Source organism: Trichosurus vulpecula, chromosome 1 (genome assembly GCF_011100635.1).
Source record: "Trichosurus vulpecula isolate mTriVul1 chromosome 1, mTriVul1.pri, whole genome shotgun sequence".
Taxonomy (NCBI): domain Eukaryota; kingdom Metazoa; phylum Chordata; class Mammalia; order Diprotodontia; family Phalangeridae; genus Trichosurus; species Trichosurus vulpecula.
The window spans coordinates 92,725,348-93,013,705 of NC_050573.1; the positions used below are offsets into that span (position 1 = coordinate 92,725,348).

Sequence of the window (288,358 nt, forward strand, 5' to 3'; positions counted from 1 at the left end):
CAGCTAAATGAAGCTCCCCAGCACCTAGCCTACTTGGCCCTGAAGAACTGCCAGTGGCCCTTCCAACCGATGACGGGATACAGGGAAAGGGAGGCCCCGTCCACTCATGTTTATAGCATGTTGGAATTGGAAGGATCCTTGGAGATCATGTAGTCTATTCTGCTCCTTCCTCTCCTGTTTCCTACCCTATTTATAGAGGAGACTGAAGTCTGAGCAAGGGAAAAGACTTCCCCAAGGTCGCTCAGCAAGTCAGTAGCAGGGGCTGGAAATAAAACCTAGGTGAAGGAGCAGCTTAGTGATGTGGAAGGGCACTCTACTTGGGTTGGAATCCTAGCTCTGATATTTACTACCTGTATGACTGCGGACAAGTAGCTACATCTCTCTGAGTCTCAGTTTCTTTATTTATAAAATGGAACTGTTGGCTGGATTAGATGCTGTCTGAAGTCCATTGCAGTTATAAATCTTGTGATCTCACAGTTCAGAGATTTCTTCGGAATCACCGTGGGTAGCCTGGGTTGGCTTCATTCTGCTCAAGGCGGTTGGAGAGGACAGCTCTCCTGGTTGACAAAGCAGGACTCTTCTGTCTTTATCCGGAGGCAGTCTTCCACACCCTCCAGCCCCCTGTATTTCCACTGCCTTTTCCTCGGGAATTCTCATTGTGTAATGTGAGTGTATGTTGGGGTGGGACGGGTAGGGCGCAACCCTATCTCTGCCAGTCCCTAACTCTTTGGGTACCCTGCGGCAATTAGGGAAGGAGAGAGACTTCGGCCTGGCCTTTTTTAGTGCCTCATTTTACCCCGGGCAGCCCACGTGGCGTCTGTGGCCCCAGTAGGTTGCTTTATCTAGAAGGGGGTGGGGCTAGCAGCCGTGGGGGAGGGGTTGGGGTGGAAGACTGAGATAGCAGTAGACACCGACAAGGGAGGAAGAGGAAGAATAGGACACCGAGGAGGCAGATCCCGAGGGGACCCCTCTGGGAAGAATCAGGGGTTAGGGCACGAGACCAATACCTAGGGACTGAGCCCTTTTCACAGTCTCCCTATCCCTACCTAGGCGAAGAAGGTGGGCGAGGCAAAGAAAGACATCTTTGTCCTGTCTTGCCAAGGATGGGAATCCTTAGATAAATCCGGGGCGGGAACCCTGCCGGGGGCGGGAGGGGAGGCTGTCTGTCTGAGCCCTGGGCTGGGCAGCTAGAGTCACCGTATCAGCTGCACTCCCCGAACCTCTGAAGAGAGAGAGAGAGGATAGAGGGGACCGGGGCTAGGGGATGTCTACCCAGGAAGAGCACGCCAGGATGATGAGGAACATCCTAGGAGAAGAACGCTTTCTTTGAATGGGGTGTGTGTATGTGTTGTGGTGGGGGAGGTGAGAGGAAAGAAAATGCGCCGCTTTCCTTTTGTATCAGTCTCCCCGACCTATGTTTCCTGTCTCAAATCGCTTCGTCTTCTTTCCTCCCTGGGGCACCCCTGTGCCCACGCCAGAGGGGGCTCCCTGCCCTGTCCCGACCTGGCAGCGAAAAAGGCCGGCGGCGTGAGCAATTCGCAGCGGATCAGCTCACGCTTCCTGTCTGGGTGGCTGCAGCCAGTTCCGCGTCCCGGCCAGCGCTCAGAGGTGGAGGAGAAAGCGCTCTGCGGCTCTGACTGGCGCCAGGTGGATAGAGCCCAGGGGGACCCTTCCGAGAACCCTTTCCCTCCCCATGCCCAGCTTCTTCCAAAGCTCCAGTGTTCACTTCTCTTTTCATCCTTGGCCCTCTCACACCCCCAGTCTCTTCTTTCCAGCCTAATCTTTCACACCATCAATCTTCCCCCAACCCCCAGCCCACCTGCCTAAACCCATCTTCTAGTCTTCCCTGTGATACGCCCTTTGGTAGAGGTTCTCTCCCGAGCTCCAGTTCTCAACCCCAAGCTTCGGACTCAGAATTCCCCAACCGCTCGGGTCCCAAGGAGCTCTCCAAAGCCCCTAGCTGTCTTCAGCTGGGATGGTTCTCCAAAACACTGACTGAGGAGCCTTTATTTATGCCACCCCTCTCCTCCCCCATCTCTATGGTTTTCAGTCGAAAAAACAAAAAACCTCCAAGTGCTCCGTAGCTCCTCCCCCTCCTCCTTTCACACACCCAGATTTTATTATTCATAGCGTTCCGGCCCGTTATCTCCTTCCCCTCCCCCCCCTTTCCATCATCTCCTCCCCGCCCTTTGAGTCTCCTACTGGCGAGCCGCGTGCGTCTCTGCGCCCTGGTCGTGTCTGCGGCGAGAGCCGCCACAGATTTGGAGCCAGCTGGCCCTGGACTTTGGGGAGGCGGCTCACCGGGGGAAGATATGAGGAGGGCCTTGGTGTAAATCGACCCTTCCCCTAGTCGGCCCCATCTCCCCCTGCGACCACGGTCCCGAAGATTAGCCCTAGAGGCGCGCACACACACACACACACACACACACTACACACTCATGCGCGCACATGCACGGACACACACATACACGCACGCACGCACAGACCCAGGCCGATTGAGTGCAGCGCCGAAGCTGCTGGCAGAGCTTTACTGCTTGGGGAGAATTGGGGGACACCTCTCTCCCCATCAGCGCCCGCTGTCCCTCCCCCATCCAGCTCCCAGTCGCCACCTGCAGCCCCGGGACTCCCCCGCCCTTCGCTTAGCTGCTTGGACGCGGGTAGGGAATCCGGCTAGGCTCATGAGCCCGCTCCAGCCCCGGAACTCCCCGAGGCTCGTGGGACTCCCGCTTGGCCCCCGGAGCGCTCCGCGCGGACCTGCTCTGGCACGGATTGAAGGGAGGGAAGTGAGCTGCACTTAGACTCGGTCTCTGGCCGCGCCCTCCTCTTCTGCCCTCTCCAGGCTCTGTCTCTGGTCTGGGGCCGGAGGGCAGCTAGAAGAAAACTTGCCAGACTGCCTGGGGCCTTAAGCAAAAATCAGGCTAGAGGAGGCTCCGGCAAGGAGGAAAAGAAAACATCCCCTTCTCTCCTTTTCCCCCTTTTGGAGTTTTGGACCCTCATTTCCCCCCCCCCCCCACCCCGCCCCCTGCACTTGCTTGTTTCATTCCATATCCCTGCCTTGCCTCTTTCCCCCGCTCCCTCCTCGCCTGGTAACTAGAGGGGACCCCTGAAGACCTATCACTTCGTAAACTTTTTCCCCCTTGGTGAGGTGGGGGGGGGGGGAACAGAAGGCAAAGGGGGCTGGAAACTCCATTCGGGCTCTGCTCTCTATGGACCTGCAGGCGCTGCCTCCAGTTTCTTAAAGCCCGAGGAGGCCAGGAGGAGGAGGAAGAGAAAGCTGGAGGCGGGGAGGACGAGAGGGAAGGAGGGAGAAGAGGGATAGCTTGCTGCTCTTGGATCAAGAAGAGGCAGTGGCGACAGTAGACAAGAGGACTTGGGTGTTGGGGGTTTTTTGGGGGGGGAGTTTTTTTCCCTCCCCAGTGGTCACTAGCAGGGTTTGCCATTGATGGCACTGCGCAGTGGGACAGGTTGGTTTGGCCAGGTCTTGCGCAGAGTGTCCGGGCTCCCCGGCACCTGGTCCCGGCGCTCCAGCAGCCTCCTGTGCCTCTCTTCCTCCCAGGAGTCTGAGGCTCGGCCGCGCCAGCAGCAGCAGCAGCAACAACAGCAGCAGCAGCAGCAACAGCCGCCGCAGCAGCAGCCGCCACCGCGGCGGCGGCGGCATCAGCAGTTACCGCAGCTCCAGCTCCAGCCCTATCCCCTCCACCTCCACCACCCGCGCCGTAGCAGCGGTGGCAGCAGCAGCAGCAGTAGCAGCGTCGGCGGAGGCTACCTCCCCTACCCCCCGCCCCTTGGGCAGCCGCCCCACTGCTGCTTACAACTTCCCAGTGGAGGAGGAGGAGGTGGAGGAGGAGGAGGTGGTGGGGGAGGACGGGGAGGAGGAGGAGGCGGCGGCAGGAGAGCAGGAGGCGGTGGCTGCTGCGCGCTGCAGTCGGACCGCCGGGCGGCCGGGGGACATGCACCCCGTGCCGGCCCCTTGCTGGCGGCCATGAAGCGGCAGAACGTGCGGACCCTGTCCCTCATCATCTGCACCTTCACTTACCTCCTTGTGGGCGCCGCTGTCTTCGACGCCCTGGAGTCCGACCACGAGATGCGCGAAGAGGAGAAACTCAAAGCCGAGGAAATCCGGATTAAGGGAAAGTACAACATCACTAGCGAGGACTACCTCCAGCTGGAGCTGGTCATCATGCAGTCCGAGCCCCACCGCGCTGGGGTCCAGTGGAAATTCGCCGGATCCTTCTACTTCGCGATCACGGTGATCACCACGATAGGTAAGAGCCGGACTGGGCTGGGCTGGACAGAGCTGGGCAGAGCTGACTTTAGCCTACGAACTAGCTTCCACCACTTTGACCCTCATTCCAGGGACAAGGATCCGAAGAGTTCAAGGAAGGGAGAAGGGTGGTGGAAGAATGCAGAGAGCTACGAAGGTGATGCCTTCCGAGTGCAAAGGGTTAAGATGATATTAAGGCACCTCTCACCCTTGTACCTTCACCCTTCCCACCTAAAGCCCGAGTGGTCCGCTACTGGATCTATCTCTGTATACTCTTTGAGAGCTCTTCTACTTCTTACCACTGCCCCTTCCTCACCTTTTTTTTTGGGGGGGGTGGGGTGGGGTAGGATGAGGGTCAGGGGTGGACCTGAGGGTCTCTGTGTAGCTGTGCTTTGAACTCCTGGAACGGAGAGTTGCTGCGGGGATGAGGAGCCGAAGCTCACTTTTGCGAGAGTCAGAAGCTAAGAATAAACCTGTTTTAGATGTTCCCTCCCTTCCTGCTTCCCCCACCCCCACCCCACCCCCAGCAGTGGGGTTAGGATGTCGGGATGTAGTCTATTCCATCGTGTTACCTACTACTGATGACTGGGTGCTTCTGGGTGAGAGTTTCAGGATCTTCCTTGGCTTCTTTCCTGCTGGCGACAAGAAACTGGTGTCAAGGTGCCTTTTGGGTAGTGGGGAAGCGCTGGGACCTATCCGAGCTCTTAACAGGTGCCTGTGTGTCTCTCCCCCCACCCCTTGCCTTCCCTTTATTAATCCCTATCCTTGTCCCTCTTCTGTTTTACTCTGGTCCCCCCCGCCCCCCGCCCCGGAGTTTCGGTAGCTGGAAGCAATAGGGAGCTGGGGAGAGGTTAGAATGTTCAGGGTCTTAAGTGTGTGTTCTTTGCCTGAAAAACAGAGTGAGGGACCCAAAGTCAGGCACAAGTTTTCCTGCGTTTGTCTGAAAAGGACTCAATGAATGGCTGTTGTATTATGGTGGCCAAGTGCTGGGGTGACACTCCCTCCCCCTCCCCCAGTCTATGTAATTCTGGTTGGCAGAGTTGAGGATGAGAACAATTTCTTAGGGGGGAAAAAGAATGGCCAGCATGCTTCTAACTGTAAAAGTAGTAGGTCATTCCATAAACCGTCTGGGAGACAACGGGGGCGTTTGTCTCTGTGCCATGCAGAAGCCTTGGAGGTCCGGGCTGCCTATACATCCTCTCTGTGTAAATGTAGCTGCGTGACAAAAGTCAACGACAGTGATTCTGGTACTTCTTTGTAATCTTACTGTAAACGGATGCTCTCATGGAGAAGGCTAGTGTTTCTTTCTGAGAGCACTCTCTGCCACCGCAAGCTCGAGGATCCGCGGAGATGTGAGAAGGTCATTTTTATCCCAGTAGACAGTGGAGAGTGCATCGTATTGGAAAGGACAGGAGACTGGTTCCCTGTTGTTAATAGAGACAGACAATATCTTTCTACCATTCAGAACTTGTTACCACACATCCACACTTACCACCTGAAGATATTGCTGATTTGCAACCCAATGTGGAACATCTTTTGACCTGTGGGGGAAAAAAAAGAAAGGTGTTTTCTCAAACGCAAAGTTCTAAGCTGTGCTGGGGGCCACTAGAGTCTTTTTTACTCCCTCTAATTTCTGAGGAAAAGAACTCTTGCTTCTTATGCTTCCCCTTCCATCTCCTTCCTTCCCACTGTCATTCGTTCTTTCTCCCCTTTCGTTCCTCCTCAAATTCTTCCTCTCCTCTTTCCTTCCTTACTTCACCCTTTTCTTTTTTTCTCCTTCTCTCTCACGGTACTACTTCTGCTTCTTCTTTCTCTACAGCCTGATTATTGTTTTCATTTTTCTCCTTGGGATTTTTCCTTGTCTGGAGAGATCTGCATGAATAAAACCAGAATTTCTCAATGTGCCATCTGGGATGGGAAGCACACAATGACTTTTATTTCCCATGAGGTTGAAAAAGAGTTGAAGAGAATTCACTTTGTAAGAACTTTTAAAATTCAGTGGTTCAGTTTTGACTGTTTTAAAAGAGAAATTCTAAGTTGTAGCATATAAATTACCTTCAATCTAGTCTACTGTGCTTTTTTTTGCCACAGACTAAATAATTAGAGTGATGTCCAAACTGTATTTTTAGTTACAAAGAACAGCCAGTCATCACTGAATTTGCTACCTTCAAACTTCATCAGACCTGCCCCAGAGCAAGCAACCTGGAGTGAACATATATATTTATTTACATTTGGGGAGTGCCTCTAAAATTGAATTGTGTAGGGGTTAGAGGTGGTGTAGGAAGAGATTCTATGAGAAAGCTTTTGTTTTAGACAACTGGAAATACTATAAGTTTGTTGGTAAAAAATGAAGGATTTGAATGATAATGGGTTTGTACAAGACTGAGAAAAGGGATTCCCACCCTCCCTCCCCCCACCTGGAAAATGAAATTGTCTGTCCTTTAATGTCTCAATATTGTTGATGTAAAAGTTTTTATTGCTACATATTTCTTTTCAAGGTAGAGATGAGCTGCTATGCATCAGCAGGACTCAGGCCTCTTAAGGGTTAACATTCCTTAGGATGGAAATATGATTGAAACTATAGTAATAGAGTAGATAGAAGCAGAAGAAGCTTTAAGGAGCCCACCCTGAGGACTTACATCTGAGCCCAGGAATCCCCTCTTCATGCCCTTCTCTTCCTTCCTCCCTAACAAGTCTGTAAGCCATAATAGGAGTGGTCTTTCTGATCTCCTAGGTTCATGTGGATTCCTATAGCTCTCCTGACCCCCCTCCCTTCAGGTGAGAAACGAGAGTCTTGGTTCTTAGAGACAGAATTATTCTTTATTTTTATCCTTTCTGACTCTAAATTTTCCACCTCTTTCTGCCTGATACTAGTTTCCCCTTCAAAGACCTGGCAAAGTCTTGTGGTATTAAAGGGAGAAGAGATCATTTACAGATACTGGGCATAACAAGGTCTAACCCCCCTCAATTTATTTCATGAAGTTATTCTTGAAGATCAGATGCATGCATTGTTTTACAAAAGAATATGGATGTGGGTTTTTTATGCACATACTATTTCTTCTCAAGTATAGCTTCCCTCCAGAAAATTTTAAATTTTCATTTAAAAGGGGGTACTTTAGTTTTAGTAGATCTGGAGTGGAAGACCTGGGTTCAAGTCCCATTTCTGACTTGGCTATTTACTACCTGTGTGGCCTTGCTCAAAGCACATCACCTCTCTTAGTCTCACTTTTCTCATCTGTAAAATCAGGGGTTGGGCTATGTGGCAAAAGTCCCTCCAAGGTTTAAATTATATGAAATTTATTTCTTTTTTGGGAAAGAAGGAAATACAAGAAAATTAGGATAGAAAGGGTAAGTAGAAGTTGGCATGTTTTTTTTTTCTATGAGGATTTAGCATAAGTGGTCAAATTTACAGGAAACAAAACATTGTCCTATTTTAGTTCTGTTTGTTTTCTTCTTTTTTAATATAAATGCTAATTAAGGTAGTCCCAGGCCTTGAACAAAACCACCCCAAAGCTGTGTCCTCTAAGGGATTGTTTTGTATTGGGCAATGATATTAACCAGCCAGGTTAATCTTTCCCTGTGTTCTCGTTTTTAATCTAACCTCCAGACATTTCCCATGCTTGCTACATTTTCCCTCCAAAGTCTCAGAAGGAGGATTCCAAAAGCATATTGCTTTTTCCATCTGTTAATGAAGAGGTCCTTCCCCAATGCAATTATTAGATAGCTTTGTAATGTGACTTTAAAAAATATTACTGCCATTTCATCTTGGATTATGGGCTGTATTTCCATAAAACAGGTTGTTGTTGCTTCTGGAATATCACATCAATCCTGACCTAGATTTCAGAGGAGTTCTACTAATGAGAGGTAGTCCCAGGCCTTGAACAAAACCACCCCAAAGCTGTGTCCTCTACAACGTAGTAGAAAAATTGATAGATAGGGAGTCAGGGGCAGAATCAAGAAAGAAACAAGATCTCTAAGCTAGTTTTATGACTGCAAGAAACTTTACCCAGCTTTGGACTAGGTGGTTTCTGAGGTCCTAGAGTTCCTTCTATCCTTAATATCCTACCTTCCAACACTCTATGTTCCAAGATTCCTTTAACATTGTATGTTCTAACATTTTATATTCTAAGGTCATTTCCAGCTCTGACATTCTGTGATCTAGGTTTTAACACTCTTTATTCTAAGGTTCCCTCGAAGAGTCTGTATTCTAACATTTTATCTTTTAAGGTTCCTCCCAGGTAGATCTTTGCATGTTCTATGTTCTAGGATTCAATATTCTCTGGCCCCTTACAGTTTTAACACCCCATGAATATAGTTATGATTACAATGATAATAACAAAAGACCAAACTCACAACCCAAAGTACCCATTAAGGTTTTATATTATAGCCATTTCTGTGAGAAGAAAACATTTTAGTTTTAAACTTTTAAGACTTCAGAAATCTTGGGTGTTTCTATTTTAAGTTATGCAATCTTTAATATACAGCTGTTGTGTTTTCTTAGCTAGAACTATAGTATGGCATTACTTAGGAACAAACAAACAAGCAAAGATACTCACCCATTCTTATACAAGTTAGGTTCATTGCTTTGGGGTCTTATTTTAAAATTTAAACTGTGTGTTTGTGAGTGTCTGACTTTTGGAGCAAGCCCTCGTTTTGTGGTGCTGTAAGGGACAGCTCCCCGTAGCAAACTCCCGCAGTATATGCCTTGGGCCAAATTTTTATTCCACAGTGGGAGGCATGGTAGATTCTCACTGTGTTTACAATTAGAGAACAACAGATTTTTCTTAAACCAGTGTTTGTATGATTTATTATTCTTAGAACTTAAGTTCTAGGGAGTTGTTGGGATTACTAACAATCCTAGTATTTTTGAGATGAGATGATTTCCTCCATCCCTCCACCTTTTTGTTTGGGACTCAGAAATGAGTGACTGATTTCCTCCTCTTCCTCCCTTCCCTTCCAACTTGCCTCGTTCTATGTCAGTGAATTACAGCATTTGAAGAAATCAGATTGCTGTAAAGGGAATGGAAGACATAGATTTTTAAAACTCTCTACCAAAAAGAATGGAGACTTTCCTATATAGAGAAGACCATAGAATACTATCTGGAAAAGGTCTTAAAGACTATATAATCTAGTCACCTCCCTGAAATCACACTCACATCTGGACGGGGTCTCAGAAAGTATCTAGTTGAAAGCATATTTAGATAGAAATCTCTGTCACAACTTCTGACAAGTCATCTGGCCATAAGATGTGGTCTCCACTGCTGAGGCCACTCACAGTATTTGGGAGTAGCTTTAATTTTGAGGAAGATTTTACTTGTGAGGGTACAAATTTTCCTCTCTACAACTTATACTCATTGCTCCTACTTCTGCCCTTGAGACCAAGTAGAAGAAGTCTAATTCCTTTTCCTTGTGAAAACTCTTCAGACACTTGAAGACATCTATCATGTCTCCTTTACATATTCCTTTCTCTAGGCTTAGCATCCCCCTTTCTTTTAGCCAATGTCTATATGACATGGTCTCTAGTCTTCTCACTATCCTGGTCATGCTCTTCTGGTCTCACTCTATTTTGTCATTTGGCAGGCGAGGCTCAGAGAGCCAAAGCTATGAGCATAAGTGATTTAGTGGCAAAACCTAAATTTGAACTATGGTCCATGACTTCTCAGTACTTTTTCCATTTTGCCATGATTCCTTCCATATACCCTTCATTCTACTGTTTAACACTTGATTTCCATAGCATCCAGTACCTCTGTTTGACATGGCTAATCCTGGAATGAAGGGGAAAGATCCCTGCTTTTAGAAACATATTAAGGCTCCCCCATAAAGCAGTGGCATCTACCTTTTCAAAGAAACATTGCTTTCCAAACACATATATCCCTTTCTCTTTTTTTCCTCCCCTATTGGAGACTTGAGGAGGAATTTTTAATAAGGGTTACTAGATTTAGAGAACTGGGCTTCAAATGACCAGATCTGCTATTTGCTATCACTGTGACTTTGTGCAAATCACTTTCCTTCTTTGGGATTCAGTTGCCTTGTAAAATGAAGGAGTTGAATTGGATGACCTCTAAATCCCTTTCCCTTTAAGAACTTTGAATCCACAACTTTTGGCCTTTCTGGTTGCTTCCAATGGAATAATCTCTGATGGAGTTTAATTCATAAATCTCTATTAGGTTTAAGACATTGTTTGTAGAAGTTCCATCCTCTGATGCTGAAGGAGGAGATGAATTGAGGCAAAGGGTTTGAAACAATATAGAGACAGGTAGGCAGAGAAACACTTAACACTAGTAACCCATTCTCTGCATCTTTACCTATTGCTCTCATTGCTCAGGTGGGTGACTCTTTCCAGAGCCACCAATGACTTTGTGGAATCTTCCATCTTTTTTTATTCGCTTTGTTGGCTTTTTGAAATCATTACTTAGACTCGATAAGTCTAAAGTGATAATACTTGTAAAGTGCTTAGCACACAGCCTGGCACATAGTAGGTGCTTAATAAATGCTTATTTCCTTCATTCCTTCATTTCTTCATTCCTTCATTCCTTTGTTCCTTCATTCCTTCTTTCTTTCCTTCCTTCTTTCCTCCTTTCCTTCCTTTCTTTCAGAAGGAATGGTGAACTGGAAGGCTGCAGACCTGGTTCTATTCCTGTACTGCCACTAACTCAATATGTGACTTTAAGCAATAATGATGATGATGATGATGGTAGAACAACTGATTCACATTGAAGTGGAGGCTTACACTTCATAATATCCCTGAAAGGCTGGTTAGTAATAATAATAGTTAGCATCTATATAGCACCTTAAAGTTTGTAAAACACTTTACATATCTACTCATTTGATCCTTACAATAATCCTGGTAGATACTGTCATTAACCACCGCCACCCCCCTCCCTCCATTTTTTTTTGGGAGGGGGGAAGGCAGGGCAATTGGGGTTAAGTGTGTCAGGTGTCTGAGGTCAGATTTGAACTCAGGTCCTCCTGACTCTGGGGCAGTGTTCTCACTGCACCACCTAGCTCCCCTCTCCCTCCCCACCCCACCCCCATTTTTACAGATGAGGAGGCTGAGGGACTTGTCTACAGGTAATATAAATAGCAGATTCTCTAACTCCAAATTCCACCCTCTTTCTACCATGCCCTGGTAATAGTAAGTGTCCAAGTCAGAGCTCAATCAGAGGTCTTCTGACCTAAAGTCCTGGGTTCAATCCATTTTCATTTCCTCCTCTGCAAAATGAGTGGGTTTGATGAGATGATATCAAAGGCCATTTCAGCTCTAAAATCTTACAATCTGATCCAATCTACCTTGTAAACTGTGATGCTCTCAACCTTCACCTTCAATGTTAGACAAATTAACCTAGTGTTCCTAGCAACTTAGAAGTATATCTTCATGGAATGAGCCAGGTTGGGTGCAGGAAATAACTCTTAATTTTATTTATTTATTTTCTTCGAAGTAGCCATTGACACTGTAAAAACGTACTCTCAGCATGGGTATTATCTTCAGTGGTTTCCATCTCTTTGTGACTCTGGGGTTTTCTTGGTAAAGATACTGGAGTGGTTTGCAATTTCCTGGAGGTGGAAACAGTGTTAAGTGACTTGCTCAGGGTCACACAGCTAGTTAGTGTCTAAGGCTGAATTCCAACTCAGTTCTATCCTGACTCCAGGCCTGGTAGTTTATCCACTGTGACACCTGTCTGCCACTTACTAAGGGTACCTCTCCTCATCCTTTGGTCTTTTATGGCTGATAGTAAGACTTAATTTAACATCCTAGTATTCTAGTAAACACTGAATATTTATGGAGCCTCATGTAGGACTGAGGTGCATTTATTATTTCTGATTGTAAGCAACAGAAGCAAGGGGAATGCATTTATTTACAACAAAAGGAGATCCCGAAGGGGTGGGTTTTGAGGCATGTTCTGAAATCAGATGGAACCCAGGAGTCAGAAACATGACCCCACCCTTGGCCACAGCCTCTGAGATTCCAGAGTCAAATGAAGGATTACAGATTTAGATCTGGAGGGGACCTGAGAGCTCATGTAACATAACCTCTCATTTTATAGATAATAGCTAGCATTTCTAATTGTTTCAAGGTTTACAAAGTGCTTTCCATATATCACCTCTTTTGTGCCTCACAACAATTTTGTGATGGAGGTGCTATTATTATTATCCCTGTTTTACAGATGGGGAAACTGAGGCTGAGAGAATTTAAGTGACCAGCATCACACAACTAGTAAGTCTGTTGAACTCAGCTCTCCCTGACTCCAGACCCAGGGCTGTATCCACTGTGACACTTAGTTGCAAGTGTCCACTGTATCACAAGTAACAGACACATAGAATGTTGCAGCTGGAAGGGACCTTAAAACAAAGGAGTATAGAGCCAGAAAGGGTCTTAGTTTGCTGCCTTTTTAAAATGATTGGGCTGGACCAGCTGCTATTTTGTGCTCAGAATGGGGAAATGACTTGCCTATGATCATATGAGTAGTAAGCCCCAGAGCTGGGCTTCAAATCCAGGTCATCTGCTTATAGAGCCAGTTCTCTTTTCCTCTTGAGAATACTCCTATAGAATGTTGAAATTGAAAGTAACCTTAGAGATCATCCAGGCTAAGAGAAGTGGGCCAACTCACATAAAGTCCTGCAGTTGGAAAATGGTGCAAGCAGAAGACCTGAGTTCATGTCTCGCTCCATGTCCCAAATTATTAATGTGTGATTTCTACCAATGATGTCCACATGAGCTAAGGATAAGGATGTCTTGTAGATAGAAAGGGGCAGAATGAATGGAGCTTACCACCTGCCTCTGTGATGATTTAATGAGAGCTCATGTCAATATAGTCTGTTGCAGTTTGCTAAGCAATTTCCTCCTCATATCTCTATGGCTCAGGCAGTGGAAGTAGGATTGACCACGGTTTATTTGAGGAACTTGAGGCACATTGAAGCAAACTTTTCACCATATTCAGGCAGACTCCCTAAATTGTTTTGTCCTGAGAGGTGATGGAATGTTTGCTGGGAAATTTTATTGTAAATGAAAAGCAGCAGGTTTGGAAATCTTCCCTTCATCCTCATACCCCACTCTGGGTTGTCGAGTCAGTTATGGATGATATTTACTGATAGATGCTAATTTTTTAGCCCTGACTTGAAATGAAACACGATAAATTAGTGTCATGTCTCCTAAAAGGCTTTCAGGGTTAAGTACAAAATGGTCATATACAATGGGGCAGGTAGGAGGCACAGTGGATAGAGTGCCAAGTGGGGAATCAGGAAGACTCATCTTCCCGAGTTCAAATCTGACCTCATTAGCTTGCTAGCTGTGTGGTCCTGGGCAAGTCACTTAACCCCGTTTGCCTTAGTTTTCTCATTTCAGAAATAAACTGGAGAAGGAAATGGCAAACCGCTCCAGTATCTTTGCCAAGAAAGCCCTAAATGGTGTCAGGAAGAGTCAGACATGACTGAAATGAGTAAACAACCATGGATATATTTAGTATATTGGGGAAAGCCCTGGGATGGGAACCAGGAGGCCTGAGCTTGAGTCTTTGTTCTGCTACTCACTAGCTATGTGACCTTGGATAAGTCTAGTCTCCTCTATAAAATGGGGAAAACAATGCTTACATTTCCTCCCTCATAAGGTTATAGGGAAATCACCCCCAAATTTGTAAAGTATTGCCTTCCATGTCTTCCTAATGGGTCTGAATATTGGCCACTCTGGGTAGCAGATTTGGGAAAACAGTGTGGCAATTGTTTTTTTTTTCTTCCTGTTTATCTCTGTGTATATTTTTTCTTTAAAAATGATCTTTTCTTGGAAAAGTGTAGCCTTTATCCAGGGGAAATTAGTATAGTAAATATAAGTACTTTTTAATTTTTTAAGCAACAATAAAATATGATCTGATTTCAGCTACTTAAGATATTCACAGAGAGCCAGCTTGAGACTTTTGCATTTCAAAGAAATCCAGATTTTAATAGGGGGCTCTTGAAGACATTAATGGCCTCAAGACCAGCACCAATGGTGGAGCTACAGGCATGTGAGTGGAAGTTAAAATTCTGAATGAATTTTAACTGGTCCCTAGCAAACCCAGCTTCACGTGGGAGAAATGATCTCAGAATCTCAGCCTCCAAATGACCTTGCAGATAACTGGTTCTGTGACTTTTCCTTGTCTATGCCTATTCTATTGTGGCCTAGAGTTAGCTTAGCAGCTTTAGAATCCTAGTATTTCATGGCTTCGTGGGACTTAGAGGAAGCTGTTGTGTGGTGGAAAGATGATTGGATCCCAAGGCAGTAGGTATGACGCTTAGAATAGTCAGCTGGCCTCCTTTACTCTTGGGTCTCTCCCCACTCTGGTCTACGCACCACTCAGCTGTGAAACTGATCATCTTAAAGAACGACACCCCTCCCACACACCCATACCCAATATACTCTAAGATCAAGTGATACTGGTCTCCTTTTTGTTGTTGTGGGGACAGCTAGATGAAGCAGTGGATGGAGTGCAGGACCTGGAATCAGGAAGAACTGAGTTCCAATCCAGCTTCAGATACTAGCTGTGTGACCCTGGGCAAGTCACATAATCCCCTTTGCCTTTGTTTCCTCATCTGTCAAATGAGCTGGAGAAAGAAATGGCAAACCACTCCAGTATCTTTGCCAAGAAAACCCCAAATAGTGTCACAGAGAGTTGGATATGACTGAACAGCAACAATTTTTTGACTTTTAATGCTATTTACCACCTAGACCCTTCCTATCTTTTCACTCTTCTTACTTCTGACCCTTGCAGATTCCCAATATATTCTGAGGTCAAGTGATACTGGTTTCCTTGCTGCTCCTTGGATAGGATACTCTATCTTTCAGCTCCAGGCATTTTCACTCATTGTCTCCCAAGCCTGGAACTCTCTCTCTCACCTCATCTTTGCTTCTAGGGTTTCTTTCATTTCTCCGTTAAAGTGCCACTTTCTGCAAGAAGTCTTCCCTGGTCCTTCTTTATCTTAGAGCCTTCTCTCTGAGATTACTCATAACTTATCCTGTATGTATCTTGTTTGTCCATAGTCAGTTCTGAAGTCCTTGAGAGCTGAACTAGGATTGTTGGTTTTGTTTTTACATTTCTTTGTATATCTGGTGCTTCGCACAGTGCCTGGCAAGCAGTAGGTGCTTTTATAAGTGTTAGTTGATGTACTGGTTTTTGGTCCTGCTTCTGTTGATTACTACCTATATAACCTTGGACAAAGTCTATCTTTTTTTTTTTTAGAGGCAATCAGGGTTAAGTGATTTGCCAAGGGTCATACATCTTGTAAGTGTCTGAGGCTGGATTTGAACTGAGGTCCTCATAACTCTAGGGTCTGTGCTCTCTCCACTGTGTCACTGTGTTAGCTGCCCCAAAGTCTATCTTATATGAAATGAATTCTGATAGTAAGATAGGTTATAAACTTATCTTATCATGAGAGAGAAAGAGAGAGAGAGAGAGAGAGAGAGAGAGAGAGAGAGAGAGAGAGAGAGAGAGAGAGATTTAACTTCTCCTTGAACAGTTCCACTGATGGGGAATTCTTTGCCTTAGAAGGTAGATGATAAGCTGAAATCCCCTTCTCTATGACTTGTCCTCATTGGTTCAAGTTCTACTCTCTGGAGCCACAAATTCTGTGTAAAGCACAAATTCTTTACAACCAAGGGACCTCATATATCATATATCTCCATTATGTCTAGAAATCAGGGGTGGGAAACCTTCGGCCTTGAGGCTACATGTGGCCCTCTAGGTCCTCAAGGGTAGCCCTTTGACTGAATCCAAATTTGACAAAGCAAACCCCCTCAATAAAAGGATTTGTTCTGTAAAACTTGAACTCAGTCAAAAGGCTGTGCCCGAGGACCTAGAAGACCACATGTGGCCTCAAGGCCACAGGTTCCCCACCCCTGGTATATCTTTCCCTTCTCAAATTTCCCAGACCACTTTGCCTGGATTTATGTCATGTACCTATCTCACTTCACCTGGAATCATACTTAGTATCTGAGAATTAGAGCTGGAAGGAATCTTACAGGTTCTTCTATTCCAACCCTTTCATTTTGAAAACTAGGAAACTTAGGACCAGGGAGGTTATGCAACTTGTTAAAGGCCATACAGGAAGTAATTGTCAGAGGTGAGATTTTAACCCAGATCCCCTGTCTCCAGAACCACTGTTCTTTCCATTATATACCACTTGAAGTGACTTGACCAGAGTTTACACAATTAGTAAATAGCTAAATTGGGATTTGAACTCAGATCCTTTCTGGCTTTAAATCCAGTACTCTTTCTAATATATTTTTTATTTCCCCTATTTGCAAGCACTTCTTTCCCTTGTTAGAGAGTAAGCTTCTTGGAAGCAGGGCTTTAGAAATATTTATATTTACATTCCCATTGCCTAGCAATGCTGTCTGTTTGGTAGGTGATTAAAAAAAAATTGAGATTGTTTCTTGAAATAGTAGGGACTTACACACACATTATCTATCTATCTATCTATCTATCTATCTATCTATCTATCTATCCATCTATACATCCATCCATCCATCCATCTATCTATTTATTACCTATCTAAATGAGTTAAATTATATCCTTTTAAATATATGAAGACAGTAATCATGCCCCCCACCAAATTTTCTTTAACAACTCTCCAGTCTTTTCCATGAGGAAAGGGAATAAGCATTTATATAGCACCTGGTACATGTCAGGCACTGCCCTAAGAGTTTTACAAATATTATCTCAAATGACCCTCACAATAAGTGTACAAGTTCAATGCTGTTATTTTTCCCATTTAACAGTCAAAGAAACTGAGGCAAATGGAAGTTAAGTGACTTACTCAGGGTCATAAGCTAGTAAGTATCTCAGGCTAGATTTGAACTCAGGTCTTCCTGACTCCAGGCATGGTGCTCTATCCACTGTATCATCTAGCTGCCTCTGAGTTGGGGAGGTAAGAGTTTAAAACTGACCTTCACCACTCACTAAGAGGGTGACCCTAGCCAAGTTACTTCAACTCTCCAGTCCTTAGTTTATTCATTTATAGAATGAAGGAGCTGGACTCCATGATCTGCATAGCTTTTCATATCTGGGCATCTACAAAAATTAGCATGTTATGATGTCTACCTGCGTATCTATAGCACTATAACAATAACATGACTAGGAGCTACTGTGGCTGTATAAGACCAACAACAGCCAGCACACAGAAGGACTGCTAATGCAGGCTCTTTGATCTGCTTTTCAAAGGAAAGCAACTTTGAGGGAGGGGTTAACAATCTCAGTTTAATCAGACATACATATATCATTCACTTAGTTCAGGGGGAAAAGATCAGCCCCCTGAACTTCAAGGCAAATCCAAACAGAAACTACAAACATCAACAGACAGACCTTGTCTGATTCAAATCACAATTCATAGTTACCAGAGAAGTACCAACATCTGTGTGGGTTATCAAAGCTGGTGGGGAGGGGCGATATTTCAACAGCTTGCCCAGAGTCTCATCACCCATACTCTTTCAATGAGTGTACTCCGAAAAACAAACCACCAAACTTAGATCTTATATACCTGTCTCAGGGCCCTGGGGCACTTGATTACCTCAATGCCAAGAAGCACACAAACAAAGAACAGTGAAAAGTCCCATTTAGGGTGTGGGAAAGTTAGTTAATCCCTAGTACCACCATACTAATCAATGACTGCCAATTCTCAGTGCTGAGAATCACTCCAAGGCAAAAGATCCCACTTTACCTGCCCCATTCAAACAAAGGCCAGAATCATTAAGGGCACTTAAGAGAAGAATAGCAAAAAGCCCTAGCCTGATTACCACAAGAAGTGGTGGTGGTTATTCAAGGTTGACACTTGTCATTTGGTCAGGTGTGACATATTTTTGCTGGATCTTCCTTGAACCAACTAGGGATGATAATCCAGGATCTTTAAAATTATAATTAATTTTCCTTTTTATTATTCTGAACTTGAGAAACATCAGTAAACAAAAACATTTCCACATACAAAGAATATAGAAAAAGAGGATTATATGTGAAACTGTGAATCTCTATTTCACTTATCTTTTCCCCATCACAGGGGTTAGGAGCATGGCACCCCCCCCCATCTGGAAAATTTGCATAAAAGATTTTGCCTCTCCCTTCATACCAGAGGAGAACTCTAAATTTTTCTTTTTCTTTTGTGGGGTATTTACAATATATCATTGTAAAATTTGGGTTAAGTATTTGGTCATAGCTTCTGTGTTATCTGCTGGCCTTCACCGGTCATCTGCAGCTTTTGCAAAATATCCCCCCCTCCTCCTCAGCCAATTCCCATTTAATTTCTTATGCTGACTCATGATATATCAAAACCTATATGGGGAGCATCAAGTTGTGGAAGGGATAGTAACTGTACATACAACTTGCTTTATGCTAAATTTAATACAATAGTTTACACACTACCCTGTTGGTCTATACCCCTTCTGAACTTTCTTTAGCTCCCTTTTGTGTACTTTGAAATGTTTTGAGGTCACTTCTTTCTTTACTTCTTTATTTTCTGCCAACCATCACTCTTACTAACGCTCTCTCTCCCTACCCACCAAAAATAAAGCCCTCCTTTGTAATAAATCTAGTCAAGCAAAGCACATCCACACACTGGTCATGCCTAACAGTGTCTGCCTCATTTGGCACCTCCAGTCCTTTACCAAGAAGCAGCCCAGAGACTTTTAAGGTGATGAATGCTGGCTTAACATTACCTCTAAACAAAAATTCTTAAAGGAAGATGAGTTAGTCACCAGTCTGGGGAAATGGAGATTTCTCACTACCAAGGCTCACAGGTGTGATTTTAATACCCAAGGCTACTTATCTTTTTTGTCAGACCAGGTAGATGTTTCTGTCTCATGCTACAATGAGACACTCTATGATAATGTGGCTATTGGACCTTTATCATCTCTACAGAGGTGCTTAGTTAAAACATACCCATACACCCACACCCAAGCACCCACACCCACACCCACACCTGGAAGCTGAGTACAGTAGAGGGAACCTTGGGACTTCAGAGCTGGAGGAAAAATGGGAAGAGAGGACAAATAATTTTATTTAATTTTATTTAATTTTTTGAAAAAAAAATTCACTTTTATTCTGAACTTAAGACACCAAATAAAATGGGCATTTCCATTCCATGGGCAGCTAAGGTGGTGCAGTGGATAGAATACTGGTCTGGAATCAGGAAGACTTGAATTCAAATCTGGCCCTTGACATTTCCTAGCTATGTGACCCTGGGAAAGTCCCTTAATCTCTCGTTGCTTTAATTGCCTCATCTGCAAAATGGGAATAATAATAACATCCCCTTTCAAGAGTTGTGGGGATCAAATGAGATAATATTCATGAAGTGCTTAGCATGGTGCCCGGCACAGAGTAGGAGCTCAATAAACACATTTCCTTCCTTCCATGTGCAGAGAAAAGAGGATTGTACACAAAACTGTGTGTCTCTAATTAACATATAGCTTCCTTTTCTTTTAAGATACATAATAAATTTAACTCAAGCTTTCAAAGCTGTCCTATTTGTCTGTTATTCTTTCTGTCCTTCTGTTCTTTTCTCTGCTTAAAAGAAAGGATGCCTCAATGACCTGTTCTCTCTTTTTTCTACTCTAGCCCTAAGCCCCTCCCCTTATTTTCCGCATATTAGGAAAAAAAGAAAAAGAAAAACAAGGTTCTTTTAACAAATATACATAGTTAAGCAAGATGAATTCTCACGTTAGCCAAGTCTCCAAATGCTGGTCTCATTCTGTATCTCAAGTCCATTGCTTCCCTGTTAAGTGATGGATGACATGCTTTGTCATCGCTCCTTTGGGCTCATACTTGATGATGGCACTGATCAGAGTTCTCAAATCTTTTAAAATATTTTTTCTTTATAAAATTATCATTATTGTAGGAATTATTGTGGTGGGTCTGCTCACTCTCTCTTGTATCAGTTCATCCAAGTCTTGCCAGAGACCAAAGATTTTAGAGCTGGAGGAGACCTTAGATATTGTCTAGTCCAAACTCCTCAATTTACAGGTTAGGAAATCAAGGCTCTTTGTGGCAGCATGATATGTCCAAGTTCGCACAGTGGATTAGTGGCTCTCTACTGCCCTTAGGATAAAATAGAGAGCCCTTAGCTTCTGATGACTGCCACAATCTGGCTCCAGCCTACTTTCCCAGATTTATTGCACATTACTTCCCTTCCCACACTCTTTATTTCAGGCAGACTAGCCAATTTGCTATTTCCCAAATCCATAATTTCATTTCTGTCCTCTATGCTTTATGTAGGCTGTGTTCCCTGCCAGAGATACCTTCCCTAAATCTTGTATCACATCTAGTACCTGGTACAGTTCTCTTTACACAGTGAGTACTTAATACATATTGGTCAATGAATGACAATGGCCTCATATACAACCACAGGAGAACAAACTTCACCTCTATTCTTTGTAGGGTGATATATCTAATGCTGTGTGCACTGGCGGGCATCTATGTAGCTCGGTACTGAAAATGAGATCCCTATCACTAAAACAGAATCTCAGAAACTCCAAGGAATATGATATGAGACATTGCAACAGATATATGTTAAGAAAAAGAAATAAGTCCAAGGGATTCCACAAGGGACTTGTGAACAAAAGTTCACAATAGTCATAATGAGTCTGGTTCAAAGCCATAATGAGCATGCATTCAAGGTGCTGATAAATAAGGATCTGTCTGTGCCTTCAGAGGGATTGTGGTCTAGTGGGGCTAGGGTGGGTAAGGCATGTATGCAGGGCTCAAGAATGCAAGATATAATATGATAGGTTAATTTAATGGAGTTCATTTAATGGAATGCATGCCCCTCCCCCCTTTCTCAAATCTTCCTTGATTTTCTTAGTTGATTTTCCTTCCCTTCATCTCTTAACGCTTTAAACCCATTTTACTCACTTAGCATCTTCTAATTTTTTTATTGCATTTTTTACCCATGAAGCACTAGGTTATAATATCCTTGAGTGTGGGGAACATTACAGAAATATTTTGTTTTTATATCACCTTCATTTCCCAATGTTCCTTCCTTGCCTCACCCGGAGGGCTGCCCCTTATAACAAAGAATAAAACATATAAAAATGAAAGAGGGGTGAAAATGAGTTCAGCAAAACTAACCAAATCATTAGTCAAGTTCAATGTAATATGTGGTGTCTTATACATCTTAGCTCCTCCCCCCCATCCCTCCTGCTAAGAAGGGAAGGAGGTTCATGTACAGCTTCTTCAAAGCCAAGTTGGGTCATTACATTTATACAGTACTTCACTTTGCATCAGTTTGTAGAAGTCTTTTCCTGTTTCTCTGTAGTCTTCATATTCATCATTTCTCATAGCACAGTATTATTCTATTACATTCATGTATCGTATATGAACAATTTGTTTAGTTATTATCTAGTGAATGGTCATCTACTTTTGTTTCCGGTTTTTTGGTACTTAAAAATACTACTGTGTAGTACTAGAAAAATCAGGAGACCCCTGAGAAACCCCGGTTTGCATGATAAGGAATGGACCTAGACTTTCTGGCATTTAGCAGATATCCCTGAGGCTCCGTGACTCCACCAAGGAATGTCAATAAGATTATCCCACTTAACGATAACCTGTCAGAATCTTTTGATCAGTCAGGACCTTTGCTCCTGTTCCCCCCACCTGGTGACCTGGCCTGTAGGTTCCAGGAGATAATTAACCACTGTACCCCCGTATGTCCTATATAAGCCATACCTTCGCCCCAACACAGGGCCATTTGATCTGGGTAGCATACCCCTAATGGCCGCCGGCTAATAAATTCTCCATTTAAAACTTATACTCTGTGGCGTGTCTCACTCGCTTCTCATACAACTGTATACATTTTTTTTTGTTTATGGGACACTTACAACATATACACGTGCAAACACACACACAGACACATACATAAAACTTGGATGTCCTTGATGCATATGTCCAGTAGTGGGATCTCTGGGTCAAAGGTTATGGCCATTTTGGTTACTCTTTAATTATAATTACAGTAATTAAGTTTAGTTCAGAGCAGAGCAGACATGCAAGGGGAGAGGGCAAAAAAGTATGATTACTGTTTTTTTTTAGGCACTAGAGGTTAAGTGACTTGCCCAGGGTCAAACAGCTAATAAGTGTCTAAGGTCACATTTGAACTCAGGTCTTCCTGACTTCAGGGCTGGTGCTCTATCCACTGATACCATCTAGCTGCCCCTATGATTAATGTTTTAAAGGATTTGAAGTGCTGAGGGATCTGGTGTACTCTGCTTAGTCCCAAAGAGCAGAATTAGGATTAATAAATTGTTGAGAAATTTTTAGGTTGATTTTAGGAGAAACTTTCAAATAATGACAGCTACCCCAAAGTGGAATGGGCTCGTTTAAGAGATCATAGCTCATCTTTCCAGTGGCCATAATGTAGTTGAGGGTTTGGGTGTTCACTTGGCAGATTAAATGAGATAAAGCATTTATTAAGTTCTTATTATATTTCAGACATGGTGCTAACCCTGGGAATATAAATACAAGAAAAAAGAAAGACAGTCCCTGGCATCATGGAGATTGCATGCTAATGGGGGAAGGCAATGCATAAAAGGGAGTTGGAAAGCAGGGGGTGGGGAATGTATCCAAGCACAGGGCAGGCAGAGAAAATAGTTCAGGGAGCCAGAATCTGAGCCAGGTTGGAAGTGAGCATGGGCCAGCGAGTATTCCTCAGATGGAGGTTCCCAAACAAACTCATCAGTCAGAGGAGGAGGGTGCAGCGTATGGAGAAAGGTCTAACATCTAAGCTAACACCCTTGGAAGTGCCCTTCCTAAGGGCATCTGTAGCATTTGTTTGGGGAATCGGATTCATTGATTCAAATTGTTGAATCCTAAGATGGAAAGTGCAGCCAACCTTCCTTCCTTCTTTCCTTCCTTCCTTCTCTTTCCTTCCTTCCTTCCTTCCTTCCTTCCTTCCTTCCTTCCTTCCTTCCTTCCTTCCTTCCTTCCTTCCTTCCTTCTTTCCTTCTTTCCTTCCTTCTTTCCTTCTGTACCTCCAGTGGTGAGAGCTTTCAAAAGGGAGCCTTTTCTGTTATGGGACAGCTTTAATGGCAAGAAAGTTCTTGCTTATGTAAAACTCAAGTTGGTTCTCTTATACCCTCCTACCTATTTTACACTTAGAGAGTAGATTTCTTCTGTACTACTCCAATTTGACGGCCCCCCAGATATTTATAGTTGCAATGGATTTTGAGCTGGCAGGGGCCATACAGCACATAACTGGTGTGATGTTGAGAAAATAGATTCACTGTTAAGCTATCATACTCTACATAGCAGATCCGGGATTTTAATCCACCTTGCCTTACTTCCCTCTTTAGTAACTGATCCTTAGAGCTAGAAAGCAGCCTTGAGATAATTTTGTCCAATCTCCTCCTTATTTGACAGTTATGGAAACTGAGGCTGGAGAGGTGACTATGTCCTGGGATCGTCCAGTAAGTGAGCATTAGAGATGGGATGAGGAAGGAACAACCTGGGCCTCTTGACTTCTAGACTAGAGCTCTATCCATTTCTCTATTCCACACAGAATTTTCCCCAACAAAAAGACTTTATTTCTTGGTCTTGGACAACATATGGTAAATTCTCTGCTGTTCGGCACAATTGGGAATAGAGGTGTTCAGGTTAATAAAATATTCTGGCCAGTAGGGAGATGGCATCTATATGAATATGACTTGCCAATTTTCAAAGAAATAGAATACAGCGGAACACATATCACACGAAAACCATATGGAATATAACTTGACCTCTTTCTGGGGAGATGGTGTATTGTAATATAGAAGAGGAAAGAACTGATCTGCAGAGAGCTGAGGCTGAAGTTAAACTACACAACCTCTGACATCCCTTCTAAATGAAAGATGACAGGAACACCAGACTTGGAGTCAGAAGTCTTGCATTCAAATCCTGGCTCTCTCACTTCTTACCTACTATGTGTCAGGCATTGCGCTAAGTGCTTTACAATTATTATCTTATTTGATCCTCACAGCAGCTCTGGGTGGGAGATCCTATTATTATGATATTCATTTTACAGATGAGAAAACTGAGGCAAATCCAGGTTAAATGACGAGCTCAGGATCACACAGCTAGTAAGCGTCTGATGCTGGATTTGAACTCAGGTCTTCCTGACTCTGGGTCCAAGATTCTATCTATTGTGCCATCTAGCTGCCTCTAAGTTATAGAGGTGGGACTTTAAATCCGGCCTCAGATATTTACTACTTGGCCAAGTCACTTCAACTCTCTCATTCTCAACTTGTTGTTGCTGTTCAGTTGTGTTCAACTCTGTGACCCCGTGGACTATATTGTCCGTGGGGTTTTCTTGGCAAAGATACTGGAGTGGTTTGCCATTTCCTTCTCCAGTGGATTAAAACAAACAGAGGTTAAGTGACTTGCCCAGGGTTGCACATCTAGGAAGTATCTAAAGCTGGATTTGAACTCAGGTCTTCCTGATTTCAGGCCTGGTGCTTTATCCACAGAACCACCAGGTCTCTGTTTATCTATTTATAAAATAAAGGAGCTGAACTTCATGATCTGCCAGGCCTTTTATAGGTGGGAGTCTGCAAAAACTTGGATCCCATGATTCTAATTGAGTTCTAGTTCTAGCCCCATGCCTAGCTGTGGGAAAATCACTTTTGCCTCCATGGGCCTCAGTTTCCTCATTTGTTAAAAAGAAGCTATTAGACTGGATGATCTTCAAGGTCCCCTCCAGGTCTAATATTCTATAGCCTAGGTCTTGTGTGTGTGTGTGTGTGTGTGTGTGTGTGTGTGTATCCTGGACTACTTTGACAGTTTGGTGAAGCCCATAGACTCCTCAGAATAATGCCTTTAAATGCATAAAATAAAATATGTAGTATCACAAAGGAAACCAATCATATTGAAATACAGTTATTGAAATACTAACAACAGTAACACAAGTTCACAGATCTCTGATTAAGAACCCCTGGTCTACCGGGTGGGAGAGGAGTTAGCATGTGGTCACTTGGACTGAGGAAAACTTTACTTTAAATCCTGTCTTGCCAACTTACTAACTGTGTGATGCTGGTTAATCACTTAACATTTATCAGCCTTGGTTTCCTTATCTGTGAAATGGGGATAATCGTAGCATCTACCTCCCAGAGTTGTTTTGAGGATAAAGTGAGATATTTGTAAAGTGTTATAATCAGTGCCATACAAATGCTAGCTATTATTATTAACAAAATGGTGAGGATAACAGCGCTTACCTCACAGTTGTTGAGATAATGAAGTAATGTGTGTAAAGGACTTTGAATGGCTGTGTTAAATGCTTACTATGTGCCAGGGACTGTGCCAAATGCCAGTGGTGCAGAAACCAAAGAAGACAGTTCTTGCCCTCAAGGAGTTTACTTTCCAATGGGGGAAGATCATGTCTAAGGAGAAGCTCAAAAGGAAAGGTTGGGGTTACACTTGGGCATCAGGGTGCCATATAGATGTCAGAGCTGGTCAGGCAGGCACTAAACATTCATTAAGCACCTACTAAGTTGCCCGCACTATGCTAAGTGCTGAGGACACCAAAAAAAAAATAAAAAGCAAAAGATAGTCCCTGCTCTTGTTCAGTTGTGTCCAACGCTTCGTGACCCCATTTGGGGTTTTCTCCAGCTCATTTTGCAGGGGAGGAAACTGAGGCAAACAGGGTGAAGTGACTTGCCCAGGGTCATACAGCTAGTAAGTGTCTGAGGACAGATTTGAACTCAAGAAGGTGGGTCTTTCTGACTCCAGAACTCAGTACTCTAGCCACTGTGCCACTTAGCTGCCCAAAAACAAATGGTCAGTCAGTTACTAAACATTTATTAAGTATCTATTATGTTACAGGCACTGTGCTAAGTGCTGGGGACACCAAGAAAAGGCAATGGACAATGTTCTGGAGGAGCTCACAATCTAGTGGGGAGGGCCCTCAGACATAAAGCATAGAGAACTAACATTCCTGGTTCTATTGGGAATCAGAAGTCACTGCAGGGTCTCAGGGTTCCTCAGGGTCATCATCACTAATATCAGTTAGATTATATCATGGATAAACTAGGAAGATTAGTTCTGTATTGCAAGAAAGGTGTTTTATAAACCTTAAACTGCTAGTGAAGTTATTATGATAGAGTACAACATGCAGCCTCGGTGATATAAGGGATCACCCTGATGCTCTGACTTTTAGGAGCATATGTACATATTTATATATTTTATTGCTATGTTTCATTTTTACATTGCCTAGATTTCCCCAATATTCCTCCTCGCTCCTTCCCTCCCTCCCTGGGAGCCATCCCTTATGACAATATTTGTTTTTTGTTTTAATGAGGAAGAAAAGAAAAAAATTGCACCAAAACTGATTAGCATCATGCATATAACACCAGATTTTCCCATTCCACACCCTTTGACCCACATGTCTGTAAAGGAGCAGGGGGAGGTGCTTGAGGTGAATTCTTATAGCTCTTCCTTGGGGGCTAAGCTTGCTCTTTATAGTTCCACAATCTTCAGATTCAATTATGTTATGGCGATTGTTTGTTCCATTTACATTTTTGCTATCATTGTATATGTAATTTTCCCAGGTCTGCTTAATTCACTTTGCATCAGTTCATAGAAATCTTTCCATGCTTCTCTGTATTCATCATGCATGTCCTTATAGCACAGTAATGTTCCATTATAATCATGAATTTGTTTAGCCATTCTCCAATTGGTGGGCTCCCATTTTCTTTCCAGTTCTTTAGAGTTTTTATTCTTAAGGAGATTGGGTAAGGGGAGAGGGGGAAGCCATGTATAGAAATGAGTGCAATACAAAATACAGTGTGATAGAAGCAAATAGAGGATGGGGCAGAGTTCCATTGAACAGAAGACTTGATAAACTGCTTTCCCATATATTTGTTTCCACCAGGTGGCAAAACATTATCAGTGAGAGTTCTATTGCATTGTTAAATCCTGTCGAAGAGCAGAATATATTTTCTGTTGGACAGAGCTTATGAGTTTGCTACTTAGACCATGAATCCCTTTCATAATTTCCCCAATAAATGGTCATCCAGACTCTGCTGGAATGTCTCTAGTCATGGAGAACTCACTATTTTACGGCACTCCTTTCCAGTTTGAGATAGCTCTTATTATTAGGAAGTTCTATGTACGAGGTAGATAAAGCATTTATCAGGTGCTTACTATGGTGCCAGACACTGCATTGAACCCTGGGAATATTAAATAGAAATCCACCCAGAACCAGTCTGCCCCCTCTTAAACATAAAAGCTCTTCAGATATTTGATGTCAAAGATTGTGTCTCTGCTTTACCAGGGCTGAAAATCAGAGGGTGGCAATTTTCTGCTTATCACAAATCAGTAGTGCCAGAAAAAATCAGAATGATAGGCCACCTGACATATAAATACAGGAAGTTAAAAACCTCTAGGGTTTCCCTGGAGATATGGGTGATAGAAAGAAGACCACTGCACTTGAAACCTTGTAGTCTAACTCATAGTCCTAGTTCTGCTGCTTACTTGCTGAGTGAACTGGGGCAAGCCACTTTGCTTCTCTGATTCTCAGTTTTCTCAGCTCTAAAATGGGGATAATTACACTTCTGTCTACTCAAAGGAGAGTAATTATAAACAGTTAAAATGAATAGAACCATGAGATGCTTTTATTGTAGAATCAGAGAATGTCAAAGCCCAAAGGAACCTTAGAGACTATCTTGTCCAACCCTTCTATTGGACAAATGAGGAAATTTATATCAAAAGAAATTATGTGACTTGCCCAGGATCCTATATTAAGGGTTTTCTTTTCTTTTCTTTTTTTTTAAATTTTTTTTATAAAATTTATTTTTTTATTTTTAGTTTACGATATTCAGTTCCACAGGTTTTTGGGTTCCAAATTTTCTATCCTTCCCTCTCCTCCTCCCTCTTCACCAAGATGGCATGTAATACAATGTAGGTTCTACATTTACCTTCACATTGAACTTATTTACATAATAGTTCAGTTGTAAAGAAGAATTATAACTAATTGAATGAATCATGAGACAGGAGAAATGAAACCAGAAAAGGAAAAAAAAAAGAGAGCAAATAGTTTGCCTCAATCTGCATTTAGACTCCATAATTCTTTCTCTGGATGTGCATAGCTTTTTCCATCATGAGTCTTTTGGAGCTGTCTTTGAACCTTGTATTGATGAGAGGAGTCAAGTCTATCAAAGTTAGTGCTTACAGATACTGTGTGTCTGTAATCTTGTATAATGGTCTCCTGGTTCTGCTCCCCTCACTCAGCATCAGTTCATATAAGTCTTTCCAGGCTATAATGAAGTCCATCTGTTCCTCATTTCTTATTGCACAATAGTATTCCATTACATTCATATACCACAATTTGTTTAGCCACCAATTGATGGGCATCCCCTTGATTTCCAATTCTTTGCCACCACAAAGAGAGCTGCTGTAAATATTTTTGTACATACGGATTTTCTTTTCTTTTTTACAAAGCTATTTTTAGTGCTTTGGGTTAAGCCTCATAGGAATAAAAAACACTGGGAGAAAGTAGTCCCCTTATCCTCAGGAGTGCCCTGGAGGAAAGCAAGGCTGCCTGGGTGGAAGAATGCATAGCAGGAACCCACTGAAGACACAGGGGGAAGGGAATGCCATCAGTTCTGAGACCTACAGTGAACACTACAGAGGACAAGCAAGCATGATGGGACTGGTTCCAGGCACATGGTCAATGGGCAAGAGAGAAGGGCATGAGCCATGCAGTTACATGAGCTCTTCCTTCTCCTTGGCCTTTTTCCTTTTTCTCCTTTTCTTATGTGATCTGTGAGTCCCTCTGTGTTCAGGCAGTGGCTAACAGCCTATCATCCTGGTGTTTTCCATTGCCTGAGTAGCTTTGCTTTTTCATGTCTTGGTGAGCATGCTCATGCTGATTTCTGTGAGTCATGGCGGTGGCAGCAACTACCCATACATTGAGTTTTTATAATTTTTTTTTGGTAAGTAGACAGGGAAGAAATAATCAACTGAAACCTGATCCCTAGGAAACTGGACCATTCTTTCCCATAGGGTACCGCCACACAATCTTGGCAGAATCAGATGGAGAGTTGAGGAAGGAAAGAACGAAAGGAACTGAACTTTCTGGTGGTGGGGTGGTAGTGTTGTGTGCTGGGTAGAACTAGGAACAATCAGTAGATGTCAAGACAGAGGCTGATTTAGGTTTTATAGGAGAAAAAAGATGCAGCATGGTAAAGTAGAAAGATGATTGGCTTCAGAGTCAGAGGACTTGGGTTGGAATCCTGCCTCTTACACTTAGTACCGGTATGAGTGTGAGCAAGACATTTAACATCTCTGAGACTCAACAATATAATATAAAATGACAAGTTGGACTAGATGTCTTTTGATGTCCTTTCTAGCTCTCAATCTATGATACTATAAACTTCTTAAACAATTAGAATTACCCCAAAGTGATGTGGACAGCCTTGGGAGATAGCAAATTCCCATTTGTTGGAGGCAGGAATCTTAATAAAAATAGCTTGCATTTATAGGTAGTGCTTTAGGGTTTAGAAAACACTTCATACCTGTTATCTCATTTGACCTTCCCAACAACCCTGTGAGATAGGGGCTTTTATTATCTCCACTTTAACAGATGAAAAGAATGAGGAAGAGAGAGGTTAAGTGACATGCCTAGGGAAACACAGCTAATGGGTGTCGGAGGTACAAGTTGAACATTTAGGTCTTTCTGACCCTAAGTCTAACACTCTATTCCCTAGGCTGCTAAGCTATCTTAAAGATCTTCCAGGGACAGAGGGTGACCACTTGTCATAGATGCCGGTCATATACAGGTTGCCGAGAGGACCTCTGTGTGCCTTTCTAAGTTCGAGGTTCTGTGATTTTGATTCTGTAGAAAAGGGAAGGATCTGAGATTAGCCATCAGGACTCTGTATGTAGGAGAAAACAGGAAGCCCTTCCATAGCCATAAATTATAATTGTAATTTCATCTTGGAACTCTGTTGACATTAACCAAATGTTCTAGCTTTGATCCGGTTATAACACTGAGTGCCCATCATGAGATGATATCCACATTATGGCACTGGGCAATGGTTATGGCCTGTGGGTCTCACACCCTGCCAGCTTTTCAGAATTGAGTTCTGGTGACTCAAGACGCATAGTAGAAGGAAATAAAGAGCCACCTTTGAAATTCAGTAAGGCTAAAAAATGGTGACAAAAATAAATTCACTATGACATGCAATCTAAAAATACTTCTAGTATTAGACACCCTCTTCTGCTTTGTACTATCAATCAATCAACAAGCATTTGTTAAGTACCTACTATATTTTGGCACTGTGCTAGGTACTGGGATCATAGGATAATAGATCAAAAACGATAAGGGCCCTCCAAAGGCCATGTGGTACAACCCTCTTATTTTGCAGATGAGGAAACTAGTGCCCAGGAAAATCACATAGGTAGAAAAGCATCATAGGAGACATTCGAACTCAGATTCTCTAAACTAGAACCAGTGCTTTTTCCACTGAGGCATGCTGGGGATACAAAAACAAAATAAGAATCTTTACCTTCAAAGAGTGTATAGTCTATAGTTTTATTTATGTGCAAGTCTTAATTTCCCTTTTGGATTTCATACTCTATGTACAGGATACATACATACGTACATATACACATATACACAGAGGATATATATATGTACATACACATATATATATATACATATACCCAGAGAAGATATGTGTATATATATGTATGTGTATATGTATGTAGGCATACATATGTGTGTATATACAAATGTGTGTGTATGTTATATGTATGTGTGTATATACATAAGTTCAAAAATATAAATTTGTCTTGGAAACATTTATGAAGTATCTACTGCATGCAAGATATAGAAAATTAGGGCTGGAAGGGACCGGAGTGGTTGGATTAGGTAAACCTTAATTTTACATTGAAGAAAATGGAGGATGGCGGGTGAGGTGGAGATGAGGAATGAGGTGGCTGCCAGTTTTTCTCACAGGGTAACGGATGGCAAAGAAAGAGGAAAGAGGTAGCTGGAAGCTGGATTTTTACATAAGACTTTCTCGTAGACTATAGCTTTTCGTAACTACTGTTTACATTAGGGCTTTGGCAGGAATCGGCTAATTCTGGAACAAAAGCTGCTGAACAAGCAAGGAAGTAGAATTACATTGTGAGAAAAAGCAGGGAAAGCCTCAGAAAGGAGTAGGAAAGCCTAGTTTAGGAGTCTACAACCAAGAGGTGCCCAGGTGCATGACCAGACCTGGCAAATAGGCACAGGAAGCAGCCATTTCAATGTGACGGCTAACCATGAGGAGCAGAAGAAAGACGGTGAGAAAATCAAAGAGCTCCAATGTGGCCAGTATGGAAGATGAGAGGAATTTTCCAGGTTGCTGCAGAGTGTGTGCTGCCTATGTTTCTGCCAGTGGCAAAAAACAGCTACATTAATACAATGCAGGTTGGCTTCCTTATGAGAATAGGTGAAAGGGCTACCAGAATGTCTCTTTACTCTTCAAATCATCAGGAAGAACGAAATGTTCCATGAACCACTTGAAGTATTTCTTAACATTCTTTCAGAGAGAAAACAAAGAAAAAAGAACCTGAAAAGGTGGATGAAAAATGCCATTGTCACCATTATTTAGCCCTACTGAATTTCAAAGGTGGTTCCTTCCTTCCTTTTATCATGTGTCTTGAGTCACCGGACTCAACTCTGTGGCAAGAGGTTAGAAGGTGGAAGAATATGACTTCATGCTTCATAGAATTATGAATAGGATTCGAGAGTCAATCAGGAGGAACACCATTTAGTGCTGGACAGAGGAAGAAGACATGAGTCCTGGTGATCGGTGACTCCTTGCTGAGGGTTACCAAGGTGTTCTATAATAAAGATGAATGCTGTCTTTTTTGGTGTGTGTCTTAGGAATGATTGAGAACCACTCAAGACTTGACTGAATGCTGGGCACATAGGAACCACTTAAGGCTACCCATCTCTTGACAGAGAAATGCGGGACTTAAGATGGAAAATAATACATATGTTTTCTGATGCAGTCACCATGAGGATTTATTTCACTTAACTGTACATGCATGTTACAAGAGCTTTTCTCTTTTGCCAATTGTGGTGGAGGTGGGGAAGAGGTTGAGGGGGAGATTGGGATGGGTTAGCAACAACAAAAAGAGAAGGGAAAGCAAAAAGTGGAGAGAAGAGAACAAAAGGAAGGCTGGAAAAACATAAACAGGATGACTTTAAAAGCTATGGATTGCATTTATTATATATGATTATATATGTACTCTAAAAAGCAAGCTCTACATAATAGAGATCTACAGTTTCATGGATAATCTTCCTTTCTTTTTCTCCCATGTATAAGGAAATGGCCATTTTATGTGGTGTTTGTTAAGTTCAACATTTTTTTTTAAATAGTAAGTGCTTAATAAATGTATGTTTCTTTTAAAGACAGTCTTTGCCCTCAAGGAAGTTACATTCATTTCTTTTCATAGTGCTAATACCTTTTATTTCATTTTTCCCCTCTCAGACTTAGTCTTTATTTTCTCCCTCATTTCACTGTATATTCACTTTAAAAAAAGTATATGATAATATTTTACAAGTTACTTTCAAAACTGTTCTGCTTATCTGTGCTTCCTTCTGAACTTCTTTACTGTACATTTAAAAAAGTGTTACAATAGCATTCTCTTTTGGAATCACTTACTAACTCCATTACTGCCTTGAAACTTTTTCAACCTAATTAACTGAAAAGAAAACAAAACCCTCAAATCAAATACACATAGTCAAGTAAAATGAATCCACACAGTGTGCATATACAGAATTGTGAGTCTGTATCCTGTGTCTGTCACCTCTATATCAGGAGACGGGTAACATGCTTCATCATAGATCCTCTAGTGACATATACGGTTGTTCATTGTTTTGATCAGTTCTAAAAGTCCTTCAGAGTTGTTTTTCTTACAAGTTTGTTGTCTCTGTATAAATAGTTGTCTTGATTTTACTCACTTCACTCTTCACTAATTCATACTATCCAGGATTCTCTGAACTTGTCTTTTTCATCATTTGTTATGGCACAATAATAATGCATCACTTTCATATACCACACTTTGTTCAGCCATTCCCCCATTGTCTGAGAGGAAGTCTAAGGTACCATCTTATCCAGGTTATTTACTTTACATTTCCTTTCCCTCCTTTAATCCCCTCTTCAGGACCAGAAAGATTGTTTTGTTTGTGACTATTCTTTGACTAGTATTATCATTCTTTTTAACTGCTCCCCCCATCATTTCTTGCCACCCTGTTTTATATATATATATACACACACACCAAACCATGTGTTCAACCCTTCTGTGTCCATTTAAGATAAGATTGAATTTCATCTTACGCTCGGCCCTAGCCCTTAGTCAATGTTCACATACTCATCTTCTCATCCCAATTATGAGAAATGGAAAGTTGTACCTTCTTTTCCCCCCATCTACATTGGCGTATTCTTTTTGCCTTTCTTTCATTCCCACCCCTCCACTGAAATCCTTAAAATAGACTCAATCCACCCCCAGGACCTCTGTTTTCCTTATTTACTTTCCTCAATTACAAAACATTAAGGTCCTAAAAGGATGCCATTGTTTTCCCCTCCCTCAGAATGTTAGCATGATATCATCATGAAGCTCCTTCTAGTCCCTCAAATCGATTGTCTTATTACATGTATCTGGACTTATATATTTGTATTTCAAAGTTCATATTTAGCTCTACTGTCTTTTCATCAAGAACACTTAAAAATCCTCTATTCCTTTAAAATTTCATTTTTCCTCCTCTAGGATTATGTTCAGCCTTGTAGAATATCTTATTCTTGGTTGTAAGCCCAACTCTCTTTATCTTTTGGAATACTGTATTCCAAGACCTCCTCTGGTTTTAATTAGAAGCTACTAGGTCTTGTGTGATCCTGACTCTAGTTCCTTAGTACTTGAACTACTTCTTTCTCTGATTTGATGGGGGAGCTCTGGATTTTGGCTATGACACTCCTGGGACTTTTCCTTTTGAGAATCCCTTTCTGTAGTTGATTGAGGGTTCATTCTATTTCTACCTAGCCCTTTGTTTTTAACACACACACACACACACACACACACACAGACACACACACGGACACACACACAGACACACATGAGAGAGAGAGAATCTCACAAACTAGATACAATATATAAGTATGTATTATATATACATATATACACACATAATATGTATATACACACATATATGCAGTTTTAATTTGTAATTTCTTGAAATATTGTATTCAGGTTTTTTCAAAATAATATGGTTCAGGGATTCCAATGATTCTTACATTATATCTCCTTGACCTATTTTCCATGTCAGTTAAAAAAGATTTTTCCCATTTTTTCTATTTTTTGTTTTTGTTTTAATATTTCTTAGCGTCTTATAGAGTCACAAATTTCTCTTTGATCTATTTTAGTTTTCAGGGATTCCATTTCTTGGGTATGGTTCATCACTTTGTCTCCTAAGCCAGTTATTCTCCTTCCAGTTCTTTCCATAAGACTTCATTTCTTCTAGGTATTCAAGCAGTCCTTGGGGAAAATCTATTTTTTTCTCTTTGATTTCTCTGCTTGCAGTTGTTATAGAGCTAGATTTGTAATAATTTTTATACCGGTTAAAATTTTCTTTAATTTACTCATCTCCTCCTAGTTCTTAAATTGGGGCTTTGTGCATGGGCCACATTTTTGGGTGGAGTGGTCAGCTTTGCTTAGTTTTGCCCTGGGTCCCCTGGGTTCTTGCACTGACTTCTACCTCCCGGAGTTCAACTGCCTTGTATCTTTGAGATTTAGAGTGTTGAATCTTGGGGCCCTTTCTGGAGTCTCAGAACAGAATGTTAGGGACTTCCAAGCCCCTAGGCCTAGACTGTTCTGTCCTGGGTGCTGTAGCATCATGATCTCAGTCACCCTGGGACTTCCGGTACTCTACCCTGAGGCTTTCTCAGGTAAGCTTTCCACTTTTGTGGCCTCCCAACACAGAATGTTACAGGTTTCAGGTGTCCCTGGATATCACTCTGGTTTTGTAAGACTACACTCTGACTTTGGTGGGGAGGCTGGGGGTGTGCTTTTCTATTGCCTGAGGATTTCCTGCTGACTGTTTATGAAGTTTATGTATGAAAGGCTGCAGTTTCTCATTATATATCTTGATTATTATTCAGTCTGGTGCAAATGTCAAGGTTTTGCTGGAGCAAGAATGTGGGAGCTGGGCATCAGGCATCCTTGTCACACAACCATCTTGGCAGGAAATCTAAGGAGCTTACATCCTACTAGTGAAGATAACATGAGAAAGGGACTGGTAACTAGGAAGGGGCTCTTTGTTCCAAAAGTTACAACGATGGTGTGTAGGGTCAAAGGAGAATAGGAAGACTAGCAGAGTTGGTTTGATTATGCATGTTTTCTGGTTTCAGAATGGAAGGTAAAGTGAAAACAGAGAGAGGAAAGAACAAACATCCATTTGTCCATTTATCTGTATCTATCTATCTATCTATCTATCTATCTATCTATCTATCTATCTATCTATCTATCTATCTATCTATCCATCTCATCTAGGTGGCACAGTGCATAGAGTGCCAGGCTGGGGTACCGGAGGACCTGAGTTAAAATCTGCTTCAGACACTTATTAACTGTGTATCCCTAGACAAGTCACTTAACCCTGTTTGCCTCAATTTCCTCATCTGTAAAATGAGCTGGAGAAGGAAAGGACAAACCAGTCTAGTATCTTTGTCAAGAAAACCCCAAATTGGGTCATGAAGAGTCTGAAATGACTCAACAATAACATTTTATTATTATCTCCCTATTAGAATGTGAGTTTCTTGAGGGTAAGGACTGTTTTTGCTTATCCTTGTAATCCCTGGACTTAGTCCTGTGCCTGGCACATAGTAAGGGCTTGATAAATGCTTACTGATTGACTGAAATACACACACACACACACACACACACACACATATAAAACAATAATAGCTAGCATTTATATCGTGCTTTAAGGCTTGCACAATGCTTTACAAATATGATGTCATTTTATACGCACACAAGCTCTGGGTGGTGGGTACTGTTATTATCCCCATTTTTGTGTATAAAAATAGATACAACATGATTTTGAGAAGACAGGAGCAGCTAGGGGCATTAGGAAAAGCGGAAGGTCATGCTTGAGCTCAGCCTTGTAGGAACCTAGAGCTTCTAGGAGATGGAGGTGAGAAGGCAGTGTGTTCCAGGCATGGGGAACAGCTAGGGCAAGAGATGGAGTGATGTATATGAGGAACAGCAAGATTCTCAGTCACTGTGGATTCCAGTGTGTGTGAGAGAAAGAAATAAAAAAAATCATTGCTAGGGATTAGGAAGTCCCAGACAAGAAGCTAAAGATATTAGGACTACAGGTGGTGTGTGTTTTTAAATCGTTGTCAACCATTAAAGGTTTGGATTTAGAAGGGAAAGGCAGACTTAGCAAATTAATTACTGGTTAAGGAGATGGTTTTTGAGAGCAGGATTTTGATTTCTAGAAGATGCTTAGAAGTAGGAATGATGACCTTTTGGCCAAGAATGGAATAAGCCTTAAAGAGGACGACCAGTGAAATATATATTTGCATGGAGATTTGTGAATGTGATCAGCAGGGCATACAACCTGAAAATGCAGGTGAGATGGGAAGAGAGGGAAGAAGGAGGCAAAAACTGCCCACATATATCTGCTAAGGAGGATACCACCAAGAGCAGCAGGTATGGTTCAGTTCAATTCAATGAACATTTATTATCTACTGTGTACCAGTCACTGTGCTAAGCACTGGGGTTACAACTAGGAAAAAGAAAGACAAGCTCTCAAGGACCTTAGAATCAAATGGGGGAGCTAATGGGGGAACACAAAAGGAATTTGTAAAGGTGGGGTTGTGGGATGATGTGCCATGGAGTGGAAACCAAGCAGAGTCACTGATGGAAAATGGAAAGTTACCTGGAAAGTTCTGAGCTCTCTGTAAAGGAGTGTTGAAAGGAGTCTATTGCTCCTCCCTCCAGCCTAGTCAGAGGGGAGAGACAACTGACCGAGTTGAGAGGTTGACTATCAAAATCTGAGTCACTCTGCAAATTGATGAGATTTCAGGTGATCAGCTTATCCTAGGGGATGCATGATATTCTGTGGAGCTGATGCTAGCAGAGTCACTGATGAATAATGGAGAATATGATATAGGAAATTATATAGGAAAAATAGTTGCCAACATTTATATAGCACCTACTACGTGCCAAATGCTGCACTTTATAATTATTGTATTTGATCCTCAGAACAACCCTGGGAGATTGGTGCTAGTATTATTCCCATTTTTATAGATGTGGAAACTGAGGCAAACAGAGGTTAAGTGACTTGCCCAGGGTCACACAGCTAGTATGTATGTGAGGTGTATTTAAACTCAGGAAAATAAGTCTTCCTAACTCTAGGTCCAGTGCTCTATACACCATGCCATCTAGCTGTGAATGAAGAAAATTAGTAATTCACAAAAAGAGATGAAGTAAAAAACAGTATATTTGTATATAAACTTATGAGGCTATCAGAGTTATATTTGCCTGAAGAAGGTGATTACTATATACTGGGAAGGAGGTCAGGCCCCTCTAGTGGCCTTCTTGGCATGAGATGCTTAGAGGGACTAGTGTGGGATCCATAGAAGAGGAAATAGAGAGCATTTGTTCAGGGCTGACTTGAGGCTTACAGCAGACAGGTCAAAGGAAAAATGCTTTACCTTTTAGGCTATACAACTGAGGTCTATAGATAGGAAAGATGGCAGGAATTAGGGCATTCACTCTAAGTAGCAGTGAAGCCAATGTATGTGGTTCAACCTGTGGGTGATGCAGTACTTAGGAAGCTCCAGTTATTTCCTCCACTCATCTGCCTCCCAAATCTCTATCTCCATTCCCAAATCCTTCCCTGAATTCTCTTCTTATATTTCTAGGTGGTAGTGGTGGACATTCCAGCTGGATATTCCTGAGCACTGAAAACTCAAATAGTCTCAAACTGAGCTCATTATCTTTCCTCATGGAACATCCTACCTCTCAACTTCCTACTTCTATAGATGACACTGCCATCCTCCCTGTCACCCAAAGTGGAGACCATGGAGTCATCTTTAACTATTAGCTCTCTGTCACCCATCCCTCCAATAAGCTGTCAAGTCTATCTCCACAATATCTCTCAAATATGCCCCTTCTATGCCAGGAATTCTTAAACTTTTCTTTCTTTCTCCCTTCCTTCCTTCCTTCCTTCCTTCCTTCCTTCCTTCCTTCCTTCCTTCCTTTCTTTCTTTCTTTCTTTCTTTCTTTCTTTCTTTCTTTCTTTCTTTCTTTCTTTCTTCCTTCCTTCCTTCCTTCCTTCCTTTCTCCCTCCTTCTTTCCCTCCTTCCTTCCCTCTTTTCTGCCTTCCTTCCTTCCTTCCTTCCTTCCTTCTTTCCTTCCTTCCTTCCTTCCTTCCTCCTTTCCCTCCTTCTCTCCCCCTTTCTTTATTTCTTTTTTGTCATGGTCCCACTTGGCAGTATGGCAAAAAACTTCTCAGAATAATTTTTTAAAATAGGATTAGTAATGAAGCAAATGAAACCAATTAAATTAAAATACAGCCATCAAAATACTTTTAAAAATCAAACAAATTCATAGATCCCAAGTTAAGAACCCCTGTCCTAGGAGTTATTACTTGAACAGAACCTTGAAAAAGGAAATTATCCTAAGTAGAAGCGAGGGAAGAAGACATTTGAGGCATGGGGAGCAGCTGGGTTCACAAGCAAGAATGTGAGAGGTTCATTGTCAAATCTGGGGAACAGAAAGAAGGCCAGTTTGGCTGGCGGAATTTGTGGTGGCTTTTCTCTAACTCGGAGATTTTTTACCTTTTTGTATCATAGTCCTGTTTGGCAATCTGGTAAACACTATGGATCTTTTCTCAGAACAATTCTACATTTACAAAATAAAGCAAAGAAAATCAATTATGTTGAAAGTTATCAAAATATTTTCGAAAAAGGCAAATTTATAGACCCCAGGTTATAAACCGCTGCTCTACATTCATGTATCTATCACCATAGCTCAAGAGCTCACCCCTGTTCATCTTGTTTTAGGATATTTTAGGAATGCCATAAGCATCCTAGACTTTCTTTCCCTTCCAATCCACCACTGATACTTCAGATTGAGTCATTTTTCTAGTGTACCCATTTGATCATCATTTCTACTGCCTCACCAGTGTCTTTTTCTCCCTAGTTTTCTGGCATTCAATTTTGCTGCATACTTTTCTGTAACACCAATACAACCAACTGTTAACTCTCTATATGTGTGACCCTTGGCACAAATTAAGAAATCTTGTAAGATCCTTCTTGTTTAAGATTCTATGAACATACTCATGAAAACTACCTTTGAGATCATTTAGTTCAATCCTTTATTTGACGAATGAGGAACCTGCTGCTAAGAGAGGTTTGTTTATTTTAGAAGAATTTATTAAGCCCCTCCTGTCTACACAGCACTATGTTAGGTGCTGAGAGAGAGAGAGAGAGAGAGAGAGAGAGAGAGAGAGAGAGAGAGATTGAGAGAGAGAATGAGAGAGAGAGGGGAAAAATGAGATAAGAAAAAGGCAGTTCTGTCCTGTAGTTTAAATCACTCGCCCAAGGTTCTTTCCAGCTGTTCCTTTGATGTATTATTTGATGGGTCGGTGATTTTTGCTCTAAAAAAACATTTTAAGATAAAAATAGAGCCTTCCAGTTATTTTCTTGGAGAATTTGGAAGCAGAATCATGATAAAAAAATTCCAAAGAAAAAACTAACACAGGGTGAGTGATCTCAGGGAATTCTCTCTGGGTGAAATCAACAAGGGGATTTAAAAATCTCAGTACAATACTGTGAATAATGGCCCCTCAACCAGAGACATGTCAGCAATTTATTGATCTGCTCTCCTGGCTTCTTATTTTCTGAGTGCAGTTTCTAGATAGACACTTTTTTTCCCCGCTCTGTAAGAAATTCAACCCACCCACAGCCTGACTTTTGTCATCAGGAGAGTTTCTACCTGGGATTAGCACTGACCTCTTTCAGGGAGCAGGGATTACACCCTCTTATCTTTCTTATTTCTTTTTTAATGGACAAATCTAGTAGAATAGCTGGAACAGCTTTTTCTCTGTTTTGTTGAGCTAAAGATGTTTCTTCTTTTCCTTCCTTCCCCTCCTCCTCTTCCCCCGCTTCTCTCTCTCTGACAGTTCTTATCCTACTACGGGACCTTGCCATTTGAAATGCTCTATTTTTCTTCCTGTTTTATTTTTCAGCTCAACCTGCATCCTTCCCCCTTTATGGCTCATGCAAAAGCCCTCTGTATTTCTTGGCTTTCTTTTGGAAATGACATAAGCATCTTAAAAAAAAAAACAGTGTCTGGCAGCATTCCATTGGAGTATTATGCAACATTAGAATCATAAAATGTCAAGGCTAGAAGGGACCTTAGAAGATAGAACATAGACTTTCAGAGCTTTAGGACATAGACCATAGATTGTTAGAGTTAGAAGGAATATTAGAACATAGAATTTTAAAACTTGTAAAGGACTCTAAAACATTGGGTGATAGAAAATGGGATGGACTAGGTTGTCGCTAAGATTACTTTCAGCTTTTAAAAAATTCTCTCACTTTACAAAGCAGGAAACAGAGACTCCATGAAATGACTAGCCCATGCTCACATAACTTTGGACTCTGGATTCTGGAATAGGACCCAGAACTCAGGTTTCCCAATGTCCTACCCGATGTTCTTTCATTGCTGCTGCACAATTACTTCTGAAATTGATGAGAAGTTAATCTGTGGAATCTGAATTCTTACATTTGTGAAGTGATTAGAATAATCACAGTGGAAGGCTAATCTGAATTTAGAAGTATGTACTTTCTTAGAATCATAGAAATTTAGGATTCGAAGGGACCTTGGTGATGGAAGTGAAATTCCCTGACCTGTAGGGAGATACCATTCCAGCCCCATGCCTGACAAGTAGTTGACTTAAATCACAAGTCCATCAAGTGGAGTTCACCGCTTTTCAAGATAACTCATTCCATGGTTATGTCCTATTAATTGTTAAGAAGTACTTCCTGGTATAACCAAAGAGTGGTGCTATCAGGTAAGGTTGGTATATAAAGTGACAAACTCTTTCTGGGATAGTCCTTACCCTTGGAAAAATAAAACAGCTACTCTTTCCCAATTTCTCCTAAACAAACTAGCTCTGTGTGTGTGTGTGTGTGTGTGTGTGTGTGTGTGTGTGTGTAACATTCCCTTGGTTTATGACTCTACTCTGTCTCTTACTTCAGTAAGTCCAAAGGTTTACATCTGCTTCTGAGAGAGGTCAAGGGGTAGGGAAGGGAGGAGATAAAATTGTCCAAAGTTACTTGCTTCTAAGAAAAAAAGGAAGTCTGTTTGCCAAGTCTCCTTTACTACTTAAACTTGCTTGTTCATAGGGTTAATGCTTGGTCCAGAATCATGTGGTTTAATCTTCTGTTACTATTGAAGAGTCTAAAATAGTTATTAATAAACAAATACCATAAAGTTTTCTATCGTATGCCTGAAGCCCTCAGCCAAGAGAAATCCTGACACCGTTTAGAGCAGAACTTGAACCTTGATCCTTTGGGTATCTCTGTGTAACAACACCAAACATTGTTCCTTTGGTGCTTCAGCCACCCTGATTGCTTTTTGAGTTGTATGTTTCCTTATTTTCAATCAAGATCACTCCTTAATATCAAATAGGCCAGCTTTGCTGCTAATTAAAATAGTGTATTCATGATTATTTCCCTTCAAGTGTCTGGGATTACATCTCCCAGAAACCCAACTCTAAAAATCAGCTAGATTCCTCCCCAGGGTTTGTAATTTTGCAGTCCCTTGCAAAATCAGTGGCAGTACACTTGACATCTGGAATTTTACAAAACAACATCAGCATAAATATTAGCACTTAGAACAAAGATGATTATCCTAAGCCTCTGACACCTCGAGGTGCCATTCATAGCAAATGTACATCAGCAATGCAATAGATATATGTAGAACAGTGTAAAGCATTGCTTGACAGGATGATTCAGTGACTTGAAGTCTAAATTACGTTTAGCATACAATATGTGCTCATGTTATAGCAGCAGTTAGCTACATGCAGTCTATGCATATCCATAGAACACACTCAGATTTGCATAATAGCAAGCAGAAGTAGAGCATTAATAACATCAGTAAGCTTACAAAATAATAGCATATGCAAAACCAGCCACACTTGTGCAAAGTAACAACACCACACATTTTCTCACTTTTCCCTTGTGCTCCTCTTTATTTCTTCCTCTTTGAGAGGAAAAACTACATTGTCTAAGACTTCATCTCCCAGAAACCCTCTTAAGCTAGGAACTTATTTCCAAGGTCTGTTAAATTGGGGCAGCTAGGTGGCGCAGTCAGTAGAGCACCGGCCCTGGAGTCAGGAAGACCTGAGTTCAAATCCGGGCCTCAGACACTTGACACATGTACTAGCTGTGTGACCTTGGGCAAGTCACTTAATCCCAATTGCCCTGCCAAAAAACAAACAAACAAACAAAAAAAACCCACCAAAGTCTGTTAAATGGGTATTGAACTGTCTACTGGGCCCTTTGAAGTGGTTAACCCTAATTAATCAACCACCCAGGAAGCATTTTTAAGTGCCTTCTCTGTGCTAGGTACTGTGCTAAGCCTCGGAATGTCAAATAAAACAGTCCCTTCCCTCAAGGTCCCTAGAATAAGTAGGGGGAGTTTGTTTTCTGTGTAGCTCTCTTTTCTCCTGCCTATAGTTTCCAGATGAGCAGAGTTTTCATACTACCCATCATTCCATCCCTCTACTTAGCACCAGTCTTTCAGCAAAGTTCTGATATTATCATGTTACTTAACCCTTTCCCCTCTTGAGTCACTGGTCAATGCTCTCCAGACCTTTTTCCCCCAACATCTTCCAGGTGTCAACTCTTTACATTTGTCAGCATAGTCTTTCATATGTGTGTTGATGTGTATATGTATATATGTGTATGTATATATTTATATATGTGTATATATGGAGAGAGAAGGAGAGAGAGAGAGAGAGAGAGAGAGAGAGAGAGAGAGAGAGAGAGAGAGAGAGAGAGAATTCCTTCACTCAACTGATTGGTATTACAGCAGAGATGATCCAGGCCCTGGTGGGATCTATTTTAAATGTGCTAAGGAATTTCATGTTTTCTTCAGTTAAATTCACTTTGATTAGGCTCCTCCTATTTGCAGAGCAGTTCGAGATGTGGAAAGGTCTGGTAGGTTGTGTAGAAGGAGGATACAACATTTACGTTAGATGTAATCTTTATCATCAGGGCATTTACAATCTATGATGTGACTTGTATGCAGAATAAACACAACACAAAGCAGGGTGTGGACAAACATAAAAGTGGTAAAGGATGCTATGAGATCATAGCTGCAGAGGCAACATGGAAGGCTTTGTGTAGGAGGTGGTACTGAGCGGGACCTTGAATCATGGCTAGAATTTCAGTTGGCAGAATTGGGGAGCAAGTGTATTACAGACTTAGAGAATGCCTTGAGTGAGTCATAGAGAATGTGCCAGCTCTTTGCTAGGCACATTTTGGGAATAATAATAAAAAAAGACTCAGGGTTTGCCTCTATGGAGCTTATGATATGGTTGGGGAGAAAAGATATTCACACATGAAGTCAAGCATGAGACACCAGTGTAAGGGATATTACAAGGTATTAAGTTTCAAAGAGGGAGAGACTGCTTTGGATTGTGGTGGTTCAGGGAAGGCATTGTGGAAGAGATATACCTTGAGCTGGGCTGTGAAGGATGGTCTGTGTCATCATGTAGAATCTTTATTCTCACTCCCTTTTATATAAGCCCCTCATTTCCACTCTTAATTCTTCTCTCTTCAGTCTCTCCCCATTTCAATACATTCTTCATGCAGCTGCCAAAATAATCTTCCTAATGCACAGGTCTCGTCACGTCATTCCCCTATTCAAAAACCGAATTGCCTATCAGATCAAAAGATGGGAGAATGATGCACTCTAGGCTCTCTTAGTTTGGTAGTATTCTGCTCTAGTCAGACCACACCTGGAATCTTGAAGACTGTGCTCAAGTCTGGGTACCATATTTTAGGAAACTATAGCCTGTGCAAAGGAGAGTGTCAGAGATGGGAGGGGGACTGATGGCCATTTTCTATAATGATCGTTGGAAGGAACTGAGATATACAGCTTGGAAAAGAGAAAACTATCATGTGGCAGAGGGGTGTCCTTGGCCCCAGGAGAAAGAGCTAGGGGCTTTGGGTGGAAGATGCAGGCTGTAAGGAAAACCTTTCTAATAATTAGAGCTTCCTATTGATTAGGCTACTTTGGGAGGGAAAGAGGGAATTTTCTTTTCACTGGAGATCTTCGAGGAGAAGGTGGATGACTACTTATCATGTACATTGTAGAAAGGATTCTCATTCAGATAGGAGTCTGAAGGTGATCTGGTCCAGTTCCAAGATTCTACAATGACAAAACAGAGACTTTTCAAAACCTGGCATCCTGGGCACTCCTTAATCTGGCTCCAATTTATTTCATCTTCCAGATTAATTTTATACTGTCTTCTATCACAGTAGTCTGTGCTCTGCCTATCCAGACTCTCAAACTTGTCCTTCCCCGTCCTATCATCAGACTTTTGTAACTTTCAATCTCCATGCCTGGGACTCGCTTCCCTCTTATCTCTACTTATTGCCATCTTCTTCAAGTATAATCCCTTCCTTGAAGCCTTCTGATCATTCATAAAAGTGGTCCACCCTTACTCAGCCAATTAGAATTTATTTATTAAGTGCCTTCTACACCGCTAAGGCAAACAACTATCCTTGTTCTCAAATATCTCAGAATTTAACGGGGGAGACAACACGCAAACACTATACACAAACAAGATCTCTGTCCATGTCTCTGTCTCTCCTATCTATGTGTGTTGGGGGTAATCTCAGAGGGAAGGCTCTAAGATTAAGGAGGGCTAGGAGAAGTTCTTATAGAAGGTAGGATTTTAGTTGAGACTTGGAGGAACGCAGGGAAGCCAGGAAGCAAGAGATGAGGAGAATGTTCCAGGAATTGGGAGACAGGCAGTGGAAATGCTCGGAGTATGGAGATGGCGTGTCATGTGAAAGGAAAGGGAAAGGTAAAACAGCCAGTGTCACTTAATCACAGAGTATGTATATGGTGTGCGTGCGTGCGTGCGTGCGTGCGTGCGTGCGTGCGTGTGTGTGTGTGTGTGTGTGGTGGGGGGAGGGAATAAAGTGTAAGAAGACTGGATAGGTAGGAAGGGGTTGAATTATGAAGGACTGTGAAAGCCAAACAAAAGATTTTATATTTGATCCTGGAGGAAATAGGGAGCCATGGGAGTTAATTGAATAGGGGGTTGATGTGGTCAGATGAGTAGGAAGGAAACCGGGAGAGCAGCATCACAAAAACCTTGAGAGAAGAGAGCATCAAGGAGAAGCAGGTGTGTGCTTAATAAGGTTCTTTCTTCTATTACAGTTATCTATACCCATGCCCCATGCCTTATCTCTCCAATGGAGTATAAGTTCCTTGAGAGCAAGTTAATATCATTTTTCATCTTTGTATCTCCCCTAGTATTAAGTACTAGGCACAGTTAGTAGAACATATCTAATCAATGTTTGTTAATCACATTGTTTTTGAAGGTGGAATGGTAGTAGAAATGGGGAAGAATTGTAGAAAAATATAACCTCTGCCTAAGCCATAGAAAACAGGAGCCATGGGAATGTACAACCCGTTGTACTATTTCTAATCATTCCCAGACACTGTGATACCTTTCAGCCTATTTGAGAAGATGTCAAGCTCACATTCTATTGGCTGGATGGACTTGGGAAGATCCTCATTGCCAGTGCTATTAAATTCAAATAGAAAAAGGAACCAATAATTGTACGTAAGGATTCTTGCAGGCTACACATTGACTTCAAAAATCGCATATTAAACTTATCTTTATTTTATTTTATCTGTGTATATTTTGTTAAGTATTTCCTATATTTTAATCTAAGTTCAAGCTGTGCTCAGGAGTGTTGCCGGCCACAGAATGATTGACACCTCTCTTCATAGCTATGCTTGGCCATTGTGGTATAGAAGTCAGAGCATATGGAATATTTGGAATCTGGAGATCTAGACTGTGGGTTCTAGCCCTGTCTCTAACACTAATTTTCTGTGCTCCCTTGGATTCACCACTACCTTTATCTAGGACTCAGTCTTAGCACCTGTAAAACGAGCACACATTAGACTAGATGATCTTTAAGGGCCCGTTCAGCTCTAACAGACTACATTCTGCCTGGTAACATTTTATACTCTAAGGCATCCTCCAGTTTTGATATTCTGTGAATCCATGATTTCTTGATTCCAAGAGCCATGAAAAAACCTTCTTGGTCTAGATCAGTACTCATGAATGACCCAGGTATATGAAGGTAGGTAGGTATACGAAGGTCGTTGTATATAAAGTAACTGTTTTATCCTCCACAAATTGGATTTGAAAACCTGAGTCTATTTCTATAGTCTACAGCCTAATGATAAGCCCCTACACTCATGAAGTGCTTGGAGCACTTTTGTACCCATGATCCTATTTTATCCCTTCCAACAGCCTTTTGTGGTTGAGGCAGAGCTTAGTGCTATCTTTTTTTGTGGGGGAGGGCACTGGATGGACTTGGGAAGATTCTCATCCCCAATAGTGTTAAACTCAGACAGAAAATGGAACCACTAAACTGTACATAAGAATTCCTGCAGACTACACATTGACTTAAAAAAATCACATAACCAGAAACCATCACACGCTCTTGTTTCTGTGGTTTTCGTAGTCTTCATCTGCCAACAGAGGCTGTTGGGGTAGATGCCCTCTGCGGTCTTTTCTAGTAACTACATCCTGTGATCTGTGTTTCACTATCCTGTGTTATAAGGTATGTTCCAGTTCTCTTTTCTATTTTGACATTTTATATTCTGAAGCCTCTTCCAACTATAATATTTTATGTTCTACTTCAGTATTCTATGCTCTAAGGTGTCTTCCTATGCTAACATTCCATTTCTAAGGTTCCTTTCAGCTTTCAACATTTTCTGATCTAAGGGCCATTTTAGTGCTGACATTCTATGGTCTTTTAAAAATTTGGGTTTTTGTTAGTTTGGCATAACCAGTTTGCTGAATCTTAGACCAAGGACATAAACTGGGAGGAACATGCATGAATGACTGGCACTTTTGCCAATGGGGGAAAATTGGTGTCATTAAGAGTTAGTTCATGGATAGACACCTAGGGGCTCATTTTGATGTTTGGGAAATAATAGGTATTATTCAGAACAGCTTCATTTTTTCATTGTTGAAAAAAGTCGTTGCAATTTGGATTTTCGCTATTGCTAAGGTTCTATTTTTTAATTTATTTTGGCTGAGCCCCTGGAACCTTGCAGAGGTAATTTTCTTCTTAGAAAATACACCCACATACTCTCACTTAGTGCAAAAGTTTTTTTTTCTTTCTGTTGAACAGCTCTGTTAATGTAACGGCTTCATTGGAATGGGAATTGCAATTTGTTCATTGTAGTGCATGGGAGCATTTTGAAGACTTGGGTTGTAATTTGCCAGAAATGGAGTTCCACCACATTGGCATTTTCTGTGTATGCTGGATTTAGGTCAAGAAGAAATGTGGTGTTTTGTGTATATTCAAGGTACCAATTAGAGCATTAGAGAATATTAGAATTTTAAGTGAGGTCAGACCTTAGAACATTAGATCTGGAAGTAACATTAGAACATAGAATGTTAGAATTAGAAGGGTCTTCCCCAGAATTACAGGGCACTAGAACCAAATTCTGTTCTTTGTGAGCAGGGGCTTTTTCCTTAGTTTTACCTCTTTGCTCTATCCTACTCCTGATCCCCATTAAAACTTGGGTCATTTCCCCTCTCTTTTTGAGGATGAAAGATACTGATTTGAGATACTAATTAATACTAAACTCCATGATATATCTTTGCATTTCTCCCAGTGGTTTGCATGTGAACACGATATTTATTGATTGTCCAAAATTTAGAGATCACTTATATTGCTTTTTCTAAGGTAATTTATTTGTTCAAAGGCAATCTGACCTCAATTTACCTAGAAGTTATTGATGTCACTTATATCTGCATATAGTATATTAACTCACTGCTGATGATGACAATTTGTTGATAGTGATTGGTGCTGGAATTCGCCAGAAAGGGAATTCCACTGCATCATTTGCTATTTGTGTGACTTTTAACTTGTTATTTTGGGTACAAAGTAACCATAGTAAGATCAAAGATTTTTAGAGCTGGAAGGTACCTTGAAGAACAATGGTATATAAAATAGATTTATAAATTTATATATTTTTATGAATATATAAAATAAAAAAATTCTGTGAAAAAGACCATGACCTAAGGATGATGAAAGATGTTGACCTTCCCTGAAATCAAGAAGACAGCATGGCATAGTAGAAAAAGCACTGGCCCTTTTGTCAGAGCATCTGTGTTTAAGTGCCACTCTTATGATTACTTGCCTATGTGACCATGGGCAAATCAAATGACATCTCTGGGCCTTGGTCTGCTCAATTGCAAAATGAGGGATTTGTACTAGATAGCCTCTGAGATCCCTTCCAGTCTAAAGCTAGGATTGTATGATCACCTACTATGCACAGGCACATGTAGAGAAGCAGAGAAGCACTTATGTAATTTATCGTGAGCTCTTTGAAAATAGGCTCTGAGATACATTCACATGAAAGGATATGTAGCAGTATAAAACAACAAGTGCCGTGTGAATTGTACAGGTTATGAAGAGCGAGTGAATGCCTAAAAGGAAGAATGCCATACGCAGGGAGGAGGGTAGTGACCGTGAAAGCAAAGATCTGATATGGAGGATTTATTCATAGGCCATGGAAGCTCCCTCTCTGGCTGTGATATTGAGCATGTGAATGGGGAGATGAGACTCAAAAGAGAGGTTAGAGCTAGATTGGGTTGGGTCTAGAGAATGTCAAGCTGAGGGATTTGATGCTCTTTCCTAGGCTGAGGGGTGTCATGGAACATTTTTGAGTAGCAGAGTTGAGTATACGGAACTGAACACAATACTCTTGATGTGGTCTGAATAATGTAGAGGACAGCAGAATGATCACCTATAGGAACTGGAATGTCTATCCTCTTCCTGAACAGTGAGACTTAGCAACAGAGACACCTGTTACTGAGCACTAGTTACTAGCCAATCAGAAACATATGGACCCCAAACAGGGAAGATGATGGATTTATTCAAGAACAAAATTGAATTGAGGTAAACATTTTGGGCATTTTCCCAACTACTGTTCTGGTCTGATGTTTGCCTTTCCCTTCCTCTTTTTCCTAAACAAAAAAGTGTAGAACCATAGAATGAGGATGCTGCAAGGAATTTTTGAATATACATTGTTAGAGCAGGAAAGAGCTGAGAGGCAGTTATGTTATAATGGAGAGAGTATTGAATTTGGAGCCAGAATATTAGCTAAGTGGACTTGAGAAAGTCACTTTCCTCCCTGGGCCTCAGTTTCCTCATCTATAAAATCTGTCGGTTGTATTATCTCTAAGGATCCTTTCAGTTTTATATACCCTAACCTTAGAAGGTAAAATATTGGAACTAGAAGAGAACTCAGACCTCAAATAATAGTAGTGGTAGTAGTAGTAGTAGAAGTAGTAGTAGTAGTAGTAGTAGTAGAAGTAGTAGTAATGGTAGTAGTAGTAGTAGTAGTGGTAGTTGTTGTGTTTGTCCTTCATTCTCGAAGAAGACCGTGACATCAGGGAAATGATGACATAACTCGCAGTTGACTTGGATTTGAATGAGGGAGGGCTGTGCAAGGTCACCAGCCTTACTTTCTCCTCCAGACCCATCTGGGTCCAGTGACCAGATATTCATCAGGATGACTGGAGATGACCCAGGATGCACTGGGAGACCCTGGCCCTTTTAAGCTAAGGCCTTTTCACGTACTCACTTAGAGTAATGCCCATTCAGTGAATAGGCCTCTTTAAGAACCGAGTCAAGAGATGGCCCTGGTAATTAGAAAAAAAATCAAGCTGGGAGGGGAAGATCCTCAGGGTTGCTGTTCCAAAGAGAAATAGTTATTATTGACATTCACGCTAAGCCAGGAGGGCCCAAAATACAGAGTTAAGTGGAGCTTGGTCAGGGACCTATTGTGGTCCAATCTATGAGCTTCAGAGTGGTAGTGGTAGTGGTAGTAGTAGTAGTAGTATCTAATGATTAATAGTATTTAAGTAGTGCTTTAAGGCTTGCAAAGCGCTTTACAAGTATTAGCTCATTTTATCCTCACAAAATCTGTGGGAGGTAGACACTATTATCGTCTCCATTGCACAGATGAAGAAACTGACTTGTCTAGGGTCATAGCTAGTAAGTGTCAGATTTGAACTCAGGAGTTCCTCATGGCAGGCCCAGCATTCCATCCACTGAACTCCCTAGCTGCCCTCTTTTTATAGAGGTGGACATTGAGACTTGGCAAAGTGACATATCTTGTCTGAGATTGCATAATAAATTAGCGGTAGAATTTTTTTTTAGCAGACCCAGGATTCTTGATCCCAGGTCTAAGCCTTTCCTACTACTCTCATCTGCTATCTAGCTGGAATTTACTGTAAAAGCCCTTCCTTCCCCCTTTTTTTTGTTTTTAGAGCTCCTCTGATCCAAGACCCATTCACATCTGAAACCACACAGATTCAGAGAAAGTTACACTGAGGGAGCCTCAGGCATTCTCTGATTTTTTGGTTTCCCATAGCTCTGCTACTTCAAATCATATTAGCCTGAGACAGTGAGGTCTTGTTCTCCCCCTTGACTCATGCACAAAGAGTCCTGGTGTTGGTGTCCAGCTGTGTTAGGGATAAAAAGGGACCATCAGGATCTTTGGTTTAACCCCTCTGCCTGGGGGTGATGCTGGACACATACCAGCCTGCCCTCAATCTACTTGGCTTGCCCACTGTCTTATCTCCAATAGGCACTACTTCCTAGATTTTCATAGAAAGAGTGAGGGAGTGGAAATGGTGGCAGCAGAAGGCACTGAAGAACTTGCGTGGCTATGTTGATGGCTCCCTTCTTTAAGAAACTCATTTTATATGGAAATATGTTTTGCATGATTGTACATGTATAACCTATGTCAAATCGCTTATTGTCTCAGGGAGGGGGGAGGAGAGAGAGGAAGGGAGAGAATTTGGAATTCAAATTTAAAAAAAGAATGTTAAAAATTGTTTTTACATGCAATTGGGGGAAAAATAAAATATTATTAAAAACATTTTATGAAAATTTTGTGAAAGCTTACATTTCCATTTGAGCTAACTGTATCATAGATTCCTAGCATGTTAGAACTGCAAGGGACAGAATCCCAGAATCTCAGAGTGAGAAGGAGCTTTAGAAATCATTGAGTTCTATGCCTAACTGAGTAGGAATCCAATTTACACACCTCAGAAAGTTGTCATTTGTTATTGTTGTTTGTTTTTTGTTCTGAAAGAGGACCAGTGACATTAGGAGGGTGATGTCTTGACTTGTAAATGAATTCGATTTAAGTGAGCCAGAGCCGTGTAAAAGCATCAGCCTCACTCTCTCCTCCAGTGTCATCAGGGTCCACTGGTGAGATATAGATCAGGACAACTGGAGATGGCACCAGATGCAGTGGGAGACCTTGGCCTTTTTAAGCTAAGGTCTTTTCCATGCCCAAGTTTGTCTGAGGCAACACCCATTCAGTAGTTAAAGGCTAGGTAAGAATTGAGGCCAAAGATGGCCTAGTTTGCCTTCACAAATGAGTGTGTGTGGGGGAAGACCCTCAGAGTTTCTGGCCCAAGTTGTCATTCAATCTTTCCTAGAAGACCCCCAGTGTTGGTGAACTTCTTATCTCCCAAGGCTGACCACTTCTCTTTTGGGAAAGCTCTGAGGAAGCTTTTCCTTACATTGATCTGAAATCTGCACCTCTGTCACTTCCATCCATTGGTCATTGCTCTGCCCTTTTGGGCCAAGCAGAGCTAGGTCTGATCCCTCTTCCATGTGACAGGGAGCTTGTGACTGTTGCTGTCTACAGGCACTGGAGGGATTGTGTCTTTTCTTCTTTTGGATCAGTGTGCTAGTTCTGACTGTTCTTCATTTGACAAGGCCTCCAGCTTTCTTGCCATTCTAGTTGCCTTGCTCTGGATGTGGTCCAGTTTGTCGAAGTCTTTCCTAAAATGTAAGTCTCAGAGATAAGCACAACATCTTAGAGACCATCTAATCCAAACCCCTTGTTGTTGTTTTCCTTTTACAGGGGAGTCTATGGCCTAGGGATCTTTAGAGTCTTGTGTGAGGTCAAACAGGTACTTCATGCCAGGAACTGGAAGTGGAAATAGTCAGGCTTGACTTTTTCCAAGGCGGTCTTGACATTCATTAAACTGAGCTTATCACAGTTCCCTCAAAACCTGTCTTTTCTCTCAACTTTCCTTTTTCTGCTGATGGCATCACCATCCTAGTCACCTAGGCTGGAAGCCTCAGAGTCATTTTTGACTAATTGGATATGAGAGATGAGGGGGAGGGAAGAGTTTCCTGTCTACATTATCACATTCAAGTTCTACCAGGATTCTGGAAGGTAGATCTAGGCATGGTGGGTAGATCATTTGAGGAGCCTGATGCTACCTCAATTCAAGAAAAAATTTTAGAAAACCAACAAAAAATCTAGAGTTGTTCTACAGAGGAACAGCCTGCTTTGCAAGGTAAATAATTAGTTCCTTCTCACTGGAGATATTGAAGCAAAAGCTGGCTAACTACTTCTCAGTAATCCTATAGAGATAGTTTATTCATCTGAAAGGAGTTTGGACTGTATCAGAGGTTTCAAACACTCAGGGGCATATGCCGATAGCACTCTTGAATATAGCCCGTACCAAATTAAAATGTAATTGGAAAATATTTAACAAAATAAAATAAAAATACAGTAAGACATTTTGTGTCTGACTCTTTGTGACCCTGTTTGGGGCTTTCTTGGCAAAGATACTGGAGTGGTTTGTCATTTCCTCCTCCAGCTCATTTACAGATGAGGAAACTGAGGCAAACAGGATGAAGTGACTTGCCCAGGGTCACATAGCTAGTAAATGTCTGAGACTGGATTTGAACTCAGGTCACAGATAATATCATATTTTAAAACCCAAAACATTATGTGACCCACAGGGATGGTTACATACACAGTAGTGGTCCCCATTTCTTATTTGAATTTGATGACACAGGACTAGAAGACTCCTTAAGCCACTTCCAGGCTTAGAATTCTATTGTTATAAATTTCATTTAATTGTGTGCTCCATCACATATAAAAGATTTTATTTACCTGTTGCAAAAGAGGAAAGTCTGCTGGGATGGGAAGAACATTAGACTCTCTGGTGATTCCCTTTATCTTTCTCATGTTCATTTTCTTTATCTCTATGTAACATAGACTATCTTGACCCTCACTGCCCAGAAGGCCATGTATGTCATATTTCACTCTATCATCAGGACTCTTCAGTACTTTTGGTGTCGAGGATTTCTGCCAGTGGCTCCAGCACCCACTGATGATGCTCTCCTGAAGCGTAGGTCTGTCTCCTACACCCCAGTTCAATAAGTCATGAACAATCAGGTTAGCTTTTAGACAGAAATATTTACTTTGGAAGGTATAATCATAGATAAATTATTCCCCCAGCATATAGGAGTTATAATCCTCTTCTTCTCATGCATTTCCTCAGTCTCTGGAGAAGGGAAGAGGATGAGGTTCATAGCTTAGGTTAGTTCCTACTCTATTCCAAATCTGAAATCCCTCTTGGGCTCACATCCTGGCACCCTGTCTTCTCAGGGCTTCCATGCCAGGAAGGCTGGCTGCACAATCCCACCTATAATCTTGTCTCCAAGGTCACCTTAGCTCCAGATCCTGGTCTGTTGGGACCACCTCTGATGCTTAAAACTGAGGAGGACAAACAGCACAATGCAGAATCAAACACCCCCAGGCCCATTTGTTGGTGTTGGGTAAATGGACAGAGGTAATAAAAGTCGGAATGCCGCAGAAAAAGAGTAAATGACTCGGTCTCACCAATTTTAAAGACATAGCCTGCCATTTAAAGTAGGCTATCCTCGTGGTAGGGGGTGCAGGAGGATCCATGTTAGCCACACTGTGCAGGCTCAAAAGGTCTCTCAAGAGTGTTTCCATGTTAGGAGAACTGGGCATGTCTAGTGTTACATATAAAATGGAGATAATAAAGATCACCTACCGTATAGGATCAAAACATTAACACTTTTTTATTAAAACTCAGAATTTCATTGATATATGGAGATCTTAGTGAAGAAACAAATTGCTTCAAAGAAGCCTTCTAAAACTATAAGCTCTAAATAGTTGCTATCTGCATTGCTGAGGGGAATTTGATTTGCCCAGTTTGTTGCAGCCAGTTTATGTCCAGTCTGGACCTGAATTCAGGTCTTGCTGATTTTGAGGCTGGTCTTCTGGTCATTATGCCTCTCAAAAGGATTACTATGAGGATAAAATGAAATAATAATAAAAAACTGACATTTAAATAGAGATTTGTGATTAACAAACCCCTTTACACAAAGTCACTTATGTGATAACTTACTTGATGAGAAATTCTTAGAACTGAAGCTCTGTAGTTCTGGAAGTGACCTTAGATCCCAGAATATTTGAGATTGAAGGGAGCCTCAATTATCTAATTCAGCCTTCTTTTTGAATAGATGGGGAAGCTGAGGCTCAAAAGAGGTTCTTAAGTGACTTGTCTAGGGTCACACATGGTGATTTAATAGCAGAATTGGGACTAGAACCCAAGTGCCCAGACTCCCAGTCCAGGGCTTTTTAGAAACAAAGGTCTAACTGCCAATCAAACTTCAATTAGAAATGGATGGAGGGTAACCTGGAATGAGATTGTCAAGTCAGTGGGAAAATCAAATTCTCTTTGGAAGTGGTCTTTGAGACAAAGCTGTGACACACAGAGGCAGCTGGGCAGTGCCCCTCAGTTCTGGGTGCTGAGCTAAAAGCACAAACTTCCTGCTAACTCCCCAGGCCACTTCCACGGTAAAGACTTCATAGCCCTGAATTCCTTTGCTTGCATAACTAGCATCCTATTAGTCCACGTAAAATGATACATTAAAGCTAATAGTCATTATGTAAAAACGGAAGCATTGTAGATCTCCAACATTTCTGAATCCAAATTCCCTGCTCCCCTGTGTGGCTCACGATTCTCTCCTGTGTATGTGGTAGCTTTTCCTTCTGTGCTTTGATTTCATGGAGTTATAAGATCATTGAATCTCAATGTCAGAAGGGACCATTCAGACAATTTAGTCCTGCAGAATGCCTCCTTCTTCTCCCTTGGAAGAATTCTGAACTCTGTATCCTTCTCATAAGACCTACAACTACAAGTCTTGCTTCCTAGGGAGGATTTCTGAGCCCTCTACCTTTCTCAAAGGCCCTGAAACTCTTAAGTCTTAATTTCTAGGAAGGATCCTCAATCCCATACCTATTCAGGAAGAGTCCTTGGCTTCCTGTTACCAGGGCTGTAGACATCATTTTCTCTTCATGCATGATTGTAAAGAAAACTACAATTTGAAAGTCCTTTTCACTTCAGCTTTCTCATTGACAGGTCGTAGAAAGGGATTCACTGGAGAAGAATGGGGTTGGGTCTATGGCCTGATGTAATAAAAAAGAGCACAGGCTTAGGAGACTGATGTTCTAGTCCCAGGTTTGCCATAATCATTATGTGATCTTGCTTAAATGACTCCCACTTTCTGGACCAGTTTTATTTAGCCATAAAAGTGAAGATGTTGAACTTGTGATTTCTAAGTCCCTTCTAACTCCAATACTGCTAGCCTTGGAGTTACAGAACCACAGAATTCGGTCGAAAGAGATCTCATCTAGTCCAACCCTACTGGAGCAAGAATCCGTCCTAAAATGTACTGGACACATGGTCAATCAACTTCAGCTTAAAAATCTCCAAATTACTAAAGCTTTAATCACCTCCTAGAGCAGTCTGTTCCTTACTTTTGGGCCTCTATATCAGTGTTCACTCCTATTGAATTTTCAGTTCAATAAAATCCCCAGATCTTTTGTCGGATTGACAGCTCTCTAGTCATGCCTGCCCTACCCCACCATCTTACACTTATAAAATTGATTTTTTGAACCCAAGAGTAACATTTTCATTTATCTTTATTATATTTCATCTTATTAGATTCAGTGTTCCAGCCTGTCAGGTTTTGGGGGGTTTTGGGGTTTTTTTTTGACCCTGACTCTGTCCTTTAGTGTGTTAACTATGCCTTTGAACTTTGTGTCATTGAGAAATATGACAGGTGTATCATTTATACCTTTATCTAAGGCACTGATAAAAAATGTGAAACATCATAAAACAATAGGCAGATCCTTTGTACATGCCCCTAGAAATGCCTTTCAACATTGACATTGAACCATCGATGACTATCCTTTGAATTTAACTTTTCAACCAATTCTGAATCTACCTAATTGTACTACTGTCTGAATATCTTTCCATTTTATTCACCAGCATAACATAAGAGACATTGTCAAATGATTTTCTAAGATTTAGGTAAACTATATCTATAATATTATTCTGATTTACCAGTTTGGTGATCTTTTAAAAAAAATCAAGTTAGTCTGGCCTACCCTGTTCTTAATGAAGCTGCTCTGGTTCTTTAAGATCACTGCTTCCTTTCTTTAAAAAGTATATTGCTAGCTTTTGTTTTCAAAGCACCTTAGTTTTCTCTTCCCACCCCCCATTAAATAGTTGTTTATTGGAAGAAATAGGCTGAGGAGGGACCACTAGACACCACAGAGCAACAGCACTGCACAATTTCAGAGTGATGGGAGAGGTCAGAATAAAGCTTTGGATCTCAGTCTCTTCCTAGACTGTGAAGGATGGCCTGAAGTGGAAGGCCTTGACTTAGTAGGAGTGCTTAGAGACAAAAAGTGACTAGCTGGCTCTAGCTCCTGACTTTCCACTAGGGGTATATATACTTGACTTGAACAGTTTACCTGGAGAAGCTACAGTCCACTTAACATACTCCTCCTGGAAAGCCTTGACATTTTCTATCTTTCTGCTCCAGGTCCTGAGGGCAGATGCCTATAGAGCTTGAAGTTAGACCCATGGCTTGTGAAAGGGGCATTGAGGGCATTGAGGTTGATCCTCTTCACTGTGACCCCCAGAAGTTTCAGGAAGGTGATACCAGTGACTGCAGGGGGCACAGTCTGGCAAAGGGAAATTATAGTTGCCATTGTGATATTCTCATGTGAATACTTCTTGGTATGGGCATGGCTAGCAGTAACCATTTTAGGCTTCAGCAAGGTCCCTTCCAGATAGATGTGATAGTCACTCAGGGCTTTGTAGATAACAGCTAGGACTATTTTGGTGACATACCAATGATCCTTCAGATCATGCTGTCCATCCAGGGAGGATCTTCAGTAGCACAAATGGGGGCAGTGTAATTCTGCTGGCAAATTCTGGAATATCAGGCCAGCACACAGCTATTCTCTGGTATGGTGAGTGGGGAAGGCATATTATTTGCAATTTGCAGTACCCAATGCCACTTGGCAAAATCAGTCCCATCCTTGTTCCACTGGGCACAGTGTTCAGCTAGCCCATCCAGACCTTGGGTGGTTGTGTCGCCATTGGATCCCTGTCAGGGCTCCTGTGCCTTTGTCTACCTTGATGCCCTGGGAGAATGGATGATCATTCTGGAAGAGTATCTCATGGAAAAGGATAACACCTCTATTACAGGTGTCTACTAAGTCATATGCTGTGACATCTGCTTCCTCTATAGAGGCACCCATTTTCTTCTCTGTTCTCAGTTCCAGTGGATTATGAAATGCTTCAGAATGCTGCTGGTGGATTTGTCTGCTGCCAGGATTCCTTTGCCTGGAGCAACAATTGGTGAGAAATATCCAATAGCATTGTCTTTTGCTCTGGTGTCAATACTGAGTATTGGTGAGGCATCTTTTCTTTGGCTGTGATTGTAGTAGCAGAAAGAGAGGCACAGCAGGGGCAGAGGTGGACTGTGGGACTTAGTGGGGTGGACAAGATGGAACCAATCTTCTTGTAATCAGGACCTGAACTTCTGTCCTTTATTTTGCAATATACTCTTTCTCACCCACAGAACCATCCCTTAAAACAAGGAATAACAAAAGAAATAATGGGGGAAAAGGACTTGACCAACTGTCTATTATTCTGATATTTTAAGCTGTGGTCCAGAAATCCAATTCCTGTTCATAGATTTCATCTTCTCAAATAACTGTTTACTTCCCAAGTCTACCTTTCCTTTCTAAAGCTGTTTCCTTTGTTGGTGTAGTGACAAACAGGGCACTTGTGCCCATAGATTCTCAAGTTTCCTGCCCACAACTTCATAATACTTAGTAATACTCTGTATATTCCTTCAGACAGAGAAGGGAGCTAATATTTATTAAATGGCTATTATGTGCCAGGCCCTGGGTGGAACACTTTGTAAGTATTGTCTCAGAACTGATCAGAATCCTTTATGTTAATGAGAATCACCTATAAATAGTGCCAGCAAGTCTTGATAAGCTCTTGTCACCTTTTAATTACATTCTTGCTTTTGGAAGTTATCTCAGAGATTATCTTATCCAACCGGTCCCATGTGGAGAATCTCCTGAAAAATGTTTCTGACTGATGGTTGTATTTTGAGGTCCTGAATCTTTCATCCAGTATGCTCCCTTTCCCTCCTAACTTTGTGTCACCTGAAATTTGATACAGTATTTGAATGGTGCGACATATGGAAGAGGAATTGCATTGGTTCTGCTTGGTCCAAGAGGTCGGAACTGGGGATTCCACTTCTAACCTCATTGGGAGAAAGTTATGTGGGTGAAGGAGCAGGATGTGAACTACAGAAGAAGGAAAAGAAATTGTGAAGGGTTCCACAATTGTGAAGGAGGCTAGAGGTTGAATTTGGAAAAAAAGGAAATTTGGAAGGGCTTGAGAAGTTGAAGAAAGAGAAGGAAAAGGAGATCTAGGCCAGAAAGGGAAGAAGGATTCAAGAAGGACTTGAGCAAGACTGCAGGAAACAGGAGAACTAAGAACACTGGGTGGAAGATGAAGAGAGGCAGATGTGGCCTTAAAAGTGTTCTAATAAACTAGAGCTCCCCAGAGTGGAATGGATTGTCTTGGAAGGTTGTTGTTGTTTTAGTCATTTTTCAGTCATGTCTGCCTATTTCTGATCCCATCTGGGGTTTCCTTGGCAAGGATACTGGAGTGGTTTGCTGCTTCCTTCTCTAGCTCATTTGACAGTTGAGGAAACTGAGGCAAACAGGGTTAAGTGACTTGCCCAAGATTGCACAGTTATTAAGTGTCTGAGGTCATATTTGAACTCAGAAGGAGTCTTCTTGACTCCGGGTCTGGCACTCTATTCACTGTGCAACCTTGCTGCCCTGTCTTGGGAGGCAGGACCCTTCAAATGAAGGCTGGATTACCACTTCACTGTAGAGGGGATTCCTGTTTAACTAGGAATTCAAGTAGGCAGTCCTTTCCAAACCTGAGATTTGACAGTTCTTTAGCAAGTATTCCATCTATGCATTTATCTAAGTCATTGATAAAATATGGAAGGAATTAAATAAGGCCAAGGATAAATTCATTCCACTAGGGAACTCCAGGTTTATACTGATTCATTAATAATTACTAAAGAACGGATGATCAATTTGGGTTCTACAGGACAGATAATCGTAGAATCGTAAGACTGGGTAAGACTTTCAAGGCTATCCAGTACAACTCCCTAATTTTACAGATGACTAAACTAAGGTCCAGAGAAGTCAAATGATTGTCTAAAATCGTGGGTCAGAGGTGGGATATAAAGCCTGGTTCTTTAGTCTCAGAGCTGGTGCTTTTCTGCTGAAAGTCCCAGAACAAGTGGAGGGGAACTCTGTAAATATAGTTGGCCTGAATTTTTGTCAAGAATTTAACAAATCTCTCAACTTATTATGATGGTCAGTATATGCTTGATCATATATTGATGGGCTTTGAGACTTAAGTCTTCTGATTCCAGAGTTCATACTTTTTCTATTGTTCCATTTTGAGTGTGGTGGTTCTAGCAGTTTGGAAACTTCCTGTGTATTCATCCTGTATAGGTCTCTCCATATTATCCACAAAGGCTAGCATAATTTCCTTGTCAAATATCTTGGTGAAATTTCACACATACTATATCAAGGGCATTCTACTGATCTATGTATCCCATGGAATGTTTCCCATTTGTCTTTCGAGAAATGCTTGTTGATTGCTTATTCCAGTAACCTAAAAGAAATGAGGTTTGTTTGACATGATCTGTTCATGATGACATCATGTTGGTTCTTAGTGATTACTACTTCCTTGAGTTCTGAAGCTCTATCATCTGGAAGAAGAATTAGACTTCTTATATATGACTCCAAGGGATAATATTAGAACCTGTTGTGGGAAGAAACATTACTCAGTGTAAGGAAGAACTTTTTTCCCCCTTGACTTCTTTTTTAAAGTATTTTATTTCCCCCCAATTATATGTAAAGACAATTTTTAACATTCACTCAAAATTTTTTCGAGGTCCAAATTTTCTTCCTCCCTCCCCTCCCCTCAATCCTAAGACTGTAAGCAATTTGATATGTCATATATGTGCATTCATATAGGTCATGTATATGGTCATTTAAAATGTATTTCCATATTAGTCATGTTTTGAAAGAAAAAAAACAGACCAAGAGAAAATAAATGAAAAAATAAAATGAAAAACAGTATGCTTTGATCTGCATTCAGACTCCATCAGGTCTTCCTCTGGATGTGCATAACATTTTTCATCATGAGTCCTTTGGAATTGTCTTAGATCATTGTATTGCTGAGACTAGCTAAGTCATTCGCAGTTGATCATTGTGCAATATTGCTGTTACTATGTACAATGTTCTCCTGGTTCTGTTTACTTCACTTTGCATTGGTTCATGTAAGTCTTCTAGGTTTTTTAAAAGTCATCCTGCTCATCATATCTTATAGGAAAGTAGAAATTCATCACAATCATACTCCACAACTTGTTCATCAACTCTCTAGCTGATGGGCATCCCCTCAATTTCCAATTCTTTACCACAACAAAAAAAGCTGCTGTAAATATTTTTGTACAAATAGGTCCCTTTTCCCTTTTGTTTTTAAAATCTCTTTGGGATACAGATCTAATACTATTGCTGGATCAAAGGGTAGGCACATAAGAAAGAACTTTCTACTAGTCGGTAACTTCAAAACAAAATGGGCTGCCTAGTTAGGGTGTTTCTCATCACTGATGTGTTCAAGGAAAGCTTGGGTGGCTTGTTTCTCAGAGCTATCCTGCACAAAGTAGCATATTGGACTAGATACTCTCTGAGGTCCTTTTCATCTCTGGAGATTAATGATTGTATGATCTGATCATTTCCTTTCTTATTTGACATTGGCAAATGCTTAAAAGGGCATAATTAGGGCACCTGAAACAAGGGTCCTTTCTGGGTGTTTCTTTCGTGCCTGAGCTGCCCAGTCCCTGAAGCATATCTTCACACTTCATTTCTCCTTTGGCAGGCTGTAGGCAACAGGGTTGTTGCCATAGGAGTTGTGTGTTTTGAGATTATTTTGAGAAGCAGTTTGTATTATCAAGTTTGTTTGTTTTGTTTTTCCCTAAAATTCATCCATTTGATCCTTTTTCTTGCATAGGATATATATTGACTGGAGTAACAGTAACAGAATCTTATTTCCTACCCCTGGGGGTAGGGGGGTGACTATATGAAATAATAATAATGAAATTGTCTTTAAGATGCTTTCCATAAGTCTATAGAAGATGAGTTCACATTGCAATACCTTGATACAGTTGCAAAAATCAGTCATTTCCTACCACTTTTGCAAAAGTCTATAAAATATTAAATTATAAATGAATAATAGCAGGATAGTGACTTGTCCTTGGACCATTTCTTTCTGAATGCCATTAAATAAGACAAGAAAAATGAAATCACAACAAGAAAACAATACTAACAAATATTTTATTCATAACAACCTAAGGAGATCAAGAGTACAAATTATCCCCATTTTACAAATAAGAAAATTAAGGAAGGTTAAGAGATGTTAACTGTCTTTACCACAGCTGGTTATGGGAGGAGACCAGTTGGTAAAGTAGCATCCTTTATGGGGGAATCAACTGCTTCTCATCAAGGTTGGATGCTTTCTTTTCATCTCCACTGGCATGAGTCAGGGTGCCCTGTAAAGAACCCCGGCCTGGGGTCTTGTATTCTAGTCTCAGCTCTGTATTCCCTGGCTATGTGACTCCTCTTGATTATGATTTCCTCACCTGTGGAAGTGAAATAATAATAATTAAGCTAGGAGCAGTGGAAATGAAAAGAGTAGGTATGAGAAATTTTTCAAAGGAAGATTTTGTGACTGAATAGATATGGGAAATGAATAAGAGAGAGCAGTCAAGATTATGCTAACATGTCAAACCTGAGTAACGGGGAAAATGGCAAGGTCATTGAAGGAAGCAGGAAGGGAAAGGAAGATATGGTAGGCGATTAGTAAAATGCATTAATGAATTGGATCTCTAGAGGAGGTGATTTGACAAGAAATGTGACAAGGTCACTTCTGGACATGAGTTAGAGGTACTTGTTGGAAAGGTTGTATGGGATCCATGGAAAGAGGCAAATCCAGTGACAATTTGGGCCTCCATTTCCTCATCTCTTGACTGCTCACATGGCTTGGATGAGATAGAAGTGAAGCACTTCTTTTCTTTCAATCAAGACTACCCCCTTACTAACTGCCTTACCTCTATGTCCTCCAACCTCCTTTCCCCACCCCCCATCTACCCTACTGATGTAACCTAAGTATCCATAGATTTTGGAGTCCATTTTGTCTTGGAACGCTTAGGACTTCTTGGCTTTCCCATCCTTGCAGTTGAAATGTGTTCTCTTCCCCAGCTAGAGTATGAGGTCTATAAGAGCAGGAACTGTCTTTCTTTTTCTACTTGTTTCCTCAGTGCTTAGTACAATGCTGGGCATATCACAAATATTTATTGTATTTTTCATTCATTTTAACAGTTTATGTTATTCTAATATTTTATTTTAGAAGGTACCTTCTCCAGCTTCTATCTATCTTATCCTATCTAACAACAATCCCCACTTTTATCATTTCTGACATGGGCGATTACAACAGCCTTCTTACTGGGCTCCCTGCCTCTCCTCTCTCTTCTTTCTAATTAAGTTGTCAATCCATGTAATCTCTGTCTCTGTCTCTAATCTTCAGTGGTACACTGAATAAGTGTATACTCATGATCATAATATTAAAAGACCTTAATACCTTGATTCTTACTTTTCTGGTCTTCTCAGATATGATTCTCATTCATTTTCTCTATGTTTTAACCAAATGGGACTATAATTTGGCTTCATCCTCTTATCTTGCCTTCTGTTCCTTTGCTCAAGTAATTTCTAATACCTGGAATGGACACATCCCCCATTTTTATCAGTTCCTCTCTTTCTTTAAAGCTCAGCTTAGGTGTCACTTTCTACATGAAGTCTTCCCTAAACATCCTACCCTCTGAAGTGAAAGTCATCTGTCCCTCTTTAAATTTCCTATAGGGCTGTGTCTGGACTTCCTCTATGCATGTATGTATACAGATGAGTATGATGTAAAGCAGAATGTGATGTTTTCCTCTGTATTACATTGTATGCTCCCTGAAAGGAAGACTTACATCATATAGATTTTTGCACTCCCAGCCCTGCCTACATGGTCTTACACATAGTAAGTACTTAATAAATGTGAGATGAATTGAACTGAGTGGGACAGAATTGATTTCAAGGAGTTTCCTGGGTATGCAGATCAGGGATATATTGTAAAAACTGCAAAGGAGGTAAAAGTTGTTTTCAGGACCATGGCCTTTATCACAGCTGTCTAGTCCCACGGACACCAGCTTAATTATTATTATGCCTGTAAGAGAGGGTGCCCTAATGAGATTCAGCAAAAGTGAAAAGTCTGGAGGAGGTAAAGGACAGAGACTTTGAAATATAAATGGAAGGCCACTAGAGCAAGAGTAGGAAGTTTGAATAGCTTAATTGCTTATGAAGAGGCCAGCCAGACAACGGACTTTCCTTCAGGGCACAGACTGCATTCATACCTTTGTTCTTAGCCTTCATCTACATAAAATCCCCAAAGGAGTGTTGGAGGTAGAACTGATTGAATTGGAACTGATGACCCCAAGGTAGGGGTTCATAATCTTTTTTTATATTATGGTCCTCTTCTGCAGTCTGGTGAAGCTTATGGACCCTTTTTCAGAATATTTTTAAATTCATAAATGATGGAAATGCTAAATTTCATTTAAACATTAGTAAAAATAAAGATTTTTTTCCTCTCCCACATGTATGACTGTAAATTTTATCCATAGGGGTGAGTGGACCTGAGGTTAAGAACATCTGTTCTAAGGCAAGGTAGAGGGTCTTACTGAAGGATCGGGGCTTTGAGCTCCAGGCAAGATTGTTTAATATGAAAAGCTGGACTTTCAATCGTCTGCCACCTGAGAATGACAAATAACCTCAGTGCCTTGGTTCTGAGAAAGTCAAAGGCTGCTGCTGATCCTAAGCAAGGGGTTGTTGCTATAGCTGAAAGAGCATCGTAGCACTCCAGATGAAAAGATCACTATAACACTACAGCTAAGCCATTAGGTGAAGGTGGAAAAGATTGAAGCTGCTCATTGAGTACTGAGCCTAGGAAGTACAGTGGATTGGCTCTCTAGCAGAGACACTAGACTATGAGAAGAGCCCAATGGCAGCACAACATGCCTGGCCCAGCCTAGAAGTAGCTACCTGTCAGCAGAGTGGCTTGTCCAACCTAATCCATCCAACAGCTGCTTAGGCCAGTTAAGAGCCCAAACAGCCACCAAGGCATCTGCTTGACAACCTAGAATTGTATTAACCTATTCTTCCAAGATGCCATGCCTCTGAATGACTCAGGCCAACAAAGCTGTGTAAAAACTCATCCATTGACCCTCTGGAGGGAGAATAGACATAGATGCCTTGCAGCTTTGGCCACGTGTTTCCTACATGTGTGCCTCATTATCATTGTGCTCTAAGTTCACATCCATTCTTCCTCCTACCCCAATGAACTTTGTGTATATTTGTGGGAGAGTGCTGGGGAGAAATGCTTTTTAACTATTATTTGTTGTTTTTCTGTCATTTTTCAGTAATATCTGATCCTTTGTGACTCCATTTGGAGTTTTCTTGGCAAGGATAGTGGAGTAGTTTGCCATTTCCTTCTTCACCTCAAGATGAGGAAACTGAGGCAAACAGAGTTAAGTGACTTGCCCAGGTTTGAACTCAGGGAGATGACTTTTCCTGACTCTAGGCCTGGTGCTCTATTCACTGTGCCACCTAGCTTACAATCTATCAGTAGACTGAATTCTTCAGTAAACAAATTCATCCCAATAAGATAGATTTAATTATTATCACTGCTATTTTACTTGAGTGAATTCCTTTGTTAAAGAATTGAGTCTACTGGTGAATTGTTAAAGGGAAACACAATGGTGGGGGCTCTGACATAGTGTTGGGAAGCTAGCCACCCACAGTTTTATCCATAGAACTCTGAAAGTAATAACAATCACCCGTCTGGGGATCCATATTGTTATTGATAATGTGAGTTGGGTGAATGAACCCGAAGAGCAGAGTGGTGTTACGTATCCATTCTGTAGATGTGGAAATTGGGGCACAGAGGGTTTTATATAACAAACCCAAAGTTTGTCTCCCATGTGCTACCTGCTGCCCTCACACTAACCCCTGACTTCTCAAGATCTTCCTTGGTGAGACCTCAAACTCTTCCAGGACTCAGCCATTATGCTTTCTTCTAGAATAACATGAAACTTTAGCCTGAAAATGCAGGTCTTCTTGAGTGGCAATTTGGTGCAGAGGAAGGAGTGAGTCCTCAACCGGCTTGGTTGAGGTTCTAGTTCTAGTATTGCTTTGCTACTATTAAGTCCTGGTCCCCAGTAGTCTCATCTATAAAATGAAAGGATTGGGCTAGTTGATCTCTCAGGTCTCTTCTAGTTTCAAGGACCTGTGACTCCATGATAAAAATTTCAGGGAGCAGAGGTCCTCCCCCATCAACTAAGAAGAAACTTTCCACAAAATCTTTGGTAGTTACTCCCTGTTCTCTACCCCCACTGACATTCTAGTTTCCCCATTGCTAGTGTCAAACTAAGGCTGAACTGCAGAGGGGATGTGTGGTCTGGGGCTGAGCAGGGTGATGTGGCTGATATTTTTTTGTCAAGTGGTAGCTTTCAATGAACTTTGTGTCAGATTATTTAGGCTGGTCATCCTCAGTTCATATTTGCTCAATGAATGAATGAATGAGAGAGAATGGGGAGGTTACTGAAAATATAATTCTTTTTTTTTTGAGGTTGAAGGTATGGCTTTAACCTTATTTTTTACAAACTTACTTGAAACACACTTGACTCTGGGAGGTCATCTCCCTTATCTGGTGTAGTAGCAATTTAGATTTGAAGATCTTTCCCACCCATTAATAGGCCATGTGACCTGCTTACATCACCAGGAAGCCTAAGTCACATGTGGTGGGAGGAGCTTCCTGACAGGAAAAGGAAGTTGTATCACAGGAAATACAGAGAAAGAGAGAGGGGGAGAGAGAGACAGAGAGAGAGAGACAGAGAGAGAGCAGTTATGGCTGCTAACGGCCGCCGTTGTGAGAGTTAGAACTGAATAGGCTGACTTAGCTGTACTGGAAGCTTGTTTGTGGGGAGGCCCGAGCAGGGAGTCAAAGAGGTTTTGGGATGGTGAGGCTCCATGCTGTGATATTGTGTATTGAATGCTTTACTGCTCTGATAGACCGGATAAATGGTTTGTTGGATATGGTTCTCTAGTATCTGAATAAATGCTTTACTTCTACTTTCTATGTGGAGAGTCTCGTATACTTTGTGATACAGAACTACATAGGCATTTTGACAATTATCATCTACATTGTTATTATTGCATTACTGATATACCTGGGAGGGAGTAAGAGAAGAAATATCAGGAAATTGTATCAGTAAGGCAAGATTCATGACCTCGAGGATGACCATGAACATGCCTATATGGTTTGGAATCGTAAAGTATGAAAAACTAGGTAGAAGGCAGAGGAAGTATAACATTTATTTAGACACCAGAGGATCCAGTCCAAAGACCAGTTACTCCCAATTCGATGTAGCAGTAATTACATTCCAAAACCAGTAAGCCCACCTCAAGATAGCAACAAGGAAAGATGCTGGCTCTCTCAATGTCTTCACTTCAGCGCCCTCTTGATGTCTGCTGCCTCAGTGTCTTCTTGATGTCTGCTTCTCAATTCTGCTTCCCTTCAGTTCTGCTTCTCTTCAGTTCTGTACTTCTTCAATTCTGGTTCTCTCACACTCTGCACTCTCCTTATATACAGTCCTAGCCGGTGTCTGACTGGCTAGAACTCAGGTCTCTGATTGGCTGAATTCATGATTGACTAGAACTCAGTGCACATACCATTGACTCTGGTCTTAGCAACTCCCCATAGGGCCCTGAGGGCTTCATGCCCAAATGGGCTTAGTTCCTTGTAAGTAGAGGCTTTAGGCCTACTTACAAAGATATAATCAAGCTTTCCCACCTAGCCCCATCTGAGGCCTGTTGAATGGGTGGGGAAGATCTTTGATCACATTAATACTACAGAAATATAAGTGACGATAACAAAGAATATCAATAAAATTTATTAGAAAAATAAAATTACTTTAAACAAAGTGATGGTATTGTTTTTCTTGTTAATAATAATAATGATCAGAACCAATTTGTATGGTGCTTTTCAAAGTGTTTTCTAATAGAATCCTAGAATGTCAGCTGGAAGGGATCTTGGGACATTGAACGAACATAGTGCCTAGCACCTGAAAGGTGATTCATAAATAAATGTTGATTTGTGAAGATAATTTTTTTAAAAAGTGTTTGTTATGTACCTATAAACACTGTGCTTTCTATTGGGTAAGTTTAGATAGCATATGTCCTTGCCATTATGGACCCTTAGGTTTGTATTCTCCTTGGGGGATGTGATGACAAATATACAGATAGCTAAAGTATACAACATTATAAAACAAGTGTAGAGGCAGCTGGTAAGCATAGTGGATAGAGTGCTGGGCCTAGAGTCAGGAAGATTCATCTTCTTAAGTTCAAATCTGTCTTCAAACACTTACTAGCTGTGTGACTTTGGGCAAGTCACTTCATCCTGTTTGCCTCAGTGTCCTCATCTGTAAAAATGAGCTGAAGAAAGAAATGGCAAACCACTCCAGTATCTCTGCCAAGAAAACCCAAAATGGGGTCACAAAGAGTCAGACACAGCTGAAATGACTGAACAACAACAATATAAGATAACATGTTAGAGAATCATAAAACAAAATGCTGTATAAGGTCTAGGGCAGTGAGAGGGCTGGCATCATAGAATCATAGATCCTGAGCCTGAGGTGATCTTAGAGGCTGTTAGTCCAACCCCCTTCTTTTTACGAGTGAAGCCCAGGGACTGTCCAAAGTCACACAGGAAGTACACATCAGAGGTGGGGATCTGAACCCAGGTCCTCCGACTCTGAAGCCACTTTTTTCTCCACCCCCAATCTGTGTGTGTGTGTGTGTGTGTGCGCGCGCGCGCGTGCACGTTTATATGTGTATGTATGTGTATATGTGTGTGTATGTGTGTATGTGTGTGTGTGTGTGTGTGTGTGTGTTGGGATGAGGTTGGAAATCAGTGAAGGCTTCATGGAAGGACATTTAAGTTGCACTTTCAAGGATAGATAAGAAATTCAGTGGATAAAGAGAGGAAGGGAAGGGGACTCTAGGCATAGGAAACAACATGAACGGAAGTGTGGAGGTAGGAGAATAAGGGGCTCTGTGGGGGGGGGCAGGGTGGATGGCATTGTCCTGTTTGACTGGAGCATAGAACATGTGGAGTGAAAAGACAGAAGAACAGAAAGGTAAGATGGCGAGAGCCTGTAGAGGGCTTTGACCATTAGATGATTTTGACTTCTACCAGGGAGAAAATAAAGGATTCATGGAAGAATTTTGAATTAATAAATGACATGAGCAGATCTTTGCATGTAATTGATTCACTGTTTCTCCTCCTTTGCCTCTCATATCTAAATATAACAACAAATTTAAAAACACAGGAGACTAGGTGAATGGTGTTGCCACAGATAAAAATAATAAAGTCAGGAGGAGAAATAGGTTGGTTGTTCAGTCGTGTCTGACTCTCTGTGGCCCCATTTGGGGTTTTCTTGGCAGGAATGCTGGAGTGCTTTACCATTTCCTTCTCTAGCTCATTTTACAGTTAAGGAAACTGAGGCAAACAGAATTAAGTGACTTGCCCAGGGTCATACAGCTAGAAAGTGTCTGTATCTGGATTTGAACTCAGGAAGATGAGTCTTCTTCACTCCAGGCCCAGCACTCTATCCAGTGTGCCACCTAGAAACAGGTTTAGTGGGAATGATAACAAACTTGGTTTTGAACAGGTGAGTTTTGAGGAGCCTGTGGGACACCTGGGTGGAGATGTTCTATACACAGTTGAAGAGTCAAGTGCAAGTCTTAGAAGAGAGGTTAGGGCTGGATAAGTAGTCTTCATAGAGGTGGTACACAGTGGAAACTGTGAAAATTTATGCTTCTGCCTAAGGATTGAGTATAAAGAGATAAAGGAAGAGGCAGCACAGCATTTGGAAAAGGAACTAGCGTCAGTAGGGAGCTGTGTTTGAATCCTACCTCTTGAACTTATAGCTGTGTGATCTTGGGTAGGGCACAACATCACTTCAGTTCTATGCAAAGTAGGGATAAAGATCCTTGGACTATCTGTCTCCTAGGGCTATTATGAAGATTGAATATGATCGTGTATATAAAGTGCTGTGCAAATATCAGTCATCATTATTATTCATTGGACTATAAGTTCCTTGAGGTCAGGGACTGTGTCATTTTTATCTGTGTATTTCTACTCCCAAGCACAGCGTCATCTACACAGTGAATGCTTAGTAATGTTTGTGTTTATGACCTCAACCCTCTTCAATTAAACCAAATTCAACAGAGAAACGAAGAGCTAGGACATAAAATGTCAGACTAGAGAATGTTTAAGCCTCAATTTTCTTATGTCTAAAAGGAGGGGTTGGACTGGATGAGCCATGTAGCTATTTCTGGTTCCAAAACTGGAAACGATTCACCCAAAGCACAACATTGAATTTTTGGCTGATTTGTCTTAAAGATAAAGTAGTAGCAGCAGCAGCGGCCATCATGATGGTGGTTGTGGTGGTGGTGATGGTAGTGGTAGTGGTAGTAATAGTGGCTAACAGTTATGTAGTTCCTACCACGAGCCAGACACCATGCTAAGCACTTTATAAATATGATCTCATTGGATCCTCACAAAAATCCTGGGAGGCGGGGGTGGTGATGGTGGTGGGCGAAGCGGATAGAGCATCAGGCTTGAAGTCAGGAAGACTCATCTTTCTGAGTTCAAATCTGACATCAGATACTTACTATCTGTGTGACTCTGAGCAAGTCACTTCACCCTGTTCGCCTCCATTTTCTCATCTATATAATGAGTTGGAGAAGGAAATCATAAACCACTCCAATATCTTTGCCAGGAAAACTCCAAATGGGGTCATGAAGAATCAGACACTCTGTGAAATGGGCTTTGGAAACACCACATTAAAAAAATCATCTAAGATATGTGTGTGTATTAGTAGTAAATAAAATAAAACTCCAAATGGGGTCATGAAGAATCAGACACTCTGTGAAATGGGCTTTGGAAACACCACATTAAAAAAATCATCTAAGATATGTGTGTGTATTAGTAGTAAATAATATTAATGCATATAGCTAGATGTATATAGCATTGGCTTGTGAGGTTAGGAACTGGTCAACCAAATCACGTGATAGTATGTAATATCTTCCAGTATTATGTGGAAACTAAAGATTTTCTGCCAGAATGTTGAACTCTACATGGTTTGTGCCTTCCTCAGAATGCTAAGAATATCACATCTCATATCCTTAAAAAACTAACAAACCCCAAACTAAAAACAGTAGTAGTAGCAGTAGTAGCAGCAGCAGCAGCAGCAGTAGTGGTGGTAGTAGTAGTAGTAGCAGCAGCAGCAGCAGTAGTAGTAGTAAACATTTATATAGTACTTTAAGGTTTGCAAAGTGCTTTATATATATTATCTCATTTAATCCTCAGAACCCTGGGAGGCAGGTATTATTACTATTATCCTCATTTTATAAATAAGGAAACTGAGGCAGACAAGAAGTTATGCAACCCAGCTATTCAGTGTCTGAGGCTAAATTTGAACTCAGGTCTTTCTGACTTTAAGTCCAATACTAGCTGCCTCCAAGATGGATTTAAATCTTACTTCCATTTTATGGATAAAGAAACAGGACTCTGTAGAAGTAAAGAAATACAGTAATTGGCTTGCCCCTTATATCTTGTGGGAAAGGGCAATTTGTCTGAGGTTAAATGAAGAAAACATAAAACTTGTATTGTTGGCAATGGACACAGATCTCAGAATATGGAATGAAGATTTTGAGAAAAGCCGTTCTCTTGTTTTTCCCATCCGATCAGTACCATTCTGCTTGGGCAGCACCTTGTGAGAGTTTGGATAACATACCTTGCAATGGTGAAAGAGGTTGCCAACTTTGGCAAAAAGGCCTAGTGGATAAAGTTTTTCTAGGGGAGCCCTTCTGAGTCTGTGATGAGTTTGGTTTTATGACTCAAGTAGTTAATCATTCACAATTTCAGAATTGTAGGTTTTTCCTTCCTTTGATGCAATTAACATTGAGCTCAGTCCAGTTCATTTTTCACGTCAGGAAGACAATGGCCCTGAAGAAGAAAAAGGGAGGGGTTGCCAGGAGAGAGGAAAGAAGGCCGAGCTGATGCACCCGAAGCAATATGCCCTGGAGAAATAGTGATGTTTCTTGCACAATCACTGCCTGATAGTGTGTGGTCAAGCAGGAGGTCATCTCTAACTGTTAGTGATGGACCTGAAGCATCTTTTGTGTCAGGGAGGTACCACCTCTGCATCTGACATGCCTCCTGATGTGTATTTAACTTGCAGAGCACCAAATATGGAGATGGGAAAGAGCTTTGTGACCCACAGAAGGAAGTGACTTCCCCAAGGTCATGCAGTTAGTAACTGGCAAATCTGTGATTTGATTTCTGGCTTTCTATATCCATTCCCTCATCTGTAAAAAAAATGAGGAAGGTGCATGGTAAGGTAGTGGATAGGGAGCTGGCCTTGGAGTTAAGAAGGCCTGAGTTCAACCCTTGCCACTGTGTGCTCCAGGAAAGTGTCTTAAGACTGTTAGGAATAAATTGGGGATTTGTGTGCTACTGGAAGGAGTTATCCACACTGGGAATTCTCCATAATGATTTAATCACAGATCATATATATATATATATATATATATATATATATATATATATATATACACACACATATACACACACACATATACACACACACACATATATGTATATATACATATATATATATATATTAAGGATCAAATGAGATAACATTTAAAAACCTCAAATGTATATATACATACACACACATACATATATACATACACACATATATATCTGTATATATGTATGTATATGTAAACATATATATATGCACACACATATATACATGCATATGTATATACAGACACTCAGTGATTTGTTGTAATTATCAAAAAAGATAATGGGTATAAGGAGTTTTGTGGCATTCCATGCTCTCCAAGATCTGGTACTAACCTCATTTTCCATATTTATATCACACTTCTCTCCCTCACAGAACCTGCTCTCCAGGTAAAGTGAACAAACTCACAATTCCTTGAGCACACTCTGTGCTTTTCCACATTTGTCTTTGTTTACCTGATTCCCCACGGCTGGGATGCCCTCCCCAAGACTCTGTTTGTTGAGATTCTATCCATCTTTTAAATCCCAGATTCAATGTCACCTCTTTCTTAAGGTTTTACCTGATTTTTCCTAGCCAGAGGTGATCTTTCTTTCCTCCTAATCTTGATGGCACCTTCTTCTGAACTTAGTTTTTGTGAGTTTAATGTGTACTAGTTACGTGACTATATATAAATCCCTTCATATTATCTGGGGCTCAGTTTCTGCATTTATAAAATGGAGATAATCATACTTGCAACCATTCATCCCCTTCACAGCATTGTGATGAGGGTAGTACCTCGTAAACCTAAAAGTGCTATAGAAATATGTTTGGTATCATGGTTGGCCCTTCAGCATAGGTTCTTTGATTTCCCAAGACCAGTATTCATTACACTATGCCAGGCCAAGTGCGGAGACGTACATCACCATAAAATAGCCTGATGAGTTTTTTTACGCATAGTAACAGATGGGAAAAAGTATAATAGAGACAGCTAGATGGCACCGAGGATAGAGTACTGGATGCTAAAGCAGGAAGAACCGAATTTAATTCCTACTTCAGACATTTACTAGCTGTATGACCCTGGGTAAGTCATTTAAACTCTCTCAGCCTCAGTTTCCTCATCTGTAAAATGGGGATAATAACACCTACTCCCCAGGCTGTTGTAAGGATCAAATGAGATGACATTTACAAACCTCAAAGCATTTTACAATTATTATTGCTATTATTTTACTGAGGTCATAGGATCATAAGAGTTAGGGCCAGAAGGCACCTTAGATGGCAAGGCACGGAGGAGTTACAGCCCAGTAGAATCATAGCTCCTTGAAGGCAGGACTGGTTTCATTTTTGTCTTGGCATCCAGGCACTTATTAGATATTGTTTATTGATTGATTGGTTGGTTGATTGATTGGAGGGAGAGCCCACACTGATGAAATCACAGATCCCTGAAGCATTGAAGTGTGTTGTCATTAACATTAATAACTGGAGCAAACAGAAGGAGTCCTGGAGGGAGACACGCTTCTACACCAGGAGGCTGGTGCTATCACCAGCCTAATTATAGACAGTTGGGGAAACTCAATTAACAGTTCTATCAGTGATGCCAGTCAATGTGGGTGCAGTAACATGGGGAGATGCTGGGAGAGAACATCTGGGATCCACAGTAAGCTTAGGGTTAAATATTGGGAAAAAGCGTGTTCCCGATTGCTGCAGGTGTTCACACATCCGATTATATTTACATGAAAAATTGTGTAGGATGTTCAGCTGATGGTGCATCATGCATAAAGTCATCGGGTTTGCATAAGGATTAGCTTTAAACACATGTTTTCCAGCCAGATTTGTGTCTAGTGTTAATCACATATTTTGAGTCTGCAACGAAAAGACAAAAAAGGGCCACAGCACCCTTGGAACAGCCTCATCACTCCTATTCACTTTAAGCTGAATCTCACTGAAGGAGATTATGAGAAGAGTCTCACATGTCTGTCTATGGAGGATTTTGGTCTCAGAGCCACTGGGCCTGGGAGGTAAGCAGAGGAAAAATATTGGCACTCCCAATGTAGAGATGAGCAAAGTGAGGCGCAGAAAAATGAAGTTTATTGACTGACTGACTCATCATTTAGACCAGTGCACTGCTCATAGCAGGCCCTTAAAAATGGGAAAGTTAAATTGAAGAGACAGTGCTGAGATTTTAGACTACTTGTCCTTGTTTCATGTTGGCAGCTGTTTTTCCTACACCCGATTGCCTCTCCAGGACTGCTTTATGTAAGTACTGTAGTCAAAATTTCCCTTTCACTGGGCATACAATGTGATGGTCTCAGGAGGTGGCTTGGCCAAAAGTGAACACTTTAAAGAGTAATGTAGTTTATTATTTCTGTCATTCAAGGACATATTGTTACTGCTACTGCTGCCACTACTGCTACTACTACTACTACTACTACTCCTCAAACTATGACTATTAGTACCTACTAGTATTGTAGTACTACCACTACCATCACCGCCACTACCACTACCATCCCTACTACTACTACTACCACCACCATCACAACCATCACCATTATTACTACTACCACCTACTACTATTCCTACTACAACTACTACTATTACCACCATCACTACTACTACTATCACTACCACTAGCATTACCACCACTATCACCACCACCACCACCACACTACTACCTTTACTACTATGACTACCACCATGACTACTACTACTACCACTATTATCACTACCACTACTATCCCTACTAATACCACCACTATTACTACCACTACTACTACTGCCACTACTACCAATACCACCACCACCACCACCACCACCACCACCACCACCACCACCACTACTACTATTTAGTTGTTTCAATCATGTCTGACTCTTCATGATCCATTTGGAGTTTTCTGTTTTTAATTTAATGTTTTCCCCAATTACACATAAAAACAATTTTTAACATTTGTTTTTTGTTTTCTTTCAATTTTTGATTTCCAAATTCTCTCCCTTCCTCCCCACCCCCACTCATTGAGAAGGCAAGGAATTTGATATAGGTTACACATGTGTAGTCATCCAAAACATATTACCATGTTAGTCATGTTATGAAATAAATAAAAGAAATCCCAAGAAAAATAAAGAAAGTAAAGAAAAAGTATTGTTTCAATCTGCATTCAGACTCTATCAGTTCTTTCTTTGGGGATGGATAGCATTTTCCATCAGTCTTTCAGAATTTTCTTGGATCATTGTATTGCTGAGAAAAGCTAAGTCATTCACAGTTGATCACCTTATAATATTGCTGTTACTATATACAATGTTCTCCTTGTTCTGCTCATTTCACTTTGTATCAGTTCAGGTAAGTCGTTCCAGGTTTTTCTGAGAACATCCCACTCATCATTTCTTACAGCACAATAGTATTCCATCACAATTGTATAACAACTTATTCAACCATTCCCCAGTTGGTGGATATCTCCTCCATTTCTAATTCCTTGCCACGACTAAAAGGATTGTTATATATTTGTACATATGGGTCCTTTTACTTTTTTAAAAAAATATCTTTTGTATGTAGACCTGGGAGTGGTATTGCTTGGTCAAAAGGTTGCATGGTTTTATAACCCTTTGGGCATAGTTCCAAATTTTTCTACAGGATGGTTGAATCAGTATACAACTTCACTAAGTACATTAGTGTCTCAATTTCCCCACATCCCCTCCAGTTGTCATTTTCCTTTTTTGTCATATTAGCCAGTCTGATAAGTGTAGGGTGGTAGCTCACAGCTGTTTTAATTTGCATTCATCTAATCAACAATGATTTAGAGCATTTTTTCATATGACCATAGATAGCTTTGATTACTTCATCTGAGAAGTGCCTGTTCATATCCTTTGACCATTTATCAATTGAGGAATGGCTCATATCTCTATAAATTTGACTCAGTTCTCTGTATAGTTGAGAAATGAGGTCTTTGTCAGAGAAACTTACTGTAAATTTTTTTCACAGTTATGATTACTATGTATTTCCTTCCATTCTATTTTCCCCCAGTTATCTGTCTCTGTCTCTCTCCTTTTACCTTGTCCATTCTCAAAAGTGTTTTGCTTCTGACTTTTATCTCCTCAGCCCACCTTCCCTTCTATCAGTCCACCCTTTCTTCTTATCCCTTTTCCTTCTTACTTTCCCATAGGCTAAGATAGATTTCTCTCCCCAACTCAGTGTGTATGTTATTCCCTTTTTGAGTCATTTTACCTCCCCTGTCTTCCCATTCATTGTAAAAGTTCTTTTATGCTTCTTTTATGTCAGATAATTTCCCCTTCTCCCCGTGCATTCTTCTTTCTTGCCCCTTAATTTTTTTTTTAGATAATCATTGCACCATATTCAACTCACACCCTTGCCCTCTGCCTATGTATACTCCTTCTAACTGCCCTAATGATAAGAAAATTTTTAGAAGTTAAAAGTTTCATTTTTCCATGGAAGTATCTAAACAGTTTAACCTTATTGAAACTCTTATGATTTCTCTTTCTGGTTTACCTTTTTATATTTTCTTGAGTCTTGTATTTGAAAGTCAAATTTTCTATTTACTTCTGATCATTTCATTAGGAATGCTTGAAAGAATTCTATTTTGTTAAATATCCATTCTCCCCCTGGAGGATTATGCTCAGTTTTTCTGGGTAGGTGATTATTGGTTGTAATACTAGCTCTTTTGCACTCTAGAATATCATTCCAAGTTCTCTGATCTCTTAATGTAGAAACTGGTAGATCTTGTGTTATCCTGACTAGCTCCACAATGTTTAAATTGTTTCTTTTTAGCTACTTGCAATATTTTCTCCTTGACCTAGGAGCTCTGGAATTTGACTATAATATTCCTGGGAGTTTTCATTTTGGGGTCTCTTTCAGGAGGTGATTCATGGATTCTTGCAATTTCTATTTCACCCTCTGGTTCTAGACTATCAGGGCAATTTTCCTTGATAATTTCTTGAAAGATGATGTTTAGACTTTTTTTTGATCATGGCTTTCAATAATTCTTAAATTATCTCTTCTGGATCTATTTTCCATTTCAGCATTTTTCCAACGAGCTGTTTTCACATTTTCTTGTATTTTTAAAATTATTTTGATTTTGTTTTATTGTTTCTTGTTGTCTCATGGAGTCATTAGCTTCTACTTGCCCAATTCTAACTTAAAGAATTACTTTCTTCAATGAGCTTTTCTACTTTCTTTTCCATTTGGCTAATTCTACTTTTTTAGTTCTTTTTTTCCGTGAAATTTTGTAACTCATTTTCCATTTGGTCAATTCTGCTTTTCAAGGCATTCTTCTCTTCATTCAATTTTTATGTCTCTTTTTTCTTTTAGTCTATTCTGTTTTTCAAAGTGTTATTTTCTTCAGTATATTTTTGTGCCTCCTTTACCAAGTTGTTGACTCTTTTTTCATCATTTTCTTGCACCACTCTCATTTCTCTTCCCATTTTTTCCCTCTACCTCTCTTACTTGATTTTCAAAATCCTCTTTGAGTTCTTCTATGGCCTGAGAATAATTCATATTTTTCTTTGAGGCTTTGGATGTAACAGTTTTGATTTTGTTCTCTTTGTCTGAGTTTGTGTTTTCATCTTCTCTGTCACCATATTAATTTTCTATAGTCATGATCTTTTTCTGCTGTTTGCTCATTTTCCAGCCTACTTCTTGACTTTTAACTCTTTGCTAAAATGGGGCTCTGCTTCATTAGTGAAGAGAGTGCTCACAAGCTTCAGGTTTTTTTGTGTAGTTGTTTTCAGAGATAATTCTTGGGAACTGTGAGTTTTCAGTTCTTCCAAGGTGGTATGATCTAAGGAGAGGTGTGTTTATTACTCTCCTGTCCTGTGCTCTGGTGTGTGAGTGAGGATAACCACTCTTTTTCACCCTGGAATTATGACCAGTGTCCCAACTCCCCTGTGGCTGCAAGTTCTGGGGTGCTAGTATTTCTCCTTGCCCTGAGAATGAGACCCAGGACTTCTACCTAGATCCAAATATAGCTAATGCAACAGAATCATGCTCCCTAGTTCTAGCAAAGGGACCCCTATAATTTCCTTTTGACCAGTTGCCTGGTCCCCTTATCATCTGTGGGCTGAGAGGTCTGGAAACTGCCATTGCCATCACTGATTCAGTCATCCTAAGGTCTACTGCTAGTTTGCTGGGGGTTGGCCTGTGCTGGACTGTACTGCATTCTCACCTTGGTGCAACAGACTTTTCCTGCTGACACACAGCTGGTAAGTGTCTAAGGTTGGATTCAAACTCAGTTCTTCTTGTCTCCCAGCCTGGTGCTTTATTCAATGTGCCACCTAGCTACTCCAATATTACCACCACCGCCACCACTACAACTGCTACTATGACTGCTGCCATGACTACTACTACCATTACCACTACTACCACCACCACCACCACTACTACTACAAGTACTATTATAATTATCACTATGCTGCTACTACCATTACCACTACTACTACTGCTACCACCACCACCACTATTACTACCACTACCACTACCATCACCACTACCATCTCTATCATTGCTATCACCACCATCACTACCATTGCTATACCACCTCCTCTTCCTCTTCCTCCTCCTCTTCCTATCACCACCACTGCCACCCCCATTGTTACAACTAACTCCCATATATATATATGTGTATATATATATATATGTGTATATATATATGTGTATATATATATGTGTATATATATATATATGTGTATATATATATGTGTATATATATATATGTGTATATATATATATATGTGCCCACATATATATATTGCCTCAAGGTTTCCAAAGTGCTTTTATATGTATCATCTCATTTATTCTTCACAGCAACCCTGGGAGTTGGGTGCTATTTTTATCTACATTTAACAGATGAAGAAACTGAGACTAGAGAAGTTGAGTCACCTAGAGTGACATAGGTAATAAGCATCAGTATTTGATCAAAGATCACAGGATTTGGAACCCAAGAACCTGAGTTTGAATTCTACCTTTGTCACTTCCTATGTGACCTTGGGCAAATCATTCATCCTCTCTGGAACCAAGTTTTCTCATCAGTCGAATGAGGGAGTTGGATTAAATGGCCTCTGAGGTCTATTCCAGCTCTAAATCTATGAATTTATGAACCAAGGTCTCCCTGGCTCCAAGCCTAGCACTTTATTCTCCATACTGTGCTGAAAATGGAAGATGGATTTCCACACACAAAAACTTACTGGAAAAACAAATAGCAACTGGTCACTTGAACAAATAGACATTGTAAAAGATTATAGATTTTATATTAGGCCCCAGGATAAACCACTTCTCTATACATATTTCACAAAGTAGCAATATGATGATGTTTGTTGAATTGAATTAAACCTGTATTAAATACTTACTATAAGTAAGGCCCTGAACTGTGGATAAAAAGGTAAAAAGTGGTGAGTGCTGAGTCTACCATCTCTTAGAAGTGTGACATTGAGCATACTTTCCTTCATCTTCTTCATTTGTAAAGTAAACATAAAAATACCTGTCCTGGGGGATGGGGAGCCAAGATGGTGGCAGGAAAGCAGGGACTTGCTTAAGCTCCCCCCCAAATCCCTCCAAACACCTGTAAAAATGGCTCTGAACAAATTCTAGAGCTGCAGAACCCACAAAACAGCAGAGAGAAACAGATCTCCAGCCCAGGAGAGCCTGGATGGTCACCAGGAAGGGTCTATTGCACGGTGCTGAGAGTGGAGGGCAGCCTAGCTTGGGCCGCACCAGGACAGACCAGACCCGGAACCAGCCAGCCAGAACAGGCCTTGGGGCCATGAAACGGTGAGCTGTGGCAGCTACCAGACTTCTCAACCCACAAACGCCAAATAGCAGGTTGGGGGAAACTACAGGAGCAAGTTCAGAGCAGTCTGGCTACCAGCTCTGGGGGTGGAGGAGGTCATGTAGCAGTGGTGGTAGCAGGAAGCTCCTGAGGCTGCCTCCAGAGCACCAGCATCAGCAGCTTTCCCAGTCCCTGGCTCACAAGGTGGGATGAATCTAGCAGCAGCAGATCAGAGCGGGAATGCAAGGAGCGCTTTGTGGGCACAAAGGCAGATTCTCTTGCTGTGCCCTGCTCTGAGCTGTATTGCGGTCCTGGTTAGTGGTTCTTGGGGGAGGAGGAATGCTGCTGTGACAGAGCCTGGGGTGATGTTGAAGTAGAAGTAGCTCTGAAAACAGCAGTGCTTGGACACTAAAGCTTGGGACAAAGTACTCTCTACTCTACAAGCAGTCATATGCTGACAAAAAGCTCAAGAGTCAAGTAGTTGGCTGGGAACATGGCCAGGCAGCAAAAGCAGACTCAGATTCAAACTCAGAATCAAACTTAAACTCTAGATTTCTTTTTCTGGTGACAAAGTAGATCTAAACATACAGCCAGAAGAAGTCAACAAAGTCAAAGAGCCTACATCAAAAGCCTCCAAGAAAGATATGAATTGGGCTCAGGCCATGCAAGAGCTCAAAAAAACATTTGGAAAAGTAAGTAAGAGAAGTAGAGGAAAAATTGGGAAGAGAAATGAGAGTGATGCAAGAAAACCGTGAAAAACAAGTCAACAACTTGCTAAAGGAGATCCAAAAAATACTGAAGAAAATAACACCTTAAAGAATAGACTAACCCAGATGGCAAAAGAGCTCCAAAAAGCCAATGAGAAAAAGAAATTCTTGAAAGGCAGAATTAGCCAAATGGAAAAGGAGGTCCAAAAGACCACTGAAGAAAATACCACCTTAAAAATCAGATTAGAGCAAGTGGAAGCTATTGACTTTATGAGAAACCAAGATATTATAAAACAGAACCAAAGGAATGAAATAATGGAAGACAATATGAAATATCTCATTGGAAAAACCACTGACCTGGAAAATAGATCCAGGAGAGATAATTTAAAAATTATTGGACTACCTGAAAGCCATGATCAAAAAAAGAGCCTAGACACCATCTTTCAAGAAATTATAAAGGAAAACTGCCCTGATATTCTAGAACCAGAGGGCAAAATAGAAATTGAGAGAATCCACCAATTGCCTCCTGTAAAAGATCCCAAAAAGAAAACTCCTAGGAATATTGTCACCAAATTCCAGAGTTTCCAGATCAAGGAGAAAATGCTTCAAGCAGCCAGAAAGAAATAATTTGAATATTGTGGAAAAACAATCAGGATAACACAAGATCTAGCAGCTTCCACATTAAGGGACTGAAGGGCTTGGAATATGATATTCTGGAAGTCAAAGGAGCTAGGATTAAAACCAAGAATCACCTACCCAGCAAAACTGAGCAAAATGCTCCAAGGCAAAATATGGATTTTCAATAAAATAGAGGACTTTCAAGCTTTCTCAATGAAAAGACCAGAGCTGAATAGGAAATTTGACTTTCAAATCCAAGAATCAAGAGAAGCATGAAAGGGTAAACAAGAAAGAGAATTCTTACGGGACTTACTAAAGTTGAACTGTTATGTTTACATTCCTACTTGGAAAGATGATGTGTGTAATTCAGGAGACCTTTCTCAGTATTAGGAGAGTTGAAGGGAATATAGACAGAGGGCACAGGATGAGTTGAATATGAAGGGATGATATCTAAAAAATGAAATAAATTTAAGGGGTGAGAGTGGAATATATTGAGAGAGGGAGAAAGGGAGAGATAGAATGGGGTAAATTTTCTCACATAAAAGTGGCAAGAAAAAGCAGTTGTTTTGGAAGGGAAGAGAGGGCAGGTGAGGGAGAATGAGCAAATCCTACTCTCATCAGATTAAACTTGAGGAGGGAATAACATACACACTCAGTTGGGTATCTTACTCCACAGGAAAGTAAGGGGAAGGGGATAAAAAAGGGGGGGGGATGATAGAAGGGAGGGCAGATAGGGGGAGGAGGTAATCAAAAGCAAACATATTTGAAAAGGGACAGGGTCAAAGGAGAAAATTGAATAAAGGGGGACAGGATAGGATGGAAGGAAATATAGTTAGCCTTTTACAACATGAGCATTGTGGAAGTGTTTTGCATAATGATACATGTGTGATCTATGTTGAATTGCTTGCTTTCCTAGGGAGGGTGGGTGGGAAGGGAAGAGGGGAGAGAATTTGGAACTCAAAATTTTAACAGCAGATGCTTAAAGAAATTAATTTTTTTTATTTGCATGCAGCTGGGAAACAAGATATATAGGGAATGGGGTATAGAATCTATCCTCCTCTACAAGAAAGTAAGGGGAAAGGGGATGGTGGGGGGAATGGGGTCAAAGAGGGGAGGGCTGACAGGGGAATAAGGCAATCAGAATATATGCCATCTTGGAATGGGGGAAGGGTAGAAATGGGGAGAAAATTTGTAACTCAAAATCTTGTAGAAATCAATGTTGAAAACTAAAATATTAAATAAAATACATGCAGAAAAAAATACCTGTCCTACCAAACTTACTGGGGTGTCATGAGGATCAAGTAAGATGATCAATATGGACTGCTTTGTTTTCCTTCTTTTCCTGCTTTCTTTGTTTTTTTAAATCCTGAACTTAAGAAATAAAACAAGCATTTCCATAACAAAGTAGAGTAGAAAAAAAAGAGGATTGCACATCTATTATAGAAACTTGCCTTTGCTTTTAAATCTATAATAAAGTTATCATATAACTCTTCCCCACCACGTTCCCTGTCCTAGAGATGGTTACAGAAACAAGTATGTATATAAGTGTATACACATACATATAATATATGTATGTATATGTGTGTATACATGTATAAATGTGTATATACACACCCACTTCTACTTATTAGTCCTTTCTCTGGATGCAGATAGCATCTTCTTTCATAGCACCTTGGTAGTTAATTTGGGTATTTATAATAGTCAAAATGACTTGGTCACTCAAAGTTGTCCTTAAAACAATATTGCTGTTACTGTGTGTAATGTTCTCTTGGTTCTGCTCATTTCACTTTTAATTATTTCATGCAAGTCTTTCCATTTTCCTAAAATTACCAAGGTTATCATTTCTTATAGCACAGTAGTGTGCCATCATGATCGTATACCATAACGTGTTTAGCCATTCTCCAATTGATGGGTAACGCTGCAATTCTCAGTTCTTTGCCACCCCAAAAAAGGTGCTACGAATATTTTAGAACATGTAGGTTCTTTTCCATTTTTCCTAATAATCTTAGGAAATAGACCTAATGGTGGTATTTCTGGGTCAAAGGTTATAGACAGTTTTATACCTCTTTGGGCATAATTCCAAATATGACTGAACCAGTTCACACTTCCACCAACAGTGAACTAGTGTCCCGATTTTTCCACATTCTCTCTAACATTTGTTGCTTTCCCCTTCTGTCATTTTGGCCAATCTGATAGGTGCAAAATGATATCTCAAGGTTGTTTTAATTTTCATTTCTCTAATCAATAATGATTTAGAGCATTTTTTCATATGATTCTAAATTGTTTTGATTTCTTCATCAGAAAACTGCCTGTTCACATCCTTTGACCATTTATCAGTTAGAGAATGACTTTGTATTCTTATAGATTTGACAAAGTTCTTTATATATTTGAGATACGAGCCTTTATCTGAGAAACTGTCTATAAACATTCACCCCCCCCATTTCCTGCTTTCCTTCTGATCTTGTCTCCATTGATTTTAGTTGTACAAAACCTTTTTAATTTAATGTAATCAAAATTATCCATTTTAGACTTCATAATGTTCTCTGTCTCATTATTTACCTATCCATAAGTCTGATAAGTAATATGTTCCATATTCTTCAAATTTTCTTGTAATATCTCCCTTTATATCTAGGTCATGTATCCATTTTGACTGTATCTTTGTAATGGTGTAAGATGTAGTTCTGTGCCCAATTTTTGCCAGATTGCTTTCCAGCTTTCCCAACAATTTTTTTTAACCAAATAATGAATTCTTATTCCAAAAACTTAAGTCTTTACATGTGAAAGCACAAGGTTACTATAGTCATTTGCTGCTGAAGATTGCATGTCTACTATATTCCACTGATCTACCTTTTCATTTCTTAGCCAGTGCCAGATGGTTTTGATAATTACTGCCTTATAATATAATTTAAGATCTGGTACTGCTAAACCTCCTTCCTTTACATTTTTTTAAGTTCCTTTGATATTCTCGACTTTTGTTGTTCCAAATGAATTTTGTTATTATATTTTCTAACTCAGTAAAGTATTTTTTGGTAATCTAATTGGGATGACATTGAATATATAAATTAATTTAGGTAAAACTGTCATTTTTATTATATTGGCCCTGCCTATCCATGCACATTAATATTTCTCAGATTATTTAAATCAATTTTATTTATATAAGCTTTTTATAATTTTGTTCATACACTTCCTGTGTTTGTTTTGGTAAGAATACTACTATGTATTTTATACTGTCTAGAATTATTTTAAATGATATATCTCTTACTGTCTCTTCTCACAGGGCTTTTTTTCCTTTTTTAAAATGATTTTTCACTTATGAAGAATTAATTTTCTTCTCCCTCCTTTCTTTCCCATCCCCCTGGGGAAAAATGAAGAAAGGAAAAGAAAGAAAGAAATATGGAACACATATCATGTGAACTTTGTCAAGCAAAACAAATTCCCACTTTGGCCATGTCCAAAAATTCATTTTTCATTGCACATATATTAGTCCATCATCTTTCTGTCATGGGGTTGGCAGCATTCTTTATCATTCCTCTGGAATTATAGTTGAGCATTTCCTTGATTAGAGTTACCATTTTTTCAGAATTTTTCACAGTTGTTTGTTTTTATAATGTTAAAATTATACTGTAAATTTTTGTTCTGGTTCGGTCCACTTTAATCTGCATCACTTCACATAAGTATTTCCGTTTCTCTGAGAAATTGCCTCTTTCTTCACTTCTTATAGCACAATAGTCTTCCTTTATATTCATATACCATAATTTGTTCAGCTGCCCCTCAGTTTATGGGCAACCCCTTAGTTTTGAGTTCATTGACACAAAAATAACTGTTATGACTATTTTTCATTCATATGGGGATTTTTCCTTTCTTTGAGGTGGGATGTGGGGGGAGTATAGGTCTAGTCGTGATATCCTTGAGTCAAAGAGCATAGACAGTTTGGTAAGTCTTGCCGCATAATTCCAAGTTCCAATGACTAGACCATTTCACAGCTCCAAAAAGAATTCACTGCTGTACCTATTTTCCCACAGTGCCACTTGCATTTGAACTGTTACTATTGTAGTGGGGATTTAGGGTCTGCTACCCTTACATGATCTAGCAGATTCTATACAGTTACACTATTATTAACATACAATAGTGTCTTGAAAGACTAGCATTTTAATTGTCCTGTTAACTCTGATACATGAAGACATAATAGGAGAAAAGGACTAAGTGAACTTACTCCTTGAGAGAACTGGGTTTTACCTTTGTCTTGACAAAGAATATAAAGAAAACTCTTAAGAAAAGACTTTAATTGGTATCTAGAAAGAACTGAGTTGTAGAACTGTGTTTCCAGAATTAGAAGGAGATCACCATTTGTTGTGATGGTAACTTTAGCTGCAATCTTTCTCAGAATTGATATATTATAAATACTTATTTATATCTTTGTTTTATTGCCTGTCATTCTGTTAATAACCATTCTGTTTAGTAACCTTATCTTTGCTTAAACCTAGGAGATTGCATGTGTGTGTGAGATTCTCTTTCCCTCTCTCTCTCTCTCTCTCCCAGATGAGCAAAAGCTTATGGAAGAAGAGTTTGTCTTAGTTCATTAAATAAAACACCAGAAGACCTCTGTTGTTTCCAGTTATTATGTAGTCAGTTCGTACTATTTATTACAAGACCTGAGAATAACTTCATTTTTAAAAAATCTATTTAATTTTGTTGGAAGCCAAGTGCTAGGTGCTGAGGATACAGGAAAATAGCTCAGAACCAACAAGAACATTACAAGCTGTCAAGAAATCCTGAAGATATTTTGGAAGGTGCATACACTTTAATTTCATGGACAAATGCAAAAAACCTTACCATGTAAATTGATGTTATACTAGAAAGATCTCTTCTTGGAGTAAGCATACAACTTAAGGAAGAAAAATGACTGGAGAAGTCGTAAGAGATAGGAAAAGAAAAATTTGAATTGAATGTCCTTGAGAGTATAATGGTTCTAGGTGGCCAACACAAATTAACACACACACACACACACACACACACAACTATTACTGCAAATTTGAGTAGCTTCATCTATCCATCCTTTTATGCAACCATCCATCCATCTGTACATCCCTTCCTTCCTTCCTTCTTTCCTTCCTCCCTCCCTTCCTTCCTTCCTTCCTTCCTTCCTTCCTTCCTTCCTTCCTTCCTTCCTTCCTTCCCTTGGTCACTCATTCATTCAGTCAAATATTTATTGAGTCCCATATGAGATTTTTTAAGCCCTGGTAGAAGGGGTATAAAAATGAATAATACAATTCCTACCTTGAAGGAGCTTATAATCTATTTGGTGGTCATGTTAAAAAAATAGTCAAAAAAATCCAAAGATCAAATTCAAACTCCTCAACCTACCATTTGTAGCTTTTTATAAAGTGGGACAGGTAGGTGGTACAGTGGACTGAGTGTTGGGCCTGGAGTCGGGAAGACTCATCTTCCTGAGTTCAAATCTGTGTGACCCTGGGCAAGTTACTTGACCCTGTTTGCCCCAGTTTCCTCATCTATAAAATGAGGGGGACAAGGAAATAGCAAACCACTCCAGTATCTTCACCAAGAAAATGCCAAATAAGGTCATGAAGTGTCAGACGCAGCAATACAAAGTGGCTTCGTCCTATTTTTCCATTCTTCATCTTTGGGTTCTTCTTGTTACTGCAAAAATACATAATTCAGTGAGTTAGCCTCCAAAACATTTATTTTCCTGTTTCATTATCTTGTTTCACCCTTTTCTCTGTGCTTGGAATGCCACCCCCCACCTCTCCATTTCTTCTTATTTGAATTACACTCATGCTTGAAGAGCTAGCTCAGATATTCCTTCTTCTCATCTATCTATCAAATGATCTCATCTTGTCTAGATCTCTCAAATTTTTTTTTAAAAAAATATTCTACTTTGTAATGAAGTTATTTGCATAAATAGCTTATTAACTCTGCTAAATTGTAAACTCTTTGAAGGCAACAGTCAGTTAACAAGCTTTTATTAAGTACTTACTGTGTTTAGCCCAGGGGGATGCAAAGAAAGGATGAAACCAGTTTCTGCCCTCAAGGTAATTATACTCTAATAAGGGAGTTGACACATTAATTAACTAGGTATTTATGAGATATTTAGTAGATGGAACAGTAATCCCAGGAGGGAGGCATGAAGGGCTTGGGCCTGGGAAAGGCCTCAAATTACAGTATGATTTGAACTGAGACTGGAGGCAAGCTAGGGAAATAAGAGGCAGCCACATTTTATTTTTCTTCATAACCCTGCTAGAGCTTGGCAATGGTATTTGCAGAGAACAGGTGCTTAGTAAATATTTCTCAAAACAACTGAATGAATGAAAGAGTGAACAAATGAATGAAAACATGGAGCACTATATATTTGTGTTATGTAGGGGAATGGTAGCCAGGGAAGGGTACTTTGGTTTGGAAAGTTATAGGGATGGTAAATAAATCTATAGCAGAGTAAACACACACATCCTTTTCAATAGCTATGGTGGTATCAATTTGAGGATGGCTTTAGACTGCAGGGTGGATCCAGGGGAGAAGGTAGCTAGCATCACCTACATATAGTGGGCCTTATGAGGATCTCCCCCATCAGGAGAGCAGTGCAAGGGAGGGGCAGGAGTTTTGGAGCTGAAAGAGTTAAGTCTTCTAGACTTAGAGTTGTGTCTAACTCAAGTAGAAATATATCTCTTCAGTTACATATTGACTTAGAAAGCCATAAATTAACATTACCTATGTTGTACTGTGTTTTTAAATTTAATTTTGCCAAACATTTTCCAATTACATTTAAATACATTCCAAATACATTCTAATTACATTCAGGCATCAGTCAGGAGTTATGCAGGCCACTTGAGGCTAGTGGTCCTCTGCCTCTGCTCTAGAATGTGGTCTCTGGTCTAAGGCTACCTGTAAGGCTGTTCTTGAGATGACCAGGGCATGCTCAGGGGCACCACCATGCCATAGTGAGGCATTAATTATTATTTATAGTAATAGCAACACTTCAGCATCTGTAGCCTACAAGGGATTATATAATCTCCTTCCTACAAGTTGAAAAGAAGTCTTTTTGCTTAAGATCTTATTATTGAAAATGACAAAGAGGGAACTCTGGACCCCATAGTTCGGGGTTCTCATTCCACGGCTGGTACCGATTTGACTTTGAACCAGGCAAAGTGAATCTGGCCCTAACTTTCCTTACTAGTAAATTGGGAATAATAACTGCCTACTTGGAGAGGGAGAATGTTGATAAGAAAATAAGGGACCAGATGTGAATGTACTGTGGACAAGTTAAATGGGAAGGTATTATCGAATTCTTATTCTAGACATGTTTAGTTTTAAAAAAACGTAGATGTTTGTGGGTTCAGCGGAGCCTGCAGATCTCAGATGGATTTCCCTTGAAACTGTTATGTTACAAAGTAAACACATAGTTTTCACAAAAACCTCTGCAGAAGAAACATCTTAGAATATCTTATTAGGATCAAAGGATGTCAGTAAAAGGGTATCTTAGAACATGGAGCTGGAAGGGACCTTAGAGCATCAGTTCTCAAAGGGTTTTCTGAGTACCCTTGGGCATCCTTGAGACCCTTTCAGGGAGTCCTTGAGGCCAAATTTATTTCCACAATTATGCTAAGATGTTATTTCACTATTAAGATACTTCTTTTTCCAGCCACAAACCTATGTGAGGCTAGATTTTCTTTATATACTTCAATTGAAACAATATATCACAATAGACTGAATGAAGAAACACATATGAGAATCCATGTCTTCCAAGAAGCCATTAAAAGATTTACAAAAGTATACATAAAACAATGCTGCTTTTCTTACTGTTTTTTGGGAAAATACAATTTTTTTTTAAAAATGTTGATAACATGTAATGGATTTATTATTTTTAAATGAATAAATATTTTAAAATTTATCAATTTTAATTTTGAATATGGTAAATATCTGATTCATGGGATCTCTCATACCTCTATGGTACTATCTCTCTTTTTAAATTTTAGGTGTTTTATTGGCCCTCTTCAAAAAAAATACATGTTACTTCCCAATAACACACTCCTCTCTCTCCCCCAACAGAACCCTCCCTTCTAACAAATAAGTCAAACTATACAGTCTAGCAAAACAAATCAATACATTGGGTTATAAATTTAGGGCTGGGAAGGATCTCAGAGAACAACTAGTTCAACCTTCTCATTTTACGGATGAGGAAACCAATGCCCAGGGGTATCAAGTGACCTGTTCAAAGCCACGTAGGTAGAAGTCATCAGAGATAAAGTTTGAACCCAGGATCTCTGACCCCAGAGTCACCACTCTTTCCACTGCACCACAGCCCATGCCTCATTCTGCATCTATAGAATGCTTTGCCTCTTTAGTTCCAGATAGCTTTTTTGCCTTGCCAATCTAAATCCGAATTCGAGGTAGTCATCTCTATTTATGCACAGTTTACTGTAAGTTTCTTAGATGAGCAGAATATCAGATCCAGAAAGCATTTCCATATTTCCTTTCCTTTTAGTTATATAATGCTGCTTTAGAACTTCTGCTGGGAGGTTGGAGGCATACTTCATCATCAGTGCTCTAAAGTCACAGTTGGATGCTGAAATACTTCCAAATTGTAGTCAATGTAATGATGTTTTTCTTCACACTGCCATGGTCATCACGTAACTTGTTTTTCTCTTTCTATACACCTTGTTCCTATCAGTTCATACAAGTCTTCCCAAACTTCTCTGAATTTTAAAAACTTCACCATTTCTTACAGTGCAAAAATATTCCATTTCATTCATATACCAAATTTTGTTTAGCCATGTCCCAATAGATGGGCACCTGCTTTCCTTCCAGTCTTCTCTTCTATGACTTGGTGTCAGTGAACTTGGCTCTCCTAACTCAGGGGAGATGGTGTCATGGTCTTCACTGAATCATTCAGAAAGACAACCAGAAGGACTTTCCTTGGCTCTATCCTAATTCTCTTTTAACTTTAGATTCTGTGATCATAAAAGATATTTAGTCTAAATTCCTCATTTTGTACTTGAGGAGACTGAGGCCCAAATAAGTGAAGTCATCATATTGTGAGGGAAGACCCAACATTTAAATCCGGGTCCTCTGACTCCTTCTGTCCATTCTACTGCCCCCATGGTTTTATTCTCCGCTCCCATTTGGAATGTCCTTGTAGCAAAGACCTGCATTTGGGAGGAGGAGAGGAAGTATCATATTTGGATCAGGTACCAGATGGAGAATTGGAAGAACAGGCACAGCCAGGTACAGGCAGGCTATTTGTGGAGTTTCAAAGGGTATTTTTTCCTTCTCTTATTCTCCCAGATGACCCCACCCTCCTGTTCTTGCCTGTTTTCAAGAAACAGGCTAGAAAGTTCATTTGATCCTAGGAAAGGACCTGGGTATCATCTAATTCAACCAGCTCATTATATAGAGAAAGAAAGTAAGGTCACAGAATCACAGAATTTGAGTGTTGGAAGGGACCTTAGTGGCCATCTAGTCCAGGGGTGGGGAACCTGCAGATTCAGTCAAAGGGTTGCACTTTGCGGACCTAGAGGGCTACATGTGGCTTCGAGGTCGCAGGTTCCCCATTCCTGCTAGTCCAGCCTATTTTAATGAACCCAGCTTCTTGAAGACCCAAAATGAGGTGGAACCCATCAACTCCTGATTCTGTTCCAGGGCGCCATTTGTTAGGAAGCTTCCCCCATTCCCCCTTCAAGTCTAAATTGATCTCTTTGTAGCTTTCATTCTTTGTTTCTGGTTTTACCATCTGGGGTCTAATCCATTTTCGATATGACAGAAAGCCTTTCAAATACCTAAAGACAGCTATTGTGTCTTGTTTGGGTCTTCCCTTCTCCAGGCTAAGAGGTCCAAGTGAAATGACTTGCTCAGGGATACATAACCAGTAAGTGTCTGAGTTGGGATTCTAATGCATTTCTTCCTGATTCCAGGTTCAGCACTCTCTCCACTATGCCAGACCTTGAAGGGACCATGAGGGTCATTTATTCTCAATCTCTCATTTTGCAGATTAGGAAAATGTTACAGATGGAAGGAATTTTTAGAACCATCTAGTGTAATTACTTTATTATTCAGAAGTGTATAATTTTTGGTGGAAAGAAATCTGGATTGGAAATAAGTCCTGTATTTGGATTTCTGTTCTGCTAATTATTTGCTCCCAGTGTTACCCTGGGTAAGTCACTTACCATCTCTGGGCCTCAGTTTGCTTATCTGTAAAAATGAAGGAGTTGGACTTAAAGATCTTGTAAGTTCTCTTTCAAGTCTAAGTTGATGATTCTATGATCCTTTATTACTCTAGTATTATATATTCTAAGGTTCCTTTCTCTTCTAAAATTCACTGTTTGGTGCTTTAATATGTTTTGTTCAGAGCTAACATTCTACGATTCTTTCTTTGTCAATCCTTGAGTACTACATATGTGTTTGGATGTGTGAGTGGCAGAATGACATGTTGTTCTTGGACTCAAAAGACATAAATGACCAAGAAGTTAAGTAATTATACATGATTGTAGATTCTTTAAAATGATAATGGAAGAGATTCATTCACAAAGTGATTACAAGATTGTTAAATGAGAGATAGAAAGAGTTTTTTGTTGAACAGTAGTTCTAGTTTTTACCTGGAGTAAAATCTTATGCCATCTTAGAGTGCCATAGATACTTAGAAGTACTGAATAAATAAAATTATTGGATGATAGGTCTAGAGCTGTAAAGCATTTTAGAGGCCATCTAGTATAACCCTCTCAATTTATAGGTGTGTAAACTGAGGCACAGAGCAGTTAAATGATCTGCCAAAGGTCACACAGGAAGTAAATGTTAGTGGCAGGATTCAAGCCCAAGTTTTCTTATTCTAGAGCCAAGGCTTTTCCTAAGAGCTAGTCCAGGGGAACACTGAAAATACAGTTTGTATGGATTGTAGCAGAGGGCTAGACAAATCCCTCATGTTATTATTATGGACAAGTTGGTATGATGTGGTTTAGATCAGAGGTGTCAAACTTTGAAAAACTCCCCAGCTGACTAAACCAGATTAAAATGTAATTTAACAAAATAAAAATAAAAGTACAATACAACACAATGTTAATTTGGTTTTTTAAGTCAATATATGGACCACAGGGATATGTTTCTATTTGAGTTTGACACCCCTGGTTTAGATGGCCATCTGTTTGAATAGATTTAGAACTGACTGAATGACTATACCCAAGAATAGCCATTCATTAATGGTTTGTTGTCCACCTGGAAGGAGGTTTCTAATGGAATACCTCTAAGAATATGGCATTGACTGTATATTGTTTAAGATTTTTATCCATGACTCTGGTAACAAAGATGTCACAATCATCACATTTTTAGGTGACACAGAGCTAGGAGAGATAGTCAAACTAGTTAATACATTAGATGACAGAACCAGACCCAAAACTATATCATTCAGCTTTATCTTTTTCAGCATCTATGGAGTCAAATCTAATAAAAAAATTGAATAGGGATTAAAAAATAAAGTCTTATGTTTGGGTTAAAAAAATTAGCATCACGTAGTTTGGCTAGGCAGGAATCCATCTGAAAATGATCAGGGAGTTTTAGTGGACTATAAGCTGAATATCAGCAATATTATGTGGTAAACTCTCTTCCCAAAAGACAATGGGTTCTTCTGCTGTATTAAGAGAAAGTTAGTGTCCAGGACTAGAGGGAGAGGTAATCCTACCTTGTTCTGCTCTGGTCGGAACATACCTGGGATTCTGCATTAATTTCTGCACATTGCCTTTTAGGAAAGACTTTGATTAGTTGGAGAATAGCTAGAGAAGGGCAACCACGATGAAGCAGGGCATTGAGTTCATGAAACAGGAGGCTGAATGGAAAGAACTGGGCTATTTAGCTTGGAAAACAGAAGACTTGGCTAAGGATGGGTGGGAATGATAGCTGTCTTCAGCTATTTTTAGGACTCTATTATAGAAGAAGGCTTGGACTTGCGTAGCTAGGCCAAGGATTAGAACGTGAACAATTAGAACTTCATGAAGTAGAAGTTGAAAAGAGTAAGATTTAAGTTTGAAGTAAGGAAAAGCTTCCTCACAATTGGAGCTGCCCAACAAAGGAACAGAGGCAGCTAGGTGTCCTAGTGGATAGAGTGCCAGGCCTGGGATTAGGAAGATTCAGGGAGTATTTTCCTGAGTTCAAATTCATCTTCAAACACTTACTAGCTGTGTGGCCCTGGACAACTTACTTAACTCTGTCTTAGCTTCCTCATCTGTAAAATGAGCTGGAGAAGGAAATGGCAAACTGCTTCAGTGTATGAAAACCCCAAATGGGGTCATGAGGAGTCAGACTCAACTGAAAAAATTATTGGATAACAACAGAGGAATGGGCTGCCTCAGGAGGCATTGACTTCCCTCTCACTAGGGTCCTCCAGCAAATGATGATGATCACATGGGTATGTTGCAGAGCTGTGCTGTCAAACTCAAATAGAAATGAATCCCCATGGGCCCACAAATTGACTTAGAAAACCACAAGTTAGTGTCATCTGTTTTGTACTAAATTTTTCTTTATTTTGTTAAGTACTTCCCAATTGCTTTTTAATCTGGTTTGGCAGCCCTCGGTAGCCTCAATTTGACTCCTCTGCTGTAGAGGACAATCTTGTTCAGAACTAAGTGGGTGCTAGATTGGGAGCTTGTAATCTTTGTCAGACCTTAACTGAATCTTGAATGAGAAGTACAAGTTGAGTTTTCTGAATTTATGCCCCTTTATAGTGGTAAGCAAATTGAGACTTTTTGTTGTTTTCTCTTTTGGAGTGCTTCTCAGCACTAAGGCAATCAAGTGCCTTTGATTGAGTCTTTGATTGAATCAAGAGTCTTTGATGACCTGCTTAAGTCACAAGAAAGCCTGAGTCACATGAGTTTGAGTCACATGGTTGTGACACTCTCTGTGGGCTGACCCTAAAGAAGTGTGTATATATTCTGAGGTTACATTTTGCTTGGGGGCTCCCTCATTGGAAGATTGTTAGTGTGATTTGGCCAGATGAGATTCTGGGTTAGCTGTTAAGGAGCCCCCGGCTTTGAAAACCCAGATATTGGTGCTTCTCTCTCTCTGGTAACTATGTATGTATTGCTATGGTCAGACAGTTAGAAGCCTATCTGTTGATGTGCATTATTTTCTCTGTAATTTCTGTTTGTATTTGCTCTGAAATTCAGGGTGCTGACTTTTCCCCCTGAACTAAGTGAATGATATATGTATGTTTAATTAAAGTAAGGTTGTAAACCCCTTAAAGTTGTTTTCTTTAGAAAAAAAGATCAAAGAACAGGTGCCAGCAGCCCTCCTGTGTGCTGGTGGTGTTGTCCTTACACCTCCACAGCAGCTGCTAGCAGCATTGTTTTTACACCCTTCTTTCTGTCTTCCTCAGTATAGAATCATAGCTTTTGAGAAGGAAGGGATTTAAGAGATCTAGTCAAAGCCCTTGTTTTACAAATTTTACAAACCAAGCTGCAGAGAAATTAAGTGACTTGCTCCTGGTCATACAGGCAGAACAAAGTTAACTCCTCCATGAACTACCTCTCCTCTCTTCTCTCTGGTGTCACTTTTCTGACATGTCACATCTTGCCTTGTCTTAGTTATTCATATAATGGTTGGATGACAGGGATTGTACTTTTTCACCCCTATTTTCTACAGATTAGAACCTGGGCCTTGTGCCTAGCAATGAACATTTATTGAACTGATTTGTTTTGTTGATATGAATTGTTAGTATATAATGAATAAATAATAGTAGCTCATATTTAAGGTTAACAAATACTTTCCTCACAACAAACATAAGAGCTAAGTGGTATAGGTCACATTTACATCTAGGAGAGGAGAAACTGAGGCTCAGATCTTTGAAGTCAATGAATGTCACATGGTGAGTTCATAGCTAAGTCATGAACTCAGACCAGAGGACTGCTTCCCAGTACAAGTATCATGAAAGGTACCCTCAAGTCAACTCTTTGAGATAAATTCATTTGGGCATGGGAGAGAGACTGGACGTTGGATAATAGAACACATGATCTGGTGAGGTACAAAACCTCAATACTCTTCCCCATGGAGGAGGTGGGAAGAGACAGAGTCTCCAGGGCACCTCAAGGCAGCAGTTTGGGGAGGAAGCAGGGTTAGTAGCTCGCTTGGGATGTAGCATGTTATTTGGTAGCTTCCTGTTGTAACTAATTATTCTTGCTAACCAGGTGCTGAATTCAATTTTTTTCTACCTGCTGAAGGGGCACAGGTGTTATGAAAGCCATCCCAATTTTTGCACCCTGGGACAAAATGATGCCCCCTCTTCCGGTATTCCCTTCCCTAGTAACTTATAGCTCTGCCCAGAGGCATGCAGAAAAATTCTGCCATATAATACAAAGAACACTGGAATTGGAGTTAAAAGACCTTGGTTTGAGACCTGGCTCCTGAATTTCCTATCTGGATGACCTTGGGCAAGTTAACTGTCCTTCCTGATCCTTGGTTTCCTGATCTCATATGAGATGATGTATAGAAGTCACTCTGTAACAACAACATGTTCTATAAATGGAAGTTGCTGTTGTGCATGTGGGGTAGGGCCTCAAAGGCCCAGGCCAGTCTGGATTTTCCATAGTTGTCAAGAGAGAGCCTAGGCAGGGAACTGAGCATTGGGGGGAAAATCTGCCAGCGCTGCAGGAGAGGGAAAGGATGTTGGCAGGAGGACTGAGGCCACTTGGCTTCCAGCCAGGGGAGAGGGAACAGGGGCCAGAAAACAGAAGGCTGGACAGTTGGAGAGCTCATATATCTCCTCCTAGGGCATAGCCTGCTAGCAAGGGAATAGATTTTCTGTTCTGGCTACATATATAAATTAAAAGGGAAAGCAAGGAGGGAAAAGACTTGCCCAAAGACTGGCTTGCTCATCCCCTACCCTTGCTCAAACACCTGCCTAGCTCCCCATTCCCCGGAGGATCACATTTACTTCTATAAGTCTTCACGGAATTTCTGCACAGTGAAAAGCCTTTGTGAGAGGTGTAAGGTAGGAGATATCTTACTCTTTCTGTTAGTGGTGACTTTCGAAGGCTTACATTTACCCAACACTTTCCTCTCTGTGAAGCTGGTAGGGCACATGTTATTATCTCATTTTATGGATAAGAAAAGTAGGAGTTAAAGTAATTTGCCCAAGGTCATACAATTTGATTGTCTTGATTTCACCTACCAGTTACCAGTAGGGAATAGTTAAATAACAATATAAATACAGAGCCATACACTTTCCCACCTCCTTGCCTTCATTCCACAAACAAGACCCACCCATCTCTTGGAGTCAGATATTTTCCTCATACGTGGAATATATGAATGAATACTCCCTCTTCTGCTCTGACTACTGACCTCCTTGGTTTCTTTAAATCCTAGCTAAAATTCCACCTTCTATTCAAAGCCTCCCCTAATCACTCTTAATTCCAGTGCTTTCCCTTTTTAAATTATTTCCGATTTATCCTGTTTCTAGCTTGCTTTTTATGTATCTGTTTGCATACTGTCTTTCCCATTAGATTGTAAGCTCCTCTTTTTGTATCCCCAGTGCTTAGCACAGTGCCTGGCACATAGTAGGTGCTTCATAAATGTTTATTGATTGATATTTCTAACCCCACTACCTAGGTCCCATCTTACTATTTGACATCTATTTACTATTTGTACAATAGTATATAGTAGTATACTGTTTACTATGTGTCCATCCACTATTCAAGGACCATAGGTTTAGAGATGGAAGAGACCTTGAGGTCATTGAATAGATGAGGAAACTGAGGCACAGAGAGGTTAAATAACTTGCCCATGTCCACATTGCTAGTAAGTGTATGAGGCAGGATTTGAATTTAGTTCTTCCTGAATCTAAGCCCAGCATTAACATCATTACTATGCCACCTAGCTAGCACAACTTTAAAAGACATTAACTCTGCCGTCTGGTCATACCAGCCTATCTTCCCAGCTTCTTTTTCCAAGAACTCCCCTGTTTCACAAGATCACAGATTTAGATCATGCAGGCCAACCCATTCATTTTATAAATAAGGAAACTGAAGTCCAGAGAGGTGAACTGACCTGTCCCAGGCATTCAGGAAGAAAGTGACAAAACCAGCATTTGAATTCAGGTCATCTGATTCTAAACCTACACCCTTTCTTCTTCTCCCATCTATCCTCACAAGACTATTTCTGCAGGTGGCTCCCTTGCTTTCCTGCTTTTGAATTTTTTCATACCCAATTATCCATGTAGGAAATGCCCTCTAATTAAATGTTTCCCCTTTCCCTCCTTGAAATAATATTTTTCTTGGTGAAGTCCTATCCAATTTTCTTTTTTCGGGCTCAGTTTAGACGCCACCTCCTACATGAAGTCCTCCTTATTGCCCCCGTCCTTCCATCCAGAAGTACTCTCTTCTTCCTTTGAACAGCCCTTAACACTTGACTTGTCCTTTTTTCTTTTGCTTGTTCACAGTCTGCTTTGGGTTCCAGCTATTTATGGACATGTCTTATCTCTCTTCCTAGACCAAAAGTTCTTCTAGGACAGGCCATGAACCTATGTTTTCTTTATCAATTCAAGTTAATAAACATGTATTGAAGCTGCATGTGCAGGGCCCATTTCTGAACACTGTGAGAGATAAAGTACCAAAATAATATGCATAAAACACTTTGTAAACCATAGTGTGCTTTTATAAAAATGGCTCTCATTTGATCCTCTCAATACACCTTTTGAAGCAAATACTGTGAATATAATTATTTCTGTGTTGCAGAAGGGTAAACTGAAGCCCCAAGGGAATGGATTGCCCAAGATCACATGTCTAGGGATAGAATGCAGACTTTAACCCAGTCCTTCTGATTTTGACACAGAAAATCATCACTATTGCAGAGGTTCCCAAATTTTCTTGCTACACAGCACTGTTAGTATCTCAGTAATTTTTTTCACAGTGCCTGTAGGTCAAAAGAAATAGCAAACAGTTCTGTTTACTAAGTAGTAAGGTTGGAAATTTAAAATAGCTGGTGGCTTCCCTTGTGAGATCGCTGTGGCACACAGTTTGGGAACTGAGGCAATATAAGGTTTTCACTTAGGTGATGCAGTAGAAAGGACTTAAGATAGAGAAAGGAGAGGTGATTGTGGGCTCTGTTGGCTGTGGAAGACTTCATGGAGGGTGTGAGATAGATGCTGAAGCCATAAGAATTCAGATTTGAGCAACATCTAAGATCACGCCATCATCTTCTGGTAATGCTCCTTGGCTTTGAATTATATCTGTGAATTACAAGGGGAGTGGGGGGGGGGCAACAGAGAGAGAGAGAGAGAGAGAGAGAGAGAGAGAGAGAGAGAGGGAGAGAGAGAGAGAGAGAAAGTGGAAGAGAGACAGAGAGACTGAGACAGGGAGACAGAGAGGCAGACAGATACACAGAGAGACAGAGAGAAAGAAAGACAGAAACAGAGGGTGAGAGAGACAGAGACAGGGAGAAAGACAGACAGAAAGACAAAGACAGAGAGACAGAGACATACACACACAGACATAGAGACTCACAGAGACAGAAAGATAGAAACAAAGGGGAAGAGAGACAGAGAGAGAGACAGAGACAGAGAGAGACAGAGAGAGAGACAGAGAGAGACAGAGACAGAGAGAAAGAGAGAGAGAGAGAGAGAGAGAGAGACAGAGAGAGACAGAGAGAGACAGAGAGACAGAGAGAGACAGAGACAGAGACAGAAAGACAGACAGAAGCAAAGGGGGAGAGAGACAGAGATGGGGAGAGAGACAGAGACAGAGACAAAGACAGAGAGACAGAGACATACAAAGCACACAGAAAGATAGAAACAAAAGGGAAGAGAGAGAGAGACAGAGATAGGAGAGAGAGAGAGACAGAGAGAGAGAGAGACAGAGAGAGAGAGACAGAGAGAGAGACAGAGACAGAGAGACAGAGACAGGAGAGAGAGAGAGACAGAGAGGGAGAGACAGAGAGAGAGAGACAGAGACAGACAGAGACAGATGCAGAGAGAGATAGAGATGGAAAGATGGAGACAGACAGAGACAGACAGACAGAGAGACATAGACAGAGAGAGGGAGTCAGACTTGGTAGGAATAAGTTGGCTGCAGTACATTACCAATATTAACTTGAGGATGAGAAAGATGTTATCCAAGAAATGTATGATGGGAAAAGGTGATGGACTGGTGGGGCAGCAAGAGCCAAGAACAACAGATGGTCAGCCTGAGTATTTCAGTGGTCCCCATGAGTGTTAAAGCAGGTTTGAGAAAGGCCTCTAACAGTTGGGTAGACCCTTTTGTGGAAGATTTGTGGGATGACATGGAATGGCACAGATGATCGGGCAAGGATGGGTTCTGATCTGCGGTACAGGAGGGAATGTAAGTATGTTATTAATGAAGAAACCAAGGTTCGGAGAGTTTAAGCCATTTTCACACAGGAGTAGCGAGCATTGGAGCTAAGTCAGAAGTGGAATAACTGCCCGAAATCCAGCACTCTTTCTTCTGCACCACATTGCCTTTCAGCAGGCAGACGTGAGTGATAGAATAGTCTTTTTAATAACAGATCTCTCTCAGGATTTTTGAGGTAGATCAAGGACTCAGACCCAGGTCTTCTGAGCCTAGACTGATGTCTTTCCACAATACTTCATGTCTGCTTAAGTTAAGCTTCTGATCCCTTAAGCCCATGACTATGTGGATGCATTTACACCAGAGACCTTGGGCTCATCAAGCACACTCTATATAGTCTCATCTCATGGCTTCGGAGACAAAGGAGAAAAAAATGTGCTGTCACCCACCCCTTGTCTTCTCTCTGTCTCTTTCTCTGTCTCTGCGTCTCTGTCTCTGCCTCTGTCTCTCTCTCGTTCCAGTTTCAGCCTCCTTTTCTGTCTCCTGGTTTGGTCAGGATACCTGGAGAGTAGGTTGCCATGGAAATAGACAGATGTAGAGAACAGTATGTAATGGCTGGAAGGTGCTGGTTTGCAGCACACCTGTTCTGAGCAGAATGTATTTGGTCTAAGGCTCTTTTTGACAGATGCCCATTACCCTCTTATTGCAGAGGACAAGGCTGGTGTAATGAAAGTTGTCTTTTAATGGTAAGTCTCAAGACCTGGGTTCTAGTCTTGGTTCTGCCACTGACTTGCTGCATGTCAATGATCAAGTCATGTCACCAGGGACTTAGTTTTCTCATCTATGAAATGGGGCAGCTTAAGTAGATGGTTCTTTCAAATGTGACATTCCATGTTCTTACATTCTATTTTTCAAGGTCCTTTTTGCATTTCTTTGATACCCTGAGGCTATTTTTCTCTCTCCCTCCTTCCCCTCAAGGCACTGAGAAGGTGGGCAACTTTTACTGGGGTCCATGGTTGGGGGGAGGAGGAACCCAAGATCCTGGCATCCAGGGACCGTTTGGAAATATTAAGTCAAAGACAATGGGATTACTTGCTTCATTTCAATTGAAGAAGCATTTATGATACAACTGTTATGTATCAGCACTCTATGCTTGACCCTTGGAGATGCAAAAATAGATCTTCTTAAAGTGTTTATTTGCTGCCCTAGTAGAGAGCAGGACACACCATAGCAATGAATTAATTACTTTCATTCAATTTGAGAAACGTTTATTAAACAACTATTGCATTCAAGGACCTGGGGCTGTGCCCTTGGGCATGCAGAAAGATAGTACTTGTCCTGGAGCAACTTGTTGTAGAGGGGAAGATATACGCAAGTAACAGGATATAAGGAAAAACAAGATACATGCTTGGGAGGGAGCAGAGAGGTATGACTTAACTACCAGTGGGATCTTGGTTAAGTCGCTTACCCTCAGTCTCCACATCCATAAAATGAGATATTGGCATCTGGTCATTCTGTATCCTGTGATTCATTTTCAGCTGGCATTCTGTATACTAGGAACCATGTTCTAAAGTGCCTTCAAGCTTTAATATTTTATGTTCTGCGGACCCTTTCAACTTTAACATTGTGTTCTAAAGTTCCTTTCAGTTCTCGCCTTTGAAAACCTTATAATTCTAAGATGCCTAAGATTCTCTGAAAATATTTCCATTGGGAGAAAGTTCTCAGTGCCTTTGCAATTTCTAGCAGAGGAGGGGAGGGGAGAAGAAACATGATATTAAACTTTCCATGAGCCTCCTTATCTGTACAATTGCAACAGCTATCAACAGTCAGCCAAGGCAATCATTTTAATAAATCAATCCGCCCTGGATTTCCAAGAATGCCAGCAAGCTGCTTTGACAGGGAGGACGGGGTGCAGCAGAACTAGGAGTGGAGGGCACGAAACCTCTGGTGTGGTCCTGCCTCTTCTGCGCAAAGCCTCTTTATGCCTTGGGACCGCGCCTGTCGAGCCCCGCCTAGAGGCCGCTAGAAAGGCGAGAAGGGAGCCCAAGCTCCCTGGGCGCGGGGTTGAAGAATGGAAAAACAAAGATACTCCCTTATCACTAGCCTTTGTGTACTTTAGCTTTCGATGGGGAACATCGGATGTGAGGCGCTGCCAGGAGACGTACAAGCTGCGCTCTAAAAACCTTCTCTTCTTCCCAAAGCCCTCTCTTCTTTCTTTGGGAGGGGCTTTGCTTTGGATCTGCCAGGCAGAGGGGCTGGGAGGCATAGAATCTCAGACATAGAATGAGAGGGGCTTTAGAACACAACATTTTAGAGCGGAGAATAGTGAATTTTTGAGCTGGAAGGGAACTTAGAACACAAAAGGTAAGCATAGGACAGAACAGTCAATCAGTGAACATTTATTAAGCGGCCACCGTGTGCTAGGACTATGTTAATCACTGGGGGCGGGAGGGGAGGCGGTTGACAAAGAAAGACAAAAGAGTACCTGTTCTCAAGGAACTAATGGGGAGACAACCTGCAAATTCCAAAGAGTTGTCAAATTGGGGGAGACATCGGATAAGCAACGGTGCGCAAAGAAGATATATACAGGATAGATTGGGGGGGTGATTACAGAAGGAAGGCACTAACATTAGTTAGGGGGATCAGGAAAGGTTGTTTTTTTTTTTTTTTGGTAGAAGGTGGGATTTTAGCTGGGACTGGAAGGAAGCCAGGGAAGCCAGGAGGCAGAGATTGAGAAGGGAGAGAATTCTAGGCATGGGAGACTGCCAGAGTAAAGTTCCATAGTCTAGAGATGCAGAGCCTTGTGCAAGGAACAGCAGGGACAGAGCTCTAAGAGACTTTAGAGATCAGCTAATGCCATACTCTCATTTTACAGAGGAGGAAACTGAGGCCAGTGTGGGTAAAGTGATGCATACAACATTGCACACAGAACCTTATGTATCCGCTTTCTCCTTTCCTTTCCTTTATGAGCTTCTGTAATCAGAATTTATCTCCCAAATCAGAAATTCCCTGTTGAAATGTCATTTTTGTATAATAACTCCTATTTAGATAGTTTACAAATCAGTCTCCTCCCAATCACATTGTGCAGGATTACTAAAAACATCCAACAAATAGGGAAACTGAGGCTAAGAGAGCTCAGTGGCTTGATAGAAGTCTTACATCTAAGAAGTAGCAGGACTGAGATTCCAACCCATGTTTTCTAATTCAAAACCCAGTGCTCTTTCCACTGCCACAACTGAATTGCTGATCCTGTCCCAGGCATAGTCAGAAGGAAAACAATTTTCATTCTCAAATACATTTTCTCTTAAACATTGCCTCTGTTGCACAACATTGCCAGGCTTTGTAAGGTTCATACGAAAGCTAAACAGGACTTTGGAGATCTATTCTGAACCCTTCGATTTTTGGATGAAGAAACTGAGGTCCCAGAAAATTCAATGAACATGTAATAAATTCCTGTGGTGGAGGAGGGGGGCGCTAGAACGAGACTAGTAGATTAAGGGGATATTGTAGTGTACTTTAATTAGATTGTAACAAAGGCTCTCAACCCATTCCTCTACACTGGGTGGAGGGATCTGGAATAGGCAAGAATATGCTTAGGTGGATTCCTAACTGTTTGAGTGGCCCAATAGAAAAAGCAATCATTCATGGGTCCTCATTCTGGGCTCAATAGGAACATAAAAGGAGAGTTTAAGTGGAATGTCACAGAGCTTTGGCCTTGGCCCTGTTCTTTTAAAAATATGTTTTATTAGTGACTTGATGTCAAAACTCATGAGCATGCAATCCATTCCTTTATTCAAGCTGAAAGGATAACTAATATACTGGAAGCCAAAGTCAGGATCCAAAAAAAGATTGCAACAGACTAAAATGATGGGCCAGGTCTAATAGTATCATAGATTTAGAGCTGAAAAAACCCTTAGAGATGATTGTGTCCAATGTCCTCTTTTTAAACATGAGGAAGCTGAGACCCCTAGAGGTTAGGTCACTTGCTCAAGGTCACACAGTTGTTAAGTATATGAGGCAGGACTTGAAACTATGTCTTCTTGACACCAAATCCAGTGATCTGTCACTACAACAACCAAACTGCTGCTGTAAGATGACTTTTTATGAACATATATGTAAGCACACTCACACATATATACATATGTACGCATACACACACATATATGACTTTTGAGATACCCTGTGTCTGTTTGTATCTATCTCTTTATCTGTCTGTTTGTGTGTATCTATTTATCTATCTATCTATCTATCTGTCTGTTTGTCTGTCTTTGTATATATGTATGTGTATGTGTATGTATATGCATATCTGTCTGCCTTTGGGTGTATATGTGTGTATCTCTGTCTCTGTCTCTCTCTGTCTCTGTCTCTGTTTCTCTCTCTCTCTCTTTCTCTCTCTTTCTCTGTCTCTTTCTCTCTCTCTCTCTCTCTCTCTCTCTCTCTCTCTCATCCACTTAAATCCCCAGATCTTTTTACAAGAACTCCTATCTAGCCATGTATCTCTTATCTCATGTATACACAAGATGTCCTAAAAATCTTAGTGCACTTTTAAGCTTTAATAGCTGTGTTGGTAATCAAAATGGGCTCCTTAGCACTTAGTTCAACAAGTGCCCTTGAAGAGTTTGGCCTTTGTTTCCTTTGATTAATTCAGTGTCTTACTAGGTGCTAAACCCCAGGCCCAAACCCCTATTAGGCATAAAACCTTAGTGGGTGTGGAATGGCAACTAAGGTGGGGCCCAAGGTGGGGCTAACTCCAGGGAGGGCCTAGTTTACATGTCTGGGAGAGCAGAAGCTTTTAGACCACGTGGGTTTAAGTCCGCCTCTCTGTGACGATTCTAGGTCACGTGGGTGAGTTGCATGTGTGACTCACCCCTGATGCTGAAAAAGATATAAAAACCAGGGGTTGGCTGTTTGTTTGTTGGAGCTTTCTTACTCACAGCGGTGGTGGTGTGCGTGACTCTGGGCCAGCCCTTGTTCAGAGCTCCCGGACTGAACCTAGATGTTGGTAACTATGAATCTGTATTGGGTCTGTCTGTTGATGTTTGTAATTTGTTTGTATTTTGTTCTGAAGTTCAGGATGCTGGTTTTTTCCCCTGAACTAAGTGAATGCTGTCTGTATGCTGGATTAAAGTAAACTTCTCAACCCCTTCACTTTGCTTTCCTTAGTTAAGCAGATCAATAGAACCTGTTGCTGTTGGCAGCTTTCTGGGTGCTGGCTGTGGGTGGATCTTATACCCCCACAGAAGCTGCTAGCCGGATTGTTGAAACAATAGCACATATGTATGCACAAATATATACAGACATGAACACATTCATAATAATACACACATGTGCATGTATATAAATATATATACTTGGAATGATTACATTCCATTTGTCTATGTATATATGCACACATACATATCCATCCTTGCCAGTGACTATTAGTAAAATTGTTGTCCCTAGTGATAGTTCTAGCTGGGGTAGTGACTAATAGCTTAGGGGATGCATGGTCCCAGAGGGCCAAAGTAGGAATCGTAGGTAAAAATTGCAGAAAGGAAGATTTTTTAAAAAAATTCAATATTTAACAAATAAAACCAATTATTCTAAAACCTTTCTAGTGATGGTAGCCCTCCCCAGATGAAGTGGACTGCATCAGGAAGCAGAGAGTTTCCTATCACTTGAGGTCTTCAAGCAGAGGGTAGATAATAATTAAACTGTTTTATTGATACTTAAAAAATTAACATAGCTGTCATTTCCCAATGCCACCCCTCCAATAGAGCCCTTTCTTTAAAAAAAGAAAAGAAAAGAGGGTTAAATAAAACAAACTGATTCCATTCTATGTCTGAAAGCAAACATTCTATATGTGGAGTCCAAAGCTTTGGGAGATAACCTAGTCTCATGGAGTGAAAGCTGGATTTGGAGTTAGAAGTCTTGAGTTCAAATCCTGACTCTTTTACTTGCTCCTCTGATGACCTTAGGCTTAACATTTCTAGTTCTTAGTTTCTTCAGCACCTCTTTTGGTTCAAACTCAATGATCCTGTGATTTCTTTGCTGACAAGAGGACATTTATATTTCACCATTGGAACTCTGGTGTCAGGATTTATGTGTGCATTGTCAAAGGTAGCTAGATGGTCCAGTGAATAGAACACTGGACCTGGAGCCAGGAGTCTGCTTCCTAGCTCTGTGACCTCGGGCAAGTCACTTAATTTATACCTTCCTTAGTTTCTTCATCTGTAAAATGGGGATAATGATAATGCCACCTGCCTCCCAGGATTGTTGTGATGATCAGATAAGATAATATTTACAAAAATGCTTTGCAAACCTTAAAGAGTTATACAAATGTTTGCCACTGTTATTGTTACTTTCCTTTATGTTATTGTCGTCATTGTGTAGATTGTCCCCTTGGTTCTCTGCTTACTTTGCTCTGCATCAGTTAATACATAAAAGTTTTCTCAAGTTGCTCTGCATTTTTCACAGCGAATAAGTATTTGTTGGAACATTGTAGAGGAGATTACTAGCATTTCATCGAATGGTCGTTGGAGTTCTTTCCATTTGTGATATCCTTTGATTCTGTTTGCTCTGTGGAATAATATTTATAAGTCAGTGTATATGTGGAGCTGTCCATTGCTTCCAAACTTGGGGGAATTAGCCTGTAAGGAAGTTGGAGAGCTCAAGAAAATCCAGACATAACAGGTGGTCCAATTTGACTAGATTGGAGATTTCAAGGGGGAACCAGGTGTGAAATGAACCCAGAAAGAGAGGTTGGAATCAGACCATTGGAGTCCTTGAATGTCAGAGTAAGGTGGTTTTATTTTATCCTATAGGTAAGGAAGTGATATCTCAAGGAATTGTCTGATTGAGAGCGACAAGAGACGTCATAGATTTCCTGGTCCAACCTCCGATATGGTGGAGGAATCTCTTACAACTCAATTCAGAGAATATTTATTATATACCTATATTGTGTAAAGACACTATAGGGATATAAGGAAGAAAATGACCCTGTTCCTATTTTTGAATAGGGGGATATGACATACAGCATTATATACAATTTTGAAACTACAGTAAGACTTTAGAAACAAGCTATGTGTCCAAATAAATATAATCCAAGGTGGAAGGTGAAGTAGGTAACACAAAGGTCCAGAGAAGTGCTCTAAGGAAATTTTAGGAGGGAAAGATCACTTTCAGTTGGGAGTGATTAGGAAAGGCTTCTAGGAAGAAGTAGCCTTTGGGATAGGCCTTGAAGGAAGAAGAGGATTTAACAGGTAGATACAGTTTGTTGTTTAGGCATTTCGGTTGTGTCCGATTCATACCCCATTTGGGGTTTTCTTGGCAAAGATACTAGATTTGCCATTTCCTTCTCCAGCTCATTTTATAGATGTGGAAACCGAGGCAAACAGGGTTAAGTTGCCCAGGATCACATAGCTAGTAAGGCCAGATTTGAACTCAGGGAGATTAGTCTTCCTGACCCCAGGCCCACCACCTAGTGGCTCCAGATGGATAAAAAAAGATCCCTATCAGTTACTAATTAATAACAACGATGATAATAATATCTAACATTTATACAGGGCCTACTATGTGCTAGTCATTGCACTAAGCACACTACAGATATTATGCTATTTGATCCTCACAGCTACCCTGCAAAGTAGGTGCTATTATCCCCATTTTACAGGTGAGGAATCTGAGGCAAACAGAAGTCATGTGACTTTCTCAGGGTCACAGTTTCCCCTCAGATTCCAAAGTGCTTTCTTATCCGTTATCTCATTTGCTCTCATGTCTGTTTGAATACTTTTTCTTGAGCTTCCAGTTGGGGAGCTCACTACTTATGGCAGCAGTCCCTTTTCATGGGTGTTAGAGTTGGAAAAGATTGAGCAGTGTGCTGCAGCCAGCTCCCACTGTTAAATTTTCATTGTGAGCATTTACACCTTGGAAATTGGCAAACATTACAAATCAAGGCATGGTTTATTGTTTTATTGATTGACTGGACGCAAGAAAATGATGGAGAAAATGTTAATGATGCATTTTAAACTTGTGTCCTGCATATATATATGTGTGTGTGTACACGCACACTCACACATAAAGAAAAAAAATATATAATATATACCAAAAAGAAAAAAATATGAAATATATACTGAAAGGAAAACTATATAAAATATATATGCCAAAAATAAAAATATATTTTTCTTATATATAAATTATTTTTTCTTATACATAAAACACACACACATATGTGTGTATATATGTGTATGCATATATACATACACACTACATACATATATCTATATCTATCTGTCTATATCTGTGTCTTTTCGGCAAGTCAGTTGTTAAACATTTACCACCGCACCACTGGAAGAGATCATGCCTAGAGGCATTAGCTGGTAGGAAGTTCTTCCTTATACTGAGCCCAAATCTGCCTCCCTGCTAGTACATGTGCTCTCTCTAGGCTGATCATAGTTGTCCTCTGTGGCCAAAGGGGGAAAAACCCAGCAACAACAGGAGATCTGCCTTGTGTCTTCAGGCCAGGGTTCTTGAGGAGCTGCCCTGGAGACTGCCCAAGATTCCTCTGGCATGCCGTCTGCTGCTGTCCAGGGGCAACTCCTTGTTTGCATACTGCAGGAGAAACTTCATCCTCTTTGGAATCCTGGATTAATCAAACATTCTTTCAGAATGCTGAGGAAAATGCAGTGTGCCTCAGTAAAGATTAATGGGCCAAAGGGTTCCATTCAGCATTTAAAATGGGACAGACTGCCTTTATCCTGATTGCTTAGCGTTTTGCAGGATGGGAACTGGTCTTTCCCAAAGAGGGACATAAAGAAACTCTCTTCTTATTGGATTCCTAAGGGAAACTCTAAATGTGGCTGCTTGTTCACCCCAAGTGCTGTTAATAAAAATACTATGTAGCTTTTATATAGCACCTATTACATGTCAGGCTCTGTACTAAGTGTTTTACGAATATTATCTCATTTGATCCTTACAACAACCCTGGGAGGTTGGTACTATTATTGCCATCCCTATTTTACAGGTGTGGAAACTGAGGCAGAAATAGCTTAAATGATTTGCTCAAGGTCACACAGCTAGTAAGTACCTGAGGCTGGATTTCAACTAATGTCTTCCAGATTCCAGGCCTAGCACCCTATTCATTGAACCACTTGGCTGTCTCATAATTTGTTCCCCTCCCTACCTCCAAATCGTTTTCTATTTGTCTTGCGTATATTTATTTGTGCATGTGTTGTTTCCCAAATAGACAAAAATCAAACAGTCTTTGCGTTCAAGGGGCTTACTTTCTTTGCATCCCCAGCACCCAGCCAGAATTCTGGCACACAGTAGTCACTTAAATGCTTGTTGATTGACTGATAAACTGACTGAGGTCTTCCATCTTCAAGGTTTATGTGTTAGCAAGGTATCTATCTAGGTTTGCTTTCTAAGAGAAATCGACAGATGTTATTTAGGGGCAACACTGGGTTCTGGAAGGAACCCTGATCTCTGTGTAAGAAGACCTGAGTTCCTGTCCTGGCTATGACCATAACTAGCCATGTAATGTTGGACAAGTCTCTTAATCTCTTGAAATCATTTTGCATTACCTGCCTCTGGACGTTTTTACGAGGAGAGTACTTTGCAAAGGAAAAATATGATAAAAAATGTAGGAGTTATTATTATAAATTTTATTTTGCTCAACTATAAAGCATTTCTTTCTTTCTCTTGCCACCTCCTTCCAGGGTGGAGAGGGAAACAGACCCTTGCAACATATAAGCATAATCAATCAAACACATTTCCACGTTGACCATCTTCAAAAATGTATGACTCATCCTACAACTTGACTCCATCACCTTACAACTTGACTCCATCACCTCTCAGTGAGGAGGGGGAAGCTTTTTAATCACCAGAACTCAAAAATCATGAATGACCATTATGTTGATGTGAGCTATTATTAGAAAGCAAAAATAAAAATGTTCCCAGATCTGTAACCTTGGGCAAACCACTCCCTCTCCCTCTCTGGGTCTGTTTCTTTCTCAATTCCTGTATTCATGTGAGATATTTTTTATTAGCCTGCCTGCCTACCTCCGAAGGCTAGAGTAAGGATCAAGTGAGATCATAATAAGCTTAATTATCCTTTGTGGTAGGGGCAGTTAGGTGGCAGAGTGGATAGGGTGCTGGGCCTGAAGTCAGAACTCATTCTGGGTTCAAATCTGGCCTCAGGTGCTTCCTAGCTGTGTGACCCTGGGCAGGTCACTTGACCCTGTTTGCCTCAGATTCCTGCATAGCATTTCAGGAGTATTATCTTTTTTCCCCCTACAGCTAAGATTGTCAGCTTCTTGAAGGCAAGGCTTATAAGAGTTAAACAGGCCAGTATGGACTCTGAAACAAAATAAGAAAACCTATGAGCTCAGAAACTTTCATGCAAGTTGTTTTTATGTCCTGACTACCTCTGGTTCAGAAATGGCTGCAAGGCAGGATTGTGTTACAGGCTAGAACCTCACCGAGACTGAGCAGGTACACCTCATCTTAGTTTCAGAGTTAGGACTAAAAACTGAGCATTGAGGGCTTCCAATATTTAATTTCAAGAAATTATTCTTTGAGTGAATATGGAAATCTTCAAAAGGTTTCTCCCCATTTACTTTTATTCTTCTTCTTTGTAATGTAGTTTTTAAGAATTTGGAATGTATTTTTTTTCTTTAGACTAAGGGGTTCTTAGGCTGAGTTCCCTGAATTTTTTAAAAAAATATTCTGATGACAATATTTCAATTTAATTTAATTGACTTTTATTTTATGCATTTAAAAATATTCTGAGAAGGGGTACACAGGCCTCATCAGACTACCAGAAGGATCCATGCTTCAAAAAAGGTTAAGAGTCCCTGACTTCCACTTAAGCTTATAATTGGTAATTATATTAACGATAATAATTATAGCTAGGAATATAATAATGTTCAGATTTGCAAAGTATTTAACAAATATTATTTAATTTTACCCCATAACAACCTTGGGAGGGAAAACAGGGAATAAGCATTTATATTGTGTCTAATTTGTGCTAGGCACTGTGCTAAGAACATTTTTACAAATATCTATTTGATCCTTACAACAATCCTGCAAGGTCCCCATTTTGCAGATGAGGAAACTGAGGCAGGCAGGGTTAAGTGACTTGCCCAGGGTCACACAGCTAGTATGTATCTGAGGCCAGATTTGAACTCAGGTCTGCCTCACTCTAAATCTAGTACTGTCTCCATTGTACCATCTAGATCCATTGACTGCCAGTCCACAAATGCCTCTTGTTCTCATAATGTAGTCATAATGCATAGTCCAGGGTTAATGTAGACTCTATGGGATTCGTGATACCTCCAGTATGACACTTCCTTCCACTGATGCCAGTCGTAAGCCCTCCACGTGTTAATAGAAAGGTTTTTAAGAGCTGCTGTGGCTGAAAACACTCAGCCCCTGTTAGGCAACCTTTTTGCCATAAGTGTCTTCAGGTACACGTTCCATCATGGGGCTCCTTGAAGACTTTCTAGCTCTAAAGGATGGGCTGAAACTTTCAAGTTGCTACCTCAGGAACCAGGAGGCCCACTTCCAAGCCACAATTATGTATATAATCCCAAGACACAAACTGGGGACACAGTAACTTCTTGTTGTTGGGGGTGAGGAGTAATTTTTCAGTTGGGTTTGACTCTTTGTGTTCCCATTTTGGGTTCTCTTAGCAAAGATATTGGAGTGGTTTGCCATTTCCTTCTCTAGCTCATTTTACACATGAGGAAACTGAGGCAAACAGGGCTAAGTGACTTGCCCAGGGCCATGTCATTTTGTCTGTAAGGCAGTTGGGTATAGGGCAAAGAACAGAAAGTTGGCATTAGAAGACCTGGGTTTGAGTTATGGTTTTGATGCTCACTAGCCATGTGATAGTAAGCAAGTCATTTAATCTAAGTTTTTTTTTTCCTTACCTGTAAAATGAGTATAGCAGATACTCAGCCTGCCTACAACATATGGCTAATGGGAGGAAAGGATTTTGTAAAAGTTGAAGGGTTGTTAGTGCATTTCATGTGTCACAGATTGGGACAGGGTCGTGGAATCAGTGTGCCTTCTACATTCATGTTGGTGTCATGTTGCCTTTCCTTTATCACATCTTGCATGAGTTTACATGGTGCCCCATGGCTTCTGTCTGTGGGATTCACCCCATGGAATTAGTTCCATCTGTCCAGGAGGGTGTCAGTCTCTAGGAAGAGATGTTTTTACTGTCTGCCTGTCTGTGGATTATGGGAGTCAGGCAGGTCACTATAGGAACTTACCTGTGATGAGGTTTATCCCCAGGCTTTGCTGGTTGGTGTTCTTCCTTCATGCTTGAAGAGGATCAATGACATTTCCAGGGTGATTGTTACTCACCTGAGAGTGTTCCTGAGGCATTTCCCTTCCCCAAACCAACAGGAGAGTCGTGGGGAACGAGGAGGCAGCTGCAGAAACTAAACATTTTATATAACAACTACCCAGGGTCAGAGGCTCTCCTCCTTCCCTCCTTCCCTTTCCCTTTGGCATCACCAGTATGACCTTGAAAGATGAGCCCTTCAGTGAGGGGAGAGACTCGTGCCTGAAAGGGGAAAGGATGAACAGGAGCATCCTAGGCAGTAACTGGCAGAGAGGAAAAAGAAAGGAGGAGAAGGAAACAGAATTTGGTGCAGTGGAAAGAGCTCTGGACTCAAACTAGGCACTGGGTTCTGGTCCTAGATCTTTCACTAACTTAACTGTGTGCCCTTAATAAGAATGTTATTTTACTTGCCTGGGTCTCAGATGTCTCATCTTTAAAACAGTGAGAAAAGGGAGAGAGATGTTGGGCTAGATGCCCCTTCCAACTTCAACAGTCTCTAATCTAACATTCCGTATTCTAAGTTTCCTTCCAGTTCAAAATTCTATATTCTAATATCCCTTCCAGCTCTGATGTTCTATGTTCGAAGGTTCCTTCCAGCTCTGATATTCTGTGTTCTAAGGTCCCTTCCAGCTCTGATGTTCTGTGTTCTAAGGTCCCTTCTGTCTCTGATATTCTGTGTTCTAAGGTCCCTTTCATCTCTGATAGTCTATGTTCTAAAATCTCTTCCGGTTCTGATATTCTGTATTCTAAGGTTCTCCTCACCTTTTATATTCTGTGTTCCATAATCCCTTCCAACTCTAATATTTTGTGTTCTAAGATCCCTTCCAGCTCTGATATTCTGTGTTCCAAAATCCCTTCCAGTTCTGCTATTCTGTGTTCTCACGTCACTTCTACTTCTGACATTTTCTGTTCTAAGATTCCTTCTAACACTGTCTGTGAAAAACTTTTTTTTTGCATGTGTTTGCTTTTGTTTTTGCTTATCAGCACAAGAGGCAGGAACATTTTGTTGTTTTCGGACCTTCCTTTGAAGGCCAACGAAGATTTGAGCTAGTAAGTCTGGAAGGCAGAGGGGTGACCCAATTCCGAGGAAGACAGAGGTTGAAACTGTAGCACCTTGCTCAATTCCACTTAGCAATTTGGAATCATTTAAACCTCCCTCTAGCATGTTTCTGAACAGTGAATGAGAAACAGCAATTTAGGATGAGGCGGGGTTAGGGTGGCAGGGAGGAAGAAGTTTCTCACTGAAGCAGGGTTAATGACTTCATTAATAGCCAGTCTCGGTGATTCTCAGTAGGAAGTTCTCCCAGGATGAGCTGAGTTGGGGCTGGGGGATGGATGCGTCATGGAGGGATGAGTCAGGCAGCTTGCTCTCTTGCCTGGCATTACCCCTACACCTCCTCTGCTTGAAAAGCCTTAATTCTACCCAGATCCATCCAGTATGTCTCAGAACAGAGGGATTTTCCTGAGATGATAATATTACCTTACTCTGGTGTAACAAATTATATTTCTCCAGAATGATTTTTCATTTGTCATCTCATCTGACCGTCTCAACAACTCTATGAGAAAGGCAGGGCCAGCATTTTTTGTCCTCATTTTACAGAGGCCAAGAGAGGGTAAGTAAATAACAATTAGTACTCTTTTAAAAACAATGGGAATGGACAGTCATGGGAAGTTGTGAGTTCCTCATCACAGGATGTCTCCAAGAGGAAGAAGAGGGAGAAGGAAAGGAATGAGTGGTTTTTAAGCATTTACCATGTTCCCGGCATCGTGCCAAGTGCTTTACACATATTATATCGTTTGATCCTCATAATCCTTTGAGGTAGGTGCTATTACTATGCTAATTTTACAGTCGAGGAAACTTGAGGCAGACAAAGGTTAAGTGACCCAGTAGAGGGCTACTTTTTAGGAGGATTGTAGAGGGCATTCCTGGTTTGGGGAGATGACAGACAAGATTCACTCCGGAGTCCTTTTCCAACTTGGAGTGATTGATTGTATGCCTTGGGACAAATCACAGACCCTTGATCAATCCTCAAGTGTAGCGAGTGGCAGAATCCGGACTAACCCAAGACTTTTTGTGCCATTGCCCTTTCCATTGGAGAATACTACCTCTTGTGCATTTAGGGCAGGAGTTACTGTCCCCAATTTGATACCCTTGAGTACAAAAAAAGATTCAGGATGCCTTTTTAGGCCCAAAGGGAAAGTATCGGGACTCTAATTTTGCCCAGAAGGGATAGTATTGGGACTCTAATTTTGCCCAGGAGAAAGCTCAGAGTGGATATATTTGAAACGCCAAGGGAGATCTATTTGGGACAATCTTCCAATCACAATCTGAGAGTTAGAATTTATATTTATATAGCATTTTATTTATATAGCACTTTAAAGTTTACACAGTGCTTTTCATGTTATTTCACTGTCACAATATCTCTGTGAGGGAGGGGACATTCTTATCCCCCTTTTATCGATGAGGAAACTGAAGCTGAGAGTGGCATACAGCTAGAGAGTGTCTGAGGCAGGATTTGAACTCGGTCCTACTTCTATCAGTACCATGAATCCCTTCAGCAACAAGTGGCCATCCAGCCTCTACTTGAAGACTTTCTGAGGTGGGAAGATCATTACCTCCTGAGACAGCCAATGGAAGACTTCATGGAGGAGTTGGCTTTCAAAGAAAGCTTTGTAGGGATTCAGCAGGTAGGATATTGGATAGGGGCGGGGGAAAGGAGTGAGTAAGAACAATATTGCAGGGAGGAAAGGAAATGAAGCTTTTCTTTCCCAATGGAAGCTGATCCTTTCCCAATGGAAAAGGTTGGAGAGCTTAGGTAGACGGGAAATTGGAAAAGGAAGATCCCAACCCACCTGCGTGTCAGGTACCTTAAATGGTCCCTACCAGGCCATCCCGATCAGCTCCTTTTGACTCACAAGTCTTTCCATGTCTCGTTCACCTACAATTCCCAGGCAGAAAGCAGTCCTGGTGTGCTGCGGATTGATTACGTTACTGCCCGCTGTCCCTTCCAAAAGGAGAAAATGGAGCCACCAGAGGCCTTGAAGGAGACCAGCGATGATTATTTAATGTTTTTATAGTCTCATAAATATATGCAGCCCCATGCACTAGAATCGTGGGGAAAGACTTCACTTTCTGCATCTACTAGGCCCCCTGTGTTGGTGGCTCAGCAGCCAGGGAAGAAAAATAGGACCATAGGAATATAGATTTAGGTCTGGAAAGAACTTCAGAGGCCATTTAGACCAACCTCTCCTATGTTCAGGTGAAGAAAATGAGTTCCCGAGAGGTGATGTTTGCTTGTCCAAGATCACACAGGTAGGAAGTGGATGTTAGGATCCGAACCCAGATCCTCTCAATCTACATCTGGCATTCCTTCTCCTGCACCGTTTTCTGAGCCTCAGTTTCCTGATCTGTGAAATGGGGGCAATGAAGCACATACTTACAGGGTTGAGAAGAAGGAGATTTTTAAACTGTAAGGCTTTCTGAAAACATGATCTGTTCTTATTATGGTCAGGAAGAGGCACAGTACACACAAGAGCCTGTGACCCTGCTACCAGTCCTGTGAGACACTGGATAGGGCGGGTATTAAAAAATAGATAGCATTTATATAGCACTTGAAAATTTGCAAAGTGTAATGCATATGTGACCTCATTTGATCCTCACAACCCTGAGAAATAGATGCTACTATAACCCCCATTTTTACAGATGTGGAAACTGAGTCAGACAGAGGTTAAGTCCGTTTGGGCAGGTTATACAGGCAATAAGTATCTGAGACAGGATTCGAACTCAGATCTTCCTGACTCCAAATCCACTGATCTTACCAACTGTGTCATCTAGCTGCCATCTAGAATCACAGCATCTACAAGCTGGAAGGGGTCTCAGAACTTAACTAGACCAACCTGTACCTGGCCAAGATAGATCAATGAGCATCTGGCATTCTCTTGAAGATGTCCAGTGATGGAAAACCCATCATGTCCTGAGGCAGCTGATTCTACTTCTGAGAACCTCTAATTATTTAGAAAGCTCCTCTGCTCAATGAACTCTGGTGGCTCCCCATTACCTCCAGGATCAAATGTTAAGAGATCTTTTTGGCACTTAAATCTCTTCCAAAGTATAGCTAGTCCCTTCCTGCCTCACCAGTTTTCTTATACCTTACTCACTTCCAGGTACAATCCAGCTAAACTGAGCTACTCGAAGCTCCACAAACATCGTCCTTCATCTCCCATCTCCAACCCTGGGTGTCCGCCATGCTGTGAATGTTGTCCTCTCCCTTCCACCTCTTAGCTTTTCTGGCTTCCTTCAAGAGTTGGCTTAAATCCCATTTCCTGTGGTGGGGTGCTCTTCCATGTTCCCACCGCTGCTAGTGCTTTCTCGCTGAGATTACTTCTCGGTCCATGAAGAATAAGCTTGTGCATGACAGCCCTTTAAATACACAAAGACAACCCTGTCCCAGTCTCCTACTCCCACATCATCTTCCTAGCCTAAACATCTCCATTTTCTTCAACTGATCCTCATTTGGCATGTTTGCATCTCCTCCTCCCCTACCTTCCCTCTTTCCTCTCTCACCTCCTCCATATTCCCTTCCCCTTCCTCTCACTCTTCCTCCTCCTCCCTTCTTTCTATTTTAGAAGTGAGGAAACAGAAGTGAAGTGACTTTTCTCATTGTTGTACAGTGGCAGGGTTGGGTCTTGAACCCAGGTCTTTTGATCTTAAATGCAGTGCTCTCTCTCTCCCACCCCGTGAGGCCAAATGCATCCCCAGATAAAGATTTCACAGGGAAAGCACTCATCTTGCTTCAGATCTTTCAGCATCTCCATGAGGATACTGCCAGTCCTGCTTAATTAAAGTACTTGTGAATGGTAATGGACGCTGGAGTCTCAGATCTAATATCTTTGAACAATTCTATCTTTTCCCACCAGCTGAGTTTTTAAAAAATGGTAATTTAATAAGAGCTCATCCATCTTCTGTGAAAAAGGATATTTCTGCTCGATCTGTAGTTGAAGGTCATAAAATATGAAGTCACTGAATCCAAGAGAAAACCCAGAGTACTTGGGATACCCCTATGTGGATTTTCAAAGGATAAACATTAGCTCAGAGTTCTTAATTTGGGGATGTGGGAGGGCTCAGTGAAGGGAGAGCTCATAAAAGTAAATAAATTATTTCTTTTGATTTTCATTATTCAGTCTTTGATAAGATTAAAAGTATTAGGATAACTTGCTAATCTTAGAAGTAATGTAAAATATCTAATTGGAGAAAACCAGAGAAGCAAGGGGAAAAGGCAAGATTCACCCAGCCTTGAGTTTGGTGCTGTCTTTCAGTTTGAATCTGTTCTCTCTCTCTCTCTCTCTCTCTTTCTCTCTCTCTCTCTCTCTCTCTCTCTCTCTCTCTCTCTCTCTCTATCTCCCTCTGTTTCTTTCTCTGTCTCTCCCTCTCTCTCTCTCTCTCCCTCTCTCCCTCCCTCTCTCTCTCTCTCTCTCCCTCTCTCTCTCTCTCTCTCTCTCTCGCTCTCTTGCTCTCTCTCTCTCTCTCTCTCTCTCTCTCTCTCTCTCTCTCGCTCTCTTGCTCTCTCTCTCTCTCTCTCTCCTCTCTCTCTCTCTCTCTCTCTCTCTCTCCCCCTCCCTCTCTCTCTCTCTCTTTCCCTCTCTCTCTCTTCCTCTCTCCCCGCCTCCCCTTCCCTGCCCCCTCCTCTCCCTCTCTCCCCCTCTCTCCCTCCCCCCCTTCCTCTCTTCTTTCTGTTTTTGTGTCTGATCATTAGCTGCAGAGAAAGACTGGTCAATAGATTGTCTAGGAAAGAAAGGGAATGAGCATTTATATAGTGTCTAATAGGTGCCTGACGTTATGCTAAATGCTTTAAAAATATTTCATCCTCACAAGGTACTATTCTTCCCATTTATAGTTGAGGAAATTTAGTCAGACGGAGGTTAAATGAATTGCCCAGGGTCACAAAGCTAGTAAGTATCTGAGACTAGATTTGAACTTAGGTCTTATTAACTCCGGGTCTAACACTCTATCCACTGAACCACTGTCTATGTCTCTTTCAATTTAACAAGAGTTTATTGTTTACTTTGTGCCAGGCACCGTGCTAGGTATTGCGGCTACAAAAACAAAAATGAAGACAGTCCTTGAATATCTCAAAGTATTTATTAATCTCTTAACTGATTTCCATACTAATTATACTTACTGGACACTTCATAAGTGATTATTGAACTTCTCTGGAAACCATTCCTCATCCTGACTCATCACTCTCCTCCCAGTGACCTGGACTCATCACTTCAGAGGTCTCTTTGACCCTTTTCTCTCACCAACTTCACCACCCCCTGTGATTTGGAATCCTCTCACCATCCTGGCTACCTGCCTCCCATAAATCAATACACTTTCTACAGAGTAGTCCCTGGAACTGAAGACAGTACGCCAGATGGCGTACTGGTGGTCTGATTGGTGAAGATAACAGACACAGACACTGCCTCTCTACTAATGTAGCCCAAAATCACATTAGCTCTTTGGGCTGTCCTGTAATTCTGTTGACTCATATTTAGCTTGTGGTCCACCAACATCACCAACTCGTTTTCCGTCTTCCTTCCCTTACTAGATTGTAAATTTTTTGAGGATAGGACCTGGTTGTGACTCATCTTTATGGTTCCAGATCAGTGATCTTAGTAAAGTTTTGATGGGATTTAGAATGTAAGGTGTTGCCTATGGAGAGCAGTCTGGGTACAGAATCACAGGCTCTAAGAATTCTAAGGGACCCTGGAGGCTATTCAGTTAATTAGATGGATAATCCATCTAATCCCACATCTGAACATCCTCTATAACATTCCTGAGAAGAGGTCATTTAGCCTTCGTTTGAAGACCTTCAAAGAGGAGGAGTCCACTATCTCTAGGGGTAATCCATTTCATTTTTGGCTACCTCCAACTATTAGCTTTTCTTTTCAATAAATCCAGGGCTTTTCCCAGCTTTCTAGGGCTGCTGCTAGTAGGATGATGATGATGATGATGATGATGATGATGATGATGATGATGGTGATAAAAAGTGAGCATAGGCATTCATAGAGCATGGGCTGGGTATCTCAGCACATCCCAAGGAGAGCCTTATCATTGACCCTCCCCATGAAGGGAAGACTCACCTGGGTACATCTAGCCCATGCTTTATGGAGGCCTATGTATGTGATATTTATAGTGGGCTTTCAGTTTTCCAAAGCACTTTTAATAGATTCTCATAGTGGCAGCTTAGGTGGCACCTTGGATAGAACTTTGGACTTTATGTCAGGAAGACTCTGGTTCAAATCCAGTCTCAGACACTTACTTGTTACGTATTCCTGGGAAAGTTATGGAACCTTCTTCTGCCTTGGTTTCTTCATCTATAAAATAGGGATAATAATAGCACACACCTCCCAGCATCCTTGTGATGATAAAAATGAGATATCTGTAAAGCCCTCCACAAGCCTCAAAGTGCCATGTCAATGCTAGCTGTTATAATATTAAAGAATTTTGTAAAGGTTATACTAAGCCTCACAATTGCTCTGTGAGATGGGCACCTGAGAGATTTGCCTATTTTATTGGGTGCAAATAGGTTTAGTGATGTTGAATGATGTGGTCATAAGCCTAGAAAGTGACAGACGTAGGATTTGAATGCAGGCCTTCTAGACTTCAAGTTAGTAAATCTTCTACTTTGCCCCAGAACAAATCTAAGCCCTTTGTGATAACACTTCATATACTTAAACATAGCTATTGTTTGCCACCCTGCCCCCACCCCAAGTCTTCTCTTCCTTAAGTTAAATATTTTGGACTCCTTTAACTGATCCTCAGAGATAGCATGATTTTGAGACCCATTTATTATCTTGATTGGGCAGTTAGGTGGCACAGTGGATAGAGCACTGGGCTTAGAATCAGAAGACTCATCTTCCTGAGTTCAAATGTGGCCTCAGACACTTACTAGCTGTGCGACCCTGGGCAAGTCACTTAATCCTGTTTGCCTCAGTTTCCTCATCTGTAAGTGAGCTGGAGAAGGAAATGACAAACCACCCTAGTATCTTTGCCAAGAAAACACCCAATGCGGCCATGGAGAGTCAAACATGACTAAAAAAAACAAACAACTGTACAACAAAAATTATCTTGATTATCTTCATCTAGATGCTCTGCCACTAGACGGTGCTGCACCTAGAGTCAAGAAGATCTGAGTTCAAATTCAGACTACTTACTATTTTTGTGACCCTGGACAGGTCACTTAACCTCTTCTTTACCTCAGTTTCCTCAACTGTAAAATGGAGATAATGTTAGCACTTGCCTTGCAGGGCTGTTGTGAGGATCAAATAAGATCATATTTGCAAAGCACTCAGCACAATACCTGGCACATAGTAGGCACTTGATAAGTGCTTGTTTCCTTCCTCTCTTATTAATAGTTTGTCCCGGAAATCCCACTATTGAGTACATGCCCCAAGGAGTTCATTGACCCTCCCCATGAATATGGGAAGTCCCATATTTCTGAAACTGCTAAACAACATCCCTGGAAGGGGTGTGTGTGTGTGTGTGTGTGTGTGTGTGTGTGTGTGTGTGTGTGGTGAGGGTTGTCTTACCAACACAGGATTGATGGGAAGGGAAGGGAAGAGAAAAGAGGGTAGCTGAAACAACATAGACTTGGATTCAAATTCAGGAAATTCCCTTAATTCTATATTTGATCTGAGTCAGGCCACCATTACTTTGGCCTCAGCTTTCTCATCTGTGAAATGAGGACAGTTGACTAGATGACCTGAAAAGTCTCTTCCAGTTTTCAACTTCTCTGAAATCTAAAGGACCCCAAAGAGCATCTCTGTCTGCCACACCACTTTGCCTAGAGCAGGCTTCCCAAGGTCAGCGATAAGCCCCACACTATCCAAAATTTGCTGTCATTTCTTATCTGTCTCTGTTTCCATGAGCACCCACCACAGATCTGTCCTGGAGCCTGCATGCCAGGGTTTCTCTGAGATGATTAATGTGAATCGGGAGGAGGCTACAGAATCAGTAGGATGGTGTCAGACCCAAATACAGGGGATTTTTTTGTGTATACCATATGCTCATTTAGCACTATCAGAAATGAAGAAACATGTTCAGGAGTTGAGAGAGAGAGAGAGAGAGAGAGAGAGAGAGAGAGAGAGAGAGAGAGAGAGAGAGAGAGAAAAGGAGGGGTGTGGGGAGGGGTATTTTCCAGCAATGACTTAACACCAGATGTTTCAGAAACCAATATGTTTTAGAAACCATAGGGACCTAGAGGCGGGAGAGGCCTTAGAACAAAGAATTTTTGAGATAGGAGAAGTTTAAGAAGATAGGATATAGATGGTTTGGACGTGATCTCAGTAATTACATTGTGCAGGGGAACCGAAGACGTGCTCCTCCTCCAACACCTTCAATGCCCCTTCCCTTCCAGTCGTTACAAAACCACAAACTCTCAGGGATGGAAGGGACCTCAGACTTCATTTAATCCAACCAGTAACTACCAAGGAATTCTTTCTATACCATTCTGAACAAGTGGTCACAGTGCCTGCTCACGGATCTCTAGGGAAAGGGAATCTCTTACCTTAAGCTACCTTAAGATAACTATGTTCCTTATGTTGATCAGAAATTTGCTTTTTTTTTGTATTTGTAGCACACGTAGTTCTGATGGCTAAGTAGAGTGAGTTTCATTTCCCCTTTCCATGATGGTTTATATCCCCAGCTCTTAGCAGAATGCCTGGCACATAGTAGGTGCTTAACAAATGCTTGTTGATAATAATGATGCTGATAGCCCACATATTTGAAGACAGTGATTCCCCCATTCCCTGTCCCAAGTTTTCTTTTCTCTAAGCTAAAAAGTCCCAGTTCTTTCAATTGCCCCATGTGTGACATAAACAAACATTTGTGAAGCCCATATTATGTGCCAGATGCTGTGCTAAGAGCTGGGGATACAAATATGAAAAAAAACCAGTCCCTGCCTTCAGGGAGTTTACAGTCTAAAGGTAGAAGACACAGAAGGGGAGGGTGAGGTGGAAGGTAGCTGTGGGATGAGGTCCACTCCGAAGGAATGCAGTCCACTGGGAAATGAAGACATGGCTCACCTGGAAGCTCTCTTTAAATGGAGACTTCAGGAAGACTTCTTTGTTCTGCTCTTCAGTCCTTCAATCAGAGAGGCAGAGGCAACTGATGAGGTGTGAGCCTTAAGCGATACAGTCTTGAAGGATGATGAGTTTCCTGATGATAAAGTTCCTGAGGGCATGGTGGAATCTAGTCCAAAGAAGCTGTAATGTTAATGGGATAGGAAGATCTTCCCGTCTATGTGACCATGTGTGTTCAATCACAGATGTCTTGCTACTTTGAACTCCAGCCCAGCTGTGATACATCCTGAGTCACATAGAGCCCACTGGGGGAGGAACTTGCCTAAGGAGGAGCTTGCTTAGGGGAGGCTTGTTTGTAGGAAGGCTTTCACACCTTTTGGTACTAAGCTAAGTAGGCACTGAATCAGGAGGGTTGTGATGCTGTTTTAACAATCCGGCTAGCAGCTTCTGTGGGGGTGTAAGATCCACCCACAGCCAGCACCCAGGAGGATGCCGGCATGCCGGGAAAGCACAAGCACAGGTTCTTTTTATCTGCTTAAACAAGGAAAGCACGGTGAAGGGGTTGACCAGTTTTCTTTAATCCAGCATTCAGTTAGTTCAGGGGAGCGTATAGACAATCATCAACAGACAGACCAAATACAGCCTATATTCAGTTAGTTCAGGGGAAAAAATAGCCAGCATCCTGAACTTTAGGACATTCATTTAGTTCGGGGGAAAAATAACCAGGCACCTCGAACCATAAAAGCATCTATTTCCTAGGGCTATTGTGAGGATTAAATGGAATAATATTTGTAAAAGTGCTGTGCAAAACTTAACAGTGTCATAAAAAAAAGCTATTTTAGCTATTACAGCCCAGGGCACATAGTAGGCGCTTAATAAGGTTTTGCCAAATTTAAATTTATTGAATAACTAGCTGCTACCCTGTCATTTGGCATCAATCAATATGTATCTCTGTAATTCAAAGTATTAAAATCTCTGATCTGGTGGAAAGGTACACAATTTATACCTGAGGTCCATTTTTACATTTATTGGCTGAGCAGCTATAGGCAAATGTGGGAGGGTAGGTGTCACAGTGGATAGAGCTCCAGCCCTGGAGTCAGGAGGCTCTGAGTTCAAATCCAGCTCAGGTGCTTACTAGTTGTGTGTCTGTGGGCAAGTCACTTCACTCTGCCTCAGTTTCCTCATCTGTAAAAATGGGCTGGAGAAGGAAATGGAAAACCATTCTAGTATCTTTGCCAAGAAAACCCCAAATGGGGTCCCAAAGAGTTGAACAGGACTGAAATGACCCAACAACAACAAAGGCAAATGACTTCAACTCTCTGGTCCTCATTTTCCTCCTCTATTATTTGTTTCCTAGGGTGGTTATGAGGAAAATCTTGTGTAAACCGTACACCAGTAAAATAATGCTAGTTGATATTTACATAGGGCTTTAAACTTTATGGCCTTTTTGATGTTTATTATCTGATTTGACCTTAACAACTCTGTGAAGTAGGCCCCGGAGGTATTATTATCCTAATTTTAGAGATGAGGAAGCTAAGAATCTGGCAGGTTCAGTGACTTGCCCACAGACATACCACTGGTGTACTGTGGTGGTGGGATTCAAACTCATGTCTTCAAGCTCATACTTTTTCACTGTGCAATACAGTCTGTGTTTATAGTAGAAGTTTCATTCGCATTTTAACCAGATATGAAAAACTTGTTAGGTAACTGGCCTTATGCTCCAAATTCTTCCCGAGTTGCTGTGTGCAGGTATCTTTAGTGCACGTACTCCTGACTCCAGCTTTCCTTCTGAGTAGAATTATTTTCCCCTTATTCACGGGTTTATGGAATCATAGAGTTAAGAGTTGGAAAGGGCCTTAGAAATCACCTAAAACCATCCCCTCATTTTTATTTATTTTTTGGAGGTAATCAGGGTTAAGTGACTTGCCCAGGGTCACACAGCTAGTAAATGTCTGAGGCCAGATTTGAACTCAGGTCTTCCTGACTCCACGGCCAGTGCTCCATCCACTGGGCCACCTAGCTGCCCTCATTCCCTCATTTTTAGGTAAGAAAATCAAGTCCTAGAAAAGTGAGATTACTTACACAAGGTTACACTTTGGAGTAAAGGATTGGAATCGAAACCCGCCAGCTCTGAATCTGGTCCTCTTTCCAGGGCAGTGAGAGCTGTTATGAACCAGAATGTCCTTCTCTAAGTTCCAGACACCACAGTCCTGTGCTTCCTTCCCTTTGCTTGCATTGTCCAGAGGCAACCTCAATTATTTTCCTGAAGTTTGCCCTGAATAAAACCATAAAAATAGTACCACCTTTTCCTGCCAACAGCTCCACAGTCCTTCACTGGCCCAGTTCAAGAGAGAGTTGCTGTGTTAAGGCCTGGTATGTTCTTTCATTTGATTTGAAGAGTTGAGGGAAACCTGCTAGAGGTAATGATGTAAAATGCTGGAATCCTAAAATATTAGTATTGGGAGAGGCCATAGAAATGGCCTTATAAAATCCTCTCTCTACCTCATTTTACAAAGGAAGGGCCTGAGACTTGGGAAAGTCAAGGTACTTGTTCAAGGGCATACAGAAAGGTAATGGAAAAACTAGGACAAGGACTCTGGTTTCCTGGCTCCTAGCCCAGAGCTCTTACCACTGGACCATGCCACTTTTCTGCTGATTGGGCCATTGCTTACAATTAGGTTCTAATTGTGGTGTATGCAAAATTCTGCCTCTCAACTGGATTAAAAGCTCCTTGAGGCCAGGGCTTGGATTTTTATGCTTCTTCCCTAACCCCTTAGTATAGAACTCTAACACATGAAATAGATGGAAGGATGAATTAATTAATGATTTGTTTATTCCCTGAATAGGTAAGTATTCAATAAGGAAGAAAGGAAGCTGGCATTTATTAAGTGCCTACTATGTACTACATTTGATCCTCACAATAACCTCCCAGGGTTGCTGCTAGGTAAGTGTTATTAAGAGGCAGCTAGATAGCTCAGTGGATAGAACACTGGGCCTGGAGTCAGGAAGACCAGGTGCCAGACACTTATTAGCTGTGTGACGCTGGGCAAGTCACTTAACCTCTGTTAATCCATTGGAGAAGGAAATGGCAAACCACTCCAGTATCTTTACCAAGAAAACCCCACGGACAATATTGGCGTCCTATGGTCCACGGGGTCATGAAGAGTCAGACATGACTGAACAACAAATGTTATTATTATCCTCGTTTTACAGATGAGGAAGCTGAGGCAAACACCTTAAGTAATTTGGCCAGGGTCACATAGCTAGTAAGTGTCTGAGGTCACATTCAAACTCAGGTCTTCCAGACACCAGGCCTGGCATTTTATCCTAGCTGCCTAGGTAATATAACAAGCGTGCACAGAAGGGAACATGGCAGTAGCAACTGGTTTCAGAATATTCTGAGTTAGGCTTTGGTGAATCCTTATTTAGCTCATCCCCTAATTTAAAGATGAAGAAACAGAAATCTATAGTAGGTACTTGATAAATGCTTATTAACCAAATTAATTCATTTATACATGCTTTAATCTATTCTTTCATGTCCTTATTCACAGACTGTTCATTCATGTATCTGTTCATCCATCCATTCATCTGTTCACTCATTCATCTAGTCAGCTGATCATTCATAGTATTTGGTATTTATACAGTAGCTACAATGTATTCGGTGCTGGATCTGGAGTCAGGAAGACCTGAGTTCAAATGTAGCCTAACACACTTACTAGCTGTGGACCTCTGGACTTCAGTTTCCTCCTCTGCCAAGAATGGGGCTGGACTAGATGATCTCTGAGATCTCTTCGTGCTCAAAAACTGATGATGTTAATAAACCTCCATTTGCCTCAGTTTCCTTATCTGTAAAGTGGTGAAAATAACAGCACCTAAATCCCATGGTTATTGAGGAGGGATCAAATGAGATATTTATAAAGTGCTTATCATAGAGCCTGGCACATAATAGGCACTATATATAAATGCCAGCTATGATGATAATGATGATGCTCTGTAAAGCTTAAAGCACTATATAAATATTATTATTATTATATTACGATTACCATCTTACTCACATTTACATCATACTTTACTGTTCATGAATCTCTTTCATTTCCATCATTTCATTTGGTCCTCACTCTGGTGAGCGAAGAGAGGCAGAAGTTATTTTTCCATTTTCTAGATGAGGGCAGTAAGGTTCAGAGTATTGAAATGCTTTGCCCAAGGTCACAAAGCTAGTAAAAGGTGGGTCAAAGATAGGAACCCCAAGTCCAGTGCACTGTCTCAGACTGGGCTGTGGGTAATTGGGCAGTTATTTAAAGGAATAGACATGGCCCCAGGAGCCAAAGGCCAGGTGGGCAGAAAAGGCATAGTCATGCAGTAGAGAGAAAAGAAATTAAGGTTAATAAATAAAAGGTTAAAAGGAATAAAAAACTAATTAATTAACCCAAATTAAAGTTACAGAGGCAGCTGCTAATAGCTTTTATGAAACTGATGGAAGACAATGTTACAACTAATGAGTTTATCTAAGAGGGGATGTTCTTTTCAGTGAGTAACTTTCTTCTTTATCCTCTGTCTAGAATCTATCCATCACAGGCACTGATCTCATGCTTCCTAGTCCCACAAAGTTGTTTGTGTCTTTCCCTCAATTAAATTCAGAGCTCTGTGCGTCTCTTTTTTGGTGTCTGGAGGCCCAAGAACAGAACCTTGCCCAGAGTAGATGCTTCAGAAATGTGTGTTGCATTAAATGACTTCTAGCAAGATGATGCTGGAAGTGTGTGCTGGCTAGATTGGAGAGAAAGGAGAAGCAGGAGGCAAGGAGACCAGCGATGAGGCCATTGCTTTCATAATCTAGACATGAAAACAGCATCTGGGGTACATTAACTGGGCATCACTGGAGTGGTAGCAGTGAAAATAGACAAGAATTGGTCTTTAGATATCTCAAGGCTGCCCTGTGGAAATAGCATTAGACACACTCTGCTTGGCTCTGGAAGGCAGAATTAAGAACCATGGGGGTAAATTGCAGCGAGGCTGATTTTTGGCCCTATATAAGGAAGGAGCATGCAAAGACCATTGGATGTGGAAATTAAGAGTTGGATTTGAATCCTGGTTCTGTTACTTAGTAGCTGTGTAATTTGGGTAAATAACTTTCACTTTCTGGGCCTTTCAGTTCCTCCCCTGTAAAATGAAAGGGATCTGATTAAGTTAAAAAAATAGCACTTATATAGCATGTTAAGGTTTGCAAAGAGCTTTGCATGTTAACTCATTTGATACTTACAACAGTGCTGTGATTGTTGTTATCCCAGCTGCTGTTGTTATCCCCAATTTTATAGGTGAGGAAACAAGCAGAGAGGTTATGGAACTTGCCTAGGGTTACAAGTATTTGAGGTTCCATTTGAACTCAGGTCTTCCTGACTCCAAGTCCCATGCCCTATCCAACATGCTACCCAGCTTCCTACTGCTCTAAATAATATCACTCAAACGTCAAGTAATCAAAGTTAAGAATGAGTTACTTCATTAAGGAGTGATTTTAATCATTTTTTATTAAATACCTACTATGTGCCAGGCACTGTGATAAGAAAAAGACAATCCCTGCCTTCAAGGAGTTTACCATCTAAGAGATTGGAATTCCCTCTCACTGGAGATCTTGAAGCAGTGTCACAGCAGAGTGAGCAATGGGGACCCAGTCTTGCATGGCATAGAGGTCAGATTTCTCACAAGGGCTTCATGGTGTGAGTCTGTAACCACTTCTGCTACAACTCTACGATTCCTTGAAGGGACTGATGGGAAAGATATGAAGGATGATATAGGTATTGGTGAGTGATTACACATTCCAAGGCAGAATCAGCAATACTTCCCAGCTGTGGCATGGTAAAAAGAGCATTGGGTACAGAATCAGAGGACCTGAGTTCTTCTTGTATCAGTTAGTAGCTAGACAAGTCATACAACTTCTCTGAACCTTATGTAGAATCTTACCATCACTTTCTGCATCTAAGCCCATTGAGAATATCCAGCGTGATAAAGACCTTTATAAATGGCTTCTATTATTACAGGCAACACTGTATCTCACCCTGGGAAGGGACATGAGGTCATCTAGTCCAAATCATACCTAAAAAAAGAATACCTTCCATAGCATGCCAACTAGTGGTAATCTAGTGTTCATTTGAATTTCTCCAGTGATGGGGAACTAACTCATCACCTTCTGAGGCTGTCCACTGTACTTTTGTAGAGGTTTAATTTTTAGGGAATTTTCCCTTGCAAAGTAATTAGGTATTCCTTATGCAACTTCCTTTCATGGTACCTAGTTTTACCTTCTGGGGCCAAGAAGAACAAATCTAATCCTTTTTCCAGGGGCATGGCACAAGACAGCTCTTGTGCCTGGCCCCCGCTCCCCGCCCCAGTCTTCTCTTTTTTAGGCTGATCATTCCCAGTTCCTTAAACCGGTCATGGTTTGGCTTGAGCTTTAGATGGGCCTCTCATGGTTCTTTACTATCCCAGGTGCTCTCTCCTGACTGCAATTTAGTTTATCTGTGCCTCTGGGGCCCAGAACTGAACACTTCAGATGTGGTCTGATCAGGGCACTGATGGCAGTCCCATCACCACTTATTCCGGGAGATTCCACCCTTCTCAGGAACGTTTATAGTACCTGCCTCAGAATGGATGTGCTAAGATTTCTATGTAAACCTTTGAATCTGGTATGGCATTAGGTTTTATTATTTCCATTTAATAGTGAGGAAAGTGAGTTTACAAAGGTTTCCCCAAACTACTAAAGGTTGGAGCTAGGACTCAGGCCTAGGTTTTCTGCCTTTAAGACTAGAGCTTTCATCCCTGTACCTTGCTACCTCAATTTGTGGGATAGACTTAGGCACTGGACTTGTGATTTCATCCACAGAGGAAATGTCCTGGTGAGGAGGCTCCCTCCATCAATGTAGCTTTGCAGGTTTTCTGCAACATCTTAGAGAATTTCCTAGAGCACTGAGAGGTAAGTCACTTGGTCAGGGCCATACAACCTATGTGTATCAGAGGCAAAAATTGAATCCAGAAATGAATCTCCTTTTCCCTTCCCCTCCTTCCCCCTTTCCCTCCCCCTCCTTCTTTCTCCCATTTTACCTTTCCCTCTCCATCTCCCTTTACATTTCTCCCTCCTTCTCCTTTTCTCTCTTACCTTCTTCCCCTCCCTTTCCCTCTTCCCCTCCCTTTCCCTCTTCCCCTCCCTTTCCCTCTTCCCCTCCTTCCTCCCCTCCCTTTTCTTCTCCCTCTCTTTTTTTCCCTCTCCATCTCCCCTCCTTCTTCCCCTCCCTTTCCCTCTTCCCCTCCTTCCTCCCCTCCCTTTTCTTCTCCCTCTCTTTTTTTCCCTCTCCATCTCCCCTCCTTCTTCCCCTCCCTTTCCCTCTTTCCTGTTTTCTTCCCCTCCCTTTTCTTCTTCTTCTCTTCCTTCTCCCTTTCCCTCTGCCTTTCTTTCTTCCTCTCCCTTTCCCTCTCTTCATTCTTCTCCCTCTCCTCCCTTTCCCTTTCCCTTTCCTTCTCCCTGTCCTCCTTTCTCTCCTTCTTCTTCTCCCTTTCCCTCTCCTGTGACATCTCCCTCTCCCCATTTATTAAGCACCTATTATGTTATAATAGTAACAATTGCTAACATTTACATGTGCCGGGCACTAGGCTAAGAGCTTTACAATTATTATCTCATTTGATCCTCATAACAACCCTGAGAGGGAGGTGCTTCTATTATCACCATGATTTTCCAGATGAGGAAACTGAGGCAAACAGCAGTTAAATGACTTACCCAGGGTCACACAGTTAGGCAGGTAGGATATGAGCTCAAGTTACTTATATGCCACTTAACCTTTATAAATTTTATTTTCCTTACTTATAAAATAGAAATAATGAAACCTAAGGCAGTACCAGGTTTTAAGTCCCTGCCATCAAGAGTGGCACAGCACACACATTTATAAGTAAACATAAACTATATTCAGAGTAAATAAAAGCAAGCTTGAGTTGGAGTACTGGCAAATGGGGGCCTTGTGTAGAATAGGTGTTGGCACATAAACTGAGCTTTTAGGATAGCTAGGGATCCTAAGAGGTAGAGGTGAGAAGAGAATGGAGAACTGTTACCTAGACAAAAGCATGGAGGTAGGAAATTGAATGTCCTTTATGGAGAAATAGATTAATTTGGTTGGAGTGTAGAGTATGTAAAGGGATATCGTGTTTAATTAACCTGGAAAATAAGATTCTGAAGTACTTCGTAATCCAAAGACAGCATTGATTTGAACATTATTAACCTGGAGTCTGTGAAAGTAGCTTTTTAATATCTTACAACAATTTCAATATAATTGATTTTCTTTGTAATTTATCATACATATTTAAAATACTATTCTAAGAAGATATTCATTCATGGGTTTCACCAGATTGTCAAAGGAGTCCATGCAGTAGTGTGTCGGAGCCAGGTGGGACTGGCCCACTTACTTGAGAGTGAGCTGATTGTTAAATTTTTAGTGTGAGCAGTTACATCAGAAATCAACAAATGCTAAAAATCATCACTTGATTTATTTTGTTATTGATTTTCTAGCCTGGGTTCAGGCTATAGGCCAAATCCTCCTGATTCTTCTGCAGTCTGTTTTTGTGGCCTGCCAACTTGGAAAACCATTCTTAGCTTGGGGCCATATAAAAATCGCTAGCTACGAGTTTGCCAACCCATGTTCTAGACTTAATAAAATATTAATGATATAGGTTAAAATTAAAAGTTTGTTGCAGTTACATCTCCCTTCCCCCCACCCCCCACCCCAAGAGCTGGTTGTTAAATATATACACATATGAGCACACCCTTGGGTCCACAACACCAAAAAATATCACCTTAGGTTAGATGCAATACTGAGCTAAAAGAACTTTTTTGAGCTGGGGGTGAGTGCTGAGAAGTGCTGACACAAGTGTTGATACCAAGTGCTCAAGGTCACATGACTAGTATCAGAAGCAGAAACTGAACCCAGGTCGTCTTGTGTGTCTGAATACAGTGGTGAATGCCTTTATAAATAACAGAGCTATTTGTATGAATAGAAGTGTAGACCTAGATAGGAAATCAATCAAGCATTAAACATTTATTAATTCCCTACTATGTGCCAGGCACTGTGTTAAGCCTTAGGAATACAAAAAAGGCAAAAGATAGTCCCTGCCCTCAAGGAACTTATAATCTAATGAGGGAGACAACATGCAAACAAAGATATATGAAGCAAGCTATAGACAGAATAAATAGGAAATAATTAACAGAGGGAAGGCACTGAAATTAAAAGGGGTTGGGGAAGGCTTTCTGTAGAAATTGGGATTTTGTTTGGGACTTAAAGGAAGCCAAAGAGGCCAGTAGTCGGAGCAGAGGAGGGAGAGAAGACCGGAAAGGTAAGAGGTGGCTATGTTATGAAAGGCTTTGAATGACAAAAGAGCATTTTGTATTTGATCCTGGAGGCAATAGGGAGCCACTGGAGTTTATCGAGTAGAGAGGTGACATGATTATACCCGTGCTTTAGGAAAATCACTTTAGTGACTGTGAGGATAGATTGGAGAAGGGAGAGAGATTTGAGGCAGGCAGACCCAGCAGCAGGCTCTTGCCATCGTCCAGGCATGAGACGATGAGGGCCTGCACTAGAGTTAGGGGTAGTGTCAGTGGAGAGAAGGGGACATGTTTGAAAGATGCTGCAAAGGTGAAATTGACAAGCCTCGGCAACGTATGAGATGGGGGGTGTTGTTGAGAGAGAGTGAGGAATCCAAGATGGCCCCTGGGTTGTGAGCCCGAGGGACTAGCTGGGGTGGGGAACCTGTGGCCTCGGTTTTGTTCTGTGAAGCTTAGATTCAGTCAAAGAGCCACACTGGAGGATCCAGAGGACTACATGTGGCCTTGAGGCCGCAGGTTCCCCACGTCTAGACTAGGGGGATGGCATTCCTCTCTACAGCAATACGGAAGGTAGGAGGGGAGAGGGTTTAGGGGTAAGATAATGAGTTCTGTTTTGGACATATTGAGTTTAAGATGTCTACTGGACATCTAGCTCTAGATGTCTGAAAAGCAGTTGGAGACGGGAGACTGAACGTCGGCAGAGTTTGGGCTGGAGAGGTAGATTTGAGAATCATGAGCGAAAGTTCTAGGGGTATACCTGTGTAGGAATGGCAGGTCCAAATGGAGGATTGTGAGAGAGCAGAGAGGTGGGGTCCTTTTATGTGTGTGAGCTAAGGATTTTTTCTGTAAGGGAAGACAATTTGACAGGAGTCACAAAACCTGTCTCAGCTACAACTTGCCTATACAATCATCAATAATTCAGCTTCCTCCTTCGGACCTCAGCTTTCTCCTCCATAAAAGAAGGAAAATTTGACCAGAAGATGAGAGATCCCTTTTAGCTCTTACTTTCAGTCTGTGAAATCCAGATTTTCCTGTATTAGCATTGCTTAAAACAAAGTTTGTCTGAGTTGTAGATGAGGACTGGTCAGGATTGTTGAGTCGTATCTGTGACCTCAATTGGGGTTTTCTTGGCAAAGATACTGGAGTAGTTTGCCATTTCCTTCTCTAGTTTATTTTATAGATGAGGAAACTGAGGCAAACAGGGTTAAGTGACTTGCCCAGGGTCACAAAGCTAGTATGTGTCTGAGGCCAGATTTGAACTCGGGAAGATATCTTCCTCCTTCCAAACCTTATGCTCTATCCACTGCTCCACAAACCTGAAATTTGGGACTAAATGCCTGAGCCACACCCAGGCTTTGTTTTAACACCCAGGCCCTAGGATTCCCTTCTGTCTGGGGATGTTTTCAGCAGTGTCCAGGGTGCTGGATTTGGACTTAAAAGTCCTAAATTTAAGTCTGATATATCTATCTATCTAATGGCAGTATGGTCCCTCTCCTGTCACCACTTTCATCTGCAAAATGGGGAAAATACAATAATTGGATGTCTTCCCTCCTCTAGTTGCACCGAGGATCCAATGAAAGGCTGTGTGAGAACCGTAGGTAAACCTTAAAGCCCTATGTAAATGTCAGCTATTATAGAAAATGGCAGGCTAATTGGCCAAATGGAAGATGAGGTAATTTGGGAGATGGTAATAAACCCAAGCGGAAGAACAGAGTAAAAGAAGGTTACTGGATCTCTTCTGACCCGAGGTGAATAAATTCCTTTAAATTGGTGTTTTGCTCAGGGACATTACAGTAAACCTTTTAATGTGTTTGCAAAAGAAACACATGCTCTTTCATGAAGTCTCTAAGTCTAGTGTTCTTTCCAGAGGGCTTCAGAGGGTCACGAGAGATCTGGGTTTGAATCCTGGCTCTGGCACTTAGGAACTATGTGGCCATGGGTAAGTCCCTTCATTTCTCTGAACCCTGGTTTCCTCATTTGCCAATAAGGCAGGAAGGAATGAAAGAAGCATTTGTTAAGTGCCTACAATGTGCTGTAAATGCTTTATAGATGTGTCCTGTGATCCTTATAACAACTCTGCGTTTCAGTTGTTTAGCTGGTTTTTTCAGTTGTGTCTGATTCTTCGTGATGCCATCTGGGGTTTTCTCTGCAAAGATACTGGAGTGGTTTGCCTTTTCCTTCTCCATCTCATTTCATAGATGACAAAACTGAGGCAAACAGAGTTAAGTGACTTGCTCGGGGTCATATTGCTAGTAAGTGTCTGAGGCTGGATTTGAACACAGGTTTTCCTGACTCCAGGCCTGGTGCTTTATTATTGTGCCACTGTGCCACCTAGCTTTCCTGATTATGATCCTCATTATACATTTGAAGAAATTGAAGCTGACAGTGACTAGGTCACTTGCCCAGAGTTACACAGACACTAAGTGTCTGAGGCTGGATTTGAACTCAGATCTTTCTGACTCCAGGTCCAGTTATCTATCCACCATGACACCTAGTTGCTAATAATACTTGTGCTTATGGTATGGCTGTGGCAAAATTGATCCTTCTTCCCCTATGCATTTATTAAGCATCTCCTTTCCACCGACCACTGTACCCTGAGTCTGCAGAGATAGAAAGCTAAGGTGAAGCATGATTGTTGTTCCCTTAGGAGAGGGATACAAAGAGAAATTCAGCCAAAGTGTTGTATAAGGTCTAAGTGGGGAATGGTTGTCACTGACAAGGGGGAATCTGAGGAATCTTCATGAGAGGGTCATCTGAGTTGGGCTTTAAAGGATGGGTAGGGATGATCAGGTGAAGAGAGGGTGGAAGGACATATCTGGGAATAGGGGATAATGCTCCCACCTATCCAGGATGCTAACACTTTATTCCCCTCCAATGTCTTAGGATCCAGTAATACTGACCTTATGGTTTCTTGCAAAAGACCCTCTCACTTATGGACTCCATGTGTTTTCACTGGCTGCCCCCTACGACTGGAATTCTCTCCTAATCTTTGCCTCTTGGCTTTCTTGGCTTCATTCAAGTTTCTGCCAGAAACCTTTCCAAATTTCCTTTAATGTGAACGCCTTCCCTCTGTGATTCTCTCCACTTTATACTGTACGTATCTTGTGTATACATGGTTCTTAGTCCATGTTGCCTTCATTAGATTGTGAGCAGGAGAGAAGGCAGGAGAGAACAAAGATTGTTTAGACCCTACATTAGGGACAGAATATGTTCTATTTTGGCCAGAGTATGGACAGAGTAACATGAAATAAGATTAGACAGTGAGGATAATGCCAGATTGTGGAGGGGGGAGGGGAAGGGGAGTTTGGAATGTCAGATAAAAACTTCTAACTTAATTCTAGAGGCAAAAGGAATTTAAGATTTTAAGCTATTTAAAATTTTCAAGTAGAGAAGTGACAGGAGCAAATCTCTACATAAGACAGATTATTTTGAAAATGGTCAATAATGGATATTAGTGAAGGATAGATTGGAAAGGAGAAGGAAGAAAGAAATGAAATATGCATTTATTAAGTACCTACTATGTGCCAGGCACTGTGATAAGCACTTTATAAATACTATTAATTACATTATTTACTTATTAAATTTAATTAAATAAATATTAACTAATTAAACTATTTACCTATCAAATTTAATTAAATATTAATGGGTTACATTTACTTATTAAATGAAAATTAATTACATTATTTACTTATTAAATTAAATTCTATAATTTATTAATTACATTATTTACATGAATTAATTATAATAATTACAAATATTATCTCATTTGATCCTTGGGATACCTTAGGAGGTTGGGGGAGAAAGAAGTTAGAAAGACTGGTTAAGAGGTTACCATACTTATCTAGGAGTATAGTTTATAGAGTGTACTAAAATGATGGTATAAAGAATAAAAACACAAAGAAAGAATGTGGGAGGGGTTTTGGGGGTAGAATAAATTAATTTGGTAACTGGATTTAATAGATGAGGGACATCTATCAGAAAAATATTTTTTAAAAAAGAACCCCAAGGTTTTGAACATGAGAAATGGTGGGATTAAATGGTGAGAGTGGAGTAACATAGACAAAAATGAAGGAAAAATAACATGCCCACCTTTGGACTTATCAAGTTTGAGGTTTTGGTTGTTCATCCAGGTAGAAATACCCTGGAGACAAGTGGAGATATGGACCTGGAGTATAGGAGAGTAGTCAGGGCTAGAGACACTGATCAGGCAATCAACTGCATAGAAATGAACCATGAAAACATGGGGTAAATAAGGTTGCTGAAGGAGTCAGAGTATGAAGACAAAATAAGAGGGCCCAAGGATGTGTTGGAAGCAAGGTATTGTGGAAAGAACACTAGATTTGGAGACAGAGGACCTGGGTTCGAATCTCAGCTTTTCCATATGCTCACTGGTATAACCCTGGAACTTAGTTATCTCCTCTGAAAAAGGAGGGAGTCAGATTATATAACCACTAAGGTCCCTTCCAGTTCCAAGTTTAGGATTCCTTGAATTCGTGAGCAGTTAGAAAGAGGACTAAAAGAGTTAGAGGAGGAAAGCCAGGAGCTTGTTTTGTCTATGAATGTAGAGAAGAGACAGTATCCAGTAGGATGGGGTGATAGTGTCAGAAATGCTAAATAGAAGCCAGTGAAGATGAGGGCTGAAGAAAAGGCCATCGGATTTAGTAATTAGAAGGTGATTAGAAACCTCTGAAGGGGTAGTATTAGTAGACGGTGGGTAGGGAGTGAGAGCCAAGCATCTGGGGGTTGAGGAGAGAGTGGGTAGTAAAGAAATGAAAGCTTTCATCACAGGTCACTTTCCCCAAAAACTTTAGTGGCAAAAACGAGAGAGAAAGTTGGAGAGCATTAGGTGACTTACAGAGAATTTTTTTTTAGAATTGGAGAGATCTGTACATATTTGTAGGCAGATGAAAAGGAAGAGCTTGAAGGCGAAAGAGAGAGAGAGAGAGAGAGAGAGAGAGAGAGAGAGAGAGAGAGAGAGAGAGAGAGAGAGAGAAAGAGTGAGAGAGAAGCACAGACAGACGGACAGATAGAGAGACACAGAGAGAGACCTTCCCTCCTTTCGCTTCCTTCCCTCCACCCCTCACCTACTCATTGAGAAGGCAAGAAATATGATATCCCTTATCCATGTGAAGTCATGCAAAACATATTTCCACATTAGCCATGAGCTTTCTACTTCACCAAGAAGATTAAGTCATCTGCTGCAAGTATTGTAGGGGTGGGGAAGGGTGATAGGAGAGAGCAAAAAGTTTGGAGCTGTCTCCATGAATAATGGGATACAGTCCAGTAAGAGTAAAGTAGCATCATCAAACAGCAATGAGGGTCCAGCTGAAGTTATAGACCATGGTTTTGAAATGGGTGAAAGAAGCTCAATTTTTAAGACTTCCTTCAACTAAACTCAGAAGCTCTGGAACAGGAGCAGAGACATCTGATGGGGGCAGGGGTGTTGGAGGGAAGAGGTGGTGGCGGTTACCCAGGAATGAATATTCCTGATTCAGAAATGATAAAAGCTTAAGGCAGCCATAGGGTGACACCTAATAAAGTTATTCTCTGACATCTATCTAGTACATTTTGAGTAAGTTGTTATCATCGATGTCCTTTTCCAGCTCTGAGATTCTACGATTCTGAGCTCTCAGGGTTCAACTGCTATTCCAGGCAGAATTCCCTTTTATAACATCTTCCACAAGTGTTTTTCTAGCCTTCACAACAGCAATGGGGAGCTCCCTAATTCCTGAGGCACCCCGTTCCATTGTCAGTTATAATTGTTAGGAGATATTTTTCTTTTTATCGAGCTTAAATTTGTCCTTAAATGTTCTGTGCTTTGGTCCTTGTTCTGTCCACTGGGGTCAGGGAGAACCATCCATATGATGATCCTTCAGATACTTAAAGACAGATATAATGGTCCCCCCAAATCTTTCCTTCACTAGGTTACTTTGGTGGAGTCTTATTTGACTGAACTTCAAGTCTTCTCCCTGGCCTGGTCACAAGCTTATCAATGTCCCATTTAAAATGTGGCAGAACTGAAACACCATGTTCCCTGTTCATTTCAGTGCAGAGGAAAGTAGAACCTTTTGGCTGGAAGTGATTTCTGATCAGATGTCATAGCTTATAACACATAGCTCTCTTACACAGAGCAAGAGATGAATAACTTTGTACTCCTCTTAGGCACTCACCATTATCTTTAATCCAATTATATTTATGTATGTCACTGGTTTAATCTTCTCCTTCTCCATTCCTCCAGTGCCCTGAGAGATATAATCCCTGCTTTTATGAAGTTTACAGCATTAGTCATCTTTGGTAGCATCCCTGTGCTGAACATGATGTCTTCCCCATAACAGGCACTTGAGATATGTTTGTTAAATGAACAAATAAAATTATAATATGGGGTGCAATCTGGAGAGCCTGAAGACTCCAATACATTTGCATTGTTTGTTGAGCAAGTACTGTGTGCCTGGCTTTATAGGGAAGAGAGAGAAGGAGCAGAAGGCTTCAGTTTCTGGGAGCTCCTAATGTTTGGAAGGCTCCACATGTTGAATTTATGAATGAACAGTTTTGAAAATATGAAAATATTTTATACTTAATAGTGTCTAGGCTCCTGAGCCTGGAGTTCAAGGTCCTCTTTCATCTTCATTATTTTGGTGCAAAGAATACTAGATTGGGGGGGGTCATGTGACCTGGATTTAAGTCCTGACTTTGCTGTTTACTCCCTGCGTGACCTTGGGCATCAATTTCTTTATCCCTCAGACCAGGTCATTGGACTACATTGAACTTTTGAGGTTCCTTCTATGTCTCAATCTATGACCCTGTGATTATTCCAGCCCTCTCTCCTTTTGTTCCTCTATGTTGTGTCCTATCTTCCAGTCAAATATGATGACTCACTGTTCCCTGAAGAGCAAGGCCCACCTTATTAACTTTGCTCATTCTATGCCCTTCACTTGCTTTACCTTTATTTTCATCTCTATTTGTTGAAATCACACCCATCCATTAAGACCCAGACCACGTCCAACTTCTATGATGCCTTCTCTGGTCCTCCCAGACAAACTTGATTTTTCCCTTTGCAAAACTCTCATAGTCTTTTGTGTTAAGTGCAAACAGAGAGATCTAAACAGAGGCAACATGGTGTAATAATGGTAGTAATAATAAAAGCCAACAACAATAGCTTTCATTTATATAGCCCTTCAAGATTTGCAAAGTGCCGGGCATTTCTTTTTTTATCACATTTGATCCTCACAACAACCCTGTGAAGTAGGGGATATTATTTTTTTCCATTTTACAGATAAGGAAACTGAGAGGCTTAGAGAAATTAAGTGACTTTCCCAGGGTCACAAAGCTAGTCAGTGTCTAAGGCGGAATTTGAACCCAGATCTTCCTGAATTCACATCCAACATCTTATCCACTATCCTATGTACTGGAGCAATAGGCCTCAATTGCATAATGGTTTGTCCCATACAACTAATTCATGCAAGATGGCAGTTGGGTATTTTTTTTTTAAATGAAAGCAATGCATCAAAATGGAATGAGCAATGGATTTAGAATTTTTGAAAGACTGGTTGAGTCCCAGCTCTATCATGTACAAGGTATTTGCATATTACAGGAAGAACAAGTCACTATAACATTCTGAACCTCTTTTCCTGACTGTAAGGTGGAAGTAAAAATGCTCAGGATTGTTGTAGGAAAAGTCCTTTTAATCTTTAATTCTCTGGAGACACATGAATTTTTATTATGAAAATCTTATAATGGCTTTGTTTCTTGCCCCACTATGTCAGCATCAGTGTGGACTTGACTATATATATTCAATTTAGTAAACACTAATTAAGTGCCTACTATGTGCCAGGCACTGTGATAAGCATCGGGCGTTGCCTCTCCTACTAGATTGCATACATAGGAAGGGGTCAGCAAATGTTTCTCTCTTAACACAAAACATAGGGTTTTGCCCTGTTGTCATGAGTTCATTTGTTCAACCAAAATATGGTGCCATGTAAAGATCCCTAGAATGAGAAATCACTCTAGTGAACAAATGCTAAACTGTGATGTTCAAACTATAGTGGTCATAAGAGTTCAGAAGGTCTTCCTGGGTAGGGGTGTATCAAGGAAAGCTTCTTGTTGGAAGTGGGGCTTAACATGGGCATTTAAGGATGCCTGGAGAGGCAGAAAGGAGATGGGAAGATAAGTGTAGCATAGGTTCCCTAATAGGCCCTTGGGTGGGAAAGAAGGAAGTATGAAAACAGGTTAAGAAAACTCATGTCAGGAAGAAAAATGGGAATAGAATGGGAAGGAGCAGCCAGAGCAGAAAAATGAAAGGCCATAAGGGGGATGATAAATCCGTCCCTTACCCTGTGAGATGTGAGGCAGAGTTTTTTCCACTGAAAAAGTTAAAATGATTAATGGGCCTGATTTTCACCCTTGTAATTCAGCAGGAAGAATCTCCTCCTATGGACTTATGCCAGATGGAAATTGAAGCCCATGAGCCTCCTAGGTCATGGATTGAGCCTTGGGAACACTTAAGTTCATGGCTTAGTAGGAGTGATCCTACCCTGCCCTACCCCCCAGAATCATAGGCTGTCAGGGCCAGAAATCCCTTTAGAACATAGAATGTTAGAATGGGGTATGGCAGAACTGGAAGGGACCATATGACATAAGAATACCCAAATCAGAAGGGACCATGAAACATAGAATGTTAGAATAGAAAATGGCAGAGCTGGAAGGCTCTGTTGAACAGAATATTAAAGAAGATGGCAGATCTGGAAGGGACCACGGAACATAAAATGCTATAGTGTCAAGAGGAACCATGAAGAATGTTAGAACACAAAATGGCAGAGCCGAAAGGGTCTATAGAACATATGTTAGAATGTAGAATGTCAGAGCTAGAGGAGATATTTCTAGAACTGAAAAGAGACAGCATGATATTGAAGAAAGAACACTTCTCCCTGGCATCAGGAGGCCTGAATTTGAATCCTAGCTCAGACAGTTATGGCCTCTGTGATCTGGGTTACATTATTTCATTTTTTTGAAGTTCAGTTATCACAACTATAAACTTGGGTTAATTCCTATATTTTTGGGTCTTTGTGAAGAATGAGCTTTGTTAACTTTAAAAACTATACAAATGTGTGCTATTATTTGATACTTAATAATAGTAATTTATAATGTTAGAGCATGAAATATTAGTCTGAAGGCACATCAAAGATTGTCCAGTACAAACTCATCATTTCACACACAAGAACACTGAGACCCAGAGAGGTTAAACAATTTCTACAAGGTCACATAGACATTGTCCAGACTTGAATTCAGGTCTCTAGATTCCAAATCTAATGCTGGAATATGGAACACAGAATTTAGTTCCAGGGGTCATATGATGAGAGACTTTGACAAAAAGGAATAATCCAAGACTGCTCAGTGAATGCCTGTAATTCCGGCTACTGGGAGAGGGTGAGGCTGAAGGATCCCTTGGGAGAGTTCTGAGTTTTAATAGGGCTCAAGAAGGCTGATTAAGTGTCCAAACTAAGTCTGGCACAAATATCAGTGAAGGGCCACCAGGCTGCCTACCGAGGGAGGAGCCTATGTGAATCTCAGTGTCCTTGTGTGTGAAATGATGAGTTGGACTGGACAATCTTTGATGTGTCTTCAGACTAATATTTCATGTTCTAATATTATAAATTACTATTATTAAGTATCAAATAATAGTACACATTTGTATAATTTTTAAGGTTAACAAAGCTCATTCTTCACAATGACCCAACAATATAGGTATTAACTCAAGTTTATAGCTACGGTGACTGAACTTCAACCCAGATCACGGAAGCGGTGACTGTCAGAGCTGGGATTCAAACTCAGGCTTCCTGATTCCAGGTGAAGTGTTCTTTCTCCTACATCATACAGTCTCTTTTTAGGTCTAGTAAGATCTCCTCCAGCTCTGGCATTTTATGTTTTAATGTCTACGTTCTATGAACCCTTCCAGCTCTACCATTTTGTGTTCTGGAGCAGAAAAGCAGGGCAGTTTGAAGCTTCTGGGCTGATCATACTGGTCTATGAGTGGCTTTTGCATTTCTAGTCTGGGTATTATGATGGGAAGAACCAGGCTCAAAATAAAAAACATAAAACCAAAAAGCCCAGAAGATTTAGAGGCAGTTGGGTCTTTCAGTGGATAGAACATTGGAGTCAGGAAGATGAGTTCAAATCCAGCCTCAGACACTTACTAGCTATGTGACTCTGAATAAGTCATTTAACTTCTGTGTGCCTCAGTTTCCTCACTGGTAAAATGAGGACAACCATAGCACCCATCTTCCAGGGTTGTTTTCAGGATCAATGAAGTAATATTTGCAAAATGCTGTGCAAACCTTAAAATGCTATATAATTGCATTATATATTAAATATATATTTATAAATTTATAGCTGTATATAAATGCTATTATTATGGGATGGTATTAGGGATGGAGAGAGAACTTGAAACCATATTAAATATGACCTCACTGAAGAAACTGGGGATTTTTAAGTTGGAGAAGAAGATTTAGGGAGGAATGTGGTAGCTATTTTTAAATAGTTGAAGGGCTGTTATATGTAGGACAGAATGGACTTATTCTTTGTGGTCTCAGAAGACAAAATGAAGACTAGGTCAATTTGGCAAACATTGATTGTACCTAGGTTAGTAAATACAAAAAGTTTATTTTTGAAGGGGGGAGGGGCATAAGGAGATATTTTGGAGCTGTGATTTCAATGATGTAGGAAAATTCTAGTGAAGAAATTCCTGCTACTCATTCAGCTTTGCAACTATTCCATCCATGTTTAGTCTTATACTGTTTCTGGGAATACTGAAAAGTTAAGTGACTTGCCCAGGGTCATACAGACAGCATTTGTTAGTTATACCTGGTCTTCCCAACTCTGAGGCCAGTTCCCTATCCCCGAGATCATATGTTTCCTCATGCAAAATAATTTCAATAGGTAAAGAACATTCAGTAACTTGGGGGCAGGGTTGGGGAGGAGGATCTAAGATATCATGGAGGAGGGGAACTCTATTAAAAGAAGTTTGTAATTCTAGTAAGAGGAGGTTAGGAAGGAGGGCATTCTAGGCACAAAGGAATGATCGCAAAAGACTCCCTTGTTAGAGGTGCAACGTAGTGTATGAGAAATGGTTGGCAAGCTTGTTTGAAATGGACAGTATGGGAAGGGGAATCAGGAAATAAGACTGAAAATCTCAGCTGTGCCACTTACTAGCTATGTGACCTTGACAAACCATCGAACTTCTCCCTCCTCAATTTCCTCATATCTAAAATAAAGGGGTTAGATTAGCTGACCTCCACGGTCCCTCTGGCCCCTGAATATTAGCTCCTATGTTGTGGTTGCTGTTGCCATTCTTCTTCTTGCTCATCCTTCATTCTAGAAGAGGGAAAATGATGTCATGAGAGTAAAGTCTTGACTTCCATGTGAATTGTATTGAAGTAAGGAAGGCTGTGCAAAGTTGCCAGCCTCACTCTCTGACTATTGGGTATAATGGATTCAAATTTTTGTGAGAGCTATTTTTTGGTGGGATGGGGTGAGGGTAGTGCTTCTGTCTATAGCTAATAAAGTTCAGGCTTGTGGTCAGTTAGAAACTAATTCCCACACTTAGCTCATTTTTCAAAGAAATTTGCCTGAGGTGTGAGGCAAGGTGGTCCCCCCCATGTCCCAACGCCACCTGTCTTTCGTGGTCAGGCTAATGTTGGGTGGGCTTCAGGTTAACTTGGTAGTGAACCAAACTACACTATTTGAGAGAAATTAAGTGAGGCATTTTCCCTGCCCCAACATGTGGGCTGATGCTCCCACTGCCACAGACCTAAGTAGGATGCTATGTCCAAGGAGCTACCCAAGGCTAGCCCTCTGCAAACCTGGGACATCAATAGTCTTTTCCATTTTCTTTCTCTTCCATTTTCTTTCCCCAGCTGGGGGCAATATACTAGTGTACTGGAAAGAGCATTGGATTTGGAATCAAAAGACCTGGGTTTGAATCCTGGCTGTGCTATACTGTGTGCCTTTGGGTAAATCTATAGACTTATATGCCTCTATAGACTTTGGTTTCCTCATCTATATATGACATGAGAGAGATGTACTAGATAATTTCTAGGGTTTTAGACATATGCACTGTTTGGACTTGACATCTGTCCTAAAGTTACACCTTCCTATTTGTGTAGTCTTCTCCCATTAGAATGTAAGTCCTTTGAGTACAGTGATAGATGTCACATAGATACTTCAAAGTGCTTTTTCTCCTTTCAGTTTCCTACAATCTGATTCTTCTTAGTGCCTCCTGTGTTGAGCACCACCATCCTTCTAGTTATCTACATATAAACTTTTGGGGTCACTTTTGATTCCTCTCTCTCCCTGCATCCCCATATCCAGTTACTCACCAAGCTCTGTTGATTCCTCCTCTGAGATATCTCTTGCACCTTGGTTTTGAATGCCAGGCTGACTAGATTAAAATTCTATAAGCAATGGGGAGCCATTGAAGATTTTTTTGAGTTGGAGAAAGACATTGATCAAATGATCTGATGAAAGCTATACATTATTAGGACATGGTAACTCAGAGGAAGAAGAGCTATAATTAGCATGATGCAAATGAAAGTTTGTCCCAGGGTATCAATATGCAGAGGATGCTTCCTTCCTACAGCCATGGACACACTTCATAGTTCTCCACTGGCTTATTTACACTGTGGTAACACCAGTGAAACCAAGAGAGCCTTGGTCCATGGTGGCTCAGGGAGAAGGTTGGATCTAGCACAGGGCTACTTCCCCAAAGTTTGCCTTCCCCACAGGTCCTGCAAGGATGAGGGATAGACATCCTTCACTCCATCATTATCAATAAGCTCCCACCCTACTATGCACTGGCACTCCCCAATATTTTTTTACTCCAGGTCAAAATATTCATAGTTGTGGCTCTAACAGCAAGAATCAAGGAGGGAGAGACCAGAAGCTAGGAAACCTGTTGGGAGGCTATTGCAATAGTTAAGGTGGGAGATGATAAGTGGGAGTGGATTGATGTTGGAGACCCAGGAGAAGTAAGAATTGTCAGGACTTGGTGGCCAAATGGCTGTGGAGGAAGGGAAGAGGGAGGAGTCACAGATGACTCTGAGGTTTTGAACAATCAAATAAAAGGAGTAGATCATTAGAAAAACAATAAAGGATGAGACTAATGACCCATAGGGCCTCATTTGCTCTCCAGTTAATTAAACAGACAACACAGATGATGCTACCGTTAATAATATCATTCAATTACTGTGCTAGGTAGAACTATAGTCCCCAGGAAACCATTACCCAGAGCTGATTGAGAAAGGGAAATTTCTCTTTGGGGACAGATAAAAAAGAGTTGTGTCCTTGGGTAGCTGACTGGCTCCTTGGGCCTAGAAGGGACCAAGAGATGGACTCTTTGAGTCTGGGGGAAGGGTGCAGGAGGTTGGTGACAAAGGAGCCCTTCATGACTAGCACTGAAATAAAAGAATGAAAGAAGAAGTTGTCTTGCTCCTTTTGCCCTGATCAGACCCAATCTGGGTTTTCTGGGGGCCGTGTTAAGAGGCATGTGGATGGGAATGCATCCTTAGCAACTTTTGTTGGGGAGACTGAAGGCCAGACAATACGAGGATCAGTTTAAGAAACCAAGACTATTTAGCTGTGTAATGAAGATTTAGCAGGGAGAGGACAGCTGTCATCAAGTGTTTGAAGCCCTGTCATGTGGAACAGGGATTTGAATGGTTTTGCTTGACTGAAGAGGGCAAAACTAGAAACTGTAGAGGAAAATTTTGGGGGCAGATTCTGGCTCAGGCTAAGGAAAAATAAGCCCTTCCTAACCATTGAACCTGCCCCTAGGTGTAATGGACTGTCCACAGAGATGGCGGCTTCTCCATTGCTGAGGTCTTTAAATAAATACTGTGAAACTATTGGTAAGGGGAACGGTAGAAGGGATTCTTGCTCAAGTATGGGTTGGACTAAATGACCTCTGAAGATTTCAGCTCCCAGGTTCTGGGATTCTGCATATGTCAAGAGTTTGGTCTTCAAATGGGTCAGGTAGTTGGTCTTCTGCTTCTCAGACCTGTGTAAAGTCACTGGTTATAAATTAAATGAGTCCTAGTTCAAATGTAGTCCAAACTTTCTGCCTGGACTACTGTAACAATCTCCTAACTGGTCACAGTTTACCAATTCAGACCATGAAACATTTATTTATAACCTTCAGTTGTAGGCTCCATGAGAGATTCATTTTAAATAGGACAAGAAATTTACAGTTTAGTTGTTCTGTCATTTCAGTTGTGTCTGACTCTCCATGACCTTATTTGAGGTTTTCTTGGAAAAGATACGAGTGGTTTTCCAGTTCCTTCTCCAGCTCATTTTACAGATGAGGAACTGAGGCAAACAGTGTCAAGTGACTTGCCCAGGGTCACACAGCTAGAATCAGAGGCAGGATTTAAACTCAGGTCCTCCTGACTCCAGGGCCAGTGTGCCATTCATTGCGCCATCTACTTGACTTTACAGTTTATTGAGGGGGGGAAGGGGGGAAATAAAACATAAACAATGATACTGTAATACATAATGATAACTGCACAAGAATGGTCCAATAGACCTTCCCCCAAAGCAATATGTATCCAGGGGGAATCAGATACCACTTTGGGGAGAAGGTAGCCAGCTGTCTCCACCAGGATTCTCTTGTTTCTCAGTCTATCCTTCAAATGCTACCAGATTAACTTTGCTAGAACCAGCTCTGATCACATCACTACCAGGTTTACAAGCTTTCCATGGTTCCTTATTGCCTATGGGATAAAGATTAAACTCCTTACTTTGGCACTTAAGACACTTCACTTTCTGACCTTAACCTACCTTTCCAACTTCATTTCATACTTCTCCCCTATCCAGACCCACCCCTACCTCCTTTCCATCTGCTTTCCTGGTTGCATCTTCTGGACTACTTGTTCCTGACATCTGTCCTGTGTTGTCGCCATCTATTAGAATATAAGTCTGTAGGGATAGTTGTTGAGTGTAGGGATAGCCTTGTTTTTTATATTTGTATCTTTGGTTAAGAAGCTTCAATGCTAAGCACACAGCGAGTGCTTAATAAATGCTTTTTCATTCATTCATTTATTCCATGAAGCCTTCCCTGACCAACCAACCATAGCACTTGATATCTATTGTTGTTCATTCATTTTTCAGTTGTGTCTGACTCTTTGTGACACCGTTTGGGGTTTTCTTGGCAGAGACATTGGAGCACTTTGCCATTTCCTTCTCCAGCCCATTTCATAGATGAGGAAACTGAGGTAAACAGGATGAAGTGACTTGTCCAATATCACATAGCTAGTAAGTGTTGGAGGCCAGATTTGAACTTAGGAAGATAAGTCTTCCTGACTCAAGGCCTGGCACTCCATCTTCTGTACCACATAGCTGCCCTACTCAATTTCTATACCATTCAGAAAATCATTAAAGTTCAGAAGTCAACCAGTCTAACCTTCTTTCACAGAGGAGAAAACTATGACCCCTATAAACCACCTGAAGATAAATACTCCAGGTGTATGACCACAATAGAGTATTATATTACATTCTGGCTGCCATGTTCTAGGAAGTCATTAACAAACTGGAGAGCAGACAGAGGACAGTGACTAGGACAGTGAAGGCCCTTAAGATCATACCATATGAGCACAATCAGGTGAAGGAGCTGGCTGAAGAGATGACTTGGGTGGGTGGGTGAGGGGTGTCCATGAGAGCTTCAAGTATTAGAAGGGCTGTCATGGAAGGGGGAGTTTAGACTTGTTCAGTTTGGCCACAGAGGGAAGGCATAGTAGCAGTGGATGAAGATTGTAGAGAGATAGATTTTAGCTGGGTGTGACTTTTTGACAACGAGAGTTACCCCAAAGTGGAAAGTCTGTTCTTTGAGGTTGTCGGTTTCGCCTCATTGAAAGTCTACCACCAGAGGCATTGGTCAGCCATGCACAGAGGGTTATCATTCAAGTAAAGGTTGGAATAGATGACCTCTCAAGTCCTGCCCAACTCCTTGACCATGATAAGTTGTCTTTTCCATTTTAGTCTTTCCTGTAGCACCAAGCATAGGCCCTTGAATGCAGTATGTGCTCCAGAAATACTGGCCAGTAGAATTGGCTGGATTGCTTGGACTTGATGATCTCTGTATGCCTTCTTCCTTGTTTGTTCAATAGTGCTGACCTCTGGTCTGTTCTTGGGGAGCTCATGTGTAAGGAGTCCAAGACGCATGTATCTCTTCTCTCTACTCTGCTTCCTAAGAATAGGAAAGAATGTAAAAGGGCAGGGGCTTTTTCTTTTGTTTTTGTCTTTGCAACCCCAGTGCCAAACACAGTGCCAGGTACGTAATGGGCACTTAATCAGTGCTTGTTGATTGTATCACTAACCCTCGCCATCCCTCTTCAACAAAGTCTTCCCTATCTCACCAGAGGGCTGAGATGTGAGAGCATGGATGGTTCAGTGTAATCTCATTTCTACCATTCAAATAATAGTAACAATGGCTAGTACTTATATAGTGCTTTCAGGTTTACAAGGTGCTTTATGCATGTTAACTCATTTGATGATCACAACAACTTTGTGTGGTAGGTACTACTACTACTTCCATTTCACAGATGAGGAAGCTGAGACAGAGAGGTTAAATTATTTTCTCAAGGTTACTCAGCTAGTAAGTACCTCAGCAGGATTTGAACTCAGATTTTTTTCTCATTCCAAGTCCCATGCTCTATCCACTTTGCCAACTTAGATAAAGAAGGTCTAAAGAAGGACAACGGTCAAAGCATATGCCTTCCTGGTTTGTGGGACAATTTTTATATACAGAAGACAACAAATTCTTATTGTCACTATCAACACCAATGTCTAGGGATTCCCTTTTAACTAAAATTAAATGAAGACTAACCATGTTTGGGTAGTGGGTGGGGGAGGGGGAATGTGAACTAGGGGATCTGGAATCTAGTCCCCGATTTACCCTTGAGTCATGATGAGACCTTGGGCAAACCACTTTTAGCTTGTGTCTTTACCTGTCAAACAGGGAGAATTAAAAACTCCACTGCCTGTCTCCTAGGGATCTTGTAAGGATCAAATGAGATTATGGCTGTGAATATCTTTTGGCTCAATTTTCCAAGGGTAAATGCAGCCACTCCATCACATACTAGAAAGATAGGCCCTGGAATAAGAGAAAGGGCCCTGGGTGTGGCATCTACTTTTGAATCCAGGTTCTGATGTCTTTGATCTCATTTGTAAAATGAGGGTGACAATGCTTGTACTAGTTAGCTCACAGGGGTGTTAGGGTGAGAGCACTATGCAATTCTTCAAGATCTACAGAAATTAGAGCCAAATGCTTTCAAGCTGTTACAGGTTTGATTTAAAAGCAAATGAAAAACCCTTGTCTTTGGTGCTTTGGTGCTGCTTCTAATGGGGCTTCTTTGGGTGAGTGAAAGTATGATGGTTCTTTCTGTTTGAACAGCAGGTGAAACAAATGCTGTGTCTCTTGGGCTTGGCTAAATGTGTCTTGCCACTGGGGATGCCAAATGACTGGCTGACCAGAAGAAACCACCTCTGGCTCCAGTCTCTTCATGCAGTGGGTGACATGCTGCCCATCTGCAGTCTTTTCTGATCTGTCATAGTCACTCGTCTTAACCTGGAGCAGTGCTCCTACGGGCCCAGGTTTGGGTCTTCGGCTAGAATGACTTCTGCTTAGTAGACAGTAACCATCTGTTGCCACTGAGTATGGGCAGGCAGCAAAATTAAGACTAACCCTAACCCTTTCCTCAGACTGAGCCCTGCTCTTGGTTACAGAAAGAGCCCTATTTCTTGTCACAAAATGAGCCCTGACCTTAGCCATAAGACCAAATGGTCATCTTGGTCACAGACTGAGGCCTGACCCTGTTAACAGACTGAATGCTGACCTTGGTCACAGACTGAACCCTGACCCTGGTCATAGAACCAGGCATTTACATGGATCACAGACAGCCTTGACTCATGTCACAGGGTTGAACCACAACCACACACTAAATCTTAATCATCCTCCCCACCCCCTGTGTTAGCATAAGTTTCTTCCAAGTATGTTGCGTCTTAGCTGTTTAGGGGACAATTCGAGGTTCTGAAGGACATTGGGGACCATCTCATCTAACATCTACCTGAAGTATGAATCATTAATAATACACAAACAATAGAATGTTAGAGCTAGAAGATATCTTGTAGACCATCTAGCCCAAACTCATTTGACCTACTGCCCCCTTTTCAAAACAAAAATTACTCAGTGCCTCCCTGGAAATCTACTTTCTTTAAACATTTAACTTTTTTTAAAAAATTTGTGTCATTCAAAAAAATAAAATATATTTTTTAAAAATGACACATCTTAAATTTAATAATTTATTGTAAATTTGTTTTTTCCTGCATTGAAATTTCGATGACACAATATTGTATTGTATAGTATCGCATTATAAACAAGTCATTACATGCACATATTCCTGCCGATTCATGTTGGATTTCCCAACAATGTGTGACATGCTCACCTACCAATACCTACTTGTTAAGACCTGTTGGTGGACTTGACCGTTGATCAGTTATAACTTGCATTTTGTGTGTTTATTTGGGAAATAAGGTAATCACTATAACTTTAACTCTGTTACACAACAGATGAAAGATATATGGTTTTTCAAAATTTTCATCTCTTCTCTTCTTTCCTCATGTTTCCATCACCCCTTACTTTTATTCAATGCCCCCCAATTGCACCTGAGATTACTGCTGCCCCCCTGGACCATTCCAATGCCCTGAAGGTTGGTATTGCCCACTTTGGAAACATATGAGCCCAAGCTTCTCATTTTGTAAGTAAGAAAATGGATGCCCGGAGAAGTTAAGAGACTTGATCAAAAAATTGCCCAGGAAGAAAACAGCAGATCAGTGATTTGAACCCAGGTCCTCGGCATCTAAATTCAGTACTCTTTTTATTACTCTGTAACGAATGACTACAACACCCTGGGCAAGTGGCTGTGCTTCTGTGCAAACACCTTGACTGACAGGTCAAGAGACTGGACTGCTGAATAGTTTGGAAATTCTCTCTCATAGTAAATTCAAAGCTGCCTACCCATAGACTTCCCTAGTGCTCCCTAATTCTGTCCATTGGGGCCAAGAAGAGGAAATCAAATTCTTCTTTTACGTGGTAACCCTTGAGATATTCAAGGAGAGCCTATGACTTTTTGTATCTTCTTTTCTCCAGCCTTAGTGCCCCCAAACACCTCAGCTAGTATTATTTTCAAGATGTGGATTCAAGCACCCTCCCCATCCTGGTTATCCTCCTCTGGAGGATTACACTCTAGCTCATCGATGTCCCTCCCAAAATGTCGAGAGTCAAGGGCAGTGCAGGTTGGCACTGATCTAGGCACTGAATTCTCTCTCCAGGGCTGGGGCTAAGAACTCTTTGCCATCCTCTTTGCTGGATTTCCTAAGAGTCTCCTGGCCTCTCGGAACCCATGGGCTTCAGATCTAACTTCAGGTACTGTGCAGCAAGGGGTGGGGGGGGGAAACTGGATTTATGTATGATGAAAAGGGGGATCCTTAGAGCAGGGAGGGGAAAGAGATTGTGGTGGGGGGGAAGAGGAGATATGAAGGCACCTAAGGGTAGAGTTTTGTGGGTGGAATGGGAAGGAAAATGGAGAGCAGGACAAAAATTGTAAGAAAAGATATAGAATACTTAAATCATAGGTCAGAGTCAGGGTTCAGAGTTCTGAGTCATAGATTGCCGTATCATAGGGCATCGCCTCCTAGTTCGTGGAACACGGAACTGGAATTCACATGCCTTATCAAATATGTATTTCCTAACAGTCGTAGCTGACCCAAAGTGGGATGTGGTGGCCAGATGACATTTGGCAAGGTTGTTATAGTGAGGATTACTGTTCCAGTATAGGTTGGGCAACATGACCTCTGAGTTTCTTTCTGACATTGAAGTTCTGTGATCTTATGAATAATCCAATCAAATAATTAAACCCAATGAATAATTAACTTTTACTAAAATAAGACATTTACTTTATTTTGGACTGGATATTCCTGTCTCTCTTCTTGCATGTCAGTTCCTTCTCTGTTATAACCATTCCCTCCCCCGTTTCCCCCACCCCACCTCATTGATGAGTCCCTTTTCTCCCTTTGCTAAAATTATCTCTCATAGTCATCATCCCCTCCTTTCCACCTGTAACATTTCACACTTGGACTATTGCAACAGCCTCCTACCTGGTCTCCTAACCATCAGGCATTCTATCTCTAATCCATCCTCTGCAAGATGCCAAATTCATTTTCCTAAACCACAATTTGGGTCACATCCCTTTCTTTCTCAAAAATCCTTCTTCACTGAGGACAGGGTTTCCTTTAGTAGCCTGAGCAGTTTCCAAACTTTATCTCATAGGCAAAGAGCTTACTCTATAGGGAGATACAACCTGTATATAAAGTAATTTTGAGAGATAGAGAGCACTTGAAGTAACTGGAGAATCAGCAAAGGCTGATAGGATAGGGGCACCAGAGCTGAGTTTTATGGGATGCTAGGGATCCTAAGAGGCAGAGGGTGAGGAAGAGGAAGAGTAGTCTAGCCTTGGGACCCCAAAGCACATCTTGTATCTCCCCTACTAGACTGTGCAAGCTCTTAAGACATGGGATATAGACTTTATCTTGTTATCTCTTCTAGTGCTGAGCAGTATTAGGCTTAATAAAATTTTTTTTGAATTGACTTCTATTAAGGATAAGTCTCTCAGGCCCTCTGGGCCTCATCAGGAAAATGAGGGGATTGGATAGATAGAAAAGGTCCCATTTTAACTCTAACGTGAAATGTGTCTCTGACATTGTGTTTTTCAAGGTGTTACCAATGGGTTGAAGAAACTGGACATGTTTAGCATGGAGAAGAGAAGAGGGGAACATAAGGATTGCCTTTAAACATTTCAAAAGGCTATGATGAGTAATCAAGATTATATTTGTTCAGCTTGGCCTCAGAGGGTAGAACTAGGAATACCTCATGGAGTTTTGGTGAGGTGTGTCTCAGCTTGATGCAAGGAAAAGCTTCCTAAGTAATCAAAATTAGCCAAAAGGTCTATATTGTATAGCAGTGAGTTTCCTATCCCTTGAAGTATTCAAGCAGAGGCTGGTTGACCTTTCATTAAGGATGTTGTAGAAACCACTGCTGTTTCAGTACAGGTGGGACTAGAAGGCCTATTTATATCATAAACTATCAGAGCAAAAAGGGACCTTAGGGTCTCAAAGTCCCTTAGGTCTCAAAGTGGGGTCTGGCGGTCCCTGAGACCTTTCAGAAGAATTTGGAAGGCCCAAACTCTTTCTATAATAATACTGAGATCTTTTAATTTCTAATATAGTAAATATTGATACATATAAGGAAGGAAACAAGAACTTATTAAGTGACTATCATGTGCTAAGCATTTTACCCACATTATCCTTTTGATTCTCATAAGAACCTTGGGAGGTAGGTCTATTATTATCCCTGTTTTTACAGTCAAGGAAACTAAAGCAGATAAGGAAGCAGATACAGGTTAAATGATTGCCCAGGGTCACACAGCTAGTAAGTGTCTGAGGTTGGATTTAAACCCAAATTTTCCCGACTCCAGGCCCAGTATTCCACTTTGCTACTAGCTGCCCGGGACCCACATAAATAAAAACTCTTTGGGGTCTTCAGAAATTTTTAAGAGTGTAAAGAGATCTTGAGACCTCTTTGGGATACAGACCTAGTAGTGGTACTGCCGGGTCAGAGGGTAGGCACGGTTTTATAGCCCTGTGGGCATAGTTCCAAATTGCTCTTTGAAGTGGTTGGATCAGTTCACAATTCCACCAACAATGCATTAGTATCTCCATTTTCCCACATCCTCTCCAATGTTTAGCATTTTCTAATCTGATATGTGTGAGGTAGTATTTCAGAGTTGTTTTAATTTGCATTTCTCTAGTCAGTAGTAACTTAGAGCGTTTTTTCATATGACATAGCTTGGATTTCTTTACCTGAAAACTGCCTGTTCATATCCTTTGAACTATCACTTTGTATTTCTACCATCTTGTTGGCATTTTAATACTCACCAAAATCATTTTTTTCTTGGCATTTCATATACTTTCCTGAGAGTGGGTTTTGACTGGAGGTTGGAGGGAAATAGACCAATAAGTGCAGAGGGCAGAAGGTGCATACAGAGAGGATGGTGAGGCAGAGATTCTGAGACAGGGAAATGGATGCCTTGAAGCAAAGACACCAGTGACTTAACGTTTTTGCTTCTGGCCAGCATAGTCAGCATCATTTATTGAGGCTCTTTCTTCCCCATGTCTGGAAGATAGTTTCAGCATCAGTGATCTCAGCAGGTTTTGTTTTATTTTTCTCAATTGTGGACAAGAGTTTGAGGGATGTGGAGGTGGGGGGAGAGGATAGTAAGACATGTAGGTCCCAGCAACTTATTGATCTGAAGAAAATCTAAGACCAAAGGAGCTGGCTCTTAGAATATAGAATGTTAGAGCTGGAAAGGACTTGAGGGCACAGAATGTTTGAGTCGGAAGTGATTTTAGAATAGAGAATGTTAGAGCTCAGAGGCACCTTAGAATATAGAACTCTAGAGCTGAAAGAGACCTAGAACATAGAATGTTTGCACTGGAAAGGACCATAGAGTATCAGAATTGAAAGGAACCTTAGATACCATCACATTTGACAATAGGGTAAACAGAGGACTATTAGAGAAGTAACACCATTGCCCATATCAAGTGAGTGAGTAAAAGCAGGAGTAGAACCCAGGTTGCCTGAGTCAGTGTCTAGTGGCATTTCCCCTATAGCCCATTGCCTCCCAGAGGGGTTCTGAATTGGCTGCCAGTAAACGTGAAGACCGGCCATCAGATTTCACCAACCAAAAACTCCTGAGGGCCTGATTCTAACCGACTGAATGCCTTCCAGAGCATCTAGCCTCTAATAAGACAGATTCAATGCCTTTTTTTTTCTCCTCTCATCAAATCTTCATTCCTCATGCTCAGGCAGCAGTGTTATGGGACTTTTAATTCAAAGAGCTCATGCCTTCCCAAACAGAAGGTCATTCTCAATTTATCTTTCAGGGTGGCACAAAGCAGACTGGGATGAAAAGCAGCTTATACTTTCCCTTGGACAGGTTCTCTCTAGAGAAGGAAGAGGGATACTGATGCTGTGCTTCATTTAATCCAGCCTCCTTCCTATCCCTTGCTTATTTCTGCCTTTAAGTCATGGGAGGTGGCATGGGGATAGTAGAAGCCCTGGGCTTGGTGCTTGAAGATCTGAATTTTAGTCTTGGCTTTTTTTGCTGGAGGTTTTCCCGAGTGCTCTCTAGCAGTCTGACCTAGGCTCAATTTAATTCCCCTCTCTTGACCTCAGTTCCTTTCTCTGTGAAATAAAGGCCATCTAAGATCCTGTTTAGCTCTGACATTCAGTGATTCTTTGTTGATTCTAGACTGCTTTCCTGGGATTCCTGTCATCCCTCTTTCTTTCTAAATCCTGCTCCTCACTGACCACTCAGTTTAAGTCGTATTTTTTTCCAGGAAGCCTTCTCTTGATTACTCTAGCCTTCACTGACCTATCTCTTTGCATGTCAGGGCTGTACATTTAATACTTCCCTCCCTCTGCCTTTTTTTTCCCTTGAAGCATTGCTCACTATTATTTCATGTCTGTATGTCTTGCCTCCTCACCTATAATACCAAACTCATTGTGAATCATGGGATCATAGCTTTTTTTTGAAATGGCTAGTTCAGCGGCCAGTTGCCAGGGACATCCTGCTCTAGGGGCAGGAGCCTGGAGCAAGCTCAGCTGGGACCATTCAAGCAGACAGTGCTTGGCTGGATCTGATTTCACAGCTTCATCATCACTTGCACCCTGTTCTGGCACACACTAGCTGGGGGCCCAGGAGCAGTGCAAGTCATGACTCAGATGGATTTAGACAACCAAGAATGACCCCATCTCCCTCCCCCTGCCCCAAGGACAACACATCGCAGGTGCTACTGAAGCTGCCTCAGTCTCTCTCCTCAGCTGTTTCTCTGATGCTGACCAAACTCCCTTTTTCCTCTTCAATCAATCAATTACTCAACCAACAAGCTTTTATTAAAGGTCAGCTATGTGCCAGGCACTGTGCAAAGCATTGGTGACTCAGTGTAAAAAGCAAAATAGTGTCTGGCTTTAAGGAGCTTCCACATCCAATGAAGGAAACAACAGGCGCATATATAGGTGTGAATAAAACACATACAAATCAGATATGAGGCAGCCTCAGAGGGTAGGCACTGGCATCTAGGGCAACCAGGAAAGGCTTGTGTAGAAAGTGGTGCTTGCAATGAGTCTTGAAGCAAACCAGAGAATCTAACTGAGGAAGGGGAGCATGGAGAGCATTCCAAGGCACTGGAGACAGCCAGTGCAAATCATACATAATGGTTGATCTGTGTCTCCACCATATCACTCCATACCTCCAGCCTTCTAAATTCTCCCAAATACCCCTGCAGCAATGCCAGGGTCATCAGCTGCAGCACTGAAGGCCTTAGAAAGACCCTTCCCTCCATGTTTTCTGAAACTTACAATTGGAATGTATCTCAGAGGTCATAGCATCATAGATAGACACACGTCTGGAAAGGATCTCAGAGGTTAATTATGTAATCCAACTTGTACGTGAACTGGGATCATTTCTATAATAACATCTTTTCTGGTGGCCACATCACATTACTGACTCATTAAAATTCTGAGGTCTTTTTTCTTTTTAAAGAAAAACTCCTATCTAACCCCACCTCCTTCACCTTGTACTTGTGAGGTTGATTTTTTGAATGCGAGAGTAAGACTTTACATTTATCCCCACTGAATGTCAACTTTTAGATTTATCCCGGTATTCTATCATGCGCTCCCTAAGTTTTGTCTTTTTCTGGATAAACATCCCCATTTCTTTCCACTGATCATTGTATGGCATCGACGTGTGGTCCTTCACCATCCTACTTGCCCTCATTTAGTGTTGACTAAAATGTGGCATAATACTCTGGATGTGGTTTGACTGACCTGTTCTAGTAGTACTTTAATTTTCCCAGTTCTGGGCATGATGTTTCTTTTTTGCATTATCTTTCTTGGTTGCCATATCTCTAGGTTGACTCACATTAAGTCTCCTAAAATCTATAAAACTTTTTCAGATGAACTACTAACTACTAACTAACCTTCCCCTAGGGCAGCTAGGTGACTCAGTGGACAGAGTGCCAGCCAAGAGGACCTGAGTTCAAATCTGGCCTCAGATACTTACTAGCTGTGTGACCCCAGGCAAGTCACTTAGCCCTGTTTGCCTCAGTTTCCTCATCTGTAAAATGAGGAGGAAATGGCAAACCACTCTAGTATCTTTGCCAAGAAAACCTCAACTAGGGTCATGAAGAGTCAGGCGTGACAGAAAATGACTCAAACAACATCTTACACCTGGGTTCAAAAAATTGTCATAAGTACAAGGTTTTACTTTTGTCCCTGCTACATTTCTTCTTATTAATTTTGACTTAATCTTTGTAGCTTTGAAGCTTCACCTTCTCCCTCCTCACACAGCTAATGTAGACCTTTGGATGTAAATGTCTTGACAAATATTTAAGTAGAGATGTTGTACAAATACTCCACTGCTATCTATCCCCTTCAGCTTCCTTCCTCCTCAATCTCTCTCTGTAGTACCATAATACTCCATAATTACTCCATAATATTTGCATTTTTATAATTATCTAAGATTGTCTCACAACTGGGAGGTTCACAAAGCAAGTGCTATTAACCTGATTTGCTCACATTCACCTACCTCTTAAACATCAGTCTTTTTGGATATTCCTCTTCTAGACCTGTTGAAATTCTATATGGTAAAAAGACATGAGTTCAAATGTGGGTTCTGAGTTCTACTTCTGCTTAGTGATTGGAGACACAGATATCTCTGTTTCTGTTCCCTTGGGACGGCTGATGAATGGTTATAGGCTATTATACATCTGTATATTACATCTTCACAGGGCACTAGGCACAGGCCTCTCAAGAGCAATGATCATTGAGTAAGCCAGAGGAGCCAGGCCCATCTAATTGACTCCTGTGACAAATTGGTAGGGCCTTAATGAGGGCTAAGATAAGATCAGAGGGCTAAGATAAAAGTAATTAGAGGAGGAAGGAAGGAGGGATAAATTAACATCTGAAAGATAAAATATGAGGAAAATAAATAGATCAGATACAGCACAGTGGAAAAAAAGGGGAGGTGAAGTGTCCTGGATTTAGGGAGGGAAGGCTTGGGATGAAGGTGGTACTGGTTTTTATTAATCCATGTTTATGTGATCATCACAGCGGATGGGTGAACACTGGCAAATTATTAATACCTGGTTTAGGTTGGGTGGGGCAGGTTTGTGCAACACTTGATTATAATTCTACTAAGGGAATAAGCATTTAAATTAGAACTCCCACCCCCCACCCCCACTACCAAGGCCATCCCAGGGGAGCTGAAAGGGAGAGAGGCCATCAATGAAACTAGCTTAAATTTAGAGCTGTTCATTTTCGTTCTGAGAACTTATTGGGTCAGTGGGTTAGGATATCTTGCAACTTTCATATTATTTGTGAATTTACTCTTCTCTTATTCCTAAACCTTTGCTGTACTCAATGAATTTTGTCTATTGAGAATCCTAGGATTTTAGGCTTATTGGGAGTCTAGAGATCAACTGGTCATTTGCATATGAGGAAAATGAGATACAAAGGGATAAAGTGACTTTCCCAGGGTCACTCAGTTAGCAAGGAACAAAGGATTAAAATCCAGATCCTAGAATTCTAAACCCAGTAGTGTATCCCCGCCCCCCCCCCCCCCACTCCCAAGTATTCTTTCTAGTAAGGGATTTGGAAAAAGGGCTGGGGCTAGAGGTATCCAGGTGTGCATTTGGAAACAAAGGTTATTGAAAGTGTTGGGAAGTATGGATTGGGGCTTTTAGCCAATGATCAATAATCAATTAGTGGATACTTATTGTCTATTAAGCGAAGCTAGGTGATGAAGTAGATGAAGTAGAATTCCTGGCCTGGAGTCAAGAAGACTCATCTTCCTGAGTGCAAATCTGGCCTCAGACACTTAATAGCTGTGTGACCCTGGGCAAGTCACTTAACCCTATTTGCCTCAGTTTCCTCATCTGTAAAATGAGCTGGAAAAGGAAATGGTAAACCACTTTAGTGTCTTTGTAAAGAAAACCCCAAGTAGGGTCATGAAGCATTGGACAGGATTGAAAACTACTTAACAATCACAAAAGGAAGCCAGAGAAGCTAGTAGGCTCTTACCTCCTTGAGTAAAGAGAGCATCCCAGGTATGAAAGACAGCCAGAGAAAATACCCAGATTGAGAGATGGTATGTCTTACTCTGTATCATGGTATCAGAGAGTGGCAGGTGTAAAAAGACTGGAAAAACAGGATTGGTCTAGATTACAAGGGGCTTTGAATGTCAAACAGAGAATTTTGTTGATCCTGGAAGGTGATAGGGAGCCCCTGAGGTTTATTGAGCAGAGGGATAACATTGTCAGATCTGTGCTTTAGGAAAGGCTGGCTTGGGTGCCATCACATAGGCAGGAGTATAGATTTGGTTAGAAAGAACATTGGAGGCTATTATTAAGTTCAGTCCTCTCATTTTACAAATGAAGAAACTGAGGCATGGAGAAATGAAGTGGCTTGCCCATGGTCACACAACAGATCATATGTATCTGAGGCAGGATTTGAAGGTGAGCAACCCAGATTCCAAGTCCAGTGCTCTATCCACTACACCACCTGGCTGCTTTGAGTCTCTCATGTAATTTTTTTTGAACTTCTCTCCCTCTTTGAACATTCTTCTGTGGATCACAGTTATCTGATCTGTTAGGGAGGATCAAGTATGGACACTGTATGTTCCTTGAATGTAGGAACCAGCTATTCTTTTATCCAATTAAATTCAACAAACATTTATTAAGCACCCTCTGTATGACAGGCACAGCGTCAGGACCTGGGGACCTCAGTAATATGGCAAGAAAATGGCCGTGAGAGAGAGGACTTTAAGGAATAGACGGAGAAGGCTACTAATTTCAGTACTTTGAGAGAAGAAGGCATCAGAGAGGGTTTCTTTGAAAAGATATGCCCTGGGGCAGCTAGGTGGCCCAGTGGATAGAGCACAGGCCCTGGAGTCAGGAGGACCTGAGTTCAAATGTGACCTCAGACTTTTACTAGCTATGTGACCTTGGGCTAGTCACTTAACCCCAATTGGCTCCACCCAAAAAATAAAAAAAAAGATGTACAGTTTGACCTGGAAAGAATAGAGATGAAGAAGGAGTGCTTACAAGTATGGGGTTCAGTTTTCATCTTGTAAGGCTTTAAGATGAAAGGACAGATACAGTATGACTGTTTGAGTAGAAGCTTGTGCGAAGTCAGAACAAGAGAGACAATGCATAGACCTGCTACAGGGTGAGACTGGGGAGCAGCTAATATTAGCTAGAATGCAGGAAGAAAGAAGGAGAATAGAGTTAAAGAAGGCTAGAAATATATATTGAAGCCAGAGGCCAGAGACCAGAGACGCTGGAAGTCTTCATTGCTAGGCTAAGCGATTCTTTGTATACACTATAGGCAATAGGGACTCACAGAAGGTGTTTGAGACGGGGAATAACTTGGCCAGTCCAATTACTTTGAAAACTGTGATGGCTAGATTGGAGAAGAGGGAGTCTGGAGGTAGGCATACCAGGTAGGAGGTTTTTATAAAAGTCTGGTATTCGAACGGATAAGAATCTGAATTAGCCTAGTGCCGATATGAGAGGAGATAAAAGAATGGTTATAGGAAAGATAACGTCAAGTCAATAAGTATTTATTAAGCACCTACTAAATGCTAAGCAAAGTAAGGCAAAAACAGTTCCTGTCCTCAAGGAACTCATAATCTAACGAAGATCGAAATAGACAATTTTTGAAAGCACTTAGCACAGTTCTCGGTACACAGCAGATGCTTAATAAATGTTTAATTCCTTCCCTTCTAACAGAAGAGGTTGAGGTAGAATCAGAAGACCTGGGTAACCGATCGTATCTTCTTTCTCCTTCATTTCCCTTCAGTCCATTCCAAAGTTCAGCCCTGCATTTCCTCTAGTGCTTTGGTCTTTTTGTTACTTAAAAAAAATGTCAGAATTGAATTAAATCTGAGTTGAAATTGTTTGATCTAGTTGAGTACAGTTCAGTGTGACGGTTGCCCGGACACAAATCTAGTCATTTGATCTGTTAGCTCCTGGATTGCTATAGTAGAGTTGTTGGGGTCCCAAGCTTGATGTTGTCAGGAAGCTTGCTGTATGGACAGGTTACAGGATATCACAGTGATGATTGACACAGGGGAGTGAGGCTGTGGACACACACACACACACACACACACACACACACTCTGAAGGCGCTTAGGGGAAGGTCAAAACCAGGTCTCCAGGGACGTGTCTCTCATGTGTCAGACAGCCTCTTTACCAGCTGCCTATCAACTGGCCCGGCAATACGGTTTTGGGTTGAATATAGGCCACACTTTTCCCCCAAACCTGGATTATATAAAATCTGAATGTTGCCTGTAAACAATGTTGTTTTTCAGTGAGTACGTACATGCATGCATATGAGTGTGTGTGCATATATATGTATATGTGTATATATCTCCTATATATCCATAGGATGGATATATGTGGATTTATGTATATATGTGTATGAGTGTATATATCTATCTCCTTTTGAAGAGATTTTATTTTAGAAGTACAGCATATATGTCTATAGCTATATATATCTTCTGGGAAGCTCATATTCAGATCAATGTGAAAAATGGGGGGGAGGGGAATAAATATTTATTAAGCACCTACGCTGTGCCAGGCACCATGCTAAACACTTTACAAATATTATATCATTTGATCCTCATAACAACCCTATGAAGTAGGGGTATGTGAATGATCACATGGTATGATCTGAGGTACACTAAAAACCCCTTTCTACCTGCACCCACCTACCTGCATTTTCTACGTTAGAAACATCTGCAGGTAAGCCACTGAAGGTTGTTGTTAAAATGAAAATTCATCATCTTGGAAGTTTGATCCTTAACCATTTAGCAATAATTTTTTAGTTAGTTTCATTCATTCAGTAAAGATTTTTTGTTGTTCAGTCATTTTAGTCATATCCAACTCTTCGTGACCCCATTCGGAGCGTTCTTGGCAAAGATACTGAAGTGATTTGCCATTTCCTTCTCTAGCTCATTTTACAGATGAGGAAACTGAGGCAAACAGAGTTAAGTGACTTGCCCAGGGTTACACAGCTGGTATTTTCCTGAAGCTGGATTTGAACTCAGGAAGATGAGTTTTGCTGACTCCATGCCTGGTACCCTATCCATTTTGCCACCGAGCTGCCCAGTAAAGATTTACCGAGCACATATTTTATGGAAGGATTCCAGTCCTGGTGAAGTCTACTGCCTCATGTGAAAGTTTCGTGATTTTTGTGTCTTAATTTAACCTTCTAAAAGTAGTGATGGCTATTTCTTAATATCCTTACAGGAATTACATTGACTCTTAGAATTTTAGAACTAGAAGGAGCCTCACCTACTCCAACGTCTCCATTTTACAGATTTGGGAATTAAATCACATGACTTGCCAATATCAAACAGCTAGATAGTGGCAGATCTTGACCTTCTCCTGACTCCAGTGGGTCAAATAGAGGATCCTTCTGAAACTCAAGAAACTTGTTATGTATTCTAAGGTCTTTTGCAGTCCTATATTAGAACCTAGAACATAGGATGTTAAAAATTAGGAAAAACCTTAGAACTGACACTGTCTAATCTCAGAATATAGAATGTCAGTGGGACTGACGTTGAGGTGGAAGGAACTTAAAATACAGGAAAATGAATATTAAAGCTGGAGGGTTTTCTCTTTAAGGCCTCTTCTTTTGAGCAAAGAAGAGTAGAAGCCTAGCTTAGTGGATAGGGCACTATCTTAGATAGGTCTTGGATAGTGGATAGGTCTTGGATCTAGGAAGAGCGGGTTTCAAATTCTGCCTCAGATATTTACCGGCTGTGTGACATCAGACAGATTATTTAATTCTCTGTGCCTTAGTTTCTACATCTGTAAAATGAGAGGTCTTGACTCAATGGCTTCTCACCTCTAATTCTATCATAATATGAAGATGTAGTGATGAAGGGTGGCAGAACAATTCATGTATCAGTCTGAATTTAAGTGCCTACTATGTGCCAGGCACTTGTTCTGTGATAAACTATGCCTGATTTTCATCATAGTTCAGAAACAGGTTAGTGAATAATCCATCATTTAGTTCCAGACTGACTACTTCTTCTGACAATCTATTTCTGTCAGTGACAACACCACCCTCCTAGTCACCCGAGCTTGAAATCTTCAGGTTTCTTTGACTCATCATACCCCACTTACTTGTGCGCCCATCCCTGCTGTATCTGATCAGTTGCTAATAATAACACACGCACGCACACATATCATTTGTTGGCTTACAAGTTACCTTATCTGATCTTCACAGCAACCCTCTGATGTAGGCAGGGCAAGAATTTTTGTCCCCATTTCACAGATCAAGTAATTAAAAGGCCTTGAGAACTAAAGTGATATTACAAGGTCACGTGGTTTCTGAGCAGAGCTGCCTTAGACCCAGGTCTTCAGACTCCTGGTTGGTGGTTCATTCTGCTAAACTACCCGGACTCATTTTTGCTTTCCCATTGAGTTGCTCATATTTATGTCTTTAAAAAAGAATTCAATTTCATGTTACTTTCAGTTCCAAATTCTCTCCCTCTCCCTCCTCCTTGAGGAAAAACAAAACCTGTTACAAATATGTACAGTTATACAACACAAATTCCTGCTTTAGACATGTCTGAAAGAGAGAAAGAAAGAAAAAGGAAGAAAAGAAAGAAGGAAAAAGAAGAAAGGAAAAGAGAGAAAGAAAGAAAGGAAGAAAGAAAGAAAGAAAAGAAGAAGGAAGTAATATGTTTCAGTTTTCAGTCTGAGACTATCAGCTCTATCTGGAGGTGAATAGCATTATTTCATTATGAGTCCTTTGGAACTGTGGTTGGTCATTGCGTTTATCAGTGTTCCTAAGTCTTTCACATATGATTATCTTTATAGCGTTGTTATTGTATGCCTTGTTTTCCTGGTTCCACTCACTTCATTTTGCATCAGTTCATATAAGGCTTCCCAGGTTTTTCTTAAACTATCCTCTTCGTCATTTCTTATAGCTCAATATTATTCTATCACATTCAGTATTGTAGTGATGTCTTTACCCCTGCCCTCAAAGAGTTTACAGAGGGGATATATCTTTCTCTTCTTTGCAAATATTTAAAATTATATACATGTACATATATATGTCTATATTATTATTGTTATTTCCAAATACATTGCTGATCTATTAAAATATAGACTTCTGTGCTAGGGGGATACAAAGTGCTTTGCATACATTATTTCATGTGATCATCACAGTTACCCTGTCAGGTATTATCCGTATTTTACAAATGAGAAACCCAAGGATCAGAACTTCTATCTCCCGACTCTGACATTTTCACTGGCTTTCCCCCCATCTTTGGAACACTCTCCCTCCTAATCTCTGTCTTTTCATTGCCTGGCTTCCATCAAGTCCCAGATTAAATCCCACCTTCTTCAAGAAGCCTTTCTCAGACTTTCTTAATTCCAGTGTTTTCTCTTTGTTGGTTACCTCTCACTTATGCCTGTATGTATCTTGTTTGCACAAAAGAGTTTGCATCTTGTCTCCCCCATTAGACTATGAGCAACTTGAGAGGAAGAACTGTCTTTTGCCTTTTGTTGTATCCCCAGTATTTAGCACAGTGCCTCACACATAATAGGCATTTTATAAATGTTTATTGACTGACCGGCCTTCCATATCCTCTGTAGATATCTTATTTTTGTCTCATTATTTACATGCTGGAACATAATGGGTTGCTCCATAAATGCCTCTGTCATTGCCATTAGAATGCGAAATCATCGAAGGCTATTTTTTTTGGCTTTTCTATGTATCTCTAGTATTTATCATGTTGCCTGAGACACAGTAAGTGCTTAATAAATGCTTATTGATTGAGTTATTTCCAGGTAAGGAATATAGTTATCACTGTAACCCTTTTACAGATGAGGAAATGGAAGGATAGTGATATCTGTGGTATCCGTCTAGTGGGGTTGGCATGAGAATCAGACGACATAACTTTCACAAAGGATGTCCCAAAAGTCTTGATGCAGTCTTAAGCTATTTAAACTGAACTCAGACTTTTGGGACACGTCGTATAATGCTTTAAAGATTCCAAAGTGCTTTTATATACATCAACTGTTTGTTGGAGTCACTTGCAATTTGGTCTTTCTAGGATCTTAGCGTACCATGATTCATGATCACATATTGACTGGGACAATAATAATATTAACACGATAAACCTTTTTGGCAATGCACAGCTTGGAGTCACTGAGAATGTTATACAAGACTCCAGAGGTGATTCAGCTGGATCTCTTTCTACTCTACAGCCTTGATCTTTCTGCAGTAGCTGTCCCAGATATATATATATTGATGGACTGAATTCCATGGAATGAATGCTTTTCATCTATGTTGATGGTTATTTAACATTGTTTTTCTAATATGGGAGCCCACCGTCAAACCAGGAATAATTTGACCCCAGCAGCCCTTTCTTTCCAGGCCCTCAGAACATTAAGGACACCATCATCCCCTCATGTGCTCCATTATAACAAGGTCTCTATTTTCCAGATGGTATAATTGGCCTACAGAGGTTGAGGGGTTTAACCCCACTCTACAGAAAATTAGTAACCAAATCAGAGCTAGAATACATCTCTGGAAGGCTCTTTTCATTAGAATGTGGTTTCTAATTTTTTTTTCATTACCTTAGAGGGAGTTGGGGTGGGAGGGGGAAGTAAGACAAATTAAGAATTCTAGACTAAGAATGTTAGAGAAGAGATCTTAGAAATTTGAATGTTAAAAGCTAACACCTGGAAAGTCAGAACTTTGAGTTCAATTAGTCCTATTTTCACATTTCAGAGAGGAAGACCCCAAGGTTCCTTACTGGCTTTCAAGGTTTCTAAATGGTGAATGGACACCAAGGGAGTCACAGAGAGATAATAAATAGCTGAACTACAACCCACATCCAAGTGTCTTGGCTCCCAGTTTTCTGCTTTAATATAATAAAATGAGTTTTTTTTTTAGCATCACAATTATTTTCTTGCATACTTCCTCTTCCTCTTCCCCACCCCATAAGAGCTTTATCAAAAATAGAAGATGCCAATGTCATCTGCTGCATCTTGGACTGTCACCAGTCCTCTTGACTTTTGTCTTGCCACTGGACTTCAATGACTCTGGAAGAGAGTGAGGCTGACAACTTTCTGTAGCTCTGCCTCACCTAAATCCAATTCAGATGCAAGTCAAGACATCATTCATTGCATAGTGATGTCATTGGTTCTCTTTGAAAATGAAGGATGAACGACAATAACAAAAACACCACTACCACCACTAACAAACTTAACCTCCCCTTATAAGAAAAGAAAAACTAATAATAGAATCTCAGAATCACAGAACTTTGGAGCCAAAATGAACCTGAGTGGTCATCTAATCAGTCAAGCAACAAATATTTCATAAAAACCTACTGTGTGCCAGGCACTGTGCTAAGAGTTGGGTAAGCTCACCTATGCTAAGTTTTCTGATAATGATGATGATACTCAAAGCTAATGTTGATATACTGCTTTAAGGTTTGCAAAGTGTTTAACAAATATTATTTCATTTAATCCTCACAATAGTCCTGAGAGGTAGGTGCTATCATTATTATTCCAATTTTTTTAGATGTGGAGAGTGAGGCACATAGAAGATAAGTGACTTGCCTAAGGTCATACAACTGGTAAGTGTCTGAGGAGGGATTTGAACTCAAGTCTTTTAGTCCAACACATACCTAAAAGGACCTCCTCAGCAGAGGATACCTAACAACATGTCATCCAGTTGATTGAAGGGTGCTGATGAGGGAGAATTCACCCTGTCCCAAGGCAGACCAGTCTATGTTTGGACAGCTCTAATTAATAGGTAGTTTTCTCTAATACCAAGCCTAAATTGATTTTTTTTTGGGGACTTCAGCCTATTAGTTTGTAGCTCTCCACCATAGAACCAAGAAGAAAATGTCTAATCTTTCTTCCTGAGGATTGCCTTTCACACACTTGCTGACATTTATCATGTTCTTCCCTTGAATAGTGTCCTCTCTAGGTTAAATATTCCCTAGTTTCTTCAGGTGACTTTCATCTGACATGGACTCAAATGCTTGTTGCCCTCCTTGGGCATTCTCCGTGGTGCTCAGAACTGAACACAACACTCCAGAGAGAGTCTGACCAGAGCATAGGACATAGGCTCCATCACTTTCTTATTGTTTGAAGCTCTGCCTCTTTTGATGTGGCCAAAGGTCATATTAACATTTTTGGCTGCCACATTTCGCATATGCCACTATGACCTTGGGAACCCATTTTGGTCCTTGGATTAATAATATTAGTAGCTAACATTTATATAGCACTTTCTATGTACCAGGAACTGTGATAAATGATAAATGTTTATAATCTCACCTGGTCCTCACACTAACCCTGGGAAATAGGTGCTATAATTAGCTCCATTTTGTAGATGAGGAAACTAAGGCAAATAGAAGTTAAGTGACTTGCCCAGGGTCACAAGGCTAGTCAGTGTCTAAGGTCAAATCCAGGACCTGTGCTGTATTCACCACACCACATAGGACCCTATTTATTCTAGTGCATTTGCCTCTTTATATTGTAGTTATTGTGTATGGACTTCTTTTGTTCCTCCTTAATTCATTTTCTGCAGATTCATAGTAGTCTTCCCCATATTTCTCTGATTTCTTCCCCTTTGTTTTATGCAAAGGGGCAATCAAATTCTATTACATTTACATAGCACAATTTGCTTAGATGTTCTGTAGTCCATGGATGCTCAGTTTATTTAGTTTTTAACTACCACAAAAAATACTATGAAGAGTATGTTGGTACACATGGGATCTTTCTTTTTGTCTGTGACTTCATAGGGTATAATGAGCAGTAGTGGGATTGCTGGGTCCAACGGGATATGAGCAGTTCTTAGTAACTTTTCTTGCATAATTCCTGGTTGGTTTCCAGTACACTGTTAAAGGGTCACTGGCTCCATTTCTGAACTCTACATCTTTCTCAGAGGATCGTTCCCCTCAAGGAACAAATGGATAATGGTAAAGTAGGTGATATGTCCTCCTAGGAGGGCAAGAGAAGGGATTAGTTAATTAATGCTTTTAAATTTGGCAACCCCCCCCCCCCAAACTCCACGTATTTATATCCCACCTACATCCCAAAGGATTTGAAGCAGCTTAAGGAATAAATAATAATGTAAAATGGGGTGGAAAGGACAAAAGCTGAGCAGAGAGTATCTGAGAAGAGCTGAGAGGGTAGATGTTACTAGGCAGCTGAGATGCACTAATTACCACCCATGGGCACTAAACTTGGCTCTAGTTTCCCAGCAGCTCAGGCCAAAAGAGAAACATGATGTTCCATATGTATCATTGTCCCTGTTGATAAATTTGTGTGAACTCTCTTTTGTAAGAAAAAAAAACCTGCAAATTTTTTTCTCCCTGGAATTATCCTCAACAAAAATTTTATTGTATGGGTATTTGCATGAAAGGTATTGGCTAACTTGGCATACATCTTCTACTATGGTCTAAGAACTGTTCGAGCTAAGGCTTTTTGGATCTCTTCAGTGTAAAGGTTGAGGGTATGACTATTACAGGCAGGTTTTGTAGCCCAAGGGTTGTTGGTTGAATGAATGAATAATGCTATATATAAAAATTTTAAAACACTCATTCTGTACAGAGCTTTGTGCTCTATGTTGGAGGATTTACAAAGTTTAGATAAGACATGGTTTCTGCCCTAAAGGAACTTACAGTACAGTAGAGTAGTAAAATATAAACACAGATAATCATAATTCACATTTACATAGACCTAGGGATGGACTATACATCTAATGATCCATGACAAGCTTAGTTCTGTTCAGATAAGCTCACCACTAGGTCGCCTGTAGGATGGTGAACATTTTTTAGCTATAGCATCTCAAATACTATCTGCTGTGTTTTAGAGGGGATACAGTCTGTGTTGGTGGAAGGAATGACTATACCAATGAAATTACAAATGCCTGAGGCATTGATAGTTTAGAAGTCCTAGCTGGGGTCTGGATAGAAAGGACATTATCAATCCGGAAGTTAAGGAAGGGCTTGGAGAAGCATTTGAATCCTGCTTTTAAAGATAGGTAGGAGTGAATGAATGATGTCCAAAAGGAAAATTTTGGAAATATTTTATATGTTGAAGCAAGCAGAGATGGGCATTAGTGTGGAGGCATAACCTATGCCAGCCCTTCTCCTCCCCCTTCGATACTATCGTCTTACACAGAACCCTGTTAATTAGGAGACCGTCCTATCTTTGCAGTGAGTGACTAGGGTTGCAAGAACAGTTTGCATGCCATTTTTTGGATTGTTTTTTTTCCCTCCCATCTTCTTAGTCTACAGTATCAAACAGTAAAAGAGGCTGGGCACATGGGGCAGAAGGTGAATACTGATTTAAATGCCTCCAGTTGTTAGTCTAACAATAATATTATAGCATAAGACAGTGGTATCAGGTCAGGTCCTAATTACACTGGGGCATTATGGAATCACAGGTTCTCAGAGCTGGCAGGGACCTCAGGGACCAACTACTATATAACCAAAAATTCTCTCCATAGCATCTCTGAAAAGTTGTTATCCAAACCCCACTAGAAGACCTCTAGGGCTGGTGGTTCTCAAACCAAGGCTGGGTGACCACTGGCCAAGTACCTTGTAAAGGGAATATGGGTTATGCTATAGATGACCACTGAAGTCCCTTCCCACTTTGAGACTCTGTGATAGGGAACCCACTGTTTCTCAACATAACTCATTCCCTTTTTGAATAGTTGGTTGTTAGGGAGATTTCATTTTGGATTTTTTCTTTACATTATATAGGAAGGAATCTGCCTCTCTTTATAACTTTAACCAATTGTGCCAAATTCTTCCCTCTGAATCCAACTAAAACAAGTCGAATCTCTTTTCTACATGACAACCCTCTAAATATTTGAGGACAGTTATCATGTTGACCACCCCCTACTTCCAAGTCTTCTTTTCTCTAGTCTAAGCATTCCAGTTCATTCAACCGCTCCTTGATTGGCATGGCCCCTAGACCCCATATCTTGGTTGATCTCCTCTCAATATACTTCAGTTTGTCAATATCCATAATGACATATAAGGTCTCTTCTACCACTCAATTATGACATTTAAATCTGGTTTTCTCATTTTACAGATGGGAGAAAGAGAAGGCTGGTGGCCTTTTCTGGAATATTGGCTCTACCAGTACCCTTTTCATTCATAGCTTATCTGCCCTATTTTACTTGTTATGTTAACAGAAAGCTTAAAGAAGCCTAGGAGCATGTTAAGGCCAATCAATCCCTTCTCAGATTCTAGAGGAAAAGTCTGAGGAGACCTACGTAAATTATTAGTTAGACTTCACTAGTTCAGACTCTGAGTTTTATTATGAATATTATTATTTCTATGTTAGCATTTATACAGTGCTTTAAAGTGTTTATGTATGTTAATCTCATTTGATCATCACAACACCCCTATGAGGAGGGTGCTATTATTGTCTCCATTTTATAGATAAGGTAACTGAGACCAAGAAAGGTTAAGTGACTTGCCTAGGGTCATACACTTAAGTATCTGAGGAAGAATCTGAACCCTGGTTTTTTTATGCATTAACTTGGATGAACTGTCAAAAAGACTTGAGAAGTAGAGATCCTCTAATAGCCACTGATTTTTAAAAGGTGAAAAGGCCTTAGAGGTCATTTAGATCAATCCCTTCCATTTGTAGAAGAGAAAATGGAGGCTCTAGTCCCTACTCTGTCACTAATCAAATCTAGGTTTACTGCCTCCAGCTTGAGTTCTCTTTCAGGAATCTTCTATTACTTTTCTTTTATATTCTCTATCAGGGTTAAAAAAGGGGGTTACTAAGTGAGAGGGATATAAGGAAGAATGAAACAAGGAAGAGAGTGAAGTAGAAAAGAGGGGGTAAGGGAAGGAAGGAAATAAGAAAGAAGGGAAGGAGGGACATGATATGTTATTTTCCAAAGGACTTTGAAATATTTTCCTAAGAAGTGAAGATCCCACTGTAGGAAGAGGGGATGGTTTTATAGGTAAGAAAGATGTTCTCTATGTAGGAGTTATGAGATGCTGGAAGAATTCCTCAAGGAAACTTTTCTCTCCTTCCTTGGAGATCTTTACTAATGATTAAGAGTGATTGGTCTTGTGTGGAAAGGGGAGGAAGGTAGATTGGCAGGACCCTTAAATCACTGTTTGCCTTAAGACCTTAAGATATACCAGTGAACCTGAAATTCTGTTAATTTCCGAAGTGGGAATTCCCTTTAGCAGAATTAGAGTAGAGGGAAGGTAAGGCCAAACATCTGTTTTTTTCCCCCAGTTCTTGGAGTGAAGATCAACTGTCTCATCAATTTTGCCTTTTGCTGAGTTCTAGGAAATACAGAAGTCCTGGCTGGCAAAGAGCTACTGGACTGGATTTCTTTTGACATCATTTGTTTTTCTATGCCCAGCTCTTGCAAAGCCGGTATATTCCCATGCAGCAGACACCACCAAGACAGGCCAATGAGATTCTGTTCAGCGGGGCCTCTGAGTAAAATTCATTTGGCATCATATTCTTGTGTACCAACATCACAGAAGACGTTATCTATTATGAGGACTGATTTTTCCCACCCTTAGGCTTTCTCAGCTTACAGTGTGTATATAGTGAATGAATGAACTAATGAAAAAGCATTTATCAAGTGTTTACTATGTGCTGAGCACAGTGCTAAGTGCTGGGAGTACAGATATGAGAGTGAGATAGTCCCTGCCTTCAAGATGCTGACATTCTAAAAGAAATAGACAACACACTTGGGGGAGTGGTGGCCAGGGAAGGCACCTTGTTGCTGCCAAAAACATAGGAATTAGCAACAGAAGGCTTGGTTTTGACGCCTGATTCTAATACTTGGATTTTTGTGAAATTGGATATATCTCTTAATTACTCTTTTCATCAGTTTCCTCATTTATAAAATGAGGGTGGTGATAATTTTACTACTCATCTGAGAACTGAGATGTGAGGAACCATCTTTCTAAACCATAAATCAGCATGTACTTGTAAGCTGTAAATAATGATGATGATGAGACTGGCGATAATGAAGATTGTGAAGATGAGGATAACTGTTTTCTCAAAGCCTTACACAGGAGTGACTTTCCCCAGAATCTACCACAAGCAATAGAGAAGAGTTTTAGAATTACAGATTCGTAACATGTTAGAGTTGGAATGAACCTTAGAACATAGACTATTGGAGTTGGAAAATGACCCTGATGACTAAGTCCAATGTTTCTTGGTCTTTTCAACAATCTGATGAAGCCTATGAGCTGTTTCTTAGAATGATGTTTTTAAATTCATAAATATATAAGTTTACAAAGGAAACCAATTATGTTGAAATATAGGGTATAAAAACATTAAAAAAATCACAGATCCCAGGTTATAAACCCTTGACCTAGTTATCCTTATTTGGTGGGAAAGCTGGGAAACTGAAGTCCAATGAGGGGATTTTGCCCAAGGTCATACACCTGTGGTAGACCATGGTGGAGTTGAGACTAGAACCTGGCTCCCTCTCAGTCTAAAGTCTGAAACAATTTTCACTATACTTTGTTTCTATGAATTCTTAGGATAGTGACACAGTATGGACTTATTCCATATTTTTTTCTCCATCCTGCTTACTATAGACTCATTCTCCTCCTTGAAATGTTTTCCTTTCCCGGACTGATGGTTGGTTATGAGGAGTCAGAGAATTTTAAAGACCTGATTTTTTGGGACATGAGTAAGCCCAAGGCACATGGGCAGACCAATGAGATGCTTATTCCAATTTTAACTTATGAATCAGCTGTAATTCTGTGGGTGTTGTAACCGAGCTTTTTTCCTCCCAGAATCCTAGGGTTTAGACAAATTACTTAACCTCTTTAAGTTTGTTTTCTTAAATGTAGAATCGAGATACAAATTCGCGTGATACCTCTCTTACAAGGCTGTTGTGAGAAAAATAGTCTCTGAACTAGAAGCTGTTGTCTAAATGTGATGTGGTAGTAGCCACTTCAAAGAGTGGCTGTGAGATAATGTATGTGAATGGCTTTGCCAATTTTAAGGTTCTGTAGAAAGCTAGTCATTAATCATATTTTTATGGTTGTTTTTTATCTGGTTCATCTTATCTTTTTCAATGGGATTCAGATAGAAACAATCCTGAGACAAGTCAATATCCTGCTCTTATTCTTATATCAATCAATCAACAAGCCTTAAGTACCTGCTTTGTGCCAGCGCTAGACACTGGGGACATAAACACAAAGAATGAAACAATCCCTAAGGACCAATTATTACACATGTGGATGAAATAGTTGCTTTTTGTAGTTGAATAAGAGTATTAAGATATAAGCTTTTTCCTGCCAGGCTTACTGAAAGTATCTTTGGGATGACTCCAGTGGCAGATTGCAGGGATAATATGCACCTTATCCACTTCCCAAGTATCTTGGATTTCCTATTTTGGAACCTTTTTGCTCCATGTAGCTTGGAGATTGGAGGAGCTACATGGTACAGTGAAGTAGACCTGAGTTCAAATCCAGCCTCAGACACTTACTATCTGTATGACCCTGGACAAGTCACTTAACCCTGTTTGCCCCAGTTTCCTCATCTGTGAAATGGGCTAGAGAAGGAAATGGCAAAACTACTCTGGTATCTTTGCCAAGAAAATCCCAAATGGGGTCATAAAGAGTTGGACATGATAACAAGAGCAGCAAGAACTAAGCTTGGAGATTATTAGTATTGGGGGGTCATGATAGCTATTAAAAACATCATTCTTAAGTTTCTGTGGATTAATATATCCAGGTAACTGGTGTGTGCTAATATTTAAGTTCTTATATAGCTATCGTATAAAGTCTTCAGATTTTGAAATTTATATTTATAGTGTGAGGATTGGTCCTCTCAGTTCATGAGAGATAGTGAACTTGTGATGTATCTTTCTAGCTACCAGGCCATGATTTTCTAGACATTTTGAAGGTATGCGGGATTGTGGTGGTGATTATTATTGGTACCATCAGTAGAACAGAATATTTATATGGAATTTTAAGCTATAGCTCAGTTTTGGACGTGTTGAGTCTGATATGCTTGTGGGACACAGAGATGGAGACTTCCCTCAGGCAGCTGGAGATGTAGGTCTGAACTCTGGAATTATGAGGTTAGAGGCAAAGATCTGGGAGTCATACAGGTGACAGTGGAAGCTATGGGAATGAACGCTATTGTAAAGAGAAGGATTGTAGAAAGAGAAGAGATGAAGAGCAAGTACAAAACCTTGGTGAATGGACCTTGGGAGGTTTGGAAGAAGATAAGGAGTCAAGAAATCAGACAGAAGAATGGTTACAGGAACAAGAGGAGAACCAGGAGAATGTTGTATCTCTGAAACTAAGGGAGTAGATTACCTAGGCAGAGGGAGTCATTATCAAGTATCAAGCTTCAGGAAGATCAAGAAAAATAAAGACTGAATCCTTGGATTTGGCTGTCATATCATTGCTAACCCTGTGACTGTTGTTTTTTAAAACTGGAAGGGTACTCAAGAGGCCAGGTGGCCCAACCCCTGCATTTTACAGATGAGGAAACTGAAGCAACTGTAATCTACTAGTCTATGTTCTAAGCTCTAACATAGCTCTAACACATGTTCTATGTTCTTCCAGCTCTACCATTCTATATTCTAAAGACTCTTCCAGGTCTAACATTCAGTGTTCTAAGGTCCCTTCCAATTTTAACATTCTATCTTCTAACATTCAGTGTTCTAAGGACTACTCCTTGGCCAACAGTCCATGTTCTAAGGATTCTTACAGTTTCAACATCCTAGGTTCTAATCATACCTTCTGTGTTCTATGGACCTTTCCTATTCTAACATTCAGTGCTCTGAGGTCCCTTCTAGCCCTTACATTCTAATACCCAATGAAAAATTTGCTTGAAAATCTCTCGACAGTGCCAAGTACAAGCTCAGAACTCTCTCTCTCTCTCTCTCTCTCTCTCTCCAAAGCTTTTTTTTTTCTTTTGGGATCCCTGGAATCCAATAGAAATGATTGTCTTTATTATCCAGCATATCTGCCTGCATCCCCCTCTTCACCCTGCCACCACTCCCTGGAAGACAGGCTCTATTCATTTGTTTTATTTTGTTAACCAGCTGAAAAAGGAGAGATGACTGAATCCTCTTCTTTGAAAATTGTCTCCCAGGACAGATCGAATAGACACATTAAGCACATTAAAGGAGTCATAAAATATCAGGCCAAATGGTTCAGTGTAATATTTTCCAGCTGTCACTGGCCTCCGGGAGACTTAGTCAATTGGCTTAAGACTCCAGGCAGCACTAGCAAGGCAGAAGAGGTAAATGCCTTCCTCTCTTTTCATACCCATTCTTCCAGTTTGAGGCCCATCTGCTCTGGGAAGACTCCTCCCCCAACCACTCAAGTCCTCATGGAGCTATCCATTTCCTGAACCCCTGTAGCCTTCAAATCTTGGACCACATCCCCTGGAGCCCTCCTCATGCACCTCTACCTAATGACATCTGACCAACCGTTCAAGTAGGCTCAAATGATTCCCCGCCTATGAAGTCTTCTCTGCCCCATAATCCCAAGGTAGACCACAGTTTCTAGCTTTTCTGGTCGTTTTATACCTCATTTCCCCCCATGCACTCTAGCCCACTTGCTGTGCTGCAGGTATGACATTCCATTTTCCAACTCTGTGCATTTGCAGTGGCTGTCACCCAGGCTTGGAATGCTCCCTCTTTTGACTTCCAAATCCCAGCTTCTTTGACTTATCTCTATATTCAGCTCAAATCTCGTCTTCTTTTACACTTCCCTCCTCCTTGAATGCTAGTGCCTTCCAATTACCTTCTGTTTACACCGTATGTGTTGTGCTAGCATAGTGATATCATTTTGGTCTGCTTTGAGGATGAAGGACAACAACCACCCAACCATATATTGTGAATATGCATAGTTATTTGTGTGCCATCTCCCCTGTTAGAATGCGTTCCCAGAGGGAAGGGACCATGTTTTTGTTTTTGCTTTGCCTTTAGCACAGTGCCTGGCACATACCACATGCTTAATAAATGCTTGTTGGCTGACTACTTCTCATGTAAAGTGTAATAGAAATTACATGGTTCTGCTTTGAGGCAAAGGGGCAGGTAAAGAATTTAGACAAGATACAGCTCCTGCCTAGTGGGAGATGACATGTAAGGATTATTGTCCTTTTAAAAATCCTTTTGGCATTGGATTGGATTGCTGGAGTAACCACAATAATTTATTGAGGATCTACTATGTGCTAGATATGAGAAACAAAGACAAAAAAACCTGGGGTTACATTCTATTGGTGGAGGGTGGGGGGAGTGATCAGTTCCCTTCCTCCCCATGTGTGCCTCCCACGTTCCTCCTTTCATCATCCTGGGGCAGACTTCAAATGCTGTGTCTACTTTCTACTTGTGGTGCTGTGGACCCATTTCCTTATTGTTCTTTATCTTGTTGACTCTTAGAAGGAAAGCTGACCATTTATGAACCATTGACTCTATGGGCGAAGGACAGTCACCTTTGGTGACTTAGAAATGGTGATGCACGGTGTGAGCTGAATGGTCCTGAGGAAGGCTTGGGATCTGAATAGTCCTCCCAGGAGGGATGTGACAAGACTAAGTCCTTCCTGGGAAGCCCAAGTAGTCTTCAAATTCTGTGTCTACTTCCTACTTCTGGTGCCCTGGACCCATTTCCTCATTGCTTGTTTTCTTGTTGACTCTTAGAGGGAAAGTTGGACTATCTATGAAACATTGACTGACTCCGAGTGAAAGGTCAACACACACGCTTGGTGACTCAGTGATTGGTGATTGCTGGTGTGAGTAGCATGGTCGTGAGGAAGGGTTGGGACCTGAATAAGCCTCCAAGGAGAGATGTGGCAGGACTTAGTCCCTCTCTCTCTGTTCAGCAAAAGGAAGGGAGGGAATGGGAAGTGTAGCTGAGGTTTATGCCGACATTCCTTCTCTCTCTCTCTCTCTCTCTCTCTCTCTCTCTCTCTCTCTCTCTCTCCCCTCTCTCCTCTCCCTCCCTCACTTCCCCACTCCCCTAGTGCTGGAACATGGTGTGGGCGACAGACACAAGCGAAGCTCTTGCTTCCATTCTCACAGGTGAGGAACCTGGAATACGCTTCTGACTCCACAGATTGAATTCATTCATTCATCAAACATTTATTAATCTCCTCTTATTTTTACTGTATTCTAATACTCACAAATGAGTCTTGTATCTCAATAATCATTCACATTTATATTGTGTTTATGGTTACAAGGCATTTTACTCACTGGCTCATTTGATTCTTACAGTATTCTGTGAGGTTAACGTGGGAATTGTTCTCCTCACATGAGGAAATGGAAGCTCAGAGAGACTAATTAGCTTAAGGTCACACAGATCTTCTGACTTCAATTACAATTCCTTTTTCTCTTTACCAGTTTCTCCCAAACCAGATCATAAACTCCCTGAGGTCAAGAACCTTATTCTTTCTCCTATAGTGCAGGATGTCTAGTACTGGCCAGGGTTCATTTTTTCATTCAATTCAGTAAAGTTATTAAGTGCCTGTGATTTGTCAGGCCTATGCTAAGTGCTGGGAACATAATTAAGAAAGAGACAGTACCTGTCCTCAAGGAGTTTACAATCTAGTGGGGGAAGACAACCTACAAAAGGAAGCCTCAAAGCAGAAGGATCAGCAAAATGTTCCTTGGAGTCAAAATCAAACAAAGCTGCCGATGGAAGACGGACAGTTACCTGGAAATTCTGAAAGTTGAACCCTCTATAAAGGAAGGCTTCAGGAGGAGTTTACTGCTCCACCCTCCAGCCCTCCAGAGGAGAGAGACAACTGAGGGAATTGAAAATGTGATGAGTATTAAAAACTGAGTCAATTAATATGGTGATGAGATTTCAAGTGATCAACTTATCCAGGGGAAGTATGATATTCCTTGGAGTCAAACCAAGCATAGTTGATCATGGAAAATGGAGAGTTACCTGGTGCTCATAAATGGGGCTCTAAATATTTCTAATCCTAGAATGTTGAGACTTGAGGGATCTCAAGAAGTCATCAAGTTTAACCCTGCTGGAAGGATCCAGGGGGTGGTAGTAGCATTGAGTACTATTGGGGATCATTGAATAAAAATAAGGGGGCAGTGGAAGCATAAGGAAAGAAGAGAAGAAAATTTGAAAAACCATTCATACATGTTTCATCTGTTGTGTAACAGAGTTAAAGTTGTAATGATTACATTATTTTCCAAATAAACACACAAAATGCAAGTTACAACCAATAAGTGGTCAAGTCTGCCAACTGGTCTTAACAAGCAAGTGTTGGCAGGCAAGTGTGTCGCTTATTGTCAGGAAGTCCAGCTTACATCGGCAAGAATGTGGGTATAATGAGGAATGGAGGATACTGAGGCCCATAGATCAGAAGGATGTTGTCCAAAGTCATTCAGTGAGTTAAATGCCACAACCAGTAATAGAAACTAGTTTGCCTCTTTCCCACCCCTGTTCAATTCTCTATGCCACTGCCTCCTTGATGCTAGTACATTGCTTGGTTACTGAAACCTGGCTATGTAATACCATTTGGCAGTAGGAGAATTAAGAGTAAAGCAGTCCCATCTTGGACCCTATCTGTCTGCTCCTGGTAACTAATGTACCTAACCAGTTTCCAACTTTGGGTCATTCAACTTCACTTTTCTGCCCATCAGGAAATTTAGAGATCATATGGTTCCCAAACTTATTTGGCCTACCACCCCCTTTTAAAAAAAAATTACTCATCACTCCCTGGAAAGCTACTTTCTTTAGCCCTTTAAAGATTTAAAAAAAATTGCATCATTTCAAAAAAAACCCCATAAACTGTATATATTTTTAAATGATGAATCTTAAATTTAATAATTTATTGTAAATTCATGTTTTTTTCCTGCATTGAAATTTTGGTGATGCATTATTGTGTCATGTAACCATATAGGGTATTGTAAACAAGTCATTTCACGCACCTATTCCTGACTATGCATGCTGACCTTCCCGATTATGTGCAACATGCTTGCCTGCCAAAGCTTGTTAAGACCTATTGGTGGACTTAACCACTGATTGGTTATAACTTGCATTTTGTGTGTTTATTTGGAAAATAATGTGATTGCTACAACTTTAACTCTATTACACAACAGATGAAACATGTATGAACGGTTTTTCAAAATTTTCTTCTCTTCTTTCCTTATGCTTCCACCATCTCCTTATTTTTATTCAACACCCCACCAATTGCACTGGAGACTACTGCCACCTCTCTGTGTCATTTCAGTGCCCCAGCACTGGTATCGCCCACTTGGGAACCCATGATGCACTACCTTGTCATGCAAGGAAACTTTTTCCTCTCAATTACCCAGGCTTGAAACATCAGTCATCCTTGGCTCCTACCCAACCTCCACTCCCCACATCCAAGCAGTTACCAAGTTCTGTTGATTCTTCCTCGCTGATATGTCTTCCATTCACCCCTACCTCTCCACTCCCGAGATCGTTACTGTAGTTCAAGGTCTTACTACTTTTCATCAGACTATCATAACAGCCTCTTAACCACTTCCCCTATTTCCTATCCAGTCTCTTTGATCTTTAATACATTCTGCCCACACACTTCCAGAGTAATCTTCCTAATGCACATCACTCTCCTGCTCAAAAATCTTCAAGTAAGCTCCCACTTGCTTACTAAGTAAAATAAAAATTCCTCAGTCTGGGGTTCGAGGCTCTTGGCATTCTAATTCCCACCTAACTTTCTGGTCATGTTGTCTCTTCCCCGACATGTGCCTCATGTACATCAAGCTGCTTGACATTTTCTTTACCCTCATCTGCCTTTTCCTAACTCTATGCCTTTGCATTTTGCCTGCAGTGGTCTCTCCGTTACCCCCAATCCCAGCATCATAGCCTACTGAAATCCTACCCTCCCTCTGTGACCAGGTGCTGTCTCCTTTATGAAGCCTTCCTTGATCTTCCTCCCTCTGTCCAGCTAAAAATGACCTCTGTATTCTTAAAATGTCTCATCCAGGGGTGGGGAACCTGTGGCCTTGAGGTCACATGTGGCCCTCTAGGTCCTCAAGTGTGGCCCTTTGACTGAATCCAAACTTCACAGAACAAATTTTTAAAATTTAAAATCCTTTTGTTAAGGGGATTTGTTCTGTGAAGCTTGGATTCAGTCAAAGGGCGGTATTTGACCTAGAGGGCCACATGTGCCCTTGAGGCTGCAGGTTCCCCACCCCTGTCTCAGACTACTGGATTGTGAGCTCCTCTAGGGAATCTTTGGTCTTTCTTTGTATCCAGAGGGCTTAGCATTGTGCCTGACACATAGTTGATTCTCCATATGTCTATGGATCTACTGACTGGGCTATTCAGAACTCTTCTATGCCCTTATACAACAACAACATAAAAGAATAATACAAACTGGGATGTGACCATCCATTTTGCCCACAGATTCTAAGATCCTTGAGGCCACAGACACTGATTTTTTTGTATCTTTGTGTCTCCAGCATTGAGTGCAGAGCCCTGCACACAGAAGATACCAAATAAGTATTTCCTTATTTTGTTTTTCTCTTCCACCTACTTTGCTTTGATTTTACCGTGTGGTCTTTGAGAACAGTATGATAGCAAGGTTCAAGGGAATTCTAAGTCTTTCATGTATAACGATCCTTCATCTTTATACAGCACTTGACAGTTGACAAAGCCTTTTACATATACTATATTATTTGATCCTCATGGTCACCCCATGAGGAGGCAGAGCAGAGATTATTAGCCTTGTTTGATGGATTGGGAAGATACTGAAGTTCAGAGGATGGAAGTGACTCACCTAAAGTAACACAGCATGAAAGAAGGGTTCGAGTGCAGAACAACAATGCCACTTTGCATTTATATTGTGCTTTGTGCTTTTCAAAGCTCCTTCCAGTTACGTTTCATCTTTCAGAGATCTCTGGCAACGCTGAAATAACATTGATTATTTCTGGGTTCTTGAAACAGCCATGGATCAATGGGGTGGAATTTCATAACAGCCTCTATATCAGAAATGTATCTGGATTTATTTCTGAATCACTCTATCCTCATAGTACCTTTCTCCATGAGAGGGGAGAGTGGTGCTGGTTTTTCCTTTGGTACAGGTGAATCTAAGCAAAGGGTTAGCATACAAAATGCCTTGAGAAGGTGTCTTTTATGCTTTTATGGGCTTGGGGAAAAGCAGATACAATACACTGCTTCCCCTAACTTCTTTCCCTCCAGTCAGGGCCCTGAGAAAGACTCACAGAGATATTCATTTTTGGAAAACTTCCCAGGAATAGGAGCCCTCCCCTTTCTGAGAAGTTGCTGCCCTTCAGAGTCAGATGATTTGGGTTCAATTTCTGGCCCTGCCTGTTACTCTTTGTGTGACAAGTGGGCGAATTAAACTCCCTGGGTCTTAGTTTCCAGATCTGTAAAATGAGGGGCTAGGGAGGGACAACCTTTGTGGCCCTTTCTGGCTCAGAATCTATGATCCCATTATCCTTAAAGCCACACGCAGCCGCTTACTCTGCTAATGGTGGTGTGGCATGGCCTAAAGTTAATGTGCTCACTACTGGTTCTGTTCTTTGTCTTTGCCATTGTGTCAACACCGCAATTCTGTGATGCCATTCCTCATTTTTGTTATCCACCAGTTAAGAATAAGTCAAAGATTAGAAGGATAAAGTATAGTTTTTTTCTTGTAGAGAACTTGGTAAGGAATTTGGTAGACCCAGGAATACATTTGCTTTCTTTGAACCACCTGTATGCCTTGGGACTTTTCCTTCAGACTCATTTACTGTGGAGGATTGGCTGTCAGTTCTATATCTATGATCCTGCATGACCAGGCATGGTGGCAAACACCTCTGATCCCTGCTGCTTAGGGAGGCTAAAACTGGTGGATCTGGTGAGTTTGGGAGTTCTGAGCTATAGTATGGCTCAAGCCAATGAAGTGTCCACACTAATTCTGGTACCAATAGGGTGAGCCACTGGGAGTGGAGGGCTGCTGCAAGGGGTTTTGAATTGGCCAAGATTAGAAAAATGGAACTGATTAAAGCTTATCAGTATTGTGATTACCTGTGAGCGCCCCCAGTACTTCCATCCTGGATGAGATGGGGACACTAGTCTCAAGAACAAACAAACAAAAAACCAAATCTCTGATGCTATGAATTAGTGGCTAAATATGATGGGACATTTGCCTAAAAAGGTTTCATTTACTGTTGCTCTTTGGGGTGATTGTGCCTTCTTCAGCACCCCATTGGCATGGAATTTCATTGAGTAAATTGGCAGCAAGAATAGGCAGGATCATGCTAGAAAATAGGGGTCACACATCCGAAGAGAGGTTATTTAGACACAATATGGCATGGTAGAGAGGGTACAACACTAGGAATAAGAAGGCTAAGTTTAAGCAATGACGTCTCATTGCCAATTATTGTGTTACTCTGGGAGAATCATTTAGTCCTCTCGATCTCAATTTCTTTATTTGAAAAAAGAGGATAACAATATTTGCACCATTTATCTCAAGTTAATCCAGCTCTCTGAGCCTCACTTTACCCTTCTGTCAGTGTTTGTGTTCCTCCACTAAACATACCTCTGTCTTCCTTCTCCCACGCGATTTCACTCCTTTCCCTTCTTATTATGTTTTCCCCTCAATTCTAGTATATGCTACAAGACCTTCTGTGGAGTAGGTGTTTGTAGAATATTATAAGGATAAATGAATTCAGTCAAGGGAGGTGCCTTACTCCCACTGAGGAACGAACAGGAACCTGAAAATCGGAAGGGTACCTGCAGAGGACTCCTTCCTGTTTCTAGTTATATGGTTATTCCCAGGTTATCGTAATAACACTAGCTGAGGCTTATATTATACTTGAAGCTGTATAAAATATTTTATGCACATTAATTTTATCCTCACGACAGGCCTGGGTGGTAGGGAATAAAAACAACATTAACAGTAATAATAGATATTTGTAAGAGCTTGAAAATTTGCCACATCGTCTTAGACTCTATCTCATTTGAGCTTCACAACTGCCAGGCTAGATATGTGCTATAACTATTATTATCCTTATCTTAATGATTAGGGATTGATCCCCGGAGAAGTTAAGTGATTCCTGGTCACAGAGCTAGCTATAATAACTAGCATTTATATAGCATTTTAAGGTTTGCAAAGCACTTTACAGATATTAGCTCATTTTGCCTTTATAACAACACTGGAAGGTAGGTGGTATCATTATCCCCGTTTTACAGAAGAGGAAAATAAGGCAGTCAGAGCCTAAGTGCCTGGCCCAGGGGCACACAACTAGTAAGTATCTGAACACAAATTTGAGTTTAGGTCTTTCTGATTCCAGGTCTAGCATGCCGTCTGCTGTGCCACCAGCTACCTACATAACCGTTCCCATTGTACAGATGAGGACCCTGAGGTTAAGTGCCTTGCCTTTGGTCACACAGACAATAAGTGATAATGGAAGGATTTGATTCCAAGTCTTTCTGAGTCCAAGTCCAGCACCCTATCCACTACGCTGAGAGAGAAAAAATAGTGATGCCTTGAATACTTGGAAAATGTAATTATATTTATAAGCAAATTTTCTCAAATACTCAATCAAATAAGTGAAGAGTACCATGACTACTATGGAGACCAGGCATACTATTATTCACCTCTAACCATGTAATCTCTCTCTGGATATCAGCAAAAATATCTCTCTATTCAATACCCACTTCCTGCAAAGAATAACACCTTTATACCCAAGAGGAAAGCATTCCTGAGTCCCAAAGAACGCATGCAAGCATTCTTTTGATGTGTTTAAGTCAGCACCCTGAGGGTGCTGGCCTCAGATGTCTCCATGGACCCTTGCAATAGCTCATCACTTTTCAGGGATACTGAGGCAGAGGAGGGCACACAGTTTTAGGTCCCTCCAAAGGAAGGGAAGAGAAGGCTGACAGAATTAGGTCTTAGGGCTTGCTGGTTCCAAAGGTTAGCTTTCCCATTTCAGAGTAGAAAAAATCAAGGCTAATTGAAGTAAACAAGGCAGTAACACAGTGGATAGAGCTTTAGGATCTGAGTTCAAATCTGGCCTCAGACATGTACTAGCAGTGTGACCCAGGGCAAGCCTGTCTGCCTTAGTTTCCTCATCTGTAAAATGGAGATAATAGTGGCTCAAAGTTGTTATGGAGATTAAATGAGATCATATTTGGAAGGCACTTTGCAAACCTTAAAGTGTCATACAAATACAATTAATTAATTAATTAAATTGACTTCCCATAGCTCCTTGAATGACAAAGGCAAACTTTGAAACTCTATCCCCATTTCCTTATCTGAAGCTCCTTGTCCTGTGCCACATTGATAGTGCTTAAGAAACATCACCATTGAAAATGGCCCAAACCTGATTTAAAAGGAACATACTATCATTGTGGGATCTCAGAGTTGAATTAGCCTTTGAGATCATTATGGGTCATCTAGTCTAACCTTTATCTGAATCAGGAATCCTCTCTTCAGCATCCCTGAGAAGTGATTATCCAGGCTCTGACGATGATTATTACTATTGGTGTTCAGTCAATTTTCAGTCATGTCTGATTCTTCATGACCCCATTTGAGGTTTTCCTGGGAAAGATACTGGAGTGCTTTTGCTATTTCCTTCTCCAGCTCATTTTACAGATGAGGAAACTGAGGCAAATAGAGTTAAGTGACTTGCCCAAGGTCATACAACTAGACTGAATTTGAACTCAAGAAGACGAGTCTTCCTAGTTCAGTGCTCTATCTGCTGTGACACCTAGCTGCCCATATTATTATTAATATTTTTATGAATTCTAATTTATATATGTATATGTTAGAGCTTAGAGATAATCCATTCAACCAATATATTTTGCAGCAGAGGAAACTGAAGCCTAGAGAAATAAAATCATTTCCCCAAGGTCCCCCAGCAAGTTAATGGTAGCCTAGAGCTCCTTCCGTGACAGTTCTGCCAACTCTTAATTCTATTCATTGACAGGGAAGTCAGCAGTCCTCACGAGGCAACCCATTGCAGAAGAATCACATGGAAAAAAAACCGGATGGGATGTTTGTAAATAACCTTGTGAGATAGTGAATTACCCCATAACTGGGATTATTGAAGCAGAGAAAATAATTGGAACCTCTCCCTACATACACCCTCGCTCTTCTCACATAAACAGCCTGAAAAGTTCAAATGATGTTTCCTGGGGAGAGATTGTATTGGTTTAGTTCATTCTGTCTATTAGGAAAAAAAAAGCACCCAAAATGTTGTGATTTGAACCCAATCATAAAATGAGTTGAAACTGATACTAAGAAAAGTTGAAGGGCCAAGGGAACTACTGTTATTTTGGTGATTCATATTGAAGAGAAAGTGAGATAATTGAGGAAAAAAAAGCACTTAGGACGTCATAATGCTATATATAGTGTGCCAGGAGCTATTATTCATGCTGACATAATAATTATCGACATCATCATTATCCTCCTCATCATTGGACCCTTTCCCTTAAGCATAGATTCTTCTCCCTATCCAGGCTAATCAGCTGACCTCAAAACTAGATGACTTCCTCTCTGCCCACCCTCATCCCCAGAGCTTTATCTGGGCAAGAAAGCCTGTAACCTCTCCTTCCCCCTCCCCTACTCCTCATCTGCCCCATCCCTCTGAAACTGCTGATGAAATTGACCTGATATTTGCATAGATCCTGACCTCTGGAGAACAGGAATCTAATCGTTCTTATGGAGAAGGGTTGCAGGGCAGACAATCAATAAACATTTATTAAGTGCTTACTATGTGCCAGACACTGTGCTAGGCACTCAGGATATAAAGAAAAGCAAAAGACATTCCTTTCTCATAAGGAACTCATAGTCTAATGGCAGAGACAACTATACACAAATAAGCTCTATACAGGATCAATTGGACATAACCTCAGAGGGAAGACACTAACTTTAGGGGGATTGGAAAAGGTTTCTTATAGAAGGTGAGATTTTAGCTGGGAAGTCAGGGAGTCCAAGAAGTGGAGATGAGGAAGGAGAGTACTCCAAGCATGGGAGACAGACAGTGAAAATGCCCAGAGTCGGGGGATTGAGTGTCTTGTTCAAGGAACAGCACGGTGGTCAGTGTTACTGGAGTCATACATCAGCAAAAGGAAAGGACTGGACAGGAAAGAGTGAATTTGTGGTGGTTCACTGAGGTTCAGATTGTAGCTTTGCCCAGGTCACTACTCTAAGGCTCAGTTATTTCATCTATAAAACAAAGGGTTTGGGCTAGATAATTCTAGGACTAAATCTAGGATCTTTTGATGACTTTCTCAAGGACATACAAGTGGTCACTATCAAATCCAGGGTTCAAACCTGAGTCTTCTGACTCCAGATAATAGTAATTGCAACGACAATATCATTTTATAGTATTTTATAGTTTGCAGAACACTTCACTAAGGGCTGCTGGGAAGATTAATTGAGATGATCTGTGAGGTGAGTATGACATGCCTCCTCATTTTGCTGATGAGGGCATTGAGGATCAGAGATGTTATATAATTAATCTGTGGTCACACAGAAAGACACTCATCACACTTACAGGTTATAAAAATGCTTTACGGAAGGCTGTTAAAACTGTTAAAAAAAACTGTGCCTTGTATGGTTGAAGGGTTGCCCTGCCCCAGGGAGACAGGGGAAGAACTAGTTGACCTTTCTAAGAAATTGCCCCTCCTCAGGGTCTCTGAGAGCCCCTTACCCAAGTATAGAATGTAAGCAGGGTAAAGGAACCCAATAAAACTTGGGCATTCCTAGAACTAAGGTTTCTGCATTAAAGTATTATAACAAAAGTGGGGCCTTTTCCATTTCTGTTCTGGATCCGAAGCCAGGTATGGAGTGAGTGAGATCAAAATGTACCGTATGGGAAGTATAGGGACTTTCAAAAGTCTTAAGCAGTTTTAAGCTTTACTAGCTACTGCAGAGGTGGGGAATCTGTGGCCTCAAGGCCACACGTGGCCTTCCAGGTCTTCAAGTGTCGCCCTTTGATTGAATCCGAACTTCCTTGATTTAGGCTATTAAAACTGCACTGAGACTTTTGGGATAGTGTAGTAATAGCAATTTAGATAATTGTAATAATAATTGATAGATAATAGTATGATAATAGGTGATAGTAATTGAATAACAAAGGCAAAATTTGAAATTGTATCCCCATCCTCTGTCCAAAGCTCCTTGTGTCATGCCATTCTGTGTTTAAGAAACATCATTATTGAAAATGACCCAAAGTAATTGAAATTTACTTTGTAAAGCACTTTATATAAGCTCTTTTCATTTTATCATCACAAAAACCCATTGAGGTGGGTGCTACAGGTATGTTAACCTCAATGTGCCTCGGTCTTCTCATTTGTGAAATGGAGTTAAGTGACTTGTTCATGGTCGCACAGTAAATATCAGAAGATTTGAACTCAGGTCTTTCTTACCTTAAGCAGAGCATTCTGATCAGTATATTGCTCCAACTGGAGCAGAAAGGTAGTGGGATGGTTATCTCATAGGCAGTGGTTTGTCCAATAAAGTCTGCTAAATGGTATATATTTGGCCCTCTTGAAAAGAAGCAGGAGGTGACATATTGCCTCCCTAATAGTTCTTCCTTAATTAAAGCCTGTGTTGTGGGTAAGAACAATATAGTGTGCCCTCTATAGATTGTTTCATTTATAAAATGCCTTTTTTCTTACAACATGGCAGGTTGATGGTATGAGAAACCACCTTGCTTGTCCATAGATTTTATGAGTTGCCTCCCTACAAATGATCAGGACTTCTGCCCTTGGGATCTTGGGCTACAATGGAAACCCTGATTGTGATTCACATATCTGAATGGGCATAGGGGACAATGACCAAAGATGCACATTGGGTGACCTTGGGGTTACAGCCTCTTTCCAAGTTGCCACCCTAATCTCCATCATGCCTAAGGTCAGTCTTCTCATCTCTCTTCGTAATATACCATACTGTGTGTAGCTGGGCATATGTTGCATATCTGTCTTTTCTGAGTATAGTGCATACTATTTCAGTGCATCATATGTGTAATAAGCAAATGTATCCTGTGTGTTATCTCTTTTGTGCCATATTTGTGTAGTTTGTGGGTCTTGTGTATGAATACATGTATACTCTAAGTGTATACATGTCTGCTTTCCACTATGTGCGTATATCATGTGTGTGTTTACCTGGTATGTTCCCTTGTACCTGTTTTAGACTGTAAGCTCCTAGAAGGCAGGAGCCATTTATTTCTATTACATATTAATCGTTGTTCATTCATACTTTTCCTTCCTCTCTCTTCTGCTGCATTTATAAATAAATCAACTACAAGTCAACAAGAGGTTTTAGAAGTTGCTCCCTGCCCTTTTCAAAACACTATCAGATGGGGGGGTGTACAACAAACATTTATTAAACTTTTAGTATGATTCTGGTGATACAAAATTAGACATTTTTCAGAATAAATCCATTCTCTATATTGTATTTCTGAATGGTAGCTGTTAATTTAGGGCACAGGGAATTAGCTATGGCATCACCAGTGGGATGAGCAGGGTAGAATTCAAACTTTTGGGTTTGGTGATTAAGGTCCTTTACAACCAGGCCTTCACATATAATCATCTAACCTCATTTTTCACTACTTGCTGTAAGATCCTCTTCACTAGTCAGTCAGGTGCTGGTCTCTTCATTCTTTATAACATTCCTCCTCCTCCTCCATGAAGTCATCCCCTGACAATAGCACAAGAGATGAGTGCTATAGGCATTCACAAGAGGGAAAGGTCACTTTGACAATTGAGTAGAAAATGAACTGGAGTGGAGAGAGACTTGTGGCAGGCATGCCAACCAGCAGGCTATTGGGATGATGAGGGCTTGCACCTTTAGCAGATTCCAATCGGTGGCATTCCAGTCATTTCCAAGTTCTATCATCTCTGTCCCCTTCTCTCCTCTGACCATGACCCTACCCTGCTAAAGGTGCAAGTTCTCATCACCTCATGCCTGGACCATTGCAATGGTCTGCCTACCAGAAGTCTCTCCTCACTCCAGTCCATCTTCTATCCAATTGTCCAAGTGATCTTTGTAAAGCACGGATCTGACTATGTTATCCCCTCCTTCAATCAACTCTAGTAGCTCCCTATTGCTTCCCAGGATGTAATATCAAATCTCTTTGGCTTGTAAAGCCCTCAGTAACCTAGCCCCTTCCTACCTTTCCTGTCTCCTTGTACCTGATACCCCACCATGTAGTCTATGATCCAGTGACACTAACTTCCTTGCTGTCCCTTGAACAAGATACTCCTCTCCCAATTCCAAGCATTTTCACTGGCTGTGCCCCATACCTGGAACTCTCTCCTTCTTTATTCTTGCCTCCTGGTTTCCCCTGTATTCCTTCCCATTTTAGCTAAAGTCTCACCTTCTACAAGAAGCTTTTCTAATCCTGTTTCCATCTGTTGACTATGATTTATCCTGCATGTGTCTTGTTAGTACATAGTTAGACTTTAACTAAGTCCTTGACAGCAGGGACCATCTTTTGCCTTTCTTTCTATACTCAGTGCTTAGCACAGTGCCTGGCACAAAGTAGGTGCTTAATAAATGCTAGTTGCCTGACTAAGGGCTGAAATAAAGTGCCGGATTAGTGCTGCACACAATGTCACCAGACAGCACTATGTAATTTCACCTGCTTTTATGTCATCTCCTCATAGAAAATGGGGAATATGGGACTGTTAGGTAACAAAAAAGGTAGAAGCAATTTTGTATTGGATATGGTGAAATACAGTGAAAAGCTCTAATTCCTTATGTGACCCTGGATAGATCACTTCCCTTCTCTGATCATTTTTTTTAAAACAAGCACTGTCTTTGCAACAGGTAGGTAATATGTCTTATCATCTCCATTTCACACAAGAGGAAACTGAATTTCAATGACTTGCTCAAGGCAGGTAGTTCAAGTGCTGTCATCCTCATTTCACAGATGAGGAATCTGAGGTTTGGCGGCTTTGCTCAATGTTGCATGGCTATTATGTGTTAGAACCTGGATTTGAACTCACATCTCCAAGGACTCATAGCTTGGAGGACTCAGCTCATCCTGGATTCTAAGCCAGGTATTGATGCTGACTAAGTCTAGAGTTCTTTCCACTGTGACAATACTGCCTTCCATCTTCCATTTATTTGCATTTAGCATAGGGTTTTGGACATAATAGGCACTAAGCAAATAAATATTTATTGACTGTAAGAATTCATTTGTGCTCCCTCATCCATTAATTCGCTTGATGACTTCTTTTGTGGGCAAGTACTGTTAAAAGGTAACATGGGAAAAGATGATTGGTTCTGGAGTCAGGAAGGACAGGGATTGGAGCTGTAATTTCATTGGTATAAGGAACTTTCAGGTAAGTAAACTCCACCTACCAATGCTCTTTCTCAGAAGCATAGTCTTAAGAGAATTGCCTTGGGAATTACAAGTTTAAGAGATTTCCCTAGGGTTACACTGACAGTAGTGTCAAAGTGGCAGTACTCAACCCAGGTCTTCCTGCCTTCAGGACTATTCCTCTAAGCCATGCTACATAAGGAGTCATGAAGACCAAACCAGTCATGTGAAGAAAATCTTCAGAGAGGAAGGTAGGACTTGAGGCATCCTCTCAGAGCCTCAGCTTTTGCAATGTGAAACTCAGTGGGAGCAGCTAGGTGACACAGTGGATAGAGCACTGGCCCTGGAGTCAAGGGGACCTGAGTTCAAATCTAGCCTCAGGTACTTACTGGCTGTGTGTCCCTGGGCAAGTCACTTAACCCCAATTGCCTCAAAAAAGAAAGAAAGAAACTCTGGTTTGCTTCAGGTTACCCAGATGGTTGGTGTAACCTGGAGCTCTCCAAGTTGGTCTCCTCGTCTATAAAATAGGGATAATAATGACTGGAGCCTTTATCCTGAAGGGATGCTGTAAAGCTCAAATGAAAAGTGCTGCATGAAGGTCAGCCATTATTATCCAGGTGCCATTCATCTTTGCTGGAGAGATGGGACTTACATGTTTGAGCAAAGCACGATGATATGTAAAGCAAAGCCAAGGATGAGCAGCTTTGCACTTCATCATTTACCAAGTGAAAAAGCAGCTTTTAGAGTGAGTGAACATTAGAGCTGGAAGGAATTGTCAAAATCTAGTCCAGATCTCTCATTTGGCAAATGAGACAACTGAGGCTCAAGGAGATTAATTGATTTCCTCTGGTCACACAGGCAGTAAGTAGCAGAGGTGGCTTTTGAACTCAGTGCTGTTGACTCCAAAACCAGGACCTTTCTCCACTTTCCTTCCTTGTCCATGTATGAAGACATTAAGTAGATTGATAGACCTCTCCTCACAGAGGAATCCTCTTAGGAAAGAACATTGTGTGATTTTTTTTTAGCTTGTACCATGGTGTTACCAGCCATGTCTCAAGTTTTATATAAGTCTGATTTGGGGGGAAAAGTATGACTAAAATGTGTGCTACAAACACAATATGTATGTTCTAAACTCACAAGTTGTGGGGTCAGCAGGAAGGTGAGAGACCTCAGTCAGTCAAGGAAGCCTTGTAGGAGCTGATGCTTCTGTAGTGTTTTAAAATTTGTAAAGCACTTTGCATACATTGCAAAATGAAAGGTCCAGCTCCCCAGCTAAATCAATAAACCACCTCACCATTTGAACCTCCTAGCAACCCTGTAAGGAAGGTGGTGGTGGTTTATTGATTTATTTTTTGGTCTGGGCCTGCATTTTCATCAGTGTGGGGAACTCCCAGGGTAAAAACTCCTTCTACCACCAATGCAGATTAACAACCTCATCGTGACCAAGACTCCTCAAGAGTTCCGTGAGACACAGAGGTTAAGGGGTTTGGTCATGGTTGCCTAGCTAGTACGCACAGGAGGCAGGGATCGAATTCAGTTCTTCCTGGTTCTAGGAGTAGCCCTTCCATGTTTCCCCAAGGTAGGTGCTATAGTTATTATTATGCCCACTTTGCAGACTAGGAAATCAAGGATCAGAAGTAGCTTGTAATAATAATATTATAAATGCTCACAAAATAAAAATATTTAATAAGAACAATAAGTATTATTTTGTGAGCATTTGTGTGGTGTTTTAAGGTTCTCAAACTGCTCTACATATGTGATCTCATTTGATCCTCACAATAACTTTGGGAGGTAGGTGCTCTTACTGTACTCATTTCACAGATGAGGAAACAGAATCTCTTTAGAGGCAACTTGTCCAGGGTCACAAAGCAAGTGTGAGCACTGGAGGTGGGATTTGAACTTGAGTCTTCCTTGCTTCAAATCTAGCCCCCTATCCCCTATACCACCTAGTGTAAGTGTCTACAGTGGGATTTGAACCCAGGCTTTTCTGATTCCAGAGTCACTGTGCTTTCTTTTATTTTTCACTATCTATCATGGAAGGAAGCCTTCTTGGAGGTAAGATCTTAGGTGGCCTCTCAAGGCCTCATCCTCGGAAGTTGAAACTGAGTGGCTTGCTTCAGGTTACACAGATGGTGGGTGGCAGCAAGGGGTACTCAGGAAGGGGGAGGTGTAGAGGATATTCCAGTTCAGGAAAGGTTTGAGTTAGATGGCCTCTGAGGTCCTTTCTGGATACTTCATGTAATATTCATGGTGTCCTAAAAATCTTGGTGCAGTGGCACTGAGACTTTTGGACTACCCTTTATAAAGAGGTGAAACCAGTGTCTGAGGATAGAATGAGACAACACTCAGACTGGAGGACCCCTCACGTAGCAGGGACCTTCAGATGCTAAATTTTAGAGTTGTAAGGGGACTCCAGAGATGATCTTGTCTAACCTCTTCATTTCACAAGTTGTTGTGTTTGTCCTTTGTTTTCGAAGAGGACCATGACATCAGGGAAATGATGACATGACTTGCAATTGACTTTGATTTGAGTGAGGAAGGGCTGTGCAAGGTCATCAGCCTCACTTTCTCTCCAGAGCCATCTGGGTCCAGTGGCCTGATGATATTCACCAGGATGACTGGAGATGACCCAGGATGCATTGGGAGACCCTGGCCCTTTTAGGCTAAGGCCTTTTCATGTACTCACTTAGAGTGAGGTGATGCCCATTCAGTGAATAGGCCTCTTTAAGAAATGAGTCAAGCCACAAGTAGGTAAACTAAGGCAGAGGAAGGGAAGCTGTTTATCCAAGCTCACAAGGCTGGTGGCATCTCAGGCCTATGCTTTCTCAGTTCTGACCAGTAGCCTCAAGTGTTACCATTGAATTCATACACACTCATGTCAGCAAACACTTTGTGACCTAGGGCAGACCTTTGTCCTCTTGGCTTTTATTCCCCCACCTGAGCAATGAAATTATATCTTCCAATCTGGTGTTAGGACCATAAAATTTTCAGATATGGAAGGTGCTCTGAAGGTTCATTAAGGCCAACCCACTCATTTTACAGATGGGGAAATTGAGGTCCAGAGAGGGAAAGGCCTTTGTCCAGTTGCTGGTAGGAAGTCAGGCATCCACTGCAGTCTCTGCCACTAGCTCTCAATCTAGAATTCCTTTTGACTATATCAAGCATGCAGGAAAGAACCTTTGGAGGGTGAAGTTGGCAGTTTAGGGACCAAGCCCCTCCACTGGGGAGAAGGAAATAGTTTTTCAAGAGATATCACATCATGGAAAAGAGCACTGGGTTTAGAAACAGCAGAAACTGTGTTTTAATCCTAGATCCATGTATTAGATTCTAGATTTACTTATACTCTGTGAGATTGTGGCCCAATTACTTGTCCTTCCAGGGCCTTACTTTCACCACCTGTAAAATGACAGCATTGGACTAAATTATGTCTTGCAGCTCTAAATTCTGCCAACCTGTGACCTCAGCCTGGAGTCAGGAGGGAGAGGGACTGAAGCACTGATTTATTTGGTACAGGAAACTCCCCTGGCACATAGAAGATGCTTACTCTGCTTGTGCAAATGCTTGTTGATGACTCCCGGGTGAGAGAGCTGCCTCTCAGTTCTTTAGTCAGCCCTCTAATAAGTTTTAGAGAAAATGTTGACCTTTGTTGGTAGAAAAGTATTGGTAGACCTGGCAGCTAGGTAGCACAGTGGGTAGAGCTCTGGGGCTGGAGTCAGGAAGACCTGAGTTCAAATTCTGCCTTCCTAGTTGTGTGACTCTGGGCAAGTCACTTAATCCTATTTACTTTAGTTTCCTCATCTACAAAATGAGCTGGAGAAGGAAATGGCAAACTACTTCAGTATCTTTGCCAAGAAAACCCCAAATGGGGTCACAAAGAGTCTGAAATGACTGAACAACAACATTGATAGAGAGAAAAGTGGCTTGCTTACAGTCACACAGCAAGTATATGCCAGAAGTGGGACTTGATGCCCAGGTTTTCCTGACCTTGAGGTGAGTTTCAAGGAAAAGTATCTTGTGTTCACAATTCCCAGGTAGAATTATGTCTGAAAATGCTTATATCTGACACTAGGAGGCAGGAGTCGATTCAAATTTCAGTTCTAATCTTCACTAGCTAGCTTGGGACCTTTGGCCTTTCACCTCTGTGAACCTCAGTTTTCCTCATCTGAAATGAGAACAATAATCTCTGTGCCCTTTATCTCATAGAATTCTTGTGAAGAGCACACCCCATTAACTCTCAAGTGCTATAGAAATGTGAGTTATTATTGCTAGCTTTAAAAAAATCGCATGTCCTCATTTGTTCCTCTGTCTTCTTTCCTCTTCCCCCCCTTCCCTCCCTTTGCCCCTTCCAGGTTATGGCCACGCAGCCCCTGGTACAGATGCAGGCAAAGCCTTCTGCATGTTCTACGCCGTGCTGGGCATTCCACTGACCCTGGTCATGTTCCAGAGCCTGGGGGAGCGGATGAACACGTTTGTTAAATACTTGCTGAAGAGGATTAAGAAGTGCTGTGGGATGCGGAGCACTGAGGTGTCCATGGAGAACATGGTCACTGTAGGCTTCTTCTCCTGCATGGGGACCCTGTGCATTGGGGCCGCAGCCTTCTCCCAGTACGAGGAGTGGAGTTTCTTCCACGCCTATTACTACTGCTTCATTACCTTGACTACCATAGGGTTTGGGGACTACGTGGCCCTGCAGACCAAGGGCGCCCTCCAGAAGAAGCCACTCTACGTGGCCTTCAGTTTCATGTACATCCTGGTGGGGTTAACAGTCATTGGGGCCTTCCTCAACCTGGTCGTCCTCAGGTTCTTGACCATGAACAGTGAGGACGAGCGGCGAGATGCTGAGGAACGGGCCTCGTTGGCAGGCAATCGTAACAGCATGGTCCTCCACATCCAGGAGGAGTCCCAGCACGGCCGGCCACGGTACAAGGCTGAGGTCACGGACCTCCAATCCGTCTGTTCATGCATGTGCTACCGATCCCAGGAGTATACCAGCCGGATGGTGTCCCACCAAAATTCCTTCAGCACCAAGCTGAACCCCCAGTACTTTCACTCCATCTCATACAAGATTGAAGAAATTTCTCCAAGCACATTAAAAAACAGCCTTTTCCCATCCCCTGTTAGCTCCATCTCCCCTGGCCTACACAGCTTTACTGATAACTACAGGCTGATGAGACGGCGGAAGTCCATTTAGGATTTTTTTAAGAAAGAAAAAAAGTCATTTGTCTTCTCTGGCTTTACCTTCCATGGGTCCATCTCTTTTGCCCTCTTTTTTTTGGTTCATTGTTTTCCTTTCCCATTTCTTTGTTCTTGTTACCCTTTCTTTCTAACCTCCTAAGAGTAGGAGTAAGGCCAAAGGGGGAAGAAATAGCCAGCCCTCCACTGAGACTCAGAACCGCGCATGAAGCATGAACCCTTCCCAGCAAAGTTTGCCTTACATTTCTGCCTCCTCCTTCACCCCCACCCCTTTACCTTTCCCGACCCCTTTCCTGTCCCCCTACCAGAATGTGAGGTGACACGAGGTGGAGCTGAGTGGGTACCAAAATCCAAAGATGCACACCAAGCTTAGAGAGCCTTTTGGCACCTCAGGGTGCCTCTGACCTAACTCATTGCTTCTTTTTCCTCCTCAAGGAGTGGGTCACTGCAAATGTGTGTGCATGCGTGTGGGTGCGCACATGGGGCGAGTGTGCAGTGTGTGTGCAGTTAGTTCCACAAAACAAAACAAAAAATATGAGCATCAGGTATTAATTTTTTTCCCTTCAAAAATAGTATTAAAAAGCCCATTTTCATCTCTCTGACTGCTTCCATGTGGAAAGAAGGAAAGGCAAAACAGCCCAAAGAGGTTTTAAACAATGATTTTGCCAAAATGAAGCATGTGCGGTGAGCAGTCTATAGGTCTATAGCCCAGGTGCATCATGGTCATTTCCTTTACTTCCAACTTCTAAATTGTATTAACATTCTTTTCTTTACAGGGGGAGATGGGTGGGGGAAAGAAAAGAAGGATCATTTTAGCTTGCCAGTTCAAAATTTTTTAAAAAGCATGCACTTTGTAAAACTGGTATGCATTATAAACACAGGAGAAAACAACCACAAACAATGGAACCAATAATCAAAAGCAAATAGTCTCATTAATTTATTAAATGGCATTTAATTTTTGTCATTTCCTCCAGTTCCAACAATTTACCAAGCAACTGAAGTGTCAGGGAAAACTGGAAAATTGTTGGAGCTACAAAATGGCAATTTTATTCTTTTCCTCTTATTTATACAATTATTATTATTATTAATTATTATTATTTTTTGTGCAGCATCTACCTGCATGAATAGGAATTATATTTTTGGAATTCTTGGATAAGGATGGGTATGAATAGGTGGATGTCTTTTTTTTCTCAATTAACAGTGACAGGACATTCCTTGTTTTTTAAAAAAAGATACAACAACAAATTGTCTTTAAATGCTTTTGATTGGTAAATAAGGGAATGCTCATGCTGGTCTCAGGACAAATTTCAAGGGAAAGTATCTTGTGTTTTGGCCTACAGGGAATTTTCAATTCCTCTGAAGAGTTAGGCCTAAAAATGCTGGCCTGTTAGCAATGGGAGATGATAGGTATGGACTCACTGACAAAAAAAAAATTATCCTGTGGTCTTAACTCCATGCTCCTCCTGGCCTTCACCCCTCTCCCCCTGAAAAAAAATCTACCCCTGATATGGTGGCTATACCATCATGGACTTCTGGATATTGTCTTACTTTCATGAAAAAGAAAAGGTTGTTTTGATGAACTTTGTAGCAGGACTGTCCTTTGTTAGGTTTGATTATGCATTCCAGATTTGGGGGTCAGAAAATATTACTGCCATACTTATGGATGACAGCTTGGTCTCAGAGCTAGCTAAGCAAATTTGGGTTTCCCCTTTCTGGTTTCAAAAGTTCTTTTGGAATCACCTTTCTGCCCCCCAAGACCTGCCCTAGGCCTCCTTTGTTGCATGCTTCTAGTATCCGAGCAATAAACTCCCTGGGTGTTTACCCCAGTGTACCACATGGAGGGGAGTCTGGAAGGGGTACCCATTGTAGAGGCACATGTGCCTTGGTTTAGCACTGTAGAGATGGGGGATGTGATTGCTGCCAAAATGCCCAAAAAGAGTTGACCCAATGAGATTACAAACCAAGCAACAACTCCCCAAATGCCACTGAACCCAAGAATTAGGGTCATTTAACCAAAAGGGAAGCGGGAGAGAGATACTTCGGGAGAATGCCATAACAGTTATTGATGTGTGGGCTAATCCCTTCTCTTGGTCTGAGCAGTTTTCTGTAAAATGGTGGAGTTGGATGAGATAATCTCTAAGGTCCCTTCCAGCCCCATAGCCTTGAATTATTGTTTTCCTTTACCCTGAAAGAGTACCTCCTGCCATAAGACAAAGAGAAGGAGAGGAGAACTCTGCCAGCTATCTAGCAAGCAAACTGAGTTATCTCCTTTAACCCACCCTCTGTCTCTGGCAGTTGGCTTCTTTGGGGAAAAATACACACATGCACATACATACATGCATACACGCACACATATATATGTATTATGTATATATACACCATGTGTGTATATACATATACACATACATAGATGTTTATTTGGAGGCTGGTCAATTCAAATTTCCAAAGGCTTTCCAGAGAACTAACTCAAAATAAACAAAAAATAAGTTAGCATGACTTCATAGGCCATGTCAAACATGGAGAGGAATTTTGAATGCATCCTATCTGGTAGTAACTTGTATATGAAAACTTCCTGAAATTAGGTTCTTTTAAAAAATCATCATAACAGCCCTGTGGGCAAGGAGTAGTATCCCCATTCTGTAGATGAAGAAACTGAAGTTCAGAAAAGCAAAGTGACGCTGCCCACTAAGGTCATGTGACTAATGAGTAGCAGGCAGGGTTAGGACTTGAACTCAGGACCCAGAGTGGTGGAACCTCAAGCTGGGAGGAGATCTCAAAGGTCATCTAGTCCAACCAGTAACTAATCAGCAATTCCCTCTACACTCCCATCCCAGCCTCTGATTGAAGACTCCCAGACTACTGAGTCTTAGGTCAGGGGTCCTAGTCCCCTGTGCTGCAGTTGCCCCATTCCATGATCCTTTGAAAGGAAAATCAGCAGCCCTCCAGTAGCACATTCAGTGGAGGCCACTCATACTTCTACTCTGTCGCATTAGCCAAATTATAAATTATAAAATTTGCTTGGGTGATAGACGAGATTAAAAAAAAACCCATACTATCACTTCATTTCTGAGCTAAAGCACACCCATTTCAGGGGCTCAATTTGTTTCTATTTTTCCTTCATCTTGACCCTCCTTTCCTGAATTCAATTTTTGGAATAGAGTATAAGAATAAAATCGTGGCTTGATTCCATTGGGGGAAAATGAAAACGACAATATATCTTTCTAATAGAAAGCAGACCTTTTACCTGTCATGGCATTTTGTCATAAGGTAGGGATCTTCTGTTAATTTTGAATTTGGCTTCTGGAAGACCTGAATAGCACTTGGCTTTTCCTTAATTGCCTCAGAATTGCCGCCATTTTATTCCTAGGAAATAAAGACCTTGGAAAGACCAAGCCAAAGTCACATGAGGAAACTTTGGAACCTAGCATTAGACTTTGAGCCTAAAATTACTGCGATGTCCACTAGAGATCACTCTCTTCTCTTCATTAAAATGGTAGAACATTGGATCTGCTAGGAATCTTAGAAAATAGAATATTTGTTCTTAAAATATGGACTATAAGAATCCAAAATAAAAGGGAACTTTTAACCTCACCACTTAGAGATGAGGGAACTGAAGACCCCTGACTAGTCCAAGGCCACACATAATGAGTCAGCAGCAGGATGGGATTATTTGATTAAGAAATCAACATTTATTGGCACATTTTTAAAGTGCCTATTACATGTCACACACTGTGCTAGGTTTTGATATACAAAGACCAACATTACATCTACTAGTACAATGTTTAGTCCTGTGTTCTTTCTATGACATCAGGCTGTTATATTCATAAAGTCTCCTTCTTTAAAAAAAATTTTTGCTTGTCCTTTTAAAAAAAATGTCCATTTATCTCAGGTGGGAATGTTTATGGTAAATGCCAGGGAAACATAATATACCATATTTAAAGCACTAAAAATAGGTTACTGTATGATGGGGTAGTGGTAGTGAGAGAACCATTTTAGGGATGAATTGTGATATCCTGCTTGAATTGCATAGAATCCCCTGGTTTTGGAGACCCTATTTGACTTTTCCGTATCTGAAGAGAATGACAGAATGAGATGTAACCAAGCTTTATTATCACATGGCCCAAGTTTTGTAATAAGTCATGGAATTGAATGTCTCTCTCTTACAGAGATATTTGCCAAGGGTAGATGCTTGTGAATTTTGGTTTGAACATGAGACTAGTAACTTCTCTGAGGCAGGATTCCAATTACTCTTGCTGAAGGGTACAGTGGTATGGACAATACAGCCCAGCAGACAACTCTACATCAATCCTGTTTATTTTTGTAAGAACATCATGTTAGTCAGTCATTTATTTTATTGTTTCTTCCTAGCAGATTTAAAAAAAAAAACTGAGTTCTTTCTGGCTAACACTCATAGCACAAGAAACATTCTCTGGGGTCAATGGTGACGGCTTGGGGAGGGAGTATCAGTGAAAAGCTAGCCCAAGACAGTGCTTGCTTGTGATAAACTGCTTTATGGGGTACCCACAGAAAATAATGGGAGTATTGCCCGCACTGTTTCTGGTGTATTGCTCATTTGTAGTAGTAGGGTTGTAAAGTCAGAAGTTAGTCTGAACATTAGGAGGAAGCAGGATATGGAAGGCGGTGGTGGCAAAGTGATGTAAGAGTTGGCATTGAAATGGATTGTCCTTTTCTGTTCACTTGCTCTCAAAAAGCCCAACAGATAACTACCTAGTTCTCCAAGGGCGGCTAGGTGGCACAGTGGATAGAGCCCCAGGCATAGAGTCAGGGAGACCTGAATTCAGATCTATTCTCAGACACTTACTAGCTGTATGACCCTGGACAACTCACTTAACCTTGTTTGTCTCAGTTTTTTCATCGGTAAAATGAGCTGGAGAAGGAGATGGCAGATCACTCTAGTATCTTTGCCAAGGAAACCCCAAAGGGGTTGTGATGAGTCAGCACAAATAAAATGATTGAACAAAAGGGGACATAGTAGACAAAGGCATGAATTACTTAGGGGAGCATAGAATCATGCAGTGTTAAAGCTGGAAGGGACCTTAGAACAGAACATTAAATCTCAGAACATAGAATATCAAATATTGGTGCATGGAATTGAGAATGCCAAAACCAAAAGTCATGATCCTTTAATCGAGGGCCTCTTAGATTTTTTGTGTGTGCAACATGAACCCCTTTGGCAGTCCAGAATAGCCATAGAATAATTTTTTAAACCGTAATGAAGAAAATGCTAAATTTTAATTAGAAGTTAGTCTATATACACACGCACACATATATACAGATATTCCCATCAAGTTCATTGACTCCCTGAAAGCTATCCATGGACCCTGGACAAGAACCCCCGATCTGGTCCAACCTTCATTTGACAGAAAAGGAAAATGAGTCTCAGAGAATGGAGGCTACTTGCCCAAGGTTACATTGTTGGTTAATGGCAGAGTGGAGAATTATGATATTTTTTCTTGGAAATATCATGATGGAAACCTAATTTCAAGCATCCTTCTAGGAATCATTCTTCACCCCTTTTTTTCTTTTGATGTTGCTTGTATCATGTGGCACTCCTCAGATTATTTCTGTTGTACATCTTAGAGATGTACTAGGGCATGTCACTTTCTAGCAGTTTTCTTGGGAACATTCTTAAGGGTGCAAGTCCTCCTTCAATTGTCTTTTTATTTCCGTGTTTCAAGGATCACAACTTCTCTATGACTTAGAAGGTTATTTTCAGTAAGTGCTGTGACCAAAACCCCAATCAGTCCTACAGTCAGCCTGACATAGTCTGGGTCCAGTAGGACGAAAGGTAAATCCAAATTCTATTCAATCCCTTAGATGGGGCAGTGGATAAAACACCAGACTTAGATTTCAAATCCTGCCCATTGACTTATTGGCTATGTAACCTTGGGAAAGTTGCTTCATGGGTATCTGCCTCAGTTTCCTCATCTGAAAAATGGAGATAATCATAGCATCACCCTCACAGGGTTGCCATGATGATCAAATAAGAAAATATATGTAAAGCTCTGTGCAAACCTTAGTATGCTATATAAATGTTAGCTGTCCACAAAAAAGTCCCTTCAACATTCATCCATTTTTTTATTGACCAAACATTTACTGAGCCTTATAATTTGTCTCTCTACCAAAGGAGGGAGCTGGACTCAATGATGATTTCTAAGATCTCTTCTAGCTCTAATAGCTAGTCATAACTCTAAGGTCTGATTTTCAGATCTGACATCTGATTGTCTGCGTTCTAATTTTCTATATTCTAAGGCTGCTTTCACTACTGATATTTTATGTTCTATGATTTTTTTCCCCTTATGCTGAGGGCTTTAAGACTCAGATCACTTCATAATTACCTGTCACTGTAAACAAAGACAAAGTAGGTTTTTGTTTTCCCTCTCTGTAATTAATTTAGAGGTGACGCTACCAAACCACCATCAATAAGACTTGTCCTCTGAATCATTCATCTTCATTGAATTGAGCATAGATAACAGTGAAAAATCCATCCCTAGGACAAAGAAAATAAGATGTGGTTCCTGCCTCTAAGCAGCTTAAAGTATAACAGGGGATATAAGACATGGGCATAGAAATATAATTAAAAAGCATGTGAGGTGTTAGGAGGATTCAGGAGAAGGTACTTTTTATACCCTCACTGAGCTGAGCTTGAGGGATGGAGAGAATTTATGTAAGGGAGTAGGAGAGGGAGGTAGTCATTTAATTTTAGAATTAGAAGGGACCTTGGCATCTCTTTTCTTCAAGGTCCAGATTACCTGACACTTTCTATGTGAAGCCTTTCCTGAATTTTTTCTCAGCCGATATTCTCCAAGGGCTCTTTGGCTGATCTCTGCTTTGCCCCAAACACATTCAGTCTTATAATTATATGTGTATGTGTGCTATGCTTCTTATTTGCTCAAGCAATTGGTCAACAAGCATTTAAGCTGCACCTAGTATGTGCCAGGCACTGGATCCTAAACTCTTTGAAAGCAGGAAGTAATTTTTTATCCTTGGTTCAATAGCACTGAGCATAGGGCCATGCACTTAGTTGGTGCTTTATATGTATGTATATGTGTATGTATATATGTACACAATGCTATATATGTATATAAATACATGTAATATATATTTATATATGTGTGTATATACGATTGTATTGAATTCTTATCAATGGGCAAGAATGTTCTAGTCATTGAGGATCTTGTGAATAGAGACATGGAGGAGGGAATCATTTTCCCTGTTTGGGGGTGGGGTCAATTTATGGTCACAAGATAGGGCAAAGCTAAGTGGACCCCACAGGGGTCTTGTAACCATAACCTTGACTGACCTCATTAACTGGCTAACCAGCTACCCAGATTACTTTATGCGACAACTACTCCTTCCTTCCCCTTCCCCCAATGTCCCAACATCCTGGAAAAGTTATAGATAATTTAGTGGAAACTAAGCTTTAAGGGCAAACCATTGAGTCATATAATATAAAGGATAGTAGTGTGGTAGTAGCCTAGTGTGGTAGAAAGAGGAGGGAACTTGGAGCCAGGAGAGATTTGGATTTGAATCTTGCCTTTTTAAGCTTACTAGCTGTGTGACCATGGGCACAACCTTTTTAAGCCTCAGTTCCTTATCTGTAAAATGGGAATGGTAATATGTGCAGTAGCTATCTTGCAGCAGTCATGGTGAGGAGTGAATGAATTTATGTATGTTTCTTTATAAAACTTAAGAGCTATATAAATGTTAACTCATACTAGTGTTACAATGAACTACGTAGAATGTCGTCTCTTCTATCGCACCATCTTTCCTTCCCTCACTATTTTCTTAAGGCAGCTAGGTGATGGGGTATATTGAGTGCTGGTCAGGAAGACCTGAGTTTGAATACTACCTCAGGCAAACATTTATCCAGCTGTGTAAGGCTGACAGTGGTTAAATGACTTGGGTAAGGCCAATTTCCTCATCTGTAAAATATGGATGATAATAGCATCTACCCCACAGGGTTATTGTGAGGATCAAATGAGATAATGTCCATATGTAGTGTTTTGCAAACCTTAAAGCACTATATGAATATTAGCTATTAAATATGTATTAATCATATATTAACATTGCCAATTCTTTTCAATCCAGTTCTTCTCCGGTGGTTAGGTCACCTGGAAACTGAGATTCCCCCGACATAATCTCTGATAGCATGACAATGTAGTTAGAGCAAAGAACATTGAACTGAATGTCTGGGCTAGCACTTGATTAAGGTCACAGAGCCAGCAGACATCAGATAATCAGAGGTTCTAGTTATTTAACCTAGCTGAGTCTTAGTTCCTTCTTCTTAAAAAATGGGAATAAAAATAATACCAGCACCACCTACTTCTCAGGGTTCCTGTGAGGAATGCACTTTATAAACTATACTGCTCTTTATAAATGCAAGCTACTTATAATCATTATCGTATCATCATCATATGATTAATATTTGCAACTATTGCGAACAGCAATGGGCTTTTGTGTGTGTGTGTCTTTTCTGCTAGAATCTGAATTGCGAACACCCTCAGATTTATCATCTCTGGTAATTTGTAGGCTGGGAATACCCACTGGGCTTATAATTTCTGTAGAGGCAGGGGTTCTGGAGAAGGGAAGGAATGTGGACGTTGCAATTGCATGGAATCTCCTCATTGGAAGCCACCCATTAAAACTCCATCCATAAAACAGGGGAAATAGACCAATTAATCTAGGTCCATCAGACAGTTAGTTGTCTTAGTGTCTGACATCAATTTCAAGAGCTTCTGGACACCAACCAAGAGACCTGAAGATAAGACCCAGGCAGGTAATTTTTCTTTTCCTCATACATATCTGAAAGTAGCTGTTTCTGGGAAAATAAAATGATATCATTAGCAGCTAAAAGCTGCTGAGCATAATGAACTCCCCCAAGGCTGCTAAATGATCTTATGTTGAGGCCAGGGGGCAAATTATGTTGGAGGAGAAGGGAATCACCCTTACTTGAAGTGTCTTGCCTCATTTTACTTTGTGTGATATTCTTTTTCATAACAGGACCTAATTAGGATATCCATTAAGGGTACCATTGGAGGAAATCAAAGAGGAGAAATATGTTGGAATGTGCCCAGGACATTAAGGCCGTGGGTTTGGAAATGTGTATGCTAACTAGACGCCACAATCAGCTTTGAGGGTAATCTGTAATATTCCAGCTACTCTGAGGCCCCAGGGCCTAGTGAGAAGATCATAGGTTTTAGAGGCAGAAGACCTGAGTTTGAATCCTGTCTCAGCTGTAAACTTCTTATGTGACATTTGGCAAATTGCTTCCCCATTTGGGGTCTCAGAAAGTAACTCCCCTCATTTTATAGAGGTAGGATGGGATTAACTACAAGAACATATACTTCTCTTTGCACAGGTTGTAGGAATTAGACAGTTTGGATCTCAAAAGGTAGAGTCAGGAACGGAGAATGGAATTTAGAAAGAACCCAATTTTGTCCTGATGTCAGGAAAGACTTCCTAGCAATTAGAAATGTCCAACAGTAAATTCCTTGGGCAATGGTGAGTCCCCTCTCCTAGGAGGTCTTCAAGCAAATGTTATAGGTCATCCAGGGATTTCTTTACTGAAATCCCTTTCAACTGTGAAGTTCTGTGATTCTGTATTCCCGACTCTTCCACCCCATCCCATCCCTAAGAAGAAAGTAAGATCCTCAAGGGCAAAGACTATTTTCCTTTTTTTTGTATTTCCAGCGTCCAGCCAGTGCCTTTTACATAGTAGGTGGTTAATATATGCTTATTGGAAAAAGGATGGTATTGGAGAGTCACAGTGGAAAGAATACTAGGTATGGAGTCAAAAGATCTGGGTTTTAGTCTGTGCTCCACTAATTAATAAATATGTGATCTTGAACAAGTACCTTTCCCTTTATGAGCCTTATTGTGCCCATTTAAAAGAGGGTGAAACTAATATAGTACTTTGTAAGGTGCTGTTTAAATGGGAACTTGTGATATCAACAGGAGTATAGCAAAGGATACATCCAGAGTAGTGGTTTTTAACTGTATTTGCACATCATGCACACTCTAGTGAAGCCCATGGATCCCTTTTCAGAATATTTTTAAAATATATAAAATGCAATTGGTAGGTCTATAAAGGAAATCAACTGTATTGAAATAAGTTATCAAACTACTTTAAAAGACTAAGTTCTCAGATTCTAGGTCTAAAAGTATATAGAAATACCAAAGTAGTGAGTTGCTATCATGGAGAGTATCTTGTGCTGTGGAGTTACGGATTTAGTGGCCATCAGTCCAAAGAGAATGATCCATTGACACTGCCAATGTGAGTAACCCAATCCCCAGAGTGGGTTGGTTGGTTAACATTGTTTCGTTGGGCCATGTGGGTTGTCAACACAGGAAATGAATAAGTTTTAGCTTTCACTGCACAGCATGTCTTTTCCCAGGGAATTAACGAGTTAGAAACTAGTGTAGGCTTTGGTTCATGTAAAATCAGATATATGGGCAAAATGGTTAGGGAATTGGATCATCCATTTTAATGCCTTGGGGGAGTGGTTACAGAAGATGGGGTGGAATAGTGAAAACAACCATAACAACAAACAACACTATACTGAGCTCTAGGTCCGGCTCTGCCGTTAATATGTTGCATGACCTTTGGTAATTCACTGGTTCCTTTGGAGCTTCACATTCCTCATCTGAAAAAGAGAAGTGTTGGATCCAAAGTTTTGGGAATCTATTTAAAGGAGTCCTATGGTACTCCTTGGTTAAGCAAATATCCTTTTTGTAAAGTGAACTGTCTAATTTGTACTATTTCCGTTAGGCAGCTAGGTGGCACGGTGGATTGTGTGGGACTTGGAGGTGGAAAGACTTGAGTCTGAATCTTGCCTCAGACATTTACTAGCTGTGTGACCCTGGGCAAGTCACTTAACATATGTCTGCTTCAGTTTCTTCATCTGTAAAATGGGACTAATGATAGCACCTACCTCACAGGGTTGTCATGAGGCTTCAACAAGTTAAACTTATGTAAAGCTCTTTGCAAATTTTAAAGCATTTTATAAATGATGGCAATCATTCTTAGTGTTATTATTAAAAGCTTTTAATATGAGGGGCTAGGGTGGGGAGGAGGACTCCTGCACCATTTTCACTTATAGCTAGATTTTTATATTGTGGGTTTGTGTAAAGCAGGTGGTAACTGCACAATTTTATTTAATGTGAATTATCTAGGGTAGATGAGGTTCCACTTTCTTTCCTCACTCCAAGGACTGGAAGACAGAAGACCTCTGAATCAGAGTACATCACACACTAGGGCACATGATTTAAGTTGACTATCTACAATATGAGGTGGATAGGGATAACTAATAGTGGCTGGTCTCTGATAAATGTGGAAGCTAGACCAGCTAATATTCCCACAAGGGAAGAAAAATGAGGCAAATTACCTCATTTGAAATGCAAACACAAGTGTTTTCTAATAGTTGCTTTGGTTACAGGTCACTGGTGACCCTTAATAAATTAAACTATACGGTTTGAGAGCTTACTTATGAAATGCAAACATAGATTATCTAATGCAGTATGAAAGAATAAAGCTTGTTGTACTGCAGGCAACCTTGTGTGCCTGAGAAACACAACTAGGTACAGTTAAACCCCGAAACTTGATATGACTTGATTAGCCTGTGAGATGACTGTTAATTCTATTCCTAGATCATAGAGTACCATAGTGTTCTAAAAGGTTCTCAATGTATATTGAAATTTCACAAGTGTTTTGGACTCTGGAATGTCTAATATTTTATACTAGGAAGCAAAGCTCTGTTAACACAGTTACTTATCCAACCACCTATCCATTTATTTAGCATTCATCTTAACATTTTCCTCTGCACAATAATTTGCTTGGAGAAGGGCACAAATAAACAAACAAATAGATTGCGTTGGAGACAGAGAGATCCAGGAAAAGTGTTACTATCTTTACTATATTACAAGCTTTTAGAAGGCAGGGAGGGACCAAGTACTACCTTGTGTTATATTTATCTATGTATGTGTTGTATTCTTCCCCGCCTCTGTTTCATCCCTAGTAGAATGTGAGCTCTTTGAGGGCAGGTACTGAGTCATTTTTTTTCACCTCTTTGTATTGCTAGAACTAAACACAGTGCCTTGTACATATATAGTTAGTTCTGGGTTAGTGGAAATAATGAATCTCTTGAAGTGGTCACATTATTTGACTTTGCACTGCATATTTCCATTGGGCTGGAACCAATTACCCTATTCCACATAATTATAACTTTCAATAGTGCAAGTTTGAATACATGCTACCACTTAAGGGGATTCATTATTCACACTAATTGGGGTCTAGCTGTAGTAAGTTCTTAATATATGTTTGGTGAATTGGTACACAAACAACCATATCAGAAGGCAGAATGAGAGACTTCACAGAAGAGGTAGTATTTGAATGAGGTCTTGAATGATGAGTAGAATTTGATGAGGTAGAGATGTAAGCAATGGCATTCTAGGGTGACATTATAACATTTGTACACAAAGGTACAGAGGCAGGAAATCTTAAGTTCAGAGAAGGAAAAGTCATTTCTTCTTGCTAGATCTTTGAATACTCAAGGTGGAGTAGGAAGAGTGGGAGCTAAGGCTACAAGGTTTATTAGAGTCAAATTAGGGATGGGAACAAGGTCTTGAATGCCAGGCTAAAGAGTTTGGACTCTATTCTAAGGGAAGAATTGCTCTGAAAGCTTCTTGATATGATCAGAGCTATGCATTAAGAAGATTAAGCTGGCACAGTGTGCCAAATGTATTGGTCAAATGAGTGACTCTAAATTTTTATGCCAAGATATTAACAGTCTCAAATTTAGCTGTTTCAAAGGTTTAATAAATACCTCGGACACTGACTTGGGAGAATATGTCACAGAACTGTGTTAATGGTCAGAAGATCAAAGCAGAGTCCTTCTAATATCTACAGTAATTCCTTTTGGATGGAACTTAAAATGGACCCAATTTTGTGTAGAATTCTATTCTTTGACAGGTAGTGCTTGTGGGAGGCTCCATTAGAATTCACGAACTTAATTGTTGTTCTTTGCTGGAGGGATATTAGCTTCTGTTATATCTATAGCTGTGACTTGTTATAGGTAAAGTGGAGAAAGATTCCCTTGGTAGATGTTTAGTAAATTATTCCCTGGGGAAGGGGGTCAGGAGTTGTGAAACAAATATTCATTGGGATATTTGAATAAGATCAAAACAAACTTGTATGAGAAAGTCATATTGTGTGGTTGAAGGAGACCAGAATTAGAAGGAAGGAGACCTAGGCTTATGAGATGACAACATTTAAAAGGGACAAATTTATCTTGTTGGGAAAAGTTGGCGAAAGTAGAATAGGCTGCCTTGGGAGGGAAGGAGCTATCTGTTTCTGGATATTGTCAAGCAAAAGCTGGATAATCATTGGTCATGGATATTGTCAAAAGTATTCTCATTCAGCTTTTGTTTGGAATGGATAACCACTGAGCTCTCTTCCCAATCTGAGACTCAGAGATCATGAAGAGGAAGGACAACATAGCACAAAGAGGGTTATGAAAATCATTGTGTGTGTGAAAATATTCATTTATAGAGTCCCATCATTTTCTTAGTATGATGAAATCTGGGAATACTAGGGTTAATTTAGATTACTCCAGATGTGAAGTCTTCTGCCTTCCATCTGTTCCAAGGGGCCTGTAGCTTTAGGTTCATTGCTTGTGTGATGCAAGAAGGAAAGTAGGCCCCTAGGGAAGACTGTGGCTAATGGCCCCAAAAGGAGCACAGTGTAGCAGTAAGAACACTGGAATGAACTTGGCAAGGTGCTGGAGCAAAGCCAGGAGTTTAGGTTTCCTGTGTGACTTTGGACAAGTCACTTCCTTTCTTTGGGTCTCAGTTTCCCTAACCGTAAAATGAGAGGGTTGGACTAGATGAGTTATAATGTCCTTTATAGCCATAACTATGAGTGTATTATTGCCAGATGGATCTGAGGACCAGGAGGCAATTCAGAAAGAGGACTTGCTCCCCTAAACCCTCCCCTTATTCCAGCTTTCTGCAAGCTTAGCTGCCTGGGCTTTAATCATCACAGTGCCACATTTGGGTGGCTAAGTATAGCCTAGAAATATTACCCCAAGTGCCTTCTGTTCAGCCGTCTTTCCTCCTGTTAACACACACACACACACACACACACACACACACACACACACGGACACACACGCACACACACACCAATAACACCACCACCAAGTGATATACAAATACTATAATTAACCAAAAGCCCAGAGCATTTCATTTTCCCTCCCCAATTTCCCTGACAGCTTCCCCACCCCACTCTGCTACCCTTAACCCTTTCCCATCCTATCCTGCATCCTGACCATGGATGGATACAGGTGGTACTTTTGCCCCCTGCCACCCATAAGGGACTAGAGAAAAACAACAAAAAATTCTACCACCACTGAAAACTCACCATGAATTAATGGTGTAATTTGGGTGGTAATTAATATGCACAGTTCCAAGCTGCATTGTCCTCCCTCAGAATGAGTAATGTTAGACAAATAGCAACTAAAGCGAATCCATCAGGCCACAGGAGCTGTTCGCCATTAGCTTCTGCACAGTAATTGAATCTCCGATGCATCATCTCCCCACAGCCAGGAGGGCCAATCCAGGCAGCCCAGTCCTTGATTAATTAATTGCTTATCTCTGGTGCTGAGTGAGCACCTGGAGAAGTTTGTGATCCCTTCGTTCCTCCTCTCTGGGAGATCTAGGAGTGGGGAGGAGCTGGAGACTTGAGGGAGAAGGAAGAAAAGAGCAGATAAAAGGAACGATTTTTTTTCCTATCTATGAAACAAGATATTGAGAGAGGCTGACAATTTTCTTCTCCATCTGACTCATTTATCCACTTGCCTTTTAGCAGTAAGACTCTATTGCTACCCATTTCATCATCCTGCCCTTGGTTAGATATGAAGAGGTCTAGAGGAACACTTCTAGTGACCCAAAGAGTTTGGGGAGTGAGATTCCAATGAGGAGCTCTGGAAGGGCCTGGGAGGGACAGCAATAATAATAACAAAAAGCAATAACTTGTATTTATAAAGTGCTTTGAAAATTTACAAAGCACTTTGACTGTTAGAATGTTAAATGTTTGTTGAAATGAATTGTCCCAAGAGTAGAAACCCATCACAACCATGCAAAGGATTATAATCATGGGCATTCAATTGCTTACTGACTGCTTGGTGGCATAATGGATAGAGTACTGGATATGGAACTGGAAAGATGGTGTTTCAAATCCGAATTCTGACCTTATTATCTGTGTAAGCCCAGACAAGCCACTTAGTCACTTATCCTTCCCTTACGCATGAGGAGACAGGTCAAATACTGGTAGTGTTTTACTTCACAGGTTATTGGGAGGAACAAATGAAATGGCATGTAAAGCACTTCACAAACTTTAAAGTACTATATCGAGGTCTGTTATTATTACTTAGGAGCCCTATTATAACCTTAGATTTATGCAGAAATGAATTGTCCCAATCTTGAAACCATAACCATCAGAAGAATTCCAATCATGACATAGTAGTGTGCTGGACTTGGAACCTGGATGGTCCAAGTTCAAATCATGCCTGTCATTTGCTAGCTGTGTGATCTTAGGCATATCACTTAACTTGTCATTGTCCTAATTTTACAGGTGAAGAAACTGAGGCTCAGATACCTGCAGTGCCTACTCCCAAATGGCTGTTGGGTAGAGCAATTGAGATGTCTATTTAGGGATTATATATATATATATATATATATATATATATATATATATATGTATATACATATATATATAGATCTATATATGTATATACATATGTATGTATATACATATATAGATCTATATATACATATATATATATATTTACAAACTTTAAAAAGCAGTGAATAATTGGCAGTGATTGGAACCAAGATAACACCAAGATGGGTTTTACTTTGGAATCCTGGCATAACCACCAAAAGAAAGGGTTTCATAGCATCAGTGTAGGAGGTCAGAACTGACAGCCACATACACTTCAAACCTTCTAGTAACCCACTTGTCTCTCTCAAACTTAACTGACAATAGATAGAGTCTAGGTCAGTGCTTATGCCTTATTCTAAGAAGACTGTATATTTTAGTGGATAGGGCACTGGACTTGGAGCCAGGGAGACCTGGGATCAAATTTTGCCTTAATTACCTGATCTGTAAAAATGAGAAAACTGGCCTTTAAAGTACCTTTTCTCAAAAATCTTACCCTATGATACATCGTATATTGGATGTTTCCCCCTTTTCTTTCTATAACATGTGATTAAGAAGCAATGGGGCTAGTATTTGCACAAATAGACCAAAGCCTTTATTTCTGACTGATCACTGTTTCCTTCCAAGTTGTCCCTGTGATAGGCTATATGAGGATTTCAAGGATGTTGCCCATTAGAATGGCCTTCATACCTATACCTGGGGTCTTTTGAATCTTCTTAGGGGTAGGAAAATGTTATCCTTGGAGTGTCAGTTTAACGTTTGCATACAACTATGAGTCATTGGGAGTCAATTATGATGAATGAAGTAGGAGGAGATCAGACAAAGGAATTCCATTTGGGGGCCAAACAAACTACCCTCAATACCAGTCTATGAGCTCTTTGATAAAATCAAAGAGTAGACCAGAAATCACCAATGCTGTTACCATTGCTCCAGTCCCAATATGAAGCCTTCTAAGGGGATGATCTAGGAAGGGACAATACTAGTTTTCCTGATACTCCAGAAGTTAAATATTCTCTATACCAGTAGGCAGTTTATGCATTTGTGTGATAAAAGTCTTATTGCTTTAAAGTCTTACATTTGTGCATAGAATCTTAAATTGTTGAGCTGGAAGGGCCTTTGTTTCCACCTTTGTAGCATGATGGGTTTGGACTCATGGCTCCCTGAGGCCCACAGAGGTGAAATGATTTGCCTTAGAAATCAGAGCTAGTGGGTGGTAGACCTAGGACTAATATCATTGGTCTCCTGTCTGCCCTCCCAGTCCTTGTTCCTCTAGGCCTCTTCTATTTCTTCTCCTGCCCTTGGTATTTAAATTACCACATTCCCTCTCAAAGAGTCCCCACATGTCACTTGTTAGGCCCAGATGGAGGGCACCAGAGGGGGGATTTGGGAAGCCACCAGTATTTTGAGGAGTGGGAAGCCAGTTCTTAAAATAGGAAGGCTGCGCCAGATGGTTTCCACTCCTAGCCAAAGCCAAGTCACAGGTTTGGCAGCATGGCGCCACCCAGGACAGCCACACCTCACCCTGGGAAGGAGGCTGGTAGAGACGATGCAGGGGAAGATGTTCTTGGAGCAGAGAGAATGGCAGCTGGGAGGTGGGACTCATCCGTCTTGCTTTAAGCTCTGCCCCTAAACTTGGGCCAGAGACTTCAGCTTTTCTGGTTGTCGTGTTGCCCTTGAAAAAGTAAATGGGGAGAGAAATGCTCTTGGAGTAAGCTCAAGCTTAGAACCATGGAATTAGACAATTCTGCAGTTAGAAGGAGCCTCAAAGCCATCCTGATATAAAAATGTCCATCCTGTCTACCCCACCCCCACAAGTGGGAAAACTCCTGAGTCAGACCATTCTCTTTTGGGACAGCGTTGATCCGAAGTTTTTCCTTATGTTGAGCACAAATCTGCCTCTTTGCAGATTTTCTGCCCATTGCAACTAGTTTTACTCTCCAAGGCCAAGCTGGACAATAATCTGTCTTCCACAGGACAGGCCTTCAAATAACTGAACCCATTAACCAAGTAGCATTTATTATTTGTTAATTGATGGTATATATTAGGTCCTCCTTCTTCATTGTGCAAAATATTCCTTGTTCCTTAACTGTTCCTCATGTAACATGATGCCTAGTCCTCTCACTGTCCTGGTCTCTGCGCCCTGGAAATATTCTGGCTTAATAATAACTGGTATTTCTATAGTGCCTTAAGGTTTGCAAAGCATTCTAGATACATTATCTCAACCCTGTGAGACATACCCAATTCCTCTTGTTGTTGTACTCATTTTACATATGAGTAAAGTCAGGCTTAGAGAGTTTACATGACTTGTCCAAGGTCATGCAACTCAGAAGAGCTAGAAGCAGGATGATGAAGCCAGGTCTTTCGGATACCAATTTTAGCACTCTATCTACTGCACCACACACCCTCTCACCTTGGCAATGTCTGTATGTGATGCTGGTGCTGTGGATGTCATCATACCAAAGAGTACCAAGTGCCCACATATCTTAAAGGGCATCTTATTTTTTAGCCCCCTAGTAATGATAGAATTTGGGGCAGCTAGGTGGTGTGTGGTAGCCAGGTGGTTCAGTGGATAGAGTGCCAGGCTTAGAGTCAGGAAGAGTCATCTTCCTGAGTTCAAATCTGGCCTCAGTCATTTACTAGCTGTGATCCTGGGCAAGTCACTCAACCCTGTTTGCCTTAATTTCTTCATCTGGAAAATGAGCTGGAGAAGGAAATGGCAAACCACTCTAGTATCCTTGCCAAGAAAACCCCAAATGGGATCACCAAGAGTCGGACATGACTGAAACGACTGAACAACAAAAATGACAGAATTGGAGGATGACATTCGTTAATTGATTTCCACAGGTCTGAAGCAGCTAGTGCACCTATAAATAGGTGAGCACCTTATAGCTGTACCATTTTATTCTCCAGAGATGTTTAGGAGAGAAAAATATCACACTCAGTTTGGGGCAGCCATAAAGACTCCATGGAAGAGGGAGCATTTGAGCCAACCACAAGACTGGTAGGTTTTCAATGAACAAATGAAGACTCAACATAGTGGGAGGGATGAGCATATCATAAAAAGGGAGTTGTATAAAGTTGTAGAGCAAAGAAAAAACAAGGTTCCTTTTTAGCAATGAAGTCATCCAGTTTAACTGGAATGGAGAGAAGCAAAAGAGAAAGACTTGGAAAAGCTGATTGGGTCAGAATATGAAAGATCTTAAAAGCCAGGTGAATGCATTTGGGCTTTGTAAAACTTAAAGCACTATCTAAAAGTCTGCCATTATTATTATCAAAGTGATTTCCATGATATTGTCTAGTTTGGTCCTCACAGCAAACCTCTGACATAGGTAAAACAGGCATTATTGGTTACCATTTTACAGATAAGGAAACTCAGGGTCAATAAAATTCAGTGACGTATCCAAAGTTACGTAGCTCTGCTAACTAGCTGAGTCAGAATTTGAACTTCAGGTCCAGGGTTCCTTCTGACTCCAAGTCCAATGACAGTGATCATGTCATTCTCCTGTTCAAGAGGCTTCTATTGTTTTTCATTATCTACAAAAGTCTTAGAGATGGTAATCTGGGAGTGACATATAAGGTAGGTGTGTATGTGTGAGAGGGAGAAAAGAAGTAGCTAAAGTTAGGAGGATATTATAGTGGTCTGGGCGAAGGATTCTGAAGCTATATTTATTGATATCTATCCCCTCTGCAAAGCAGAGGTAGCCTTGATAAGGCTCAATTTCAGACTTAAATTCATCCTTATATTCTCTACATGTAAAAGTTCTTCAAAGTCTGGTTGGCTAGGAGAATGATGATACCATTAAAAGAAATGGAGAGGTCACATGGAATTATTGGTTTGAGGATGGAGAATGGTGTGTGTTGAATTTGGTCTGAGACCTCTTCTAAGGTTAAAGTGCTAGTGGATCATCTGTATGGAGATGGTCAGTAGGCATTTATAAATCAAGGATGGGAACAAAGATGAGAGGACAGGACTACGGATTCCAGCCCTCCCTGGCACTGCCACTAGTTCACTGCATAGAAGTGCCAGTTGAAGTGGGGGGAGTGCATGGGATCATCAAAGGAGAGTGTGTATAGAAAAGAGAGGTTGAGACCAGAACATCAACCAGGGTGTGGAAAGAATACAGGCCACTAAAAGAGACAGAGGAGTTGTTTGACAGGTGGGAGAATCAGGAGAGAACAGTGATATAGAAGCAACGAAGGAGGGATAGTTTCAGGAAGGAGCAGGGACAGTGTCAATGACTTTCAAAAAGTTAAGAAGGGTGAGGCCAAAAACTAAAACAAAACAAAAAACAGAGCCCTTAGATTTGGTAATAAGGAGATCATTACTGATTTTAGAGAGAGCAGATTCAGTCGAGTATGTGGGGCAGAAACTAGAGTGTAAGGGCTTAATAAATTGAACTGACTGGAATCAGTGCTGGAAGGAAGGAAATAAATGTGGAAAATTTCTAGAAATTTGGCAAAGAAATAGACAAGAGATAAGATGGAAATTCAAGAGATAACAAGTTGGGGAAAGTAATAGTAGCAGCAGCAGAAGTACTAGTAGTAGTAGTAGTAGTAGTAGCAGCAGCAGCAGCAACAGAAGTAGTAGTAGTAGTTGCTGTTGTTAGTAAAGGGAAGGAACAACTAGAGAAGGCGAGATGGGAGATGAGAAAGAGAGAGATCATGGTGCAAAGCAGGGCAAGAAGGAAGGTGGACAGCCTGAGATGAGACAGAGAAAGAATGATTAATGCATCAAGGCCGTGAAGAAGACAGGAGGAGACGGGATCAAGGGGGGCAGGCTGAGATCAGAGGGAAGGAGAGAAAGATGCAGTGATCTTTCGAGCTGAAGAGGAGGACAGTGAAAGAAGGAATTATGTGTTACATGTGAATGAGACTTTTCGGTCTGGGAGGAAGAGGAAATGTAAACAAAACTAAATCTCTCTTTTTGGAACATAATTCTCCTTTGCCAACACTGCTTCTTTACAAGCGTTGATTTGTTTTTCTTGCTCCTTTTCCTCTCAATTCCTCCTTCCTCCCTGCCTGCTATTGCATCCTTTCTTTATCCTCGTGACTAAATCATCTGTCAACTCTTCCATTAAAGCACAAGGGCTTTTTTTTAATTGTAAAATGTATTTGCACATGAGATATATTTAGAATCATAGGAGCTGGAAGGGATCTTGCGGATACTCTAGTCCAACAGTCTAGCTCCCTTACTTGGCAGAGGAAGAAATAGAAGCCCACTGAAGCAGAGGGACTTGCAAAGGTCACGTAGCCTTTGAGCGGCAAAACTCAGCTTTCTGACCTCTCAGACCAGGGCTCTTTCCGTTATACCACAAAAGACTTAGTCTATGTTACCTGTATCCTTACATTTCATGAGCCAGAAATAAATATCATTCAAAAATAGTAAATCCCATTAAAATAACTTGTGGTGAGTGGTGAATATTCCTCTCCCCCATAAGTTGCTTTGCAACTCATTTTTTGATTGTGTGTCTCATTCTCCTCTTTTGGCTATGATTTGCTTCCCCCTCCTGGTGAAATCCTCAGTTGACTTTCATGTCAGATTCCATATCTATCTTGAGTAAATCATTTCAGTCATTCCTTCCCTAGGGATCAGGGTATTTTCTTTAAGTCTTATGGTCAATTCTAGGGGCCATATTTTAGGAAGGATATGGGACTTGGTCCAGCTTGTGAGAAGAGAATGACGGGGTTGATAAAAAGTCCAGTAATCATGTCATATGAGGAATAGTTAAAGGAACTAGAAATGTTTAGTTTGACCAAAAAATGTTTTGGGGGCCTGTGAAAGGTAATCATGACAGCTTTTTACAAGTATTTGAAGGACAATCATGTAAACAAGGGGCTGGTTTTGTTCTGCTTGGCCCTGAAGGCCAAAACCAAGAACAATGCACAGGAGTTGCAAAGAGGCAAATCATGGATAGTTTAAGAAGAAACTTCCTAACCAGGAGGCATTGAATTTTGGGGTCACTCTAAGGAAGTAATGGGCTTTCTCTCACTAGAGGTCTTTAAGCAAAGTCTACCATTTATCTATATATTGTAGGGGGTTATTATTTAGATAAGTTTTGGACTATATGGTCACTTCCAATTTTGAGACTTTGGGGCTCCATATGTGGCCCATATCCAATGAAGTAACACTGCATTGTGTGATGATGCCACTAAAATGACAATAAGTTTTTTTTAAAAGAAAATCTTAATTTTGTTAATTTTTTATCTCTTTCCAATTTCTACATTCCCAAACTAGCTCTGTTACCCAGGCTGAGACTTTTCCCAAGCATCTTGGTCTGGAGAAATGAAGATTCAGGGATGACAAAATGGTGGTCTTCAAGCATTTTTCCCCTGCCACGACTTTTCTGTGCTTCCAAGTTTTCTTTTGTTCTCTGCTGTGCACTTTTTTCTCCCTCCTTCCCCACTCTACCCTAGAATATGGTACAATTAAACACAAGAATATATACATATACACATATATACATCTATCTGTCTGTCTGTCTATGTATATGTAGATATATGTAAAACCATACTATACATACTCCTATTTATCAGTCCTTTCTCTGGAGGTGGATAGCATCTTTCTTCATAGGTTCTTTGTGGTTGATATGAGCATGTATGATACTTAAGATGAATTAGTCATTCAAAGTTGTTCTTAGGACAATATTTCTGTTACTATGTACAATATTCTCTTGGTACCACTCATTTCACTTTTCATTATTTCATGTAAGTCTTTCCATATTTTTCTAAAATCAACCAGATGACCATTTCTTGTAGCACAATAGTATTCCATCACAATCATATGCCAATCTTCAAGCATTTGAAAGACTATCATGTGAAGAATCAGATTGGTGTTTTTGGGGCTCAAAAAGATAGAGTTAGGAATAAGGAACACAAGATGCACAGAGTGGTTCAATCTAGGTTTTTTGTCAGGAAAAACATCCTAATAGTTAGAGTTGTCCTGAAGTAGAAGCAGGTAACTCTGGAGGCAGTGAACTGCCCCACATTGGAGGTCTTCAAATGAGATACTATTTTCAAGGTGCTTAGCATACTGCCTGGCACATATTAGGACCTTAATAAATGCTTATTTCATCCCCTTATCCCCCTTCAACAAGAGAATGAATCACCGCATTTTGGGTATGTGATAATGGAGACAGTTTTGGGGAAATGGTTGGGGACCACATGGCCACTGATTTCCTTTCAAACTCTAAAATTCTGTCATTCTCTAATTGATGAAAGAGGTAAATAGGCCACTGATCTTCATCATCTTGAAGAGGTTTCTGGCAGAGTCCTTCAGGTGGAGTCATTGTGAATGTTTCACTTTCATAAATTCTGCTTAATCACTTCTAAGAATGAAGTGACTGCTACCAGTGAGTAGACAGTTGGGCCAGGTGCACAAGCATGCCAAGGCCAGCATGGGTCTTAATAAGTAAATCACTTAGAGTCTCAGGTCCTCAGTCTCCTCCTATGTAAAAGGAGGAAGTGAGACTAGGTACTTCCTATGATCCCTTCCCACTGAGACTTTACAAATTTATTTTGCAGTGGAAGTCCTGTACTTCTGGGGAGGTTGGACTCAATGACCTCTAATGTCTCTTTCCTTTGTAAGATTCTATGATCCTCTGATTCATTCTCATCAATCCCTTTCCTCTTTCAAAAGGCTTCCCAGCAACTAATCTCAGGACCTCCCTCTTCTGAAATACTGGAGTGGAACTAGAAGCAAAGGAGACTTCCAATAAAGTAGCCTGGCTTAGCAGATCTAGGCAATGCCGAAAGCTTAGACTTGTAAAGCTGAATCAATCTACAAACACTGGGGCAAACTTCAACGGGGCCTATAGGACTTTGAAAGACATGGATGAAAGGAAATGTGGAGAGTGACTAGAGAGACCAGCTAACTTTCATTGTTCTACGAGAAGAATGCCCAGGCAGAAATGTGAAATAACTTTCATAGTGACCAACAAAGCTAATTCTCAGAACTAGAATACAAAAGACTTTTCCTAGAAATCTGAGAGCTGGATTGATAGAAACTTTTGACTGTTGATTTGGAACAGAAAGAAATGCAATAAAACTTTAAGTAGAATGCTTGGGTAATTGAGGGGAGGAAAATGATGTAGTGACAATTTTTCTAATGAAATGAGGATTATTTTCCATTTTCTTTTTAAAAAAAAATCTTTATGGTTTCGTTTTCTTGAGGTACCTTCAGCATGGTAACTTCTTCCACCTATTGGCAACTCTTCTGCAATTTGAAGTCCCACAGTCAGTATGTATCAAAAGTGGAACTGGATTCCATGCCTGACTCCAACGCCAGTGCCCTACATACTGCAACACTACTTCTCAGTTGAGGGCTAACCTCTTATTTTTCCTCCTTTTTAACTTTACAAACTAGACTCATACATACATAAAAGATTTTAGAGTTTAGTAAACAGCCAAGATGATGCAATCGTTTTAGGCTTATTGAAAATAAGATCTCTGTAGCTTCCTTGGAAAATCTACACTCTCATTGTTTAGGCCCGGTCTTGCAATTAGAAGGTGTAGGAGTTGAGTGTACCCTAGAATCTGCTTTTTAGAATGTAACCTTTAAAATACACTTGTCTGATTTAATTTTTAAAAGAAGGGAAGGAAAATGACATTGTCAGTTCTGGCTGGTAAGCCAGGGTTCCATTTAATTGACCTTCTACTAGAACTCAACAGGTCCTCAGAGAAGAATCAGACATTTACCCCTTCCCATGGTGGGTTCTTCAGACCTTGAAGGGAGTTTCGATAGTCGTCATTTGGCTGGAAAGGGACCATGAGAAATCATCCAGGCCATCTCTTTGCCTCAATAGAAGAATCTCACCTAAACTTTTCTAGTAAGATACTTCATGAGAATTTTTGCAAATCTGATTCAGGGAATATACATTGGCTGGAATGCTTGATAACTTTTTTTCCCTATCTTGTTCTCTCAGATCTTCCAGGTGGTATTTCTTCTCTGATCCTTTGTTGGTGGTTAAGAACAGCTCACAATCATATGATGCTGTTAACAGTTTACAAAGGGCTTTCTTTACAAGAGCCCTGTGAGTCAAATAGTGAAAAAGTATTATTATCCTCATTTTTTTTCAGATGGGGAAACTAGGCCTCAAATAAGGGAACTGACCTGCCCAAGGTCACATAGGTAGTCAGTATCAGAGCTGGAATTTGAACTCAGTTCTTTGCACTCAGTCTAGGCCTCTTTCTATTATACTGTGTTGCTGCTCTGGGTTTCTGGTCCCAACTTACTCAGTGTTTAAAATTTTTATCCTTTGTGATTTTAAACTAGTCAACAGGAAAGAAAACTTTCTAGTCTGTTCCCAGCAGGCCAAGAAAACACAGATACTTTCTCTTTACGGTTCAATTTCTTATTTTAACCAACTGTTTCTCTCCGAGGTCCAAGAGTACAAAGTATTTCCATTTGTGATTCCTCTGGGGGGGTGGATTTTCCTTATGAAAGTATTTCATTCTAAACATACCCACTGAAACAATTGTTGTGTACTCACAGGAGATTCATTTTGGGGTGGAAGGGGTGGGGGTAGTAAGTTCCTTGTGTTTATCAGGGGTGTGTGTGTGTATGAATTGTATTGACTGGGTATCTTTTGGGTTTTGTGAATTGGGTGCATTCCTAGATGATTCTAATGAATGTGCAGAAAAGAACCTAAAGCCAGTACCTTGTTGGCATCTGAAAAGCCCTCATCAAACTGTCTCTGACCTGGACATACCACCAAAATATTTCTTTAGGGAAATGTCATGATGGGGAATTCCTAAAGCTTTTGTCAAGAGCCCTGCCAACTACACCAAGGATCACCAATATCTAGGAGGACAAGGAATCACTCACCCTGGGCAAGTGTCCCCCAAGGAATCATGTTTGGGGATGTACTAGGACTTGGGGGATGCAGGCTGGTTGTCAGCCCCTTGGAGAAGGGACATATCTGACTGAGCAAGCAGAAAACCAGGGATTCTCACTCAACTACAGAGAACCAAACTTCAAAGAAACCTGATTGTGTTTGTATGTTTGTTTTCTGTTTCCTTTTCTGGCCTTCTCCCTTATGTGGGGAGGCTGCCTTCACAAATGGCCTTAGAATGCCGTTCTGAAGTTAGCAGAATGAGACAACAGTCAAATGAATCTAAGAGGTATTTATTATCGCAGCTTACCTGAAGAATGAAAAACAAAACAAAAACTGTACCACAAATGTTTACAAGTCCAAGTAGACATCCGACCCATGTAAAATATGTAATTTATGCAAGGGATTGCATCTTTCTTTTGTAATGAATGCACTAGAGCAACCCTGTATATATTTTACAATGTCTTTACAAAAAAAGGAGAAAGAATCATTTACTGTAGTGTTGTAAAATAATGCACTTTTCTAATTTTTCATTAAAAATCCTATGGCACGTTTTCAAATGTATATTGTTTCCTTTACATTAAACGTGGGAAGTCATATTTCCAATGACCCAAAAATAGCTTACATTTATGTAGCATTTTGTCATTTTCAAAGTTTTTTATACACACTATCTTATTTGATTCTCATACCCACCTGGCTATGAGGTAAAAACCAATACTTCCCCAATTTTACAGACAGAGAAACTGAGGCTGAGAGGTTAAGTGACTTGTCTAAAAACACACATTTAGTAAGTTTCAGCGATGGAAAGATCTGTATTTGAATCCCAACTTCAAGTCTAGCACTCTGTCTCTCATACTTAATTAGGTATTTAGAGTGTGTCCTTTCCACAAGACCCTATTAGTCACCTTTGGCAGAGGGGAAGAACCATGAGCCAGTTCAGGAATTAGTGTTCCTATTTACAGGCCTACTGGTAAGAATGACCTTGTATTCATGTAAGCAAGGCTTATATATGGAATCTAGGTACAAAGATAGACTGACTGGCTCAAAGGCTGCTAGAGAAGGAAGGAGTTTAGAACATGAAATACTACAGCATAGAATATGGAATCTTAGAGCTGGAAGGAACCTTAAAATAGAAAATGTTGGAACATCAAACATTTCTCCTTTTCCATCGTCTGTAAAATGTGAACATTAGATTACATGATCTCTAAAATCCCTTTCAGCTCTAACATTTGGAGGAAGGCTCAGTGGAATAAAAATTAGCATGATAGCAGTGTACTTGCCTTGAGTACAGAGAAGTCCATACGAAGATTGGTAAGCAAATCAAGGAGAATGGAAGAAAGAGGGGAGAGAGAGAGAGAGAGAGAGAGAGAGAGAGAGAGAGAGAGAGAGAGAGAGAATTTCCATTTATGGGGTGAGGGTAGGGATCAAGAAAGCTTCATGGAGGAGGTGACATCTGAATTATGCCTTGAAGAAAGGGAAACATTTCATAGGCAAAGACTGGGGGGCATAGAAGACTTTTTTTGGAGGGGGGAAGGCAAGGCAATTGGTGTTAAGTGACTTGCCTGAGGTCACACAGCTAGTACATGTCAAGTGTCTGAGGCCAGAATTGAACTCAGGTCCTCCTAACTCCAGGGCCGGTGCTCTACTCACTGTACCATCTAGCTGCCCCCAGGAAGACTCGTTCTAGGCTGAGAGAACATAGCATTCAATTCTTCCCTGAAAAGGTGGGATTAAGTCAGCTGTGGGTCCACAACATTTAACAAATGATTTGAGTTGACAGTAGAAGCAAAAAGAACTTCAGAGAGTAATCTTACAAATTGTGCTTCCCTGTTGGGGTATTAGCCTATATGATCCCTTTTGCACATTTTGTGCTCTATAATGGGGCTTAACTGAACAGGAATATACATTTTTACCATACCATGATTGTTCCTCGTGTACATGGGGAAGGAGATTTCAATCACATGAATGTTTTCTGTCATCATAACATATTGGGGACCATGACACTGACCAAATTATCATCCCTGCCCCAGATGGTCCATGCTTTATACGATACAATTACTATTTGAAACAGCGAATCCCAAAGTTTCTGCACCAATGCTCCCAGTGAGCCACCAACTAACGCAATGACTGAAGAATCACTGGAAAAGAAGTCCCTGGAAAGTTGAATCTCTTACCTTTTACTTCATGAATTTGCTCCTTGATAGTGCCTGCTCAAGTGACTTTCTGCTAGGAGCCAGGTATTAGTAAGATCACTCATTTCCAGCTTGGGGTGGGAATCAGGGAAGGTTTACTGGAAGGGTTAGCATTTGAGTTGGGGCTTTAAAGGTTGCTAGGATTTCAATGTATGGGGGGGGAGAGATGGAGGTAGAGAGTTTAGTACAAGGCTTTTCATATAGAAGGGGATTAGTGAATGTTTTCAGGAAATGTTATTGTATGTTATTTAACAAATTCAATCCAACGTTCTAATATGGTTAATATATATAACTTCCATTGAAAAAGCCATTCTGTTTTTCATTAGTCAATTTCGGAAAATGCTTTAGAATTTAAATGCATAAACTTACGGGAGAATAAAAATCTATCTATTAACCTATCATGGTCCACCTTCACATGAGAAAGACTAGTTATATAGTTCCATGCTCCCATGACCACCTATATCTCTATCTAGTTGAGTCTCAGGTTTGTCCTTTATAAAATGAAGGTTGGACAATAAAGCTTCCAGCACTCTGTGACTCTAAGGTCCTTCTCAGCTTTGCGGAGTGAAGTGGATTATCTAAGGTCACATAGCAAATTACTGTCAATTGTGGGACTTGAACCCATGTCTCTTGATTCTGAAACTAATGCTATATTGTCAAAAATGAGAGACACAGAGACAGAGACATAGAGAGAGACAGGGACAGAGAGAAATGGAGATGGAAAGGCAGAGACAGAGACACACATGCACATACAGGGGTGGGGGGTAACTTCGTGACCGAGATTGAGGATAATTTACTTATTGTCATGGTCCCCAACACATTATGATGACAGAAAACAGAGAGAGAGAGAGAGAGAGAGAGAGAGAGAGAGAGAGAGAGAGAGAGAGAATTAAATCTCCATCAATTACCTGTGGCTGCCCTCATGTACCCCCAATAGCACACAACAAATAACTAATCCTTTCTCCCTCCTCCTCTCTCTCAATAGCAGAAAACAAAACTCCAATGGTTGGGGATGTTTTCCTTGCTGTTCAGAGCAAGGTTCACCAGATCTCTGCCCTACATTGACAATTCAAACATTTTATTAAGAAAAGGCCCCAGGGTAATGGAAAGTTTCCCAGAAAATGGAGTATTTCTTTCCTTGTAAATGCAAACATGCTGCACAGAAGCCAAAAGGGCTTCCTGGAATTGAAAGATTCCAGATATAATTTTTAGAGCAAAGCCCACAGCTTCTGCTGGCTGGCCTGGTTGATTTCCATGGCATTGCCCTCAGAAGGTAATACTTTCAGCTAGTACAACTTGTGTTGGTAATGTGACCCATATGCTTATAACCCCAGGACAGTTTCAGTAGCTTGAAAAATTACCTGTTTCAGACTTCAAAGGGATACCTTCCATTGGTTCTCAAGTTTAAGCTTTGTGGTCAAGTACACAGGCCTGCCCGCCTTTAAAAGGTGTGAATTCACCTTACACTAGGTTCCTGTTGCCCCATAGGTATGACCTTTGGTTCTGGCATTGTTCTCTGCCTCATAGTTGTAATGAAGATCATCTCAGTCAAAATCTCATTGCTTATGAAGTTCGCATGAGAGCTATGCCTTTTCACTGGGCTTGGCTTTTTAAAAAAGTGCTGAAGTGGGGTGTATGGCATAGAATTGAGAGTGAGTGCACAGTCACAGACATGGTTAGCTGGGGGAAGCCTGAATGTTCATGCAGGACCTCTAGGAAACCATGTGTCTTGACTCCTCCAGAGGATCCTGTATCTTGAGGAGCTGGCATTAGTTAAAGAGGATATGAGAAGCTCCAGAGGGGTCTTCTTGAAGCAGAGGACCCCTAAAGCTCCCAAGGGATCCTCCTTTTACCAGAGGGAGGTGCAAAGGGGAAGACATATTGGCATAGAACCTATTCCTTTGCTGGTACTGTGAGTCATCTAGCACACATAGGTCCCAAGGGATGGTGGCACTATTGAAAGCAGGGTTGCTAGGCCTTCTACTAACCCTGAACTCTTTCTCCTTGTCCAAGAGGCCCTACCCAGTGCAACACTATAAGTCTATAGCATTATATAGCTTCCTAGGGATAGACAATGCTCACTGGAGAGGGAAGGGATATTATCTTGACTGTTCATGTGTTCAGTTATGAGTCCTTTGCAATTTTTGGCTGAATTATATATACCCTGCATAAAGCACATTCCTAGGGAAAATCTTCATTATGGTGAAAATGAGTGAAATTTTGACATTCCCATTGAGTGAGGGTATGGAGATGAGCCACAGAAAATTTAGCAGGAAGCCTTCAATATTGAACCCAGTCTGTGTGAACCTGAGGCTTCAGCAACAGAGTATGAAGAAATACACTTTTCCTACTGTGAGTACCCAAGATTGGAATATTGATGTTGGGAGTGAGGGTGTGAAAATGTTAGCAAATTGCTTCACAAACCTTAAAGCGCTATATAAATATTGTTATTAATTATTGTCATTATAATTGGAAATATATTACTATATATTAGAAATATGTTATTACAATTGGATGTATAGCCAATTACATATATATATGTGTGTGTGTGTGTGTGTGTGTGTGTGTGTGTGTGTGTGTGTATGTATATGAAGTGGGACCCAAGCCAAGTTCTTTCCTGACTCTAGCACTTACTGTATGTGTGATCATAAGCAAGTCACTTAATCTCTGAGTCTTAGGTTCCTCATTAGAAAAATGAGATTATAACAATTCTTGTGGATCCTTCCTTACAAGGTTGATCATAGAACCCCAGAGATGGAAGACATCAAAGTCCATCTATTCTTAGTTATACTTGAGTATGTACTCAACTTGAGTATAGCTGAGTATATATTCAGCTGTGAGGCATCCACTGGTCACCCAGTCTTTGCTAGAAGGTCTCCAGTGTGGGGGATAAGGCAAACCCATTCCACTCGTGGATGGCTTGAATTCTTAGAAAGGTTTTCTTTGTATTAAACCTAAATCTGCCTCTTTATATTGTCAACCCACTGCTCCCAGCTTTAGGGCCAAGCAGAATGAGTCCCTTTTTCAATCTCAGTTGTGGGATCATCACTCAGGTACCACTGCTTAAATATTGGTTGACCCCAGGCTCTGTCCTGAGTTCTCTTCTCTCCTCCTTCTCTCTCTACACACTCTGTCTCTCTCTTTTTTCAAAATTTATTTTTTAAAATAATATTTTATTTTCCCCCAATTACATGTGAAAACAATTTTAAACATTCATTGTTTTTTTTGTTTGTTTTGAGTTCCAAATTCTATCCTTCCCTTCTTCCTCTTCCTCCTCCTTGAAGTGGTAAGCAATCAGATATAGTCTATATTCTCTCTTGATAATTCAATTCCTGGGAGCTGATGAGGTCAGGATCTTTATGTAGATTACTCCCAAATGAACATAGATAGCTTTTCACTTCTCTCCTGAACACCAGACCAGCATCAGAAACTGTCCCATATGTATATCTTCATCAGGATACCCACAAATATCTCAAAATGCAACACATGCAAAATGGAATGTGTTTTTCTTTCTCTTAAACTGCCATGTTTCTGAAATTACACATAAGTCACCCAGGTTTGTCACCTTCAAGTTGTCCATTGCTCTTAACTCTTTCTAACTCTTCAAGTCCAATCAGTTGCCAACTATTGTTGATATTAACCTTCACAACACCTTTCATATCTGTCCCTATCACTCGTCTCATACAGCTATTGCCCTAATTCAAACCTTAGCTTTTATTTGGTATTCCAAGTTTTAGTTTTTCCCCTTTCCGATACATCTTCCACAGAACTACCAAAATAAATTTCCTAAAACACAGGTCTCAAGTTACTCCCCTGATCAAGAAGGTTTAGCAGCTCCCTATTTTCTCTGGGATAAAACACAAACTCTTGGGGGCACTTCAAACCCTCCATTTATAACCTGGTTCCAGCCTATCTTTATTTATATACCTACAGAATTATTTCACACTGCTCCCCCACCCTTTACATATTTCATATTCTAGCCATGCTGGTCAATGTGATGTTTCCCAAACATAATATAATTTATCTGTCTCTCTCCTGCCCCCTTTCCCACCCACATACACCTAGGAATCTCATGTGTCACATCTGGGGTATTATGTTCAGCCCTGGGCACTGTGAGAATGATCATTACAATGTAATGTAACAGGGATCTTTATAAGTTTTAGATCATTTGGAAGAGGCTAACCAGGATGGTGAAGGGCCTTCAGTGCCGTCATATAAGGACCATTTGAAGGAGTTTGGGAAGAGAAGATACAGAGGAGGGTAGAGGCGTTGTAACTATCTTCTACTGTTTGTAGCTCTCTCATGTGGAAGAGAGATTAAACTTGTGGAGCTTCAAAAATGCTAATTAGGGTTAATATCAGGAAAAAATTCCTGTAACTAGAATGATCTATAAATGGAATGGACCATCTCAGGAATGTAGGGGTTCCCTTTCGTAGAAGGTCTTTAGGAAGACATTGTATGATGAATGATTGGGTGTGGCATAGTGGGTTGGACTGTCTGAACATTAAGGTCCTCTCCCGCTCTAGAAATTAGTGATTCTGTGATTCAATGTCATCTATATATTTGAAAATCATGCCTTGCAATATTAAAAACAATCTGTAACTTATATAAAAGCCAAGCACAGATCCCTGATGCACTCCATTAGACTTCCTTCCAAGTTTACAAAAAGTCATTGATTTAACCAGCTCTGGATCCATCTAATTATACAATTGTCTAGTTTATATCTCTCCATCTAGTTCAATTAATAATTCAGCAAGAATATATTGAGTTCTGTGAAGTACTAGATACTGTGCCAGGTACCATAGTCACAAAGACAGACCCCCTCCAAACAGTCCCTGCATTCAAGGAAAGTTAGATTCTCCCAAGGGAAATAATATGCCACTTACAGGGTTAGAGTCCAGACATGTGATTTTGATATAAGTAATTCCTAGAGAATAGAGAAATACCTTCTGTTGATACAAATTGGCCCAGTTATAATTTTAGAGGGGTATCTAGAGCACTGTGAGAGCACTGACTTGATCAGGGCCTCATAGCCTGTAGATGTCAGAAGTGAGACTTGAATCCAAGTCTTTCTCTAGAAGGCCAGCCTTCTATACACCATGCTAAGCTGCTTCTTTGTAAACTTTTAAGTGCACAAAGGCAGCTGGCAGCACAGTGGATGGAGCACTATTCTTGGGGTCAGGAAGACCCTGAATTCAAAAATCTGGCCTCAGACACTACCCATGTGATTCTGGGCAATTCATTTTACCTTTGTTTGTCTCAGTTTCTCCATCTGTAAAATGGGGATGATAATAATACTCTTATAAAATGCTTAGCACAGTGCCTGGCACATAGCAGGCACTAAGTAAATGTTTTTTTTCCCTTCTCTAAATACAAAATACATTTCAAGTATATACAAAATAATTTCTTAGGATGAAGAGAGGGGGTCAGAAAAGATCTAATGTAGGTGGTGCTAATCCTCAAAAAAAGCTATGGATTCTAAGAAGGAGCATTTCAGGGGGTGCATTTCAGATATGGAGGACAACATTTGCACTTATTCAAGAACAGTCTCCTTGTCATTGAAAGCCCTTCCCGGTCTCTCTCTAGTCTATCTTTCTGCATTCCAGTAAAAGTCTTACCTACTATGGCTCTAATTCAGCATTTTATCTCCCACCTCCCCCATGCCTTTGCACAGACTGTCCCTCACGCCTAGAGTGCACTCTTTCCTCACCCCCACCTTTGAGAGTCTCTAAGCTTTGTTTGAAACTAAGACCATGTGCTACCTCCCAGTTGAAGTCTTTCCCAGTCTCTCCAGTTTGTTAATGCCTCTTCCTCAAGTTATTGTGTATTAATATATTGTAGAATATAACCTTCTTGAAGGTAGGGATTATTTTCATTTTGGTTTCTGTGGACCTAGCAGTCAGTCAACGAGCATTTTATTAAACACCTACTATGTGTTAGGCACTGTGATAAACACTGGGGATAAAAAGAAAGGCAGAAGACAGTTCCTGACTTCAAGGAACTTAGAGTCTAAAAAGGGAGACAACAGGCAAACAACCATGTAAAGACAAGCTACACACAGGACCAATCTGGATAATCTCAGAGGGAAATAAATCACTACAACTTTGGAGGACCAGGAAAGGCTTCTTACTGGATACATAAGAAATGCTTGCTAAATTGAATTGAAGAGGAAATAAAATGAGGGGAAAGAATTTCTAAGGTTTCTTCCATCTCCAAGGCCCATAGGAATAAAACTAGCATTCAGAAAGCAGTCAGAAAATTGGGTTCAAATACCACCCCTAACAATTATAGACTTAATCCAGCATCCTTTTCACTAGACCAGGGCTCGGGAACCTGTGGCCTCGAAGCCACATGTGGCCCTCCAGGTCCTCAAGTGCAGCCCTTTGATTGAATCTGAACTTCACAGAACAAACCCCCTGAATAAAAGAATTGTTCTGTAAAACTTGGACTCAATCAAAAGGTTGTCCCTGAGGACCTAGAAGGCCACACGTGTCCTCAAGGCCACAGGTTTCTCACTTTTGCACTAGACTGTGCTGCTTCTCCAGTGTAGACTATGCTTCATGGACAACTGGGGCATACAACCTGAGCCACTTTCTGGCAAAACAGTGCAATTTATCTTAGATAGACCCTAACTCTCCTTATCATGTACTTTCCCTTCTGAGCACACCATCCTCTCTTTTCCAGGCCCCCAGAACTCCTGTTCTACCTGTCCTAGGTCCTTTCTATAAGGGAGAAGAACTCTGACAAACTCATATATAGAAAGGCTGGGGACTGAATGTCTTCTCTAAATAAAAAATGACAATTCCCCTTGGAGAAGAGAGCACATACACACAGAAATGGAATGTTTATTGTGGAATTCAAGATGTTTAGTTAAGCCATTCAGGTTGAAGAGGGGAGAGTTAAGAAATTTTGTGCTAAAAGGGCATTCTTGGTGACCCTGAAATCATACTATATAGGTACTTGGAATAGGAGGTAGCTAGGTGGTTCAATGGATAGAGCACTGGGCTTGGAGTCAGGAAGACCTGAGTTAAAATTTGACCACAGACCTTTAGTAGCTGTGTGGCCCTGGGCAAGTCATTTAACCTCTATTTGCCTTAATCCACTGGAGAAGGAAATGGCAAACCACTTCAGTATCTTTGCCAAGAAAACTCCCTGAACCACATGGTCCATGGGGTCATGAAGATTAGGCCACGACTGAACAATACTTGGAACAGCTCTAGAAAGAGTCATCTTATTAGAAAAGTGTTACTTTAAGTAGTAGAAAGCTCTAGTCTAGGAGTCTGGAAACTTAGTCAGTGACCAAACCAGGCCTAAAGACCATGTGACTTTGGGCAAGTTCCTCCCTCTGGACCTCAGTTTCTACCTTTGTAAGATGATAAGCTTGGTTAGGTAATTTCTAAGGTACCTTGAAGTCCTAACTTACTGTTCTCACATTTTAAATTTAATATTTTAATAATTTTGTTTAGAACCTAGAATTAGGACTTAAAATGTAGTTACAGAAGGGAAGATTCCCAGGAAAGACTTACTTCTAAGTCAGGTGGTTAGTATTACCTAGCCAGAGCCAGGGACTGAATATTTCTTATGGTTGTCTTATTCTCTGAATATTTAAAAACCAAACACATTTGGATTCAATCCAAGCCAACCCTCCCAAAGTCTGTTAATCAGAAGAAAGTATTTGAACTCCATCCAAACCTCTAAAAAAAACCCCAAACCAAACCAATCAAAAGTCCCCTCCAAAACAAAGAAAACATAGGCATAGAAAACATTAGTCAATTAAATAATCACATCAATAGATCTTCTGAAAGACTGAGATTTTTTTCTTTTGCTTCTTGGCATCCCTAACAGGGGTTATGCCAGCTAGGCCCATATAGTGGAAATGCTATCATGCATCCCCCAACCCTGATCCCAACATGTATGCATACATACACACATGTACATTCACACACATATAACAATTCAGACATGTACAACCATGTACACTCATAGCCATATACTTGCATGCATGCATGCACAGCAACAGAAGCATTACGCATATATGTGTACTCACAAAATATCGCTGGAAAAAATCTTGGGGGCCATCTTATTCACCTTGTACCTGACCTATAATCCTCTTGAGGATATCTACAAATGGTCATCCAACCTTCAGATGAAGACCTCTAGCTAGGAGGAGCCCATTTAGCTGTCAGATAACTCTAATTCCTTAGATGTTTTTCCTTTGTAGTGTCTGTGTATGTGGATTGCTTATCGTCCCTATCCTTCCAGTTCAGTTTATGTCATCACAGAAAGTAAGGGACAGATAACAGAAATAATGAAGTAGATAGCCAGGCCTGGAGTCAGAAAGACTCATCTTCTTGAGTTCAAATCCAGCCTTAGACACTTACTAGCTGTGTGACCCTAGACAAGTTACTCAGCCCTGTTTGCCTCAGTTTCCTCACCTGTAAAATGAGCTGGAGAAGGAAATGGCAAACCACTCCTGTATTAAAGGACAAAATATTTCTAGGCACTCTTATCCCTTTGTTAAGTGTGAAAAAGTATCTTTGATCTAATTATAATAGGTATTTGGCATTGATTGGTGAAAGGCTGGCCATACCGCTGAGGCCTTTCAAAAGTTAAGCCTACCTAGCTTCAAAGACAGTTGAATCAGTCCAGGTCCAAAGCAGGAAGCAACTTTAAAGAGTGCAAACCCTGGCAGCAGAGAAAAGAGTCAACCACAGATTCAACAGAGAATTAGCATTGGTGGTTGAGTTTGGACCTGAGCAACAGGTCCAAAAATCCAAGGGAGTGACTTTTCCTGTACAGAACAGGGAGAAACAGCATGATGAATCCACAGAAAGAAAAAAAAAATATTGAGAACCTTAAGTGTTGGAGGTAAATTTCCCTGGCCACACATATTCCTTGTTCCCAGTGTTCCCCAAGTTTGTGCTCATTCTTCAAAAAGACTCTGTGTATTTGGTGGGAGAGGGAATGTTGAACAGTTACTACTCTTACTATGCCATTCAAGGAAATGCTTTTGCTTTGAGCAAATTATGTCTCATAATATTAATAGCTTAATATTTCTGTAGTGATTTAAGGTAGAAAAATATCATACAATATATGTATATATATATGGATATGTAGTGTACACATATAATATATAATTATAGAATGTGTATATTACACAATAATTATATATGTATATACAATCTTACTTATTTCATCCTCACAGCAAACCTGTGAGATAGGTGCTTTCATTAACTCTTTATATAGAAGGGGCAGAATAGTATAGAGAGCTGGCCTTGGAAACAGGATGACTTAGGTTCAGATCCTACCTCTAACTAATACTAGTGTGATCCTGGCAAGTTATTTAACCTCTCAATGTCCCAGGGAACTCTCTATGGCTACTAGTTGAAGATAAGGTGCAACTTGAGTTGTTGGAAGTTCGTCACTGGAAACTCCCTATACCTATGAAATCACTGGTCCAGTCCCAATGCTTTTATGGATAAAGAAACTGAGACTAATAGAGATTAAATGGCTTGCTCCCATAAGATCACTAATTTTTATTAAAGTCACTGTTATTAAGTTGTATCTGCTAGAGTCAGGAAGACCTGAGTTCAAATCTTGTCTTAAAGTCTGGCACTCTACTTACTAGAGTTAAACACACTGGTGGGGGTCCATAAGCTATGGTTTGGGGGCTTCAGTTCAGTAGAGTACATTGCAACACTTTAGAGTGGTCATCTCTAGAGGATAATCTGTAACCTGTGAGTGTCAAGTTGACAATGTAGCCTAGAAGAGTCGCTACACTTTGTATCGAACTGAAGCCTGTCTCAACAATTTCTGCTCACTGATTCTAATTCTGCTCTGAGGCCAGGAAGAATCAACTAATCTCTTTCCCATGTGATGGCTGAAATAAACTCAATTGGAAGAGCTCAGTTTTCCTTTCCACAACTTCTCCAAGCTAAACCCAGTGTCACCTGAAAATTTGATAAATACACTATGTCATCGTCTAAGTTGCTGGGGAAAAAAAGCTGAATGGCACAGTCCAGCGAATAGATCCCTTCTGACATTCTATCCAAAGTAACATCAAGCCATTAGCAACTTTTCTTTGGGTCTAGTCATTTGAATAGTTTTAAAACCACCTATCCAACATTTCTCTATTTTGTCTACCAGCATATCATGAATACGTTGGTAGAGGCAAGAGAATGCTATAGTTTAGTTTAGAAAAGCATTTAACAATCTCTAACTTGGCCCCAAAAAGAAAGGAAAAATAAATGAGTTCATAAGTCTGTAAGAATGAGTCCAGAAGACAGATAATACATGGTTCTTGCTCCCCACCTCTTGATAGAGAGATGAGGCATTCAATATGAAGACTGAGATTTCCAGATTTGTTTTACTTGACTATGCAAATTTATTACAGTGGTTTTTGTCTTGGTTTGTTTTCAATGGCTAAAGGGAAGTGAGAGGGAGAAAAAATTCTTAACTTGAAAAAAATTGGAAATAAAAAAGAAATTACACATACATACAAAATGATATTAATCTATCATGATCTGCTGTTAATGAAGCTGTGCTGTCTCTTTGTATTCATTGTTTCCTGTTCAAGATTTAAAATACTCTTCTTTTAATAACTTTCCTAGGATTTTGCTAGAAGTTTTTTTTCATCAAACTCATTCGCATATTTCAATTTCTTCCCTGCACTCTGCACATAGATTTGGAAACTTTGAAATCTGGTAGGGCGAGGATTATCACATATAAATCTGTAATGGTGCAGGTTTTGTTTTATTTTGTGTTGTATTGATCAGTCTCGCTGTGGTTCCCCAGTCCTCTGACATTTCCTCTCTCTTGCATAAAGAGACTCCTTAACTCCTTCTAACTCAACAGACTTGTCCTGAAGGGAAGAGCAATTTGGGTCTAGAATTTCTTCAGCAAATTAGAGGGGAGATACAGGTGACTTACGGGGTTCTGGGTCACCTACATCTGCTCCTTATTCTCTCCATGGTAAAAAAAAATAGCTTAAGTTGGAGATAATCATTTGCACTGGCAAGCAATGGTTTACATGCCTTCAATGGCACACAGGAACCTCACTATCTTTGTTCCCATCATTCATATCCCCATAGCCTACAGTTGCCGTGACTGTAAAAGTCACGATCCCCACAAAGTCATTTTTGGAAGCTTTCAAAATCTGCTTAGGCAAAGTTTTCAGTGTTCAGGAGCACAGGATGTCTACAATGAAGAGGAAGAAGATCAAAAAGCCCAAGTCTTGCATGCTGTCAGTGAGTGGCACAGGATCTGGAGGCCCCCAAGATGGCTAGAGGTTTGCCATCTTGAGGACCACCTGCTAGTCGCAGGCATTATAAATCTTCAAAGGATGGGGCCTGATGCGGCTGGCCGGTTGCTGCTGGGCTTAGTCAGTGCCCAAGGTGATTTAACAGGAAAAAAAGAGATGAGGATAAAGTTGAGTGGTCCAGTGATGAAGAAGGTCATTAGGTAGCCCAGATAGAACACTGAGCATCTAACTCAGGAAGAACTCAGTTCAAATCTTACCTCATACACACGAAAATCCTTCACCTTTCTGGGCCTCAATTTCTTCATCTGAAAATCATAGGTTTGGACTTGAAATCACCTAAGGTCTTTTTAGTTCTAAATCTGTGATCCTATGATGGAGAGTAATCCATTACTGGATCATTTCTTTCCTTTGGAGCCAAATCATTATTCCTTAGACCAAAAAGAATGATTTCCTCCTTGGGGCAAATGCAAAGCTCTTTACATATTAGCCTGGGGCAGGGCTCCTCTTATTACTATCATCTCTATTTTATAGATGAGGCTACTGAGCCTGAGGAAAGTTGAGATTTTCCCAGGGCTACACAGTTAGTAAGTGTTTGAGGCAGGATTTTAACCCAAGCTTTCGTAACTCCTAGTCTAGTACTCCATTTACTATGTCACCTCATTCACTCTATGCAGATCCCCACAAAGTTCCCTTTGTCTTTCATATTTGCTGGAAGTGAGATCCTCAATCCTTATCCTCTGTTGCTCTCTATGCTCTCATGGTAAACTCAGTGCCTAGCATTGCATTAGAAAGATGCATTTGAGAATGTATGTGCATATGTATACACACATACAAAGATGCAGCAATGCAAAGTTACACAGTACATCCACCCAACCACATATTTGATGAATATTCATACCTAGGAAACCAAGAACGTATACACACAGACACACATGAACTATATATGAATACATAAGTAGGAGGTTGTTTAGTAGGCAAAATTCTACTTCCTGAAAAAATAAATGGAAAAGCATTTACTAAGCACTTACTGTATGCCAGATGGGCATCTAGGAGGCACAGTGGAAAGAGTTCAAATCTGGCATCAAGCACTTATTAGCTATGTGACCCTGGGCAAGTCACTTAACTCCATCTGCCTTAGTTTCCTCATTTGTAAAATGAGCTAGGGAAAGAAATGGTAAACCATTTTAGTATTTTTGCCAAGAAAACCCTAAATGGGGTCATGAAGCATTGGACATGACTGAAAAATGACTATACAACAACAACAACATGTCAAACATTGGAGTAAATCCTGGAGATACAAATGTAAGTGATCAAGATGGTCCTTGTCCTCAGAGAGCTTACCTTCTAACAGGGAATATAACGTGTAGTGGAGTGGTGGCCCACAAAGAATATTTTGGGCAGGAAAGCATCTGAGGAGGAGTATTTTGGCCAAAGGGTATAGCGGCGTGACAGTGCTGGGATAAGGTTAGGCTAGAACATACGGAGCATGGCTAAAGTGAAGTGATGGATCTGGAAGGAGGCACAAAGTGAATATTCACCAGAATCCAGTGTCCTAAGTTTGGGGCCTTCACATTTTTGCAGATAAATGCTGCTGTACAAATGGTATGGTCTGGAGATGGCCACAGTCACGGAGGGGTCCTTTCATTCCAGTCAGATGATTCACTAATACACCCAGGGATGTACAGTTAGAGGCAGTTCCTATGAACTTGGGAGAGCCAATTAATGAATTTTCAGTGTGAGCATTTTCACTTTGGAAAATGGTAAATGCTGTAAGTTAGGACTTGACTTATTGTTTTGTTGATTGTCTAGACTTAAGAAAACAATGAAAAAATAATGCAGGTTTGATTAAAAAAATGTGTCCTGCCTAGTTCCTCCCCATACCACCCTCCTGATCAGAGAGCTGATTGTTAAACATTTTACCACCACATCCCTGAATATACCCTGCACTTTGCTGACATAATTTCCTATACTTGAAATGTCCTTCCCCATTGGGCCTGCCTGCTGAAATCCTACTTAAGCTTCAAGGTCCATCTTAAATGCTTCTTACAAGAAGCTTGTGGTGGAGACAGGAGGATAGAGATGGTAAAAGGAGGCCTTAGGTAAGTGATTCTCACATCTATGAATGATATAATAATAATAATAACTTGACTTTTGATAACATTTTAAGATTGACATCACTTTCCTTAAAATAGCTCTATGAGGTAGGTAGTACAAGTGCTGCTATCTGTATCTGACAGGCGGAGACAAGGAAGGTCAGAGGATTTGTGACTTAGTCAAGGTCATCCAGCTAGTAAATGTCAGAGCTGAGATCAGAACCCAGACAGAGGCTCCAAATTTTTTCTTCTGTATTTGCAGCTACATCAGAGGCTCCTAAGCTACTTGATCGCAGGGCATGCTTACACTCTCTTAAGATTACTGAGACCACCCCTTCCACTTTGCCCCCCAGAAAGGAGCTTTTGTTTATGTGGATTATTACTCTTGCTATTCACCATGTTAGAAACTAAAACATCTTAATGTAATTGTGAAAATAGTTATGACCTTGCAGACCTCATGAAAAGGCCTCAAAGACCCTTATGGGTCTCTAGACCACATGTTGATAACCCTTGACTTCTATATATAACAATATTGTCCTTTTTTTTTTAACATAGGACAGTTTCTCTCCCCCCACCCCTTTTGACTTTGGTGCACTGAATTACATTATGAATTTGCTCTTCAGTGTTTGAAGGGCTATTTTATGGAAATTCAGTGATATTGTGAACTCTTTTCATAGACATTTCTTTTGCAGTTATCATATTTTTTAATATATCATGTCCTAGACAGCATAGGACTCTGCCTTCAAAGAGCCTATAATCTATATTTCATCTCTGCCCAAGTCCCCAGTGTTCTCAAGGTCAGTTAGGATACTTGATTTGGAGTCAGGAAGACCTGGATGGGCTCAAATATCACCCCAGACACTTACTAGTTGTGTGACCCTGGGCAACTCACTTAAACATTCTGACTCAGTTTCCTCATTTGTAAAATTAGGGACTATTAGGTGGCTAATAGAATGAAGTGGTAGGGTAGATTGAGTTCAGGACTTGGAATCAGGAAGACCTGAGTTCAAATTCAGCCTCAGGCACTTGCTAGTTGTATGACCCCGAGCAAGTCACTTAACCTCTGTGCCTCAGTTTCCTTATCTGTAAAAGGGGGAATAATAAAAGCACCTAATTCCTGGCATTGTTGTGAGGATCAAATGAAATATTTGTAAATTGCTTTGCAAACTTTAAAGGGTTATGTAAATACTAGCTACTTTTGATTGCTTGTAAGGTCCTTTCCAGCTCTAAAATCTATGATCCTAGGTATTGTGAGACATATATACATAGACAGTTTTCAAGTAAAAGTTTGTTGAATGAATGAACAAAATGGCACACCAACTGACTGACTCAGGGTTTATAAAACAGATCTAGTCTGTTTGAACTGGGTGGGCAAACATGTTTTCTTTGATTTCTGTGATATTTGTGTGCTTGTGGCTGGGATGGAAAATTCAATTCAAAGCTGAAAAATCAATTTCTTTATGGTCTCTGATGTGCTGGTCATAGGACCTGATTATAGGCATGTGTTGCCCAGATACACACACATGTATATGCCAAGACTTTTATTTTATTTTTTTTTTAGATTTTTAGACAACTGTCAGGAGACTATTGTAGAGAGCTAATGAGAGTCTAAATACATTTTAACAAAAATTTATTAAGGAAAGGGAGAGGGTACAATTATTTATTAAGTACCTACTGTGTACCAGGCACTGCGCTATCATCTCATTTGATTCTCATAACAACCCAATAAAATAGATACCAATTTTACATTTGTGAAAATTGAGGTAGATAGATTTTTTTAAAGTCACTTATCCAAGGTCACACAGCTAAGTTTGTCTGAAATCAAATTTGAACTCAGGTCTTTCCGCTTCTAGTCCTAGTGCTTTATCCATTCTGTCACCTAGCTGCCTACTATGTGCAAGGCACTGTGTTATTATATTAAAGGAGACAGTGTGGTTTAGTGGGAAGGATTCTGGACTCTAAGCTAGGAGACAGGTTCAAGTCCTGCCTCTTTCACTTACTAGCCATGATACCTTTGGCAAATCATAGACTCCTGGAGCCTTAGTTTCCTTTTCTGTAAAATAGAGGAATTCAACTAGGCAAGGCCCCTTCTTATTGCATTGTATATCTCACAGTGTTATGGGAAAATACTTTGAAAACATGCATTATGAAAATGCTTTGAGAAAGCTAGGTGCTGCAGTGGATAGAATGCTGAGGCTGGAGTCAGGAAGCCTCCAACACTTACTAGCTGTTTGGCTCTGATTAAGACATTTAACCACTACCTGCCTCAGTTTCCCCAAATGTAAAATAGGGATAATAACAACACCTTATTCACAGGGTTGTTGTGAGGATCAAATTATATAATATTTGTAAAATGCATAGCACAGCATCTGGCACATAGGTGCTATACAAATACTAAGTCTCTTCCCTTCCCTAAATGTTACATCAATGTAGAAATGTTCTATTTGTTCGTATAATCTAAATACTATTTTCCATATGGCCACACACTTTGTAAGTGGAAGAACCAGGATTTGAACCACTGTCTCTCAACTCTGGGTCTGGTATTCTTTCTAACACAGCACTTTGAAAATCTCCGTGTTCTCTGTTTTATGTTTCCTCCCACCTTCCTATCATTTTAAGAGTCTAATGTTCTGAGGCCAGTTATGGGACCATTAGGATCAATACAGAATCATAGAACAGTTAGAGATGAAAGGAGGGCTTGGAGCACATATGTGCACAGACAAACATGAACCTATCTACCCATGTCTATGTGTGCAGATAGATACAAAGTCTGAGCTCTGATTGCCATGTTGGTGGTGATGCAATTTTAGAGAGATTAATTAGGCATCATGGAGTTTCTGATTAATCAGACAGGACTTGGGCTCTGTCTACGGCCCCCTACTCTTCTCTCTCTGCACTCTTTATCAGTGACAGCATCAGTTCCCATGGGCTTAATTATCATCTCTGTGCTGATGACTCCCAGATCTATAAACCTAGTTCTATTCTCTCCCATGTTACCAATAGTTTATTGGACATTTCAAACTAGGTATCATGTCCAAAGAGAAGTTACCCCTCCCCCCTCACTCCATGCCCACTCTTCCAAATTTCCCTGTTTCTGTCAAAAGCACCACCATCTTCCAGGTTCAGAATCATGGCATCATCCTCAATTCAACTCTTCATCCAAACAGTTGCTGTTTATTGCCTTTCTTCTTGCCCAATATCTGCATCGAATCCTTTTTTTCTCCTCTCACTGCTAACAATTTAGGGCTCTTATCATCTCTTGCCTACATGCAATAGTTTCTAAATTGTCTTTCTGCCTTGAATCTCTACTCCAGTCCAACCCACCTACTGTCAAAGTGGTTTTCATTAAGCAAAGATCTGACCATGTCATTTACCTCCTCAACACATTCTAGTGATTTATTGCCTCTAAGATCAAATATAAATATTTGTTGAAGTGGAGCAAGATTGTGAAGGAATTTAAAAAGTTTTTTAATCTCATTGTACATTACTCCCCCTTCTGAAATCTGTAATCCAGCCAAATATACCTTTGCTCCATTCCTTACTCCTTCACCACAGTCTACCTCCCGCCTCTAACCTTTCTACCTACTGTGCACTACGTCTGGAATACAATGCCTCCTCACCTCATACAACTCCTTTCTTTCTCCAAAATTCCGCTTTATCTAGCTTTATCTTCTACATGAAGCCTTTCTTTATCTCCTCAACCACTAGTGTCCTCTCTTTTAGGCTACCTTAAGCCATATGCTTAGGGTCAGGAAGACCTGAGTTCAAATTTATACTCAGACACTTACTAGTTGTATGATCCTGAGCGAGTCATGTAACCTCTGTCTGTTTCAGTGTCCTCATCTGCAAAATGAGGATAATAGCACCTATCTTCCAGGGTTGTTATGAGGATAAAATGAGCATATTTGTAAAGTGCTTTTCTTTTTAAAATTATTTATTTTTATGCACTTTTTAAAAATTTGTGTTTCAAATTCTCTTCTTCCTACCCCTCCTCTACATATTGAAAAGGCAATAATAATATGATATCAATTATACATTATATCATGCAAAACATATTTCTGTATTAGCCGTATTGCAAAACAAAACAAAAGCAGGGAAAATAAAAAAAAGTGAAGAAAGTATCCTTCCCTCTGTACTCAAATTTCATCATTCTCTCTCTGGAGAAGGCTCTTTTGGAATTGTCTTGGATCTTTGTATTGGTAAGAGTAGGTAAGACTTTCGTAGTTGATTACTGTTACATTATTGCTGTCACTATTTCCAATGTTCTCCTTGTTCTGCTTATTTCACTTTGCTGTTGTTGTTCTTGATTCTTGTCTATTTCTTCATGACCCTATGGACCATAATGCCCATGGGCTTTTCTTGGCAAGAATTCTATAGTGGTTGCCATTTCCTTCTGTTTCCACAATCCGGCTAGCAGCTTCTGTGGGAGTGTAAGATCCACCCACAGGCAGCATCCAGAAAGCTGCCAACAGCACAGGTTCTTTTGATCTGCTTCAATAAGGAAAGCAAGGTTAAAGGGGTTGACAAGCTTACTTTAATTCAGCACACAAATATCATTCACTTAGTTGAGGGGAAAAAACCAGCACACTGAACTTCAGAGCAAAATACAAACAAATTATAAACATCAGCAGACAGATCCAATGCAATTCATAGTTACCAACATCTAGGTTCAGCCCGGGAGCTCAGAACAAGGGCTGATCCAGAGTCACTCATGCCACCACTGCTGTGGCAAAGAGCTCCAAAGAAGAGATGGCCAACCCCTGGTTTTATATCTTTTTCAGTGTCAGGGGTGAGTCAGACATGCGACTCACCCACGTGACCGTCACAAAGAGGTGACTTAAACTTAAACCCAAGTGGTCTAAAAGCCTCTGCTGTCCCAGACATGTAAACTAGGCCCTCCCTGGAGTTAGCCCCACCTTGGGCCCCACCTTAGTTGCCAATCCACACCCACTAAGGTTTTACACCTAATAGGGGTTTGGGCCTGGGGCTTAGCACCTAGTAAGGCTCAATGAAATACACTGAATTACTCAAAGGAAACAAACCAAACTTTTCAAGGGCATTTGTTGAACTAAGTGCTAAGAACCCATTTTGCTTACCAACACATCCTCTCCAGGGGATAAACGCAAATAGAGGTTAAGTGACTTGCTCCTGAGGCCGTATTTGAACTCAAGTTTTCCTGACTCCCATATAAGTCTTCTCAGGTTTTTTTTTAACCTAACCGGCTCATCATTTATAATACCACAATAGTATTTTATCACATCAATATACCACAACTTGTTTAATCATTCCCTAATGAATGGGCATTCCTCAATTTCCAATTCTTTGCTACTAGAGAAAGAGCTGCTATAAATGTTTTTGTAGATATAGGTTCTCTTCTCTTTTCTTTGATTTCTTTGGGATACAGAGCTAGTTGTGATTTTGTTGGGCCAAAGGGTATACCTAATTTCATAGCACTTTGGGCATTCCAAATTGCTTTCCAGAGTGGTTGGATTATTTCATAAGCCCACCAAAAATGTATTAGTGTACCCATTTTTCCACATTCCCTCCAGCATTTATCATTTTCCTTTTCTGTCATGTTAGTCAATCTGATAGATGTGAGGTAGTACCACAGAGCTGTTTTAATTTTTATTTCTCTAATCAATAGTAATTCAGAGCATTTTTATGTGATTACCGATAGCTTTGATTTCTTCTTCGGAAAACTACATACTCTTATTCACTGACCATTTATCAATCAGAACATCATTCATTTTTCAAAAATTTGGCTCAGTTCCCTAATATTTGAAAAAGGAGGCTTTTGTCAGAGAAATTTTATGTAAAAATCCTTTTCCTGCTTTCCTTCTAATTTTGACTACATTGGTTTTGTTTGTGCAAAAACTCTAATTTATTGTAATCAAAATTATCCTTTTCATTTCTTGTGATCCTCTCATCTTCTTATGTTATCCATATATCTGACAGTATATTTTCCCACATTCCCCCAATTTACTAATGATACTACCCTTTATGTCTAAATCATTTACCTATTTTTTATTTTGGCATATGGTGTGACATGTTGGTCTATATTTAGCTTCTGCCAGGCTACTTTCTAATTTTTTCAGCAATTTTTGAAAATGGTGAGTTCTGACCCCTGAAAATTGCATCTTTGGGTTTACCAAACACTAGATTACTATTACACATTTACTACTGTGTATTGTGCACCTGATCTATTACACTGATCCACTGTTCTATTTCTCAGTCAGTAACAGATTATTTGGAAGATTACTGCTTAGTAATATAGTTTGAAATCTAGTATCGATAAATTAACTTCTTTTACATTTTTTTTTGCATTGATTCCCTTGTTATTCTTGACCTTTTGTTCTTCTGGATGAATTTTTTTATTATCTTTCTAACTGTAAAATAATTCATTGGTAGTTTGGTATGGTATCCAATAAATAAATTAATTTAGGTAGAATTGTCATTTTTATTATATTGATTCAGCTTACCCATGAACAATTAATGCTTCTTTAATCGTTGAATCTGTCTTTATCTGTATGAAAAGTGTTTTGTAATTGTGTTCATATAGTCATTGGGTTTGTGTTGGTTGGTAGACTCCTAGGTATTTTATATTGTCTGCAGTTATTTTAAATTGCATTTCTCTATATTTTCCTGCTGATTTTTTGGTAATATGTAGAAATGCTAATGGTATATGTGGATTTATTTTATATCCTACAACTTTACTAAAGTTGTAAATTCTCTAGGGTTCTTTAAACAAACTATCATACCATCTGCAAAGAATGATAGTTTTGTTCCTCAGTGCCTGTTTTTATTCTTTCAATTTCTTTTTCTTGTTTTATAAATATCATTTCTAGTAAAATGTTGAATAATAGTAGTGATAATGGACATCCTTGCTTTACCCCTGACCTGTTGGGAAGGCTTTGAGTTTATCTACATTACAGATAATACTTACTTTTGGTTTTGGCTAGGTACCATTGAACATTTTAAGAAAGGCTTCCTTTATTCCTATGCTTTGTAGTGTTTTTAATAGGAATTGATATTGTATTTTGTCAAAAGCTTTTCCAAATCTATTGAGATCATCATTTCATTTTTGTTGTTTTTGTAACTGATATGGTCAATTATGTTTATAGTTTTCCTAATATCGAACCATCCCTGCATTCTGGTATAAATCCTACCTGATCATATGGTATGGTCTTTCTGATATATTGCTGAAATCTCTGCCAGTGTTTTATTTGAAATTTTCATCTATATTCATTAGGGAACTTGGTCTATACTTTTCTTTCTTTGTTTTACTCTCCTTGGTTTAGGTATTACAACCATATTTATGTCATGCAAGGAATTTGGTAGGACTCCATTACCTATTTTTTTCTAAATAGTTTTTATAGTATTAGGATTAATTATTCCTTAAATGTTTGGTAAAACTCACTTGTAAATTCACCAGTTCCTGGAGATTTCTTTTTCTTAGGAGCTCATTTATGGCTTGGTCCTTTTCTTTTTCTAAGATAGGGCTACTTAAACACTCTATTTCCTCTTATGTTAATCTGGGCATTAAATTTTTGTAAATATCCATTTCACTTAAATTGTCAGTTTTACTGGCATATAATTGGACAAAATAGCTGTTGCTAATTACTTTAGTTTCATCTTCACTGGCAATGCAGTTAGCTTTTTCATTTTTGATACTGGTAATTTTGTTTTCTTTCTTTTTAAAAATAAAATTAATGAATGGTTTATCTATTTTATTGGATTTTTCATAACACCATCCTCTAGTTTTATTTATTAGTTCAATAGTTTTCTACTTCCAATTTTATTGATTTCTCTTTTGATTTTCAGAATTTCGATTTTGGTGTTTCATTGGAGATTTTTAATATGTTCTTTTCCTATTTTTTTAGTTGCATGTCCAATTCATTGATCTGCTCTTTCCCTATTTTTTGATGTGTATTTTTAGAGAAATAAATTTCTCCTTAGGTACTGCTTTGACTTCATCCCACAAATTTTGGAATATTATCTCATTGTTGTCATTCTCTTTAGTGAAATTATTGATTGTTTTTTATGATTTGGTCTTTGACTCACTTGTTCTTTAGGATTAGACTTGTTTCCATTTAATTTTTAAGCTATGCTTTCATGGCCTTTTATTGAATGCAATTTTTAATGCATTATGGTCTGAAAAGGATGCATTTAATATTTTTGCTTTTTGTATTTGGTTGTGAAGTTTTATGCAATAATACAGTGTCATTTTTTATAAAGGTGACATGTACAGCTGAGAAAAAGGTATACTCCTTTTATCCCTATTCAATTTTCTCCAGAGATCTATCATATCTAACTTTTCTAAGATGCTATTCATCTCTTTAACTTCTTATTTATTTTCTAGTTAGATTAATCTATGCCAGAGAGAGGAAAGTTGATTTATTTCCCATTAGTATAGTTTTACTGCCTATTTCCTTTTGTAACTCAATTAACTTTTCCTTTAAGAAGTTGGTTGCTATTCCATTTGGTGCATATATATTTAGTATTGATATAACTTTAGTGTCTATGGTACCTTTTAGCAAGAAGTAGCTTCCCTATCTATTTTTTTCTTTTGCTTTGTCTGAGATCATAAATTCTGCCCCTGTCTTTTTTATTTCATTTGAAACATAAAATAATAGATTCTGCCCCAGGCTTTTATTTTATCTCTGTGTGCGTCTTTCTTTTTTAATTATAAAAATATATTGTTGGATTATGGTTTCTAATCCATTCTGCTATCCATTTCTTTTTTATGGGTGAGTTCATCCTATTCACATTCAGAGTTATGATTACTAATTGTGGATTTCCCTTTGTCCTATTTTCTTCTGTTTATCATTCTCTCTCTCTCTCTCTCTCTCTCTCTCTCTCTCTCTCTCTCTCTCTCCCTCCTCTCTCTCTCTCCTCTCTCTCCTTCCTCCTTCCCTCCCCCTCCTTCTCCCTCCCTCCTTGTCTCTTTCTCTCCCTCTCTCTCTCTCTCTCCTCTCCCTCTCTCTCTCTCCCTCTCTCTCTCTCTCTCTCTTTCTCTCCCCCCCCCCCTCCTCTTGTCTCTCTCTGCCTCCTTCCCATCCCTCCTCACAAGTCTGTTTGGTATATGACTGCAGTTCCCTTAATCTTCCCTCCCTTTTATCACTCCCATATCTCTTGTCTCCTTCCCCTCCTACTTCCCTGTTGGGTAAGATAGATTCCTATACCCAACTGAGTGTGTATGTGTGTGGGTATACATATATACACATGTGTCTATATATGTATATGTACGTATATATAAATATATATGCATATATACATGTATGTACACATATTTTTTCTTCCCTCTTTGAACCAATTAAGATTAGAATAAGGTTCAGGTGTCCTTCTCCTCCCTCTCCTATTTCCTCCTCTACTGCAAAAGCTCTTCCTTGGGTACATATCTTATAGGAGATATTTTTTTCCATCCTTCCTCTCCTCCCTTCTCCCATGGTATCCCTACTTCTTGTCCTCCCATTTTAAAAAGTATTATCCCAACATAATCAATTCACTTCCATGCCCTCTATGTAGAGTGCTTCTAATAGGCCCAATAATGATAAAGTTTTTAGGACTTATATGTTTCATTTTCCCATATATGAATGTAAATACTTCAATCTTAAATAAATTTATAATTTCCCACTCATATTTACCTTTTTTATCCTTTTCTTGAGTCTTGTGTTTGAATGTCAAATTTTCTTTGCAACTCTGGTCTTTTCAACAGGAATGTTTGAAAGTTCTCTATTGCACTAAATTTCCATTTTTTTCTCCCTGAAGGATTATATTCAGTTTTGCTGGATAGATATTCTTGGTTGTAATCCTAGTTTTTCTGATTCTGGAATATTATATTCCAAGTCCTCTGCCCCTTTAATGTGGTTGTTGCTAAATCTTGTGTGATTCTGACTGAGGCTACATGGTATTAGAATGGTATGTTTCTGGTTGCTTGAAGTATTTTTTCTTTGACTTGGGAGTTCTGGAATTTGGCTTTAATATTTCTGGGAGTTTTCAATTGGCAATTTCTTTCGGAAGTTGATCAGTGGATTCTTTCAAATTCTATTTTACTTTTTTTGGCTCTATTCCCCCAGAATTCAATTTGAGGTGTTATTTTAAAATCAATTTGAGGTGATATTTTTAGGAAAATATTGGGAGAGCTTGGTTGAAGTACTTCCTCTATTCTGCCATTTTAGCTCTGCCCTGTAAAGTGCTTTTCAAACCTTAAAGTCATATATAAAATATAGTTGTTAATTTATATTTCACTATTTTGCATTAATTTGCATCTATTCTCTTTATATTCATATTGTAAATACTAACATATGTCCTTGTTGTCTCTTCTGTTTTAAACAATCCTTACTTGCAAGGAGTTTGAATTCTGTTATTGTATTTATATCCCCAGTACCTAACAGTGTTTGACACATGGTAGGTATTTAATAAGTAGTTCCTAATAAATTGATTGAGCAGAGGCTCAGAAAGCATACAATAGTCACACTTGAAGGGTTCAGTGGGGATGTGTCTGTACCAGATCTCCACATAAAATGTGCTAACATCAGTAGCACCAGAAGAGACTGAAGGAATGCCATCTTGCTCCAGAATTTGAAAATTTTGCAGATTTAACATAATTCAAACATAATTCTTCTTTAGAGATGAATGCAAAAACTCATGGCAATGTGTATCATCCTATTTTTGTATTGGAAGAATGGTACTAATGTTTACTGAGACCCTACTATGCATGAGGGCCATTATTGCAATCTTTAAAGTTTGCAAAGTGCTTCATATATCTTACTTCATTTGATCCTTGAAACAACCTTGCTAAGTATCATGGGAATTGAATGAATCATACTGACTCCATCTTTTGACTCAAATCTGGAGCTAGCTAAGTTCCCTTTCTATTCAATTATGGGTCTAGTCCAATTTCTGTCTTGTGAGAAAACTTAATTCAATTATGGGAATTGTAAGAAAATTTTAATGCATTGTTTGAATCTAGCCCTGCATGGCTGGGAAACTGGACCACCCCTAACTGCTGCTTAGAATTCCTTATCTAAGCACCTGGACTTTGCTAACCAAAAATCCCATCAGATCCAAAGATTGATGCAAAGAATTTTCTCCCAATTATATACCTCAAGCAATCCATATGTCTTATCTTTCACTCCCTTCCAACTTAGGAAGTCCTCTAATTAGAAATCAGATTATCTAATTTTATATCCTGGTTGTTTTCTTTTAATTAATTGCTCTGATTTGATTAATTGTTTTAATACATAAAAATCTGTCTCCCTCTGTATTTAGGGTTTTTGGATGGACTAGGGAGTCCATTGACTTTTTTCTTATGTTTGTTTTGCTAATATATCATATAACTCAGATTGTTTCCTCAGTTATTCCCACCACAGTAGCTACTATTATCACTCCCATTTTATGAATGAGAAAACAGCCAGCATCACACATGTAGCAAACGTCAGAGGCAGGATTTGAATTCAGGTCTTCATGACTAATTCCAGAACTCTATCAACTACACCACCTAGTTGCCTCTCTTATCCACTCAATTATGATACTCTTGACCCATTGTCAGTAGGGTATATATTTTGAGTTATTTTTCTGGTCTTGGGATTATACTTGGCTATCTGTACTCTTATACCCTGTCAATCCATTAACCATCATTCCCTAGAAGTTAATCGATTAATCAAACACTGGACATTTACTCTACAAAGAGTCTTTCTTTAGTGCTATGGGAGAAAGTATATAATAAATGAGTTCACATATATAAAATGCTTTGCAAATCTTAAAGCACTACATAAATGTGAACTATTGTTATCATTATGTTATTAAAGACATGATTCTTGCCCTCAAAGAGCTTATCATCTATGAAGAGGATAAGGATGAAAATGTCTAACAGGCAATTATAATCTAGGACAAGTAGGGGATATTAAATGAGGAGCTAGCTGATCTTGATGAGCTCATGGGATAGTAATCAAACACTTAATCTTGATGAGCTCTAGTCACCAGGGCTATATAAACTACATCCCCTGGAAAGAAAGCACTGGCAAATGTGATTTCCAAGGTGCTGTTGGTGATCTTTAATGATCTTGGGAACAGCAAAGGTGCTGAAGTACTTGAGACAGACAAATGTCCCATTTCTTTTAAAGAGAAGAGAGTGGAGTGTGGAAATTATAGGCCAGTGAGCTTGATTTTTTTCCTGACTTCCATGTTTCTATCAAGGTATTTCTGTATTTCTTTCTTTACAAGTCCCACTCTGTGAATCATACTTGGCTTGTCAATCTGATTTGTGACCCACATCCAATCAGTTGCCTAGTCCTATTGATTCTATCTTGCCCACATTTTTTGTATTTGATCCACTTCTTTCCACTCACGCAACCACTTTAATTCCAGCCTCTGTCACCTCTCACCTAGACTACTGTAATAGTCTCTTAATCTGGTTCCCCTGCTTGTCTCTCCCATTTTCAATCGATTTTCCATAGAAATGCTAAATTATATTATATCCTAGTTGCAATATGGAATCACTGAAACTTTTTGAAAAGTTAGTGACATGATGCTATCAAACTTCTCTCCCTTCCATTTAAAATTCTCTTACAATCTGGTTTCAACTTATATTTACAAACAGATTGCATATTACTCTCCCTCATGTACTCCAAGGTCCACCAGCCTGTTTGCCATTCTGCATATGTGACCTTTCTTCTGCTCTATGCATCTGTACAAGCTAAACCCCATGCTTGGAATACTCTTCTTTCTCACCCCTCTCTTTTAGAACCCCTACATCTCTTTAAGGGTAAACTTATCTGTTAAGACCTAAAAGATACCTTCCAAGATCCTACAATTCCAAGATATCTTCCTTGATTCCTTCCATTTTCTCTGTATATAGCTGTTTCCCTGTTGTCTATCCCAATGAAATGTATGGTTCTTGTGGGCAGAGACTGTTTTTACCTTTATTAATATCTCCAGCACTTGGCTCAGGCACATAGTAAACACTTAAAAGCTTATTAATTGATGGATTGGCCTCTCTAGTGCTCCACAAAATGCTACACTTTCATGAATAACTTAGAAAGAAAAATTCTATTTTTCTAGGAGTCAGTTGATCTAGGTCCTAGTCCTAACCTTTTCCCTAAATAACCATGGGACCTCAGAAAATAATTTGCCTCTCTGAGCCCCAACTTCCTCATCAGCAAAAACCATCTTGCTTCTCTCCTAGTTCTGGTGTGAGTATCAATTAGTGTACACGAAATAGATGAAAGCATAGAGTATTTTTATGTGGAAGAAGAGAAATCTGGTAATCTTAATTTTATCTTAGGATTTAACTTTCATTTCATTTTTTAAATTAATAATTAATTTTCTCTCCTATCTCATTTCAACTTTCCATAGAGAAAAAGAGAACAAAACCCTTGTAACAAACATGAATAGTTAAAACAAATTTCTACATTGGCCACATTCAAAAATATATGGCTCATTCTGCATTTGAGTTAATCACCACGGTGTCAGGAAGTGGGTAGCATGCCTGACTTCACTGATATTCTGTGGTTTCATAGAATTCTACGGTTTCATATTCAATGATTTGATTAAAGTTCTTCAGTCTTTCTGAGTTGCTTATCTTTAGCATGCTATTACTGTATACATTGTTCTCCTAGTTTTATTTACCTTCACTCTGCAGCAGTTCACACAAGTCTTCCCAGGTGTCTTAGGACTTCAGAGACGTGCTTTACCTAGATAATTGGAGAGTGCTCAGGGATCAGAATATATAAGGTAGTTGGATAGAACATAGTCTACATTCCATGGTTTATTAGAACATAGAGTGTTAGTGCTAATAAAAGGTCATAGTGATCATCTAGCAAGAGGTCCTTCTTTTAAAGATGAGGAGAGCAAGGCCAGAGATGGGAAGTCACTCATATAGCTAGTGAATGAGCAGGGACTAGAATGCCAGCCTCCCAAATCACAGCCCAGTGCCCCTCTACATTTTATCAGGAACTAGTGTTAGGCTATGACCACACTAAAGGGTGGTTCTTCCTGCCAGCCAGGGTCCTGCACCTGTCACTCAGAGATGGTGTTGGGGTGGGAACATTAGTATTCAACTCTTGCTGAGCAGATGGCATACAGCTCACTGGGTGTCTCTGTAAATGATGAAGTCCCTGCAGAAGGAGAAAAAAAGAGAGTGTTTGTCTAGGCTTTGGCTTTGCCCCGTTGCCAAGGCAACGCCCCAGTGCATTACCAAGAATAGATATTTGGGGTGGGGGGAGGAGGGAGAGAAATATCAACCACTTTAAGTCCCATGGATAGAACTGGTAAAGCCTGCCTAAGTATGCTCCTAGAAGGAAAAAGAAATTAAAACCCTGGACAAGAAAGGCTCTAACCCCAAATATATTTTTCCTCTTTGTTCAAAGCCCTAGTCTTTGTCTGCATTCGTATGGACAAGAATTGAACCTGAGTTGAGTAAGACTAGGGGTCTACCTTTAATTTACTAATGAGAAGCTGCTCCTTAATGGGGCTGCAATGTAGAAGGCCATTAGATTGTCATATGAACCTTAAACTATGTCTCCTAATGCTTCCACTTAACTGTCTGTGGTTACAATGTGTTAGCATCCTGGATCCAGAATCAGAAAACCCAAGTTTTATTCTTAGGCCTTCTACTTATTCCCACTGTAACCTTGGGCAAGTTATTTTCCCTCTGCTGACCTTGCTTTCCTTATCTGTAAAATAGCGACAATCTCTGTCATACCTACCTCTCAAAATCTTTTAAGAGGCAACTGACACTTACAGGATCCAATCTGGTGGAGTAAGAAGTAAGTTGCTCTCACTGTCCCTTATTGACCTCTGAAAGCTTAGGAAATATTGCCCCAGGAAAAACCGTGGAACAATTGAGCCAGCAGAAAGATGGGGTACAGCAGTCTTGTAGCCCAGGAAGCTTGGGGGATTAATGGGAAAAGCCCCTCTTGCTCTGGGGGAGGAGGAACACCACAGGATGGCAGAGGTACCAGAAAACCAGCAGCAAGCCCCACCTCAGCAAACCAGGGAGAGATCCTGAGCCACAGGGTGGTAGAGCAGGCAAGCACCAATACCAGCCCCTCCTGCCCCCCAAGTTCCTTGGCACAGGCAGGGGAACTGGTAGACACCAACTCAGGAAAACCATCACTTGTTATGGTGGGCAAGCATCCTCCAGCAGCCAAATCTCCTGGTGCTTCAACACAACTCCAGGAAGTACAATTCCAGAAGGCACAACTCCAGATAGGCAAGCAGACATCTTCCAGCAGCCAAACTTCCCAGTGCTTTAAAGAAGTCCAAGTGAACAGGCGTCCTCCAGGTGTTACACTCCCCACCCCAACCCTGAGAGCTCTAGTGTTGCTGACCCCAGCTCAGCACCAGATAAGCTGCCAGATACCAACAGCCTCCAGCTGCCAGAACCTGAGGCTCCAGCACACAATGCTAGTGACCAGGTCCTGGGCTCCCAGCACAAGAAGTTTGGGTCAGTGCCTTTTGTGCTCCAGCAGGAGAGCCCCACTTTAAAAGTCAAGAAATAGTCAAAACACCATGAGCAAAAAGCAGAAATGGACAATGACACTAGATTCTTATTATGGGAACAGGGAAGATCAAGGCACAAATTCAGGAGAGGACAACATAGTCAATGTACCCATATCTGAAACCTCAAAGGGGAATATGAACTGGTCTTACGCCCAAAAAGCCTTCTTGGAAGAGCTCAAGAAGGATTTTAAAAGTCAAATAAGAGAGGTAGAATAAAAATTTGGAAAAGAAACAAGAAATATGCAAGTGAGAGTCAATAGCTTGAAAAGGAAGGACAAAAATTGACTGTAGAAAACACTTTTTAAAAAGTACAATTGGCCAAATAGAAAAAGAGTACACTGAAGAAAACAAATCCTTAAAAAGTAGAATTGGCCACGTGGAAAAGGAGGCACAGAACCTCACTGAAGAGAACTCCTTAAAAAGTAAAATGGGCCAAATGGAAAAGGATGCACAAAATCTAACTGAAGAAAATAATACACTAAAAATTAGAATTGGGCAAGTGGAAGCTAATGACTCTATGAGATATCAAGAATCAGTCAAACAAAAACAAAAGAATGAAAAAATAGGAGAAAATGTAAAATACCTCATTGGTAAAACAACTGACCTGGAAAATAGATCAAAGAGAGACAGTTTAAAAACTATTTATCTACCTGAAAGCCATGATAAAAAAAGGAGCCTGGACAGTATCTTTCAAGAAATCATCAAAGAAAACTGCCTTGAGGTCCTAGAACCAGAGGATTAAAGTCATTGAAAGAATCCTCCAATTGCCTCCTGAAAGAGATCCCAAATTGAAAATGCCAAGGAATATTGTAGCCAAATTCCAAAATTACAGGTCAAAGAGAAAATACTGCAAGCAACCAAAAAGAAGCAATTTAAATATCATGGAATCACAGTCAGAATTACACAGAACCTTGCACTTTCTACATTAAAAGATCAGAGGGCTTGGAATATGATATTCCACAAGGCAAAGGAGCTTGGATTACAACCAAGGATCAATTACCTAGTGAAATTGAGCACAATCTTTCAGGGGAGGAGATAGATATTCAGTGAAATAGAGGACTTCCAAACCTACCTGATGAAAAGAGCAGAGCTCAACAGAAAATTTGATCTTCAAATACAAGACTCAAGAGAGACGTAAAAAGGTAAACAGGAAAGAAGAAAAAAACATGTTATTAATAAAGGCAAAATGTTTACATCCCTACAAGGAAAAATGACACTTGTAACTTTTAGGAACTATATCATTACAACATTTAGAAGGGTATGCATAGACAGACGGTGTAGGTATAAATTGACATTGATGTGATGATAAAAATCTAATTAAGTGGTGAAAAGTGATTATACTGGGAGAAGAGGAAAGGAGGAGGCAGACAAGGGTAAATTACATCATATGAAAAGACACAAAGACCTATTACAGTAGAAGGAAAGAAGGGAGGGAGATGAACCTTATTCTCATCAGATTTGGCTCAAAGAGGGAATAACATAATCAGTTAGGTTTAGAAATATAACTTACAGGAAGTAGGAGAGAAAAGGGGAAAGAAAAGGGAGGGGTAGATAGAAGGGAGGGAAGAAGTAGCAAGGGAAAAGGAGGGGAATGATGGGACTGATAGAAGCAAGGGCAGACTAAGGGAAGCTGTGGTCAAAAGCAAACTCTAATATGGAGGGAAAGGGAGAAAAGAGAGAGAAAAACATAAATGGGAGAAAATAGAATGGAGAGAAAGACACAGATAGCAATCATAACTGTGAATGTGAATGGGATGAACTCTCCCATAAAATGGAAGTGGGTAGTAGGATGTATTAAAAACCATAATCCTACAATATGTTGTTTACAAGAGAAACATTTGAAGCAGAGGGATACACGCAGAGTAAAGGGAAAAGGCTAGAGCTTAATATATCATGCTTCAGCTGAAGTAAAAAAAAGCAGGAGTGGCAATTCTGATTTCAGACAAAGCAAAAGCAAAAATTGATCTAATTTAAAGAGATAAGGAAGGAAAGTACATCCTGCTAAAAGGTACCATAAACAATGAAGTAATATCATTACCAAACGTATATGCACCAAGTAGTATGGCATCCAAATTCTTAGAGGAAAAATTAAGGGAGTTACAGTAAAAAATAGACAACAAAACTATACTAGTGGGGGCCTCAATCTCCCCCTCTCAGAGCTAGATAAATCTAACCACAAAATAAACAAGAAAGAAGTTAAGGAGATGAATAGAATTTTAGAAAAGTTAGATATGATAGACCTCTGGAGAAAACTGAATGGGGATAGAATGGAATATGCCTTTTTCTCAGTGGTACACAGCACCTACACAAAAATTGACCACGTATTAGGGCATAAAGACCTCATTATCCAATGCAGAAAGGCAGAACCATCAAATTTTTCAGATCATGATGCAATAAAAATTTTGTGTAATAAAGGGCCATGTAAAGATAGACTAAAAATTAATTAGGCACTAAATAATCTAATCCTAAAGAATAAGTGGGTCAAATAACTAATCATAGAAGCAATCAATAACTTCATCCAAGAGAATTACAATCATGAGTCAACATACCAACACTTATGAGATAGTGAAAGTGGTTCTTAGGGGAAGTTTTATATCTCTAAATGCTTACATGAATAAAATATGGAAAGAAGAGATCAATGAATTTAGTATGTAACTAAAAAAGCTAGAAAAAGAACAAATTAAAAACCCTCAATTAAATACTAAATTAGAAATTCTGAAAACCAAGGAGAGATTAATAAAACTGAAATTAAGAAAATTATTGAACTAATAAATAAAACTAAACTGTTTTTATGAAAAAATCAATAAAATAGATAAACTTTTGGTTAATTTGATTTAAAAAAGAAAGAAGAAAACCAAATTACCAGCATCAAAAATGAAAAGGGTGAATTTATCACCAATGAAGAAAAAATCAAAACAATAATTAGGAGCTATTTTGACCAACTGTGTGCCAATAAATTTGACAATCTCAGTGAAATGGATGAATATTTACAAAAATATAAATTGCCCAGATTAACAGAAGAGGAAATAAAACACTTAAATAACTCCATTCCAGAAAAAGAAATTGAATGAATTCTAGGGCTACAGAACCTAGAAATTGACAGAGCTTGTGGTGGCTGTGAAGAGGGAATCCTCTTAACAGTTCCAAGGCAGAAAAGAGTGCATGTGATCACTCACAGACCAGGGCACAGGGCAGGAGAGGAATAAACACCTCTCCTTTGATTATACCACCTTAGAAGAACTGAAAATTTACAGGTGTCTCTGTGGTATCTTTGACAACAGCTATGCCAAACCCCTGAAACTTGGAACAAAGCACTTTCCACTCTGGAAGCAGAGTCTTACCTTGACAAAGAGCCCAGAAGTCAAGGGGAAAATGAGCAAACAGCATAAAAAATCAGACTATAGAATCTTACTTTGGTGACAAAGAAGATCAAAACATACAACCAGAAGAAGACAACAAAGTAAATTCTCCTATATCCAAAGCCTCCAAGAAAAATATGAATTGGTTGCAGGCCATGGAAGAGCTCAAAAAGGAGTTTGAAAATCAAGTAGGAGAAGTAGAGGAAAAATTAGAAAGAGAAATGCTAAAGGAGACCCATAAAATACTGAAGAAAACAAAACTAACAGAAATCATATGATTATCTCAATAGATATAGAAAAGGCGTGTGACAAAATACAACACCCATTCTTATTAAAAAACACTAGAGAGCATAGGAATAAAATGAGTCTTCCTTAAAAGTGAAAGATAGCATTTACTTAAAACTATCAGCAAATATTGTATGTAATCAGGATAAGCTAGAAGCATTTCCAATAAGATAGGGGTTTCCATTATCACCACTGTTATTCAATGTTGTACTGGAAATGTTAGCTTTAACAATAAGAGAAGAAAAAGAAATTGAAAGAATTAGAATAGGCAAAGAAGAAATAAAACTATCACTCTTTGCAGATGATAGGATGATATACTTAGAGAATCCTAAAGAATCAAGTAAAAAATTACTCAAAATAATAAACAAATTTAGCAAAGTTGCAGGATATAAAATAAACCCACATCAATCATTGGGTTTCTATATATTACTAACAAAGCCCAACACAAAGAGATGGAAAGAGAAATTCTACTTAAAGTTACTGTAGCCAGTATAAAATATTTAGGAGTCTACCTGCCAAAACAAACCCGAGAACTATATGGACACAATTACAAAACACTTTTCACACAAATAAAGTCAGATCTAAATAAATGGAAAAATATCAGTTGCTCATGGGTGGGCAGATCTATGGAGAAGGGAAGAATTTATGACCAAACAATAGATAGAGGACATTACGAAATGCAAAATGGATGATTTTGATTGCATTAAATTAAAAAGTCTTTGCACAAACAAAGCCAATGCTACTAAGATTAGAAGGGAAGCAGAAAGGTGGCAAACAATTTTTACACCCAGTGTCTTGGATAAAGGCCTCATTTCTAAAATATATAGAGACCTGAGTCAAATTTGTAAAAACACATGTCATTCCCCAATTGACAAAAGATCAAAAGATATGAATAGGCAGTTTTCAGATGAAGAAATTAAAGCTATCTATTGTCATATGAAAATTGCTTTTAATCACTATTGATTAGATAAATGCAAATCAAAACAACTCTGAACTACCACATCACACCTATCAGATTGGCTAACATGACAAAACAGGAAAATAATAAAGGTTGGAGAAAATGTGGGAAAATTGGAACACTAATGCATTATTGCTGGAGCTGTGAACTGATCCATTCTGGAGAGCAATAGAACTATGCCCAAATGGCTATAAAACTGGGCATACCCTTTGACCCACCAATACCACTTTTAGGGCTGTATCCCAAAGAGATCATACAAATGGGAAAAGGACCCACATGCACAAAAATAGTTAAAACAGCTCATTTTGTGATGGCAATGAACTTGAAATTGAGGGGATGCCCATCAACTGGGGAATGGTTGAACAAGTTGTGGTATATGAATGTAATAGCATACTACTGTGCTATAAGAAATTATGAGCAGGCAGACTTCAGAAAAACCTGGAAAGACTTATTTGAACTGATGCTGAGTGAAGTGAGTAGACTCAGGAGAACATTGTACACAGTTACAGCCACATTGTGCAATGACTGATTTTGATAGACTTGGCTCTTCTCAGCAATGCAAGGATCTAAGAAAACTCTGAAAGACTCAAGATGGAAAATGCTATCCACATCCAGAGAAAGAACTTTGGAGACTGAATGCAGATGAAAGCATACTAGTTGCTTTCCTTTCCTTTTGTTGTTTTGTTTTGTTTCTTCTTTCTCATGATTCCTCCCATTAATTCTAATTCTTCTCTGCATCATGACTAATGTGAAAATATGTTTAATATGGATGTATAAGTACAACCTATATCAGATTACATGTGCTCTTGGGGAGGGGGGAGGAAAGTGAAAGGGAGAAAATTAAAAATTCAAAATCTTATGGAAATGAATGTTGAAAACTAAAAATTAATTAATTATATGAAAAAGAGGCAACTGAGATTAATGGAAGAAAGCCTTATGTATAACATACATTAAAACCTACACTGATGCCTCATTATGGTAATTGAGTAGATGCCAAGTTCTCAAAGGCTATCCCAATGGACTATAAGCTGGGCTTACAAGATGGAATGCTTCAGGAATTGACTCAATAATGGGCTTATGTGTCTATAATTGGAGTCTCAATTGTTGCCAGTATGAGCTAATTTTAAGGGGGCAGAGAGAACTATGTTCTTTGCTCTATGGGTGCCCCATCTTCTGCTTTGAGGAAAATCAAGTGCCTTGATCTTGAAGAAAGGAAGTTATCAGAGTGTTTGATATGAAAGAGCTGCAGAGAGGTTCCATTTCTAAGGTCAGAGAGAGGGTTGCCTCGGCATTGTTGGCAAGAAAAATTACCAAGAGTGCTTGGGGACACCGAGATTTAAATTGTAGAACAGTTGCTAATCAATGCATTGGCAGAGATAGTTACCGCACCAGGAATCCCTACAGTGATGAAATCACAGGTCTTTCTCCCTGACAAAACACACACATACACACACACACACACACACACACACACACACACACACAACACATACCAAAAGAGGCATCATGAGGGTTGATGGAAGATTGGCCTTTTAAGTCAGAAAGACTTAGGTCCAAGGCCTGCTTTTGACACATTCTAGTGGTACAACTATGGGCAAGGCCCTTGACCTCTTAGTACTTGAGGCAACTCTCATAAATTATAAACAAGGCATTGATTTTCATTAGTATGGAGAGTTCCCACAGTTAATGACATCATTGGTCTTGACAGGTTATATATGTACATAATATATATGTGCATACGTAGACACTGAAGAGTACACAGGTTTTTTTAAAGTGGTTTCTTTCATGTTCTCTTTCTCTTGCATCTGATTTCTGACCTCCCCTGAGAGCCAGAGAGATAAAAATAAGAACTCACATAAAATCATCCTCCCCAAACAGCAAACACTTACGTTTCCCTTTCCCTCTACTCATTTCTTAGTGTTTTCAGTTTCTTTGCCTCTCAGCTCTCAGATAAAGTATTTTCTATTTCTTTCTTTCTCTTTCTTTCTTCCTCCCTCCCTCTCTCCCTCCCTCCCTCTCTCCTTCTCTCCCTTTCTTTCTTTCTTTTTTCTTTCTTTCTTTCTCTCTTTCTCTCTCTCTCTCTCTCTCTCTCTCTCTCTCTCTCTCTCTCTCTCTTCTTTCTTTCTTTCTTTCCTTCTTTCTTTTTCCCCTTGCCTTTCCAAGAGGTTGAATAGACACCAGTGAAAATAGTCCCATTAAACCTGGGGGAAGGTTTATTTCTTGCTCTGTCCTGTCTTCTCAGATCTACTCTCCCTGTGAGTTGCAGCCTCTACATCTGGGTGTATATGGGTCTCTAGTGCTCAATACAGTGCCTGGAATATATGGTGCTTAATAAATATTGATTGATTGATTCTCCGGCAATCAAGTCCTGTTCATTCCCCTTCTGCATTAGAGTCTAATAGTTTTAAAAACTTCTCTACCCAACTACAATGTGTGCTATTTACTCAGGCTGTGATGTAAAGTAATTATCTGATTTAGCTAATTCTTATTGTAAAGGATGATAATCTGCACATTTTTCGAAGCAAAATGACTCTGGTATGATCAAGATTTTAATTCTGTATGCTTAATGAATTTACACTCTGCTTGTCAAGGAAAGGTCTATGATACTACAGGTTGTTGGATATAACCTACAGAGATGCATGATTGCAAATAGCCTTAAAAGAGGTATTACAAAAGCAATTTTACAATACTCCCTTCTTTTCTTTACATGATCCTCAATTCACTGATTAGTGACAAAATTCTATGAGTATGATTCAATTAAGTGTAGAGAAAGTTGTAGAACTGAAAATGCCACCAGAGTGAGAGGAATCTCACTAACACCTCTCCAAGGTACTAAAAGGTAAGGGAAACCCAAGAACTCAAAACTGGAGGGCAGTCCCTGGCTTTGTGCTTTTCAGACATGGAAGAACTTTTTTCAATTACTTTCCAAGGTATGTTATAGAATCATAAATTTAAAGCTGGAGAGGACCTCAGAGGTCATTTGGTCCAACCCTCTCAATGGACAGAAAAGAAACTGAGGCCCAGAGAGGTTAAATAATTTGCCAAAGGTAGTTGGAAACATAGCTAAGATTTGAACCCAGCTTCTCTGGTTCCAAATACGTCACTCTTCTCACTGTACAAAGTCCTAAAACATAAAGGATATTTTCAGTAATTTTCTTATTTGAGGAAGGTGGGTGGTATAGTGGATAGAGCACTGGAGCTGGAGTTAGGAAGGCTGGAGTTCATAACCTTCTTTAGCAACTTATTGTCTGTGTTAGCATAGGCAACTCTTTGTCTCCTTCAGTTTTGTCATCTACAAAATGGAGATAACATCTTCTACCTCATGTTTGTTGTGAGGATTAAATGGGATTATATATGCACAGTATTTGTCCAACCTCAAAGTGCTATATTAATGTTTTACGTTATTCTTATTGCCCCTGTTCTTGTGCCTTCTTGGTTGCACCTTTAAATCTCATTTGTGTCTTATAATAGTGCTGTAATGTAGGTTGGCCAGCTCATATTATCTGCTTTTTTACAGAAGGGTAAACAGAAATTAAGAAATTTGTCCAACATCCCAGAGATCATGATGGAGTTAGGACTAGAGGAACCCAGGCATTCTGATTTCAGGTATAGTATACTCTACTCACCACAGCACATGTCTATAGCATTAACATATGCTTGAGTACTTAAGTATGGACCTCTCTATTTGTTATTGAAAGCTAGTTGACATCTGGTCCCATCCCATCATTCAGTCATGTCTGACTCTTCATGAACCTGTGTACTAACTTTCTCTATGGGATTTTCTTGGCAAAGATACTGTAGTGGCTTGCCATTTCCTTCTCCATTTTTATGTAAGCAGAGTTAAGTGACTTGCCCAGGGTCAAAGGCTGGTAAGTGTCCGAGGCCAGATTTGAACTCTGTTTTTTTCTGACTCCAGGCCCAGCACTCTATCTACTGTGCCACTCAGCTGCCCTAGCCCCCATCCTACTTTGCCAGTATTCTTAGACATTACTCCTCTCTATACACTCTACAGATCCAGCCACACTGGCCTTCTTAGTGTTTCTCAAGCAATGATCTATCTCCCACCTTTGTCCCTCATTACAGGCTGTCCCCTCCATCCCTAGAATGTTCTCCTTCACCTCCACCTCTTATTTGAGCAGGGTCTTGAAGGAAGTCAGGGAAACCATCACCCTCTGAGGACACCTAGTGTGGCCTTCTCTCTGACTTTATCTTTCATTCATTCTGTATATATCTACAAACCTATTTGCTTATATTTCTCTCATTTGAATGTAAGCTCTTTGAGGGCAGGGGCTGGTTTTGGTTTTGCTTTGTGTCCTCAGGGCTTAGCATGTGCTGGGGCACACTATAAGCACTTAATAAATGCTTATTGATTAAGGGGCATAATGGAAAGCTCGGATTCGAAGTGGGGTGATCGGGGAAAATTTTCTAGAGGAGGGGATTCTACTGTCAAAACAATTCCTTTTGCAAGAGGACAGGATAAGATACTCCCTTCTTTTCTTTTTATGATCCTCAATTCACTAATTAGTAACAAAATTCTGTGGGTTTGATTCAATTAAGTGTAGAGAGAGTTGTAGAACTGAAAATGGCCTCAGAGTCAGCAATACTACAAGATATTGCTCCTACAATTAGTGGCAACTTGGTGGTTCAGTGGATAGAGAGCTGAGCCTAGAGTCAGGAAGACGAGTTTAAATCTGACCTTAGACACCTGCTAGCTGTGTGACCTTGGAGAATACCTCAACATTTGTCAGCCTCAGTTTCCTTATCTGTCAAATAAATTTAACAATGCTGTGAGGATTAAATGAGTTATTAGAGAAGTGCTTAGCATAGTGCTTGGCACACAGTAGGCACTCAGTAGATAATGGTTCTTCCCTCTTTCCCTAAAAGTGGATGGACGTAAAAGGGGGCACTTACCTTCCCAATCGCATTTGGCCAAAAGACCAAATCTGGTTGGTGCACAATTAGTAGTGAGTTCAGCATCACTGGAGGCATCCTGTCAAGGATGCTATAAATGGGATTCTGATTAAGGTTCAACTGGATGATCCGGAAATTACTTTCCAAATCTAAATTTCTGTGATTCAATTAATTCAGCAAACACTTATTAAACAACCATAGATCCCCAGAACCTAACATTTGTTGTTCAGTCATTTTTCAGTCATGTCTGACTCTTCATGACTACATTTGGGGTTTCTTTGGCATTTCCTTGGCATTGCTTTGCCATTTCCTTCTCCAGCCCATTTTACAGATGAGGAAACTGAGGCAAATAGAGTTAAGTGACTCACTCAGGGTCTACTGAGTGTCTGAGGCCATATATGAACTCACAAAGACGAGTCTTCATGACTCCAGGCCTGGCAATCTACCCGCTATGGCACATAACTGCCAGAACCTACTATAGTGCCTTGTATAAAGACAAAAATATGACACAAGTTCCTTCCCTTAATGAGCTTAAATTCTACTGGGGATTAAAGATCACATGAAGGAATGGTTTGGGGGGAAGTTATATGTCCAGGATCCTAAGGGGACTTCAAATTATATCCTATGTTAATTGGCAAAAGGAATCTGAGAAAGTTCTGAGAAAAAGTATCAAGCTTGATTTTGCTACATAAGTCTGAGCCCAAATTCACTAATTCATACTGAAGCTGGATGACTATTGGTTGGGGATGCTACAGAAAGGATTTTTGCCTGAAATGGGAAGATGAAGGGACTGGTGTTATATTGACTGGAGAAAAGGTAACTCCATGATAAATCACCCTCTCCCTTTGAGTATTTGAAGGATTATCACATGGAAGAAGATTGTGACTCATTCTGCTTGACCTCAGTGGGGAAAAGGCAAAAATGGATAGAAGGTTACGTATGGCAGATTTCAGCTTCATACAAAGAATAGTTGTCCCATGTGAAATAGGTTATTCTCTTGTGAAGTAGTGAGTCCAATGCTTTGTGACTGCTTGTCAGGGATGCTGCAGGCAGAGATTTCTGCACGGCAGGACAGGGTGAAAAGAACTGGAGATATTTAGCTACAGGAAGAGAATGCTGCGAGGCATAGCTGCCATCTTCAAGAAATGACACCTGGGGATCATCAGGTTATTGCTGACAGGAGGAAGTCTGATGTCACTATATCATTATTATATGACAATGCTATTGCTGGGGATGGGAGTGGAAGGAGGGCTGGTCCTGATACTTGTGTCTTCTCTCAGTCATCCCGTTCCCCTCCAAAATAAAAAAGGAAACCAATAAACACAACTTTCCTGTCCTCTACCCAGTTACCTCTTGGGGTAGAGTTTGGGAAGTATGCCTTTATAATGGAAATAACATTGACTTTAGAGGCAAAGAGTTTGGGTTTAAACCCCAACTCTGTCACAGTTTGTTTGACCTTGAACAAGTCACTGCATAGATGAGGTGAATGAAGCAGTTAAGTTAGCTGGAGAGGACTGGGCAGCCTCCAATGTCCTTCAAGCACTAAATATCTGATTTTTCTCAGTGTTTTTCAGGAAAGGCAGCATGGTGGTGATGGAAGAAGCAACAGACTGGGAGTCAGAGGCCCAGGTAAGTAAAATGATTTGCCCACCTAGTCAGTGGCTGAGGCAGGATGAGGCTATAGATCACAGATGATTCCTTCTCTTGTAAAATCTGAGGTTTGATGACCCTATTCCTTTTGTTTCTTCAAAACTCTGCTGGGGGGAATAAGGAAAAGACCTCCTGCAGGCAGATTAAGCCACTACTGCCTTCTCTCACAAAATTCCCTTATAGTTATTTTGCATACATCTACTGCATGTTTTTTCTATGTTCATGTTGTTTCTACCAATAGAATAGAAAGTCCTTGAGGCTAAGAACACCTTTGGTTTTGTCTCCATATCTCCAACAATCAACACAGTGCTTGGCACAGAGTAGGTGCTTACTGATCGATTTATTCCAGCCTCAACATTCTGAATTCTAACATTTTGTGCTTTGATGTTCTTTTCAGTTCTAACATTCTACATTGCATGTTAGAATGTTAGAACATAAATCTGGAAGGAAACTTTTATAATTTTAGCATTTGAAGATTCTGTGATCTTTCTATAGACCTATGGGCCACAGTTCTTTTCCTAAAAACATGTAAGTAAGACCAAGAAAAAACTGGGGGGAGAGAGAAAATAGCAGGAGCTCAGCTCTCCCAGCAGGACTTCAACTGTGTTAGCAAAGGCAGAGTCTTATGATGTCAACACAGGGCTGAGAGAATTGTTCTAAAAATGGAGCCAGGCTGAGATCCTCCTGGCTTCCAGCAGCCCTGGATGGGGGTAGAACAAGGAAGAAGCAGTCGGGAGTCTGCAAAAATGCCATGAGGGTGCTCAGGGAAGGGAACCGGGTGCTAGCACAAACCTTGCCCTTCAGGTATTTTATGGAATTAGATCACTACCATGGGGAGAGCCTATTAGACTATTTCTCTGGAGGCAGGACAAGTAGCACTGATGGTGCAGGATGGTGAAAGAGGGTGTGGAGAGATGGTTTTTGATTTTGTCTAAGGAAAAACTTCACTAACAATTAGAATTGTCCAACAATGGCCTGGACTGCCTCTGTAGGAGTTATCTTCCTGGTCCTGGAGGCATTCGAGCCGTTTCTGGATGACTATCTGTTAGGGATAACATAAATGTAGGTGAAAGAGGCCTTGGAAACCATCACCTCCAACTTATAAGTGTGCTTTGATGTACCTGATACCAGACCTTGCACCTAGGGAGGGATGGATCAATACTTTCGGAACGAATGAATTTACTCTAAGATAAATGCTCATTTGGGTAGGTATCAGTTATGATATTGCTGAAATGGGTGAATGAGAGAATATTTCTGGAGCTCTTCTTTTGGAAAAGTTTTTGTCCTCACCAACATTGTACACTCCTCTATTTATGTAGGCTTCGGGGTCAGAACAAGGGAGGCGATGATACTCTTGATGTGGTCAGGCTAGGGAAGAGAACAGCAGGACTATTGCTATCAACATCTTCCCTAGCACTCGATGCAAAGAACTAGACAAGCATTCATCAGGTATCTTCTGGTTTGGTGCTGGGGAAAATACAACATCTAGAAAGGTATGGATAGGTTCTGCTTTTCAAATGATATTTATTATTTATATTATATAATATGTAATTATGTTATTAGGTATATATATATATACATTTTTATGTTGTCTCACTACTTTTTTATGAAGTATATATGTACAGTGTGTATATTATGTGTATATATAATATATAGACTATGTATATGTATAATATAAAATATGTATATTATGTAAAATATATATAACATATGTATGTATGTATATATGTATGTATATATGTTGCTCAATCATTTCAATCACATCTGATTCTTCATGTCCCCATTTGGAGTGGTCTTGGCAAAAATACTGGAGTGGTTTGCTATTTCCTTCTCTAGCTCATTTTTATAGATGAGGAACCTGAGGCAAACAGAGTAAAATGACTTGCCCTGTGTCACCCAGCTAGTAAGTATTTGAGGCTGGATTTGAACTTAGGTCTTCCTGAGTTGAGACCTGGCACTCTATGCACCGTGCCACCTAGCTGGTGTGTGTGTGTGTGTGTGTGTGTGTGTGTGTGTGTGTGTAAAATTAGGAGACAACAAGACATGCAAGAGACATACATATTTTTCATGTTGCCTCTTGCATTGGAATATATGCTTTGTTGAAGGCTGGGACCATATAATCCAAGAACAGATCTTGAGAGGCTAGAGCAGAAGTGTCAAACACGGGGCCTGCCCCAGAGCTGTATTGTGGCATGCAATACTCCTAAATGCTATGATGATGATGACGATGATGATGATGATAGCTAGGATATTTGTACAGTGCTGACTATGTGCTGGGCACTGTGCTAAGCACTTTACAATTAGTATCTTTTTTGATCCTCACAACAACTGTGGGAGATGGGTACAACAATTATCTTCATTTTATAGGAAACTGAGGTAAACAGAGATTAAGTGACTTGCCCAGGGTCACCCGGCTAGTAAGTATCTGAGGTTGGATTTGAACTCAGGTCTTCCTAACTCCAGGCCAGCACTCTGAGCTGCTTAGCTCCCTGTGAATTAAGTTGGATTAACATACAGTTGAAGAATATGTGACAAAATAAATAAAAATACAACAGTATGTAAATAATGTTGATATGTGGTTTCTCTAAGTCAAAATGAAGCCGGCAGGGATCCTTATGTATGGTTAGGGGCTTCTGGTTTCTGTTTGAGTTTGACACCACCTAGCTAGAGTACTAGTGAGATGATCTGAGAAGATCAAATTTCAAAGGGATAAATATCTTCCTGTGAAGCTTGTTTTTGAACCCAGCTATAAGAGGATAGCTGAGAAATAGCTTGACAGTAGTTAGGAATAAAAAGGATGTGAGGGTCTTAGTGGACTGCCAGCTTCCTATGAGTCAGCAGGGTGATGAGGCATCCGAGGAGGCTGATGTAAACGTGGGCTGAGCCAAGAGATACATCACTTCCAGGACTAAGGAAAGGATGCATTGCTTTGCACTCTGCCTTGTTCAGACCCCAGCTAGAGTTCTGTGCTCAGTTCAATTCAAAGTTTAGGAAGGATGTTAAGTCATGTTGGTTTTGTGTGTGTTTTGTGTGGACTAATCTGTGCATACATCTCTCTTGATGGAATATGAAGTCCTTCAGGGTCATGACTAATTCTTTTTTTTCCTCTTTTAAAATCCCTAGTGCTTAGCACATTGCCTGGCACATAGTAGTGGCTTACTAAACGCTTGTTGATTGAATTTTCAACAACTCTGATTATTAGGAAGTTCTGCATGTCCTTGGAAGATTTGAGGCTTGATATAAGAAGAAAAAGTCAAATATTTGAAGGGAGGTCATGGGGAACAGTAATGAAAAGACAATTATGTTCATCACTACACCAGTGGGAGGCACTGTGGCATAATGGATAAAGCCCTGGACTTGTAGCCAGGAAAACATGGGTTCAATTCCACATCAGATACTTATTAACTGTGTAACCCTGGGCATATTCATCTCTGTGAATTTCAGTTTCTTCATTGATGGAAGGAGTTTAATGACTTATAAATTCCCTGCCAGTTCTAAATCTATGATTCTTCCCATCCTCTCTTTTCTAGCTTATATTTCCTTCAACTGTCTCTTACCAGATATCTTTCCATCTTAGTTATATCTGATAATACCCTGGACGATGATAAGAATTACTCTACCAGGCACCTGATCTAGCTAAAGTCACATTTGAAAGCTCAACCTTTCTGATATGGATTCTGAGGTGTGGATTATGTGGCTATTTTATATCAGGATGAGGAGGAGGAGGACAGAGGGAACTATTGGTCACTGCCCAAGGCTCTGCCATTCCTTGACATCCATCTCTCTCAGCAAAATGATAAAGTTGGAAGTATGTCTTCAATATTCCATTCATTTCTTTTATAAATCTTCCATTAGATTGAATTGAACTATGTGCCCTGTGCTTCAAGGGTTAGAGAGAAATACAAGCTTTCATTATCCTTGGGGAAGTAAGACAGATACACGGAGTACATAACCAGTGAGTCATCAAGCATTTATTAAGTGATTACTACGTACAGGAAACATACTAAGTACTGGGGATACAAAGAAAGGCCACACCTGGTCCCAGCTCTCACGGAGCGCATATTGTAATAAAGCATATGATATGCAAAAAATAATACATATAAGATACATGCAGTCTGAAAGGAGGTAGTCTCAGAGGAAATTAGGGTGGCGGTGATTGGGAAAAGCCTCTTGAAGAAGTGCTGAGACTTAATGGAAGACCTGGGAATCCAGGAAGTGAAGACAAAGAGGGAGAGCATTCCAGGCATGGGGGATGACAGGTTACAGGCTCTGGAAACTCATACCTCCTCCCCTAACTCTCCTTGGACTTTCCCACATAGTCAAGTCTCTGGCATTCTCCTGAGACATCTACCCATTCCAGTAATCCTCTCAACTGGCCTTTCATTGTGGCCCCTTATCCTGAAGGGGCCAGGGTCTCCCAATGAATCCTGGGACATCCAGTCATACTGGTGAATATCAGGCTGTCCAGGTGGATCTAGAGGAAAAAGTGAGGCTGGTGATCTTGCACAGCCCTCCTTCATGCAAATAAAGGTCAGTTGCAACTCATGTCATCATTTCCTTGATGTCATGGTCCTCTTTGAGGACAAAGGACAAACGCAATGCCCAATCTTCCAATTCCCTGTTCCTAGCCTTCCATTCTGTGTTACCTCCAGATTGCCACCAGCTACTTCCCACCTTTGATCCTATCTAGACTCCAGTCTTGCTTGGCCATGTGTTCCAGGTCCCTGGTGTTACCAGCCCTTCTCTGTTACCTCACAGTCACCCCAGCTGATCGGCCACTCCCATCCAGATCTTCCCTAGACTCCTTATCCCAGTCATTCCAGACTACTTGGCCACTCTTACATCTCTCCCGTACTCATTCTGTATAAAAGATCCATCTTGCCTCCATGAAAATACTCAGATTCAATCTGGCCTGCTTGCATTAGAGATACAAATACTCAGATTCCTTAGTCTGGCCAATGTGGCAGATTTTTAGAATCACCCTCTATAGGTGTTTTAATTACCCTTGGCTTTGGCTGAAAGAAGGGTCGGGTCAAATTCATTTGGGCAGGACCCACGTGTCACTATTTTGGAGTCCCAGCCCCCCTAAACCTCAACAGGGTATAATCACCAAAAAGACATGGAGTTAATAAAAAGTACAAGGATATTGGAAAGGAAGGAAGAGGCCAGATTGTGAGGACCAGAGTTTATATTTGATCCTGGAGGTAAGAAGAAGCCATTGAAGTTTATTGAGTGAGGTGGTAGCAACACAGTCAGACCTGCATTTTGGGAAGATTGCTTTGTGGAGAATGGAATGCAGTAGGGAGAGACTTGAGGCAGGAAGACCAACTTGAATGCTATTTCAATAGCCCATGTGTGAGGTGATGAGGACTTAGGAGATAGGAGAAATGTTATGAAGCAAGAAATGGTGATATTTGGCAATAGCTTGACTATGTGGGGTATGTGTATAAGCAAGGAACTGATAATAATGCAATAAGGCTATGAGCCTGGGTGAATAGTTTTGTTCTTGACAATAATAAGGAAGTTGATAAGAAGAGAGGGCTTGGGAGAGAAAAGAATATCAGTTTTAGAAATGTTGAGTTAAAGATGACCACTTTGAGTTTGAGATATCCAAGAGGCTGCTGGAGATAAGAGGCTGGAGGTCAAGAGAGAGATGTTAGGGCTGGATAAATAGATCTGAGAATTATCTGCTTAGACATGATAAATGGACCAATGAGGGCTGATGAAATCACCAAGGAAGACATGATAAATGAACCCACAGGGGCTGATGAGATCATCAAGTGAGACAATACAAAGGAATAAGAGGACCCAGGACATCTCTTTGGGGGATAGACACAGTTAGTGGATGTGACTTAGAGGAAGATCTAGCAAAAGAGACCGAGATGGAAGGATCAGAGAGAAAGAAATGCCAGGAGAGAGCAGCGTTGCAAAAACCTAGAGAGGAAAGAGAATGTAGAAGAAGAAGGTGGTCAACATTATCAAAGTCTGCTGCAAGAGGTCGAGAAGGATGAGGATTGAGGAAAGGGCATTGGATTTGGCAATTAAGAGATCACTGAGGGGTAGTGGAGCCGAGATGGTGGGACTCACCTGAGTTCTCCCACAAACTCCTTCCAATACCTCTAAAAAGTGAATCTAAACAAACTCTAGAGTGGCAGAACCCACAAAGAGACAGAATGTGGCAGATTTCCAGCCCAAGACAACCTGGAAGATTGGCAGGAAGGATCTGTTGCACTGGGCTGGGAGACGAGTGCAGTCTAACACATAGGCTGCACCAGTGCAGAATTGACCATAGCAAAGCCAGAGCAGATCCCAGTAGACTGAATCACTGGAAGCAGTGATGATTCTCAGACCTCTCAGTGAAGGAAGGGGGCCTGTTGGAACTGGGTGAAAGAGAAGCACAGTCCTGTGCAGGGCCTGAGGCAGCAACAGCAGCTACTCCTGGGGCTATCAGGCCACAGACTGAATGTTTAAAAGTCACCTATTTAAACTTTTGGGAGTCAAGATGGCAGAGCAAGCAGTAAGTTGCTCTCAACCTTCTTTGTTGACCTTGAAAAACCCAGAGAATATTGCCCCAGGAAAAAATCCTGGAATAGTGGAGCCAGCAGAAAGGTGGGGTGCAGCAGTCTTTTAGATCAGGAAACTAGGGAAATTAATGGGAAAGTTACCTCTTGCTGTGGCTGAAGAGGACCAGTACGGGATGGGAGGTGTCAGTGGACCAGCACAAGATCCCGGGGTGGAGGAGCAGGCAAGCACCAACACCAGGTACATATCACCTGCAGCTCAGAACCAGGTAAACTACCAGACCACTGCAACATCCAGCTGCCAGCACCTGAGGCCCCAGCACAGAAAACCAGTAACAAGGCCCCTAGACCCCAGCACAAGAAGTCTGGGACAGTGCCCCCTGGCCCCCAGAAGCAGAGATCAAATTTAAAAGCCAGAAAAAAGGCAAACAATGTGAGTAAGAAGAATTTAAAAAATCAATGACCATAGAGAAATATCTTGGTGACAGGGAAGATCAAAACACAAATTCAGAAGACAACATGGTCAATATACCCACATACGAAGCCTCAAAGGGGAATATGAACTGGTCTGAAGCCCCAAAAGCCTACTTGGAAGAGCTCAAGAAGGATTTTAAACATCAAATAAGAAAGGTATAAGAAAAATTTAAAAATACAATTGACAAAATGGAAAAAAGTATACTTAAGGAAACAACTCGTTAAAAAGTAGAATTGGCCAAATTGAAAAGGAGGTACAAAAGCTAACTGAAGATAAAAATTCTTTAAAAATTAGAATTGGGCAACTGGAAGTTAATGACTCTATGAGACATCAAGAATAAGTCAAACAAAATCAAAAGAATGAGAAAATAGAAGAAAACATAAAATATCTCATTGGAAAAACAACTGACTTTGAAAATAGATCCAGGATAGGTAATTTAAGAATTATTGGTCTACCTGAAAACCATGATGAAAAAGAGAGCCTGGACAGCATCTTTCAAGAAATCATCAAGGAAAACTCCTCTGAAGTCCTAGAGCCAGAGGGTAAAATAGTCACCAAAAGAATCCACCAATCACCTCCTGAAAGAGATCCCAAATTGAAAACACCAAGGAATATTGTAGTCAAATTCCAGAATTATCAGATCAAGGAGAAAATACTGCAAACAGCCCGAAAGAAACAATTTAAACTTTGTGAAACCACAGTCAGGATTATACAGGACCTTGCAGTTTCTACATTAAAAGATTGGAGGGCTTAGAATATGATATTCCTAAGGCAAAGGAGCTTGGATTACAACCAAGGATCAACTACCCAGTGAAATTGAGCATAATATTTCAGGGGAGGAGATGGACTTCCAATGAAATAGGGGACTTCCAGACTTTCCTGATGAAAGACCAAAGCTTAACAGAAAATTTGATCTTCAAATACGAGACTCAAGAGAGGCATAAAAAGGTAAACGGGAAAGGGGGAAAACATGTTACTCAATAAGGACAAACTTTACATCCCTACATGGGAAGATGATACAACTCTTGAGAACTGTAACTTTATTACATCATATAGAAGGGCAGTACATAGACAGAAGGGGTGGGTTTAAGCTGATTTTGATGTGATGACAAAAAACCTAATTAAGTGCTGAAAAAAGATTGTAATGGGAGAAGAGTAAAGGAAGAGGCAGAAAAGGGTAAATTACATCACATGAGGAAGCACAAAGACATATTATAGTAGAGGAAAAGAAGGGAGGGTGAACATTGTTTGAACTTTACTCTCATCAGATTTGGCTCAAGGAGGAAATAACATGCTCAGCTAGGTATAGAAATCTAACTTGCCCTATAGGTAGTTGGAGGGGAAAGGGGAAAGAAAAGGGAAGAGGGGATAGAAAGGAGGGAAGAAGTAGTAAGGAAAAAGAGAAATAAAAAGGAGGGGGGCTGATAGAAGGGAGAGCAGATTGAAGGAAGCTATAGTCAAAAGCAAAACTCTAGTAAGGAGGGAAAAGGAGAAAGGAAAAAGAAAAGCATGAATGGGCAGGGGGATAGGATGTAAAGAAAGACACAAGTAGTAATCATAACTACGAATGTGAATGGGATGAACTCTGTCATAAAATGGAAGCAAATAGCAGAGTGGATTAAAAATAATAATCCTACAATATGTTGTTTACAAGAAACACATTTGAAGCAGAGCAATACACACAGGGTAAAAGTAAAAAGCCGGAGTAAACTATATTATGCTTCAGCTGAAGTAAAAAAAAAAAAAAGCAGGGGTAGCAATCCTGTTCTCAGACAAAGCCAAAGCAAAAATAGATCTAATTAAAAGAGATAAAGAAGGAAACTATATCCTGCTAAAAGGCACCATAGACAATGAAGCAATATTATTACTAAACTTATGTGCACCAAGTGGTATAGCATTCATATTCTTAGAGGAGAAGTTAAGGGAGTTACAGGAAGAAATTGACAGCAAAACTATACTAGTGGGGGACTTCAAGCTCCCTCTCTCTGACCTAGATAAATCTAACTACAAAATAAACAAGAATGAAGTTAAGGAGATGAATAGAATTTTAGAAAAGTTAGATATGGTAGACATCTGGAGAAAATTGAATGGGGAATGAAAGGAATATATATTTTCCTTGGTGGTACATGGCACATACACAAAAATTGACCATGTACTAGGGCATAAAAACCTCACAATCCAATGCAGGAAGGCAGAAATATTAAATGCACTCCTTTCAGATCATGACACAATAAAAATTTTGTGTAATAAAGGGTCATGGAAAGATAGACTAAAAATCAATTGGAAAGTAAATAATCTAATCTTAAAGAATGAGTGGGTCAGACAACAAATCATAGAAACAATCAATAACTTCATCCAAGAGAATGACAATAATGAGATGACACGCCAGAACTTATGGAATGCAGCAAAAGCAGTTCTTAGGGGAAGTTTTATATCTCTAAATGCTTACATGAATAAAATAGAGAAAGAGGAGATCAATGTATTGGTCTTGCAACTGAAAAAGCTAGAAAAAGAACAAATTAAAGATCCCCAATTAAATGCCAAATTAAAAATACTGAAAACCAAAGGAGAAATTAATAAAACTGAAATTAAGAAAAATATTGAACTAATAAAGACAGCAAAGAGCTGGGTTTTTCTAAATTTTTAAATTTCTTCTACTTTTAAAAATATTTAATTTATTTATTTTCAGTTTTCAACATTCATTTACATAAATTTTAAATGTTTTCCTCCTCCTTCACCCCTCTCTCTCCAAGATAGCATGCAATCTGACATGGGTGCTACACATACATTCCTATTAAACACATTTTCACATTATTCATGTTGCTTAGAAGAATTATAATGAATGGGAGAAAACATGAGGAAAAAAAGAGATAATTGTCTACTTCACTCTGCATTCTGACTCCATAGTTCTTTCTCTGGATTTGTATGGCATTTTCCATCATGACTCCTCTGAAAAAGTTTTAGGCCCTTGCATTGCTGAGAAGGGCTAAGTCCATCAAAATCAGTCTCCGCATGCTGTGGCTGTTATTGTGTACAATGTTCTCCTGGTTCTGCTCACTTGACTCAGCAACAGTCCATATAAGTCTTTCCAGATTTTCCCGAAGTCCGCCTGCTCATCCTTTCTAATCGCACAATAATATTCCATTACATTCATATAGCACAACTTGTTTAGCCATTACCCAATTGATGGGCATCCCCTCAATTTTCAGTTCTTGATTACCACAAAGAGAGCTGCTATAAATATTTTTGGACATGTGGGTCCCTTTCTCATTTTTATCATCTCTTTGGGATACAGCCCTGGAAGTCATATTGCTGGGTCAAAGGGTATGCACATTTTTATAGCCCTTTGTGAATAGTTCCAAAATGTTCTCCAGAATGGTTGGATCAGCTCACAGGTCTATCTTTTCTGACCTTTATCATTTTCCTGTTTTCTCACGTTAGCCAATCTGATAGGTGTGATGTGGAACCTCAGAGTTGTTTTTATTTGCATCTCTAATCAATAGTGAATTAGAGCATTTTTTCAAATGTATATAGATAGTTTGAATTTCTGCTTCTGAAAACTGCCTCTTCATATCCTTTGATCATTTATCAATTGGGGAATGACTTGTATTCTTCTAAATTTGACTCCATCCTCTATATATTTTAGAATGTGGCCTTTATCAGAGACGCTAGTTATAAAATTCTTTCCCAGTTTTCTGCTTCCCTTCTAACCTATTGGCTTTGTTTGGACAAAAACCTTTCAATTTAATGTAATCAAAATTATCCATTTCACATTTCATAATATTCTCTATTTCTTGTTGGGTCATAAATTCCTCCATTCCCCATAAATCTGACAGATAAACTATTCCTTGTTCCCTTAATTTGTTTATAGTATCAGCCTTCATATCTAGATTGTGTACCCATTTGGACTTTATTCTGGTGTATGGTGTCAGACATTGGTCTATGCCCAGTTTCTGCCATATTATTTGCCAGTTTTCCCAGAAGTTTTTGTCAAACAGTGAGTTCTTATCCCAGAAGCTGGGGTCTTTGGATTTATCAAACAATAGATTGCTATGATCATTGACTACTGTGTCTTATGTACCTAACCTATTCCACTGATCCACCCTTCTATTTCTTAGCCAGAACCAAGTGGTTTTGATGATGGCTGTTTTATAATACAATTTAAGATCTGGTATGGCTAGGCTACCTTCCCTAGCATTTCTTTTCATTAATTCCCTTGATATTCTGGACCTTTTGTTCTTCCAGATGAATTTTGATATTATTTTTTTCTAATTCCATAAAATAATTTTTTGGTAGTTTGATTGGTATGGCACTGAAGAAGTAAATTGATTTAGGTAGAATTGTCATTTTTATTATATTATTAGCTCAGCCTACCCAGAAGCAACTGATGTTTTTATAATTATCTAGATCTGACTTTATTTGCATGAAAAGTATTTCATAATTGTGTTCTTATAGTCCTTGGGCTTGTTTTGGCAGATAGACTCCCAAATATTTTATAATGTCTACAGTAACTTTAAATGGAATTTCTCTATTTCTCGCTGTTGGGCTTTGTCAGTAATATATAGAAATGCAGATGATTTATGTGGGTTTATTTTATATTCTGCAACTTTGCTGAAGTTTTTTATTATTTCAAGTAGTTTTTTACTTGATTCACTAGGATTAAGAGCTGGTTTATGAAAAAAAAACAATAAAACAGATAAATCTTTGGCTAATTTTGTTAAAAAAAAGAAAGAAGAAAACCAAATTACCGGTATCAAAAATGAAAAAGGCAAATTCACCACCAGTGAAGAGGAAATTAAAACAATAAATAGGAACTCTTTTGTCCAATGATATGACCATAAATTTGACAATCTTAGTGAAATGGATGAATATTTACAAAAATATCAATTGCCCAGATTAACAGAAGAGGAAATAAAATACTTAAATAACCCCATTTCAGAAAAAGAAATTGAACAAGCTATCAATGAACTCCCTAGGAAAAAATTCCCAGGGCCAGATAGATTTACAAGTGAACTCTATCAAACATTTAAAGAACAATTCAAATTCTATATAGAGTGTTTTGGAAAATTGGTGAAGAAAGAGTCCTACCAAATTCTTTTTTTTTGACACAGATATGGTACTTATACCTAAACCAGGAAGAGTCAAAACAGAGAAAGAAAATTATAGACCAACTTCCCTAATGAATATAGATGCAAAATTTTTAAATATTAGCAAAACAATTACAACTTATCATAAGAATAATATTACCAGGTAGGATTTATTTCAGGAATGCGGGGCTGGTAAACTATCAGCATAATTGATCATATCAACAACAAAGCTAACAGAAACCAGATGATTATCTCAACAGATGCAGAAAAAGCTTTTGACAAAATACAATACCCATTCCTATTAAAGACACTAGAGAGCACAGGAATAAATGGAGTCTTCCTTAAATGATAAGTAGCATCTCCGAAAAACCTACAGTAAGTATTGTATGCAATGGGGATAAGCCAGAAGCATTTCCAATAAGATCAGGGGTGAAACAAAGACGTCCATTATCACCACAGTTATTCAATATAGTACTGGAAATGTTAGCTTTAGAAATAAGAGAAGAAAAAGAAATTGAAGGAATTAGAATAGGCAAAAAAGAAACAAGCTATCACTCTTCGTGAATGATATGATGATATACTTAGAAAATCGTAGAGAATCAAATAAAAACTACTTGAAATAATAAATAACTTTAGCAAAGTTTCAGGATATAAAACAAAGCCACATAAATCATTTGCATTTCTATATATTACTTACAAAGCCCAACAGCAAGAGATAGAAAAAGAAATTCCACTTAAAGTTACTGTAGACATTATAAAATATTTGGGAGTCTACCTGCCAAGACAAACCCAGAGACTAAATGAACACAATTATGAAATACTTTTCAAACAAATAAAATCAGATCTAGATAATTGGAAAAGTATCAGTTGCTTCTGGGTAGGCTGAGCTAATATAATAAAAATGACAATTTTATCTAAATTAATTTATTTCTTCAGTGCCATACCAATCAAACTACCAAAAATTGGTTTATAGAGCTAGAAAAAATAATATCAAAATTCATCTGAAAGAACAAAAGATCCAGAATGTCAAGGGAATTAATGAAAAGAAATGCTAGGGAAGGTGGCCTAGCCATACCAGATATTAAACTGTATTACAAAGCAGCAGTCATCAAAACCACTTGGTAGTGGCTAAGAAATAAAGTAGTGGATCAGTGGAATAGGTTAGGTACACAAGACACAGTAGTTAATAATTACAGTAATCTACTGTTTTATAAGCCCAAAGACCCCAGCTTCTGGGATAAGAACTCACTGTTTGACAAAAACTGCTGGGAAAACTGGCAAACAGTATGGCAGAAACTGGGCATAGACCAACATCTGACACTCTGTACCAGAATAAAGTCCAAATGGGTATACAATTTAGATATAAAGGCTGATATTATAAGCAAACTGGGAGAGCAACGAAGAGTTTACCTATCAGCTTTATGAAGAATGGAAGAATTTATGACCAAACAAGAGATGGAGAACATTATGAAATACAAAATGGATAATTTTGATTACATTAAATTGAAAAGTTTTTGTACAAACAAAGCCAATAGAACCAAGGTTAGAAGGGAAGCAGAAAACTGGGAAAGAATTTTCACAACCACTGTCTCTGATAAAGGCCTCATTTCTAAAATATATAGAGGATGGAGTCAAATTTAGAAGAATACAAGTCATTCCTCAATTGATAACTGGTCAAAGGATATGAACAGGCAGTTTTCAGAGGAAGAAATTGAGGATATCTATAGTCATATGAAAAAAATGTTCTAAATCAGTATTGATTAGAGAAAGGCAAATCAAAACAACTCTGAGGTACCACATCACACCTGTCAAATTGGCTAAGATGACGAAACAGGAAAATTATAATTGCTGGAGAACATGCAGGAAAATTGGAACACTAACTCATTGTTGGTGGAGTTGTGAACTGATCCAACAATTTTGGAGAGCAATTTAGAACTATGCCCAAAGGGCTATAAAAATGTCCATACCCTTTGACCCTGGAATACCACTTCTAGGGCTATATCCCAAAGAGATCATACAAATGGGAAAAGAACCCAGATGTACCAAAATAGACATAGCAGCCCTTTTGTGGTGCAAAGATCTGGAAATTGAGGGGATGTCCATCAATTGGGTAATGGCTGAACAAGTTATGGTATATGAATGTAATGGAATACTATTGTGCTATAAGAAATGATGAGCAGGCAGACTTCAGAAAAACCTGGAAAAACTTATTTGAACTGAAGTTGAGTGAGGGGAGCAGTAGTTGTAGCCACATTGTGTGATGACTAACTTTGATATAAATTATATATAGCCAATATACTTGGCTCTTCTCAGCAATGCAAGAATCTAAGACAACTGCAAAAGACTCATGATGGAAAATGCTATCCACATCCAGAGAAAGAATTGTGGAGTCTGAATCCAGATCAAAGCATACTATTTGCTCTCTCACTTTTTCGTTTCATTTTGTTTTGTTTTTTCTTTCTTGTGGTTCATTTCATTGGTTATGATTCTTCTTTACAACCTGACTAATATGAAAATATGTTCAATATGAATGTGTATGTAGGGACTATATCAGGTTGCATGCTGTCTTGAGAAGAGGGGAGGGGAGGGAGGGGGAGAAACTTTAAAAATCAAAATCTTATGGAAGTGAATGTTGAAAACTAAAAATAAATGAATTAATTAAATAAGAAAGAGATCTTTGGCAACCTTGGGGAGAGCAGTTTCAGTTGATTGATCTGGTCAAAAGCCATACTTCAAACTCTATATGATGGAGTATGTTTGAATGTCACTATCCTTGTTTGGCAATCCTTGTGATATCTCCTTATGCCCTGCTATTTGACTGGCTACATACTCTTTTCTATTACACAGTGAGAAATTCTGGAAAGTAGCACTGTATTGAAGATGCTTTGTCCTCCAAGGCAGGTGAGAGAAGAAGCACACTAAAGTGAGTGAGAATAATGGAATTACCATAGGACCAGGAACCAGGAGGTCTGGATTGTACTTGGGATTCTGCCACTCATTTATTCTATGACCTTGGGTAAGTTATTTCCCTCTTGGGTCCTTATAGTAATCTTTTACAGCTGAAAAGGACCATCAAAGTCAACTAATACAACCTTTTCATCATATACATACACACACATATGTATGTGTGTATATATATGTATGTGTATGTATATATATGTGTGTGTGTATATACCCACACATATATACACATATATGTATATACATATATACATACATATGTATACACAGACATATATATGTATATATGTGTATGCATATATATGTATATCTATCTATATCTATATGGATGATGATGGTCCAATAAATAATTCTCTCAAAGGTAATATTTCCTTTTGAACTAAGGCTTTCATGGTCTTTATCTGAAAGAGGGATTAATGGTAGAGTTTCTGGTATAGGTAAAGGCTGCTTGTAGAAATTTAAACTGCTCATATCACAAAGGGGATGGGCCTAGTCCCATTACATTTAGAAGCTGGACATCATTCATTCTGGACAAACTCTGGCATAGCCTTGGCCTTATTCTTCAGAAAGGGTCCACAGGCTCCAAAAATAAGAGCCATTTAGCTGAGCTAGGCTTTAAATTCCTGAAACTGACAGCCAACTCAGCAAAGTGGTTGGGGACAGTGGGGAGAGTAGGGGCTATAAATTCCTGTAGGTTTTCTCTGTGAGTGGAAAGAATAAAGGCCCAGAAATCAAGAGATCAGGATTGTATTACTGTCTTTTGCCACAGGTTAGCTACATGGCCTTGTGGAATTTCTTTGCCTCCCTGGGACTCTGTTTCCTCATCTGTAAAATGAGAATGATAAAAAGGTGGATATTTCAGCGTTAATTTAGCTACTAAGATGATTTTACTGAAGCATTAGTCTAACGATTTCTCCTCCTTGCTCAGTGAGCTCCAGTGGCTCCCTGTTACCTCCAGCATCAAATATATACTTTTCCAGAATTTAAAACTTTTCTGTCCTGGCCCCTTTCTACCTTGCCATTCTTCTTACCCTTCACTGCCCTAAATGTACTCTATAATCGAGCTTCGCTGGCCAATCTGCACTCCCTTTCTTGAATACAAGGTTCCATTGTGTGCCTTTGTAATGTCTGTCCTCCAGGCCTGGAATGCTCTGCCCCTCACTGTTCCCTCAGTTTCTCTGGCTTACTTTGAGGTACACCTCAAGTCTCACTTTCTTCTCACCTTCCTTCACAAGGAAAGAGGCCTTTCCTTGTGCTTTCCCCTCTGAGATTACTTATCTTGTATCTACTCTGTATATATCTTGTATTTGCTAATTTCCTCATTAGAATATTAACTCCTTGAGGGCAGAGATGGTGCTTTTGCCAATTTTTCCCAGTAAACCCTACATTTATCAAAGTCTCTGGTACATTGTAGGTACTTGACAAATCCTTGTTGGCTGACACTTTGACATTAATCTTATCATTTACATGCCAACCTACTTTGTGCCTATGATTGAATTACCAAAATCACTCCTCTGCTCTTCTGTGGGGCTTGAACATCACCTGTTTGGATGTGAGATTCTAAAATTAACAGTGGAAACAACTTGACTTCTGAGAGCCCTTTCCAGCACCGCATTCCCATTTTTTGAATTTGTAGAAGGTTTACAGGGGCAATAACTGAGTCATGGTGGCATTTTCCAGATGACTGATAGAGCCAACTAGGGCTGAAAAGACTTGGAATAGAAGCCTCTCTTTTCCCTGCTTTCAATTTTGCTGATCAGCTCGATCTGATCAGCCAAAAAGAAAAAAAAAGCCCATCTTTGAATTTTCAAGCTCAGTAACCTGCTTATTTGTCAATCTCTGGCAGTTCTTGGACAATAGTCAGCACAGCCTGAGTGGTGGCCCCAGGGCACTATCTACTGGTGAAAAGGGGAAATGCAGGGCTTCCAAATGAGAAGGCGGGCAAAACATTATTACCTTGGGCTGAACATAGAATGATCCCAACTACAGGCTCAGCTCCCAAAGTGAGCTCTGCTTGTACTTTATTTTGCTCAAGCCACCAGCCATGCTAGAGGTTTTTCTACAGACTGGGAACTTGCACAAAATTGTAGCCTAAAATCAATGCTATATACTAAAGGAGAAAAAAATCAACCCTTCAATGCAGAATAACTGACTTTTTTATAGTGATTTCAGGTTTGCAGACTGCTTTTACATATATCATATCATTTGATCCTCACACTCATTTTCTTTTTTTAGCAGCATTTTTGGCTTAAATATTTTTATTGATATCTTCTTTTTACACCACTTTCATTTATTGATGTGTCACTTCCATCCTCACTCTCAGCCATTCTTTACAACAAAGAATAAAAAAGATGGAGAATGGATAGCACTTAACCAAAGTAATTAATATATCAATCAATGCCAATAAAATATGTGTTGTTTCATATCTATAGATTCCCCAAATAATTTAAGAAATATTCCTAGACATCAACCTTATGAGGTTAACAGAGCAGGGCAAGTATTGGTTTCTCAAATTGTTGAACAGGCATAGAGGGCCAGAGAAGTTAAATGATTTGCCCGAGGTCATGTAGCTGATAGATGGAAGAGCAAAGATTCAAAGGTAGGTCTCTGGCTCCTAGTTTGGGGGGGGGCAGGTCTTTCCATTACATTATGTTTCTTCTGATTAGTTTTTCTTCACCATCTTCATTTCAGACACCATTCTACAGGCTTGTATGGAACAGGGGAATGGACATGACACAGTCAAATGAAGATGAAGACAGTGGTCTCAGGAAGAGGGAACTGAGAAGTCATCAAGTCCCTATGAGAGAGGTGAGAGGAGTCATGGAGCACAGCAGAATCATGAGCTATGTGAAAAAAACTTGTTAATTCCTAAAAAGTAGCTGTTAATAGCTGGAAACAAAATATATGCCCTTCAAGCAGAGAAGGACTGGACAAAGCATAAGCAGAACCAGAAGAACCATGTATGCAATGATTCCAATAATGTGAGAGAAAGCAACTTTGGTCAGAGTTCTGATTTTCTTCAAAGTTAATGATGACTTCAAAAAACTGGTGAGATATCCTCTCTCACATTTTGGCAGGGAATGAATTAGACTAATGAAGGGGTTCTTAGCCGTTGGTGTAATGGACCTCTTTGGTACTCTGGTGAAGACAATGGCATGCTTCTCAAAATGCTTTAAATTTTTAAAATAAAATATATAGATTTTGAAAAGCCAATTATAGTGAAATATGGTTATCATTTTTTAAAACCAAGTTCATGGATTCCTGGTTAAGAATTTAAGGACTAATGGTACAGAACCATCCATCAATACACAAACTCTTAGACAAAGCCAATGTGTTAATCTGTCTTGACTATGTATAATCTGATACAGAGGATTGCTCTACTTTGGTGGTGATTAGAATGTGGGTAATGATAAATATGAGATAAAGAGCTGTAACAAAACATCTTTTAAAGTGCACAAGAGGAAAAAAATTATTAAGGGGACAAAAATTGTAAACACTTTTGGTACTGTCTTGTTAAGCTTTAATATCATATTTCTTAAAATAACTGTATGTAAAAGAAATACTATTGTTGAGGGGGAAAAACCAGGGAATCCCAAAAATTGAGTTCCCAGGACTGGAGTTCCTGGTTGAGGGGGAGTGCCCCTCAAGAACCTGAGTACTGGAGAGGGTCAGGGCTGTCTGGAATGAATTCACGATCTCAAGCATTCTTTAAGTCAAATTGGCAAAGATTTTATTACACTTTATAGCAGGCAAGAGTTCTTATGGAGCCTGCAACCTTACAGGGGTGCAGGGAGAGCTTTTGTAAGAGATTTAGGGGTGAAACATGGCAATTAGGTGTTTTGGGGTGGGATTAGGGAGTGGTTAAGGTGTGGTTAAGGAGTGGTTAGTTCTTAAAGGAACATGCACTTTTTGTATCTAGTGCACAGCTGTATTACCCAGAGTTCACTGGGAAATAGCCCAAGGGGGGCCTACTAGGGGATGTGGCTTTGACTGTGAAATGTCACTAAGTTATCTGTTGGTCAGGGCTAAAGGGGAATCTCTATGTAACTTCTCATCTAATGTCTTGTTAGACAAAATACTATGTCTAGGATACATATTAGAGAGGTCAGTAAGTAGCAAATATAGTCATGACTCAGTGCACAGTCAATTAGCAGCATCTGGGAATCAGTCTATAGACAGGCAGAGCTGCTTACTGAGGAAGGAGCAGAGATAAGTGTATTGCTAGGGTACACTTCCCTTTAGCTAGAGAGAAACTGCTAGGGCCAGAATGTGCTTTAGAACTGGGGTTCAAGCACAGGCACCCAAGCAGAAGCTGTTAGAGTTAGGGTCCAAGCACAAGCACCCCATCACTATTATTATCCCCATTTTACAGATGAAGAAACTGAGACAGTTTCTAAAGTCAGATTTGATTACAGGTTTTCACTCTATCCACTACACCAGTTAGCTGCCTCAATCCTTTTTCCTGTTCTTTGCATCTTGAAATGTTTTTGTTTGTTGACGACTGTTAAGTTGTCAATAAAAAATTTAAAAGTTCTTCTTGTTGTGTCATTTTTCATATGTATCCAAGTCTTTGTGGCCTCACTTTCTGGCTAAAGATACTGCTGTGGTTTGCTATTTCCTTCTCCAGTTCGTTTTATAGATTAGGAAACTGAGGCAAACAGGGTTAAGTGACATGCTGTTTCAACAATTCAGGAGCAGCTGCTGTGGGGGTGAAAGACCAACACAAGCCCAACAACAAGAATGTTGCGAGCACAGGATCTTTTGATCTGCTTTACTAAGGAAAGTAACCTTAGGGGGTTAACAATCTTATTTTAATCCAAAATATACATATAAACTCACATAGTTCAGAGGAAAAAGCCAGTACCCTGAACTTCAGATCAGATACAAACAAATTACAAACATGCATTATAAACAGACCAAGAAACCATCAACAGCTGGGTGGATACCAGGAGGTTCTTAGAGTGGCTGACCAGAGTCCCATGCCAACACTCCTCCAGGAGTGAGAGACTCAAGGGAGAATGCCAACCTTTGGGTTTATATATCTTGTTCAGGGTCAAAGGTGAGTCACACATGCGACTTACCGACATGACCCAAAAGCGTCACAAAAATGTGACTTAAACCCACGTGGTCTAAAAGCCTCTGATGTCACAAACATGTCACTCAAACCAATGTAAACTAGGCTTTCCCTTGAGGCAAGGAGGTCATCAAGGACTCCTAATTTGATCAAGGAAACAAAGGCCAAACTTTTCAAGGGCACTTGATTGAATTAGTGCTAAAAGCCCATCTTAATTACCAATACATATGCCTAGGGTCACATATCTAGTAAGTTTCTGAGGCCAGATTTGAACTCAGGAAAATGAGTCTTCCTTATACTAGGCCTCTCACTTTGTTTACTATGCCACCAAATGCCCCTTGGAGTCTAAGGAATTGGGGTCAAATCCTGTTCATGGTCTCACAAGTAGTAAGTTACTGATACAAGTAATTTTCCTTCTTTGAGGCTCTGAGAAAATAAACTTCTGCCTTCTTATGAAGTTCCTTTTCAGTTCTAAATCTTATGATCTATGGTGCTCTACAGAAGTGGACTACATATCTTCCATACCTTAGTATAGAGTCTTACTAAGTTCTAATGGTAAGTCTTCAAGTAATAAGAATAGTTGATATGTCTCTCTGTGTGTGAAGTGCCTTATATAAATGATCTGATTTGCTACTTATTACACCCTTAGGCTGGATATCTGCCTACCAGTTATCAGGGCCTGATGGCACTATCCTTGAAACCTTTCTAGTTTGGAAGAAACTACTGGACTCTGTGGTTCATTATGACATGAAGGTTACCTTGGCTTCTTAGAATTGATTTTGGTAGAGAACTTTGGTGGATGCCCCTTCAAACAGTTAGTTCCCCCTCTAGTAAGGAGGAGATCTCAGAATAGGGGGTACATTGAGCAGTCTGGTGGGACTCAAGAAACTGCTTCTCTTTAGGATGGCAGACTGGACAAATTTCTAGGTCTTGGAAATCTGGGCAAGTCAACAAGTCAAGTTAAAAAACATTTACCAAGTACTTAGTGTGTGCCAGGCACTTGTGGTACTGTATAGTTCAAATCCTTATCCTGGCATGATTGCCTGAGACACTGACATTTCTTGCTACTGTAGCTCTTAAGGGGAGAGGCCATTGACTAAGCCATTGGAACATTCATGCTAGTCTCAATCCTATGCTAGGGTCTCTGATGGCATGGAAGACCCACATTAGCTTCGAAAGAAATTATTCGGCTAAGAGCTCAGAGTCATTCGTTCAGATTCCGGAGAAACTTTCCAGAAGGGACAAGTGCAATTTTGTGTAATAAAATTACTTGCACTTCATTGTATCTAGCAAATTAGTAAGGGCAAATGACAGAACTTGTTAAAAATCAGGCCACCCAAAGGTAGGGGTTTTATCTCTTTTCCTTTCAAAAATCTGCCATGCCTTGAATTCCTTAATTCTGACTCTGTTTTCAAATCATCTAGATGTTTAATTTTTTATATAAACTCTCTGTACGGACCTACATTAGCTCCTCAAGTAGAGGACAATTCTTCCCTTTTTCTTTATGTCTCCAAACCATCATTAAAATCCTCCCCTACATTTGGCTTTAAAAAGCATTCTTAGCATTTTTTTGGTCCTTTAGTTTTCCTGCTACTATTCTTTTGGGGAACAGACATCTGCCATCATCTCTTGATCTTCTTTGAGTTCTTCCATCTACTTTTAGTTTTTCCTCTCAAATCATCTCGAAAATTGCCTTCACAGCCTCACTAGTACCTATGGATTTTTTTTCTTCACTAGAATCTAATCTCTGATTTTAGGCAGAGAGTAGAGTTCAAACATCATAAAAGAAAAACCACAAATTCATTTGAGTATAATCTTTTTGGAATTTATGAGGGTATACTAGAGTTGAAAATGAATGCCAGGGAGTCATGAATAGAAAGCCCAATTGGATTTTGTATATCTGAGTAACAAATTCCTTAGCTCACTGTCTCCACCTGGAGGTGGGGTGGGGAGGGAGCTAGGAATAGAGGGGCTAGTGCAATCAATGCCAGAATTTAGGGTGTGTTTGTGACAATAATAGAAGGAAGGACATGGATCTGGGGCTTTCCTCCTTCACCTCCACCTGTGGAGAGGATTGGTGAGGATGGGAAGACATTTGTAGAAATAGCTACATGTTTATTTTCGAGCTTATGGAGCAATATGTCCTGGGCAGAATGAATAAACTACTTTATATGTTCCAATGTCCTACTAGAGACCAGCAATTGCTTTACCTTTGATAAGTCAGGAGAATTGCAGAGACAAATTAGCATCTCTGGACAGACAACTTAGTCTAATGGACAAGTACAAAAGGGTACTTGGCACAGTGTGGCTGTGAGTGTGGGGACTAACATTTCTCCTGTGGAGTTTTGGAGTATTGGGCTTGCAAGTGTACCTAGGGTAGAGCCCAGAATGAGAGGTTTTGGCAAGATGACCACTAGGGGTCACACAGTACTCAAATCTCTATGGGTACAGCCATATTGGGCAATCAAAATCCCATACATTTGGCTCTTTGGTGTAGAGCCATCCTGTAGTAGAATCACAGGAAATATTTGGTTCTAGTACTCTGAGCCCAGTCTAGGGGAGAGATGCTACCCATATCTTCTCTATTATAACCATAGCTCAGTTCCAAGGTCACCAGAGGTGAGTGAATGTTAACATAGCTAGTGTTTGGTGGCCAGAGTATTAGAGAAATTTCCCAACTAGGATTTATTGGATATCCTAGTGTAAGTTTTTCCTTTTAGAAACCAAACATTTTGCTGTTACAATTTTGATTATTTGGATATTTAATGAATAATAAACTGTTGCTTTATTGTACCTACTATTAAGTATTGAAGTAAATGGAAATACTAATGATGTACCATTTAGGGCACTGGTTCTTGGCAATGCATATTGTGAGAGAACCCTTAGTTAAGGGAATACCACCTGACTTAAGAAATACATTTTGATTTTTCTCTATATACCTTTTGCTTCACATTTCTTACATTTAAAAAATCATATAATAAGCTATCTTCAATAATTTCCTCTGCAGTCTTTAAGATACTTAAGGATATAGACTGTTCTAAAATTCTTAGTAGAACAAAGTTTTTACAAAGTGACTAAAATGATTACCAACCCTTTTAAGAAAAGGTGATACAATGCTTAAGAAAATTAAAAATGATATTCATTAAGAAGGAAGTATACAGATATAAATTGTTGAAATGAGCTCATAATAAAGTATTTGAAATACTAGAAACAGAAATGTTAATAACCTTCTTATAACTTAGAAGTAGGTATGTGGTACAAGAGTAAACAATGGACTTGGAATTCAAATTATGCCTCAGATACTTTTCCAGGTGAGTGACCCTGGGCAAGTCATTTAACTTCTGTCTCAGTTTTTCCTCAGCCACAAAATAGAGTTAAAAGCTCCTGCCTCCCAGGGTAGATTATGAAGATAAAATAAAATAATTTGTAAAGCTTTTCACAAATTAACAAATCTTAATTTTTAACAAATTTTTCATAAATCTTTATACAGCACTTGAGAAAGTGCTATATAAATGTTAGGTATGATAACATCAGAGAGATATAAGAAAGTAACTTACATAAATTACTCAACTTTACATTTCCTTTCTATTCTCTGAAAGCATTCTTTCCAGGTGACTTCAGGCTTTGCAGATTCAAATGGCCTTTTATATTTTTGCAATAAGTTGGCATATGCCTGTCAAAAGTATCCCACCAAAGACTGAGAAAGAAGCTATTCGCTCTAAGGTAGCTGAAATGAGATCAGAGAAAATGTGTTGGCATTTCGTCTGCATCCAAAGATTGGAAGGACATCAGTAGGTCATGGCCAAGAAAAGAACATTGCGAATTTGGATAGGTCATTGGAAATAACTAGTTAATATGAATTTATTTAAACTTCAAACAATACTATTTCTGTAATATCCACAAAATTTAAGAGACCACTTTGTATGGCACAAATACCAGAGAAGGAATTTATTAACATCTTGATAATAGATGAAATAGGGGCAGTTAGGTGGTAGGATAAAGTGTGGGGCTTGAAATGAGGAAAACTCATGCCCCTCTGTTCAAATCTGGCCTCAGTGGCAAGAGAAAGATGAAGTGACGGAGGAAATAAAGGCTCAAGCTTCCAAGTATTTCATTAATTTATTAATATTTATTAGTCAGTGCATACCAATTACTCAGCAAACCAGGATCAGGTCTATTCAGCTTTGGAAGTAGACCATGAATACAGGAGAAGAGACACTTTTATAGAACAAAAACAATTGATCAAATAAGGTCAATTAATTAATTGAAAGAAAATAATTAACTAGGACATAAAATTAGGTAATTTGATTTCTAATTGGAGAAAGATTAGGAAATTTCCAACTTGGGAGAGGAAGAGTAAATAGGTGGAATTCCCTGAAATCAGAAAAAAGAGTTGTCTCACTCCCCCCAAGTGACTGTATTCAATTAAAGGAACATGGAAACAATCATTGATTGGTCAGAATTGGACCAGTTTTCAGATAAGACATATGGGGTTGCTTGAAATGTACAATTGTGAGAAAACACCTTTCATCAATCTTTGGATTTGACTGAGTTTCTGGTCAGCATAACCTAGGTCCTTAGTTAAGGTTCTCTATGCAGCAGGTAGAAATGGTCCAGCTTCCCAGCCACACAGGGCTAGGTTCAAACAAAGCAACAAAGTCCTTTCATAATTCCTACATTTGAATAAAGTTTTCTCATAAGATAGAAATTGGACTAGACCCATAATTGAATAAAAAGGGAACTGAGCTAGCTCTAGAATTGAATCAGTGTGGTTCACCTAATTCCCAGTACTACTTGCTGCTCAAATTCCCTCAGTTCCTCCTGTTGGTCATGGGGGAGTGGCAGCTCAATGCCTACCATGGATCACTTATCTATAAGCTGAATCTATAAGGTTTTTCATATGTTCATAATCAGCATTACACAAGTCAGGCTACAGATCAAGATATTTAGAAGGCTCAAAATGGACTAATTTTGAGAAGGGAGATTTACATGTCACCAAGGTAACCAAGAAAACTTAAACATAAACATAAAAAAATCTCATGAAACAAGAAAGACCAAAGCAGTACAATAGTGATCATCAATATTAACTAGCATCAAGTCTCTCTG

General features: G+C 40.3%; 1 protein-coding gene across 1 annotated transcript; it reads left to right on the forward strand.

The window, feature by feature from the left end:
- Positions 1-3,442: 3,442 nt before the first annotated feature.
- KCNK9 (potassium two pore domain channel subfamily K member 9) lies at positions 3,443-195,351 on the forward strand. The gene is made up of 2 exons (XM_036742294.1): positions 3,443-4,265; positions 194,510-195,351. The coding sequence occupies exons 1-2, from the start codon at positions 3,443-3,445 to the stop codon at positions 195,349-195,351; spliced, it is 1,665 nt and encodes a 554-aa protein (XP_036598189.1).
- Positions 195,352-288,358: the final 93,007 nt, after the last annotated feature.

Coding starts and splice junctions, on each gene's coding strand:
- KCNK9 (XM_036742294.1), top strand. CDS start 3,443: ATGGCACTGCGCAGTGGGACAGGTTGGTTTGGCCAGGTCTTGCGCAGA. Junction 4,266..194,509: donor CACGGTGATCACCACGATAG/GTAAGAGCCGGA, acceptor TGCCCCTTCCAG/GTTATGGCCACGCAGCCCCT.